Genomic DNA, 288,358 nt, shown 5'->3' with positions numbered 1-288,358 from the left:
TAAGAATATTTTTGGCTCCAAGTAGTGGAAAAACTGATTAATGCTGCCTTAAAAAAGGATTAATTTTTCTCACAGAACAAGAAAACCTGAGTAGGCAGTTGGTGCTATTGGTGCAGCTGTTTAATGATTCCATGAAGTACTCAGACTCTCTTTTTTTTTTTTCCTCTGCCATCCTTAGTATGTTAGCATTTGACCTTATGCCTACTGCCTCATGAACCCTAGGCGGCTCTTATAGCTTCAGACATCACATGTATCACATCCATGTTCAAGGTAAGATAAAGCTTAGGAGAGATAGGAGCAGTACCAGCAAACTCATTCCTGTTCCGGGGCCTTTGCACTTATTATTTATTCCAGCTGGAATGAGTTTTGCCCAGATTTTCATACAGTTTGCACCTTATAACTATTCAGGTTGCAACACAAATGTCATTTCAGAGAGATGAGTTATTAATCTAGAGTAGCACCTCCTGATATTTCACCATAGCTATCTGTTTGTTTTCATATTGAAATCTGCACTAGTTTGCTAGAGCTGCTGTAACAAAGTATCACAGACTGGGCGGTTCAGGCTGCTAATGTCTTAGTTCAGGCTGCTACAACCAAAAATGCCATAGACTTGGTACTTTACATACAGAAATTTGTTTCTTATAGTTTTGGAGTCTGGGAAGTCCAAATCAATGTGCCTGCTGATTTGATTCCTGGTGAGAACCCTCTTCCTCTTTGTTTTTTTTAACTTCATTTTATTTTTTTCTACAGCAGGTTCTTATTAGTTATCTATTTTATACATATTAGTGTATGTATGTCAATCCCAATCTCCCAATTCATCCCACCACCACCCCCTGCCTTCCCCCCCTTGGTGTCCATACATTTGTTCTCTACATCTGTGTCTCTATTTCTGTGTTGTAAACTGGTTCATCAGTACCATTCTTCTAGATTCCACATATATGCCTTAATATACGATATTTGTTTTTCTCTTTCTGACTTACTTCACTCTGTATGACAGTCTCTAGGTCCATCCACATCTCTACAAATGACCCAATTTCATTCCTTTCTATGGCTGAGTAATATTCCATTGTATATATATATACCACATCTTCTTTATCCATTCGTCTGTCAATGGGCATTTAGGTTGCTTCCATGACCTGGCTATTGTAAACAGTGCTGCAGTGAATATTGGGGTGCATGTGTCTTTATGAATTATGGTTTTCTCTGGGTATATGCCCAGTAGTGGGATTGCTGGTAGTTCGATTTTTAGTTTTTTAAGGAACCTCGTACTGTTCTCCATAGTGGATGTATCAATTTACATTCTCACCAACAGTGCAAGAGGGTTCCCTTTTATCCACACCCTCTCCAGCATCTGTTGTGTAGATTTTCTGATGATGCCCATTCTAACTTGTGTGAGGTGATAACTCATTGTAGTTTTGATTTGCATTTCTCTAATGATTAGTGATGTTGAACATCCTTTCATGTGTTTGTTGGTCATCTGTATGTCTTCTTTGGAGAAATGTCCTTTTAGGTCTTCTGCCCATTTTTTGATTAGGTTGTGTTTTTAATATTGAGCTGCATGAGCTGTTTATATATTTTGGAGATTAACCCTTTGTCTATTTATTCTTTTGCAAATATTTTCTCCCATTCTGAGGGTTGTCTTTTTATCTTGTTTATACTTTCCTTTGCTGGGCAAAAGCTTTTAAGTTTCATTAGGTCCCATTTGTTTATTTTTGTTTTTATTTCCATTACCTCTAGGAGGAGGGTCAAAGAAGATCTTGCTGTGATTTATGTCAAAGTGTGTTCCTCTTATGTTTTCCTCTAAGAGTTTTATAGTGCCCAGTCTTACATCTAGGTCTTTAAACCATTTTGAGTTTACTTTTGTTTATGGTATTAGGGAGTGTTCTAATTTCATTCTTATACATGTAGGTGTCCAGTTTTCCCAACACCACTTATTGAAGAGACTGTCTTTTCTCCATTGTATATCCTTGCCTACTTTGTCATAGATTAGTTGACCAACGTGTGTGGGTTTATCTCTGGGCTTTCTATCCTGTTCCATTGATCTGTATTTCTGTTTTTGTGTCAGTAACATATTGTCTTGATTACTGTAGTGTTGTAGTATACTCTGAAGTCAGGGCGTCTGATTCCTCCAGCTCCATTTTTTCCCCTCAAGATTGCTTTACCTATCTGGGGTCTTTTATGTCTCCATACAAATTTTAAGATTTTTTTGTTCTAGTTCTGTAAAAAATGCCATTAGTAATTTGATAGGGATTGCACTGAATCTGTAGATTGCTTTGGGTAGTATAGTCATCTGCACAATATTGATTCTTCCAATCGAAGAACATGGTATATCTCTCCATCTGTTTGTGTCATCTATGAATTCTTTCATCAATGACATAGTTTTCTGAGTACAGGTCTTTCACTTCCTTAGGTAGATTTATTCCTAGGTATTTTATTCTTTTTGTTGCAATGGTGAATGGGATTGTTTCCTTAATTTCTCTTTCTGAACTTTCGTTGTTAGTGTGTAGGAATGCAAGAGATTTCTGTGCATTAATTTTGTATCCTGCAACATTACCAAATTCATTGATTAGCTCTAGTAGTTTTCTGGTGGCATATTTAGGATTATCTATGTATAGTGTCATGTCATCTGCAAACAGTGACTGTTTTACTTGTTTTCCAATTTTTACTTCTTTTTCTTCTCTGATTGCCATGGCTAGGACTTCCAAAAGTGTGTGGAATAATAGTGGCGAGAGTGGACATCCTTGTCTTGTTCCTGATCTTAGAAGAAGTGCTTTCAAGTTTTCACCATTGAGATGATGTTTGCTGTGGGTTTGTTACAGATGGCCTTTATTATGTTGAGGTAGGTTCCCTCTATGCCCACTTTCTGGAGAGTTTTTGTCATAAATGTGTGTTGAATTTTGTCAAAAGCTTTTTCTGCATCTATTGAGATGATCATATTGTTTTTATTCTTCAATTTGTTAATATGGTGTATCACATTGGTTGATTTGCCTATATTGAAGAATCCTTGCATCCCTGGGATAAATCCCACTTGATCATGGCGTATTAACCTTTTCATGTGTTTTTGGATTCAGTTTGCTACTATTTTGTTGAGGATTTTGCATTTATATTCATCAGTGATATTGGTCTGTAATATTCTTTTTTTGTAGTACCTCTGTCTGGTTTTGGTATCAGGGTGATGGTGGCCTCATAGAATGAGTTTGGGAGTGTTCCTTCCTCTGCTATATTTTTGAAGAGTTTGAGAAGGATAGGTGTTCGTTCTTCTCTAAATGTTTGATAGAATTTACCTGTGAAGTCATCTGGTCCTGGACTTTTGTTTGTTGGAAGATTTTTAATCACAGTTTCAATTTCACTACTTGTGATTGATCTGCTCATATTTTCCATTTCTTCCTGGTTCAGTCTTGGAAGGTTATACCTTTCTACGAATTTGTGTGCTTCTTCCAGGTTTTCCATTTTATTCGCGTCGCGTTGTTTGTAGTAGTCTGTTAAGATGCTTTTTATTTCTGTGGTGTCCATTGTAACTTCTTTTTCATTTCTAATTTTATTGATTTGAGTCCTCTGCCTCTTTTTCTTGATGGGTCTGGCTAAAGGTTTATCAATTTTGTTTATCTTCTCAAAGAACAAGCTTTTATTTTATTGATCTTTCCTATTGTTTTCTTTGTTTCTGTTTCATTTATTTCTGCTCTGATCTTTATGATTTCTTTCCTTCTACTAACTTTGGGTTTTGTTTGTTCTTCTTTCTCTAGTTCTTTTAGGTAGAAGGTTAGCTTGTTTATTTGAGATTTTTCTTGTTTCTTGAGGTAGGATTGTATTGCTATCAACTTCCCTCTTAAAACTGCTTTGGCTGCATCCCATAGGTTTTGGATCATCGTGTTTTCATTGTCATTTGTCTCCAGGTATTTTTTGATTTCCTCTTTGATTTCTTCAGCAATCTCTTGGTCATTTAGTAGTGCATTGTTTCGCATCCATGTGTTTGTGTTTTTTACGTTTTTTCCCTGTAATTGATTTCTAATCTCATAGCATTGTGGGTGGAAAAGATGTGGGTGGAAAAGATGCTTGAAATGATTTCAGTTTTTTAAATTTACTGAGGCTTGATTTGTGACCCAAGATGTGATCTATCCTGGAGAATGTTCCATGTGCACTCGAGAAGAAAGTGTAATCTGCTGTTTTCAGATGGAATGTCCTATAAATAGCAATTAAATCTATTTGGTCTATTGTGTCATTCAAAGCTGTGTTTCCTTATTAATTTTCTGTCTGGATGATCTGTCCATTGTGTAAGTGACGTGTTACAGTCCCCCACCATTATTGTGTTACTGTTGATTTCCTCTTTTATAGCTGTTAGCATTTGCCTTATGTATTGAGGTGCTCCTCTGTTGGGTGCATATATATTTATAACTGTTATATCTTCTTCTTGGATTGATCCCTTGATCATTATGTAATGTCCTTCCTTGTCTCTTGTAACATTCTTTATTTTAAAGTCTACTTTATATGAGTATTGCTATTCCAGCTTTCTTTTGTTTTCAATTTGCATGGAATATCTTTTTCCATCCCCTCACTTTCTGTATGTGTCCCTAGGTCTGAAGTGGGTCTCTTGTAGACAGAATATATATGGGTCTTGCTTTTGTATCCATTCAGTGAGCCTGTGTCTTTTGGTTGGAGCCTTTAATCCATTCACATTTGAGGTAATTATTGATATGTATGTTCCTATTACCCTTTTCTTAATTGTTTTGGGGTTTTTTTTTGTAGGTCCTTTTCTTCTCTTGTGTTTCCCACTTAGAGAAGTTCCTTTAGCATTTGTTGTAGAGCTGGTTTGATGGTGCTGAATTCTCTTAGCTTTTGCTTGTCTGTAAAGCTTTTGATTTCTCCACAAATCTGAATGAGATCGTTGCTGGGTAGAGTAATCTTGGCTGTAGGTTCTTCCCTTTCATCACCTTAAGTATATCATGCCACTCCCTTCTGGCTTGTAGAGTTTCTGCTGAGCCATCGGCTGTTAACCTTATGGGAGTTCCCTTGTATGTCATTTTTCCCTTGCTGCTTTTAATAATTTTTCTTTCTCTTTAATTTTTGTCAGTTTGATTACTGTGTGTCTCGGCATGTTTCTCCTTGGGTTTATCCTGCTTGGGACTCTCTGTGCTTCCTGGACTTGAGTGGCGATTTCCTTTCCCACGTTAGGGAAATATTTGACTATAATCTCTTCAAATATTTTCTCGGGTCCTTTATCTCTCTCTCTTTCCTTCTGGGACCCCTATAATGTGAATGTTGGTGCATTTAATATTGTCCCAGAGGTCTCTTAGGCTGTCTTCATTTCTTTTCATTCTTTATTCTTTATTCTGTTCCATGGCAGTGAATTCCACCATTCTGTCTTCCAGGTCACTTATCTGTTCTTCTGCCTCAGTTATCGTACTAGTAATTCCTTCTAGTGTATTTTTCATTTCAGTTATTGTATTGTTCATCTCTGTTTGTTCTTTAATTCGTTTAGGTGTTTGTTCTTTAGTTCTTCTAGGTCTTTGTTAAACATTTCTTGTATCTTCTTGATCTTTGCCTCCATTCTTTTTCCAAGGTCCTGGATCATCATCACTATCATTATTCTGAATCCTTTTTCTGGAAGATTGCCTATCTCCTCTTCATTTAGTTGTTTTTCTGGGGTTTTATCTTGTTACCATCTGTTACATAGTCCTAGTCCTCTGCCTTTTCTTCTTGTGTATCTTTCTGTGAATATGGTTTTTCTTCCACAAGCTGCAGGATTGTAGTTTTTCTTGCTTCTGTTGTCTGTCCTTGTGGATGAAGCTATCTAAGAGGCTTGTGCAAGATTCCTGATGGGTCGGACTGGTGGTGGGTAGAGCTGACTGTTGCTCTGGTGGGCAGAGCTCAGGAAAACTTTAGTCCACTTATCTTCTGATGGGTGGGGCTGAGTTCCCTCCCTGTTGGTTGTTTGGCCTAAGGCGACCCAGCACTGGAGGCTACAGGCTCTTTGGTGAGGCTAATGGTGGATGTCAGGAGTGCTCATGCCAAGGAGTACTTCCCAGAACTCCTGCTGCCAGTGTTCCTGTCCCTGCAGTGAGCCATAGCCTCCCCCCACCTCTGCAGGAGGTCCTCCAACACTAGCAAGTAGGTCTGGTTCAGTCTCCTATGGGGTCACTGCTCCTTCTCCCTGGGTCCTGATGGGCACACTACTTTGTGTGTTCCCTCCAAGAGTGGAGCCTCTGTTTCCCTCAGTCCTGTCAAATCCTTCAGTCAAATCCCGCTAGCGTTCAAAGTCTGATTTTCTGGGAATTCCTCCTCCCATTGCCAGACCCCCAGGTTGGGAAGCCTGACATGGGGCTCAGAACCTTCATTCCAGTGCGTGGACTTCTGTGGTATAATTGTTCTCCAGTTTGTGAGTCACCCACCCAGTGGTTATGGGATTTGATTTTATTGTGATTGCACCCCTCCTACAGTCTCACTGTGGCTTCTCCTTTGTCTTTGGATGTGGGGTATCTTTTTTGTTGAGTTCCAGTGTCTTCCTGTCAATGATTGTTCAGCAGTTGTCATTCCACTGCTCTCACAAGAGGGGCTGAGCACACGTCCTTCTACTCCTCATCTTGAAACAATCTCCTCTTCCTGGTTTGCAGATGGACACCTTCTTGCTATGCCCTCACATGGCAGGGAGAGAGAGAGGAAGAAAACTCACTTGTATCTCTTTATAAAGACAGAAATTCCATCATGGAGGCTCTACTCTCATTACCTAATTACCTTCCAAAGGCCCCACCTCCAAATGCCATCACTCTGGGGACTAGGATTTCACTGTAGGAATCTGGGGGACATTCAGTCCATAGCACTTAACAGAAATTTATTGTTTCATAGTTCTGGAGGCTGGAAGTCTGAGATTAAGGTGTTGGCAGGGTTGGTACCTTGTGAGGGCTGTGAGCGAAGGAGCTGTCACAGATCTCTCTCCTTGGTTTGTAGACAGCTGTCTTCTCCCTGGGTCTTCAATTCATCCTCCCTTTGTAAATGTCTGTATCCAAATTTCCCTTTCTTATAAGGACATCAGTCATATTGGATTAGAGTTGACTCTAATGACTGCATTTTAACTGTAAAGACCCTATCTCCAAATAAAGTCATATTCTGAGGCACTGGGGGTCAGCAATTCAACATAGACATTTGGGGAGAGGGCAAATTACAAACTCAGTAAATATCTGCTGAATGGGTGGATTTTAATCATAGCCACCATTTGCTGAATGTTTGCAATGTGCCAAGTGCTATGTGAAGTGCTTTATCCTATCTTCTTTAACTTGCACAGTGATCCAATGAAGGGGATACTATATGTGTTCTTTTAGAAATGTAAAAACCATAGTAAGAGATATAGTAAGTGGTATGGCAGGAGAGTGGAGGCAAGGAAGAAAACGAAGCCTGGGTTGTCTCCAGCAAACTAGTGAGGAAACATCCGTTGAGACGTCTTCATTACCTTTGACTTGTTGCATTGGATTCTGAGTAGACAAGGAGACTGAAATAGAAATTTTATATGGGGATCAGCAAACTTGTTTCTGTAAAGTACATATTTTAGGCTTCCAAGTCACATGGTTTCTGTCATAGCCACTCTGCCTTTGTAGTATGAAGCAGCCATAGATAACACATTAACAAATGGTTGTGGTTGTGTTCCAATAAAACTTTATTTACAAAAGCCAGTGGCTAGCCAGATTTGGCCTATGGGCCATAGTTTGCTAAAGCCTTGGTTAAGGAAATTTTCACTTGATTTTCTTTCCTTTTGTTTTCCCAAAAGTAAATTAATTGTGTGAATTTAGAAAAACTGTGCTGACCTGTTGTCTTTGAGATGCCCAGCATTTGCTTCTGTCTTTTAGAGAAAGTTATACTAAACCATACAAAACCTGAGAGGGACACTCAAAGAGTCCACAAATGTTCTGTCCTCTGGGAAATTCTTCATCACCTCCTGTCACAGTGTGAACTTATTTCCTCAGTGGTGGTGGAGGAGAGCTGTGGGGACAGAGGAGAGATCAAAGGACAGAGGTACAAAGCCTATCAATCCTGAGTTTCATTCCTGGCAGAGGGATGGATGAACATGTGGCTTGGGTGGCAGTTATTTCAATTGTCTATGAATTGTTTTCTTTCCTGATGAGATCAGAAAACAAATCTTACTTATCTAAGGATGACTTTAAAGGCCATCTGGATAAACATACTTGATAAATAAGCAGGGTAAGAATATCCTGAATTAGGGGTACTGAAGAATTCTCCCCTGTCATCTGAATATTTATGTTTTGAACTTATGAGTCCCTGTGCCTCTTGTTAGCCTGATTTTTTCCCTCTTCTCACAATCTACCCTGCCCCATTCTAGTCTTTAGAGTTCTTCATTTTTCTGGTCTAGACTCAGAGAAAGATGAACTTTCCATTTACCTTACCCTCCAACCCCCATTAGCAGTGTCCTTAAGGACCCATGCCCATCTCATTTAAAGTAGTTTACTACTAAATCAACCTGGGAAACAGAGAAGAAATAACAGAAGTGAACATGGGAGTTAGATGTCTGATAAAGATCTTACACTAGTGGACCCTGATCTAAGTCTCCTCCATGTTCTCATTCTCTTATTCTAAGGCAAAAAAAACCTTCATTTTTTCCTATTACAGCAGTAACGTGTGGGCCACCCCATACAAAAAGAGCCACCCCATACAAAACTCCTAGGAATGCTAGATAAAATATAACAAACATCCTTTAAACACAGAGCTGAAATCATAAGAAAATGAGATAAATCTCCAGGGGCCAAAAACAAAGAAGGAGCTGGAAACCTGTGTGGCAAGTTCATTCTGTAGCACTGGCTTCCCAGGGAACATTTGTCAATTCTAATAACCAAAAGGCTTTCATTTCAACGGTTGAACAGGAGATAAAAGATGAAGCTTTAGACCCTTGCTGGATGGAGAATTGGAGCTTAGAGACTCCTTCACAATCAAGACCTCAGGGAATATATTCTGAATGAAAGAATGGACTAGAAAAAAATTCACCTGCTGGCAAAGAGAAATGACAAGGGCACTTGCTTATCATGGCCTAAGCTCCAGGTTGAAAAAATAATTTTTCCCAATATAATCGAGGCCATCCCACATGAGGGCTTGGGATTTGAATTTATACTACCTGAATGACTAAGAAACTCTAGACTGAGGAATTAAAGTGGTTCTTGTTTGAGAGGACCCTGGGACACCTAGCAAAAGCAAATGCACGTCCCCCAAGGGGGCTTGTCTCCTTACTCAGGCTCTTCAGGATTCTTATAGATTAAACTCAAATATGATTTCACAGTTCAAAATTTCAAAACACATAGGAAATGAACCATTATGTGTGAAAACATTAGCAGAAAACAGCACAAAGCAAATTAGATACCCACGACCTTCTGATATTGAATGATCAGATACAAGATATCAATTAAGTAGGTATGTCCTTTTGCCGTACAGTTACACTGATTACTGTACTTTTATAGTTAAGTTTTGGAATCAAGAAATATGAAACTTCTAACTTTGTTCTTCTTTGTTTGAGATTGTTATGACTATTTGGAGTCCCCTGAGATTCCATATGAATTTTAAGATCGATTTTCCTAATTCTGCAAAAAATGTTATTGGAATTTTGATAGGTATTATACTGACTCTGTGGATAACTTTGGGTAGTATTGACATTTTTTTTTTTTTTTTTTTTTTTGCGGTACGCGGGCCTCTCACTGTTGTGGCCTCTCTCATTGTGGAGCACAGGCTCCGGATGTGCAGGCTCAGCGGCCATGGCTCATGGGCCCAGCCGCTCTGCGGCATGTGAGATCTTCCTGGACCGGGGCATGAACCCGCACCCCCTGCATTGGCAGGTGGACTCTCAACCACTGCACCACCAGGGAAGCCCAGTATTGACATTTTAACATTAAGTCTTTGAATCCATGAGCATGGGACATCTTTCCCTTTATTGATGTCTTCTTTAATTTCATTCAGCAATAATGTTTGGTTTTCAGTGTACAAGTTTTTCATCTCCTTAGCTAAGTTTGTTCCTGAGTATTTTGTTTTGATGCTATTATAAATGGAATTATTTTCTTAATTTTATTCTGATGTTTCATTGTTAATGCATAGAAAGGCAATTGATTTTTGTGTGTTAATTTTGTATCCTGTAACTTTGCTGAATTAATTTATTAGTTTTAATAGTTTCTTTGTAGAGTCTTTAGAGTTTTCTCCATACAAGATCATGTCATCTGCAACCAGAGATAATTTTACTTCTTCCTTTCTAATTTAGATGCCTTTCGTTTCTTTTTCTTGCCTAATTGCTCTGGCTAGGACTTGCAGTATTTATTATGTTGAATGGAAGTGAGGAAAGTAGGTACTCTTGTCTTGTTCCTGATCTTAGAGAGAAAGCTTTCAGTCTTCCACCATTGAGTATGATGTTATCTGTGGGCTTTTCATACGTGTCATTTATTATGTTGAGGTAGTTACTTTTCATTCCTAGTTTGTTGAGTGTTTAAATACTGAAAAGGTGTTAAATTTTGTCAGTGCTTTTTTCCTCCATTGATTGAGATGATGATGGGTCCCCCACTCTCCCTTATTCTGCTAATGTGGTGTATTATGATGATTAATATTTGTGTGTTGAACCATCCTTGTATTCCAGAAAAATATCGCACTTGGCCATGGTGCATAATCCATTTAATGTGTAGCCAATTCTGTCTGCTAGTACTTTCTTTAGGATTTTAGCAGCAGTATTTATCAGGGGTAATGGTCTGCAGTTTTCTTTTCTTGTGTCTTTGTCAGGATTTAGTATCAGTGTAATGCTGATCTCACACAATGAGTTAGGAAATATTCCCTCCTCTTCAATTTTTTGGAAAAGTTTGAGGAGGATGGGTGTTAATTTGTGTGCGTGTGTTTCTAGTAATTTTTCCATTTCACCTGAGATATCTAATTTGATGTACAATTGTTCATGGTACTCTCTTATAATACTTTTTGTTTATGTAAAATCTATTATAATGTCCCCTGTTTCATTTCTGATACTAATTGTTTGAGTTCTTTCCCTTTTTTCCATCACTTTAGCTAAAGTTTTGTCAATTTTGTTGATCTTTTTGAACAACCAACTCTTGGTTTCACTGATTTTCTCTATTAGTTTTTTAAATTCTCTATTTCGTTTATTTCTGTTCTAATCTTCATTCTTTCTTTCCTTTTGCTAGCTTTGGGTTTGCATTTTTCTTTTTTCTTTTTTTTGTTCTTTAAGGTATAAAATTAGCTTTGGTTTGATATTGTCCTTCTTTTTTAATATAAGCATTTACTGCTATGAATTTCCTGCTTAGCACTGCCTTCACGGAATCCTCTAAGTTTTGGTATGTTGTGTTTTCATTTCCATTTTTCTCAGGATATTTCCTAATTTTCCTTGTGATTTCTCCATTAACGCAAAGGTTAAAACCGTGTTGTTTAATTTCTACATATTTTTGGGTTTTCCATTTTCCTTCTGCTATTGATTTAAAATTTCATTCCTTTGTTATCAGAAAAGACACTTAGTATATTTCAATCTTTCAAAATTCATTGACTTTTTTTGACCTGATATATGATCTATCCTAGAGATTGTTCCACATACATTTAAAAAAATTTATTGAAATAAAGTTGATTTATAATGTCATGTAGTTTCAGGTGTACAGCAAAGTGATTCAGAATATATATATTCTTTTTTACATTCTCTTTCATTATAGGTTATTACAAGATATTGAGTATGGTTCCTGTGATATACAGTAGGTCCTTCTTGATTATCTATTTTATAATGTGTATATGTTAATCCCAAACTCCTAAAAGTTCCATGTACACTTGAGAAAAATGTATATTCTACAACTGTTGGATAAAGTGTTCTCTATATGTCTTTTAGGTCCAGTTAGTCTATAATGTTGTTCAAGTCCTCTGTTTCTTTATTGATCTTCTGTCTGGTTGTTCTATCTATTATTCAAAGTGGGATATTGAAATTTACTACTATTATTGTAGAGCTATTTCTCCTTTCTATTCTGTCACATTTTGCTTCATATATTTTGCAGCTCTGATGTTTCCTGCAAATATGCTTATAATTGTTACATCTTCTTGGTGAATTGACACTTTTGTCATTATACAACGTCTTTCTTTGCTTCTTATAAGTTTCTGACTTAAGTTTATTTTTTCTGATATTAGAATAGCATCCCCTGCTCTCTTTTGGTTGCTATTTGCATGGAATATCTTTTCCGTCCTCTCACTTTCAGCCTGTGTGGGTTCTTTGATCTAAAGTTGGTCTCTTATAGACATCACATAATTGGGTACTGCCTTTAAATCCATTCTGCTTATCTATGTCTTTGGGGAATTCAATCCATTGTGGTTTCAAGTAGCTACTGATAGTGAAGGACTTACTATTGCCAGTTTGTTATTTGTTTTCTGAATGTGTTATAGCTTTTTTTTTGTCCCTTCCTTTGTGTTATATGGTATTTTTTGTAGTGACACATTTTGATTCTCTTCTCATTTTATTTTGTGCATATTCTATATATATATATTTTTTTTGGCTGCACCATGTGGCATGCAGGATCTTAATTCCCTGACCAGGGATCAAACCTGTGCTCCTTGCAGTGGAGCATGGAGTCTTAACCACTGGATCACCAGGGAAGTCCTAGATATTCTCCTTATGGTTACCATGGGAGTTATATATAACATCCTAAAGATATAACAATTTATTTCATTTTTAATTGAATTATGATTAACATACAATATATTACTTTCACATATATAACACTGTGATTTGATATTTTTATATACTATTAAATAATCATATAACTATTTGAAACTGTTACCAACTTAAATTCAGGTGCATACAAAACCTACTCTATTTCACACAAACTAAACTGTTATATCATGTGTTTATATATATATATATATTATGTATAAATATATGTATAATATGTATGCATATTATATGTACCTATAATGTATACATATTATATGTATAAATATGTAAATTTATTTTATGTTAAATCTTTATGTAATGTGCCTATTAACATAGATTTATGATTACTTTTTGTGCATTTTCTTTTAAGTCTGTAGAATAATAAAAAGTGGAGTTATAAAACCAGATTATGATAATACTGCTTTTTATATTTGTCCATGTATTTACCTTTAGCAGAAAACTTTATATTTTTCTGTGGCTCTGAGTAACTGTCTGATGTCTTTTTGTTTGAACTTGAAGAACTCCTTTTAGCATTTCTTGTAGGGAAGGCCTAGTTGTAATGAATTACCTCAGTTTTTGTTTACCTAGGAATGTCCTAATTTCTCCCTCATTTTTGAAGGATAATTTTGCCAGATATAGAATTATGTGTTGACAGTTTTTCTCTCATAGCACTTTATTTTTGGCTGAGTTGGGTCTTTGTTGCTGCACGCAGGCTTTCTCTAGTTGTGGCGAGTGGGGGCTACTCTCTGTTGTGGCGTGCGGGCTCCTCATCACACTGGCTTCTCCTGTTGCAGAGCACAGGCTCTAGGTGTGTGGGCCTCAGTTGTGGCTCATGGGCTCTAGAGCACAGGCTCAGTAGTTGTGGCACATGGGTTCAGTTGCTCCATGGCATGTGGGACCCTCTTGGACCAGGGCTTGAACCCACGACCCCTGTATTGGCAGGCAGATTCTTAACCACTGTGCCACCAGGAAAGCCCTCTCATAGCACTTTAAATATATCATCTTAATGCCCTCTGGACTGTAAGGCTTCTGCTGAGAAGTCTGCTGGTAATCTGGAGGATTCATTTTATAGATGTCATTTTTCTTTGGCTCCCTTCAAGATTCTCTCTTTATATTTGACTTTAGAGAACTTGATTATAATGTGTCTCAGTGTGAGTATCTTCTGGCTTGTTCTACTTAGAGTTCATTGAGTTTCTTGTATTTGTATATCTATGTTTTTCCTCAAATTTGGGAAATTTTTGGCTCTTATTTCTTCAATAAGCTATCTGACTTTCTCTCTTCCCTTCTGGGTTTTCCATTCTGTATATATGGTCTCCTTGGTGGTTTCTCATAAATCCCTTAGGCTCTGTTCACTTTTCTTCATTTGTTTTTCTTTTCACTCCTCAAACTTAAATGATCTGTTTTCAAGGTTGCTGTTTTCTGTCTAGTGGTTTGGGTCCACTATTGAATCTCTTTAATACATTTTTCAATTTTATTTTTTATTTTGAGCTCCAGAATTGTTGTCTTTTATATAATTTCTATATCTTTGTTGATATGCACATTTTGTTCAAATATAATTTTCCAGATTTCCTTTAGTATTTTGTTCATGTTCTCCTTTAGGTTGTGAGCATACTTAAGATGGTAGTTTTAAAGTCTTTGTTTAGTAAATCCAAAGCTCTTTTTCTTTAGGTTGGTTTCTGGAGATTTATGTTGTTCCCTTGAATGGCCCATGTTAACCTGTTTCTCTGTTTTTATTCCCCTTATTACATCTCTCTTTAATCACTTCTCTACATGATTTATAGAATAGTCAGCACATTCATTCAGAGAAATGATATAAACATGCAAAACAAATAGCACTCCTAGAACATCTTTCTTATTTTGTTTTTCAGCTTTATTGAGATATAATTGATAATAAAATCGTGTAAGCTTAAGGTATACAACATGTTGATTTGATATGCTAATATATTGCAAAATGATTACCACCAGACTGTTCGTTAGCACCTCCATCATGTCATATGATTACCATTTCTTTCTGTTTTTGCAATGAGAACATTTAAGATCTATTTTCTTAGCAACTTTCAAGTATATAATACAGTATTATTAACTATAATCACCATACTGTACATTAGATCTCCAGAATTTATTCATCTTATAACAGGAAGTTTGTACTCTTGGACCAACATCTTTCTACTTCCCCCACCCCCAGTCCCAGTCACCACCATTCTAACTTTCAGGTTCTATGAGTTTGACATTTTTTAGATTCCATAGATAAGTGATATCATACAGTATTTATCTTTCTCTGTCTGACTTATTTTACTTGGCTTAATGCCCTCAAGTTTCATCTAAGTTGTCACAAATGATAGGATTTCCTTCCTTATCATCACTAAATAATATTCCATTGTATCTATACACCACATCTTCTTTATTCATTAATCTGAAGAAAGACACTTAGGTTTTTCCCATATCTTGGCTATTGTGAATAATGCTACATAGAAGGCAGATATCTCTTTGAGATCCCTTTTTAATTTCTTTGGGATATATACCCAGAAGTTGGGTTGCTGGATCATATGATAGTCCTATTTTTAATTTTTTGAGGAATATCTATATGGTTTCCCATAGAATACATGCACCAGATTACCTTCCCATCAACAGTACATGAGGGTCCCCTTTTCTCCATATTCTTGCCAACCTACTTTCTTTCTTTCCTTCTTCCTTCCTTCCTTCCTTTCTTTCTTTCTTTCTTTCTTTCTTTCTTTCTTTCTTTCTTTCTTTCTTGATGAGATCCATTCTAACAAGTGTGAGGTAATATCTCATTTGGTTTTGATTTGCATTTCCACGATGATTAGTGATATTGAGCACCTTTTCATGTACCTGTTGGCCATTTGTATGTCTTCTTGGAAAACATGTCTATTCAGATCTTTTGCCCATTTAAAAAAAATGAAGTATTGTTGATTTACAATGTTGTGTTAGTTTCTGGTGTACACAAATTGATTCAGTTAGTGTGTGTGTGTATGAATATATATATATATACACACATACGTATGTTCTTTTAGAATTCTTTTCCATTATAGGTTATTACAAGATACTGGATATCGTTCCCTGTGCTATGCAGTAGGCCCTTGTTTTTTATAAATTTTATATGTAGTGGTGTGTATCTGTTAATCCCCAACTCCTAACTTATTCCTCCTCCTCCTTTCCCCTTTGGTAACCATAAGTTTGTTTTCTATATCTGTCAGTCTGTTTCCATTTTGTAAATAAGTTCATTTGTATCATTGTTTTTTGGATTCCACATATAAATGATATCATATATTTGTCTTTCTCTGTGTGACTTACTTCACTTAGTATGATAATCTCTAGTTCCATCCATGTTGCTGCAAATGGCATTATTTCATTCTTTTTTTAGGGCTGAGTAATATTCCATTATATATATATATATATATATATATATAATATCTGCATCACATTTTCTTTATCCATTAATTTGTCGATGGACATTTAGGTTGCTTCCAAGCCTTGGCTGTTGTAGTGCTGCTATGAACATTGGGGTGCATGTATCTTTTTGAATTAAAGTTTTCATCTTTTTCAGATATATGCCCAGGAGTGGGATTTCAGGATCATCTGGTAACTCTATATTTAGTTTTTTAAGGAACATCCATACTGTTCTCCATAGTGGTTGTACCTATTTACATTCACACTGATAGTGTGGAAGGGTTCCCTTTTCTCCACACACTCTCCAGCATTTATAATCTGCAGACTATATGATGATGGCCATTCTGACTGGTGTGAGGTGTGACATGATACATCATTTTAGTTTTGATTTGCATTTCTCTAATAATTATCAATGTTGAGCATCTTTTCCTGTGCCTGTTGTGCATCAGTATATCTTCTTTGAAGAAATGTCTATTTAAATCTTCTGCCCATTTTTGATGATTTTCTTTTTTTTTGTTTTTGTTTTTTTCTACTCCCCTCCTTTGTATTGTATATATATTTTAAAATTTTTATTGGAGTATAGTTGATTTACAATGTTGTGTTCATTTCAGGTGTACAGCAAAGTGAATCAGTTATACATATACATATATCCACTCTTTTTTTAGATTCTTTCTCATATAGGCCATTACAGAGTGTTGAGTAGAGTTCCTGGTGTTATACAGTAGGTTCTTATTAGTTATCTATTTTATATATAATGGTGTGTATATGTCAATCCCAAGCTCCTTTTTGATTGAGTTGTTTTTTTTGATATTGTTCATGTATTTGGGAAATTAATTCCTTGTTGTTTGCATCATTTGTAAATATTTTCTCCCATTCCATAAGTTGCCTTTGGTTTTGTTCATGGTTACTTTTGCTATGCAAAAACATTTAAGTGTAATTAGGTCCCATTTATTTATTTTTGCTTTTACATCCATTAATCCAGAAAATGGATCCAAAAAAATGTTGCTGCAATTTATGTCAAAGAGTGTCCTGCCTAAGTTTTCCTTTAGGAGTTTTATAGTATCTGGGCTTATGTTTAGGTCTTTAATTCATTTTTGTTATTTTTGTACGTGGTGTTAGAGAATGTTCTAATTTTATTCTTTTACATATAGCTGTCCATTTTTCCCAACACCACTTAGTGAAGAAACTGTCTTTCCTCTATTGTATATTCTTTCCTCCTTTGTCATGCATTAATTAACCATAAGTGTGTGGGTTTATTTCTGGGCTTTCTGTTCTGTTCCTTTGATCTATGTGTTTGTTTTTATGCCAGTACCACACTGTTTTGATTACTGTAACTTCATAGTATACTCTAAAGGGCAACATGATTCCTCCAGCTTTGTTTTTCTTTGTCAAGATTATTTTGGCTATTCAGGGTCTTTTGTGTTTCCATACAAAGTTTAAAATTATTTGTTCTAGTTCTGTGAAAATTGTCATTGGTATTTCGATAGAGATTGCATTGAATCTGTAGAGTGTCTTGAGTAGTTTGGTCATTTTAACAATATTGTTTTTTTTCCAATCCAAAACCACGGTATATCTTTCCATCTGTTTGTGTCGTCTTATTTCTTTCATCAGTGTCTTACAGTTTTTGGAGTACAGGTTCTTTTGCCTCCTTGGGTAGGTTTATTCCTAGGTATTTTATTCTTTTAGGTGTGACAGTAAGTGAGATTTTTTTTCTTAATTTCTCTTTCTGATATTTCATTGTTAGTGTATTACAATGCAACAGATTTCTGTGTATTAATTTTGTAACCTACAACATTACCAAATTTGTTGATGAGCTCTAGTAGTTTTCTAGTGGTGTCTTTAAGATTTTCTATGTGTAGTAACTTGTCATCTGCAAACAGTGACAGTTTTACTTCTTCCTTTCCAATTTGGATTCATTTTATTTGTTTTTCTCCTCTGATTGCTGTGGCTATGACTTCCAAAACTATGTTGAATAAAAGTGGTGAGAGTGGGCATCCTTATATTGTTCTTGATCATAGAGGGAATGCGTTCAGCCTTTCACTGTTGAGTAGGATGTTAGCTGTGGGTTTGTAATATATGGCCTCTATTATGTTGAGGTAGGTTCTCTCTATGCCCAATTTCTGGAGAATTTTTATCATAAATTGATGCCGAATTTTATCACTTTTTCTGCATCTATTGAGATTATCACATGGTTTTCTTCAATTTGTTAACATGGTATATCACATTGATTGATTTGCAGATATTGAAAAATCCTTGCATCCCTGGGATAAATCCCGTTTGATCATGGTGTATGATCCTTTTAAGGTATTGGTGGATTTGGTTTACTAGTATTTTGTTGAGGATTTTTACATCTATGTTCATCAGTGATATTGGCCTGTAATTTTCTTTCCCTTTCTTCCTTTCTTGCTCTCTTCCTTCCTTCCTTCCTTCCTTCCTTTCTAATATCTTTGTCTGGTTTTGGTAGCAGAGTGATGGGGGCCTCATAGAATGAGTTCAGAAGTGTTCCTCCCTCTGCAATTTTTTGTAATAGTTTCAGAAGGATAGGTGTTAACTCTTCTCTAAATGTTTGGCAGAATTCCCCTGTGAGGCCATGTGATCCTGGACTTCTGTTTGTTGGGCATGTTTAAATTACTGATTCAATTTCAGTACTGGTAATTGGTCTGTTCATATTGTCTCTTTCTTCCTGGTTCAGTCTTAGGAAATTGTACCTTTCTAAGAATTTGTCCATTTCTTCTAGGTTATCCATTTTGTTGGTGTATAGTTGCTCATAGTAGTCTCTTATGATCCTTTGTATTTCTGTGGTATTGGTTTTAACTTCTCCTTTTTCCTTTCTGATTTTATTGATTTGGGCCCTCTCCTTTTTTTCTTGATGAATCTGGCTAAAAATTTATCGTTTGTCTATCTTTTCAAAGAACCAGCTTTTAATTTCATTGTTCTTTTCTATTTATTTTAGCCTCTATTTCATTTATTCCTACTCTGATCTTTATGATTTCTTTCCTTCCACTAACTTGGGGTTTTGTTTGTTATGCTTTCTCTGGTTCCTTTACGTGTGAGGTTAGTTTGTTTATTTGGGATTTTTATTGTTTCCTGAGGTAGGCTTTTATCACTATAAACTTCCCTCATAGAAATGCTTTTGCTGCATCCCACAGGTTTTGGATCGTCATGTTTTTGTTTTTATTTGTCTCTACGTATTTTTTATTTCCTCTTTGATTTCTTCACTGACCCATTGGTTGTTTATTAGCATATTGTTTATCCTCCACGTGTTTGTGTTTTTTGCAGCTTTTTTTCCTTGTGGTTAATTTATAGTCTTATAGCATTGTGCTTGGAAAAGACGCTTTGATATGATTTCAATTTTTAAAAATTTACTGAGGCTTACTTTGTGGCCTAGCATGTGATCTATCCTGGAGAATGTTCCATGTGCACTTGCAAAGGATGTGTATTCTGTTGCTTTCAGATGGAATGCTCTCTATATATCAATTAAGTCCATTTGGTCTAACGTGTTATTTAAGGCCTATGTTTTCTTATGGATTTTCAGTCTGAATAATCTGTCCATTGATGTAAGCAGGGTGTTAAAGTACCCTACTATTATTGTGTTACTGACAATTTCTCATTTTATGTCTGTTAATATTTGCCTCATATATTGAGGTGCTCCTATGTTGGGTGCATATATATTTACAATTGTTATATCTTCTTCTTGGATTGATCCCTTGATCATTATGTAGTGTCCTTCTTTGTCTTTTATAACAGTCTTTATTCTAAAGTCTATTTTGTCTGATATAAGTATTGCTACTCCAGCTTTCTTTTGATTTCCATTTGCATGGAATACATTTTTCCATCCCCTCACTTTCAGTCTTTATGTGTCTCTAGGTCTGAAGTCAATCTTTTGCAGGCAGCCTATGTAGGTGTCTTGTTTTGTATCCATTCAGCCACTCTATGTCTTTTGGTTGAAGCATTTAGTCCGTTTACATTTAATGTAATTAATGATGTGTATGTTCTTATGGCCATCTTATTAATTGTTTTGGATTTATTTTTGTAGGTCTTCCCCCCCTTTCCTTTTTTCCCCTTCTTTTATTCTCTTCTCTTGTGATTTGATGACTATCTTTAGTGTTATGTTTGAATTCCTTTTACTTTTTGTGGTATATCTATTATTGATTTTTGTTTTGCAGTTACCATGAGGTTTTTGTATAGCAGTCTATCAGACAATCATATATATATGATTGTTTTATTTTGCTGATCTCTTATTTTCAAATGCATTTAAAAACCCTACATTTGTATTCTCCTCCCCTCATAATTACTGTTTTAGATATCATATTTTATACCTATTTGTTTTGTGTACCCCTTAACTGCTTATTTTGGGTATAGATGATTTTAGCACTTCTGTCTTTTAACCTCCCTTGTAGTTTTGTGTGTGGATGATTTATTACATTTACTATTTGTGTGCCTTTAATTTTTCATTTCATAATTTTCTTGTTTCTAGTTGTGGAATTTTCTTTTTCACCTAGAGAAATTCCTTTAACATTTGTTGTAAAGTTGGTTAGGTGGTGCTGAATTCTTTTAGCTTTTCCTTGTCTGTAAAGCTATTTATTTCTTCATCAAATCTGAATGAGAGACTTGCTGGGTAGAGTATTCTTGGTTGTAGGTTTTTCCCTTTCATCACTTTAAATATATCATGCCACTCCCTTCGGGCCTGCAGAGTTTCTGGTGAAAAATCAGTTGATAGCCTTATGGAAGTTCCTTTGTATGTTATTTTTTGCTTTTCCCTTGCTTTTTTTTTTTTTAACTATGTCACAATTTTTATTATTTTTTTCACACACACACACATTGTATTTTATTTTTACAAGAGATAAATAAACTGACGCCAAGCATTGTAAATAGATGACCACAACAAAAGCAACAATGATTGCAATTACCAAACACGAAACACACTCATACTATGTCATAATATTGACATTCAGTCCAGTAATCCTCCACTGTAACAGCTCCTTTACTTTGCAGTGAAAATTGATTTGTATATTTTTTGCCTCTGAGTCCTTGTGGGATTTTTTTTTTATTCAAACAGAAAGTCACAAAAATTATAATCATCCTTATCACCTCACTCAGTCCCATGTAATTAATTTTTTTTCATTTGATCTTTTGTTAGCACTTTTATGAATTCATCAGTTTTCCATTAGAGTTCTGAAAATGCTTATTCGTTCAGTTCAGCAGTATAGGCAGTTACAAGAAACATGTATTTTCAGAGTCTTTCCCATGAATTCCTTGAAGATGAAACCCTTTTATAGGAACATTTTTGCAAAAGCATCAGAATACACAAAGAACTGTCTGTAAATAACAAAAGACTTAAAAATGACCACGGTTAAAGATTTGATGAAAGTTCATACTAATGCAATTGACAAGGAAATTTAGTTATTTCAGAGATATACATTTTAAAGTAATAACTAGAATTATGACTTATAACATTATATCACAACATATAAGATTTAGAAATTTCATGTAATGTCTGAAACACTTATATTAACATATTTCCATACAAATAACCCAAAGAAAGTTTAGTATTAGTTGTTTTTTTGTTTGTCTGTTTGTTTTTTTATATTGCAGGTTCTTATTAGTCATCAATTTTATACACATCAGTATATACATGTCAATCCCAACCGCCCAATTCAGCACACCACCATCCCCACCCCAGCGCAGTTTTCCCACCTTGGTGTCCATACGTTTGTTCTCTATCCCTGTCTCTGAACTTCTTCCCTGCAAACCAGTTCATCTGTACTATTTTTCTAGGTTCCACATACATGCATTAATATACGATATTTGTTGTTCTCTTTCTGACTTACTTCACTCTGTATGATAGTCTCTAGGTCCATCCACCTCACTACAAATAACTCAGTTTCATTCCTTTTTATGGCTGAGTAATATTCCATTGCATATATGTGCCACATCTTCTTTATCCATTCATCTGTTGATGTACACTTTGGTTGCTTCCATGTCCTGGCTATTGTAAATACAGCTTCAATGAACATTTTGGTACATGACTCTTTTTGAATTATGGTTTTCTCACGGTATATGCCTAGTAGTGGGATTCTTGGGTCATATGGTAGTTCTATTTTTAGTTTTTTAAAGACGGTCCATACTGTTCTCCATAGTGGCTGTATCAGTTTACATTCCCACCAACAGTGCAAGAGGGTTCCCTTTTCTCCACACCCTCTCCAGCATTTGTTGTTTGTAGATTTTCTGATGATGCCCATTCTAACTGATGTCAGGTGATACCCCATTGTAGTTTTGATTTGCATTTCTCTAATAATTAGTGATGTTGAGCAGCTTTTCATGTGTTTCTTGGCCATCTGTATCTCTTCTTTGGAGAAATGTCTATTTAGGTCTTCTGCCCTTTTTGGATTGGGTTGTTTGTTTTTTTAATATTGAGCTGCATGAGCTGTTTATATATTTTGGAGATTAATCCTTTGTCCATTGATTGATTTGCAAATATTTTCTCCCACTCTGAGCGTTGTCATTTTGTCTTGTTTATAGTTGCCTTTCCTGTGCAAAAGCTTTGAAGTTTAATTAGGTCCCATTTGTTTATTTTTGTTTTTATTTCCATTACTCTAGGAGGTGGATCAAAAAAGACATTGCTCTAATTTATGTCAAAGAGTGCTCTTCCTATGTTTTCCTCTACGAGTTTTGTAGTGTCCAGTTTTACATTTAGGTCTCCTATCAATTTTGAGTTTATTTTTGTGTATGGTGTTACGGAGTGTTCTAATTTCATTCTTTTACATGTAGCTGTCCAGTTTTCCCAGCACCACTTATTGAGGAGACTGTCTTTACTCCATTGTATATCTTTGATTCCTTTGTCATAGGTTAGTTGACCATAGGTGCATGGGTTTATCTCTGGGCTTTCTATCTTGTTCCATTGATCTATTTTTCTTGTTTTTGTGCCAGTACCATATTGTCTTCACTACTGTAGCTTTGTAGTATAGTCTGAAGTCAGGGAGTCTGATTCCTCTGTCTCCGTTTTTTTCCTTCAAGACTCTTTGGCTATTCGGGGTCTATTGTGTCACCATACAAATTTTAGGATGATTTGTTCTAGTCCTGTGAAAAATGCCATTGGTAGTTTGATAAGGATTGCATTGAATCTGTAGCTTGCGCTGGGTAGTATAGTCATTTTCACAATATTGATTCTTCCAATCCAAGAACATGGTATACCTCTCCATTTGTTGGTATCATTTTTAATTTCTTTCATAAGTGTCTTATAGTTTTCTGCATACAGGTCTTTTGTCTCCCTAGGTAGGTTTATTCCCAGGTATTTTATTCTTTTTGTTGCAATGCTAAATGGGAGTATTTCCATAATTTCTCTTTCAGATTTTTCATCATTAGTGTATAGGAATGCAAGAGATTTCTGTGCATTAATTTTGTATCCTGCAAATTTACCAAATCCATTGATTAGCTCTAGTAGTTTTCTGGTGGCATTTTTAGGATTCTCTATGTATAGCATCATGTCCTCTGCAAACAGTGACAGTTTTACTTCTTCTTTTCCAGTTTGTATTCTTTTTATTTCTTTTTCTACTCTGATTGCCTTGGCTAGGACTTCCAAAACTATGTTGAATAATAGTGGCTAGAGTGGGTATCCTTGTCTTGTTCCTGACCTTAGAGGAAATGTTTTCAGTTTTTCACCATTGAGAATGATGTTTGCTGTGGGTTTGTCATATATGGCCTTTATTATGTTGAGGTAGGTTCCCTCTATGCTCACTTTCTGGAGAGTTTCTATCATAAATGGGTGTTTAATTTTGTCAAAAGCTTTTTCTGCATCTATTGAGATGATCATATGGTTTTTATTCTTCAGTTTGTTAATATGATGTATCACATTGATTGTTTTGCCTATACTGAAGGATCCTTGCATCCCTGGGATAAATCCCACTTGCTCATGGTGTATGATCCTTTTAATGTGTTGTTGGATTCTGTTTGCTAGTGTTTTGTTGAGAATTTTTGCATCTATATTCATCAGTAATATTGGTCTGTAATTTTCTTTTTTTGTAGTATCTTTGTTGGTTTTGGTATCAGGATGTTGATGGCCTCATAGAATGAGTTTCAGAGTGTTCCTTCCCCTGCAATTGTTTAGAAGAGTTTGAGAAGGCTTGGTGTTAGCTCTTCTCTAAATGTTTGGTAGAATTCACCTGTGAAGCCATCTGGTCCAGGACTTTCGTTTGTTGTTGGAAGATTCTTAATCACAGTTTCAATTTCATTACTTGTGATTGGTCTGTACATATTTTCTCTTTCATCCTGGTTCAGTCTTGGAAGGTTATACCTATCTAAGAATATGTCCATTTCGTCCAGGTTGTCCATTTTATTGGCATAGAGTTGCTTGTAGTAGTCTCTTAGGATGCTATGTCTTTTGCAGTGTCTGTTGTGACTTCTCCTTTTTCATTTCTAATTTTATTAATTTGAGTCCTCTCCCTCTTTTTCTTGATGAGTCTGGCTAATGGGTTATCAATTTTGTTTATCTTCTCAAAGAACCAGTTTTTAGTTTTATTGATCTTTGCTATTGTTTTCTTTGTCTCTATTTCATTTATTTCTGCTCTGCTCTTTATGATTTCTTTCCTTCTGCTAACTTTGGGTTTTGTTTGTTCTTTCTCTAGTTCCTTTAGGTGTAACGTTAGATTGTTTACTTGAGATTTTTCTTGTTTCTTGAGGTAGGCTTGTATAGCTATAAACTTCCCTCTTAGAACTACTTTTGCTGCATCCCATAGGTTTTGGATCATCGTGTTTTCATTGTCACTTGTCTCCAGATATTTTTTGATTTCCTCTTTGATTTCTTCAGCGATCTCTTGGTTATTTAGTAGTGTATTGTTTAGCCTCCATGTGTTTGCGTTTTTACGGGTTTTTTTGCCTGTAATTCATTTCTAATCTCACAGCGTTGTGGTCAGAAAAGATGCGTAATATGATTTCAATTTTCTTATATTTACTGAGGCTTGATTTGTGACCCAAGATGTGATCTATCCTGGAGAATGTTCCATGCGCACTTGAAAAGAAAGTGCAATCTGCTGTTTTTGGATGGGATGTCCTATAAACATCAATTAAATCTATCTGGTCTATTGTGTCATTTAACGCTTCTGTTTCCTTATTTATTTTCATTTTGGATGATCTGTCCATTGGTGTAAGTGAGGTCTTAAAATCCCCCACTATTATTGTGTTACTGTCAATGTACTCTTTTATAGCTGTTGGCAGTTGCCTTATGTATCTAGGTCCTCCTATGTTGGGTACATATATATTTATACTTATTATATCTTCTTCTTGGATTGATCCCTTGATCATTATGTAGTGTCCTTCCTTGTCTCTTGTAACATTCTTTTAAAGTCTATTTTATCTGATATGAGTATAGCTACTCCAGCTTTCTTTTGATTTCCATTTGCATGGAATGTCTTTTTCCATCCCCTCACTTTCAGTCTGTATGTGTCCCTAGGTCTGAAGTGGGTCTCTTGTAGACAGCATATAGATGGGTCTTGTTTTTGTATCCATTCAGCAAACCTGTGTCTTTTTGTTGGAGCATTGAATCCATTCACATTTAAGGTAATTATCGATATGTATATTCCTGTGACCATTTCCTAATTGTTTTGGGTTTGTTTTTGTGGGTCCTTTTCTTCTCTTGTGTTTCCCACTTAGAGAAGTTCCTTTAACATTTGTTGTAGAGCTGGTTTGTTTGTGCTGAATTCTCTTAGCTTTTGCTTGTCTGTAAAGCTTTTGATTTCTCCATCGAATCTGAATGAGATCCTTGCTGGGTAGAGTAATATTAGCTGTAGGTTCTTCCGTTTCATCACTTTAAGTATATCATGCCACCCCCTTCTGGCCTGTAGAGTTTCTGCTGAGAAATCAGCTGTTAACCTTACGGGAGTTCCCTTGTATGTTATTTGTCATTTTTCCCTTGCTGCTTTCAATAATTTTTCTTTGTCTTTAATTTGCCGATTTGATTACTATGTGTCTCGGTGTGTTTCTCCTTGGGTTTATCCTGTATGGGACTTGCTGCACTTCCTGGATTTGGGTGGCTATTTCCTTTCCCATGTTAGGGAAGTTTTTGACTATAATCTCTTCAAATATTTTCTCCGGTCCTTTCTCTCTGTTCTACTTGTGAGACCCCTATAATGCGAATGTTGTTGCATTAAATGCTGTCCCAGAGGTCGCTTAAGCTGTCTTCATTTCTTTTCATTCTTTTTTCTTTATTCTGTTCCACAGCAGTGAATTCCACCATTCTGCCTTCCAGGTCACTTATCCGTTCTTCTGCCTCAGTTATTCTGCTATTGATTCCTTCTAGTGTAGTTTTCATTTCAGTTATTGCATTCTTCATCTCTGTTTGTTTGTTCTTTAATCCTTCTAGGTCTTTGTTAAACATTTCTTGCATGTTCTCGATCTTTGCCTCCATTCTTTTTCTGAGGTCCTGGATCATCTTCACTATTATTATTCTGAATTCTTTTTCTGGAAGGTTGTCTATCTCCACTCCATTTACTTCTTTTTCTGGAGTTTTATCTTGTTCCTTCATCTGGTACATAGCCCCCTGCATTTTCATCTTGTCTATCTTTCTGAGAATGTGGGTTTTTTCCCACAACCTGCAGGATTGTGGTTCTTCTTGCTTCTTCTATCTGCCCTCTCATGGATGAAGCTGTCTAAGAGACTAAGTTTCCTGATGGGAGGGACTGTTGGTGGGTAGAGCTGACTGTTGCTCTGGTGGGCAGAGCTCAGGAAAACTTTAATCCACTTGACTGCTGATGGGTGGGGCTGGGTTCCCTCCCTGTTGGTTGTTTGGCCTGAGACAACCCAACAGTGGAGCATACCTGGGCTCTTTGATGGAGCTAGTGACAAACTCTGGGAGGGCTCATGCCAAGGAGTACCTCCCAGAACCTCTGCTGCCAGCGCCCCCATCCCCACGCTCAGCCACAGCCACCCCCCACCCCCACAGGAGACCCTGCAACGCTAGCAGGGCAGTCTGGTTCAGTCTCCCCTGGGGTCACTGCTCCTTCCCCGGGTCCCGATGCACACACTACTTTCTGTCTGCCCTCCAAGAGTGGAGTCTCTGTTTCCCCCAGTCCTGTTGAAGTCTTGCAATCAGTTCCCACTAGGCTTCAAAATCTGATTCTCTAGGAATTCCTCCTCCCATTGCCGGACCCCCAGGTTGGGAAGCCTCATGTGGGGCTTAGAACCTTCACTCCAGTTGGTGGACTTCTGTGTTATAAGTGTTCTCCAGTCTGTGAGTCACCCACTCACCAGTTATGGGATTTGATTTTACTGTGATTGTGCCCCTCCTACTGTCTCATTGTGGCTTCTCCTTTGTCTTTGGATGTGGGGTATCTTTTTTGGTGAGTTCCAGTGTCTTCCTTTCAATGATTGTCCAGCAGCTAGTTGTGTTTCCGGTGTTCTTGCAAGAAGGAGTGAGAGCACGTCCTTCTACTCCGCCATCTTGGTTCCTCTCTCTGTTTTCCTTGCTTCTATAAGATTCTCTCTTTATCTTCAACTTTTGTCATTTTGATTACAATGTGTCTTTGTGTTTTCCTCTTGGGTTAATCCTGTATGGGATTCTGTGCTTCCTGGACTTGGGTGACTGTTTCCTTTCCCAGGTTAGGGATGTTTTCAGCTATTGTCTCTTCAAATATGTTCTCAGCCCCTTTCTCTTTCCTTTCTCCTTCTGAGACCCCTATAATGTGAATATTATTGCACTTTATATTGTCCCAGAGGCCTCTCAAAGTGTTCTCATTTCTTTTCATTCTTTTTTCTTTTTTCTGTTCAGCAGCAGTGATTTCCACTATTCTTTCAGCTCACTGATCCATATTTCTGTATCATTTAGTCTACTATTGATTCCTTCTAGAGTATTTTTCATTTCAATTATTGTATTCTTCATCTCTGTTTGGTTATTCTTTATATTTTCTAACTAACTCTTTGTCGAAAACTTCTGACTTCTCACTCTGTGAATCCATTCTCCTCCTGAGTTCTTTGATCATCTTTATGATCATTATTCTGAACTCTTTATTGGGTAGATTGCCTATTTCCACTTCACTTAGTTCTTCTTCTGGAGTTTTATCTTGTTCTGTTGTCTGGAACTTATTCCTCAGCCGTCTCATTTTGTATAAGTTGCTATTTGTATTTTTCTGTATGTGGTAGGTTAGTTATGTTTCTCAACCTTGGAGAGATGGTCTTCTGCAGCAGATGTCCTATGCTTCCCAGAAGTGCACTCCCCTCTCATCACCCAAGCTATATGCTCTAAGGTTTCCCCCTAGGTGGGCTGTGTGGGTCCTTCTCTTGTGGCAGGCTGACTATGTGGGTGGCCTGGTAGGCTTAGTTGGCCGCTACTCCATTTAGTTGTGCCAGGCCCTTCCTTGTGTGGATGCTGCTGGCAGCTGTTTATCAGGGCTTGGTTGAGAGGCAGCTGGTTGCAGAACCCTAGGGGACCCCAGGGCTAGTGCTGGCTCACTGGTGGGAAGAGTCAGGGTCCTGAAGACTCTAAGGCTGTTGCTGATCCACTTGTAGATGAAGCCAGATCCTGGAGTTAGTGCCAAAATATTGGCAGGTGGAGCTGGTTCCTGGAGTCTGGGTACAGGACCCAGGGATGCCAATTCTCATTTCAGATCATTGGTTGTGGGCAGGGGAAGTTCCTGACACAGTTGAGTATGGGGTCTGACATGTCCTAAAGGTTGCATTGGCCTGCTATTGGGCAGGGCCAGGGCCCAGGTGGTCCCAGGGTAGGGTCTGGCTTTCTGTTGGCAGGCTTGGTCTGAGGGCTATGGGATTGTTGTTTTCTGCTTCTGGTGTCTGTCCCCTTGTAGGTGAGGCTGGTCTAGAGGCTAGTGCAGGCTCCCTGGTGGGAGGGGCTGGTGCTTGCTCACTGGTGGGTGAAGCTGGGTCTTAGCCCTCTGGTGGGCAGGGCTGTGTCTAGAGGCAGCTGAGGGCTCAGGGCGTCTTTAGACAGCCTGTTTGTCAATGGTAGGGCTGTGTCTCTGCCCAGTTGGTTGTTTGCCCTGAGGCATGCCAGCACTGGCACCTATAGGCTGTTGGGTGGGGCCAAGTCTTGGTGCTAATGAACCAAGATGGCAGCTGCCAGCAGCAATGTTCATGCATTTGAATGTTCCCCAGTATGTCTGCCACCAGTGTCTGTGTCTCCAGGGTGAGCTACAGCCATTCCTTGCATCTCCAGGAGATTCTCCAGACCAGCTGGTAGGTCTGGTCCAGGGTCCTATTAAATTATGGCTTTTGTCCTGGGTTCCTGTTGTGGGGGGAGTTGTGTGCATCCGTTAAGAGTGAGGTCTCTATTTCCCCCAGTTCTGTGGGGCTCCTGCAATTAACCTGCACTGACCTTCAAAGCCAAATGCTATGGGGGCTTATCTTCCTGCAGGAACCCCGGGCTTGGGAGGCTGACGTGGGGCTCAGAACTCTCACTCCTGTGGGAGGACCTCTGCAATATGATTTTTCTCCAGTTTCTGGGCTGCCTAACCAGGTGGTATGGGATGTTATATCACGAGTCTGCCCCTTCTGCCAGTCTCATTGTGGTTCCTTCTTTATGTCTTTAGCTGTAGAAAATCTTTTCTGGTAGGTTCCAGTCTTTTTCATCAATGGTTATTCTATAGATAGTTGTGATTTTATAGGTGGTGAGCTCAGGGTCTTTCTACTCTTCTCTCTCTCCTCAGTTGGCCCAGGTGGCCATGCCCACCAGCCAAGTCATCGATTCCCTATGTCCAGCATGGGCCCAGCTTTCCCCTCTGCCCATTTTTTAATTGGGTTATTTGTTGTTTTGATGTTGAGTTGTGTGAGTTCTTTGTATATTTTGGATATTAACCCCTTATCTGATGTATGATTTTTGCAAATATTTTCTCCCATCCCAAAGGTTGTCTTTTCATTTTGTTGATGGTTTCTTTTGCTGTGCAGAAATTTTTAGTTTGACGTAGTCCCACTTATTAATTTTTACTCATGTGGCTTGTGGTTTTGGTTTCATATTCAAAATATTGTTGCCAAGACCAATATTAAGGAGCATTTTCCCTATGTTTTCTTCTAGAAGTGTTCTGGTTTCAGTTTTTACGTTTAAGTCTTCAATTCATTTAGAGTTAATTTTGTAAGTGGTATAAAATGGGAGTCAATTTCATTCTCTTGCCTGTGATTATCCAGTTTCCCAGCAACATTCATCAAAAGACTATTCTTTCCCCATTGAGTGTCTTGGTCTCCTTGTCAAATATTAGTTCACTGTATATGTTAGGTTTACTTCTTTTTTTTCAAAGAGCTTTATTAGATAAAAAGTTTCCATGGTTTAGCCTGTACATTGTACATTTTGAAATATGGTACATGTCTGAAAAGTATTCTGAGAAAAATGTTACTCTACATACATTTAAGTGAATGGGACTTAAAATGAACAGATATTGTCATCCTGATTTCAAAGTCAAAGGTCAGATGCAAGAAAAAACAGCCAATTAAATGACTTTCCCACAAAGGAAGAGTTTGATGATGACTCCAATTACCAGAAGTGTGCCTGTTATCCTCTTGTATCCTTTTCTTCCTTTTTGTCCTCTTTATTCTTACCAGTGGTTCAGGAGTTTATTTCTTCTTATTAGCTAATTACAATTGCCCCTTGGTATTCCTTCATGTTAGGGTTTACTTCCAGGGTCTCAATTCTGTTACATTGGTCTTTGATTTTCTATTCTTCATAATTTAGGTTTGGTAGGTTATATATTTCTAGGGATGCATCCATTTCTTCTAGGTTACCCAATTTGTTGGCATAAAATTTTTCATAGTGGTCTCATTCTTTATTTCTGTGGCATTAGTTGTAATGTCTTCTCTTTCATTTCTTACTTTACATTTTTGAGTGTCCTTTTTTTCATAGTTTAGGTTGTTAATTTTGTTTATCTTTTCAATAAACAGCTCTTAGTTTTGTTTTCTTTAACAGTTTTTCTTGTCTGTTTCATTTATTTCTGCTCTGATCTTTGCTATTTTATTCCTCTGTTAACTTTGGGCTAAGTTTGTTCTTTTTGTAGTTTCTTCTTTTTTAAAAAAATAAATTTATTTATTTTTGTTTGTGTTGGGTCTTTATTGCTGCACGTGGGCTTTTCTCTACTGGTGGCGAAAAGGGGATACTCTTCATTGCGGTGCGTGGGATTCTCATTGCAGTTGTTTCTCTTGTTGCAGAGCATGGGCTCTAAGTGTGCGGGCTTCAGTAGTTGTGACTCGCAGGCTCTAGAGTGCAGGCTCAGTAGTTGTGGTGCATGGGCTTAGTTGCTCCGCAGCCTGTGGGATCTTCCCAGACCAGGGTCTGAACCCATGTCCCCTGCATTGGCAGGCAGATTCTCAACCACTGCACCACCAGAGAAGCCCTGTAATTTCTTAAGGTGTAAAGTTAATTTATTTGAGATCTTCCTTCCTCCTTACCTCTCTCCTCTCCCTCTTTTTTCTTTCCTTTCTGCCTTTCTGCCTTCTTTCCTCCCTCCCTCCCTCCCTCCATCCCCTCTCTTTCTTTCTCTCTCTCTCTTTCTTTCTTTCTTCCTTTCTTCTTTTTCTCTAATGTAGGTATTTATCACTATAAAGTTTCCTCTTTGAACTGCTTGGCAGTGTCCAATAGGTTTTGATATGTTGTGTTTCCATTTTTATTTCAAGATATTTTTGGATTTAAAAAAATTTCTTCTTTTGACCCAGCAGTCTTTCAGAAGTGTGCTGTGTAATTTTCATATATTTGTGAATTTTCCAGCTTTCCTTTTATCATTGTTTGCTAGCTTTATACCATTGTGCTTGGGAAAGTTACTTAGCATGACTTCAGTCTTCTTAAATTTCCTAAGACTTGTTTTGTGACCTATCATATGATCTATCTGTGAATGCTCCATGTGCACTTGAGAAGGATTTCTATTCTGCTGCTGTTGGATGGAATGTTCTGTATATATGTGTTAGATTCATTTGGTCTAAAGTATGGTTCAAGTCCAATGTTTCCTTCTTGATTTTCTGTCTGGATGATCTATCCAATATTGAATGTGGGGTATTGAACTCTCTTACTATTGTTGTATTTTTGCTTATTTCTCCCTTTAGGTCTACTAGAATTTGCTTAATATACTTAGGTGCTCCAATGTTGTGTGCACATATATTTACAATTTTTATATCTTCTTGATGAATTGACCCCTTTATCATTACAAAATGACCTTGTTTGTCTCTTGTTACTGTTTTTGGCTTAATTTCTATTTTGACTGATATAAGTATAGCTACCTGTGCTGTCTTTTTGCTTCCACTTGTATTGAATATATTTTTCTAGCCCTTCACTTTGGGCCTATGTGTGTCCTTAAAGCTAAAGTGAGTCTCTTGTAGGTGATATATACTTGGGTCTTGATTTTTTTTTACCTTCCCAGCCACTCTATGTCTTTTGATTGGAGAATTCAATCCATTTATATTTAGAGTAATTATTGATAGGTAAGGACTTCCTAATCCTGTCTTATTGTTTTCTGGTTGTTTTATAGTTTATGTGTCCAACATTCCTAACACCACTTACTAAAGATGTTTTTTCCCATTGTATATTCTTGCCTCCTTTGTCAAAGATTAATTGATCAGAGGTGTGTGGGTTTATTTATTTCTGGGCTGTCTGTTCCCTTGATCCATATGTCTGTTTTGGTGCCAACACCACACTGTTTTGATTACTGTAGCTTTGTACTATTGTCTGAAGGCTGAGAGGGTGATGCCTCCTGATTTGTTCCTTTTCCTCAGGATTTCCTTGGCAATTCTGGGTCTTTTATGGTTCCATATAAATTTTAGGATTATTTGTTCTAGTTCTGTGAAAAGTGTCATGGGTAATTTGATAGGGATCACACGAAATATGTAGATTGCTTTGAGTAGTATGGCCATTTTAACAATATGAATTCTTCCATTCCAAGATCATGAGGTATCTTTCCATTTCTTTGAATCATTTTCAGTTTCTTCATTAACGTTTTATAGTTCTCAGCCTATAAGTTGTTCACTTCCTTAGTTCACTTCCTTAGCAAGGGAAAAATGACAAATAAGAAACAAGGGAACTCCCATAAGGTCAACAGCTCATTTCTCAGGAGAAAAGCTACAAGCCAGAAGGGAGTGGCATGATATACTTAAAATGATGAAAAGGAAGAACCTACAACCAAGATTACTCTACCCAGCAAGGATCTCATTCAGATTCGATGGAGAAATCAAAAGTTTTACACACAAGCAAAAGCTAAGAGAATTCAGCACCATCAAACCAGCTCTACAAAAAATGCTAAAGGAACTTCTCTAAGTGGGAAACACAAGAGAAGAAAAGGACCAAGAAAAACAAACCCAAAACAATTAAGAAAATAGTCCTAGGAACATACATATCAATAATTACCTTAATGTGAATGTATTAAATACTCCAACCAAAAGACACAGGCTTGCTGAATGGATATAAAAACAAGACCTATATATATGCTGTCTACAAGAGACCCACTTCAGACCTAGGGACACATACAGACTGAAAGTGAGGGGATGGAAAAAGATATTCCATGCAAATGGAAATCAAAAGAAAGCTGGAGTAGCATTACTCATATCAGATAAAATAGACTTTAAAGAATGTTACAAGAGACAAGGAAGGACACTACATAATGTCAAGGGATCAATCCAAGAAGATATAACAATTATAAATATATACACAACCAACATAGGAGCCCCACAATATATAAGGCAACTGCTAACAGCTATAAAAGAGGAAATCGACAGTAACACAAAAATAGTGGGGGACTTTAACACCTCACTTACACCAATGGACAGATCATCCAAAATGAAAATAAGGAAACAGAAGCTTTAAATGACACAATAGACCAGATAGATTTAATTGATATTTATAGGACATTCCATCCAAAAACAGCAGATTACACTTTCTTCTCAAGTGCGCATGGAGCATTCTCCAGGATAGATCACATCTTGGGTCACAAATCAACCTCAGTAAATTTAAGAAAACTGACATCATATCAAGCATCTTTTCTGACCACAATGCAATGAGATTAGAAATGAATTACAGGGGAAAAAAAACCGTAAAAAACCACAAACACATGGAGGCTAAACAATACGTTACTAACTAACCAATAGATCATTGAAGAAATCAAAGAGGAAATCAAAAGATACTCAGAGAGAAATGACAATGAAAACACGATGATCCAAAACCTGTGGGATGGAGCCAAAGCAGTTCTAAGAGGGAAGTTTAGAGCTATACAAACCTACCTCAAGAAACAAGAAAAATCTCAAATAAACAATGTAACATTACACCCAAAGCAACTAGAGAAAGAAGAATAAACAAAACCCAAGGTAGGAGAAGGAAAGAAATCATAAAGATTAGAGCAGAAATAAATGAAATAGAAACAAAGAAAACAATGGCAAAGATCAATAAAACTAAAAGCTGGTTCTTTGAGAAGATAAACAAAATTGATAAATCATTAGCCAGACTCATCAAGAAAAAGAGGGAGAGGACTCTAATCATAAAATTAGAAATGAAAAAAGAGAAGTTACAACAGACACTGCAGAAATATAAAGTATTCTAAGACTACTACAAGCAACTCTATGCCAATAAAATGGACAACCTGGAAGCAATGGACAAATTCATAGAACAGTATAAACTTCCAAGACTGAACCAGGAAGAAATTCAAAATATGAACAGACCAATCACAAGTAATGAAATTGAAACTGTGATTAAAAATCTTCCAACAAGGGCTTCCCTGGTGGCACAGTGGTTGAGAGTCCGCCTGCTGATGCTGGGGACACGGGTTCATGCCCTGGTCCAGGAAGATCCCACATGCCATGGAGCAGCTGGGCCTGTGAGCCATGGCCGCTGATCCTGTACGTCCAGAGGCTGTGCTCCACAATGGGAGAGGCCACAACAGTGAGAGGCCCGCATAACGAAAAAAAAAAATCTTCCAACAAACAAAAGTCCAGGACCAGATGGCTTCACAGGTGAATTCTATCAAACATTTAGGGAAGAAATAACACCCATCCTTCTCAAACTCTTCCAAAAAATTGCAGAGGAAGAACACTCCCAAACTCATGCTATGAGACCACCATGACCCTGATACCAAAACCAGACAAAGATACTACAAAAAAACAAAATTACAGACCAATATCACTGATGAATATAGATGCAAAAATTCTCAACAAAACACTAGCAAACAGAATCCAACAACACATTAAAAGGATCATACACCATGATCAAGTGGGATTTATCCCAGGGATGCAAGGATTCTTCAGTATATGCAAATCAATCAATGTGATACACCATATTAACAAATTGAACAATAAAAACCATATGATCATCTCAATAGATACAGAGAAAGCTTTTGACAAAGTTCAACACCGAGTTATGATAAAAACTCTCCAGAAAGTGGGCATAGAGGGAACCTACCTCAACATAATAAAGGCCATATATGACAAACCCACAGCAAACATCATTCTCAATGGCGAAAAACTGAAAACATTTCCTCTAAGATCAGGAAAAAGACAAGGATGTCCACTCTAGCCACTATTATTCAACATAGTTTTGGAAGTCCTAGCCACGGCAATCAGAGAAGAAAAAGAAATAAAAGGAATACAAATTGGAAAAGAAGAAGTAAAACTGTCACTATTTGCAGAGGACATGATGCTATACATAGAGAATCCTAAAAATGCCACCAGAAAACTACTAGAGCTAATCAATGGATTTGGTAAATTTGCAGGATACAAAATTATGCACAGAAATCTCTTGCATTCCTATACACTAATGATGAAAAATCTGAAAGAGAAATTATGGAAACACTCCCATTTAGCATTGCAACAAAAAGAATAAAATACCTAGGAATAAACCTACTTAGGGAGAAAAAAGACCTGTATGCAGAAAACTATAAGACACTGATGAAAGAAATTAAAGATGATGCCAACAGATGGAGAGATATACCATGTTCCTGGATTGGAATAATCTATATTGAGAAAATGGTGATACTACCAAAAGCAATCAACAGATTCAATGCAATCCCTATCAAATTACCAATGGCATTTTGTACAGAACTAGAACAAAAAATCTTAAAATTTGTGTGGAGATACAAAAAACCCCGAATAGCCAGAGCAATCGTGAGAAAGAAAAGTGGAACTGGAGGAATCAGACTCCCTGACTTCAGACTATACTACAAAGCTACAGTAATCAAGACAGTATGGTACTGGCACAAAAACAAGAAACATAGATCAATGGAACAAGATAGAAAGCCCAGAGATAAACCCACACACCTATGGTCAACTAATCTATGACAAAGGAGGCAAGGATATACAATGGAGAAAAGACAGTCTCTTCAGTAAATTGTGCTTGGAATACTGGACAGCTACATATAAAAGAATGAAATTAGAACACTCCCTAACAGCACACACACAAATAAACACAAAATGGATTAGAGACCTAAATGTAAGACTGGACACTATAAAACTCTTAGAGGAAAACATAGGACGAACACTCTGACATAAATCACAGCAAGACCTTTTTTGATCCACCTCCTAGAGTAATGGAAATAAAAACAAAAATAAACAAATGGGACCTAATGAAACTTCAAAGCTTTTGCACAGGAAAGGAAACTATAAACCCTCAAAATGGGAGAAAATATTTGCAAATGAATCAACGGACAAAGGACTAATTTCCAAAATATATAAACAGCTCATGCAGCTCAATATTTAAAAAGCAAACAACCCAATCCAAAAATGGGCAGAAGACCTAAATAGACATTTCTCCAAAGAAGAGATACAGATGGCCAAGAAGCAAATGAAAAGCTGCTCAACGTCACTAATTATTAGAGAAATGCAAATCAAAACTACATTGAGGTATCACCTGACATCAGTTAGAATGGGCATCATCAGAAAATCTACAAACAACAAGTGCTGGAGAGGGTGTGGAGAAAAGGGAACCCTCTTGCACTGTTGGTGGGAATGTAAATTGATACAGCCACTCTGGAGAACAGTATGGATGTCCTTAAAAAACTAAAGATAGAATTACCATATTATCCAGCAATCCCACTACTGGGCATATACCCAGAGAAAACCATAATTCAAAAAGACACATGCACCCCTATGTTCATTGCAGCACTATTTACAATAGCCACGTCATGGAAGCAACCTAAATTCCCATTGACAGACGAATGGATAAAGAAGAGGTGGTACATATATACAATGGAATATTACTCAGCCATAAAAAGGAACAAAATTGAGTTATTTGTTAAGACGTGGATGGATCTAGAGACTGTCATACAGAGTGAATTAAGTCAGAAAGAGAAAAACAAATATCGTATATTAATGCATGTATGTGGAACCTAGAAAAATGGTACAGATGAATCCATTTGCAGGGCAGTAGCTGAAACATGGATGAGGAGAACAAACGTATGGACACAACGGGGGGCAAGCTGCAGGGGGCGGGTGGGGATGGTAGTGTGATGAATTGGGTGATTGGGATTGACATGTGTACACTGATGTGTATAAAATTGATGACTTATAAGAACCTACTGTATAAAAAATTAAATAAAATAAAATTTAAAAAAATTTTTAAACATCTTCCTATTATTATGAAAATAGTTTTGATTTTGTGGACCTCATGAAAAGGTCTAGACCCTCCCAAAGGAACTTAGACCACACTTTGAGAACCACTCTTCTAGAAACTGATGGTTGACAAGGTGCTTTCAAAATATGTCAATATTTCACAGAGTTTTCCATCCGAATTCCAATGAAGAGAGGAAAGCAAAGGTATTACCCAGCGGTCTAGATGAAGTAGCTCACCATAAACATACAATTCCTTGAAGATTGTTATTTTATATTAAAAATGCATTCACATTTTATATTTAATTCTATAGCATATCTGTGCTTTAATACAATCATTTCTTTCTTAATCATTGAAACACTCTCCTCCAAGAAGATGTCTTGTATTCAACCCCTGGTTTCTTATACTTCCTGGCATGCTGAATCCAGTGTGAGACATTAGGGACTTCAAAATGACACTGAGTTGTGGAACTATATAGGCCCATTTCGTGGATTAGGAAGCTAGAGCTTAGGTTAAACAATTTAGTGGAAATAAAAACCAACCAAATGAGAATAAGCAAAGGCTATTTATTCTGAGCTTGCTATAGCAAGGGAGTCAGCCACTGTCACTTGTGTTTTGGTAGAAACTCAAAGGCAGACAGAGGAGTGGGAAAGCTTTTAGTGGAAAACAGGGAAGGCTTCAGGTGAGCTCCGACGGGAGGCAGTTGGCATGGGGAAGCTGGAGGTCGGCTAATACTAGCAGGGCATCCTGTGTGATTGGTGAGAGTTACATATTTGGCTTTCTCTGGTTGGTCCTAAGGTGGAAGTAGGGATAAAAATTATGGAAGCTGTCAGTTATTACTCAAGTCCTGGCCACTTGGGGCTAATTGTTTCTGGGGCTATTGTTTGGCTTCCTGGACTATCACTAGAGAGAAAACAGTCTGACTTCTTACAAGTCTGGCTGCCTTTCTGGTCTGATTATTATACATAAGGTGTTGGTTTCCTGGGCTGGTGGCTCCAGGCTGTGGGTCAGAGTCCTATTTTTATATATGATCCAGCCATTGTCCACTTGTACATTCAGCCTACTGGTAAAAAGGGGTGACAAGGGAGAACATGGCTTTGTGGAAGGAATCCTCTAAAGAGAAGAGCGGGAGAAAGAAGCGTTTGCAGTTCCTCCACTTATGACTCCTTGGTCACAGTTGGTTGCAAAACTGGAGTACTTAGAAAGGAAATCGACTGGAATAAATTTATAATTGTTATTCCAGATACTTTAAAGCATTTCAATAAGTTTGCAAGTGGAAACATTCAAAAGTCTTTTAAAAAGCGGTAAGGCTTCCCTGGTGGCACGGTGGTTGGGGGTCCGCCTGCCGATGCAGGGGGCGTGGGTTCGTGCCCCGGTCCGGGAGGATCCCGCGTGCCGCGGAGCGGCTGGGCCTGTGGGCCATGGCCGCTGGGCCTGCGCGTCCGGAGCCTGTGCTCCGCGGTGGGAGAGGCCACAGCAGTGAGAGGCCCACGTACCGCAAAAAAAAAAAAAAAAAAAAAGTGGTAAGATATGTTACATTTATGAAAAGAATAGGATTTAGGCTCAGCTTAAAAGTTTAAGAACCAGCTTTTCTGATCTGTAAATTTAACACACTGAATATGATCTTTTTTAAAATTTATTTTTTATTTTATTTTATTTTAACATCTTTATTGGAGTATAATTGCTTTACAATGGTGTGTTAGTTTCTGCTTTATAACAAACTGAATCAGTTATATATATACATATGTCCCCATATCTCTTCCCTCTTGCATCTCCCTCCCTCTCACCCTCCCTATCCCACCCCTCTAAGTGGTCACAAAGCCCTGATCTGATCTCCCTGTGCTATGCGGCTGCTTTCCAAGAGCTATCTATTTTACGTTTCCTCGTGTATATATGTCCATGCCACTCTCTCACTTTGTCCCAGCTTACGCTTCCCCCTCCCCATATTCTCAAGTCCATTCTCTAGTAGGTGTGCATCGTTATTCCCGTATTGCCCCTAGGTTCTTCATGACCATTGTTTTTTTTTAGATATCATATATATGTGTTAGCATATGGTATTTGTTTTTCTCTTTCTGACTTACTTCACTCTGTATGACAGTCTCTAGGTCCATCCACCTCATGACAAATAACTCAGTTTCGTTCGTTTTTATGGCTGAGTAATATTCCATTGCATATATGAGCCACATCTTCTTTATCCATTAATCTGTTGATGGACACGTCAGTTGCTTCCATGTCCTGGCTACTGTAAATAGAGCTGCAATGAACATTTTGGTACATGATTCTTTTTGAATTATGGGTTTCTCACAGTATATGCCTAGTAGTGGGATTGCTGGGTCATATGGTAGTTCTATTTTTAATTTTTTTTTTTTTTTTTTTTTTGCCCTACACGGGCCTCTCACTGCTGTGGCCTCTCCCGCTATGGAGCAAGGCTCCAGACGCGCAGGCCCAGCAGCCATGGCCCACTGGCCCAGCCGCTCCATGGCACGTGGGATCCTCCTGGACTGGGGCACGAACCCGCGTCCCCTGCACTGGTAGGCGGACTCCCAACCACTGCGCCACCATGGAAGCCCTATTTTTAGTTTTTAAAGAACGTCCATAGTGGCTGTATCAATTTACATTCCCACCAACAGTGCAAGAGTATTCCCTCTTCTCCACACCCTCTCCAGCATTTATTGTTTGTAGATTTTTTGGTGATGGCCATTCTGACAAGTGTGAGATGATATCTCATTGTAGCTTTCTTTTCGTTTTTTTGTTTTTGTTTTTTTTGCTGTATGCGGGCCTCTCACTGTTGTGGCCTTTAACATTGCGGGACACAGGCTCCGGACACACAGGCTCAGCTGCCATGGCTAATGGGCCTAGCCTCTCCGCGGCATGTGGGATCTTCCAAGACAAGGGCACGAACCCATGTCCCATGCATCAGCAGGCGGACTCTCAACCACAGCGCCACCAAGGAAGCGCCTCTCATTGTAGTTTTGATTTGCATTTCTCTAATGATTAATGATGTTGAGCATTCCTTCATGTGTCTGTTGGCAATCTGTATATCTTCTTCAGAGAAATGTCTATTTAGATCTTCTCCCCATTTTTGGATTGGGTTGTTTGTTTTTTCAATATTGAGCTGCATGAGCTGCTTGTAAATTTTGGAGATTAATCCTTTGTCAGTTGCTTCATTTACAGATAATTTCTCCCATTCTGAGGGTTGTCTTTTCATCTTGTTTATGGTTTCCATTGCTGTGCAAAAGCTTTTAAGCTTCATTAGTTCCCATTTGTTTATTTTTGTTTTTATTTCCATTCCTCTAGGAGGTGGGTCAAAAAGGATCTTGCTGTGATTTATGTCATAGAGTGTTCTGCCTATGTTTTCCTCTAAGAGTTTGATGGTGTCTGGCCTTACATTTAGGTCTTTAATCCATTTTGAGTTTATTTTTGTGTGTGGTGTTTGGGAGTGTTCTAATTTCATACTTTTACATGTAGCTGTCCAGTTTTCCCAGCACCACTTATTGAAGAGGCTATCTTTTCTCCACTGTATATTCTTGCTTCCTTTATCAAAGATAAGGTGACCCTATGTACGTGGGTTTATCTCTGGGATTTCTATCCTGTTCCATTGATCTATATTTATGTTTCAGTGCCAGTACCATACTGTCTTGATTACTGTAGCTTTCTAGAATAGTCTGAAGTCAGGGAGCTTGACTCCTCCAGCTCCATTTTTCCTTCTCAAGATTGCTTTGGCTATTCGGGGTCTTCTCTGTTTCCATACAAATTGTGAAATTTTCTGTTCTAGTTCTGTTAATAATGCCAGTGGTAGTTTGATAGGGATTGCATTAAATCTGTAGATTGCTTTGGGCAGTAGAGTCATTTTCACAACGTTGATTTTTCCGATCCAAGAACATGGTATATCTCTCCATCTATTTGTATCATATTTAATTTCTTTCATCAGTGTCTTATAATTTTAAGCATACAGGTCTTTTGTCTCTTTAGGTAGGTTTATTCTTTTGTATTTTATTCTTTTTGTTGCAATGGTCATTGAGACTGTTTTCTTAATTTATCTTTCAGATTTTTCATCATTGGTGTATAGGAATGCCAGAGATTTCTGTGCATTAATTTTGTATCCTGCTACTTTCCCAAATTCATTGATTAGCGCTAGTAGTTTTCTGGTAGCATCTTTAGGATTCTGTATGTATAGTATCATGTTATCTGCAAACAGTGACAGCTTTACTTCTTTTCCGATTTGGATTCGTTTTATTTCTTTTTCTTCTCTGATTGCTGTGGCTAAAACTTCCAAAACTATGTTGAATAAGAGTGGTGAGAGTGGGCAAACTTTTCTTGTTCCTGATCTTAGTTGGAATGCTTTCAGTTTTTCACCATTGAGGACGATGTTGGCTGTGGGTTTTTCATATATGGCCTTTATTATGTTGAGGAAAGTTCCCTCTGTGCCTACTTTCTGGAAGGTTTTTATCAGAAATTGGTGTTGAATTTTGTCGAAAGCTTTCTCTGCATCTAGTGAGAGGATCATATGGTTTTTATCCTTCATTTTGTTAATATGGTGTATCACGTTGATTGATTTGCATATATTGAAGAAGCCTTGCATTCCTTGGATAAAGCCCACTTGATCATAGTGTATGATCCTTTTAACGTGCTGTTGGATTCTATTTGCTAGTATTTTGTTGAGGATTTTTGCATCTATGTTCATCAGTGATATTGGCCTGTCGTTTTCTTTCTTTGTGACATCTTTTTCTGGTTTTGGTATCAGAGTGATGGTGGCCTCGTAGAATGAGTTTGGGAGTGTTCCTCCCTCTGCTATATTTTGGAAGAGTTTGAGAAGGATAGGTGTTAGGTCTTCTCTAAATGTTTGATAGAACTCGCCTGTGAAGCCGTCTAGTACTGGGCTTTTGTTTGTTGGAAGGTTTTTTTTCTTTTTTTCAACATGTTTATTGGAGTATAATTGCTTTACAATGGTGTGTTAGTTTCTGCTTTATAAAAAAGTGAATCAGTTATACATATACATATGTTCCCATATCTCTTCCCTCTTGTGTCTCCCTTCCTCCCACCCTCCCTATCCCACCCCAATAGGTGGTCACAAACCACCTAGGTGATCTCTGTGTGCTATGTGGCTACTTCCCACTAGCTATCAGTTTTACGTTTGGTAGTGCATATATGTCCATGCCATTCTCTCACTTTGTCACAGCTTACCCTTCCCCCTCCCCATATCCTCAAGTCTATGCTCTAGTAGGTCTGTGTCTTTATTCCCATCTTACTGCTAGGTTCTTAATGACTTTTTTTTTTCCCCTTAGTTTCCATATATATGTGTTAGCATACGGTATTTGTTTTTCTCTTTCTTACTTACTTCACTCTGTATGACAGACTCTAGGTCCATCTACCTCACCACAAATAACTCAATTTCGTTTGTTTTTATGGCTGAGTAATATTCCAATGTATATATTTGCCACATCTTCTTTATCCACTCATCCGATGATGGACACTTAGGCTGCTTCCATGTCATGGCTATTGTAAATAGAGCTTCAATGAACATTTTGGTATATGACTCTTTTTGAATTATGGTTTTCTCAGGGTATATGCCCAGTAGTGGGATTGCTGGGTCGTATGGTAGTTCTATTTGTAGTTTTTTAAGGAAACTCCATAGTGGCTGTATCAATTTACATTCCCACCAAAAGTGCAAGGGTTTTCCCTTTTCTCCACACCCTCTCCAGCATTTATTGTTTCTAGATGTTTTGATGATGGCCATTCTGACCAGTGTGAGATGATATCTCATTGTAGTTTTGATTTGCATTTCTCTAATCATTAATGATGTTGAGCATTCTTTTATGTGTTTGTTGGCAATTTGTATATCTTCTTTGGAGAAATTTCTATTTAGGTCTTCTGCCCATTTTTGGATTGGGTTGTTTGGTTTTTTTTTTTGTTATTGAGCTGCATGAGCTGCTTGTAAATCTTGGAGATTAATCCTTTGTCAGTTGCTTCATTTGCAAATATTTTCTACCATTCTGAGGGTTGTCTTTTAGTCTTGTTTATCATTTCCTTTGCTGTGCAAAAGCTTTGAAGTTTCATTAGGTCCCATTTGTTTATTTTTGTTTTTATTTCCATTTCTCTAGAAGGTGGGTCAAAAAGGATCTTGCTGTGATTTATGTCATAGAGTGTTCTGCCTATGTTTTCCTCTAAGAGTTTGATAGTTTCTGGCCTTACATTTAGGTCTTTAATCCATTTTGAGCTTCTTTTTGTGTAGGGTGTTAAGGAGTGTTCTAATTTCATACTTTTACATGTACCTGTCCAGTTTTCCCAGCACCACGTATTGAAGAGGCGGTCTTTTTCCGCTATATATTCTTGCCTCCTTTATCAAAGATAAGGTGACCATATGTACGTGGGTTTAGCTCTGGGATTTCTATCCTGTTCCATTGATCTATCTTCCTGTTTTTATGCCAGTACCATACTGTCTTGATTACTGTAGCTTTGTAGTATAGTCTGAAGTCAGGGAGCCTGATTCCTCCAGCTCCTTTGTTCATACTCAAGATTGCTTTGGCTATTCGGGGTCTTTTGTATTTCCATACAAATTGTGAAATTTTTTTGTTCTAGTACTGTTAATAATGCCAGTGGTAATTTGATAGGAATTGCATAGAATCTGTAGATTGCTTTGGGTAGTAGAGTCATTTTCACAATGTTGATTCTTCCAATCCAAGAACATGGTATATCTCTCCATCTATTTGTATCATCTTATTTTCTTTCATCATTGTCTTATAATTTTAAGCATACAGGTCTTTTGTCTCCTTAGGTAGGTTTATTCCTAGATATTTTATTCTTTTTGTTGCAATGGTAAAATGGAGTGTCTTCTTAATTTCACTTTCAGATGTTTCATCACTAGTGTATAAGAATACAAGAGATTTCTACGCATTAATTTTATATCCTGCTACTTTCCCAAATTCATTGATTAGCTCTAGTAGTTTTCTGGTAGCATCTTTAGGATTCTCTATGTATAGTATCATGTCATCTGCAAACAGTGACAGCTTTACTTTTTCTTTTCCAATTTGGATTCCTTTTATTTCTTTTTCTTCTCTGATAGCTGTGGCTAAAACTTCCAAAACTACGTTGAATAAGAGTGGTGAGAGTGGGCAAACTTTTCTTGTTCCTGATCTTAGTTGGAATGCTTTCAGTTTTTCACCATTGAGGACGATGTTGGCTGTGGGTTTTTCATATATGGCCTTTATTATGTTGAGGAAAGTTCCCTCTGTGCCTACTTTCTGGAAAGTTTTTTATCAGAAATTGGTGTTGAATTTTGTCGAAAGCTTTCTCTGCATCTAGTGAGAGGATCATATGGTTTTTATCCTTCATTTTGTTAATATGGTGTATCACGTTGATTGATTTGCATATATTGAAGAAGCCTTGCATTCCTTGGATAAACCCCACTTGATCATAGTGTATGATCCTTTTAAAGTGCTGTTGGATTCTATTTGCTAGTATTTTGTTGAGGATTTTTGTATCTATGTTCATCAGTGATATTGGCCTGTCGTTTTCTTTCTTTGTGACATCTTTTTCTGGTTTTGGTATCAGAGTGATGGTGGCCTCGTAGAATGAGTTTGCGAGTGTTCCTCCCTCTGCTATATTTTGGAAGAGTTTGAGAAGAATAGGTGTTATCTCTTCTCTAAATGTTTGACAGAATTCGTCTGTGAAGCCATCTGGTCCTGGACTTTTGTTTGTTGGAAGATTTTTAATTAGTTTCAATTTCAGTGCTTGTGATTGGTCTGTTCATATTTTCTATTTCTTCCTGGTTCAGTCTCAGAAGTTGTGCATTTCTAAGAATTTGTCCATTTCTTCCAGGTTGTCCATTTTATTGGCATAGAGTTGCTTGTAGTAATCTCTCATGATCCTTTGTACTTCTGCAGTGACAGTTGTTACTTCTCCTTTTTTATTTCTAATTCTATTGATTTGAGTCTTCCCCCCTTTTTTCTTGATAAGTCTGGCTAATGGTTTATCAATTTGTTTATCTTCTGAAAAAACAAACTTTTAGTTTTACTGATGTTTGCTATCATTTCCTTCATTTCTTTTTCATTTATTTCTGATCTGATCTTTATGCTTTCTTTCTTTCTGCCAACTTTGGGTTTTTTTTGTTCTTCTTTCTCTAATTGCTTTAGGTGTAAGTTTAGTTTGTTTATTTTAGATGTTGCTTATTTCTTAAGGTAGGATTGTATTGCTGTAAACTTCCCTCTTAGAACAGCTTTTGCTGCATCCCATAGGTTTTGGGTCATCGTCCTTTCATTTTCATTTGTTTCTCTGTATTTTTTTATATTCTCTTTTATTTCTTCAGTGATCTCTTGTTTAATAAATAGTGTGTTGTTTAGCCTCCATGTGTTTGTATTTCTTACAAATTTTTTTCCTGTAATTGATATGTAGTCTCATGGTGTTGTGGTCGGAAAAGATACTTGATATGATTTCAGTTTTCTTAAATTTACCAAGGCTTGATTTGTGATATGATCTATCCTGCAGAATGTCCCAAGAGCACTTGAGAAGAATGTGTATTCTGTTGTTTTTGGATGGAATGTCCTATAAATATCAATTAAGTCCATCTTGTTTAATGGATCATTTAAAGCTTGTGGTTCCTTCTTTATTTTAATTTTGGATGATCTGTCTACTGGTGACAGTGGGGTGTTAAAGTCCCCTACTATGATTGTGTTACTGTCAATTTCCCCTTTTATGGCTGTTAGTATTTGCCTTATGTATTGAGGTTCTCCTGTGTTGCGTGCATAAATATTTAAAATTGTTATATCTTCTTCTTGGATCGATCCCTTGATCATTATGTAGTGCCTTTCTTAGTCTCTTGTAACAGTCTTTGTTTTAAAGTCTATTTTGTCTGACATGAGAATTGCTACTCCAGCTTTCTTTTGCTTTCCATTTGCATGGAATATCTTTTTCCATCCCCTCACTTTCAGTTTGTATGTGTCCCTAGGTTTGAAATGGGTCTCTTGTAGACAGCATATATACGGGTCTTCTTTTTGCATCTATTCAGCCAATCTATGTTTTTGGATGGAGATTTTAATGCATTTACATGTAAGGTAATTATCGATATGTATGTTCCTATTACCATTTTATTAATTGTTTATTATTGTAGGTTTATTATTGTTGGTCTTTTCCTTCTCTTGTGTTTCCTGTCTAGAGAAGTTCCTTTAGCACTTGTTGTAAAGCTGGTTTTGTGGTGCTGAATTCTCTTAGCTTTTGGTTGTTTGTAAAGGTTTTAATTTCTCCATCAAATGTGAATGAGATCCTTGCTGGGTAGAGTAATCTTACTTGTAGGTTTTTCTCCTTCATCACTTTAAATATGTCCTGCCACTCCCTTCTGGCTTGCAGAGTTTCTGCTGAAAGATCAGATGTTAACCTTATAGGGATTCCCTTATGTGTTATTTGTTTTCCCTTGCTGCTTTTAATATATGTTCTTTGTATTTAATCTTTTATAGTTTGAGTAATATGTGTCTTGGCATGTTTCTCCTTAGAGTTATCCTGTATGGGACTCTCTGTGCTTCCTAGACTTGATTAACTATTTCCTTTCCCATATTAGGGAAGTTTTCAACTATAATCTCTTCAAATATTTTCTCAGTCCCTTTCTTTTTCTTTTCTTCTTCTGGGACTTTAATTCGAATGTTGGTGCATCTAATGTTGTCCCAGAGGTCTCTGAGACTGTACTCAGTTCTTTTCATTCTTTTTCCTTATTCTGCTCTGCAGTAGTTACTTCCACTATATTATCTTCCGGGTCACTTATCCGTTCTTCTGCCTCAGTTATTCTGCTGTTGATCCCTTCTTGAGAATTTTAAATTTCATTTATTGTGTTGTTAATCTTTGTTTGTTTGCTCTTTAGTCCTTCTAAGTCCTTGTTAAACGTTTCTTGTATTTTCTCCATTCTATTTCTGAGATTTTGGATCATCTTTACTATCATTATTCTGAGTTCTTTTTCAGGTAGACTGCGTATTTCCTCTTCATTTGTTAGGTCTGGTGGGTTTTTGCCTTGCTTCTTCATCTACTGTGTGTTTCTCTGTCTTCTCATTTTGTTTAACTTACTGTTTGGGGTCTCCTTTTTGCAGGCTGCAGGTTCGTAGTTCCTGTTGTTTTTGGTGTCTGTCTCCAGTGGCTAGGTTGGTTCAGTGGGTTGTGTAGGCTTCCTGGTGGAGTGGACTAATGCCTGTGTTCTGGTGGATGAGGCTGGATCTTGTCTTTGTGGTGGGTAGGTCCACGTCTGGTGGTGTGTTTTGGGGTGTCTCTGGCCTTATTATGATTTTGGGCAGCCTCTCTGCTAATGGGTGGGGTGGTGTTCCTGTCTTGCTAGTTGCTTGGCATAGAGTGTCCAGCACTGTAGCTTGCTGGTCATTAAGTGGAGCTGGGTTTTGGCAATGAGATAGAGATCTCAGAGATTTTTGCTGTTTGTTATTACATGGTCCTGGGAGGTCTCTTGTGGACCAGTGTCCTGAACGAGGCTGTCCCACCTCAGTGGCACAGCCCTGATGCCTGGCTGGAGCACCAAGACCCTGTCCTCCACACAGCTCAGAATAAAAGGGAGGACAAAAAGAAAGAAAGAAAGAAGAGAAAACAAAATAAAATAAAATAAAGTAAAATAAAATAAATGAAGTTATTAAAATAAAATATAATAATTAAAAAAAATTTTTAAGTAATTTAAAAAAACCGGACAGACAGAACCCTAGGACAAAAGGTAAAAGCAACACTATACTGAGAAAATGTCACACAGAAGCATGCATATATGCCTCACAAAAAGAGAAAAAGGGAAAAAAAAATATATATCCTTGCTCCCATAGTCCACCTCCTCAATTTTGGATGATTCATTGTCTATTCAGGTTTTCCTCAGATGCAGGTACATCAAGTTGATTGTGGAGATTTAATCCGCTGTTCCTGAGGCTGCTAGGAGAGATTTCCCTTTCTCTGGGGTTCAGCTTTAGATTTGGACCCGCCTCTGCGTGTAGGTCACCTGAGGGCATCTGTTCTTTGCTCAGACAGGACGGGGTTAAAGGAGCATCTGATTCGGGGGCTCTGGCTCACTCAGGCCGGGAGAGGGAAGGTACGGATGCTGGGCGAGCGTGCGGCGGCAGAAGCCAGCATGACATTGCACCAGCCTGAGGTGCTCTGTGCGTTCTCCTGGGGAAGTTGTCCCTGGATCACGGGACCCTGGCAGTGGCAGGCTGCACAGGCTCCCGGGAAGGGAGGTGTGGAGAGTGACCTGTGCTTGCACACAGGCTTCTTGGTGGGGGCAGCAGCAGCCTTAGTGTCTCATGCCTGTCTCTGGGGTCTGCGCTGATAGCCTCAGCTCACACCTGTCTCTGGAGCTCCTTTTGGCGGCGCTCTTAATCCCCTCTCCTCGTGCACAGCAAATCAAAGAGGCAAGAAATAGTCTCTTGTCTCTTCTGCAGCTCCAGACTTTTTCCCAGACTCCCTCCCGGCTAGCTGTGGTGCACTATCCTCCTTCAGGCTGTGTTCACACAGCCAACCCCAGTCCTCTCCCTGCAATCCAACCGAAGCCATAGCCTCAGCTCCCAGCCTCCGCCCGTCCCAGCGGGTGAGCAGACAAGCCTCTTGGGCTGGTGAGTGCCGGTCAGCACCAAACTTCTGTGTGGGAATCTCACCGCTTTGCCCTCTTCACCCGTTGCTGCGCTCTCCTCCGCGCCTCCGAAGCTTCCCCCTCCGCCACCTGCAGTCTCTGCTGGGAAGCGGCTTCTAGTGTGTGGAGACATTTCCTCCTTCACAACTCCCTCCCACTGGTGCAGGTCCCATCCCTATTCTTTTGTCTCTGTTTATTCTTTTTTCTTTTGCCCTACCCAGGTACGTGGGGACTTTCTTGCCTTTTGGGAGGTCTGAGGTCTTCTGCCAGCATTCAGTAGGTGTTCTGTAGGAGTTGTTCCACACGTAGATTTATTTCTGATATATTTGTGGAGAGGAAGGTGATCTCCACGTTTTACTCTTCTGCCATCTTGAAGCTCCTCCACACATTTCTGAATATGATTTTTAAAAACCAAAGAACATCTTTGAAGTCTCTTTTGGGCGAAAAGACTGCCCCGATGGCCCTAGCTCAGGCTTCCTGGGACTGCTGGGGAGTGGGCTGGGCTGGGCTGAGCTAGGGAGATAGCAGGACTTAGGTTTCCAGCACAGCCTTCTTGTATAACTTGAGATTTTTTAATGACATGTTGCATTTTTTTTTTCATCTCTATTGGAGTATAATTGCTTTACAATGGTGTGTTAGTTTCTGCTTTAAAACAAAGTGAATCAGTTATACATATACATATGTTCCCATATCTCTTCTCTCCTGCATCTCCCTCCCTCCCACCCTCCCTATCCCACCCCTCTATGTGGTCACAAAGCACCGAGCTGATCTCCCTGTGCTATGCGGCTGCTTCCCACTAGCTATCTACTTTACGTCTGGTAGTGTATATATGTCCATGCCACGCTCTTGCTTTGTCACAGCTTACCCTTCCCCCTTCCCATAACCTCAAGTCCATTCTCTAGTAGGTCTGTGTCTTTATTCCTGTTTTACCCCTAGGTTCTTCATGACATTTTTTTTTCTTAAATTCCATATATATGTGTTAGCATACGGTATTTGTCTTTCTCTTTCTGACTTACTTCACTCTGAATAACAGTCTCTAGGTGTATGATCCTTTTAATGTGCTGTTGGATTCTGTTTGCTAGTATTTTGTTGAGGATTTTTGCATCTGTGTTCATCAGTGATATTGGCCTGTAGTTTTCTTTGTGACATCCTTGTCTGGTTTTAGTATCAGGTGATGGTGGCCTCGTAGAATGAGTTTGCGAGTGTTCCTCCCTCTGCTATATTTTGGAAGAGTTTGAGAAGGATAGGTGTTAGCTCTTCTCTAAATGTTTGATAGAATTCGCCTGTGAAGCTATCTGGTCCTGGGTTTTTGTTTGTTGGAAGATTTTTAATCAGTTTCAATTTCAGTGCTTGTGATTGGTCTGTTCATATTTTCTGTTTCTTCCTGATCAGTCTTGGCAGGTTGTGCATTTCTAAGAATTTGTCCATTTCTTCCAGGTTGTCCATTTTATTAGCATAGAGTTGCTTGTAGTATTCTCTCATAATCTTTTGTATTTCTGCAGTGTCAGTTGTTACTTCTGCTTTTTCATTTCTAATTCTATTGATTTGAGTCTTCTCCCTTTTTTTCTTGATGAGTGTGGCTAATGGTTTATCAATTTTGTTTATATTCTCAAAGAACCGGCTTTTAGTTTTATTGTTCTTTGCTATCGTTTCCCTCATTTCTTTTTCATTTATATCTGATCTGATCTTTATGATTTCTTTCCTTCTGCTAACTTTGGGGTTTTTTTGTTCTTCTTTCTCTAATTGCTTTACGTGCGAGGTTAGGTTGTTTATTCGAGATGTTTCCTGTTTCTTAAGGTAGGATTGTATTGCTATAAACTTCCCTCTTAGAACTGCTTTTGCCACATCCCATAGGTTTTGGGTCATCCTGTCTCCATTGTCATTTGTTTCTAGGTATTTTTTTAATTTCCTCTTTGATTCCTTCAGTGATCACTTCGTTATTAAGTAGTGTATTGTTTAGCCTCCATGTGTTTGTATTTTTTACAGATCTTTTCCTATAATTGATATCTAGTCTTACAGCGTTGTGGTCAGTAAAGATACTTGATACAATTTCAACTTTCTTAAATTTACCAAGGCTTGATATGCCACCCAAGATATGAGTTATCCTGGAGAATGTTCCATGAGCACTTGAGAAAAATGTTTATTCTGTTGTTTTTGGATGGAATGTCCTATAAATATCAATTAAGTCCATCTTGTTTAATGGATCATTTAAAGCTTGTGTTTCCTCATTTTCATTTTGGATGATCTGTCCATTGGTGAAAGTGGGGTGTTAAAGTACCCACAGTAAAACTATGAATGTGTTACTCTTGATTTCCCCTTTTATGGCTGTTAGTATTTGCCTTATGTATTGAGGTGCTCCTATGTTGGGTGCATAAATATTTACAATTGTTATATCTTCTTCTTGGATCGATCCCTTGATCATTATGTGGTGTCCTTCTTTGTCTCTTCTAATAGTCTTTAAAGTCTATTTTGTCTGATATGAGAATTGCTACTCCAGCTTTCTTTTGGTTTCCATTTGCATGGAATATCTTTTTCCATCCCCTTACTTTCAGTCTGTATGTGTCTCTAGGTCTGAAGTGGGTCTCTTGTAGGCAGCATATATATGGGTCTTGTTTTTGCATGCATTCAGCCAATCTGTATCTTTTGGTGGGAGCATTTAGTCCATTTACATTTAAGGTAATTATCGACATGTATGTTCCTATTCCCATTTTCTTAATTGTTTTGGGTTCGTTATTGTAGGTCTTTTCCTTCTCTTGTGTTTCTTGCCTAGAGAAGTTCCTTCAGCATTTGTTGTAAAGCTGGTTTGGTGGTGCTGAACTCTCTCAGCTTTTGCTTGTCTGTAAAGGTTTTAATTTCTCCATCAAATCTGAGATCCTTGCTGGGTAGATTAATCTTGGTTGCAGGTTTTTCTCCTTCATCACTTTAAATATGTCCTGCCACTCCCTTCTGGCTTGCAGTGTTTCTCCTGAAAGATCAGCTATTAACCTTATGGGGATTCCCTTGTGTGTTATTTGTTGTTTTTCCCTTGCTGCTTTCAATATGTTTTCTATTTAATTTTTGACAGTTTGATTAATATGTGTCTTGGCATATTTCTCCTTGGATTTATCCTGTATGGGGCTCTCTGTGCTTCCTGGACTTGATTAACTATTTTCTTTCCCATATTAGGGAAGTTTTCAACTATAATCTCTTCAAATATTTTCTCAGTCCCTTTCTTTTTCTCTTCTTCTTCTGGAATCCCTATAATTCGAATGTTGGTGCATTTAACCTTGTCCCAGAGGTCTCTGAGACTGTCCTCAGTTCTTTTCATTCTTTTTCCTTTATTCTGCTCTGCAGTAATTATTTCCACTATTTTATCTTCCAGGTCACTTATCCGTTCTTCTGCCTCAGTTATTCTATTGATCCCATCTAGAGTACTTTTAATTTCATTTATTGTGTTGTTCATCGTTGCTTGTTTCATCTTTAGTTCTTCTAGGTCCTTGTTGTTTCTTGCATTTTGTCTATTTCCATGATTTTGGATCATCTTTACTATCATTATTCTGAATTCTTTTTCAGGTAGACTGCCTATTTCCTCTTCATTTGTTGGCTCTGGTGGGTTTTTATCTTGCTCCTTCATCTACTATGTGGTTTTGTCTTCTCATTTTGCTTATCTTACTGTGTTTGGGGTCTCCTTTTTGCAGGCTGCAGGTTCATAGTTCCCATTGTTTTTGGTGTCTGTCCCCACATTTCTTTTTTAATCATGTACTTTCATCATTTTTTAAAACGTTTCTAAAAATTTCCTTGCTACAAAATCATGTTGGCAGTGAGATCTGTGTAAGTAAACAACTGGCACTGTACCTGGTGGGGTCAGATAAATACCAGTTATTTAAGATTTCATCATTTCCCCAAAATGAGAAGGGGGTACTTTGCTAAAGAAGTTCTAGTTGCTCCTTTGCTGGAGTTAAAATGCTTGAAGGGAAGAATAACATCATCGGTACCCGTACCAAGGACATCATTTAAGAATTAGAGAAAATGCTTCTTCCTATTGGTCCAGTTATGGACTATTTTTGACTTAGTTTTACTGCAAGCTTAATGAGATTTAAGCTGGTCAAAAAAGGAAAAGAAATCAAAGGATGGAATGAGTTAATATATGGATTTTATGTTGTCCAGGATAAAAAAAAAAAAAAGGTTGTGTTTTGTAATGAGATTTTCCTTTATATTCTTCTTCATAATTTCCCCTTTCTGTACCCAAGGCCATGGCAGATCCAAACAGAGCCTTTCTGAGCCTTATTAGAGACATGTCCTCTCTGGGAGTCATTGCCCCATGTCAGGTGACATGCCCCATGTGTAGAATGCAGAGGCATCTTTATGCAATTAGTGGGAAGCACCTCTCTCTACTAGTGGATGCATCCCGACACTGGCACACCTGGTCTCTAGGCTTGGTGCCCTGTACAGGCCTCAATCCCAACAACTGTCTGCAGCAGCCCTGGCTGAAACCCCACCCCCAATTTTTCCCAGAAAAAACATGTTTTAAAGTAAGTGCAGGTTATGAAAAATACAATTTTAGATATAATCCACATAAAAATGCACATCTGTTATCTGATACATAATTGGTAAATAAATATACATCTGCTCTCTTTCTTAAAAACATTGTGACAATTGCATAGAGTAGATCACAGTATTGTTTTTAATAATGAATTTATTAAATTGCTCATAATTATAAAAGATTAAAGTGCACAGAAATTTGCAAAATATTACAAACTTTACATCTTATGCCACAGTGTATGAAAAGCATCATGAATATTTCAGTTTTACTTAAGTTGTTCATACATTTTAACTTTTTAAACATCTTAAAATATAATATGGACACAAGAAAATGGTACAAGAAGTGTTTCAACAACAGAGCGTATTCTGACCCCCTATTGTGAATTAATGTTTTCTGAAATTCAAGATGCATATGCAATTATAAGGGAAAGCTTTTGGTGATAAACAGTTTGCAAAATGGTCTTGTTTAGTTTTCAAACAAAAATGAAAGCTTTCCCTTCCTATTGACATAACTAAAGTATCTGAGGGATATTTAAAGAAAAATCTCCTGAGTATTTTGGTCTAATGATTTGTTAAAATTCACAGGCATCACAAAAGGATACAAAGTAAAATTTCTCTAGTGGTTAACACCAGGCAGGTCTAGGCCCAGATTTCCCCTTCATAGGTCCCCTGCCACACCCATCCATTTTTCCAAGGTGGTGCCTCTGCTCACATTTACAGATGTAGCCCACGAGTGCCTGCAGACACAGCCCCACATTTTCTTCACTACCCACTAGTCAGCACTAGACTTACATGAACACTGTCAGTGTCACAGGTTAACCTGGGTCCCCACTACAACCTGGCCGTTTGGGGAATATTGGCAGTGTCATACATCACATTCGCTGCCTTAAAAGGGTAGAGGTTTTTTTCCCTCCTGTCCACAGAAGCAAATTTTAAACTGTGAAGACGATTTATGAAAGATGGTTTATGAAAACATAAATGAACGATTCAAGTTCTATTTTATATACAAGGAGATAAGGCAAAAACATTTCCTTTTCTGTGACTCCATAAGGAGTGAGTAATTGCCATATCCAACACTAGGAGATACTCCTACACTTCAGAGAAGAGAAGAGGTAATTGAGAGGAATCGGCACCACTTCCAGGAGCAGTGTCCCGGGTGAGCAGGGAAAGGGATGAGAACACTTCCCCACTCGGAAGAAATTCATTTCTTTCTCCCAGTGTGGCCAGATCTCACATGGCCTGTTGTGAGCACTCTCTGACCACACCATTAACATTATCAAGAAAGCTAGTGAAATGGTCCGGATCCACTGGGACAATTCAAAAGTCCAGAATACTGTTTTGATGAATCCTACAGAAATACTGTTTTGTTTTTAACATTCATGGCAGGCATTTAGAATTGTGACCTGGAGTGAAGCTACTCTATTATAACAAGCCTGTAAATCTGCTCACTAAATAGTGTTTCCTTTTCCTTTGCTGCTGGGACTCTGAGTGTCTTGGCTCCTGTGGCACCTGGGCATTTAGCAGCATCCCAGTGGGTGGCGGCCCATCTAGCAAGAATCCAGTGCCAGACACCCTCTCCTGCACTCAGCCCTGCCTTGTCACCAGTCACAGGTGAGAGGTACGGGCCCTGTGTCTTTTCCAGAGCCTACAAGAGGGCCTGGCACCCGAAAAACAGTAAAGCACAGTAGAGACTGTGAAGCTGAATAAATTAAGGTCAAGATGTGCACGGTGGGGCAGAAGTTCAGCAGGAAGTTACCTTCATCTGACGGCAGAGTTTGTGACCAAACTAATTTGTTTTCTGACCCTTAATTGCCTGACTGGCTTGAGGAGAGGCTGGAATTCAAATCAAATCCCGTCTCTTTTCTTTTTTGGGAATAATCTAGGTATTATCCTGTCTCTCCCTCTCCCTCCCTAAAAAATGCTCCCCAGGTGCAAACAAGTTACTGGGCTGGGAGTAAGAGAAGGGAGGATGCGCTGAGCTACCTTCTCTGTGGCAGATGCTTTGGTAGACTAATCACTTGGACGTGCAGAACCCCTCGCAGGAACACGGTGTGGTCACACTGAGGGCACTTGCTGTTCTCTTGACATGCGCAGCACTGGCCTGTCACAATGGCCATGAGACAATCACAAGGTTGCTTGTAATACTGTACTTCCTGGGATCTCATGGATAAAGGGCAACTGGTGGGAACCTGATGCGCTCATCTTTTCCAAACCATTATGTTGATAAATGTGTAACTTTAATCACTTGATTTCATTTTTTTTCAAGAAATGACATATCTTCAGAAGAGGTAAATTAATTATCCTGATCAATACGAGTCACAATTCTGTTTCAATCTGTAAGTTTCCCTGCTTTTGCCATCTTATTCCCTTGAGATTTGCAGTCAACATTGATTAGGCACAGAACATTCTAGGAGTGCTCCTGGAAGATGAAAGGTGTCACTGTGAATTAGCACAAATATGCTCAGACCCTTGCTATCTTCATTGCAATCCATTAAGAGTATTTCTCTGAGCTGGAAAGAAAGGCCAAGATGAAGACTGAAACTATTTCCTCATTACCTGAGATTTCTTTTTCTGTAGGAATGTGATAATGCACCTAAATATTGTGAAGTCTTGGGTCTATCTGCCACTTAATACAGCATTCAAACTGAATTCTGCATTAGATATTTTTAATACACAACTGCTAGCATGTCTAATCTTTAATGATGGTATTTGTAAGGGAAAGATAACTCTGGAACAGATCTGGCAAAAAGTGAAGACATGAAACAGTGCCTAAAAATAAAAGATCATGTGCTTGAGAACAGAAGGAATGAAAATAATCAAATGGAGGGAAAAAATCCACTCTACTTTGGTAGGGGTTGTTTTTAAGCACACAAAGACACCTCTTCTGTGTTACTAAAATTCCAATTTATCAAAAAAGGTGACATTTTTGGTTTTCCTGGTGATTAGTTTTATGCCCTTCTTGATCTCAATTTTACATTTTCCAGTTCCTACATCGCTAGCTGAAACTGAAAAATAATCTGCATGAAAATGGTCATATAGTTAAGACTCATATTTGCCGAAGTGATTTAACTTATTCTCATTAGTGATTCATAATATATTTTGATAAAGCTAAATTCTTTAAAGTGCTTCTCAGAACATAAAGCTCTTAATCTGATTTTGGTCGTATATTGTTATCTACTACTGCTATCATCCTCTCAGCTATGACTCCCATATTTTTGGTCATGTCTTTGAGGTGATTCTCATGAAGAAGCTTCTGGGTTAGGTATTTTTCTCTCCTGATCTTGCTCTTCGTGCTTTTCGATACGTCTGGAATTGCATATGAAATGAAAAATTTCACAGAATAGATGATATGCTAAGGGAGAGAAGAAAAATGTCAATCACAGAGAGAAGTAGGGGAACACAGAGTTTCTTCCATTTATTTTTGCTAGTCATTATAGCAGTATATCAGGACAAGGTGGTGGGCATTCATCATGTATACCCAATCTCTCCCACCACAGCATGGCTCTGCCAAGGTGCTATATTTTTTTACTTTATACATTTCAAGAATACTATTTGACATGTAGAACAGAATACATCTAATATCTAGAACACTCACCATGACACTGACGATGCTATGATATTTTTATGTGTGTTTCTTTCCTATCTTGTTCCCAGGCCTCTTCCCCAAAGGTAAACACTAAACTATCTGTGTGAGTATATGTATATAATTTTCTTTTACTTTGAATAGTTTAACAAGGTATGTATATATCCCCAAATAGTATCTTGTTTAGTTTTGCTTGCTTTAAGCTTTATAAAAACAGTATGATACTGTCAGTATGGTACAGTCTTTTGAAAATTGCTTTTTTCCATTCAAAATTAGTTTCTAAGACTCATCAATGTTATTGTGCATAACTGTAATCCATTTTCACTTCTATATAATATTCCATTTTGCAAACACACTGTAATTTATTTGTTCCCCTATCAAAAGGAATTGGGTTTGTGTCTAGTTTTTGGATTAGAAACAATGATGTTGGGAACATTCTTGCACTTGGATTCTGGAGAATACCTGTGAGTTTCTCAAAAGCGTGCACCTAGGGGTGGAACTGCTGAGACCCTCTGTTACATGAATCTTCAATTTTACAAGAGCGTACCAAACTATACCAGCTGACACTCCCACCAGCAGTGTGTGATGATTTCAGTTGCTCTACATCCTTGTCTGCACTTGTTACCATCGCTTTTTTTTTTTTTAAACCAACATGGTGATTATGAAATGGACTTTCACTTTGGTCTTACTTTGCATTTCCCTGATGACTAATGAGCTTGAAAACCTTTTTATTTATTCACTGTTCAAAAATCCCTAACCTAGCAAGAAGATAGAGATAACAGAATAAACATAATTAAAAACAAATAAATTACACATAGTGTTAAAAAGTGATAAGAGCTATGGGGAAAAAGGTGACATGAGCTAAGTGAAGCAGAGTAACAGTTATCATGAGTGTTATGGTGGGAGGTAAAATTTATATAGATTTTATATGGATCAGTCTGGACATGCCTCATTGAGCAAAGATTTTAAGGAGGTGAGGAAATTAGCCATGCAGACATCAGGAAGAAAGACATTCTAGGCAAAGGGAACAGCCAACACAGTCCATCTGGTAGAAACCTGAAGGGTGCATTCCAGGAAGGCTGTTGTGAAGTGACCTCAGGAAGGTAACAGAGCATGGCTAGATTGTGTTTGGCCTTGTATGTCATTGTAAGGACTTTGGCTTTTACTCAGAGTGAGATGGGAAGACAACAGGGAGTCCAGTTAGGAGACTGTTGCCCTAATTTGGGCAAGAAATGATGGTGGCTCTAACTTGGGTGGCAGCAGCAGAGCTGGTAAGAAGTGGTCAGATTTGTGATATATTTTCAAAGGAAAACTCAACAGGACTGGATGTGGAATAAGTGGGGGGAGAGAAAACAAGGGGGACTCCAAGAATTCTGGCCCAAGCAACTGTTGAGATGGAACTGCCATAATTGAGAGGGGGTAAAACTGTGGACAGAACAGATTTAGTGCATGGTAGGGAGAAGAACATTGCAAGTGGACTTAAGAAAATATGGGAATTTAGGGCAGTAGATTTGAGGTATCTGTTTGTTAGATATCCAAGCAGAAAGGTCAAGTATGCAGTTGGATTGATGGGCTGAGTTCAGAAGAGGTTTTCTGGGGATATCCATTAGTGAGTCACTGGCATACAAATAACACTTAAAGTGTCCGGACTGCATGAGATCACCAACGCTGTGGGTAGAGAGAAAACACAACCAAGGAATGAGCCATGGATCATTAAGAAGAGAAGGAAGGGACAGGCAGAAAGTTAAGACAGGACTGCATAGAGAGGTAGGAAGAAAGGCAAAATATGTGTTTCCCTGGGAGCCAAGTGAGGAAGACTTTCAAGGAAGAGTGATTAGCTGTGTCAAATGTTTCTTGTAAGTCAGGTAGTGTGACAGTGGAGAATATTTTGAGCTGAGAGAGATATTGGTGAGTTCAAGTGATAGAATTACATAGTAAAGAGGCAAAAGTTGGTGTAGGAAAGAGGTTTGTTTTTTTTTCCCATCCATTTCTGAGGTAGGTAATATTTACAGATATGAAGATTTTCTATGTTACACCACCCTTGCATTTCTGGGATAAAGCGAATGTGGTATGATGTCATCTTTTGAAAATAGATTGCTAGATTCAGTCTGCACATCTTAAAAAGACCTTTGCCTCTATGCATTGAGTAAGACTGACATAATTTCCCCTTCCCTTTCTAATCTTGTCTGATTTTAGGAACTAAAAGGGGTTGGAGAGTATTTCCTTATCTCTGGAGGAGTGTGTATAATATTGAAATGATCTGTTCTAGAAAGTTTGGTATCACTCTCCTAGAAAGCCATATGGCTTGGTGTTTTCAGTGGGGACAGATTTTTCAATTACTCAAAGTTTTGCTATAATTTGAGGTTTATAGTTACCTTCTTTAGCATTTTAAAGATATTAGACTCTTCTCTTCTGGCTTTCAGATTGATGTTAAAAAGTCTACTCTCAAGACACAGACTGGCTGAATAATACAAAAACAGGACCCATATATATGCTGTCTACAAGAGACCTACTTCAGACCTAGGGACACATACAGACTGAAAGTGAGAAAATGGAAAAAAATATTCCATGCAAATGGAAATCAAAAGAAAGCTGGAGTAGCAATACTCATATCAGATAAAACAGACTTTAAATAAAGAATGTTACAAGAGACAAGGAAGGATACTACATAATGATCAAGGGATCAAATCAAGAAGAAGATGTAACAATTGTAAATATATATGCACCCAACAGAGGAGCACCTCAATACATAAGGCAAATGCTAACAGCTATAAAAGAGGAAATCGACAGTAACACAATAATGGTGGGGGACGTTAACACCTTAATGGCACCAATGGACAGATCATCCAGACAGAAAATTAATAAGGAAACAGAAGCTTTAAATGACACAACAGACCAGATAGATTTAATTGATATTTATAGGACATTCCACCTGAAAACAGCAGATTACACTTTCTTCTCAAATGGACACGGAACATTCTCCAGGATAGATCACATCTTGGGTCACAAATCAAGCCTCGGTAAATTTAAGAAAATTGAAATCATACCAAGCATTTTTTCCAACCACAATTCTATGAGATTAGATATAAATTACAGGGAAAAAAACGTAAAAAATACAAACACATGGAGGCTAAACAATACACTACTAAATAACCAAAACTGAAGAAATCAAAGAGGAAATCAAAAAATACCTAGAGACAAATGACAACGAAAACATGACAATCCAAAATGTATGGGATGCAGCAAAATCAGTTCTAAGAGGGAAATTTATAGCAATAAATGCTACCTCAAGAAACAAGAAAACTCTCAAATAAACAAACTAACCTTACACCTAAAGGAACTAGAGAAAGAAAGACAAAACCCAAAGTTAGTAGAAGGAAAGAAATCATAAAGATCAGAGCAGAAATAAATGAAATAGAAACAAAAAACCAATGGCAAATTTCAATAAAACTAAAAGCTGGTTCTTTGAGAAGATAAACAAAAGTGATAAACCTTTAGCCAGACTCATCAAGAGGGAGAGTACTCAAATCAATAAAATTAGAAATGAAAAAGGAGACGTTACAATGGACACCGGAGAAATACACAGCATCACAAGAGACTACTACAAGCAACTCTGTGCCAATCAAACGGAAAACCTGGAAGAAATGGACAAATTCTTAGAAAGGTATAATCTTTTAAGAGTGAACCAGAAAGAAATAGAAAATATGAACAGACCAATCACAAGTAATGAAATTGAAACTGTGATTAAAAATCTTCCAACAGAAGTCCAAGACCAGATGGCTTCACAGGTGAATTCTATCAAACATTTAGAGAAGATCTAACAACCATCCTTCTCAAAAAATTTCAGAGGAAGGAACATGCGCAAACTCATTCTATGAGACCACCATCACCCTGATACCAAAACCAGACAAAGATACTACAAAAAAAGAAAATTACAGACCAATATCACTGATGAATACAGATGCAAAAATTCTCAACAAAACACTAGCAAACAGAATCCAACAACACATTAAAAGGATCATACACCATGATCAAGTGGGATTTATCCCAGGGATGCAAGGATTCTTCAATATAGGCAAATCAATCAATGTGATACACCATATTAACAAATTAAAGAATAAAAACCATATGATCATCTCTATAGATGCAGAAAAAGCTTTTGACAAAATTCAACACTGATTTATGATAAAAACTCTCCAGAAAGTGGGCATAGAGGGAACTTACCTCAACATAATAAAGGCCATATATGACAAACCCACAGCAAACATCATTCTCAATGGTGAAAACCTGAAAGCACGTCCTCTAAGATCAGGAACAAGACAGGGATGTCCACTCTTGCCACCATTATTCAACACAGTTTTGGAAGTCCTAGCCATGGTAATCAGAGAAGAAAAATAAAAGGAATACAACTTGGAAAAGAAGGAGTAAAACTGTCACTGTTTGCAGATGACATGATACTATACATAGAAAACCTTAAAGATGCCACCGGAAAACTACTAGAACTAATCAATGAATTTGGTAAGGTTGCAGGATACAAAATTAATGCACAGAAATCTCTTGCATTCCTATACACTAACAATGAAAGATCAGGAAGAGAAATTAAGGAAACAATCCCATTAACCACTGAAACAAAAAGAATAAAATACCTAGGAATAAACCTACCTAAGGAGGTAAAAGACCTGCACTCAGGAAATTATAAGACCCTGATGAAAGAAATCAAAGATGACACAGACGGAGAGATATACCATGTTCTTGGACTGGAAGAATCAATATTGTGAAAATGACTGTACCACCCAAAGCAATCTACAGATTCAATGCAATCCCTATCAAATTACCAATGGCAATTTTTCAGAACTAGAACAAAAAATCTTAAAATTTGTAGAGAGGCACAAAATACCCCAGAGAGCCATAACAATCTTGAGAAAGAAAACGGAGCTGGAGGAATCAGGCTCCCTGACTTCAGACTATACTACAAAGCTACAGTAATCAAGACAATATGGTACTGGCAGAAAAACAGCAACACTGATCAATGGAACAGGATAGAAAGCCCAGAGATAAACGTACGAACCTATGGCCAACTAATCTATGATAAAGGAGGCAAGGATATACAATGGAGAAAAGGCAGTCTTGGTGCTGGGAAAACTGGACATCTACATGGAAAAAATGAAATTAGAACACTCCCTAACACCATACATAAAAATAAACTCAAAATGGATTAAAGACCTAAATGTAAGACCGGACACCATAAAACTCTTAGAGGAAAACATAGGAAGAACACTCTTTGACATAAATCACAGCAAGATCTTTTATGACCCACCTCCTAGAGTAATGGAAATAAAAACAAAAATAAACACATGGGACCTAATGAAACTTAAAAGCTTTTGCACAGCAAAGGAAACTACAAACAAGACGAAAAGACAACCCTCAGAATGGGAGAAAATATTTGCAAATGAATCAATGGACAAAGGATTAATGTCCAAGATATATAAACAGCACATGCAGCTCAATATCAAAAACAAACAACCTAATCAAAATTTGGGCGGAAGATCTAAACAGAAATTTCTCCAGAGAAGACATGCAGATGGCCAAGAGGCACATGAAAAGCTGCTCAACATCAGTAATTATTAGAGAAATGCAAATCAAAACTACAGTGAGGTATCACCTCACACTGGTTAGAATGGGCATCATCAGAAAATCTACAAACAACAAATGCTGGAGAGGGTGTGGAGAAAAGGGAATCGTCTTGCACTGTTGGTGGCAAAGTTAACTGATAGAGCCACATGGAGAACAGTATGGAGACTCCTTAAAAAACTAAAAATAGAACTACCATATGACCCAGCAATTCCACTACTGGGCATATACCCAGAGAAAGCCATAATTCAAAAAGATACATGCACCCCAATATTCATTGCAGCACTATTTACAATAGCCAGGTCATGGAAGCAACCTAAATGTCCATTGAAAGATGAATGGATAAAGAAGATGTGGCGCATATATGCAATGGAATATTACTCAGCCATAAAAAGGAATGAAATTGGGCCAGTTGCAGAGACATGGATGGACCTAGAGAATGTCATAGAGAGTGAAGTCAGAAAGAGTAAAACAAATATCGTATATTAACGCATATATGTGGAATCTAGAAAAATGGTACAGATGAACCAGTTTGCAAGGCAGAAATAGAGACACAGATGTAGAGAACAAACATATGGACACCAAGGGGGTAAGCGGGGTGGGGGGGTGCGATGAACTAGGAGATTGGGATTTACATATATACAGTAATATGTATGAAATAGATAACTAATAAGAACCTGCTGTATAGCACAGGGAACTGTACTTCACTTTGCTGTACAGGAGAAACTAACACAAGATTGTGAAACAACTATACAACAATTAAAAACAAACGTCTAGGGCTTCCCTGGTGGCGCAGTGGTTGAGAGTCCGCCTGCTGATGCAGCAGACACAGGTTCATGCCCTGGTCCAGGAAGATCCCACATGCCGCGAAACAGCTGTGCCCGTGAGCCATGGCCGCTGAGCCTGCGTGTCCAGAGTTCTCCGCAACGGGAGAGGCCACAACAGTGAGAGGCCTCCATACCACAAAAAAAAAACCCAAAAAACACAAACGTCTACTCTCATTCTAATCTTAATTTTCTTTGTCATCTGTCTTCTTTCTCAGGTTACTTTTAAGATCTTATATTCAGTGTGCTTCATTTTCCTTACAGTGCATGTAAATACTGACTTCTTTGTTATCTATTCTGCTTGATATTTGTTTTGCTTTCTTCTTTGTGAACAGATGTCTGTCACTTATGCTGCAAAAATTTTATCCACTGACTCTTCAGATTTGCATCTCCTCAGTTATCCATTTTTTTCTTCTATGATTTTTTGGGAAAGTTAGTCCTTCTCATTCTGTCTTCCATATCTAACCTCTTGTTAAAAAAATTTTTCCATTTTCTTCTCTCTTTGTGATGTGCTAGTGGTATTTTTTTTTCAGATTTGTCTCCCAGTTCACTAATTCTCTCTTCAGATTTGACTAAACTTCTGTTTTATCCAGATGTTAATGTCTTCATTTCAACAACTATTTTTATTTCAAAAAGTTCTTTTTAATTATTTTTCAAAATTGCCTTATAATTTTTTTACAGTTACTTATTGTTTGTTCATTTTTGGCTCTGTCATTTATTTGTTTAAATATTCTCATATATGGTTAATTTATATTCCTTATCTGATAATTCAAACTCTTAAAAGTTATTGATGGTCCAAATCAGGTTTTTAGTTTTTAATTTTTTTTGGCTAAAGCTCATTCTTGGTTTTTCGTTCTTTTTTTAAAATTTCCCCTTTGCCATTGTTGATCTTTGATAGTTAGCTCATATTTGCTTATCTCAATCTGGGAAAAAACTGGGGTCTAAATTAAGGATACTTTTATTCAGAGAAGATATGCATTTCCCTCTGCTTGGAGACATGTTTAGCCTTTTGTGGGGTCCCTGGCTGAATCCAAGAGTCTCAAGTTCAACTCTTCTACTGCACTGCTGACCCAAGGCTTGGTCTCCTTGGGCTTTTAGGTGGAGATACTAATAACAGCACTTGTTCTCAGAGCAGTTCTGAACTTCAGAGGTGCTCACTGCTCTATTTCAGGCAATCATGGTGTTTTCCTCTTTGTATATTCTCTTTCCTTCTTTCTAGTAAGCGTAAAACTGCAAAGGAAATTATATTTTTAACTGATTCTAAATGTTTTGTAGTGAGATGGCCCCTCACAGCATCTAGTCAACCATGATATCAAAAGCAGAAATCAAACCACTTTGGCAACTACATATTTGAATATAAACTAGTGGCTCTTGCCGATATATCAGATACTGTACTTCAGGAATCCAGTTATGATGGTGAACTAATGATGAACTATTTTCTTCTGTTAATTTTTGGTAACTACTTAAAAAAATACTAGAAAAATTATCAAAGCCAGGTAGCCTGTCCCACTTTTTTCTTGCTAACAGATTTTGATTCTACTCAGAGCAAACCAAACACCTCCTGTCTCAGCCTACTTAGCTGCTATGAGGAACCATGTGCTGTAGTTCTAGCCAATGAGATGTAGGTGACAGTCTGCTCTGGGGGCTTCTGGCAAAGCATTTTCTTTCCTAACAAATAGGAAAAGATTTGGCTAGCATCACCCTTCTCCTTCCTCCTGCCTAGAACATAAATGTGTTATCTGGAGTTGCAGTAGTCATATTACAACCACAGAGTGACATGCAATGAGAGAAAACCTAGAGAATCAGATACAGTCCTTACATCAGTGAGCTGGTGTTGATTCAGGAGCACCCAGCTACTCCTAGTGAAATTTGTTATGTAAGAAAAATCAACCCCTATTTGTTGAAGCCACTATCGATGGGCTTTCTGTTTCTTGCAGCTAAATATAATCCTAACTGACCACACCAATGAAGTAACTTTCAAATCTTTGGAATTAAGTAGCAGTTATTCACTTGGTGTAAGAAGTAAAGTTGGTTAGATCAATTTCAAATTTATAGCTGCCTTAGTCATTTTTCATAGCTGGTAAATTTCAGGGATGTAAAAAACTATTGTAAGAAGGATACTGTGAAAATGCAATTAAAATAATACAAATAAAAATATTATAGCAATAACAGTTTCTCCAGGGAAAATATGATATCTTATTTGTCTTGAATAAGCCCCTTCATAGCCTAATAGCCAGTGCCCCAAATAAAAGGTCCAGTGCCCCAAATAAAAAGGCCTTCAATTAATACTGAACTGAAAGGAATTGAATTCCCCTAGCACACAACATGCCTTTAACTTTTAAAGGAGTTAACCAACTTTATTTATTAAAAAAAAATAAATTTATTTATTTATTTACTTTTGGCTGCGTGCAGGCTTTCTCTAGTTGTGATGAGTGGGGGCCACTCTTCGCTGCAGTGCACGGGCTTCTCATTGGGGTGGCTTCTCCCGTTACAGAGCATGGGCTCTAGACACACGGGCTTCAGTAGTTGTGGCTCGCGGGCTCCAGAGTGCAGGCTCAGTAGTTGTGGCGCACGGGCTTAGCTGCTCCGCGGCATGTGGGATCTTCCCAGACCAGGGATCGAACCCGTGTCCCCTGCATTGGCAGGTGGATTCTTAACCACTGTACCACCAGGGAAGCCCAACCAACTTCATTTAATTACTGTTCTCAGGTCAAATTTTATTAATAAATGTTATAAAATAATTATTAGCAAGAGATAACATATTGTACATTTTAAGTCAGAAGAGGCAACACAAAGCCTGCAAATACACTGCTTCATAAACTATTTCAGAGTATACTTTTCCTACCTCCATGACAATGATAAAAGCCAGCTTAGCTGCAATCACATGCCAATAATAGATGTTGTGTTTATACTCTTGTGGGTGTCCAGGAGGGTACCGGAAATCACGATACCTGGAAATGAGATGGAGACATTTCAGGAGATAATTCTTTTTGATCAAATGCTGTAAACAAGGGCCCATTAAAAAAGGTCATACTTCATGCAACATTCTTTGAAATTGGACATCATATAAATTTTCTCTAAGAGTGTTTGTTTGTTTTTTGGCCACGCCACATGGCATGGCCTGCGGGATCTCAGTTCCCTGACCAGGGACTGAACCCGGGACCACGGAAGTGAAAGCCTGGAATCCTGACTACTAGGCCAGCAGGGAACTCCCAAGTTTTCTCCAAGAGTTTAATTTGATGACAAAACCCTGAAATAACTACTCCAGTAATACTTCATTTAACTTACAAGCGGAAGATGATGGTAACGATGGATTCCATCTTTGTAAAAAAGAACAAAAATATCTTAAATTTTGTCCCTGCTTCCTCAAAAGAGTATAACTAAAACAAGTTAGCATATTTTCAGACACATGCTTATAAATTTATTTATATAATGGTGTCATCAGGGTTCACTCAGCTATGGGGCTATCTCTCTCTACAGAGAATACTAACCTACTTTTTATAATTTTCTTACTTAATTTCCTTGTTGTCAGACATCATATGCTACTGCTGTTAGTGTATTTCCCTCAGGTAGCACATCTCTCATTTTCTGCCTGTAACCTATTAGACCTAGTTTAATTACTCTTTAGAACTATGTAAAGTAAGAGTAACCAGATTCAATGAGGGATTCTGAAGAGGCTTTACTATGTGTAACTTGGAAACATTTATCTGGGGCTTATCTCTGGTTTCTCGGTTGTGTTGTTGAGAATGTGAATCAGAGAAGGCTTTGAGGAGTTGAACTAAATGAATTTTAAAGCCTCCTTTAGGTTTAAGACTTTGATTGAAAAAAAAACACACACACAACTCTACGACATGCAGTCAACAAACTTTTCAGTTAGTAACTTAGTTGACAAAACTAAGTGTACGCTGTCCACAGTTGACTTTACTAGCCATTAATATTAGTGCAGAGCGCTTTGGAACACTTTTAGAGAACACTGCTAGGCCAGGCTGAGGTATTTACATTTTTGTCTTTGCGTTGCTTTGTTAAGTGATGGTACATACTAGTTTGTCATCATTCAGTACCGTCAGGTTGTCCTTGAATAACACATTAGTCATAACAACTGAATTATCTTGCTTTTTGGAACTCTTAAGAGTTTCTTCAGTTCTAAGATACAGGACCTTTCCCCCTGGATCAGTCTTCCTGTAATCATTTGAAACTCTCATTTAAAAACCTTGCCTTATGGTTTAGCTTGAAAGTTCTAACCCTAGTCTGTATTAACTTTTATATCCCATCTTTTTAAAGTCTGATTGAAAAGAAAGCTAGGAAAAAAACATCTTTAGCAATTTTATTTAAATGATACCAAATAGAATTATATTACAATAAAAGTCCTTTAAAAGATGAAGTGCATTTTTAAACACCTATAAGCAGAACTTGCCTGCATGTGGTATAGTCACCAAGCTCAGTGTACGGATTTTCCTTGCTTTTGCTTTTAAAGTCGGCAACGTTGAAGTAGGAGAGAGTGTTGTTGATGTATCCCTCCATGGTGTAGTGTGGGTGGTCCCCATAGGGCGGGACGGAGAAGGACCAGTAATACACCAGGCGGGGGATCATGTCTGATGTGAAAGCAATGATCATGGCCTATGTTGGGAAGAAAACAGTAAAGGGGGTATTAATTGAGAGCCTTTATAGCTAAGGTTAACCGACATGCCAGAATTACATTTTCATCAGTTGATTTTTTTTTAAATTAAAGACTCAGAAACCTTAATTCTTCCCTGTCAAATGGATATAGGTAGTGAGTATCCTAAAGTCTTTGAGCAGCTGCTTTAAAGTAAAATAGTTCCTTTGCTTTTGGTCTTTAAGGGAATGTCCAGAAGTCTACCTGCAGTTCAAAAGCAAAGGCCTGATAGTTGCCTATAATGTGTCTTAAGTACAGTAAGAATAACTGTAGACTGGGGTATTGTGGACAACTCAAGAGCTGCTTGCATATGTTATTCGTAAATTATATTTTAAAAAGTTAGAATATAATGAAATTCAATCAACCTTGGAGCACTATTTGATATAATTTAATCTTTTAGGATTTAGAAGTCCCTTTTGTATGCGTCATACTAAGGTCAATATTATGAAAATAGGTTGGCTTTATATGATTCCTTTGTAGATAAATAATTGAGAAAAAGCTACTTTTTTATCACTTACCTCTTAAAAATAGAATACTAACTGCATAATATCTATTTTCCTCCAACTTCATACTTTTTCCCTATAGTATCTTGACTTGGTTAGACAAGTCAAACCATAGTCTGATTTAAACTCTCAGTATATACTTATGTCTGTTGCTTTATTAGACAGCAAGAACTCTGTTACTTTAATAAAATGTAGTAACAAGAAATTGTATTGGGATTGTTCTATTCATACAGTCAAGCAATGGTATCTATTTTGTTAGACCTAGTGTCTAAGCCTCTAAACTTCCAAAAGGTTAAATAGATAGTTAAAAACACTGTAAATTATCAAATAACATAAAGAGAGTTTAGTGTGTTCCCAGATTAAAGAAATAAATATGGGTCAGTCTTAAAGCAGAGTCTACGCCAGGCAGACATTTATTAGGATCTAAAGCTATTATGAAGTACATGAATTTTCTCCAAAATTCTTTAATTTGGGCTATAATCTCTCAATGTGTAAAACTGGTTTGAAGGAAGGAGAAAGTAAAGAATATTCTTCAATCCAAATTCTATGTGAATAAACAAAGCTAAATGTTTCAGTCATTTACTGAAGCAAAAGAAAAGACATGTTTTTTGCACAACACGATCTTAATAGTATTCATCTGAACATATGGTTTAGACACAGTGAGACCACAGGCCAATAAACAAGGTCTCAGGTAAAGCAAGAAAAACAACTGAGGGGCTTTTCTACTGCAAAACTCCCCCCCCCTACTAGAACCAGCTTTGTCATTTCCTCTGACGTGGAGTCTCTCTGGGTGTGTGTAGCCTTGCCTGTCAGTGGTGGTAGCGGTGGTGGTGAAAGACAAGAATATTTTACTCTTCCTAGATTTCAACAGATTAAAATTTCCTGTTATCATTTAACTCAACTTTAGCTTTTTATAGAATCACCTGCAGATATGCTTCAAGGAGCTACAAAAATTCCAACAAGGAAGATAATTCTATTGACTTCTGACAAGATACTTTTTCCTCCTGAATTGAGCTGCTTTGAGACACACTGCAAGAGTACAAATAAATGCAGTGTGCTTCATTTCCCATGCTGTCCCAAACACAATTTTCCATTTATATCAAAATAAATTAAAATAGGTCTTCAGTAGCAGATGCTCTGGCATGATACAACAATGTCAATTCAGCTTATTTATTGAACCAGCAGCTTTAGAATGAATGATTTTATACCAGACTCCTGCCTGATGCCCTTTCATATCCCTGGTGGCTGTTCTCTTCTTCCTGCTTCCTAAAAGTTCTCCTATTATGGGAAGCTAGCTATTGTTTGCACATGAGATTGGCAAGGCACAAATTAGGTATGTGAGGGGATAATATACATGTTTCATTCTTACAGAATTATACGCAAACATGAAGAGGAGCTGCATCTTGGAAGCTGTAACAAATTTTAATATGGAAAAAAGGATTGTCCATAGTTTAATAGATGATCGAATAAGCAATTTTTCTAGGGTATAATAAAACAATGCCCGAGTTATAAGAAAAAACATCTACTGAATGAAAACAGTAGCACCAATTAGTGGGCGTGTGTGTGCCTGTGTGTGCACACGTCTTAGAGACACAGCCAATACTCCATCTGCGCTAACGGCGTGGAGCCATGCTGGCGGCACGAGGAAAAGGTGCCTCATACGATCAGACCAGGACGCTTGAGTAATGGGGAGTAGAAGTCAATTGAATTTTCTGGTTTGCTGAAGGTCAAACAAAAATGCTTTTAGTTTCAAACCTTGTTGCTAAAAATTTCAAGCACACAAGTCCACGTTCCTGCCTGGCTTCGTGTCGTATAGCATATTGAACATGACAGATGCGTACTTTTATGGCTGTGGAGCTTGAAAGGCCTCGCTGTCATGTTTCTGAACATCAGCCTACGTTTCGCAGCACAGTGGATGCTGAAGGTGGGGACTAGCTGGGTGTGTGGAAACCGACATAATCTAGCGGTTGTTTTGTGTGTGATTTGCCAACTTTCTCCAAAAAGGAGGGACAGCATGCAATCCAGATAAATTGAGGGTTCTTGGGGGGTGACAGCTGGGTTCCAGATAACTTGTCTTATTGTGTAAAACTGTGACCATGGTCCACACAGTGACACACTGTAAAATTCTTGTGCCTCTAGTACTGACACCTGGCAAGGTCTACATTGTCACTGTGAATGATGATGTGTAATGAAGGTGATAACAAAGCTGCTAACATTCCATGAGGACCAGGCTCTGTGCATTCCATGCACTAACTCACTGAATTCCCTAAGCCCCCTTTGTGGTATATAATAGTCTGAAAATATGTGATAGGGAATTACTCGATTTACAAACGATAAAATGAAGCTCTGAAGGGTTAAGTCTTGGCCCAAGATCGTGCAGTTGGGAAGCTGCAGTGCTGGGAGGCACAGCTCAGGCACTGCCCAACTCCGTTCTGTTTCTACAAGTGCTCGTGGGAAAAGGTGGCGGATGCAGGGTAAGTGTGACTTGATTAAGAAGTTGTTAAAACTGGGATATCACTTCGGTGGGGACTGTAACCTGGGAGTGAAATTGGCAGTGAAATAAGGGAGGAAATAGCCCTGGTTGTATGGGCATTTCTAGGGAAGGCGGTTCCCTGATGGGCTGGCATGGGAATTGCTCTGCTTGCCCGCCCCCTGTTGGCCGGTGAGGGCAGGGGTAGGAAAAGAGAGAGACTGTTCAGACTGGTCCATAATCAGTACAGGTTGTAAACAACTGCATTCTATTCCCTCATCACTCAGACACATGCAGGGCATGAGAATGCTTAGCTTATGACCAACAGCGGGTAGGAAAGACCACAGGTGGTGTGAGGAGAGATGAGACGTGCCCTAAATCTACCTCCTCAAGGAACCTCTGCCCCTGGGCACGAGGAAGGCAAGGAAGGGCCGGGAATGCACAAAGCGTTTATACTTCATCATCAAATAGTTCCTATTTTCAATTCGTCGTCTGGAATCTACAGTAAAATATGGTGGCATGATTGTTATTATTTTAGGGTCTTCAAACTCTAAATGGATTGATTTCTATCTCCATTATAAAAGCACTGTTGGGTAACGCCTTTTACAGTCACGTGAGGATTAAAATAGTACTTACTGTTAATACTATTACCACGTTTCTATTGAATAAAAACTAGCAAATGGGCAACAATAGCTTAATGGTCACTATTCTTAGCAACTGCCTCTGTAAGAGGTCTTGTAATTCACCAATAATAATAATACATAATGTACAATAAACAAAATACATTAAAAAATAACAATTACAGTTATAGCAACTATGCTGTTTATATGAATGACAGTATTAGCATCTTCCTCCCATATTATGAAATACCAAACACTGGATTCCTTAGGAAGCAACCCTAATGCATTTTTGGACTTTTCAAGGTCTTTACCCTGTGAAGCCTATTTACTCACATTGGTCACCACAGCCAGAATTGCTATTCCTTGCATGATGGGCTGCCATGCTCCGATGTCCTGGGCTTTTTCTGGCACCATGCGTCTATACTGCGTAGTCAGTTTCCACGCGTCCACTCTTATTTCCAATATATTGTTCACCAGAGCCAACAGAGGGGCCAGTGGAAAAGAGGCCACAAATAAGGTGACGAACCCAAACTGAATAACTGTCAATGGAATGGACATACATCATGGAGTGGTGGATGGATGGAAGGACAACACATATTCCTTTACTCTTATTAAGAAAGAGAAAGGCAAACAGTGAACTACATCCCAAAGAGAAAAGACATTCGTGGTAATAATAATGTTCAACAGTGAAAGAATCCAAAAAAAGAATCCAAAAGACAAATATAAAACCTCTGGAAAGGAGACTAATGATAGCCTGTTTCTTTCACATCTATACACTTCATAGGAATAACATATTTAAAAATCTTTAATCAACCATACTTATTTGCTAGTAATAAACTTGGGATACTCTAAGCATATCCCTCATTCTCAGTGTAGAAATAACAGAATGTTGGAAGAGGATTTGTGATTTAGGGTTAAAAAACAGAAAAGGAGTATTGTGGAAATACCTAACAAGCTAAAAAGAAATAAGAAATGTACCGAATGTAAATTTGGGAAGCCTATGTTTGGAGAATGCTGGAGGAAATATGCTGAAAATAAGCAAATGCACAAGCTCCCCTGAGTCTGTGAATCCAAGTGCAGCACGTTCAGAGAATTTGGTATATTATTACAAATCATGGAAATGTATGCAGTAGGTGTCTTAATAAGTCAAAATATAATCCTTTCTCAGGAACTTTTATTTCGATATTGTTGCAGTCTATGCGGTCACAGTAAGTCAAAATTGGGGTGGTGGCTTAGAAGTTCTTTCCCTTTGTCTGTAATTTACGTGGCTTCGCTATAGATGGGGCAGCAGAGATCTGGGGGAAGCTGTACCACGGGAAGGTAGGGTCAGCTATGATAAGGCCAGAGATCTAAAAAAGTTTCACACCCTTCTCTCCTAACTGGCAGACCTTTCGAGTGAACTAGCATAGGGATGTAACTGAGACAGTGGCTCAGAGGAAAATTTACAGGCCCTTTAGGGCTATTGCTCAGCCAAGCGGCAGGGATCACTCTGGCCAGGAAGGGCAAGACTCTGGAGGCGGTGGCTGGGTAGGAGAAGCTGGCAATTGCTTCTGATACGAGAGGCCAGAAAGTGTCACAGAAAAGCAGTCAGGGTTGGAAAGATCTGGCCAGTCTACAGGCCAGGCAGGAGCCGCTGTATTCAGGGAAATCACACAGGCAAGGACCAGAGTTCATGACCTTATAGAGTCAGCAGCATGTCACCGAGCAGTGATATCAACATCTGTGTCCATGATCCACCCAACCCTAAATGAAGTCCTCCACCTCCAGGGGCCAGGCAGGTAACAGAAATGTGTGGAATGGGTACAGTAACTGGCAAACTGGCAAGTGGATGTCCTAATGGAAGGAACTGCTCAGAGGCACCATATTGGAACGAGGGCCCAGTGCTGCCAGATCTCCTCACTATTGAAGAGAAGCCAGAAATTAGGACTTTATTAGCAGTAAAGCCAGTTAAAAATCCAGAGGAGAAAAGATACCATTCATAAAGACAAAAAAGGCACAGACTGTTTAGAAATAAATTAGTGAGAAATGTTAAGATGGTTATGATAATTGACTTAAAAAAATAAAGAAAAACAAATAATGATGAATGAATGGATGCACCATACTGTTAATTGGGAAGACTCAAGTTTGGGGACATGTCAGATTTTTTTCTCCAAAATAAAGCTTAGAATTTGAATGCAAATTTAGTTAATAATCCCAAATGGATTTAAGAAAAAAAGCTGAAAGGTGATGCTAAAGTTCTTCAAGAAATATATACAAGTACACAAGTGAAATAATGAGGAAGGATGTTTAAAGTGACAGTGTTAGGGATATTTCTGAAAAAGGATAAAATGGGACCAGCTCTAAGACGTATTAATGTGTATTACATTGCTATGGTAACAGTTCAGAACTAGTGCATTCACAGACAGTATGAATTAAATAGATTTCAAGAACAGATGCAGATATTCATGGGATTTTAGTATATTATAAAAATGATGTTTCAAATCAGTGGATTCAAGTAATGGAGTAATTAGCTAAATCATTAGAAGAACTGGTATGGAGTCCTCACTTTTGATATCAAAATAAATTCTATGCATTAAACATTTTTAATTAAAGCACCAGAAAAAAACCAGCATGGTATAATCTGCTCTGATATTCAAGCGAGAAGAACTTTCTAAACAACTGTTGAAACCAAGAACAAAAACAAAGGCCTATCAGCTCAGCAAGGCAAAAATCATCCATTGTGAAAACAAAAACAACCCTTGCCTGAAACTTTCTCATGACCCTGAATTGCTCTCTGGTACCTTCTATGCTTTCTTCTTCACTTTAAAGTCAAGTTTCTCAAAGAAGTACCTGCACTGATGATCCCTCCATCACTCAAAGCTCTGCATCCTCTGTGGCCCTCACCACTGCACTGAAACTCGTCTTGCTAACTCTGTTGGTGGCTGTGCACGCCAAAGCCAAATGTACTTTTCAGTCCTTGTTTATTTGATTACTAGGCAGCTTCCCCCCCCCCCCCGCCCCCTGCCCCCCCCCCCCCCGGCAGCTTTTGATATGGCCAAATATTTTCCTCTCTGTGGAATGTTTTTCCCCCTTGATTTCTGTTTACTTAAATAGTTTTAAAAAGCCAAGGTAGAAGTGTGTGTGTACACACACACACAGATATAAATTTTTAAAGATATCTAACTATAGTGCTTCTTGTATTTTTTCCCACAGTACCGGCCATTAAGGGGACTTTATTAGCTCTTGCTTTTTTGCCTCCCCCTACCCCTTTGCATTATGCTCCTGTAGTCAATATTCGAATCCCTTTCAAGGAAGTTGATAGCCTTCTCTGCTAGTTTTCTCTCAACTGTTCTGCTATTCTCCTTTCTCTTTGGGGATTTTTCTTCTCCCATTTACCCTTTAAACGCCCCTTTCCTCAGGGCTTCATCATCAACTCTCTGCCTAGCATGCCCGAATCACCCACATGGTCTCACCCGTAGCTCCTCTGAGTTTCGGGAGATCCAACTTAATAACAGACATCGCCCCTCAGATGTCTCACAGACACCTCACACTCAAAATATCCAACACAGAACCATTTCTTCAAAACCAACTCCTCTCCTTACATTCCACCCTGCATATTCACTCTCCTAGAAGTTATCTTCATAATTCTATTCCTCACCTGCCATACTAGTCATCTCTTGAACACCTATCAAATCTGTCTCCTTTTCCTCAGCCCACAGCCTCTATGTAGGTGCTTACCACTTGTTGTGTGGGTTACCTGGTGTAGCCCCCTGAAATACCCTCTCCCCACCAAATGCAGGCCCCACCCAAAATATTATCTTCATTCTGCTACCAGAATAATCTGATCTTCTTGGACATAAACACTATGCAATTCTCTTGCTTACAAATATTCCAAAGTATCCCTGTTTCTTTAAGGATAAGTTCAAGTCTCCTGGTTAAGCACACAAGACCCATCATGATACAGCCCTTGCTTACCTGATATTCCCCCCTACGGATCCTTTGTTCTAGCCATACTTTGTTTACTTGCCACTCTCTGAACTGGCCAAGCTGTTTCATGCCCTTGTACTTGAAATTGCACCCATCTCTCTGCGTGAAATGTCCATTACCTCTATCGCACTTTAGATAGCTACCTTCCATTCACCCTTCAAAATCCAGTTTAAATATCACCTGCTCTAGGAAGTCTGATTTGTGTTCACCTGCTTAGCAATCCACCAAGTACTCACCATCCATTGTTTGGCCCTGGGAGGCCAGATACCAAGTCTTAACTTTTCTTGGTATTCCCAGCAATTGATACAGTGTTTGGCAAAGCAGTTGCTCAATCGTTGTTAGATGGATGGATGAATGAATAAATGAGTAAAGAGATGAGAGGCCTACAAATCCTCGCCAGTCACCTAGTTGCCATTTTGGAAAGTTCATCCTGCAAAGATGAGGAAATGTCAGTGCAGGTGGTGGGAAGAAACAGAGCAGAGATGGGGGAGTGGGGGAAGACAGGCCTGGTCCTGGAGAGAGAGTGCAGACGAGGCCTGGGAGGGTGTAGCACTGGAGAGAGAGGGAAAGAGAGGGGTAGGTGCAAGGAGATGTTGAAGAACAAGTGGTATTAATTACAGTAAATTAAATGGAGAAAATTATATATGAAGGTAAGATCAAGTGAACATGCAAGGGTGAAAGAGGCAGTACCAGAGACAAGCAGGGCCCACTTCATCACTTTACTGCATTTCATCTGTAGCACCCGCCCACTGGGAAGGCATCATCAAGTTCTCGAGAGACTGGTGTTTGTGCTGTACGGTGCTCTACGTACAAAACGGTATCCTGTGGCTTTTCAGATTTTAAGACTGACAGACTATTTCTCTTAGGTCCCAAGTCTAAGTTCTCAGAAGTCAGGACCATACACCTGGGGAGGCAATTCTGGTTAACAACCCAGGCTTACTCTAATAATCTCAAAGGATGGTGGGGAATTCACTAAACAAAATAAAGAAATTTCACTCAAAACACATAAGCCCCTACAGAACCTGGCAGAGGCCGCTGGGGCAATGCCACTGTAAACTCAACCAACAGTTGTATTTGGGTGTGTTGGGACTCCAAGCTCAAGTCACTTAAATATTTATGAGGGTCCAGGCAGGGGTGTCCCAGCTGAGGACTGAAAGATGTAAAGGCCTGAGTGCTAACTTCCAACAGGACCAGTCTAGCCAGGGAGACAGGCATGCACACACATACCATCAAGACAAGAGTCAAGTGCTATTGATGCCTAGAGAAGAGAGCAGAAACTCTGTGTGGCAAGTTGAGGGTTCCTGCTGAGGCTAGGTAGGAACTCTTCCAGGTAGAAAAGAAGGGAAAGGGTTTTCAGGCAGAGGGGAGTTGGAGTTCCCTCCACGGGGCAGAGGGGACCAGAGCTGGTGGCTGGGCGCAAGGCCTAACTATGTAAGGGTGGAAGGCTCCAGTGCTGTCTGTCAGAAGACGTTTCCCTTCAGTAGTCAAGATGCAGAATTAAAAAGGTAGATGGTGCTGTCATTAACGAATACAGGGAAAATTGGAAGGAGGAAACTGTGGGGATGAGCTCACCCCCAAAGGCACTCTATGTTTATTTTAGAGGAATAAAAATAATTCAAAAGGCATTTGGAAATTCTATCTCCCACAAACCAAAAGAACAAAAACATAGATTTCACTCTGGTGTTGAATACAGAATAACAGACTGCCTACTCTCAGAAACTGACTGATTTTTCTAATTCATTAAGGATTATTTAGATAATAGGAAAACAATTTAATAAATCTAAAAAACTGGGGGAGGGATAAATTAGGAGTTTGGGATTAGCAGATAAAAACTATTATATATAAAATAGATAAACAACAAGGTCCTACTGTATAGCACAAGAACTATATTCAATATCCTGTAATAAACCATAATGGAAAAGAAAAAAAAATTTTTAATCTCTCTATAACCACTGTTATTCCATCCTTTCTTATAGGGTAGTGTGAGGCTGAATTATTCTATTATTATTATTTTTAAATATAGTTCCCTGTGCTAAAGAGTAGGACCTTGTTGTTTATTTTATATAAAGTATCAATAGTATGGATCTGTTAATCCCAAACTCCTAATTTATCCTTCCCCCCCCTTTCCTCTTTGGTAACGATAATTTTGTTTTCTATGTCTGTGGGTCTATTTCTGTGTTGTAAGTAAGTTCATTTGTATCATCTTTCTAGATTCTACATATAAGTGATATCACATGATATTTGTCTTTCTCCGTCTGACTTATTTCACTTAGTCTGATAATCTCTAGGTCCATCCATGTGAGGTCAAATTATTTAGTTGGTAATTATTTTAATGAGACTATGAAATTCTACAAGTCCTATCAATTTCTCCCCAAAGCATGACCATATAACTTTTCCTTTCAATACCATTTATTTGACTAACTACAGAAAAAATAACTTTTCCAAGTTTTTCTGTGTGTGTTAAAATAACAAATGATATTCTGCCATAGAATGCTGTTATTATTAATGCTGATAATAGCTCCAATAAGAAATATTTACAGTTGTGTCTCATTTTGGAATAACAGGTAATTGTCTTGTAGTTCTTTTAAAAATAAACAGAATAAATAAATAAACATAGCTTCTACATTATTTACTGCAGCTACACCGTTAATGGAACCTGGTCACGAAACATAACAAAAGCAAAAATGAAATTCAAATCAGACTCCCGGCCGCAAAGCGTTGTTGACTGAAGAAGCTACAAAATGAACCTTTCACTCACTGAAGGAAGCAGGTGCGTTTCCATGTATAATGTATATTTTTAAAAGCAATTATTTTGTATATAGAATGTGATTTAATAAAAACCTCCCTCTATCTGCAGACTGACAAACAGGAACCACAAAGGGGCGTCTCTACAAATACACAAACCCCCATGCATAAATGCAAAGCCTGTCAAAATCCTTTCCTGTTCTCCTAAGCTTAAAAAACTGTAATTCAACACAGTGGTGAGCTGAAAGGGCACAGATACAAAACATGTCTATTGTTAGCCTTCTATTAGATAAAAGTGTGTCATGCATAATAGAAAAGATGGTGTTTCCTATGGAAATCTATTTTGAGATGCATCCATTTAAAGGCAACTGAGAGCTCAAAATCAAGTTCAACTGAAGAGAAACAGAGCCCAAGTAAATACAGAAATGCACAAAGACATTCGAGAAGGAGGAGACCTGTGCTAAATCTTAATTCCGGGCCAGCAAAATAGTTCCGAATTCAAGCCAGTGATTTGCCCTGAGGTCATTCAAGGAGCCAGGCAGAAACCACTGGCCAGAAGACATAGATATAATGTCAAAGGCAAGTGTGAGATGTGGAGGGCGGGGGGGGGACCCTGTGACCCTTGCTCCCACAGGCTTTCTGCACAGGCTTGCTTATACGACTGTTCAGAAGGGTATTGGCCAGCAGCTGTGCTGCATGGACTCCAGCCCAGGCTGAGTCACATCTAATAATAGCTCTGAGTTCGTTCTTAGACAACATGGTTAGAATCCTCCAACAATCAATGGTGAAGACATACCTCGATAAATATTCCATTTCATTGCTGGGTAATAAATCTTCAGCTTTGCACAACATAAATGTTGACAAAGATACACACAGTCACCTTATTTGAAAGCCTGATTGTATAATTTTACCTAGTGGAGAAAAACGGACTCCTCTTCATTTCAATAGGCTAGATAATTATCTGGCTCTATAATCGATGCTTTGAGGATCCAAAACATGTTCCAGTATAATTCATATCACCCAAAATCTCATTAGCGACTTACTCATTTCAAGGTATTCATAAAATAATCCCAGTTTGCCCATGGGCTGCAGATGGTAGTCCTGTTCCCATCGTGGGGCTTTCTTTTCTGCTCCCGAAACTGTGCGACACCGTCCAATTAGATTCATGACCCAGCTGCCAAAAAGATCAAATTATCAATCAGAATATTGTCAGACCAAGGGCATAAAAGTATTACTGATGTTTCGAGCTGAACACATCATCTTCCCAAGAATTTAATTTCTTGTTTTCAGGCTCAATTTCTTTTTTTTTCTGCCTCCCTACCCCAAAATATTTTGAAAAATAGTATTGACTACATACCTGGCTTTATCCAAATTGTAACTACTATGATTTTTCCTCCTACCTCCTTTTCATATGGGCATTTTAATTTTTAAAAGATACTTTCCCTCATTTGATTAACTTTAGTTTTTTTTTTTCCATTTCCCTGCTATTATCGAAGATGGTCTTTCCAGACTGAAAATCACCAGAGAAAATAAACAAAGCATGGAGGCCAGTGTGGTCCGGGGCTAAGAGGAAAATAAGTCTGTTGGTGGTGGGGGGGGTGGAGCCTAAGAGACCACGGTGAGGATTTGGGCCGTTTTTCACTCTGAAGGAAGTGGGGAGCCACTGAGGGGCACGGAGCAGAAAAGGGACATACTTTGACACCAGATAAAACAGGTCCAAGACCCTACTTCCAGCTGAACAAATGAAAGACCAAAGAAGTGACATGCTTCCTCAAAGTCAGTGCAGAGCTTGCAGGAAACACAGCCCCAACTGGCGGCCCAGTGCTCTGCCCCCTACTGGATGCTGCCCTGCAGAGCAGCCTGGTGTCTCCTCTTGGGTTATGCATTTTTCTTTCTCAGAAGCTTGTGAGCCAAATGAACGCGTCCCCACTTTTTTTTATGTTTAGAGATACCTCTTTTTTTAAAATTTATTTATTTATGGCTGTGTTGGGTCTTCGTTTCTGTGCGAGGGCTTTTTCTCTAGTTGTGGCAAGTGGGGGCCACTCTTCATTGCGGTGCGCAGGCCTCTCACTATCGCGGCCTCTCCTGTTGCAGAGCACAGGCTCCAGACGCGCAGGCTCAGCGGCCATGGCTCATGGGCCTAGTTGCTCCGCGGCATGTGGGATCCTCCCAGACCAGGGCTCGAACCCGTGTCCCCTGCATTAGAAGGCAGATTCTCAACCACTGCGCCACCAAGGAAGCCCCGTCCCCACTTTTTTTAATGGCAATTTGAACTGAAAGGAAATCGGAAACAGTTGGCAGTGAAACAAGGTGTGCACCTGTAGCCTACAGGGCTGTTGTCCCGAAGCAACAGCTGGCTTGTGGTTTACTTGTCAACTTCATCAGAAGACGCACGACAACAAACAACTTAGCATCTGGCTAAGCTCCAGATGACGACACAGCACGTTTGTGTGGATTTCACTGTGAAGACCATTGTATACATTGCACGTGAACACGCGTGTGTACACACACACACACACACAGTGTTAAGAGGGGAATTAAAAATAGGTGACCATGGGCTTCCCTGCTGGCGCAGTGGTTGGGGGTCCGCCTGCCGATGCTGGGGACGTGGGTTCGTGCCCCGGTCCGGGAGGGTCCCACATGCCGCGGAGTGGCTGGGCCCGTGAGCCGTGGCCGCTGAGCCTGCGCGTCCAGAGCCTGTGCTCCGTAGCGGGAGAGGCCGCAACGGTGAGGGGCCCGCGTACCACCAAAAAAAAAAAAAAAACAAAAAAAAACTGACCATGATGGGTTGCCCGTTGCTACTGATCTCAGTGTTAACTGTTCACTGACCACTCCCCCAAGGTTTGCTAAGGGGAGATTTCTCTACAATGAAACATGGTCCTGGCTTCACAATCTTTCCCTACTTCTTTCTTCTATGACATTAGGGGAACAGCAGGAGGCTGTGGAAGTGGAGGGGATATGGACTCAGACACTCCTGAATCGGAATCCACACTTCATTGCTTATTCGTTATTTAACTTCAGTCAAGGTTCACATAAAATGGGGTGATAAAACCTACACTGCCCAGGGTTGTTATCAGGATTAAATGATTCAGAACAGGTGAGGTATTTAGCAAGCTTCCTAACATCAAAATCCCCTGTGTGGGATCATCTTTTGACCAACACAGCCTAACTGGCTGAGGCCAACAGTAAACGCAGCCTAAGTGACTCAGCATCTTGACTCGGATCTCACTCCAGCACTTACAAGAATGATGTGGAACGCTTGTTGCTGGTGCTCCTTCCTAGGCCACAACCCAGAGCTCTGTGATCAGTCAAGTCTGAGGTTTGGCCAGGAATCCGCAGTTTTACAGACATTCCAGGGGCCTTGTTGCGCACGTGGCACCGAGGACCGCACACATCCATCACCCATCATGACACCCAAACTCAAGATCACTGGTTTCTACTGGTTTGCTTTTCACTCTGCCTCATACTTCCAGCCTCAGCCTCTTGTGGAATCCTCTCCATGCCCCAGAGAAGCAGGTCTTTTACTATCGGGGACCCAAACCCATGATGACTTGGATTCAGGATGAAACTTCTGTCCTGGCAGCCACTTGCATGACTAACTCATCTGGTACTTGTTTCTTGTACCGTACTGCCTCCCCCCCCCACCCCCAATCATATTAGGTCAAATGAGAAGAAATGACTAGCTTGCTTTTCTGATCTTCGACTCTGAGCCTCTTGTTCAGCCTGAGTTGAACCACTCATCAGTAGCAGGAAATCTTGGGTTACAGTCCATTCATCACTGCCCTTGGTCTTTTGGATATTCTATTGGGTTATGACTCTAGTACAGGGATATCAGTCTGACTGCACATGAGAATCACATACAGAACTTTAAAAAAGTACAGACACTGGATACTTCTTCCCCTGGCCAAGGCTGGAAGCTTCCTCCCTCTACCAGGGGTTACAAAATAATTTTCTTAGCAATTGACCACGCGTATTAGTGTAACGGTATCATAACAAATTGCTCTTTACTGAGTACTTATTATGTGTAAAGCATGGTGTGAAGCCCTTTACACCCCATTTTGTCTTTGTCTCCTCATTATCATATTTAATCCACATACTAATCACCATTTCTGTTTAGGACATTGCCACTGGCTAATTTTGAATACAAGCATCCTTCACCATCTGAATCTATTTTGCTCCTGAGTTTACTGTTCCTGAATTTTAAGACCGAGTGTGTACAGTGAGGGATCCCTGCATTTACGATTCTCTTATTGTATGTCTCTGATTCATTCTCTAGCCAAATCATATCTTGAGAAGAGACATTTCCTCTTGTTTAAGAGTTTGCTTTTTCTTATTATCTGAATAGCGAATACTGAATGAGGAAAATATAGAAAACATATAAAGAAGAAAATTACAGCCATCCATTATCTAAACAGCAAAGGACAATGCTAAGGCATTTTGGATATTTAACTCTATTTTTCTTAACATTTTATCATAAAATTTCTCCAGAGCAAGCAGCTTAATACAGGAGTTGTACTAGCCTTTTTGTCAAGTACAGAATAAAATTCCCAGGCATGCCCCAACTATCAAAAAAGTGAGGCTAGGAAGGCCAAAGGGCTCTAAGCTTCTTCTCAGGGTCCAACAAACAATTCTATTAATTTACTGATGTTTGTATTTGAAGCATATGAGTCACTCATTCACTCAGTTGGCTCTTACTGAAGACCTACTAAATGCCAGGTGCTGACCCAGGTGGAGAGACCCCCCCCACCCCCCACCCCCCCAGATGGAGCCTGGATCACAGCACCACGTGGCCTTCATTTGCTCTGAGAATCCTAGTCAAGGACCCCAAGTGGAGTTGGGGGTGGAGGCAGGTGAGTATATGGTGAAATTCATTTCACGATGTTCCTTTTGACATATTTAAATGGTGTGAAAATAGCTACTAAATTTTATAAGTTTTCCCTTCCTATGTATTATTGGGATGGGTGTAGTTTTGAGTAGCAAAAGTAACTGATATATCTTTAGTATGTTAAAAGTTTGTATGAAAAAGTAGGAAGGAAACTGGCACCTTTACAAAGAGCAGAAGCAGTGATGGGAAGAACCCAACCCACTCTCTAATTTGCCTAACATTTAGCGCAGGTGTCCCCAACCCCCAGGCCATGGACTGGCACTGGAGCACTGATTTAGTGCTCCGAGTTTTCAAACAAGGCTAGTAGTATAAATATCTGAAGGCGAAGTTCAGCTCACTGGAACTTGCAACAATGTGCTTACTTGAAGTGAACAGACTACAGATACTATAATACATCCTTTGTTTTAAAATATTTCATGTGAACAAGTTTCATTTTGGATGAATTTCTCAGTGAGTATCCGTTTAGGAAATATACTCTTCCCCTTGATTGTTTAAGTCAGAAAATAGTTCACTGACAACAAATTATTCATAAAAATTTAGTGTTAAATAGTTAACCTATTTCCTTCAGAAAGTGCTTTTTTTTTTGGTAATGAGTTAATAAACCTTTCCTCTATTTGATATATTAATTTTCACATAGAAACATAGTATTATTTGCACATGACCTACTTTTACTCATTGGGAAAAACCTAACTGTGAGCCCAAGGTAAGGGCTGTCTACTGCACAGCAGGGCAAAAAAATATTCATTTCACAGCTAAGATCAGAATCTTTTTTTGAGGGGGACGGTTTGAAGTGGGGAAAAGGGAGATGTCTTTGTTTATAGACAAACACTGATAATTCTCACTGAAGATGGAGGATAAAGCCCTGGTGAAGAAATGTGGAAGGACACACTGAAACCCAGAGAGTTTTTGTTCTACAAAAACAGAAAGAAAAAAAAAAAAAGAATTTAACTGCTCTACAAAGAGAATGAACAGAAACTTGGTAATGAGGGAGAGAGAAGAAAGGTTAGGGGAGGGAAGAGAATGAGAAGGAAGTTGGACGTGACAGGAGGAAGACAGGGCGGAATGGCAGGATTCTGGAGCCTACAAAGAAGGGTGATAAGTAAATAACAACAGCATCAAAATTCCCAGGTGTATAGTGGGATAAGGGACTAAAAAGATGGAGGTTCTGCATTTCAAAATTCAAGTTGTTTGAGTTTCTCCTCCATGCCCCAAAACATCAGTAAGTCCTGCTCGTGTGAGTGGTTTTGCAGGTCACTGAGAAGGCTGCACTCTGGTTCAGGCTGGCAGGAGCAGAAAGTACAGGAGAGGGAGGCAAGACAGAAGAGAGATCAACAGTTTCGTGAGAACAGAAACTCAGAGCCAGAAATTATCTTGAAAAGGTTAATGTAGTAGGCAGAAAAACGGTCCCCCCAAAGATGTCCATATCCTAATACCCAGAACGTACGAATTGTGGTTGCAGATGCAGTTAAGGTTGGTAATCAGCTGACTCTAACAGAGACGAGCCTGGATTATCCAGGTGGGCCCAGTGTTATCAAAGGGTCATTAAAAGTGGAAGGCGGAGGGAGAAGAGAAGGGAGGAGTGATGGAGGCAGATGTGACCACAGAAAAGAGTCACAGACCTGCAATCTTGCTGGCTGTGAGATGGAGAAAGGAGGTCATGGACCAAGGGATGCGGGTGGCCTCTAGGAGCTAGAAAAGGCAAAGATACAGATTACCACAGAGCCTGAAGGAAACAGCCCTGCCAGCACCCTGACTTTAGCCCAGTGAGACCTCTGCAGACTTCTGAGTTCCAGAACCACAAGACAGTAAATTCGTTGTTGTTTTGTGGGGCTTCTTCCCCCTATTTTCTTCCTATTGCCATTGAGTTTGGGGGTACTTGTTGAAGCAGCAACAGAACACTAATACAATAAGCTCCTTGAAATATGCAGAAATTGCAGATGGCACTGGACTCGTCCACTCTGATATGGGATCGGACTTATGCGAAAATTAAAAAGGACGGGGTGACCTCAGCTAACATCTGTTCTTCTCATTTCTAGGAAAAGAACAGTAAGTCAAAACTTTCGTAGTTATTTTAGACATCCGTCTCTCAACATGCTATGTAACCTGGTGCCTTAGGACCATAAGAGAACCTCTGTTCTTCAAAGCACGTGGGTTTGGAGCCATGGGGTTTTACATTTGAACCCCACAGTAGCCTCTTATTGGCTACACGAACTTGGGCAAATCACTTAACCTCGTTAAAACACAGATTCTTCATTTGCAAAAGGGAGGTAAAAATAAGGACTGTTTGGATGATTAAATGACAGGGATAAATAAAGCACTTAATACAGTGACTGGCACATACTAGAACTCAACAAGTTACTATTACTGATTTTTAAATGCATGTATAAAAGGAGGAGAGAGTTGTAAGAAGTTGTGGAAAAACTTAGTTCAAAGCTCCAACAAGAGCCATCTCTCAAAGGGCTATGATCCAACAGCCACCAACAATGGGCTAATAGGCAAAAACTACAGCAGATGGGGGTTTTTGTTAAATATAAAGAAGGAAGTTTTAAATATAATTATTAAACACTGGATACATGTACACTGTCGGTTGGATCATCTTATCTGGAGACCTTTAATAAGCAGAGGGTCTACTCCATTTTAGAAGTGGCTGCATGCAGCTAGACATGCAGGGAAATGACTTGGATGGGTGGGCCGTTCTATCCCTAAGATCACACAACTCGGTACTCACGGAAGTAACACCTCTTGTATGTTATTCCAGATCGCTTTTCCTCCCATGATGATTATCAGCTGTGTTGTCAGCTCAAGGAGACAGCCACCTGGGTCACACTGAAATATTAAAAAGAAAGTCCTATTTAAATGGGTCTAACATGAAAAAGTCATTCATTTTATTTTTTCTGATATTCTTGTTTAGGCTAAAAAACAAAAAAATCTAAGGAATGTACAATGAAGAAACTCTTCATTGAGCAACTGAGAGAAAACATGGAACAGCTTAAAGTGTCAAGAGAACACAATTCTACAGTCACACCTCTTCATTTCTGTATTTTCCGAGCCAATAAACTGGGTCTCCTGGATAACCCACAAATTTGCCCTTAAAGAATGCGATGTAGAAACACGAAGAGTAGTAGTTGACAAACTGGAATAAGAACATCTTCATGGTTAGGCTGTTCTCATAGTCAGTCTGGGTCCTTGGGAGTTCTGTAGTTAAAAGAAATGTTAAGATTTTAAAATTGTGAACAGCTTTGAGACGGTAATCAAAGACACTGATACATGAGTTAACATGATTTAAAAAAATACAATTCACAGTTTCCACTTCAGCTGTTTTGAATTTCTTAATATAGCGACTATGTTAATTCCAAGTTTACACATTGTTGTAAGAGTTTCTCCCCCATGAACACAATATCCCACAAGGCAGAAAACAGTCAACTTTTCCTTAAAATTTATAAGCACAATGATATCAAATAGGCAAGAACTGTCTCCTTTCAACGTAAGACAGAAAATTAAAGTTGAACAGCCTGCTAAATGATATTCTCTTGTCCTCCTGAACTGCAATAAGGTAGGCCTGTTGAAGAAAACAAACAAAACACGGGGCAACTTGCTAGAAGAATCTGGGGAGGACAAAACAGGTCATCCTTCTAGTTTAGAATTTAAATCTGTCTTATCATTTTCAGAAGATGACCACTCCAAAGATGACCATTTGGAGAATGACCCAGCCAAATGCAGCATGTGGGAAGCGCTTAACTTTGGCTGCTAAGCAGCTGCCTGGGATACAAGCCAGAGAGAAGAAACCTTTAGTATAAAAGCCAGAGCTGATGAGAATGAAGCTATATTAATATGAACAGCGTGGGGGGAAGACACAAAACACTGTGATTGCTTGTCCTCTCAGCAATGCAGGAGCAGATCTGCCACTGGAACCATGACCCTCTTCCACTTGTTTGCAATACAGAGACCATTTACTTTCAACAATAGGGTACATGATCTAATGTAAGTGAAAATATTATTCAGCACTGATCTGTTTACATAGAGCTTGGGCTTTATGATGATCGTCTTTGCTTTGTCCCTCTTACTAATGCAAAGCTGGAGATAATTCATTCCTCGTACAGGCTGGAGAAAATATGTTTACACTTGAAATCTTCTAAAAATTGTAACATACTGGAATTGAAATGCCTAAAACATACAGTCTCTATTTTTACCTGATTCTAAAAATGGCTTAGAAATCACGCTATATATATAGCAGGCCCTTACCAAAGTTAGTAATCATGATTGCCACTTTCTCATATATGGTGTTCAGGATCATGATGATGATAAAGCTGATGAGGGAAGCGGTGACGGACGTGGCCATCTGTGGAGTCAGATACTTCTGGATTGGGTCTGTTCCATTAAGGTTTTTGGGAAGTTTTGCAGAAAATACAATGAACACTGAGAGCCTGTAGACGATGATCCCGATAACTGAAGCAATGATCAAAAGGATCTGAAAACACAATAAACGCAGCAGCATGAGACTCACAAATGATTATACTTTTACACTTAAAAACTGGCCCCATGCTCAAATGGACAACATGCATTGTGAAGTGATGTAAATCTCACATCAATGCCACAAGAGAGGTGAAAATCAAGCACGTTAAATTTCAAAGAAAGGAGAAGAAATGATGGCAGTCAAAAGAATTGGTGCGGGCTTCCCTGGTGGCGCAGTGGTTGAGAGTCCGCCTGCCGATGCAGGGGACACGGGTTCGTGCCCTGGTCCGGGAAGATCCCACATGCCGCAGAGCGGCTGGGCCCGTGAGCCATGGCCACTGAGCTTGCGCGTCCAGAGCCTGTGCTCCACAATGGGAGAGGCCACAACAGTGAGAGGCCCACGTACCTCAAAAAAAAAAAAAAGAGTTGGTGCACCCACTAATGGAAGATATTAACAGCAGGAGCAGCTGTGAGCAGGGAATGAGAGGGTCTGTGGGAACTCTGTAGTTCCTGTGAATTTTTCTGTAAACCCAAAAGTGCTCTAAAAAAGAAGGCCTAATAAAAAGAGGGTGGGGGGAGAGAGAGAGGGGGAAGGGAGGGGAGGGGGAGGGGAGGGGGAGGGGGAGGGGGGAGGGGGGAGGGGGGAGGGGAGGAGGAGGGGAGAGGGAGGGGGGAGGGGGGAGGGGAGGAGGAGGGGAGAGGGAGGGGGGAGGGGAGGGGAGGGGGAGGGGGGAGGGGGGAGGGGAGGGGAGGGGGAGGGGAGGGGAGGGGAGGGGGAGGGGGGAGGGGAGGGGGGAGGGGGGAGGGGAGGGGGGAGGGGGGAGGGGGGAGGGGGAAGGGGGAGGGGAGGGGGAGGGGAGGGGGGAGGGGGGAGGGGGGGGGAGGGGGGAGGGGGGAGGGGGAGGGGGGAGGGGGGAGGGGAGGGGGGAGGGGGGAGGGGGGAGGGGGGAGGGGAGGGGGAGGGGGAGGGGGGAGGGGGAGGGGAGGGGGAGGGGGAGGGGGGAGGGGGAGGGGAGGGGGAGGGGGAGGGGAGGGGGGGAGGGGAGGGGGAGGGGAGGGGAGGGGGAGGGGAGGGGAGGGGGGGGGGGGAGGGGGAGGGGAGGGGAGGGGGAGGGGAGGGGAGGGGGAGGGGAGGGGAGGGGGAGGGGGGGGGAGGGGGAGGGGGAGGGGAGGGGAGGGGAGGGGGAGGGGAGGGGAGGGGAGGGGGAGGGGAGGGGAGGGGAGGGGTAGGGGAGCGGAGGGGAGGGGGAGGGGAGGGGAGGGGAGGGGGAGGGGAGGGGGAGGGGAGGGGGAGGGGAGGGGGAGGGGAGGGGGAGGGGAGGGGGAAGGATCTTCAGATGGGGTAAAAATGGAGTAACTGGTAGCATGTTCTGGTAGAAGAAAAAAGTCTGTGATAGCAGAACCAGTGAAAACATCCCTTTGTAGAATAATAATTATGGAATTATTTAGGTTATGAATGAGTGGGGTTTGCTCATTTGTAATCCATTAAGAGGATCTGTTTCCTTCCAACAGAGCACCTATTACTGACTCAGGGGTCAGCACGTGCTGGCTGCTATCTTCGTTCCTGTAGCTGAGGAGATTCTGAACGGGACCAGTGGAGCTGCAGAGATGCCCCAAGGTCACTACTGGAAATGGCAGCAGGCAGGTCTCTGATGATAAACGCTTCACACACTTTTCGTACTCGGATCTTGAGACCTTAGACTGGCAGCTACTTATACCTGCACTTGCACAGGATTCATTTTCCTTGTCTATTGTAGTTTTGACTGCATAGCCCCAAGGTCAGTGGGGGTGTGTGAAACATAATCCGCGTGTGACTGGTAGGGTTTCACTTCCTTACTAGGCAGGTTTTCTCTGGCCACTGAACAAGGTACATCAAAGGTCCCATTTTTAAACTGCTTTCCTTACATCTGCCTTCTTGGACACACTCCAGAAGCATGTATTCAATGTCTCCGATGGCTCGTGATGACTGCCGTGATAGAGAAAGCTACAAAGAATATGAATTTCAGTACCAAGCAAATCACGTCATGTTGTTTACAGTCACAGAGGGAGGCTGGTTGCCACCTGTGGAGGGCAGTAGAGGGAGTGATCCACAAGCATGGCCGGACTTCTGCGTTCGAATCCCAGCTCCACCGCTAGCTGGGGGGACCTTGTGCAAATTACTTAGCCTTTGGGGGTTTCAATTTCCTCACCCATATAATGAGGGGATAGTAAAAGCAACTGATTTATAGGATTATTGTGAGGCTTCAATGAGTTACTACAGGTAAAAACCATTAGGGCATTAAGCCCTGGCACATGAAAAGTACTATCTAAACATTAGCTATGATTATGGTGACCAAAGTGTTAAAAAGATGTCTTTCTTACTTTTTAAGCTATCAGTTTGTAGAGAAAGCATTATATTTGCTCCTTTAATCTCTCATTGTCTCCTTTTCTTCACAGTTAAGGCTTCATACTTGTGAAAGGAATGACACTGTGTTGTGTGATTAGATGTGAAAATTAATTAAGGCTGAGAAAAATGTATTAGAGAAGGTATATCAAGTCTTCCTCTCATCATAACACATACAGGCCATTTAAATATTGATAGTATATATATATTTTAAAACTCTGCTAGTAATTTTTTATATTACATATTAAGTAATCATAATAGGTAAGATTCTTTAATGCTTACTATTGCTTCAGCACACATATATTTTTTAAATCCTCACAGCCATCCTGTGAGGTAGGTAGTATTCTCTTTTTACAGATGAGGAAATAGAGCCACACAGAGATGAAGCTATTTGTCCCAAATTAAGCAACTAGTAAGTGAGAGAACTGAGATACTCAGAGTCCAAAGATACACAAACCTTTATATGGCACTGCCCCCTACGTGGCTTATGAAATGAATTCTAATTCATTTCAGAACTTTCACAAACTTGACGTGTTTCCATTTTTCTTCAGAGCACTTAATGGGTTCAATATTTCTTAGGAGACAGGAAAACTTTTCATTCTCCTTCCTCAAGTTGCTTACATATCCTCTTTTCTGATCATAACTTTAATATACGCTCATTAGAGAAAATCTGAAAGTACCTGGTAGTGGACACGGATTGCTTTTGCTGCCCTGGATCTGTCCCCTGTCTTAGAAGAGGACCTAGATTTTGCTTTAGGGTAAATAATCTCCCTTCTATTTTTAGTCTAGTGGTTTGGGCTCGACTGCCCCACCCTCCCCAGGGCTCCAGATTTAGATCCCAATTGGTTTGAGACAAACAGGTGTCTCATCCTATTGGCCTCAGCAACTGATTCAAGGATTGGCAAACAACCTATTAAGAACCACCAAGGGGCTTCCCTGGTGGCGCAGTGGTTGAGAGTCCGCCTGCCGATGCAGGGGACATGGGTTCGTGCCCCGGTCCAGGAAGATCCCACATGCTGCGGAGCGGCTGGGCCCGTGAGCCATGGCCGCTGAGCCTGTGCGTCCGGAACCTGTGCTCCGCAGTGGGAGAGGCCGCAACAGTGAGAGGCCCGCGTACTGCAAGAAAAAAAAAAAAAAAAAAAAAAAAAAGAGCCACCAAGATGTGAGGAGATATGTGCTAGTGCCCATGTAAAAGACAAGCTTCCTCTGTCAACAGGGGATGCTGCTAAGAGAGACCTTTCTTGGCTTGGATGTGATGTGAGATCTGGAAAGCTGCAGCCATCCTGCACCCATGAGGGATGCCTAGAAGCACCATGCTGGGACACCACTGGACACAGAGTGAAGACAGAACAAAACCAGCCTTGACATCATCTGGGCTACGGTATCTATTCTTGACTGAAGTCATACCTCAGACATGAGAGTTTCAGTTACAGGAACCAAGAAATCTCACCCATCCCCATTTTTTGGTTGTTGTTTAAACCAATTGGAGATTGATTTTCTGTCACCTACAACTGAAAGACTCCAACTATCAAAATGAAGAAAATAAAAATAGGGAAAAAATGCATCTATACATAGGTGTAATTCCTTCAGAACTATGCATTGTTTTCATATAAAAATATTTCACATATTAATTTTATTCTTAAGCCTATCATAATCATGACATTTTTACATGTCATAAAATATTTTCATGGACATACTTTTTCATGGCTGCACAATATTCTACTGTATGAAGGGTTGGAAGGAGGACATTTTGGCTGAGGTTTTATATATATAAAAATAATATGTATAATTAATATTTATATAACATTTATATATAAACAAAAATAGTATATGTATTATATATGTGTGTATATATATATATATATATATATGTCTGACTTTTACTTGCCATTTTGAAATACTTCCCGATTAAAAGTTTTTAAAAGCTGAATTAGTGGATTAAAGCATATGAATATTTTTGACTTTTGACATGTACTGCCAAACTGCTTTCTAAGAAGGCTGGAGCAGTATAAAAATCCAATAGCACAGGTATGAGAGTACTATGGCACTTCAGCCTTACAAACACAGAGTCTTATCACTTGACAGGTGAAAAATTGTATTTCACTTTAATGTGCACTGATTTAATTACCATTGAGGTTTGACATCTGCCACAATATTTTGTCCCTTTCTGAATGTGTATTCATCTTCTCTGCCTTCTCAGCTCCTGAGATTTTTGGTGTTGTCTTAGAAGTGCTCTGAAGTCTTTACGTATTGAAGGAATTAGCCCTTTGCCCTTTTTGTTAACAAATATTTCCTCTGGTGTTTTGTTTAAACTTAGGACACTTTTGATGTATGGAAATCTTTAAATACTTTCCTCTGAAACTTCTTCCACATCTAGAGATTGTATATTCATCAGTATTTATTTCTAGTTTTTCATGGTATTACTTTTTAAAATGTTTTTTTAATGTTTCTGGAATTTATCACAGTATGTGGTTCATAGCATGATTTCATTCTTTTCTTTTTTCCCAAATAGCTAACGAGTGTTCCATTACCATTTATTGAATGATCTTTACTTATCTCTCTGATTTGTAATGCCTTCCTTTTCATATATTAAATTATTAGAGAGTCCATATTTGGGCTTCATGTCCTGTTCTCTAAGCTGGCTGTTCTTGAGCTAATAAAACTCTCATTACATTACTTATTATTATATTACTAATATGATTTTATTCATAATAAACCCAAAACTAATTTCATAAGTTCTGATATTTTAGAAACATGGTCTTTTTGTCTAGAATCATTTGTTTAAGGCCTCTTTTATGTCTTTCAGTAGTTTTTATTTTTTTTTTAATAGTTCCTATTATATTTTTGTTAAGGCTATTCCTAGACGTTTTATATTAGTTGTTACTCTTGGCAATTTTAGAATTCTTGATGCCCCTCATCTGGTCTCTTCATCAGAAACTTGAAAATCCTGAACCACAGATCTGATTTAAACAAACGAGGTGAAATGAGCTCGAAGAGCCACGGGCAGAAGATATTGTGAAACCTTGAGAGTTGCTCCATGTGGTGGCTGACTGTTCTCTGGAAACAATCTTCTCTATGAAACTACACAGTTTCCAGCTCGACTTTCAGTTTTCTCAACATATAAAATTAGATAGTAGAAAAATCTGTGGCAGATTCTTACCCAGAAAAAGACAGCACTGGCACAGAGGGTTATACGTATACACTTTCCCCAGGTGGTGAAGGGAATACGCTCTTCTTCCTAATTAAAAAAAAAAAAAAAAAAAAAAGAAGTTTAGTCAATCAAGGGATTCCTCCAACGAAATGATTTTTCTCCTAATTGGTCACTGAATCCTAGGCTTAATTTTTAAAAACAATTAGTTTTCAGACACAGCCTCCTTACTCATACTTGCATGTTTGCTTGTTAACAATTTCAGACATACATAGAACAAAACGTGTTCATTTTCATAATAGTTTTTGAAAATGCAAATGTGAATAATAAACTGTTTATCTGCCACGATCTGAGTTCAGGAGTCTGGGTATCTGACAATACCATTCCTGAGCTTGTCTTAGATTTTAGAAGTGACTGCAGTGAGAACCCAGAGTCTGTGCAGGACAGAAAGTTTCACAGATGTCTGCAAGTACTAGGGAGCCAATGTGTGTTTTCTGGTTGACCTTTAGGTATTAATTAGGTATAACTGTGAATTTTTAGAGTTTCCATTTTATAGTTTATATGAATATATGTAGATTTTTCTAGAAATGAAATCAACAGTGTGATTATAGCTGCAAACAGGGACATGGCATTTACTCTCTGCCAGGTGCTATTCTAAGTAGGTTCTATCCATTAACTCAATCAATCCTTACCACAATCATATGAGGAAGCAACTTTCTTATTCCTGTGTCATAGCTGGGGAAACTACGGCACAGAGAACCTAACAAGTTGTCCAAGATCACTCAGCTAGTAACTTGCTGTGTTCTGATGTTAATTCAGGCAGTTTTGTTCCCAAGGCCTCACCACCACACCGCTGGCCTCTCTAGACACTGAGGATGTGTTCTCAATCAAGGTAAGATGAGAAAGAACGATAAGGAGAAATGAACCTTCATCTTCAATTTTTTAACAAGCAATGTTACAAGGGAAATTTAACTTATTAGTTGGCAATTTTAAATTTAAAATGGACAGATTTAAATTTCCAAAATGTCTTTTCTTCAGTATGTTGCCAATAACATAAGCTTTTGTTTTTCAGTATTCAAAAACGTTATGAACATCTGATTTTGTCTAAGTTTCAGCTTTCATTATGTACAATCTTTTACCAACACATGCTTTGACCCCCATCTTTCGTCGTGAACAATGGGAACTATTCATAATGGGGATTATTTAAAACTTGTTACATTGTAAAAGACAAATGTCACTTTCTGTTGGGTAACTGAACCTCAGTTTTTTCCATTTATAAAATGAGGAGGTTGAACTGCTCCCTCCAGACCCTTTTACTGCCAACATTCTGTAAATCTGTGAGTCAATTTATAAATTCTATGGTTGGAGACATTTTCAGATGCTTTTGATAAAAGCATTTTCTTTCCCAGAGTTATTCATATTCAAAACCTACTGTCCTTATGCTGATGACTACAAGTACAATTAGCTCCAGATTTTCTGTGTTGATGGAAAGAGGCAATAATGCAGGTGATTTAAAAAAATTGTCTTTCACTGGCTTTGGAATGTTTATACAAAGACATTATATAGTTTTATTTTTTAATTCTGCAGCAGAACAGCAGCAAATTTACCTTTCCAATTAGATAAAATGCCTAGCATGGGGCCTGAATATAGTTTGGCCTCAACAGATGTTTCCCTTCTTCATCCTTTCTCTGCTTTTAGGATAAGAGTCACCCTACTCTGTGCATGTACCAACCAGAAGGGGGAGCAGTGACCGAGGCGTTGCGCAAGACAAAGGAGCTAGTCTACGATGAAAAGGTGGCTGTAATAATGAAGGACCATGTGAAACACTGAGAATCAACTATGAAAACCAATGTCTCTCCTACATCTATGTCATAGAGTCTAATTTTTATTGGTACTGTGAAAGGACACAAATCAACGCATCTTTTCTTATTCATTTATGTCAGAGGTTTTAAATTTTTTTCATTTTTATTGTTATTATGAAAGAAGGGACCACATTTATCGCCTGTGCCTACTGTTCTTAGCAGTACTCCTTCACTTTGGCTGTACATTAAAAATCACCAGAGCAGCTTAAAAAATTCCTGTGCCAGAATGCACCCCAGGCCACTGAGTACCATCAGAGTATATAGCAACAGAAGCCGGGCGTCAATATTTTTTAAGCGCCCGCCCCTACTCCGTGATTCCAGTATGCAGTCAAGGTTGAGAACCCCTGCAATACATAGACTGAATTGCATCTAGATAACATACTCTTTACCTGAGTGATCTCATTTATCACCACATGCGTACACCGTGCCTCATATTCTGGCCGGGCTTGCTCTTCCTGCTGTAACTCGACAGTGTCCCATTCGTACTCAAGTTCTGCCTGGCGCCGCTTCCAAAACTCCAAAAACAAGGTAACTACCAAAGAGAGAACAGCATCATGTGGATCTTCAGTGATGACTGATGCTTCAGAAATCTGTACTGAATACTATTAATTATCCACAACACTTGTGTATATGGTCAATAAAATCTAATTTTACTTATTTATAGGCGATACTAGTATTTAAAAGAGAGAAAAATGAGTTAATGCTTTTTTTAAAAGGAAAATGTTGATAATTTATTCAACTTGTGAAAACAGACTATAGGTCATGGGAAGGGTGGTAACGGGATGGTCAGAAGGCATTCTGATTGTGTCTACTGCTAAAGCATCCGCTCCTAGCACATTATTGCCAACAAAAAAACACAAGCAACTATTATAATTCAAAGCAGTTCATGGTCCATCCTTTAGTCGGCTCCTCCTTGCATCCCTCTCCCTCTCTTCCTTCCAAAGGGCTTGGGGGTGCAGGGATGAGAATGCTTCAGTGGTCCCCAAATCTTTGTTTTCCACCACCCAAGTCACCCCAATTAAAACATTCTTAAATGTGGAAAACTGGTATTTTTCTCAATCTTGTGTAAAGTATGGATAAAATAATTTTTAGAAATCATTATTTTTCAAGATTTGTAACTTCAAACACTAGACAAAAACAACATTAAATGTTCATTGAAAATGTGGTTTCAGGGTAAATCCCCTAGGCCCTTCTTCCAATCAGACTGATACCCCTAAGCACTTCCTATATAGAAATTCTGGAATAAACACTGTTCCATCCACAAATATTTTTGAGTCTCTACTATGTGCTGAGAATAAAGAGAAAAAAAAGATATGGTCCCTGCTTCAAGGAGCTCCTAGGTGTATAGGAGTTACAGTGAAGCGACAGTTACAGTGCACTTTAAGACAGCTGTGATCAAAGTAAGCATGAGGTGCTCTGGGCACACAGAGCCACAACGTAACAAGGCTGTCTCAGACGAGGGGACCACTGGGGTGAGCTGTGTGATGCCTTAGAGCTGATCAGGTGAAAGTGGAATGTTAAGGCTATTTCCCCTTAGGGAGCCGTGCGTGCAAAGGCAAGAGACCAAAGAGACCCAGGTACTTTCCAAGAGCTGCAAACAGACTGGAAGGGAGCACAGGGTGTGGTGAGGCGGGTGGGACAGCCAGGTGGAGAGATGGCAGGGGCACATCACGAAGGACTCTGTGTGCCTTAAAGGCGGAGGAGACATTGAAGGAAGTCGAGAAAGAGACTAGAGGCAGGGAGACCTACTGGCAGGTCCACGATGAGGCCTGCTTCAGCTGGGAGGCGAGAGAAGACGGTGTTTTAGCAGGTTGACAGATTGCACGCAGGTGTGATGGAAGGGGGCGAAAGAGGTCAAGGATGCCCGCCAGCTTTCTGGCTTTGGCGATGTCCTAAATTCTAGTGCCATTCCCTGAAATAAGAAGGGCAGGGAGAGGAGCAAGCCTGAAAGAGAAGATTACTGATTCGGTTCTGATCAGCTGCCTGTGGGCCACAGGGGAGATACCCGGTAGGCAGGTCAAAGTCTAGAACTCCAGAGAAAGATCTAGGCTGAGCCGAGACTTTTTCCTGTTTCCAGTAGTAACTGGAGCATGAGTGGATGAGCTCACTAAAGGAGCTACGGAGGGGTACTTCTCACCCTGCCTGCACGTGAAGCACTGAGAGCTTTTGAAAAATACTGAGCCCAGGCACCACCCCCAAGATTCTGATTTTATTGGTCTGGAGTGGGCCTGTGCATTGTTTTTTGTTTTTGGAAAGCTCTACTGAGCAGTCAGGGCTGTGAATCAACCTGTAGAGAACAGGGAGCCTTTGAGTGCGGAGCAAAGACCAGCTGCCTTGAAATCCTGCAGACCCCGCTGCAGGCAGCCGGAGACATGGGGGAAAGCTCGGGATGGGCCCTGAGGGACATGAACGCAATGCTCCCAGACAGCAAGGACAATGGAAATGCTCAAAGCACCCACTTCCCAGAGATAATCTGGACTTTGGAATCAAGTTCGAATTCTGGTTCTGACAATCATTAGATGTACGACTACTGGTTAAAGTGCTTCAACTTCCTGAGCCCCTGTTGCCTGCCCACCCCCCCCCCGCCATGGAAAATGGGGGAAATAGAACCTACCTCATAGGCTGTTGTGAGCTTAATGACACAACATCTGTAAAGGCCCTCATGACCCTCTGAGGTAACTATTATTACTATCCCCATTTTGGACACCAAGAAACAGAGGCACAGAAAACTTCAAATACTTGCCCGAGATAAGGATTGAGGTATCAAACCAAGGCATCCTTGGCTCCAGAGCCCGAGCCCTTCTTACGATGCGGCACTGCCCAAGCCACCTGCTCCATAACTTGCTTTCCGTTGGCTCTGCCCCGTGGCACCCACTCTGCTGAGATGCCATCACTGCGTGCCTGCCCAGCGTCTGATTCCAACACTGCTCCTCCAGGACACAATGCTAGTAACTGTCCTCCATCCCACCACTGTCTCTGTGGGTACACTAACCCTCACGATGCCACTGCTGTGACTACCTGCTGTTCAGAAGCAAGTATAGGCGGCAGCTCAGCTTTCTGCCATAGACGCTGCTGTCAATGGATGCAAAGAGCACACAGTTAGTGGGGGAGGCCACTTCTTGTCTCCTACTTGGCTGGGGAACTGGAAGGCAGCTAGTCCCCCTGTGGAACTTTGAAACCCAGTGTGGGAGTTATGTGAGGCTTCCTGGCCTCTTTACATAGGAATGATGTCCAGCCCCCAAGAGCCCCCCAAGTTGCAGTTGACACTGTAATCCACTGGCCCCATCAGGGAGCAGAGGTGATGGCCTGTAGTCTACCAAGTTCCATCTCCTTGCATGACAGCTACAGGGGGATGAATTAACACTGGAGAGTGAAAGCTACAAAGCCCTTGGGTATTATTTCCTGACACTCTCAGGTCACCCAAATGTTCCAAATCCTCTAAGTAAACAACTTTTAAGAGAAACCGAACTGACTCATCTGTCAGACCTCTGACAGCAGGACTGATTTGGCTTCTCCTGCTTTCAGGACGGGCCTCTTTCCCCTTCTGTGTGGGCTTCTCAAAATGAAAGAGCCTGTTCCTCATTTATGGGTAAGAGAGCATTTGTGACTCCTGACCAGAACCTTCAAAAATAGACTTCTGGGCTTCCCTGGTGGCGCAGTGGTTGAGAGTCTGCCTGCTGATGCAGGGGACACGGGTTCGTGCCCTGGTCCGGGAAGATCCCACATGCCGCGGAGCGGCTAGGCCCGTGAGCCATGGCCGCTGAGCCTGCGCGTCTGGAGCCTGTGCTCCTCAACGGGAGAGGCCGCAACAGTGAGAGGCCCACGTACCGCAAAAAAAAAAAAAAAAAAAAAAAAATAGACCTCTTTGTGGGAATGGAAGCATGGTGCCACAGCTCAGCTACCCTACAGCCTCATCTAGCCAAGACCACAGCCAATACAAGGGGCCCCTGCTGGTGAGTGTTCAGTATGGAGAGCGATGCCTGCACCACTGAGAACCTGCCCAGCCATTCATGCCCTTGCCTCTATCCAGGGGGAAATGAAGCATCCATGGAAGGAAAGCCTTGAGGGCAGCAGGTAACTATGGACCAAGCTGCATCTGGCTGTTCTTGCTTCCCACCTGACCCATGCTGGCTGCATGGGCAGATACTCTGAAGAGACCCCTGCTTGGGGGAATGAGCCAACTCTCCTTGGGCTGCATATGAAGCCACCCACTTACCAAAGTCCCCTAGGCTCACATCTCCTTGATAAATACCATGCATCCCCATCAAAGAGAAGACCCCTACTTTTTAATTTACTTGAGAATTCTACTGCCAACATTGCCTTACCCCTTCCACCCATGAAGTTCTTTCCACTCTGTGTCCCCCCTCTGCAACTATGAAATCAGTCCAATGCTAGTGTACATTCTGTCCGCAAGGGCACACTTTATTCCCTATGCTGACCTCAACTTGTGCACTTCAAAATGGACAGTACTCACGCACCCTGACCTATATTTGCTTCTGCGTTTATTGTTTATCATGCCCACTAGAATGTCACCTTCTTGAGGGCAGGGATTTGGTATTGTTCCCAGGGGAAACACTAGCACACAGCAGGCACTTGGATAAGTATTAGCTAAATGAATGTACTGTGGGAAGTCATCCCAGGGACTGGAGGACCTCCATCACCTGGGACGCCTGAAGGATGGAATCATCCACTCGGAGGGCCCAGCTGATTCCCACTGCTCCCTGCTATGCCTGACCATCCACTGTCCACCACATTCTGCTCCACCAGTCACGTGGGCCTGGATGAGCTGAGATGAGAATGTGACTGTTGATGGGTAAGGTTGCGGCAGCTCTAGCCCCTTGACTGCTGGGAGTTACTCAGGATAGACAGACTGAGGAATCATCATGCATACCGTCCTACCCCACAACTCACTCAAAGCACTAGGACTGCACATCAGAGGAAACCACTGGCCCTTTCCAACCTAAAGAAGTGGGTGTCTTTCCATTAATAGCCTCTTTATGAGCCCAGCCTGGAAAAAGCTTTCTAAAGCCACTTTGGATACCCTCCCTGTGTTTTTGTAATCCCTCTATATTCTGTCATTTTAATTGAAATATTAGACATACAGATGTTTTTGAAATTTTTATTGATTTTCAATGAAGAAAATCCTCAATTTCCTCCTCTGCTAAGTAAAGAAAATTACTTTTCACTTTATTAGAAAAAAACAGCTTACTTTCACGAATTTGTATCTTCAAACGTATCTATTCTTCAAAGAATTTGTGATGCAAGACATGAAAGTCCGTCTGTGTTTTGGCACCTACAGGTAGGCATAGATGAAACAAACAGGACTGATCTCATGAGGCTGGAAGGCTGGGGCTTTCTTATCCCTGTTACAGAAAGAAGAGTCTGTACCTGTGTAGGTGAGGTAGGACCAAGGATGTGGAACCATCATTTTCTAACCCATTTTTCAGAACCCCACACAAGGCAGTGCAATTATATCAAATAAATATTTCTGCATCCTTCTAAAAGTTTGCTACAACTTTATTACTATACATTGCATTTTGTCATTGATCTAAACACTGATGACAACCAAATTATTTGCAGAACTCTTATTCTGTGCTTGTCGCTTTTTGTCTCTGGGGGCCTCAGGTAATTTGCCTAATCTGCCTGAGTGTCATTTTCCACATCTTTAAAATGGGAGTGTAACAGCCATTTATATGTTCAGTATCTATCTAGCAAAAGTATCAACAGGAGATGATTTATGAAAATCAAACTACTCTTCTCACAAAAAGCAACAGAAAAAATTCTAATCAGTGCTATAAGGGAGGAACAGCGGTACCCTTCCCCTTCCTCCCTGAACTTGAACATAAAGGGTAAAATGACTGCTCTTACCAAATCCTGAAATTGAGGAGTTCTGAGTGGGAGGTGATATAACTGCCATGCAACGTAGAAATGGCCTGGTGAAAAATAATGATTGGGTAAGCAAATCCTCGAAACCTTGAAGGGCACAAACCCTGGGAGCTGTAGGAATGGGTGGGAGTTGCTCAGTTCCTCATTTCCCAGAGCCAAGAACTTTGCAGGGTCCGTGAAAGACCCTGAGAGCCTAGTATAACCACCCGATGCTCTGGAGTATTCCTGGGCTACATGGCTGCTGACTCACAGTGCTGTGTGTCCCAGAGTGAAAGCGCCGGGACCTGGGGTGACTGTGCATGATGCCAGACGGGAATTTCCTGTTCTGTACCTTTTGCTCTCTCTCTCTTCCTGCAATAAAACAACTGGTCGGACTCCAGCGGGGAACTCCACACTTATATTCTCTGGCAAACCACACACCAGGCAGCTCTAGCTGACGGGTGAGAGACAGGACTCCTATACGAATATATAATAAGAGAGGAGGCTGCCTAGGACCTTGGGAATCAAAACCAGCTTGTTCTCTTAATCAGGACATTAAACAGCTAAAGAAAATATGCATCAGATGAAGAAGATTCCCAATACACAGCGTTGGTGGTTGTATCCAGCAATGTCTAAGGACAAGGCACACCCTGGTAGATGGGAGCATTCTGGCTGCCTTAAGAGTTTGCTGCTGAAGGGCTGAGACATTTTATTGGGCCTTGAAACTAGTCAGACCTCTTCACTCACAAAGGCAGACAAGGCAGATGAGCTTGCTCAGCCTGTATTCTAACTTCCTAACTGAAAGACTACAAGATTGAAAATACATTTCTCAGGATAAACAACAAGGTCCTACTGTATAGCACAGGGAACTATATTCAATATCCTGTGATGAACCATAATGGAAAAGAATATTAAAAAAATGTGGGCTTCCCTGGTGGCACAGTGGTTGAGAGTCCGCCTGCCGATGCAGGGAATGTGGGCTCGTGCCCCGGTCTGGGAAGATCCCACATGCCGCGGAGCGAGCGGCTGGGCCCGTGAGCCATGGTCGCTGAGCCTGTGCGTCCGGAGCCTGTGCTCCACAACGGGAGAGGCCACAACAGTGAGAGGCCCGCGTACCACAAAAAAAAAAAAAAAAGCATATATATGTATAATTAAATCACTTTGCTGTACAGCAGAAAGTAGCATAACATTGTAAATCAACTATACTTGAATAAATTTAAAAAATTATAATCCTTAAAAAAGAAAAAGAAAATACATTTCTTAAATTCTCTTGCAGTTAGGGTTCCAGATGTGGTTTTAAAAATGCCCATCAGGGGCTTCCCTGGTGGCGCAGTGGTTGAAAGTCCGCCTGCCAATGCAGGGGACACGGGTTCGTGCCCCGGTCCGGCAAGATCCCACATGCCACGGAGCGGCTGGGCCCGTGAGCCATGGCCACTGAGCCTGCGCGTCCGGAGCCTGTGCTCCGCAACGGGAGAGGCCACAACAGTGAGAGGCCCGTGTACCGCAAAAAGAAAAAAAAAAAAATGCCCATCATATGCATCTGTGTGTCACTTAAATCAGAAATGCAGCTGAATGGAAGCAAGGGTGGTTATAGACACTGTGTTATGTTGCTGGTATGGGTGCAGCTGGAGAAGCAGAGACCTCAAACGAACAGTCGCAAGAGTCGTTTTCTGATCTCCAAGTGCAGCTAGTTAGGGCGAAGGCTTCCTGAAATCCCCCCGCTCCTCCTTACGAGACAGGGGTCTGGTAAATCTCTAGGCCCAGCCTAGAACTCAAAGGTGAAAATTAAAAATTGCAGTCATGCAGCCAAAAGGCTGGCAGGGAGCATTAGACAGAAGTAGGTAAGAAACAACAAGGAATGGGGAGGGAGGATACGTCCAGAGCCTTTACTTCAATCGTGGTTAGTTGGTGTTTAGGACCTTAGGAGTCAGTGTGAGTAGATGGAATGCTTTGGCCTACAAGGGGGGATAGTTTTCAAGTAAGTCCATGATTTGTGCTATATTTATTATAAAAGGTTTTCTACCCTCAAATTTCTAGGGAGCAGAAAAATACTCTGCCACATACATCTGGGCACAAAGGAGATGCTGCAGGAATATGACGATGGTGATATGAAAAAACTTCAGTTCTGCAATCTCAGGCTTTCTGTAATGAGGTTCACAGCAGTAGTTCTCATAAGGCAGAGGTAACAAGAAAAGCAATATCAGGCATTTAAAATAAAGACTTCATCATACATACATATCCTTAAAGATACATATATGGTGCTACGAGCAGGGCCGAAATGTTTTCTGCATTCTACAATCTGATGAAATAAAAGCAGCGGCTCAATATGCCTGTCAGTTCTATAAACATGGTGTAGTTAATGATCACAGAAAGCAGGGTGGGCTAGGGACCTTGAAGTTCTTCTTTCTAGTGCCAAACTTAGTATTTTTTGCTTTATTTTAAAAGTCTCTTTTAATTAGGGCTATCAGCATCCATTAGTATATGGAGTTCAATAGATGTGTTAGAATTTTATAGATTATGAACCAGTGCTGAGACTGAGGTTTAGGCAATAGTTAAAAGTGACCCCACCCAAGTGTTGGGCACCCACCCTCTTACCAGGGATTAAAAAAAAAAAAAAGATTATTTTACAGTGGAGGAGTATAGAGAATCTTAATATATGACTTTGATCTTTAGTCTCCCATGTGTCAAATATTAGCTAGTGTTTGGTCTCCAGCCGAAACATGCTAAATGTCTGAACGACAGAGTGACTTATTAGGTAAGTTTGGCCTCCTCAGAGTTTATGCAGCAGTGGCAACTAATATCTCTTAAAAGTGTCCAAAATAATTGGCCTGTCTGTTCCATGATTCATTTGGGGACCCTTCATAGGCACAACCACTGCAAAAGAGAAATACCACCGAGGACACCTGTAAACAGCTGTATCTATACGTGAGTTGCATGTGTTGATGTGTTGTCTTCTCCAAAATAAAAGACTTGGTTCTGGTTCTTCCCCCAACTATCTACACCCTGAACACTATTTCCCCCTTGACTTACACAATGAAATTGGAAATGCACTTATCTTGGAAAGTGGACATTTTTTCTTCTATGGTAGAACAGTTACATCAATTAAACATGTGAAAGTCTGTATTTAAATAAAATGATAATTGCCTCATTACATTAATGAGGCTATTCAAAATAAATAATATATAGTATTAAAGCTTCTATATACAAATTATATTCTTTAGGATCATACCTGTTCTATTTATTAAACAGAATGTTACTATTATAAGAGTAGCAGCACATACCCATATAGAAGTGTATAAAGAAGAAAGCTTACCTGTAATCCTTGTGTTGCTGCTTTTCCCGAACCCCAAACCCTTGAAAGTCAGGTTGGATCACAGCTATGAGGGTTATTACAATAATGGCTCCCAGTGAATCATGCCCCTGTGTATCCAGCCCTTGAGCAGTCCTCCCACCTCCTCACATTGTTGTTGGTTGACCATGTTGGGTTGCTTTGGTTGATGGAACATTTGCAAACTTGATGCAAACACAGGCTTAAAAAAATGCCTGGAGTGCGCTTCTCCTGTCTTGCTTCTCTTTGGAACCCTAAACTTCCATGTGAAGAATCCTGGGCCAGCCCACTGGAGGATGGGACACCATGTAGACCCAGAGGAGGTAGCCCAGCTGAGCCCCACAGACCAACCCCTCCTGGCGAACTATGCCTGGAGAATCTCCCAGCTGACGCAGAGAATCATGAGAAACAATAAACCTGTGTTTTAAGCCACTACATTTTGAGGTAGTTTTTTATGCAGTAATTGATACAATGTCCTTAAGAATTATAAATGGAGTCTGGGGGGAGATGAAGTTTGGGAAATCCAAGGGACTAAAAGTGGGTTACCTTAATCGCCTATATAAAACCATATAATGCTATTTAGTTCGGTACTTGTATGATCCTAAGGTTTTTGTTTGTTTGTTTTTAGTTAAGAGGCAAAAGGAAACTGAAAAAAATGGACATAACTTACCCCATACCCCCATAAATACTGCAAAGACTAGGGTTCCAAAACTGTCAAAGAGGCACAATTTCTGGAAAATACAATAATAACATGTACATGAATCATGTTCTTCACTTACTAGGATTCAGCAAATATGAACTGCTTTGTATATGCTACACTTCGGGAATTTCTTTTAAAGCTGTTCACTAGTTTGACAATCACTGTATCTACTACATACTTACAGATGAGATTTCTCATTCTCTTGAAAGCAAACAGCCTCTGCTGTATTTACCAGAGTACATTTTCCAATGGAATCTTTCCATATCATGATAAAGAAATAGGCTCAGCTGCTAAGATCCCACGCTGTTGAAAGCTTCTAACATACTTTTGAATAACAGCCTCTTTTTATGGACTATGATAGTGAATTTGAGGAAACGGAATGGCCCTAAGAATACAATGAACTGCAAACAACTTTTAGATTTATGATTTGCATCTGATTATCCAACGCTCGTCAGAGGGCAAGTTCCTGAATTCCTGCATTTCTTGTTAAGAGAAGCGCAAAGCTGGGGTTTACTTTGAGATGGCTCTCCCCCAGGAGACAGCTATGTTTCCTCAAATCCAATGATGACTTTTCTACCATCGCTGATGGAAGCTTCCTTTAGGATAAGGAGGCACAGATGCTTTTGCTGACGTTACAAACGGTACAATGATCATGAAGGAATACATGACATACTCTATTTACTAGTTCTGCTAAGTTTCCCCTTTTTGCTAGTATAAAAATAGTCTATCTCCCTCTATGAATTCCTGGAAGATCTTCCAATTAGTTACCGATTTTTCATTAGTGAGCATTGTTATATCTCCTAAAAAAGGTCTATTAAGTTAGTGGAAAAAGTGGCAAACATAATATCAGCTTTATAACAGATCTTATGAAAAGTAAAGAAGACATGGTAGAAAAGGAAGCTATAGGCTAAAAATAAATAAATAAATAAATAAATGAATAGCAAACTTTCCAGTGCCAAAGAAAATTCAAATCTGCTTCTCAGAAAAACTCAACTTTTTTAAAGGTTCTTTCTATGTTGCCCTTTATACTGATATAAAATGAGTAAACTTTCATCTACATAAAAATATGTTATGTTATTTTTGTAAAAAAAATCCACCCACCCATCTTCTTATATATCATTTTTCCAAAGCATATAGATGCCCTCAATCATCCATATATACCCTGAGCGGAAAGCATAGTCCCGAACTGTCTTTCAATTACTCCTCTCAAAAATCCAGCTCAAGGAAGACAAAATTAATAAATGAGTGATCCATCTGGGGATGGATCTACTCCCCACCTATTTATTCCTCTACTCCTGGGATTCTATGGAACATGATTTCAAGTCTTTTAGCTTTGACTCTTATGGAACCATCTTTTCCAAGCTGTCTTTTAATGTCATACCTTATCCCTTATTGAAAATTATTGCAGGAAAAGTCCTAAGAGAAACATTTCTGCGTGTTATAATGTTATTCTGGAAGATTCTATCCAATGTTACTCTTCTTCTAGGAATCAATGCAAACCTCTCTCTATTTGATACCTCCCTATCTGCCCTGACACCTCCGCCCTCACTCCAGAAAGAGAAAATCCTATTATGCTGAGAAAAAGCCACTGGAAGCACATCTGTCAATGTTAGAGGGGGGAAAAAAAAAGGAGCAGCAAGAAAAAGCAAGTTTACTGCTAATGCCAAGCTCACCCCAGCTGCCCAGCTCAAGACAAGAGATGTGCCTTGCACTCTTATGAGAGGGAGTTAGGTGGCTTGGAGGAAGTTACCATTTTTGCCACTTGTGTAAGGATCAAGGGACTGAGAGAAAGAAGAATACGGCTGGCTGGCCTCTCTGCTCTCCGTGCCCCAGGAGCAACATGGAAGCAGGAAGTAGGGAAGAAGATAAGCAAAGAGCTTTCTTGGTAAGAAGCTTAGCTTAGCTTGCTTGGCGGGATGGCACAGAGAGGGAAAGCCGGCTGTGTTAACAGCGGCCCCGAGTCAGCATGCTGCTTTAGTCAGGTGGAGCAGGAAATAAGAGAGAGCTGTATACGCAGGCATGATGATTTTAAGCAGAGGAACCAGTTAGGATCTAGAAAAGTGACCATTTGCTATGCTTTCTTCCTGCAAAGGAACAAAATCAAAATTTTATAATAGTGTATTTCAAAGAACTAAATATTACATCTTAACCATGTTTCCTCTTTATCTTGCCAGCTAAAAGCTAAGAACTTTATTTAATGCTCAGTCACAAGAACAGTACTAATCCTGATTACTTCCATAACTGTTTCTTCATTTCCTTGATCCTGATTTTCTATTTCTATTTCTAATTTGTTAACAATTCTGGCATATATGTCAATTAGTGAATACGCCATCTCTTTCCAAAAGGAAAGAAATGAAAAATGTATAATTGAAGAAATGACTGAATTAACCAATAAGCAGAAAAGCATGAAAAGGTGCTTCTCTTTTTCTCCTTTTTTACCTTATTTTTTCATTTCATTCTTTTACTCATATTCTTTTATATGCTTCCCTCCCTTTGTGAATCACTCTGACAAGACTCAAGGGATTTTTTGGGGAAACTGGAAGAGAATGATTCATTTTTTTCCAAAACAATGAAAAAAAAATGTACACAGGGACATATTTGAAAGTCATGTGCTTAAGGATGGCTAGGTGGAGCAGAAGATATGAGAAAAGAGATGCGGGTTGGGTGTGTGAAAAATAATTTCTTAAGGAAAATGGAATTTCCATTTGTACTTTGTGGAGTGCAGTTTGCCTCTGGTATTATCGTTGGCACTTGCCTTAAATCCAGTGCCTGGGGATATACACTAACTAGTGACCTTTATGAGTCAACATCACTGGAAGGCAGATTCTCTCTCTTACTAGCTCCAAGTCTTTTACTTTGAGTGATCTATGACAGATATTTATAGTCTAGAACTCGTGTTCGTTGGGGGGGGGTGGGAAATGAAATGTATTTTAATTCATAAATTAAGTGTAGAAATCCATGTGTTGACAATACCCTGCAATCACCTTAATTAAGGGGTGGAACAGTTTTCCAAACATAGAGTTCAGTTTGAGAGTGGAGTGCCTGGTACTACAGTCAGCCACTGAAGAACACGGTAATAGCAAGGAAGCCAGATTTGCTATCATTTTCTGGCTTTGTCAGTTACTAGGCGGGTGATCTTGAGCAAATCATTTAATCTCTCAGAGCCTCAGTGTTTAAATCTGTAAAATGGACGTAACACCTGTTCTGCCTGTCTCACAGTGCTGTTTTGTGTGTCAAGTAATGATACAGTTACAAGAACTTTGCAAAGTATAGACTATAAAGTGGCATCACTGTCTTAGCAGTGTATTCAGTTAAAATAAGACTTACACGGAGTAGATCAGAATATTCTAAGGTCATATAAAGATTCCTAAACTTTCACGGCAGAACTAGGGGACAGAGGAAAGATCAAGACAATGGAGACTACTACAAACATCAAAGTTGTCAGGAAAACTCTCTGAAGCAAGCAAACCATCTTTCTTCCTGTCTAGCGTTTCTGGCATGCCTTTCAGTAAGCTCTCTCCAGTCTCAGTGTTCTTCCTAAACCTCCTGGATTTTAAGAAGTCATATAGCTCAAGATCATCTGCATGTATAAGGGGAACCAGATGTGTTTTATGGGAATGTTTTGAGACAAAGTGAATAGCTGTTACCATTTGCAGACAAAACCTTTCTTATGCATTTTTATAAATACAGTCTAAATCTGACCCAGCAAGGTCTTTAAAAATCCAAGCAGAGTTTCAGCACACTTTCAAAGTGGGAAAACACAAGTACAGATTTCAGGTTTACATTCACTCGAATTAAGGAAAATACTTATAATATTAAACCTATTAAATAGTATTTATGAGATAAGCCAGGTTTGAGATTTCTGCTTTGATTACCTGAAATACTTAAATTAGTTTCAATTCCACAGTTCCTCACTGACCCTTCAGGAGATTTTAGATAAGGCTTTTAATTTCAATTTATTATTTGTAAACAAGGAATAAACAAAGGCATTTTATATCTATCTTTCAAAATGAAGATTTAGTTGACAACCTTTCTAAATTCCTCAGAGGGAAAAATTATAATCACTATGTTGTACTAAAATTTTTAGAAGAAAAAACATCTTTCATTACTTGTAAATGTTTGGGGAAAAAAATACCTTTGAGGACTCGCAAGTAATATTGAGTTTCCAGAATGGACAAAGCTTATCACACTGAGGGCACATTATGATCTTGCCACCAATATCAGGATCACAAACTTCTTTGCTAAAGAAAAGAGAAAAATAAAATTTAATTTAAAAAAAATTTAATGAACAGGACTTCCTTTCTACCAGCATGATAAAATCCAACATCCATTCATGATAAGAAAACTAAACTAAATTCTTATGAAACTAGGAATGGAAATGAACTTCATTAACCTGATAAAATCTTGCTATATAAAACCTATAAAAAACCATTCTACTTAATAGTAAAATGGTGAAAGTATTTCCTTTGCATCAGAAACAAGATGATGGGTCCTGCTATCATCCCTTCTTTTCAGTGGAGGTCCTTGCCAGCACAGTAAGTAAAAACAAACAAACAAACAAAAAAAACAAAGATAGGAGGAATGGCAAGGGAAGAAAACTCCTATCACTAACAGATTACGTAATTGTTTATATGGACAACTCAATAAAACCTGCAGATAAATTGTGAGAATAAATGAGTTTAGTAAGTTTTCTGGACACAAAATCAGTATACATAATATATATAGGGTCACCAAAAGAAACTGTGTCTCTAAAGACCTGCAACAGTTTTTAAAACACCGTTTTTCAATAGCTTAAAAAATATGAAGAGCCTAGGTATAAAAATCTAATTCAAAATGTATGAAATTTATATGGAGAAAACGATAAAACTGTTCTGGAAGAGTAAAGAACCTATATAAATTGGGTACGTTATCATGTTCACAATTTAGAAGAATCAATACTTGAAGATGTTATTTCTCCTTTATATGAGCTGTAAATTGAATAGAAGAGCAAAGCCTCAGAACACTCAAGACATCTCCTAAAGAACAAGGTGGTACTGGGATAGGTTAAGAAAAACTGAGCAAGAGAACAAAATAAGAAGTTCAGAAAGAGACCTCTGTATACACCAAAACTGATGTATAACATGCAGGGTAGGCCCAGCAAATTAGAAAGGTAAGAACTGATGTTTGAATAAATAGGGCTGCTGCAATGGAATATCACAGAAAAAGGTGAAGTTGAACCACAAAATCCTATCATATACAAATCAATTCCAGGTGGAAAATAAAAATGCAATTGTACCAACTCATTTTAAAAAAATGAAAAATTAAAAAGACTACCTAGATAACCTTGGGGTAGGGAAAAATTCTACTAATGAGACAAAAAGTTTAAATCATAAAGGAAAATATTAATACATTCAAAATCTTTTAAAAGTAAGAACTTCATTAAAACACCATAAAGAGAGGGAAAAAAGATAGTCACAGACTGGTAGAAGTTTTGCAACACGTAAAAATGACAAAGGACTACTCGCAAGAGTATTTTTAAAACTACTACAAATTAATAAGAAACCAACAAACTAACAACAGGTTACACACTGCTCGCTCTAGAAGCCATGCAGATGGACTCTTACGTGAATGCGACCGGAATTGCAGAATTAGTTGGCCCTGCAAATAACTCAGTAAAAAATAACTGGGCATGAGAAACACTTCTAGAATATCTGAGTAAAGATCTTGGAAAACTTGCTCCTCTATAAAGCAAAGACACCGGCAAAATCTGTCAAAATTAACCTCTGCAGAACTGTGGAAATTAAACAAAGTCTTCCAGCAGTCTGAGGGGTGCTTATTTGAGGAAAAATAGCTGAATCTTTTCCATAAAATTTGGGGCACTTTAACTTGACTTATTGCCATCCCCATAACCTCAGCTTCATGGTGGCCTTTAAAACCAACAGTCTCACAACCAAGGTAGCCTAGCAGCCACTGAAGGGGCAGAAGTGGTTTGAAGTTACAAAAAAAACCCATCCCCAGAGAGTTGTCACTATTTGACCTATCTCAAGCTCACGCTGTGCAAATAGCCCTATCCCCAGAGTGTCTGTTGAAAGTAATTAGCAGGAATTATTTAACATTACAATTGCCTGAGGCAGTGACACCAACAGAGACTAACAAGATGCTGATTAGAAAACTCAGAAGGAAAAACTGCGTCATGAGATGTTCTGGGGGTGGGGGTAGGGTTAAAAACCTCCAACAAATTCCCAGAATTGTGGACAGTGCATACGACCAGCAAAGACCTGAGAAAACCTTAATCTCTCAACTCTGGCTGACCTTGAGGTTCTGCATAAGCAAGAAGTAAAGGCTAAGGAAGAGCTGCTAACTGCCTGCTGGAGTGCTGAAGGCATTCCCCAACACACAAACACAGAGCCACTCGGCAAAGGCTCAAAAAAATTATTGGTTCCAAGTATTTAAAGAAATCACTGTCCAATCATTCGCTGACAACTAAGCTTTTGTACACAGATCTCATGGCTATGCACGATAAAGAATACAGACTTTACAGAATTTGCTCAGGAAAATAAATAAATAGCAGCAGCACAGCAATGACAACAGAAGTAACAACAAACCCTGAGGAGGGGAAAAATCTGGTTTCCAGATCTGCCACAATATTTTAAATGCCCAGTTTTCAACAGAAAATTACAGATACACAAAGAAACAGAAAATTTGGCCGTAACACAGGGTAAAAAAGAAGTCAATAGAAACTCCCTGAGGATGTCCAGACACTGAAATTACTAGACAAAGACATAAATAAGCAATTATACATATGCTAAAGAACTAACAGAGGGCTTCCCTGGTGGCGCAGTGGTTGAGAGTCTGCCTGCCGATGCAGGGGATACGGGTTTGTACCCTGGTCCGGGAAGACCCCACATGCCGTGGAGCGGCTAGGCCCGTGAGCTGTGGCCGCTGAGCCTGTGCGTCTGGAGCCTGTTGCTATGCAATGCGAGAGGCCACAACAGTGAGAGGCCCGTGTACCGCAAAAAAAAAAAAAAAAAAGAATTAAAGTATGTGACCATCTCATTGTACAGAGAATATCAATAGATAAAAATTATTTAAAAGACCAATAATGACTAAAATGAAAAATTCACTAGAGACGTTCCTCTGCAGATATGAACTGGCTGAAGAGAAAGTCAGCTAACTTAAAACTAGGTCTATTGAGATCATCCAGTCTGAGAAACACAAAGAAAAAGGAATGACAAAAAATGAACACAGCCTCAAGAGATGGGTGGGACACCATCAACAATACACATAATAGGAGTGCCAGAAGGAAGGAGGGAAAGAAAGGGGCGGAAACAATATGTGAAGAAATAATGGCTGAAAAACTTCCCAAATTTGATGAAAACATTAATTTGTATATCCAAGAAGCTCAACAACCTCCAAGTAGTATAAACTTAGAGATATCCAAACATAGGCACATCAGACTAAGTGTGCCAAAAGACAAGAAGAGAGAATTTTGACAGCAGAAAGAGAAAAGTGACTCAACATATACTAAGACTCCTCAGTAAGATAAGCAGTTGATTTCTAATCAGAAACCATGAAAGCCAGAAGGGAGTGGGATGATATCACCAAAGTGCTAAAGGAAAAGACTGTCAATCAAGAATTCTATATCCAGCAGAACTATTCTTCAAAAAAGGAAGGACAGTTTAGTTAGGTCCCATTTGTTTATTTTTGTTTTTATTTCCATTATTTTGGGAGACAGATCAAAAAAGATATTGCTGCGATTTACGTCAGAGAGTGTTCTGCCTGTATTTTCCTCTAGGAGTTTTATAGTGTCTTGTCTCACATTTAGGTCTTTAATCCATTTTATGTTTGTGTATGGTGTTAAAGAATGATCTAATTTCTTTTTTTTTTTTTTTAACATGCAGCTGTCCAGTTTTCCCAGCACCATTTGTTGAAGAGACTGTCTTTCCACCATTATGTAGTCTTGCCTCCTTTGTCATAGATTAATTGACCACAGGTGTGTGGGTTTATTTCTGGGCTTTCCATCCTGTTCCATTGATCTATATTTCTATTTTTGTGCCAGTACCATACTGGTTTGATGACTATAGCTTTGTAGTACAGTGTGAAGCCAGGGAGCCTGATTCCTCCAGCTCCATTTTTCTTTCTCAAGATTGCCTTGGCTATTTGGGGTCTTTTGGGCATATATCCAGAGAAAAACATGGTCCAAAAGGATACATGCACCCCAGTGTTCACTGTAGCACTGTTTACGATAGCCAAGACATGGAAGCAACCTAAATGTCCATTGACAGAGGAATGCATGAAGAAGATGTGGGTGCATACACACAATGGAATATTACTCAGCCATTAAAAAGAATGAAATAATGTCATTTGCAGCAACATGGATGGACCTAGAGATTGCCATACTAAGTAATTCAGAGAAAGGGAAATGTCATATGATACGCCTTACATATGGAATCTAAAAAGAAATGATACAAATGAACTTATTTACAAAACAGAAACAGACTCACGGACCTAGAGAAGGAACTTATGGTTACTGGGGGGAAGGGTGAGGGGAAGGGATAGTTAGGGAGTTTGGGGTCGATATATACACACTGCTATATTTAAAATGGATAACCAACAAGGACCTACCGTATAGCACAGGGAACTCTGCTCAACGTTATGTGGCAGCCTGGATGGGAGGGGAGGTTGGGGGAGAATGGATACATGTATATGTATATGCATATGTATATGTAAGTCTGAGTCGCTTCGCTGTGCACCTGAAACTATCACAACGTTGTTAATTGGCTATACTCCAATATAAAATAAAAAGTTTAAAAAAACATGAAGGAGAAATTATCTGAAAGATTTATATTTATATAATAGATTTTTATAATGAAGGAGAATTATCTGAAAGATTCCACTGCTAGCAGACCTGCTCTACAAGAAATACTAAGGAGAGTCCTTCAGGCTTAAATGAAAGGACACTAGGCAGTAAGTCAAACTCAGCTGAAAAACTAAAGAGCAATGGTAGAGGTAACTACATAGGTTAAAAAAAAAAGAAGAAAATATAAATATATTTTTGCATGTAATTATTTTCTTCTATCCGATGTAAAAGATAACTGCATAAAACAATACTTATGAAACTGTGTTGATGGGCTTATAAATGTATAAAAATGTAATTTGTTTGACAATAATAGCACAAAAGGGGAGGGGGACAGACCGATACCAAAGCAGAGTTTTTATATACTACTGAAATTAAGTTGGGATTAATATGAACTAGATTGCTTTAAAACAAGATGTTAATTATAATCTCCAGGGCAACCACTTAAGAAAATACCAAAAAAAAAAAAAAAAAAGAAAGAAACAACAAATTAAAATAGAATTAAAATGGTATACTAGAAAATATTTTATACAAAAAATGTAGTAATGGAGGAATGAAAAAAAAAGACCCAAGACATATAGAAAATAAATAGAACAATGGAATAGAAAACAAATAGAAAAATGGATGTAATTCCAAGCTTATCAGAAATTACATTAATGTAAAGGAATTAAATATTCCAATCAAAAGACAAAAGGCAGAAATAAATGGAATAGAGAATAGATATGCAACAGAGAAAAATCAACAGTTGGTTCTTTGAAAAGATCAATAGAATTGACAAGTTTTTAGCTAGACTAGTCAAGAAAAGAAAAAGAGAAGATGAAAATTACTAAACTTAGAAATGAAAGGAGGAACATTACTGTTGACCTTATGGAAATAAGAAGGAATATAAGGGAATAATGTCAATAATTATATGCCAACAAATGGAATAATCTAGATGAAATAGATAAATTCCTAGAAAAACATAAATGACTGAAGTTGACTCAAGAAGAAATAGAAAACCTGAATAGACTTACAGTGAGTTAAGAGACTGAATTAGTAATCAAAGAAATGCCTAAGCCCATGTGGCTTCACTGGTGAATTCTATCAGCCATTGAAAGAAAAACTGATGCCAATGCTTCATGAACTCTCCTAAAAATAAAGAGGTAGAAACATTTCCCAATTCATTCTATGAAACCAGTATTACACCAATACTGAAACCAGACAAAGGCATCACAAGAAAACTATAGACTACTATCTCTTATGAATATAAATGAAAAAATCTTCAACAAAATATTAACAAATTAAATCCAGTAAATCAAATCAAATCAAGTGGGATGTATCCAGGAATGCAAGGACCATTCAACCGTACAAAAATCAATTCATATAATATGCCATATTAATAGAATAATGGAATTAAAAACTAGGAAGAGAAGAGAATGTCCTCAACTTGATAAAGAACATCTACGAAAAAACCACAGCAAAGATCATAGTTAATGGTGAAAGACTGAATACTGTCCTCCCAAGATCAACACTGTACTAGAGGTTCTAATCAGGGCAACTAGACAAGGTAAATAAATTAAAAACCTCTAGATTAGAAAGAAATACGTAAAACTATTTCTATTCCAGATGATATGATATAGTATATTAAAATCCTAAGGAACCCACCAAAAACTGTTAGAATTAAGAAGCCAGTCCATCAAGGTTATAATACACAAATCAGTATATAAAAAGTAATTATATTTCTATACAACATGAATGAATAATCTAAAAATAAAATGAAGGAAACAATTTCATTTACAATAGCATCAAAAATAATAAAATACTTAGAATAAATTTGAGAAAAGAAGTGTGAAACGTGTACACTGAAAACTATAAAATATTGATAGACATTAAAGATGACCTAAATAAATGGAAAGCTATTCTGTGTTTATGGATAAGAAGCCTTAATATTGTTAAGATGGCAGTAGTCCTTAAAGTGACCTACAGATTCAATGCAATTCTGGCTTTTTTGTAGAAATGAACAAGCTGATCCTAAAATTAATATGAAAATGCAAGGTACCCAGAATAATCAAAACAATCTTGAAAAACAAAGTTTCCAATTTCAAAACTTACTAAAAAACTATAGCAATCAATATAGTCTGGTACTTGCATAAAGGACAGACATATCGATTGATAGAAACGAATTGATAGTCCATAACAAACTCTTATATTTATGGCCAAATATTTTTTGACAAGGGTGCCAAGATAATCCAATGGGGAGAAAATAATCTTTACAAAATGGTGCTGGGACACCTGAATATATACCTGGCAAGAAAGAAAGTTGAACCTTTACCTTATACCATTTACAAAAATGAACTCATAGACCTAAAACTATAAAACTTTTAGAAGATAAACATTGAGAAAGTCTTCATGACTGTGGATTACAAATGCTTTCTAAGACATGACACCAAAAGCACAAACAACAAAAGTAAAAAATCAGGTAAACTGCACTTCATTAAAATTAAAAACTTTTGTGTTTCAAAGGACACCATCAAGAAAGTGAAAAGACAATCCACAGAAGGGGAGAAAATATTTGCAATATAAATATTTGACAAGGGGCTTTTATCCAAAATATATGAAGAACACTTAAAACTAGACAATACAAATGACACAATTAAAATGGGCAAAGAATTTGAACAGATGTTTCTCCAAAGAAGATACACAAATGACAAAGTAAGCATATGAAAAGACCCTCAACATTAGTGGGCATTAGGGAAATACAAATCAAAGCCATAATGACCTACCACTTCATACCAACTAGGATGGCTAATATTTATTTGTTTATTCGTTTATTTGTTTATTTATTTATTTATAACCCAGCAATAACAAGTGTTGATGAGGATGTAGAGAAATCGGAATCCTCATACATAGCTACTAGGAATGTAAAATGGTACAGTCACTTTCAAAAAGATACTTGGCAGTTCCTCAAAATGTTAAATCTACAGTTACCATACATCCCAGCAATTCCATTTTTTGATATATTCTCAAGAGAATTGAAAACATATGTCCACACAAAAACTTGTACATGAATGATCACAGCAGAATTATTCACCATAGCTAAAAAGTGGAAACAAGCCAAATGTCGACTGATGGATGGATAAACAGTGTTGTTGTGTATCCATATAATGGCATATTATTTGACCACAAAACGGAATGGAGTACTGGTCCATGCTATACCATGGATGCACCGTGAAAACATTATGCTAAGTGAAAGATGACAATCGCAAAACACCACATGCTGCACATACTATATGGTTCCCTTTAGGAAATGTCCAGAATAGGCAAATACGTAGAGACAGAAAGTAGATTAGTAGCTGCCAGGGGCTAAGGGGAAGGGAGGTTAGGGGCTGACTACTAAAGGTACTAAAGGTTCCTTGTGGGGTGATGAAAATGTTCTAAAATTAGATAGTGGTGAGGGTTGTAAAACTCTGTGAATGTACTTAAAACCACTAATTGTACTCTTTCAAAGGGAGCATTTTATGGTATACGAATTATATCTCAATAAAGCTGTTATTTTAAAGTGTGCATAAGCTTTAAACAGGCCTTTTATAGAAGAGGAAATACCTACAGTATCCTCTGCCTATCCATAGATATTTTCAAAAGCACACAAAATAAATTATATTTTGTAGGGGTACAAGTACATGTGAAAAAGAATATACAGTGTATGCTAAGGAATGAGAAAAATAAAATTTAGTATAGTTGTCATTTCCAAAGTAAGGGGATGCAATTGAGCAAAGCACTTCATGGGTAACAGTTATGTTCTTTTTCTTAAACTGGGTAATGAATCATTACTCCTTACATCTTGAATACATCTTCTATTCTTGTGACTCTACTCAGTATGTAATAAAATTAACTGTAAATACATATATCTTAAGTATTTTAAAACTATTTAAAAATTAAGTAAATAAAGTCGCAATAGTTTTGAGCACAGGGAGTATACCCTCAAGACTCTATCCCCCCCTCCACACCCTTTTCTGTAAATTAATTTGTGTGAAAGAGTAGGAAATACGTGGTGTGCCTGTTATGGCGATTTTATAAAATAAATTATAATGAGAGCCACCACCATGCAAGAACCGTATAAAAATGCTACTTTTTCACTTTGAAAGTGTATTCTTGAGATACCTTTTTGTGGCTGGAACAATATGCGAAACAATGGAGAAGCCAAGGACAAATTTAGGCAAAAGATATCAACATTCAGCCTTTGGCCCTAAACTCTTTTCCAGTGAAGAGAGGAGAGTACTTCCAAGACCATCTGCAGCTTTCTAGCTAAGAACCATAACGGGCACAAACACTCAGAATCCTCTGTTAACAGAATGGATAATTATGCCTATACATCAGAGCTGCCATGCAAAGCTTCCTGCCTCCAGAGCCAGGCTCATATGCCCTGGGCTAGAAGAATGTGGTCATCGGTTTGTCACTGTTGCCCAGAAATTTTGATCTGGCTGTCACACCTGGATAGAGGCCAGATGAACAAGAGAAAATGCCTGGTTCAGTGTTGCATCCCTTCTGGAGGTTGAGATCACCAAAAGCAAAGGATTAATAATACATTTCAGAACAGTGATGGTGAAATTCAGTGTTATGGCACTCATGTATTTCCCTCTAGACAGCGCAGCTGGTATTTTAATTTCAACATCAAGCACAAACTCATTCTTTACTACTTTTTTTCCCTCTAACACTGTTAGGGCTTTCTTTTTTTTTTTTTAAAGTAAAACAAACAAAAGAATGTATCATTTACTTGAGTTTTCAAACATGTATTCCTTAACATATGTTAAGAAGTCATTTCTAAAAACATAAAAACACCAATTTTACCAGTTTTGCCATTGAAACCCTGAAGCAATCAGAGCTGCTCCTGGTCCACATCTGTGGGGCTGAGTGAAGCATTCCTCTGGGAGCCAGAAGTTCAAAGTTGATCCTCCCTCCAGACCTCATTTCTTTTTCAAACAAAGTATTGTCTTAAAATACTGGCGTGTTTCCTAACGGTAATATTCCTGTCAGAGGCTGGGCTGCGTTATCTAAGAAAAATTTTCTTCCATTTCACTTAGTTATTATGCTCAGGACAAAAGGGATAAATCATCTAAAGCCGTAAGTGTTCTGCGATGAGTCTTCTTTTACTAAAACAGTCTAAGTCCCTGAAAATAATTTTATGTCTAGTCAACTTCTCAGCACGGTAACAAGGAATAGAGAGAGGTTACCTCCATGTGCAGTTATTCTGATTAAAATATCCGTAGAGAAAGCAAGCCACCCCCACAACTGCCGCCAGGAGAAGCATCTGAGTGTAATAGCCCAGCCAGGCAAAATAGATTCCAATCTTCTCTCCATAGTATTTCCTGAAGAAAGACAGAAGTTATTTTCAGAAGAGACATATGAGCACTCTGCAGCTTTATCCTAATACTAATTTCTGATCCTAAATAAAGGGGGCTTTAGAATTAAACCTCTGACTCAATTCACACTTAAAAACATATCCATTTTCATAGCAGGCCCCAAATTCTACTGTGAAACAAGAAGTATTTTACATATCATGGAAGTACTGATCACGGATTAACCTGCTGAAGAGAAGTAAATTAGAATACAGCAAAGGAGGGGAAAATGCTGAATATGGAGCAGATAGAGAATATTATCATCACTCTTTGTAAAGACTGGCAGATTTGATCAATCCCCCCAGATTGTTCTTAACATGCATGAAACAAATGAACACGAACAATTTGCTCAGTTACCTGTTTTTGCTTTATCTCGGGAACTTCCTCGGAGCAAATGTAATGTAAATCACAAATAATAAGAAAATGCTGATAACAATGAACTAGGAGTGGAATGGCTCTCTGACCAAAATACTTATAAAACTCATGAGAATGGGAGAGGGCAGGACGGATACGACTGAGGAATCTACTGCCCTGTATTCTTTGTATGTACCACTTCTATTTTTCCTAAGTTTTAAAAACTCTTCAATGTTTTTAAGTTAATCCGGGGTAAATGGAAGAGGACAGGTGGGCGAGATAAGAAAGGAGGCAGGGCATGAAGCAGGGCCAGATTGTTCCTGAAAGGGAGACAAATACACACAGGTAAAGACAAAGGGCTTAGGGGTGAGGAGAAAGCAATGAGACACTTGTTGAGGTGACTCTTGCTGATACTTTTCCTCAACTCACTTTTCACTTCTGGCTCAGCAGTGGTTGGTAAAACCTGTAGGTTTACTTAGCTCTGAGGCCTCCATGAGGCTTCTGGCTCAGTTTGGAGCTGGGCTGAGCTCTGTAGGCTTAGCCTAGCGGGGACTCAGCCCTGAGAAACAGCCTGGAGTCCTAGAAGACGTCACACAGGAACATCCCTGGGTTGGACCATCACTCACAGGGCAGCTGAGAGAAGAGCTCCCTGGTCACAGGCCTCGGTGTGGGTCACACCCATGGGGGAAAACGAAGCGCTGAGGCCGATGTGCAATCAGGAGCCAGGAGGAACACAGTGTGTCCGTTCTCATGCGACTGGGGCTTTGTGGTGTGGCTCACGGATGACAGGTAAATGGCAGGCTCAGGATGGTGTTTGGGAGAGAAAACCCTGGCAGTGGGTTTGAGATGTCTTGGGCTCTTTGCTGTCAGGCTTTCTGAATATGTTCTTATCAATCATGTGCCCTGGAAATACCACATTTAAAACTGGAAATAATGTTGGAAGTCGCCTGCTCCAACTACCCAATAGTAAAAATATTCTGCTACATTTGGAGAGCTGGTCAGGCAGTCTTAGCTTGGATATTTACAGTGACAGGGGCTCATTACTTCCGAAGGTACCCCCGTCACACTGCAGGCAAGGTCAGAAAGAATTTTTTAAATCTTAAACAGAAAGCCTGCCTCCTGGTTCTTGCTGAAAGGCTGGGGAAAATGAGAAGCTCTTCAAATGTGATATTCTCTGATTATTATCTCTCTCTGCCCCAAACATCCCAATTCTTAACACCAATTTCTAAAACTTCAGCTTTGATTTTTTTCATCAAAGTTATACCTATACATTCATTAAAGAGTCAAACACTTCCATTGATAGAACACTGATTATAAAAAGAAGCAGTCCCCAACAACTTCTCCCATGTCCTGGCCAGAAGCAAGCACTTTCGACTCTTACAGCTGATTCCTGGAATATTTACCTCCGTCTCTCTAAATAATATACCTGTAATGCAGTTTATTGACTTTTCAGTTATATGTATCACCTACTGATGCTCTACTTTGGAAGATGAGGATTAAGCTCTCTTTCTTTCTTTTTTTTTTTTTTTTTTTGCAGTATGCGGGCCTCTCACTGTTGGGGCCTCTTCCATTGCGGAGCACAGGCTCCGGACGCGCAGGCTCAGCGGCCATGGCTCACGGGCCCAGCCGCTCCGCGGCATGTGGGATCTTCCCGGACTGGGGCACGAACCCATGTCCCCTGCATCGGCAGGCGGACTCTCAACCACTGCGCCACCAGGGAAGCCCTAAGCTCTCTTTCAATCCCCGTCTCATCTACACACCCACACCTCCACTCCTCCATCCTCTCGACATAGTTGCTATATAATTTTGATTAGCACAATATCCTTGCTTTATAAATAGTAAGACTCTGTAAAGACTGCTCACAGCTGCATCAAGTCATCTGCTATGCTTACTTTTTCTCTCCTGCCCAATATTTTGTTTTCTCTGGAATTAATAATTGTCTTGCTGGTTCATTGCTTAGTTTTCTGTGTACTTATCAACAATTCAACCCCAGACTTTCCTTTAATGTGTAACTTTCTCACTACTTTCTAACACATGAGGTAGCCTATCAATTTCATGTCCTTGACTCAATCTCTTCAGAGCTCCTGCCACCTGGATTAATGACTTGCTAGTCCTGCCACAGAGCTGTCACCTGGGATCGCCCTGTCCCTCTCTCGGGTTGGGAATCCCCATTTACTGAATCCACGTCTTCTTCTTGGTGGAGTACCTCCTCCATTACTTTGCCCATTTAAATTGTGAAAATTCCTCACACCTAATGAACAGTTTGGCCATAACTGCATTCGACCGTGAGTTAAAAAAAGCACCTTCCTCAGAAATATGAAATTCTTGCTCTCTTTTCTTGTAGGTTGCAGTGTTGTTGTTGAGAAATTCAGTGCTATTATGAGTCCTGCTCCTTCATATGAAACCTGTTTTTCTTTCTGGAGGTTCGTAGGATCTTCTGTCTGTCTGCAGTATTTGAGAGGTCACGTTGCAGTGGCTTGATGGCTCCCTGTTCATTCTCTGGGCTGGGCTCTGAGTACTCTGTCCATCCAGAGACTCAGGGCGCTCAGTTCTTCAATACAGTTCTACAGGTACTTGTCATGATATATTTATCTGATTTCCTCCTTACATTTTCTCTGTCCTTATTTTTAGCATTCCTATTATTTGTTCATTGCACATCCTGGACTGATTTTTAAATTTTTATCTTTTCCCCCATTTTCCCGCTGTTCCTTTATATTTTTGCTCTACGTTCTGCAGAATTACTTCAACTTCATTTTTTAACACGGCTGTTGGGGTTTTTTCTGTTCTGTTCATTTTTAATTCCTAAGAGCTGCATTTTATTCTGAGAATAATCCTTTCTTTCTTTCTCTTTTTAAAAATAGAATCCTGTCCTTGTACTGTGGATACCACATCTTAGCACTCAGAGAGGGCGCTGAGGGAAACTTTGCTTTTTTTTTCCGGGGCAAAGTCTGTTTCCTCCAGGTTGTTCTTTCTGGTTTGTTTGGTTTGCTGTTTGGGAAAGAGTTCATTTTCCCTCTGCTAACCCCTGGGAACCAGCGATGAAGGTTTAACAGCCTGAGCGCTGAAGGGGTTACTAATGGGAAGCAACAAAGGGAACATGTGGACCAGGGACAGGGAATAGTTAAATGTATTTTAGCAAAAGATACTTAAAATCATGGGGAAATTGTTTTCTTTACAGAATCCCTGCTCCCAAACAAAAACCCATAAAGAATGATTAAAAAGCCATCAAACCTATCACCCTGCCATCACATGCTATAGGTTTAACATAAAACGAAAATAATGGAAGGGAACCCTCATATAAATATCAACTTCAAATACTGACATGTGTACAAACATCCTCTTTCAAAATTTTATTCTACAGGATAACTCGAGTTAATGAGACACAGTGCCTCTTCATAATTCTGATCCAGCTAATAAATGAAGAAATGAGAGTATGACCAAATGAAATATGCAACATTCATTAATGGCTGCTATCGTCACGAGAGAGACAAATGGACACTATGTACCTTTTGACAGAAGTACAAAACCCACACAAGTATTCTTGCACAAAGTCGAACCTCAATCAGATCAAACTTTTAGATGAGGATCAAATGACTTAACTAAGGCAAATACATAGGACAGAGAAACAAGTCTAACACCACAGGGGAGAATGAAATCAGCCAAATAGAGAATAGAGAAGCCCCTCAACAACTGCAAAGAAAACAAAAAGGAAACGGGAAAATTATAGATTAGAAGCCACTTGAGAGGTATATTAGTTGCAATATGTGGACCTTGTTTGGATCCTGATTACAACCAGAAAACTGTTAAAAAAACATATTTTTGTGATAATCAGGAAAACATGAATACTGATTATTTCATGACTTTAAACAAAAGGAGTACTCTGGTTGTATTTAAGAGACCTTGTCATTTTACTAACGAAATGTTACACTATTTGGAATTTACTTCAAAATGACCCAGTAGGAGGTAGAGATAAACAAGAAATAACAGTGACTAGGAGTTTATAATGTTTGGAGGTGGGTGACAGACATAGTAGGCAGACTTGCTGTACTATTCTCTCTGCTTTTGTATATGTCTGAAATTTCCCTTAATAAAATGTAAAACAAAACGAAAATTCTTCAGTGTTTTAAAACTCTCACTTTTAAGGTTAAGAGGCTTTCCCCAAGTTCAGGTGGACGGGCACTGAGATTTCATAGAAAGAACAGGCACCTGGCTCCAGGGCCACCGGGGGCTACCTTGACCCTCCTCTTCTCCTCACCCTCCACATCCAACCCATAACCATGTCCTGTCAACCCGAATCCCCAAACGCTTCTACACCTGCTCCCACGATCTCTCATCTGGCTCATGCTACTAGCCTCCTACCGGCTCGCCCCTGCTTCCTGTGCCCCCTGTAACCCAACCTCTACACTATCTTTGCAAAATGTAAGCGAGATAAAATTACTTGAATGCTTAAAATATTACAACAGCTTCTCACTGCACTTGTCTACACTCCTTTCCATGCTCCTGATACCCTTCTAACCGTGTGTCTCATCTTTCTCTTTCTCCTTAGCAATGGTTTTCACAATTTCCTCAAACTTGCCAAGTGTTTTTGTGCCTCGGGGCCACTGTACCAGCTGCCTCTCTTCCTGGAATGACTTGTTCCAGATCCTCAAAGTACTGGCTCCTTTTCACTAGACAAATCTCAGCTCACATGCCACCTACTCAAAGATAACTTTCTAGACTCGCTTCACTCCACCTCTCCCCATCTTATCACTGTGTTATTTTCTTCATTTCAATCAGAAATTTTGTTCACTTATTTGCTTATTTTTGTTTGTTTAGCTGTTCTTGATCTCTCTCTCTCCAGTAGCCTTGCCCAAACAACATAAGCTTCTGGAAAGTAGCCAACATTGGTGCTTTCAGAACACAAACGCTGAACTAGACATTAAATTCATATGCTGACGGAAATGGTACCTAATAGCAGATACAGGAAAGCAGTGAAAACTGGTATCTCTTATCATACAATTTAAGCTAAATCTAATATTTACTACTGTTTAATGAAGAATTTGGTGGGTATTTGGTCCCAGTTCCTCGGAGGTAACCTCAAATGCCTTGGAATTTCCCAAGATAGGAATGACTTTGTTATTCATGGTGGACCGTAGATGGTTTGTGCCAATGAGATGACTCAGGATGGAGACTGGCCATGCCAGAAAGACCAACCATGTGATTGGAGCCATATGATATTGCAGAACCAACAGGAGAAGAAGGGGCTGGAGACTGAGCCATGTGGGCAATGGCTCAATCAATCATGCCTAGGTAATGAAGCCTCAATAAAAACTCTGGGCAATGAAGCTCAGGGCTGCAGGTGAATTCCACTGGTTAGCAGTACTCTTGGAGGACTGTCACATTTAGAAGCCACGAGGGGAATCCTGAGCCCTTCTCATTGGAGTGCTCGCTACAACTCACCTGATGAGATCCAAGGGCTGCTTTTTGTATATGCTTCGAGGATGAGCCCATTCCCTGTACAGAAGGTAGCGTTCATTGGGGCAGCTGAGGTCCTCTGACGGACTGCTGAAGTTGCACTGGGAAGCAGAAGCAAACAAATGAGCATCACAATCGCCACGTGTTCATGTGTTCTGTTGATTAAATGTGGTACTAACACTTCACAGTCATTTGTAAATAAGGGGTCCTTATTTGCTGGAAGGGATGAAAATACCATGTAATTTTTAGTAATTCTCAACCAGGGGTGATACTTACCCCTGGAGGACCATTTGCGAATGTGGGTGGAAAGGAATGCTTGGTTGTTAGAATCCTGGGGGCCACCACCGGTATTTGGTGAGAGCCCTGAAGATACTTAATGTCCTGTAAATGGGCCAGTCCTAAACAATGAAAAACTGGGCTGCTTAAGGGCCCAAACTGCTACACTGGAGGAAGACCTGAGAATCCAGCCCCTCCTTGGACACCTGGGGAAACCAGGGCCTTGGCTGGTTAGTGGCAGGGTCAATTCTAAAACCCAGGCTTTTTGCCCCACAATTCAGCAGTTATTCTGTGATCACACACAGAATATAAACAACAAAAAAGCCTGACATGATGTTATACGTTTAGCTTGTTCAAGAAACCAAACTTCCTGCTTCTGCTTAAATTCAACCTGACTCACTTTCCTTCCACCTGTACTAGAACCAGAAACACCTGCTCCACCACTTTCTAGTTGGATGACCTTGTGAGAGTCATTTAGCCTCTCCATTCATCAATTTCCTCATCAATAAAATAGGGATCATAATAACAGCTACCTCATAGAGCTGTTAAGAGGATCAATTAATCCATGTCAATGTTACAATACTCCCTGGCATATAATAAGTACTACATATCTGTCAGCTATTTTCATAATTACTGACAGATGTTATTATCAACCAGAAAAGTATTAGTATTAAAGCCTTAACATGGGTCCTGACCTCCTCTTACTTCCTTTCCAAACACCACACAAGATCATTCCTTAGCCTGGACATGGGACTAGTGCAGTTACAAGAGGCTTTAGGGGAAAAGAACTGGGGTAGATGTCAACTGAATATTATAGAAACTTGGCATCCCATATTAATAATCATGATGGCTATTTGCAAGTGCCCCCAAAGTTCATGTCATGCTCTCATTGTTAATTTTGCTCGGGCACAAATATAAAGCATATGGACTGTAGGGCTGGACTGCTGTGTTGGGTGTCTTAGCCAGGAAGCTCAGCTTCTGCTTCTCCACCCAGCTCCCTGTTCTCTATTTATGCATGTGTATGAAGAAGCTATTTATTGTCCTAGTTTTATTATCTTATACAGTACATTTCAATATTGTCTTTATCTACAAATACATGAATTACACAGTAGCAATTATCAGTCTCAGTCTTTGCTTTCTTTGGTCTTAGAGATTCAGATAAATTGACAGCGAATGTAACAGAGTAACAGTGCAACATAATATAGTATTTTATTTCAATGACAGAATTTATTTTAAAAGCTCAGATAATGGAATCATTAAGGGTCTAGAGCAGTCACATTTTAAAATTTTCATTTCATGAGTGATGTTACCAGCTAGAGAAGTGCTCCTGAGTTTGAGGAGTTGCTGTCATCTCAGTACATAGTCTTTAAAAAATGTCAACACTCTGCTGTATCGCCATCGTGACAAGAACCCTGACAAGACGCTTGTTTAAAAGCCCTGTGATATTCCAGGGCACAGTTTGAAAATGGTATTTCAGAGGGGAAAAAGCCTGTATTACAGAAAATGACAAATGAAATGGTCTAACATGTATTTTTCTTACAAAGAACCAATACTTTTCTGGTTGATAATAATATCTGTCAGTGCTTATGAAAATAGCTGACAGAGCAATAGTACTTATTATATGCCAGGAACCGTTCTAACATTGACGTGGATTAATTGACCCTCATAACCAGGGGTATCCAACCCCTGAGCCACGGACTGGTATCAGTCCATGGCCTGTTAGGAACCTGGCCGCACAGCAGGAGGTGAATGGCTGGCAGGTGAGCGAGCCAAGCTTCATCTGTATTTACAGCCACTCCCCATCGCTTGCATTACCGCCTGAGCTCCACCTCCTGTCAGATCAGCGGTGGCATTAGATTCTCATAGGAGCTCGAACCCTACCGTGAACTGCGCATGCGAGGGGTCTAGGTTGCGCGCTCCTTATGAGAATCTAATGCCTGATGATCTAAGGTGGAGCTGAGGCGGAGATACTAGCGCTGGGGAGCGGCTGCAAATACAGATTATCATTAGCAGAGAGGTTTGACTGCACAGAGACCATAATAAATCAATTGCTTGCAGACTCACAAAACCCTGTTAGTGAGTGGCAAGTGAAAACAAGCTCAGGGCTCCCACTGATTCTGCATTATGGTGAGTTGTATAATTATTTTATTATGTATTACAATGTAATAATAATAGAAATAAAGTGCACAGTAAATGTAATGCCCTTGAATCATCCCTAAACCATCCCCGCCCCCCCATGCGTGTAAATATTGTCTTCCATGAGACCGGTCCCTGGTGCCAAAAAGGTTGGGGACCACTACTCATAACAACTCTACGAGGTAGGTACCATTATTACCCCCATTTTATTGTTGAGGAAATTGACGAACAGAGAGGCTAAATGACTTTCACAAGATCATCCAGCTAGGACGTGGCACAGCAGGTAGTTCAGCCTGAGTGTATGCTCTTAACTGCTAATCTACACACTCCACACATTAACTATGGGTAAGCTACTGTTCATTCCTTTCTTTGTGCATTCATTCATTCATTGACTCATTCACTCACTCATTTAAACTGAGGGGCTTCCCTGTGCCTGGGGTTCAGCATTAAACAATACAACATGGTTCCTGCCCTAAATGAGCTTGTAGTCTTGCAATACGTTGTCTTCATTTTACCAAGGAAGAAACAAGGTCAAGAAGTTAGCCCTTCCCTACTAACACTGGAGTACACATTAGATATTTTATTTCATTTTTGCTGTTTGACTTACATCATGGAGAGGGAAAGCTGCCTTGTAGATCCCAGAGCTTACGAGTTTGTTAATCCCAAACTTTTTAACGTTGTCCCTTACTTGATACTTGATCCGAGAAAGAATGAAGTGAACCTAAAAAGATTCCAAAACAGAGTGGGTGTTTTATACAGTGTAACTAACCAATCACTGTTTACTATCCTAACAGGAATCTGTAGGCATATTTCTTTTCTTTTCTTTCTTTTTTTTGGGGCAGCTTTTAGAAACCAAACCAAACCAGCCAAACTAAACCACTAATCATCCAACAGCAGGTTCTAAATCACCTAACGACAGCAGCTAAATTGGGTTTAGACTTACAATGCGGCTTCTGGTGGCTGGATTGAAGAACGTATCTCTATCTTGAATGTAAAAGTCATTCATGCGGTTCTTCTCAAATGGGGCAGTGAAAAACTCTTGCTCTGGCTTGATGATACTTTCATCCACTTGGAGGACTTTGGTAAACCAATTAAAATTATCGAAGGCTGAGGACCGGGTTTTCAGATCATTGGGTTTCAGAGGCAATTTGATGTGCATTATCTCAGCATATGTACATAGCACTTCCCATGGAGCATGTACTTTTACAAATACAAGCTTGTCATCCAAAAGCTATATTGGAAGAATGAAAACACAAACCAGAAAACCAAACCAACTATTTTCACAGTTTTAAAACACAGATTTCTTTTTATGTTGCATAGTTCTTTCATAAAATTACCAATATTTTAGATGAAAAAAAGCAAACGTGTTAATTTTTAGTCCAAATTAGTAAGTAAACATAAAAACACTAGTCACTGCAGTGTTATTGTAATAACAATTTTTTTAATTTCTTAAACCTAGAAGAAGACTGTTTAATTTATTATATATCTGTTCAATGTCATGTTACATGGCCATTAAAAAGAATTTAAAAGAATTATATTTATTGATATAGAAATGCATTTACTATATAATAAAGGGAAAAAAGCAAATTTAAAAATTGTAAATAATAATTTTCCTTTCTGGAAGGGAAGAAAATATATACATCTGAGCAAAAAAATGTTTAGAAGAACTGTAAGATTATTTATGGATAATTAAGGTACAGATTCCACTATTCCTACATTTTCTATTTTTTTTTTTTTTGGTAAACTACTGTTTGTATAATGAAAAAAATCTTCAGAAAGGTTCTTGAATAAACACATTTATATGGATTTATTATTACATTCTTTGGCTATTAAAAAAGATCTGCTGGCTTTTATGAGAAACAAATGTATATTCTATAATGCAGATTTTGATCGACTCCCTTCCCAGCTGACAGCTAAGGTACGGCTGGGGTTACACGTTTCGAATGCCATCCCAGCATCCCGAGTGACATGGGGGTTCCCAGCAGCAATGGGCAGCCAGCGGCTGGGAAGGGTCTGACACTTACCGATCTGGTTGCTTCTAGCTGCAGGCCGTCACAGATGAGGTTAGATTCATATGCTCGTCTTTTCCTCTGTCAAAAGGAGTTGGAAAATACGTTAGGCCTTCAGTTTTACCAAGGGAACAAAAAGTTGTTTGTTTGTTTGTTTTTATTAAAAAATAAACAACAAACCCATTTGAACCCGATGAAGAGACACATGTGCTCAAAAGAGCACAGAAGCAGTGAAGGTGTTCTGGCTATTGGTGACTGTGGGTTAGGATTCCTCAGATGGAATGCTGTGGAGAGTAACTGGATTCTCTCGGCACTCTGGAAGACCCTTGGTTGTCCCTGTGAGTTTATGGCCATTTGAAGTGCATAAAAGTCTCTGGCTCTGGCACAATTCCAAGGACCTTTTTTGGCTAATGAGAGGTTTTGCACACAAATAGAGTTTTTGGAGTCCCATTCACTGATGTCATTTACCAGAGTTACAGTCCAGATCTGACAGTGTATGTTATTAAAATTATGTTTCTATACCAGACGTTCAGACAGTTCAGTTTTGGATGTGTATATTTCATCTTTGCATGCCTTGACCAAATTCAATTTTAAAAATACAGACAATTTTGGCAAAATGCAAATAAATTTTTCTCTCTGCAAGAATGAAATGTTTCTGAAGCTATAAAAAACACCTAAATCTACACAACTAATTAATTGATAATATATCTGTCCATATTGCACGGCCATTTAAAAAGATACAGGATACACCTTATTTATTAATATTAAGTTCTATCTGGCTAGGCTTTTGCTAAGCTGTGTCCTAACTTGTAAGGGAAGCATGTAAATGTAGAGACTCATTTGACCTTTGAAAAGAATGCTTTTGATGATGAAGGAGTTATGCTGCTTTATGAAAAGAAGAAAATGAGTGGACATAGTGGTTAACCACACAGGGTCTGAAACCAGCCTGCCTGGGTTCAAATCTGATGCCATTACCTATTAGTTCTTTGACCCTTGGCAGGAAACCTAAACTCCCTTGCCTCATTTTCCTCATCTGTAGAATGGAGAAAACTTCACTGGCTTCCTTCTGAGGTTCTCATGAGGATTATATGATTTAAGCCACATCAACTAGAATTTCCATCTTTAATAATCACAAGAGGTGAATTGGACCAATTCTCCCACTGAAGACAACTGAAAAAGCTGCATTTATTTCAGTTTTTAACTTCAGTGTTCAACAAGATAGAGAAGAATTACTGGGTCAATGTCTAGGTAATCCAGTGGGTCAGACAGTCAGGGCACTCTGCCCAGGGAGCAACACTCAAGATTTGCGAACTGTGAATGGGCAGAGGGGGTGCTGAGCTGTGGTGCTACAGACAGTGCCTAGAACATGAAAAGCTCCTAATAAATGTAAGGTAGGTGCTTATGTAAAAGGTCAAAGGTGAAAAAATACACCTAGCATTTGACTAAATGTGAGTCTCAGCAGAATCCCTAACATACTTTGTGGAAGTATTAGAAACAGAATATTGCTTTATTTTCATATATTTAATGAATAGTTATATAGTACTTACTGTGCCAGACACTGTTCTAAGAGCTTTACAAATATAACACACTTAATTGTTACAACTTGAGCACAGAATAGTCACTTAGAGAAAAACCAGCAAGTGCTATAAATGAACAAGCCAAACTTGCCTAGAAAAGCCCAGTGAGATGAGAGCCAGGGGGCCTGGAGGTGCCGCTTTCCCATTCTGTTCCCAGCAGGTGGCCATCCACTCTGCCAGTCTCCCATTCCCCATCTCTGCAATCCACCCTGCTATGTTTCTCAGCCCTCTCCACCCCACATCCACCATATCCCCAACGTCAACTGGGAAGCTGGTTCAGACCCACCCTGCTTTGTACCCAAGCAGTATTTCTTCACCTTAGACCCAAATCCTTATATTGTGATTCCTGCATGGCAGCCCAGTCCTTGTTCCTGAGGGCTTCTTTCTTTACTACTGTGTAAAAGCTTTTCTGATCCTTCAAACAACGCTTGACAAAGTGCTTGGCATGAGTATATGCCCAATATGTGTTTGTTGAAAGAATATACTCAACAAACATGTATTAATTTGTTCTACAAACATTTCCTGAGAGTATCCTTCAAAGTGCTGAAGATTCAAAGAAGAATTTGAAATAGTCTGCTGTAGAGGAACTACAGAGAAACTCAGCGTTCAGTGACCTAGAATTTTCCCCAATACAGAAGGACTGGAACACGCATTCATGGGTCTACGGCACTGTAATGGACATCTGTCATTCTTTTTGGCCACTCAACATTTTAACTCCCAGCAGAGCCCACGTCCCCTACAGCAGATAAAAACAGAAACACTCCCGTTCTTTGTCTCCCATGAAGTTCAGCTACTGGCACATGAGCTAGGCGCTATTAATCAGACCACCCACTATAGACTCTGAGTCAGAAGCTAGAGATGCAAAGAAGTCAGACCACACAGAACCCGTTCAGGGGCAGCTGGGAGAGCGGATATCTGTTCCAGAGACAGCAGTGACAGAGGTTTTGGCAGGAACTTTTGGGGAGCACTGCTGGTCAGTGGCGCCAGAAGCAGCTCTGGGCCCCGGGGAGCAACCACGCTTTCTTCCAGACCAGCTGTGTAGTGGGATTTGGGGCATTGCCCCTGGCAGTCTCGTCTCCAGGCTTGTTTGTCCAAGCCTTCCAATGAACCTGTGAGCCCCCTAACATTCTCCTGATAAACTCTTTGTCTGCTTAAATTAGAGCTCATTTCTGTTGCCAGTAAGAATCCTAAAGGAGTAACCACGAACTAGGGAACACTTGTTAGCCTAAAACCGAAATCACTGTGCAGTGGAGGGAGGGGTGTTCTGTGTAGACCGGACACTCTGACCTCCTCTCTTTCCAGGGAGATGACTCAGCCTGAGGCTGTACAAGGGGCAACCCAGATCACCTCACTAGCAGGTCATAAGCAGAATCCAACTGTCTTCTGTATCCTCTAGGAGTCAGGAATAATTTGTTAGGACGTGAAGGCTCAGACCCAAGGATTTTAGTTCTTATGAACAAACGTCCTTCTAGTTAGAAGACTAGGAGAATCATTCAAAAGAGGGGCTTCTCCTGTGGCTTAATGGGTGTGTGAACAATGAAGTGCTGGTAGCGAGAAACCACAAAACTGTGTTAACTGGCTTTACTGGAATTCCATGGTTCCCATCACAGGCCACCATGAGGCACAGCTGTCTCCTTCCTTGCCCCCCTCCTCCACTGGGGAGCGGTTCCAAACTTTGAAGGTGCTCGTCGCATTCCACACCTCACTCCCAAACTCCGCAAGTGCCGTCGCCTCCTTCCTCAGACAAATGCAGCCGCTCACGCAAAGTCCTGCACATGCCTTTCTCTCTACCTCTCATAGGTAGACACCATCTCTCTTCCGGTGTCAGGAGATTACTCCCTTTTCCTATCTTTCCTGAGCTTGCTTTGGCAATATCTTTTCTTCTCTTCAGTCCTTTATCCTCATTGCTCTTAGCCAACAAACACCTTAAATGTTTCCCATCTTTAAGAATATGAAATCCTGCCTCAGTCCTGGCTGCTCTTCAGTTACCGTTGCCGCCCCTAGAGATGCCTGTCTTTTGATCTCGATATCCTTGGCACTTAGAATGGGCCTAAAGTAGAATAAACAGGCAAAAAATGTCTGGTGAAAGAATGAATAAGTTGAGTGGATGGTGGGTGGATGGCTGCCTGTTATGTGGGGACTGACTGAGGAATACAGATCACTGCAGTGCAGCAACTGGGCTCCTCTTTCCTGAGGGGCCCCCCACCCCCAAGTGCTCCATGAACTTTTGCTTACAGGCATTATAGGACATGACAGAGAAGGACAGATACAGTTTAATTCTGGAATGTGCTAGCACCAGATAGCTCTGGGGCATCCAGAACAGGAAGAGGCTTCCTGACCCCTAGGAGTCTGAATTATGAGATGACAAAGGGGGGCCAGTTCAGAGAACCTGGAAGGAACCGGCCCCATGAGAGGTCAGTTCTGTCATCACACATACCAAACACAAACTACTCCTGTCTCTGTTGTATCAGCTGCATCAACCATGACCGTGACAAGCCACATAGTGCGAGTTAGACATAGTTCCTCCTCTGTGGGATTTCTAGTTGAGGTCATAACTCCTTATCACCTTCATAGGACTCTATCCTCTCGATTTTAGTCTACCAGTTGCCCCTTAGCTCTTGTAGTATTGGTCTTCCTTTTACTCCTGGGCATAATGGTTAAGATTCCAAGCAAAAATTCAAATCCTGGTTCTGCCATTTGCTAGCTCTGTGATGTTGGGCAAATAAACTCTGCAGGTATCAGTGGCTTCATCTCAAAGGTGGTAAAGGAAATACCTTCATCTTGAGGTTTTGTTTTTTTTTAAGGATTAAATGTGATCATGGGTATAAAGTCCTCAGCATGAGGCTTGACACACAAGCTCTGCAGACATGTCAGCCAACATTACCTTCTTTCTCTGCTTTCAAATACGCTCAACCTCTTTTATTCCTTAAAAAAAAAAATCCTCTCTACCTTGTAAGCCTTAGAGGCTCACCTCTTTTAATATCAAACATCAGAACAAAAATAAGCAACCCCAATCACTTGGCTTCCACAATGTGCACCCAGCGACATCTTAATCCCTCTAATGGGATACCAATGACATCATTTTACCAGAACTCCAGGAAATGGATCTTAAATATGAGTCATTTAGCCCTCCCTCTTCTTGACTCTTTATACCACTACATTGTCCTGGTCCTCAGACTACTTTCTTTGATATCTGATGGATGTATATCCTTTTCATTCTCTGAAGAAAGAATTAATATTGTTAAAATGGTCATACTACTCAAAGCAATCTACGGACTTAAGGCAATCCCTATCAAAATATCCATGACATTTTTAACAGAACTAGAACAAATAATCCTGAAATTTATATGAAACCACAAAAGACCCAGAATTGCCAAAGCAATCCTGAGAAAAAAGAATGAAGCTGGAGGTATAACCCTTCCAGACTTCAGACTATGCTACAAAGCTACAGTAATCAACACAACAAGGTATTGGCTCAGAAAAAGACACACAGATCAATGGAACAGAATAGAGAACCCAGAAATAAACCCATGAACTTATGGTCAATTAATCTATGACAAAGAAGGCAAGAATATACAATGGAGAAGACAGTGTCTTCAACAACTGGTGCTGGGAAAGCTGGACAGCTACAGGTAAAACAATGATATTAGAACATCCCCTCAACCATACACAAAAATAAACTCAAAATGGTTTAAAGACCTAAATATAAGATATGACACCATAACACTCCTATAAGTGAATATAGGCAAAATATTCTTGGACATAAATCACACCAATATCTTCTTAGATCAGTCTCCCAAGGCAAAAGAAATGAAAGCAAAAACAAACAAATGGGACCCAATCAAACTTAAAAGCTTTTGTACAGCAAAAGACACATCAATGAAAGGAGAAGACAACCTATGGAATGGGAGGAAATATTTGCAAGCAATGAGACAAACAAGGGGTTAATATCCAAAATATATAAACAGCTCATACAACTCAATATCAAAAAAAGAAAAAAACAAACAACCTGATTTAAAAATGGGCAGAAGACCTGAACATTTTTTTTTTAACATCTTTATTGGGGTATAATTGCTTTACAATGGTGTGTTAGTTTCTGCTTTATAACAAAGTGAATCTGTTATACATATACATATGTTCCCATATGTCTTCCCTCTTACGTCTCCCTCCCTCCCACTCTCCCTATCCCACCCCTCCAGGCTGTCACAAAGCACCGAGCTAATATCCCTGTGCCATGCAGCTGCTTCTCACTAGCTATCTACCTTACTACGTTTGTTAGTGTGTATATGTCCATGACTCTCTCTCGCCCTGTCAAAGCTCACCCTTCCCCCTCTCCATATCCTCAAGTCCGTTCTCCAGTAGGTCTGCGTTTTTATTCCTGTCTTACCCCTAGGTTCTTCATGACATTTTTTTTTCTTATATTCCATATATATGTGTTAGCATACGGTATTTGTCTTTTTCTTTCTGGCTTACTTCACTCTGTATGACAGACTCTAGGTCTATCCATCTCATTACAAATAGCTCAATTTCGTTTCTATTTAAGGCTGAGTAATATTCCATTGTATATATGCGCCACATCTTCTTTATCCATTCATCCGATGATGGGCACGTAGGTTGTTTCCATCTCCAGGCTATTGTAAATAGAGCTGCAATGAACATTTTGGTACATGACTCTTTTTGAATTTTGGTTTTCTCAGGGTATATGCCCAGTAGTGGGATTGCTGGGTCATATGGTAATTCTATTTGTAGTTTTTTAAGGAACCTCCATACTGTTCTCCATAGTGGCTGAACCAATTCACATTCCCACCAACAGTGCAAGAGTGTTTCCTTTTCTCCACACCCTCTCCAGCATTTACAGTTTCTAGAGTGTTTGATGATGGCCATTCTCGCTGGTGTGAGATGATATCTCATTGTAGTTTTGATTTGCATTTCTCTAATGATTAATGATGTTGAGCATTCTTTCATGTGTTTGTTGGCATTCTGTATATCTTCTTTGGAGAAATGTCTATTTAGGTCTTCTGCCCATTTTTGGATTGGGTTGTTTGTTTTTTTGTTATTGAGCTGCATGAGCTGCTTGTAAATTTTGGAGGTTAATCCTTTGTCAGTTGCTTCATTTGCAAATATTTTCTCCCATTATGAGGGTTGTATTTTGGTCTTGTTTATGGTTTCCTTTGCTGTGCAAAAGCTTTGAAGTTTCATTAGGTCCCATTTGTTTATTTTTGTTTTTATTTCCATTACTCTAGGAGGTGGGTCAGAAAGGATCTTGCTGTGATTTATGTCATAGAGTGTTCTGCCTATGTTTTCCTCTAAGAGTTTGATAGTTTCTGGCCTTACATTTAGGTCTTTAATCCATTTTGAGCTTATTTTTGTGTATGGTGTTAGGGAGTGATCTAATCTCATACTTTTACATGTACCTGTCCAGTTTTCCCAGCACCATTTATTGAAGAGGCTGTCCTTTCTCCACTGTACTTTCCTGCCACCTTTATCAAAGATAAGGTGTCCATATGTGCGTGGGTTTATCTCTGGGCTTTCTATCCTGTTCCATTGATCTATCTTTCTGTTTTTGTGCCAGTACCATACTGTCTTGATTACTGTAGCTTTGTAGTATAGTCTGAAGTCAGGGAGCCTGATTCCTCCAGCTCCTTTTTTCGTTCTCAAGATTGCTTTGGCTATTCGGGGTCTTTTGTGTTTCCATACAAATTGTGAAATTTTTTGTTCTAGTTCTGTGAAAAATGCCAGTGGTAGTTTGATAGGGATTGCATTGAATCTGTAGATTGCTTTGGGTAGTAGAGTCATTTTCACAATGTTGATTCTTCCCATCCAAGAACATGGTATATCTCTCCATCTATTTGTATCATCTTTAATTTCTTTCATCAGTGTCTTATAATTTTCTGCATACAGGCCTTTTGTCTGCTTAGGTAGGTTTATTCCTAGATATTTTATTCTTTTTGTTGCAATGGTAAATGGGCGTGTTTTCCTGATTTCACTTTCAGATTTTTCATCATTAGTATATAGGAATGCCAGAGATTTCTGTGCATTAATTTTGTATCCTGCTACTTTACGAAATTCATTGATTAGCTCTAGTAGTTTTCTGGTAGCATCTTTAGGATTCTCTATGTATAGTATCATGTCATCTGCAAACAGTGACAGCTTTACTTCTTCTTTTCTGATTTGGATTCCTTTTATTTCCTTTTCTTCTCTGATTGCTGTGGCTAAAACTTCCAAAACTACGTTGAATAAGAGTGGTGAGAGTGGGCAACCTTGTCTTGTTCCTGATCTTAGTGGAAATGTTTTCAGTTTTTCACCATTGAGGATGATGTTTGCTGTGGGCTTGTCATATATGTCCTTTATTATGTTGAGGAAAGTTCCCTCTATGCCTACTTTCTGCAGGGTTTTTATCATAAATGGGTGTTGAATTTTGTCGAAAGCTTTCTCTGCATCTATTGAGATGATCATATGGTTTTTCTCCTTCAATTTGTTAATATGGTTTATCACATTGATAGATTTGCGTATATTGAAGAATCCTTGCATTCCTGGAATAAACCCCACTTGATCATAGTGTATGATCCTTTTAATGTGCTGTTGGATTCTGTTTGCTAGTATTTTGTTGTGGATTTTTGCATCTATGTTCATCAGTGATATTGGCCTGTAGTTTTCTTTCTTTGTGACATCCTTGTCTGGTTTTGGTATCAAGGTGATGGTGGCCTCGTAGAAGGAATTTGGGAGTGTTCCTCCCTCTGCTATATTTTGGAAGAGTTTGAGAAGGATAGGTGTTAGCTCTTCTCTAAACGTTTGATAGAATTCACCTGTGAAGCCATCTGGTCCTGGCCTTTTGTTTGTTGGAAGATTTTTAATCACAGTTTCAATTTCAGTGCTTGTGATTGGTCTGTTCATATTTTCTATTTCTTCCTGATTCAGTCTTGGCAGGTTGTGCATTTCTAAGAATTTGTCCATTTCTTCCAGATTGTCCATTTTATTGGCATAGAGTTGCTTGTAGTAATCTCTCATGATTTTTTTTTTATTTCTGCAGTGTCAGTTGTTACTTCTCCTTTTTCATTTCTAATTCTATTGATTTGAGTCTTCTCCCTTTTTTTCTTGATGAGTCTGGCTAGTGGTTTATCTATTTTGTTTATCTTCTCAAAGAACCAGCTTTTAGTTTTATTGATCTTTGCTATCGTCTCCTTCATTTCTTTTTCATTTATTTCTGATTGGATTTTTATGATTTCTTTCCTTCTGATAACTTTGGGGTGTTTTTGTTCTTTCTCTAATTGCTTTAGGTGCAAGGTTAGGCTGTTTATTTAAGATGTTTCCTGTTGCTTAAGGTAGGATTGTATTGCTATAAACTTCCCTCTTAGAACTGCTTTTGCTGCATCCCATAGATTTTGGGTCGTCGTGTCTCCATTGTCATTTGTTTCTAGGTATTTTTTTATTTCCTCTTTGATTTCTTCAGGGATCACTTCGTTATTAAGTAGTGTATTGTTTAGCCTCCATGTGTTTGTATTTTTTACAGCTCTTTTCCTGTAATTGATATCTACTCTCATGGCGTTGTGGTCAGAAAAGATACTTGATACAATTTCGATTTTCTTAAATTTACCAAGGCTTGATTTGTGACCCAAGATATGATCTATCCTGGAGAATGTTCCATGAGCACTTGAGAAAAATGTGTATTCTGTTGTTTTTGGATGGAATGTCCTATAAATATCAATTAAGTCCATCTTGTTTAATGTACCATTTAAAGCTTGTATTTCCTTATTTATTTTCATTTTGGATGATCTGTCCATTGGTGAAAGTGGGGTGTTAAAGTCCCCTACTATGAATGTGTTAGTGTCGATTTCTCCTTTTATGGCTGTTAGTATTTGCCTTATGTATTGAGGTGCTCCTATGTTGGGTGCATAAATATTTACAATTGTTATATCTTCTTCTTGGATCGATCCCTTGATCATTATGTAGTGTCTTTCTTTGTCTCTTCTAATAGTCTTTATTTTAAAGTCTATTTTGTCCGATATGAGAATTACTACTCCAGCTTTCTTTTGGTTTCCATTTGCATGGAATATCTTTTTCCATCCCCTTACTTTCAGTGTGTATGTGTCTCTAGGTCTGAAGTGGGTCTCTTGTAGACAGCATATATATGGGTCTTGTTTTTGTATCCATTCAGCCAATCTGTGTCTTTTAGTGGGAGCATTTAGTCCATTTACATTTAAGGTAATTATGGATATGTATGTTCCTATTCCCAGTTTCTTAATTGTTTTGGGTTCGTTATTATAGGTCTTTTCCTTCTCTTGTGTTTCTTGCCTAGAGAAGTTCCTTTAGCATTTGTTGTAAAGCTGGTTTGGTGGTGCTGAACTCTCTCAGCTTTTGCTTGTCTGTAAAGGTTTTAATTTCTCCATCAAATCTGAATGAGATCCTTGCTGGCTAGAGTAATCTTGCTTGCAGGTTTTTCTCCTTCATCACTTAAATATGTCCTGCCAGTCCCTTCTGGCTTGCAGAGTTTCTGCTGAAAGATCAGCTGTTAACCTTATGGGGATTCCCTTGTGTGTTGTTTGTGTTGTTTTTCCCTTGCTGCTTTTAATATGTTTTCTTTGTATTTAATTTTTGACACTTTGATTAATATGTGTCTTGGCGTATTTCTCCTTGGATTTATCCTGTATGGGACTCTGTGTGCTTCCTAGACTTGATTAACTATTTCCTTTCCCATATTAGGGCAGTTTTCAACTATAATCTCTTCAAATATTTTCTCAGTCCCTTTCGTTTTCTCTTCTTCTTCTGGAACCCCTATAATTTAAATGTTGGTGCATTTAATGTTGTCCCAGAGGTCTCTGAGACTGTCCTCAGTTCTTTTCGTTCTTTTTTCTTTATTCTGCTCTGAAGTAGTTATTTCCACTATTTTATCTTTCAGGTCACTTATCCATTCTTCTGCCTCAGTTATTCTGCTATTGATCCCATCTAGAGTATTTTTCATTTCATTTATTATGTTGTTCATCATTGCTTGTTTCATCTTTAGTTCTTCTATGTCCTTGTTAAATTTTTCTTGCATTTTGTCTATTCTATTTCCAAGATTTTGGATCATCTTTAGTGTCATTCTGAATTCTTTTTCAGGTAGACTGCCTATTTCCTCTTCATTTGTTAGGTCTGGTGGGTTTTTATCTTGCTCCTTCATCTGCTGTGTGTTTTTCTGTCTTCTCATTTTGCTTATCTTACTGTGTTTGGGGTCTCCTTTTTGCCGGCTGCAGGTTCGTAGTTCCCATTGTTTTTGATGTCTGTCTCCAGTGGCTAAGGTTGTTTCAGTGGGTTGTGTAGGCTTCCTGGTGGAGGGGACTAGTGCCTGTGTTGTGGTGGATGAGGCTGGATCTTGTCTCTCTGGTGGGCAGGTTCACGTCTGGTGGTGTGTTTTGGCGTGTCTGTGGCCTTATTATGATTTTAGGCAGCCTCTCTGCTAATGGGTGGGGTTGTGTTCCTGTTTTGCTAGTTGTTTGGCATAGGTTGTCCAGCACTGTGTCTTGCTGGTCGTTGAGTGAAGCTGGGTGCTGGTGTTAAGATGGAGGTCTCTGGGAGATTTCCGCCGTTTAATATTATGTGGAGCTGGGAGGTCTCTTGTTGACCAGTGTCCTGAAGTTGGCTCTCCTACCTCAGAGGCAGAGCCCTGACTCCTGGCTGGAGCACCAAGAGCCTTTCATCCACACGGCTCAGAATAAAAGGGAGAAAAAGTAGAGAGAATTAGTAGAAGTATGAGGAAAGAAAGAAGGAAAGGAGGAAAGGAGGAAAGGAAGGAAGGAAGAAAGAAGCAAAGAAGGAAGGAAAGGAGGGAGGGAAGGAGGGAGCATGGAAGGAAGGAGGGAGGGAAAGAAGGAAAAAAGACAGAAAGAAAGAAGATACAGTAAAAATAAAATAAACTATAATATAGTTATTGAATTAAAAAATATTTAGAAAAAAAAAAGGGACGGATAGAACCTTAGGACAAATGTTGGAAGCAAAGCTATACAGAGAAAATCTTACACTGAAGCATACACATACACCCTCACAAAAAGAGGTAAAGGGGGAAAAATCATAAATCTTGCTCTCAGAGACCACCTCCTCAATTTGGGGTGATTCGTTGTCTAAAGGAGGGAAGGAAGGAAGGAAAGAAAGAAAGAAAGAAGGTTAAGTATAATAAAGTTATTACAATTAAAATTAATTATTAAGAAAAAAAATTTTTTTAAAAAAACCATGGACGGATAGAGCCCTAGGACAAATGGTGGAAGCAAGACTATATAGACAAGATCTCACACAGAAGCATACACGTACACATTCACAAAAAGAGGAAAAGGGAAAAAAATCATAGATCTCGCTCCTAAAGTCCACCTCTTCAATTTGGGATCATTCCTTGTCTATTCAGGTATTCCACAGATGCAGGGTACATCAAGTTGATTGTGGAGCTTTAGTCCGCTGCTTCTGAGGCTGCTGGGAGAGATTTCCCTTTCTCTTCTTTGTTCTCACAGCTCACAAGAGCTCAGCTTTGGATTTGGCCCTGCCTCTGCGTGTAGGTTGCTGGAGGGCATCTGTATTTTGCTCAGACAGGACGGGGTTAAAGGAGCTGCTGATTCGGGGGCTCCGGCTCACTCAGGCCGGGGTGGGGGTGGGGGTGGGGGAGGGGCACTGCGTGCGGGGCGGGCCTGCGGCGGCAGAGGCCGGCATGACGTTGCTCCAGCCTGAGGCCCGCCGTGCGCTGAACAGACATTTTTGCAAAGAAGATATACAGATGGCTAACAGGCACATGAAAAGATGCTCAACATCACTAATTATTAGAGAAATGCAAATCAAAACCACAATGAGATTTTATCTCACACCTGTCAGAATGGCTATCATTAAAAAGTCAACAAATAACAAATGCTGGCAAGGATGTGGAGAAAAGGAAACCCTTGTACACTGCTGGTAGGAATGTAAATTGGTGCAGCCACTAGGGAAGCCAATATGGAGTTTCCTCAAAAAACTAAAAATACAACTGCTATATTATCCAGCAATTCCACTCCTGGGTAATACTGGGAAAAAACAAAAACTCTGAAAAGATTCATGCACCCCAGTGTTCATAGCAGCACTGTTTATAATAGCCAAGACATGGAAGCAACCCAACAACTGGCTTAAAGAAGATGTGATACATACACAGACGCATGCACACACACACGATGGAATATTACTCAGCCATAAAAAGAATGAAGTACTGCCATTTGCAGCAACATGGATGGACAATAATCTCAGCAACAGAGATTATTAGGCTTAGTGAAATAAGATACACAGAGAAATACAAATACTATATGATAGCATTTATATGTGGAATCTAAAATATAATACAAATGAATGTATATACAAAACAGAAACAGATTATTTTATTTCAAATTGTTGGATATTTAGGTTGTTTCTAATTTTTCACAATTATGAAGGTGCATGTAATTTTAATTTCTTTAATATGTACTGCTGTACTGCCACAGAGAAAAGTTGTACTAATTTATCCTATTTTAGTTCTTATTTGGTTCTTTACGAAGAACTCCTGCGAAATTTACCTGATATCTCTCAATAACTGGTAGACCTTGGAGTTGGTTTATAATGCCCTCTATTTTACCACTAACTATAAATACTTAAATAGTTGAATCAAGGATAGAACATTTTTATTTGCTTAAACATGTTAATATATCACCTTGGTGTAACTTTGATAAGACAGTTCTTGTTATTTCCCTTTGGCATGGCAATTCATAAAGAACTAGTGGAATATTTTAAAAATTGATCAAAAAATTTTCTTGGTTTGTCAGGTAGCTAAAGTAAATTAGCATATGTGCTATATTTGTCAAACAGGTACATATCAGGAGAAGACTGCTTACTTAAGAAAATATTGCTTAAATTTAATATGAAATCATCAGCTTTACTGCTCTGTAGAATTTACACTTGGATAAGTCACAGTGTTTTCTTTTTTTTTTAATAGATCTTTATTGGAGTATAATTACTTCACAATACTGTGTTAGTTTCTTTTGTACAACAAAGTGAATCAGCCATATGCATACATATATCCCCATATCCCCACCCTCTTGAGCCTCCCTCCCACCCTCCCTACCCCACCCCCTAGGTCATCACAAAGCACCGAGCTGATCTCCCTGTGCTATGCAGCTGCTTCGCACTAGCTGTTTTACATTCGGTAGTGTATATATGTCAGTGCTACTCCCCCACTTTGTCCCAGCTTCCCCGCCCCCTCCATGTCCCCAAGTCCGTTCTCTACATCTGCGTCTTTATTTCTGCCCTGCCACTAGGTTCATCAGTACCATTTTTCTTTTTAGATTCCATATATATGCATTAGCACACGGTATTTATTTTCTCTTTCTGACTTACTTCACTCTGTATGACAGACTCTAGGTCCATCTACCTCACTACAAATAACTCAATTTCGTTTCTTTTTATGGCTGAGTAATATTCCATTGTATATATGTGCCACATCTTTACCCATTCATCTGTCAATGGACACTTAGGTTGCTTCCATGTCCTGGCTATTGTAAACAGTGCTGCAATGAACATTGTGGTACATGACTCTTTTTGAATTATGGTTCTCTCAGGGTATATGCCCAGTAGTGGGATTGCTGGGTCATATGCTAGTTCTATTTGTAGTTTTTTAAGGAAACTCCATACTGTTCTCCATAGTGGTTGTATCAATTTACATTCTCACCAACAGTGCAGGAGGGTTCCTTTTTCACCACACCCTTTCCAGCATTTATTGTTTCTAGATTTTTTGATAATGGCCATTCTGACGGGTGTGAGGTGATACCTCATTGTAGTTTTTTTGTTTTGTTTTGTTTTTTGTTTTTGTTTTTTTGTTTTGTTGTGGTACGCGGGCCTCTCACTGTTGTGACCTCTCCCGTTGCGGAGCACAGGCTCCGGACGCGCAGGCTCAGCAGCCATGGCTCACGGGCCCAGCCGCTCCGCGGCATGTGGGATCCTCTCGGACCGGGGCACAAACCCGCGTCCCCTGCATCGGCAGGCGCACTCCCAACCATTGCGCCACCAGGGAAGCCCTCATTGTGGTTTTGATTTGCATTTCTCTAACAATTAGTGATGCTGAGAAGCTTTTCATGTGCCTCTTGGCCATCTGTATGTCTTCTTTGGTGAAATGTCTATTTAGGTTTTCCACCCATTTTTTAATTGAATTGTTTTTTTTTTGATACTGAGCTCCATGAGCTGTTTGTATATTTTGGAGATTAATCCTTTGTCCATTGTTTCATCTGCAAATATTTTCTCCCATTCTGAGGATTGTCTTTTCGTCTTGTTTATGGTTTCCTTTGCTATGCAAAAGCTTTGAAGTTCAATTAGGTCCCATTCGTTTATTTTTGTTTTTATTTCCATTACTCTAGGAGATGGGTCAAAAAAGATCTTGCTGTGGTTTATGTCAAAAAGTGTAACAGTGTTCTTGACATTTAAAAAAATTAGGGTAGAGCTGTCTTCCATGTTAAAAATGAAAGAAAATTAATATTGCATATTGCCTGACATAGCCATTGCTCAATAAATATTTGTTGAATATCTGAGGCCACACAATTTTTAGCTAAAAATTATCTATGTGCCTTACTGGAACCCTTACATGTAAGAACCTAAACCTATGTTTATAGTCTATGATGTGTATTTGGCAGCACAAAATGACTAAACCAGACTCACTGGTTCTGAGAAAAGCCCAGCCATATACTAGATGGTGCTGTAAGTTCCTCTATCTCTAGGGGAGCAAATTCACTGGGACTGTAACCTGGATCTTTTTTTTTTTTTTAACCTACTTCTAGCAAATCCAAAGTGACTGTAATCATTGAGGACTTATGGACATCACAAAAAGATGCATATGATTCTACTATTGTCAGTGGAGAATGGTCCCGGGGGTTTTAAGTAGAGAAGGACAAGAGCACTTATCCCACCCCAGAAACTGGAATTTTATTCATACCTCTTTTGGGATGTTAATAAAGCTGTCAGAGAAATAAAGGATAAAGCAATCAAAATCACAAAGGACAGACTGGCATAATTAAGGCAGCTTTCTGTCCCCAAGCACCTGAGATTACACATCTCATTCGGCTTAATAAAGTCATTGTTGGGAAGGACTTGCTTTTGAATTATACAGTAATAATACTGATTTTAAACACCAATTTTTACCATTTGCTTTATGTCACCTAGCTTTTATGCATAAAAGGCAGGGGTTGCAATGTCTAGGAAGTAAGATTACTAAATACACTGTGATGATAATAAATCAGCATAAACAAGTAGGGATTAATGAAATATATGAATAGATTAATTTCAAATATACTTCCAGCTTTGTTAGGGAAAATACTGATGGTACCATCATTGTATTTTTGAACCTGCCAATCTTTGTTACATCTATGAAGATGGATGAGAAATAAGACAAAGGTACATAATTTGTGCAAAAAAAACTACTCTCATTACTCAAAGTGCTTCTTATTACTTATATATCATGTGCGCAAGAAGGTTTGGTAAGCAGGAATAAATTATTTAATTGGGACTTAATTTAAATTCACGTGTTGGTGATAAAACATTGAACATTAGCGGGCCCGATCTGATGAGGGATTTACCCAAGTAGGTGAGGTATGTTCACAAGGGACAGAAAACAGACGAGCATCCTAAATGGTAAGCATAGAAAGGAAGTGAATATTTACCTGAAGCTTATTTCCAACTTTTCTTTTTAAATTAACATTTTTGGTGTAATTACAAAAATAAACAAATGGTAACTTAGAAAACAGATGTTTTCTGAGAAGGAAAAAAATCATCTGTTATCAATCCACTAAGATAACTACTGTAAATACTTCAGGGCAATGTTTTCCAAACTAACCTACCTGTTTATATGAACAACCTGGAGTGCTTGCTTAAAAGGCAGATTCTAGGGCCCCTCTCCTGGAGATTCTGGCTCAGTATGCACAGGATGGGGCCTGGATAATCTAGTTTTAACAAGCAAAGCAGATGACTCTTATCATCAGACAAGTTTATACTATTTTTTTAGGACACATCTTTTCTGTGCATATAAGTGGCTTTCTTTTATGATTATCCCCTTCAAGCCTGAGAATTTGGTATAGTTGATTTTTCCCAACCCTTCACCCTTTTACAGACGACCCTTTAAAAAGTGAGACACAGGTGACTGTTGGGACCAGGGCAAATGACAGCTTCATTCAAAACTAACTCAGAAGGACTAATCGGGAAAAGGATTTTCTCTTCTCCACATCTTTCTGAGATGAAATGGGATAATCAGATTTTACTTTTCAGGATTTCACTGTCTTGTTTGTCTGTTTTTAAGGATTGAGCCCAAGGGCACTTCCTATTTTGGAAATAAGAATCAAGATTCGGATTCACTGCTCTTGTACTGAGTACTCAAAAATAAAACCAAATATGCTTATACCAGCAACACATCTTGTAGTTGTAATTTGAAACTGCTGATTCTAATTTAATTTATTCCTTTTAACCTACAATCTTAGTTTAAGCAAGTAGGGTGTAAAGGAAGGAGATAAAAATATAAAGAGCTCCCTGCTTTAGTCTAAAATTTTAAGGACTTAAAGCTAAACCTGATTTCATACCTGAAAACAAAAGACAGAACACCTACCAAAAGTTATCTGAGAAGGTGAGACCACCCAACACTGGTTGCCATCATCACTTAACCTAGCCTAATATTTTTCATGGACTATTTGTAGCAAATATGTCATTACCAAGAATTTTTTAATATTATTCTGATTCTTCATAATCCCCTTCTGCCATCCCTTTATTTTTTCAATTTGGAGAGCGAACGGCAACATTAAGTTGACTCAATCATGCCTTCCCCTTCAGGAGGCTCCATGGGACAAATTTCTTCCTGGGGGATCTTTAGACCAGAAAGGTTGTATTTCTTTTGAACAACCAGTTTTGCTTTTATTGTGTTGAAACTTTAAACCATGCTATTGACAACATCCTCTATTTTCTTTGGCTACTAGGAAACTCAGAGGCAAATTTGCAGATGAACTCTTCAGTTCTGAACAGGACCTTATGGTTAATAATAAGTCATTTTATTTATTACTTTGACACATGGCTTCATTTTCTTTTTCTGGCTTTTACATTTCTGTCACCTTGATTTCCTCATCTACATTTTTGGTATATTCTGTAAGTGACCTCAAATACTTTTTAATGAATTATAAATAAACTATGTTAATGTAGTATTAGCATAAGCAGGAAGCTAATGACTATAAAAATTGCATGTTAAAGCCAATAGTGAATGATGTTTGAGTTATCTATACTGTTAGTTATCATCTTATTAACCACAAATAATCATATACTTAATGCACATAAGACTTACTGATAAATAAAGCAATGTGATCACCTTGATACAAAAAACAAAGCATTTGATAAATTTTAAAACCCAATTATAAAAACTCACAGCAACCTAGGACTAGAAGGGAACTCCTTTAACTTTTTAAAAGAAAACTACCAAAAATTTATAGTAAATGTGATATTTAATGGTGAAATTTTACAACCATTTGCATCAAAATCAGGAATACAGTGGTGACTACTGTAAGGTCGGATCTTAACAAACGGCACCGCGAAACAGAAGAAAGCTTCAAGTGAGCTTTATTAGGGAGCGCTCCTGGGCGAGGTTCACTGGTCCGAGAGAAAGGGGCCAGAGAAGTCGCACCCGGGCGAGGGTTGGGCAAGATTTTATACGGGAAGAAGGGAAAGGGGTGTGGTGAATCTGGGAGGGCGCAGGGTATTCCTTATTTGGTGGTCTTTTCGGGTATCCTGGGGGACCGTTAGTCCCACCCCTCGAAAGGCGGGAAGGCTGGGCCGGGTGCAAAGTCCCCAGGTCAGTTTCTGGAACTGGGTGGTCTGGAGAGTTTCGGTCTGATGCAACCTGTGAATCTGATTGTGTTCCCCTGCCTCGGGCCAGTTGGCCTTACAACTACTATGTGTTACTGGTTTTATTCAAGAGGTCTTAGCCATATCACTTGGACAAGAAAAAGAATGAAGTATAAAGAAAGGTACAGCAAAACTGTCACTTGTAGACAATATGGTCTTCTTTTGAGAAAACTTAAAACAAGCATTAGAAACTATTAGAACTAAAAAGTTTATCAAGGTAACTAGATACAACTTATAAAAAACCAATATTCTTTTTTAACACACACAATGATCAATCACAAACTGCAATTTAAAATGTCTGACAACAGCAACAAAAATTTAATAGCTAATAAAATGTATAAGATCCTCATAGATATTATTATAAAACTTTACTAAAGTATGTAAAACCTCAATAAATGGAGTGATGTACTGTGTTCAACAAATTAGAACTTTTTGATGAACTTTTAACCATTTGCAAAGAGATCTCATTTAGCTTCTGGGTAGAGTTCCAGCCTCATGATAAGTCATCTAAAACAATGGACAACAGTTTTAAAAGCTCAAAGGGGGCTTCCCTGGTGGCACAGTGGTTAAGAATCCGCCTGCCAAGGCAGGGTACAGGGGTTCGAGCCCTGGTCCGGGAAGATCCCACATGCTGCAGAGCAACTAGGCCCGTGCGCCACAACTACTGAGCCTGTGCTCTATAGCTCACCAGCCACACTGAAGCCCACACGCCTACAGCCCGTGCTCTGCAACAAGAGAAGCCACTGCAATGAGAAGCCCACGCACCGCAGCGAAGAGCAGCCCCCACTCGCTGCAACTAGAGAAAGCCCGCACGCAGCAAGGAAGACCCAACGCAGCCAAAAATAATAAATAAATTAAAAAAAAAAAAAGCTCAAAGGATCTGCAACCAATTAGTCAGTTGTCTCACATAATTTGAAAGTTTGGATATAATTTAATTCAACACTCATTTTTTGGAAAATTTCTTATTCTGTAGTCTCCACTGGCCAGATCCACTAAAGAATTCTTAAGGTCAGATATACAATACAAACTTATACTTCCATATATAAACTTTTCATAACCTTCAAGGAAATAAACTTTCCATCAACTTTTAGGAATGGATTCTGCTGATAAAAAAGTAAATATCGATAAATAGTAACACACTCAGGATTTCTTATACTGTTATTGTGCTATCTAGACCTTTCTACCCTCTTTACCATCACCTGCATTATACCATTACTTGGTCATAAACACATCTGTTTGAAGGGAGGCCAAGTGTCAGACAAAATGAAATTCAGAATCGATCAGTACTGCCACTGGTTAGCAGTCTTGGGTAAAGGAAATGGAAGACAGCATGACTAACAAAACTGAGCAGGAGGAGTTCGAGAAATACATGGGAATTTGTTTTATTTAAAACATTTTTGCTCTTCACAACATAGAGCAAACCTATTTATATATATTTAATCATGTGCTGTGCCAGACATTGCTGGGGCTGCCTATTCAACAGCCATTCTCCCTTCTTCATTACTAAGAAAAGCCTGATGGTTTGTCAGATACTGGGCGATCAGGTGATTCAAGAGAGGAAAGACTAATCTTGATTAGTCTATGCTAATGATGGTAATTCCATCCGTCTTGCCAGTAGTTGGTTTAGGAATAGACCTGTGATAGACAGTCAACAGTAAAAGGAAGAGGGGAGCTTTCTTCCCCCTTCAAAAGGACCATGAGAAAGGGCATTCCCTCTTTCTGCCTCTGGATGTCTGGAAATGCAGCAAACATCATGTAACAAAGTGAAGACAGTTTAAGAACAGCCAACGTTTGAGGATGGCAGGGCGGAAGGATGAAATGAACCTCAATTCCTGATGACCTCATTAAGCCAATAAATTACCTAACTCAGAAATGTTCCTATGTCTGGACTATTTCTTAAATGAGAGAATTATTATTTCCTTTTAGCATTTAAGCCATTTTGAGTTTGGTTTTCCCTGTTACTTGCGGTAAAAAAAAAAAAAAACATTCAAACTGATTCTGTGCCACGGACAGCAGTACTAGCTAAGCGAACGCTTATTACTGGAACAACTTATGATCATCCTCATGTGTAATCTAAACGTAAATGGTTTATGCTTTTTAAAGGGAGGTGTGAAGTTCTGAGGTATTTTCACTAATATAAGGGGACAAAGTTACACGATATTTGGAGGTTTGGTGTAGAAAAATAATTTCCAATTTGCTCACGTGCAGATGCAGCCTTTTCCTCTTCTATGTTTTGAATACTCATAGCCCTATCAGTTCTATCTTTCTCCACCTCTAAGCAAGAATTTCACAATACTTTTTAGATCAGCCCCTGGCAAAGTCAACCTTGGTGTTGTTTTAGGAAATCAATATGATTTAGACATACTTTTTTTTTCCCCCTCTCAAAGAAAGAAGAATTTTGAAATTGCCTTTCCTTGGCGTTATGTTAAATCCTGAATACGTCCTGACAGGGAGTATGATGGAGCGTGCAAATGATTTTCCAATTAATAAAAATGTGATTCCAAAGCTGACCTTAGAATTCTAAATTAAGTAATATGTATAAACAGAGACTCAAAACACTTCAAAGCACAACTTACAAAAGCCAACATCATGGTGTATCAAGCCATGAGTTCAGGAATTGCCAAAATTAATGATGATTTTTTTTCTCTTGATTTTTGAGAGTTACTCCAGGACCTATGTTTCTGTGTAAAGCAAAGCAGACCTTATTAATAATGTAAGAGGCTCTAGGACTCCTTTACCATGGCAGAGAAGCTCTTATCTAAAACTAGAACTGTTTCCTCTATACTTTAATGAATTAGGTTTGTTTAACTTACTTTATATAGTGCTCAATTCTGTTCCATTGGCATATGGATGCCTAATAAATATTTGATGATGGTGACCATGACTGCACAGAAGATATCTTAGTGTCCACAGGAAAATGATAAAACACTGTAAGCTAGTTTCCTCTAGTGATAAAATTATATAAAAACAGGAGAGTGATGCCTTTTCATACCAGTGCATTTAAGAAAACCCCAAATAAAAGGTAAGGTATAAGAATTAACAGCTATTTAATTTAATTGTTTTATTTAATCCTAACCATAAACCTCTGGACTAGGTACTGGGATTCCCATTTTCCTAGATCTAAGATGTCATTGGTTGTATACTGAGCCAATATTTTATGTACCAATAAGAAAAAATGCAGCCAATGAAATTATGATACACCTTTTTTAAGATGTACCCTGATTTCAGAGACGTCAAAATGTAAAAATCGGGGCTTCCCTGGTGGCACAGTGGTTAAGAGTCCGCCTGCCGATGCAGGGGACACGGGTTCGTGTCCCGGTCCGGGAAGATCCCACATGCCACGGAGCGGCTGGGCCCGTGAGCCACGGCCGCTGAGCCTGCGCGTCCGGAGCCTGTGCTCTGCAGCGGGAGAGGCTGCAGCAGTGAGAGGCCCACGTACCACAAAAAAAAAAAAAAGTAAAAAGAACAGGCATCTCAAAAATAATTAAAAAATACGATTCTGATAAGAAAATTCATCCAAGTCACACAGCCAGTTGGTAGCTGTGGCAAAGACAAGCCGCTGTCCACCAAAAACTCATGTTCCCCGTCCACAGCATGGAGGTCCTACTGAGAAATGGCTCTCCGGCCAGAAACTAGGCTTTCCACCTTTCAGAGTTCTGACCAATAGAATGTGAACACAACTGATATAGTCAGTTCCAGTCCAAAGAGGTAAAGAAGCACGAGTACTTTCTTCATTCTCTCTCTCATCCCATCTACCATTTATTGATGCTCAGCATGACCTTAGAAACTACCTATTGAAAATGGCAAAGCCTCTGTGTCAGCCTGGGTTCCTGAATGACTGCAAGGAACAAAGCCCTGCCTGTACCCCCAAACCATTGTGCCAAATAGGGATGCCACATTTGTTTGACACGAGCAATAAGTAAACTTTTATTTTATTAAGCCACTGTAATCCGAGGCTAGTGTTACCTCAACTAGAATTATTTCATATAATACAGTGGCAGAATTAGAATTTGAATGTCAGGTTCCAAGAGCACAGGTTCGAGATTCAAGACAAGAGTTTGAACCATAGCTCCACCGGCTCTTACACTAGAGTCCATGAACTTGGGCAGTCATTTAACCTATGGATCAAGTTTGTCATCCAGAATGGTATGAAAATAAAAGGCACCTCACAGACTGTTCTCAGGATTAAATAAGAAAATGCATGCAAAATGCACGGACCATCCATGAGTTATCACTCCCTGAATGCTGGTTGTTATTACACTTGCTGTCATTGTTAATCATTAGCTTCCTTTCATACCTAGTTGCAAATCACCAAGTGTGCTTTTAATGTAAATCTCTTCTACAGATAGAAAGTGCCATTCCTCTGAAGAAAGTCCACCTTCAGCTTAAGAGCCTGAGGAACTTTCTGTTCCAAATTTTAAAAAGTTAAAAAAAAATTTTTTTCTGTTACCATGCCTTGAGGGAATGATGAACAGAGAAAATATGAAGGTATGTTTGTTGTATGATATTTCAAACACCAGTTTCACTTTACTTCTTACATAAAAATAGCACTTTATTTTTTCATTTCACAATATTATAAGGAATAAAAAGAAAATGGGATAAAAAACTTACCCTTTGTTTTTCATTTGAACCCTTTTTATTGGTCTCTTTTCTACTTTCATCTTCATACACTAGAACAAAGTCAATTCTTCGCTGACCATCATTAAAAAAGAGGGAGTCAAGTTTTCCATTAAATTCTTCCTGTGTGGATAGAAAAATAAATTTTAATATAGTTTTTTGAAAAGTGCCAATTTATAAGTGTTTATTTTCTAGCTTTAATAGATACATCAGTATGTTTACAGAGAAAGAGAAATAAATCCATAACTAGTTACTTGACCAAGAGGGCATGGTCACATGATCTTTGCAAGCATAGTCTGTTCTTGGTGAAAGACGTCCTTGAATTGAGCAAGTTAGCATTATTCTACAAATGTATGGGAAAACATCAGCATTATGAATGTAACACAGTTATCCCAGAATTATTCCCACCTGGATGAGCAAAAGGAGTATCAAGTTTGGAAATGAACACAGCAACCAGAGACGCCTATCGGAAGGACCAAAGTTCATTTAACAAGAGAAAAAAATCTAAGACAAAGCACTGTTTATGAAAATCTCATCCTACCTTTACCATCTTTTCTAACCTTTCCATCAATTTTCATGACTTCTCTCTGAACCTCATCACTTTATAGAAAGTATCATTTTATAACCTTAAACAAATGCCAGAAAATGCTTTGATACACACAAAAGATACACTGGTCATTGGTATTTGTCCCCAAATCCACACAAGATACCCCCTCACTCCTAGCAAAAAACAAGCAAACAAACAAAAATCCCAGCAACAAGAACAAATAAATGAGCCTTTAATTTAGAGCTTAAAAGCCTTATGGCGTGGGCTTCCCTGGTGGCGCAGTGGTTGAGAGTCCGCCTGCCGATGCAGGGGATGCAGGTTTGTGCCCCGGTCCGGGAGGATCCCGCGTGCCGCGGAGCAGCTGGGCCTGTGAGCCATGGCCGCTGAGCCTGCGCGTCTGGAGCCTGTGCTCCACAACGGGAGAGGCCACAACAGTGAGAGGCCCGCATACCGCAAAAAAAAAAATCCTTATGGCATAAAAACAAAGTCATAACGGCAGAACACAGACCTAATAGAGTTTAAAACAATCTCTATTACCTTATGGATTTTGATAGAATTGTTTTAATTTGCTCTAAGGAAAGGCTTGAGTTTGTGTTTCTCCAACAGCTGGTCATACTGCTTATGTGAATGTTGTTTAAGAATCGGAATATTTTTTTAACTGACAAGTAATACTTTTCAATTTTTCATTTTTTTTCCATTAAAAGTCATGGGGAGGTTGCATTTTGCAGTCATTTGGTGGAACCCCTTAATCATTAAATGTGATTAATTCTTCTCTTCATTCAGCATCAGTTAGTACTACACAAATCACCTTATTTTACCGCCACCAGTTTCCCGTTTTCTTCACACTTTTGAGAAGATGTATATTTTTGCTAAACATATACAAACTGATACTTGTCCCTCCTTTCCTCTTTTCTACCACAGAGCAGCTAAACAGTGTGACTTGGCCTGAGACCTTTCCCAGCCGGGACGCTGAGGGGCCAGAAAAAGACACATCAGTGTCCCAGGCTGAGGATACCACCCAATTCTTTTAGTTCCAATTTCAGCTCTTTAAAACCAGTAAACGTTAAGAGTATTTAAAGCTATACAAGACACAGAAAACAGGCTTATGGTTACCAAAGGGGAAAGGGTGGGGGGGATAAATTAGGACTTTGGGAGTAACATATACACACTACTATATATAAAATAGATAATCAACAAGGACCTACGGTATAGCACAGGGAACTCTACTCAGTATTTTATAACAACCTATAAAGGAAAAGAATCTGAAAAAGAACATATATATATATATATATATATATATATATCACTGAATCACTGTGCTGTACATTTGAAGATAACACAACACTGTAAATCAACTATATTTCAATTAAAATATTTAATTAATTAATTTAAAAATACATTTTACAAAAAGTCATACAAAAATGCTAAGGCCTGTCGTTTTCACTTCAGCCATGGAGTTCTTGAGGCCCCTCCTTTCTTCAATTTCTCTTCCTTTCAGTGAAGATGTTACTATTGGTGACAACCTGGGCAGTTGCTAGAGGAAAACCGTGTGTAGAGGAAAAAACTATGAGGCCGAGGGGAAGTGGAGTAAGGTGGAATATAGTCACGAAAACCTGGTCATTGTTACAGACATCTGAAACGTGTCCAAAGCAGCTTGCTCTCTGGAGCCCACGTCCTGCTGCCTTTCTCTGGTGGCGTCTGACAGCTCACTGAAGTCACGTTCTGAAGAATGAGGCCTGGAATAAGAACCACATCTGCACGTGGATCCAGGCATTCCTCCCCACACAGCCCTTGGTCAGCCACACGGTTTGGCAGCAAGCTCCCAGATAATCAGGTCTGTATGCACATCTCTCCTGTGTGATAGAAGACCATGGCCCTTTGTTGGAGGAAAACGCCACTGGCTTGGCAAGGCTGTCTGTATGAAATAACTAGGTCAGACTCTCATATGGTATTAGAATGCAGTGCCGGGGGAAAGAGTGCCAAATTCATATGGCTGTGAAATCCACGCTTCCCATCTCTTGGCATAAAACATTCCACTAGGTGACTGGGAAGAGAAGGGAGAAACAAAATGCTGGGCTAGAAAGAATATCTAACAAACAAGGGAACTAGCCCAAATAGAAAAGACTCAACTATGAACAAAACAGTACTGCTTGGAAAAGAAAAAAAGGCTGGATTTTTCAGTTATAAGTTCCAGTATAGGCCTAACTCATCCAACAGGTATTGAAATGACAAAAAATTTTTTTAAAAAATCCTCTTCTAAAGTTTTGAAGTAAAGTTGTAATAGTTTCCTAGGATAAATATTGATAATCTTCTTCAAAATGACTGATTATTCAGAGATGGATTATTCTAGTCCTGACCTCTCAAAATCTACTCAAAATTGCATCTTTAGTCTTTTCTACCAAGTCAAATGGCACCAAGATGAAATACAAAAAACCCCTGAAACCCAATCTTTCCTGTTCAGCAGCTTAAGTTTAAAAACACTTTAAGAGATGGTTTAAAATTTATCAGGTCAAATCATTTTAGAGATTGGAGCTTACGTATGGTTACTGACTTCCCCACTAGGAAACTTATTAACTCTTATACTCATCAGAGTAACTTATTGTTACCCTGAGGGTCTTAGGCAAATGTCTTTAATGCCAAGGAAATAAGCAGAGTCTCTAGCTGTTAATACTTCTTTCTTCCTGGAAAAGATACGAAGTAAATTTCTAATTACAGTTTAGAGTCTATAATATGTTTTATTTGTTCATAGCCATTGCCCTCTCTGGTTCCGAGGACGCTAGATTCCACCAATTTAGCGTCCATTTACTCATTTGCAGCAATCTGACCCAAAGGTGTACTTAAAGACTGCAGTGGTTAAAAAGACTATCCATGTTCATTTATCATTATATCAAAATAAACAAAAACAATGCTGCCAACCATTGCAGAAGAGTGACCTGACCACCTCTGTCTTTAACTGTTGGCTTTGACATTTCACACTTGGGAAGAGAGGCATGCTTGGTCTGAGCCAGGGGAGGTCTAAGAAATAAGCTCCTGGCAGGGTAGTGTAGGAGAGAAGGAATAAGAAAGGTTCGGTGTAATGTACCCAACTGATGTTTCCCAGGTCTCCCTGCTCTCAGCTGGCTTCCTTCCTCCTTCTATTTGTAGGGCATCTCCTTCAACAAAACAGCCCAAAGGGCTCTTTTAACCAAATCACGATAAAAATGCAAGCAGCAAAATTACGCTGCCAGGCTTTGTGGATTCAACCAACGTCAGACTGAAAAAAAAAAATTACAGAAAGTTCCAAAAAGCAAAGCTTGAATTTGCCATGTGCCAACAACTATTCACATGACATTTACATTGTATTCACAACAATTTACCTAACCTTTACATTGTACTAGGTAGTATAAGTAATCTAGAGATGATCAAAGGACATGGGAGGATGTGTATACATTATATGCAACTACTACACCATCTTTTATAAGGGACTTGAGCATCCAAAGATTTTGGTAACCGCCCTGTGAATACCAAGGGATGACTGAAATTACTTGGTAGGAAAACTTCTCATAAGTTATCTGGATTTTCCTTGAACAGGAGCTTTGGGTACATGAAGGGTCACATGATGATTACATAATGGTGAGGCTTGTCTTCCACGTGGAGAAAGAAGGGCTAGGGAAGGAAAGGATCTGCGGAAACAGCTGCCTGGGTGTAACTGCTCCATGGCATTTAGGTCAGTTAGAGATGAGCAGCCCATCTCACTAAGCACCCTCCTGGAATCCCTGGCGTCAGCACTTGGTGAGTCCAGGAAAGAACTTGCTGCTCAACATGTGTCCAAACTCACACTTCTCAAGTGTCCTCAAATAAACAAAATGTGTCCTCAAATAAACCCTGCAAAATCAAGATTGGAAGTCCCATTTCACAATAGAGGCATCTACTCCTAGAGTTTAAGATGCAAATTTTAAATGACTTGTCCAAGATCTGGATACAAAGAAATCAGTTTGGGATCTCTGCTCAAACTCTCATTTGTGCGTAAGGATGTTGGAAACTTGCCTTGGACAGCAAGTGATATTATCTGATTGTATCAGATTAAAAAATTCTAGAGAATTTCTAAACAGTTTATTCCTGCCCCTGTTAGGGCTGTCATTTACTATGAGATTAGAGAGTGTTCCAGGCTTATTTGGATTAATGGTCTCAACCTCTACGGAAAGCAGGACACAAAAAGTGTTAATGTCTAACAATGATAGTTGAGGAATTACACTATGAAAAACAAACAGTATCAAAACACTCACATAATTAAAGGGCAACTGATATGTGAATGTGGAAAACACATGTGGCTCTCTGCGGTAAGACTAGCAAAACAAAGTAGTTAATTCCAGGAAGAACACAACAGGAAAAGAAAAAAACTTTAATTATAGCGAAAAACTAAAGTGAAAATATAGGATTTTCTGTTTCTCAGTAAACCTTGAATCCCTGTATACCGCAAGTTTTAGGGAAACAAACGTTTAGAAGCAAGAGCCTTTATGTAAATATTTAGATCCCATGAAATACAGAACATAATGAAAATTTATTTATATGCCATGCAGGTATAAATGAGATATATTCTGGTGTTTTCCCTAACTGTAGCAGAGTCCAGGCAGGTTCAAGGCGTTAAGAGATAGTGGAACATTTTCTTCTTTATAAAGTGTGCAAAATTACTGCAAGGGATAGCAGAGACTACATCAATTTTTATTCCTTTTATTCAGATCACCTCCTCGGCCTGTAAGAACACTTGATAGTGAGAAAATGCAAAGTACAAAGAAAAATGCCAAGAACTGCAGGCATGGAAGGCTGAATGCTGAAGTTAGAAAGATTAGTATTATGAGAAGCAGGGGTGGGAGAAAAGGAAGTAACACGTTAGTACCAGGGATAAGGAGAAGTACATGGATGCACAAGGGAGCCACACAGGAAGTCAGCTCAGTCAATCGCATGTTGGGGGATATGCACGAGAGTGTTTTGGATGGGGCATTCAAGAATGTGTTGGCGGGAAAGAAGTGCAGTGGAAAAGCTGCTCGTTCAAGGAGGAGGTGTATCTAGAAGTGAGGATTCCAAGTCTGTTAGAGAGTCCAAGAACATCCCTGTTGGTGACTCTGTGACAATCAGGGTAAACTTAGGAGTGATCCAGAATAATATTTGTACAAATCACACTGTCTCCTTCCCCACTCTGTTAAACACACTTTCAGCTTCTGAAGGCCAGTGGCCGGGTCTTGTTCACCCTGAGTTCTCTGCTGAGCCTTTGCATTTAGCAGGAGCTTGGTTTGCTTTTCTCTTAGAAAAATATACCTTTTTTTTTTTCTGATGATAAAATATATACTCAATACAAAAAATATTCTGAAGATACAGGGAAGTATAAAGGAATGAATAAAAGTCATATGTAATCCCATCTCCCAGAGATAAGCCGAGCTTCTTAATATTTTGGATCTCTGTCTCACGCACACACAAACACACATGCACATTCACTAAAATGATACCATACTATACGTACTGTTCTAAAAACACCCATCACAGCCATTTTTCTAGCTTGAAAAGAAGCTCTGCACCATCATGTTTAGCAGTTGCAATACCATTTAGTTAAACAGTTCCTCCACTGATGAACATGTAAATTCTTTCCAATTTGCTGCTTTTATAAACACTGCTGCAAGGAGCATCTTTACACATATGTATCTGTGCACATGTTCAATTACTATTTTCTTAGGCTAAATTCTAGAAGATTTTAAGGGACCTAGCCTTTTAGAGGTTTTTTGATATATATGTTGCTCAACTGTCATCCAAAATATTTATAAAAATGAACACTTCCAACAGCAGAGTACGAAAGTGCCTTTCCCTCACTGGATTTCACTCTTTTTCACTTTTCCCATGAGAGTTAAAATACCGGGTTTTTTTCATTTGCACCTTTTAATTAGAGAGCACTAACATTTTTATGGGTACTGCCCAATTGAATTAATGCTTTTCTAAAATGCCAATTACTATTCTTGACCTAACTGAACTATCTTATTATTTAATCCCTTCTCAGTAGATTCTCTTGGTTTTTACTCATGAGATTCTAAAGACCACGCTGGGAAAGGAGCAAGTGGGTGAATGGTAATACAGAAGCAGCCCATACGGTTACTTCCCAAAAGGAAAAGAGAGAAATACTCTAGGGCACTGTCTACCAGCCCTAGGCTCAACAGTGCTGACGTGTTTTTGGAAATGTAGACATTTAACTGGAATGTGTGATACTAGTTTGAGAAGGTCACTGGCCCCTGGACATACTTTCCAATACAGTTTACATGCTCCCTGTGTAACTACCAAATATCAGTATATATTTTGACTCATAATTTTTTAGAATATAGAACTTACTGCTGATTTAGTTTATAAGTGATTTCTGTTACAAGTTTAAAACTGATGTACAAATTCTTTTTTTTTAATTTATTTTTGGCTGTGTTTAGTCTTCATTGTTGCACAGGCTTTCTCTAGCTGCAGTGAGCAGGGGCTACTCTTCAATGCAGTGCTCAGGCCTCTCATTGTGGTGGCTTCTCTCGTTGCAGAGCACGGGCTCTAGGCTCACAGGTTCAGTAGTTAATGGTGCACGGGCTTAGTTGCTCCGTGGCATGTGGGATCTTCCCGGACCAGGGCTCAAACCTGTGTTCCCTGCATTGGCAGATGGACTCTTAACCACTGTAACACCAGGAAGCCATGATGTACAAATGCCTAAAAAATTGTCTTGCTGAGGGAGGAGATATGGGGATATATGTATATGTACAGCTGATTCACTTTGCTATAAAGCAGAAACTGCACACCATTGTAAAGCAATTATACTCAATAAAGATGTTAAAAAAAAAGAAATTAAAACTGAAAAAAAAATTGTCTTGCTAATTTATATTTGTAAATGGCTATAAGTACTTTCCAAATAGTGGAACTGGCTATTTTCAGTCATTTCCCATCAAAAATAGATGTAGTTCATTTATAAATAATATTAGATCGTGGCATGAAAATGCTGCTGCTGCTTCTTCGTCTTTCTTTTTTTCTTTATACTCATGAGGGAATGCTCACATGCCAACGGCTTCCTGATTTGGTATATGCATTTTGCCTTTGTTTCCCTTTGCCTGTGTTAAAATAAACTCTAGAGTTCTATTATTAGAACATCATGTTTCAAACACAGGGTGAGGGTGGAGGCATAATGCCTCAGGCATAATTATTGTTAAATATTTCCCTCTAGCCTGTGCCAAGGAAGCAGTAGTTTTAGCAAACAGAGTTCTCATATGTTTTAAAATATTATATTCTTAAAATTTATGAACGAGGCTAGAGGAAATATGAAAATAGAACTTTGAAATGACCTTTAAAATAAAGCTTCCTTAAAAGGAGTTAAGTAACCAGGGAAGATAATAAGCTTTCTATTACGGGAAGATTCTTAGTTTGGAGCCTTCTCAGGGAGGATGGACTCCGAGTGAACTTTTCCTTAAACCCACAGTTAGCTGGGATTGGGATTTGCATTAGCATGACTTCAAACTTGTTTTGCTTTCCTGGTTTCCCACAGGTGGTACACCATTTTTAAAACTTTTGTTTAGCTTTCCTTAAAGCTGATCTGCAGAAAAGAAGACGAACAAGTAAAGAAAAGGAAAAGAAAAGGCAAAATGTGGAAAGGCCTGTCGTGGCTGTTTTCTCGCTTTCCCTCTTCTAGAAGCAGCCATCATCTGCTTCCACTGTTCTCACCTGCTAGTGGTAACACTGGTGAAAGAAACGTGGGTGAGATTAAGCTGTAAGACGTTCCCAGTAAAGTCAGGAATGATAAAGTGATGGATGTGATGAAACAAGACAAGTGGTGCAAGAGGACATTTGTTTGAGAATGGTTATCCTCCTGGAGGCTGACCTCTTAAGGTTTCGATATCCCCAAAGTGTCTTGCTTTGTTTTAATATCGAATTATGGATTTAACATCAATCCATTTACCTTAAACTTTTTTGAACCTATTAGCATTTTCAGTTTGTATCACCTCCTGAGGAAGAATATGCAGTAGGTTTTCCACGCAGGCAAGATGGTTGTGCTAAATGACATTTTTCGATCTTTAAGAAATAGTTCCCAATCTCATATTCCGGAATCAGTTAGAACCAAAATAATATTGCTACAACCAAATCCTGCATGACTTAATGGACTTTCACACTATTCCATCTACACAAGCTCCTTAGACTTAAGGAACAATAATTTTAGCTTGACTTCATAACCATAGGTTTCCCTCCACCTACCCTCTTGTTCCTCTTAATTAATCTTATTTCAATAGCATATTTATTTTCAGTTTTTGGAAAATTAAATGGTTATGACTCAAAATTATTAACTGGTAGTTCCCATTTGCCAAATCCATAACTGTGAACTGCCCCTTTTTCTTAGTCATCTGAGTTGCATGGGGCCTGGGTTACCAGTCCCTGAGGTTTCATGCTTTGAATGAAAGCCAGTCTCACAAAATGTGATTATGATCTGAGAATAAACAGAAAAGGGAGTTTCAAGATATTGCTCTTCAGACTGTTGAGCTGAAGAAGACACATAAGGTATAACTGAGGGCGTAACTAAGGCAACAAGTGTTCAGCTCCTTACTGGGTTCCTGTGTAATTCTTCTTTTGCAGACTCCCTTACAGTTACAATCCATCATTCCCAGAGAGCTCTTCATCTTTCACAGGAGGTTTCCATTTGCCATCTAAGAACTGCCCTGAGTTATTTTCAGCTGCTCGGGGTTTGCAGTACAAGTGTCCCGTCATTAACTGTGATTCCCCTGTCGGACTGTTAGGTCCCCATATGTGCCTTGGTCATAATCTTCTCAGACCACTTCTCTAGGAATTGATGTTTGCAACCTCATTCAAAGCAAGAAGAAGAAAAACAAATCAGAGCATATAGTGCCCAGCAAAGCAAAGGACTGTGACAACTCCTATCAGTTGGCTAATGCCTTATAAAGATGTTACTTTTTCTCTTGAAACTCAAGAAGCAGTTTACAAGAATAGCTATTCCTTGTGGTATCAAAATGAGGATGCAGAGGTGTTTCCAAAACAAAATTTAAAAAACCAAGTGACTCATTTAAAACAATGGCACAAAAATGTTAAACTGACTACAGATAATAAATAACACCTTAAAAAATCCTCCTCCCATCAGTTATTGGGAATTTTCAAGAAATAAAATGTTATGAGGAAATGAGTTTTCAGATGAACTTTATGCTAATTAAAAATTACTTCAACCTTTCTGTGCTCAAAATTTTCTCAAATATAGTACATAATAATTTTTGATTTCTTAAAGAGAGGATATTGCACATAATTACTACTAGTATTACTACTGCTACTACTGCTCTTATTAAAAAGGTAAAAATGAAGAGAGCCCCAAAGAAGAACAAAGAACATGGGTTTTGGTATCTGGCAGAGCTAGGTTCAAATCACAACTCTGTCACATATAACTAGCTGTGTGCCTTTGTGTATATATTTCATCTCTTTAAACTGAATTTACTCACCTGTAAAAGGGGGAAATCACAGAAAGAAATGCAGGATTATTGTGAAGATTGAGGTGATGCATGTAAAGGAACAGCACAGAGCCTAGAACATAGTAAAAGCTCAATAAATGTGAGCTTTTGGTGTTCTTTATTTTAACATGAAACAGTTCTTCATTGATAACTAGCTGTGTTAAGTGAATTCACATACTTTATAATAATTAGGAACTTTCACCTGCATCTTGCAGAACTCTGCCATTACTCAGATTATGAGGAGTCCATTCTTTTGTTATCAACTTACCAGTCTTTAATAGGTATTCCACTACCCTTTCATTTACTGCTTATATCTGCTTTGAATTGGGCAACCAGATTAACTGAATCTGTTGAGATTCTTTGAAATTAAGCCTTGGTGCTTTGGTTTGGGATGTCAGAGGCTTTTTAGCTTTCTTCAGGTTCTGAGTAAACTGTGATTGAAGCAAAGGGTCCCATCCCAGAAATGAATAAAATATGGTTAAGGGTGAATACATTATCCCCCTTCCCACAATCTCTTTCAAAAGAGGTCTTATGACATCTGGCATCAAACAGAATGAAAATAATAAGATTAATGAATTATAAATTGAGACAGAGATAAAAAAAAGAATGAAATTTTGCCACTTGCAACAACATGGATGGGCTTGGAGGGTATTACGCTAAGTGAAGTAAGTCAGACAGAGAAAGACCAACACTGTATGATATCACTTATATGTGAAATCTAAAAATACAACAAGCTAGTGAATATAACAAAAAAGAAACAGACTCAGAGATACAGAGAACAAACTAGTGGTTACCACTGGGGAGAGGGAAGGAGAGAGGGGCAAGAAAGGGGTAGGGGATTAAGAGGTACAAACTATTATGTATAAAATAAATAAACTACAAGGGTATATTGTACAAAACAGGGCATATAGCCAATATTTTACAATAACTATAAATGGAGTATAGCCTTTAAAAATTGTGAATCACCTGTGTTGCACACCTGTAACATATTATACTGTACACCAACTATACCTCAATTTAAAAATAAATAAATAAATAGAGATGGAGAATCAGGGCCAGAGAAAGTAGGAGGAAGAAATGTACTAACCATTGGGACAATTGCAATTGTTGTGATTTCAACATGACATTGGCACAAGGCCTCCTGGCAGCAGGGCAAAAAGGAAATGTGTTCAATGATACAGTCCTTGCTATCAGAAAAAAGGAAGCATTCTGATTTTGGGGGGAGGAAAAAGTTTCATGTGAGATCTTATACAGAAACACCCAGTTTTTGTCCATTTCCCTAACAGACAATGATCTTGGCAAGGAACTGGGGTTATAAAATATAATATACTGGTAACCTTTGACTTTTTAGTCTTTAGTTCTCATATTGCTTCTACCTTTGAAGCAATTAGTCTGCATTTCACTGCTACATCTATTGCTATCACCCTAGTCTGTGCTCTTGACCTTCACTAATTAGATTACAATTAATATCCCAATCCGTCTCCTTGCATCCAGTTGTCCTGTTTGCCAATTCAATTTATATATATATACATATGGATGTTCCTAAATCAACATGTTCAACTCACAGGATTCAAAAACCTTCAGTTTCTCCGAGTGCCCTTTGGAGAAAATGCAAACTTTTCAGATAGGTATTCAGATGTTTCATAATCTGATTATATCTCACATTTTATTTACTATCACTCCCCATTCCTAACCCTCCAACCCCACCATGCTTTCTCATCAGCGTTTGACTGTATCATGCTGCTTCCTGCCTCTCCTCCTTCGCTCACATGATTTCCCTTCCTGAAACCACTACCCTTTCTCTTTCCCACCTATCCAAATCTTAATTCTCCTCTGAGGTCTAGCTCAGTTCTTCTCTCATGCAGCCTTCCTAACAACTGGGTTCATGTTTCTTTTTCCCTCACCAGACTACTGTCTGTACCAATAGATGTGTGTTCTGTGGACCTCTGGGGATTCCTAAGACCTTTCAGGGGGGCCCATGAGGTCACAAACATTTTTATAATAATACTATGATGTTATTCCTTTTTCTCATTGTGTTAACATCTGCAATGATGGTACAGAAGCCACGGTGGGTAAAAACTTCCAGCATCTTATTAGCACAACTCAGCAGTGGCACCAAACTATATGAGTCATCATCGTATTGTTCACCACCACCTACTCACAGTAAGAAAGCCACTTCACTTAGGAATGTTCTCGATGAAGCTGTAACAATTACTAACTTTATTAAATCTTGACCATTGAGTACCTGGATTTTTTTTTTTTTTTTTTTTTTTTTTTGCGGTACGCGGGTCTCTCACTGCCGTGGCCTCTCCCTATGCGGAGCACAGGCTCTGGACGCGCAGGCTCAGTGGCCATGGCTCACAGGCCCAGCCGCTCCGCGGCATGTGGGATCTTCCGGGACCGGGGCACGAACCCGTGTTCCCTGCTTCAGCAGGCGGACCCCCAACCACTGCGCCACCAGGGAAGCCCAAGTACCTGGATTTTTAATATTCTGTGTGAAGAAATGGAAGTACCCATAAAGTACTTCTGCTGCACATCAAAGTATGATGGTGGTCTTGAGGAAAAGTGCCGTGCAATATTTGAGTTTCCAATTTTTTTCATAGACACCACTTTTACTTGACAGACAACTGACACAAAATTCAGTTATATAAGCTTGAGTATTTGGCAGATATTTTCCCAAAAATGAACAAAGTGAAACTGTCGTTTCAAGGAAAACAACTAACAATATTTATTGCTAATGATAAAATTCGAGCTTTCAAGCAAGTATATATTAGAATTTAAGACAACTTGTGTTTGCCCCTGGGAACTTGACAGCTTCCCAATATTCAATGGCTTTTCTCATGGGATTGATGAAATGGAGATTGGAGGTGTGTTAACAAATGTATTTTTTTCATATTGTATAATGAAATGGGTCAACATTTGTAAGAGCTACCTAACTCAATGAACCAATATTTTCCAACTGCCCTATGCATGGTGATAAAAATCATGCTTGGGTAAAGATTCAGTCAAAATGCAAGACATATTCACTGCACCCCGCCACCCCTATATTGCCCCTCCCTCCTTCCCTCTCCCCACTGGTAACCACTAGTCTGTTCTCTATATCTGTGAGTCTGCTTCTTTTTTTGTTTTATTCACTAGTTTGTTGTACTTTTTAGATTCCACATATAAGTGATAGCATACAGTATTTGTCTTTTTCCGTCTGACTTATTTCACTTAGCGTAATGCCACCCAAGTCCATCCACATTGCTTCCACACCCTGGCAATTGTAAATAACGCTGCTATGAACACTGGGGTGCATGTATCTTTCCGAATTACCGTTTTTGTTTCTTTCGGATTTATACCCAGGAGTGGAATTGCTGGGTTACATGGAAGTTTGTTGAGGACCCTCCACACTGTTTTCCACAGTGGCTGCACCAAGTTACATTCCCACCAACAGTGCAGGAGGGTCCCTTTCTCCACATCCTAACCAACATTTGTTATTTGTGTTCTTTTTGATGACAGCCATTCTGACAAGTGTGAGATGATCTCTCCTTGTGGTTTTGATTTGCATTTCCCTGATGATTAGTGATGTTGAGCATTTTTTCATGTGCCTGGGCAGCTACTTGTAAAAGAATGAACTTAGAACGTCCTCTAACACCACGTACAAAAATAAACTCAAAATGGATTAAACACCTAGATGTAAGACTGGATACTATAAAACTCCTAGAGGAAAACATAGGCAGAACACTTTTTGACATATATCGCAGCAATATCTTTTTGGATCCGTCTGCTAAAGCAAAGGAAACAAAAGCAAAAATAAACAAATGGGGCCTAGTTAAACTTTAAAAAGCTTTTGCAAGGACAACCTACTGAATGGAGAAGATCTTTGCAAATGACATGACGAGTAAGGGGTTAATATCCAACATATATAAACAGCTCATACAACTCAACATCTAAAAACAAACAATCTAATTAAAAAGTAGGCAGAAGAACTGAAAAGATATTTTTCCAAAAAGGAAATGCAGAAGACCAACAGCACGTGAAAGATGCAAGACAGGCTTTTAATACACAAAAGTTCACTGAAACAGTTTTGCATTCCACGTCACAAGCAATCTTTAAGAAACTACCAGTTGTTGAGTTTTAATGTGGTTTCAAAGAAGAATATTGACAATTACCTGAAAAGGCTTTAAAATACTCCCGTTTTCTACCTACCTATCTGTGTAAGGCTGTATCTATTTCATATACTTCAACCAAAACAACATATTGCAACTTTTAACTGAAGTTAAAAGAAGCAAATAGAAGAATCAGCTGTCTTCTCTTAAAGAGATCTGTAAAATACATAAAATAATGCCACCCTCTTACTAATGTTTTTGTTTTAGAAAAGTCACTTTTCATAAAATATTTATTTTAATGTACACTGAGTTTATTATTGGTTGTGTTTAAATGAATTAATAGTTTTTTCAGTTTTAAGTTATAATACTATCGATATATAATATTGATAGGTATATCCACATAAAAATGCTCTTTGGAGTCAATACTTTATCAAGGGTATAAAGTATAAGAATATAAAAAGTTTAGAACTGTTGTTCTACAGCATTCATTTTAGCTCTTAATTTTGCATTATATAAATTGTAATAGTATGATACAATATACATAGTATAATGTCATCTAACTATTCTTGTGTATACATACTATAATTTTAATTGGATTATAATAATGAAGGAAAAAAACTGTTTTAAACCTATAACACCTAGGGAAGTAAGACAACAGATACTTGCTGAACTGACGTGAGATAACATATTCAAGTCAAAGGGTTTAACAGAACCATTTTATTCAAGTTCTACAAAGGTTCAGTCTTGTCAGTTTCCAAAGGCTGTTCCACATGGTCTGGAAAATTTAAGACCACACTCCACCCCAATGAGGTTGTCAGTTACTATATTCCATTAACGTTTTGAATGGCTATGCTGTTCCATCAAAGTAAAGTATTTTCCCCTATCTCTGCACCTGTAGTTCCCACTTCCTAGAATCTCCCTCTCTCCCTTTTCCATGGCTCACGCCATAAAGAGGCGTGACCTCTTTATGACCTCCTGACCTTCCCGGTAGCTTAGGTCCCCCCCTCACATTCTCTCAGAGCACCTTATACTCATCTTTAAATGTCACCTCTCACAATTTTAATTGTCTAATTATTTATGTAATTATTTGATTAATGTCTATCTCACTAGACTATATGCCCCAAGGGATATTTCAATGACATTTCTCAATTGTACCTACTTAACAGGGTTATAGAAATATTAACTAGATAAATATTATTAAATAAATCAACTGAAATTAATTAACCCTTTATCCTATGACATTTAGTAATAATGATAGCTAAAGCAACAGGGGGGGAAATTCCATTACACATCACAGAAGAAAGGAATTGGTGTGATTTCTGTTTCTAAAGGAACTGCTCAGAGAGTAAATCATGGGTGGCACAAGTGGGAATGGGGAGATGGGAGAGACCAGGGAAGAAAGGTGGCAGCCTATTCTCAGTGGGGAGCAACAGACATGAGGAGAAAGGGACAGGCTGAATCAGCAGGTCGGAAATAAGGGACCGGGAGGATTCTCAGGTTTCCGGCTTGAGCAGCTGACAGGATGGAGATTATATTTACCAAAATTCAGAAAACTGGAAGGGAAATATGATTAGAAGGGGAAGCCTAAGAATCTGTTAGATTTTCAAGTGTCAACACTAGGGGGCTGGGGCTGAGAGGAGAGATCTAAGGCTACAAGTATAAACTTGGGAGCTGTTAACACAGAGCTTGCAAGTGAAGCTGAGGAAGTGAGTGTGAGAGGAGCTGGTGAGCAGAGAGAAGCTGGGGCGAGCTCTGAGGACATGGGACAGATAGGAGGGGCTTGGATGTAAGAGGAAGGGACAGCAGGAAGGTAGACAGACAAGTAGCTGGAAAGATGGTGAAGTGGCCAACCACAGGGTAAACTTTGATCTCCTCCTCCCTCACTTCTGTCTTTCTCTCTCCCTTCCCACCTTCCCAGCCTCCACCCACCCTGCACCAGGACTACCAGAGTAGGTTACTAACTAGACAGCTTGCGTTGTTTCTCCTTCGAGTGCCTCCTGGATCCTCCTGCCAGAGTGATCTCTCTCTGGCTGCACTGTCCAATATAGTAGCTACTAGCCGCATGGGGATATTTAATTTACATGAATTAAAATGAAACAGAATTACAAATGCAGTTCTTCTGTCTCACTAGCCACATTTCAAGTGCCTCCACAACCAGGTGTAGCTAAGTGGGCAGCAAAGACACAGAACAGACGAAAACATGGTCAGAGGAAGTGCCGCTGCTACAGATTTGCTTTGTCTTTTCAGTTCAAGAATCCAAACCCTTAGTTGGAGACTGCTACATTCCACCCTAAACTGTTTTTTTCACTTCATCTCCTCCCACTCCTCGAGATCAACTCTGTGCTCGATACAAACTGGGCACACCTCACTCTTTTTCACTTTCATTTACTGGCATAGGTCATGCTATTAGGATACCTTCCTGTAGTGTATCCACCAGGATGGTTAGGTTTATGCATTGGCTTGTGTGGCCTTTAATTCCCAGTTATGCAATGAAACACGAATCTAAGAGTTGCTATGAACGTATTTTGTAGATGTGGTTAACATCTACAATCAGATGACTTTAAGTAAAAGAAATGATCTGAGTGGGACTCATCCTATCAGTTGACTGGCCTTAAGAGAAAAACTAAGGCTTCTCTGAGAAAAAGAAATTCCACCTCTGGACTGCAGTGTCAACCCTTGCCCAAGAGTTTCCAGCCTGCCCTTCCTGCCATTGTGCCCCACAGATTAGAATCCACATTTGTGGAAGCAGGTTCCTTGAGATAACTCTCTTTAATAAATATTTCTCTGCATGTGTGTATTAATATAGATATATATGTGTGTACATATGTGTACACACATGTATAGATATATTTCTACACATACATATATACACATGTGTACACATGTGTGTTTATGTGCATGATCCTACAGGTTCTGTTTTCTGGTAAAACCTCGACTGGTACAGATTTCAGTACTTAATGAAACGTACCCTTCAAGGTTGCAATATATACCACCTTCTTCAAAAATACAAACCTGATTTTTCAAAGACAATGATTTTTGACCTGGCTGCACATCTGAGTCACCTCTGTAAACTTTTATAAATATATTCAGGTTCTTTATATAAACATATGCAAGAGTAAGATTAGTACATGAAGGTGGAGCTTGGGCCTTCATGTTTTAAAAGAGTTTCTCCGGTAATTCTAATGCACAGCCGGGTTGAGAACTACAGTCCAAACTGAACTCCTCTGGCATCTCTGCTGTAAGTGCCCCTGGAAATCATCAAACACAGCACACTGTCTTACATTCTTTCAATCAACCAACCAACCAACCAACCAGCATCAGTTGCATGACTAACATCTCTCAGATGATAATACAATGTGCAGGGGACAGAGGCATCAGTAATACCCACTCTTGGTCTTGAGGGTAAACACTGAGATATGCTGCTTGGTATTATTCCTTGAAGCACACTGATTAATGAATATTATGTGATGGAATAAACAAAAATTTTACTGTAAAATTTAGTGAAGCTGAGAGTGGTTTATTCAAAATAGCACATAAATAGCTCTTATTTCTAGTTCAGCAAGGGTTAGTAAGTGCTCTACATATTTATTAACAGACTGTGCCATTGATATTTTGTAATAATGCCGGGTATGATTAATTCTCAACCCACTGATAATCTGGTAGGTACCTAAGTGCCTGTAACTACTTTCTCAGGAGCATAAGTCACAAATGCTCCTGTGCGCTCTTCTAAGGAGAGCAGCACTAATTCCTGATGCAAACACAGTCTGATTTCATGTGCAAGGGAACAAGAAGGGTTTGGCTGGGCTGAACAATGTGGGGTTGTGGCCATTTCATGGCTAGCTAGCCCTGTGCCTGCAATGTGCTTTGCCAACTATAAGCCAATCCATAAATGTCAGGTAAGGATTCTCACTGTATTATTATTCTATGAACACGCTTTTCAGATAGCTAAAATGCTTTTCGATCTCTGTGTAGTCACTGAACAACACTCCTGCGAGGAAATCTACTGCTGATTTTTCTGCTTTTTATTCATGAGAAGACTGAGGTCCTAAAAGGAAAATCGACTTTTTTCCCAAGGGTCTGAGAGCAGAGTCGAGTAGGGACAGAGGGCTCTGATCCCCTGGAATTCTATCCATGCTCAGCTTCCTGGGGGCACTTCTAGAAGAACTTTCCCTCACAAAAAAGAAATTTTTTTTTTTCAGAGTAAAAGCGCTTTTCAAAGTCACAGAAGTGCCTCCTCTCGTTCGCCTCTCTTCTTCCTCTTTCACAAGACAGTTTACTTTTTAAAAACACTTAAGGCTAATGAAAGTGCATGAAAGGGTGGTGATACCATTAGCATCACTAAATGATCTGTCAAAATTTTCATTATGTGTTTTTATTCTAAGGGATTTGGACTCTGCAATCAAATTTTGCTCCAGCTAGAAGTATGGCCCTGACTTGATATATTCTAATTCATACTAACATCATAAAGATTCATATTATTGGTTTGCCCATTATAATTAATGAAAATGCTCTTTGGTAGTTATTACGATCTGTCAGATCACATTAATCTACATTTCGAAATGTGACCTGGGAGAAGGAACCATAAATGCACTTTCTCTTTGAAGGAGCCATTAGGGTTTTCAGGGTAAAAGCATATTTATAATTTTTTGGTTTTGTTTTTGTTTTAACCAGAGACAGACTTAATACATTTGAAACTTATGGTAAAGATGCACTTATTATTATTGTTGTTGAAATAAGGAAAACTACAGTTAACTATTGGGACTTCAGGAATAAAAGAATTTTAAATCATTTTTCCAAAGCCTCTAAGCCTTCCAAATTAATGAAGAGTTGGGAGGAACAGCTGCAGTTGAAATCTCACTGCGCTCCCCCTTTTCAATTTTCTAGGAATACTGTGAATTCATATTGTGTATACATTTCCACCAAGTTCTGTGTTTCTCTTTAAATTTTTATTTCAACTTTTTATTAATGCTGCTTTTAGGTCATGGCATGGTCAGGTCATTTACCAGCAGACTCTCAGCTTTAACTCAATTCTTTTGCTTCTGTGGGCTTTTTTGGCCATAACTGTGATATGCTTCTAGATGACTTATAATCAAATGAGTTCCATGGTAAATACTGATATTACATCTTTGTTCAGAATGCCCTCAGAATGCCCAGGGCTCCCTGCTTTCCTCATGCATGTTTTTGTCAAATTAACTTTGACATTCCCCAGATAACAGATAGCTCGCTGAATTTCAAATGGGATGCATTGTGGGGCAGGAATTCACAAAGCATGTTACAGTCAAGGGTTTCTGAAAATAGGGGAATAAAACCAGGTAGAATGAACACTGTTACGTGGAGGAAAGGGTTTTAATCAATTACATAATTTGGCTGCTGCTGATAACAGGATGAATGAGGGAAATATAAAATGAAATGAAAGCAACTCAAATTCATCTGTGAGACACATATAACTGACTGAAGTAGTACGTTCCCGGAAACATCCTCTCTTTCCCTCCTTCCCCGCTTTCCATCAACTACTACGACTGAACTACATTCGGTCCTGCTGCACATGAAACATGCATGCCCTTCCTTTCCTCCCCCACTGGCTCGTTCAACCATTCATCATCTCCTCCTGCCTAGACTGTTATCCAGTACGTCTGTGTGTGAACTACTCCAAGGAACTAAGGTAGTTTAACTATGAGAATGTCTTTCCACTGAAATGAAACCTGTCTGCCTATATATACCTCGTATCCATGGGTCTTAATACCATATTTTGCACCTTCATCCACCTATTACCATTGTCGAATATTTAAAGTTGTTGTCATGTTCTTGCCTGTGCCAGGATCCACCACCACGCTCATCTTTCTCCTCTCAGTATGCTTCCCGTTAAAATGGAGCACCCAGACTGGCAAGTGGCTTTACCAATACTGAACAGGAGAAGCTTAGTACTGTCTTGGTTCTGAACACATAGGTACGAATGCAACCCAGATTTGCATAAACTTTCAGACATTGTTATTACATGCTCGATTCATACTGAGTTGAATTAACCAAATACCTAACCTCTTCATGTGATCAGTCATGAGCCTCAGCTCTTATGATCTTTCCTTAGGCGGATGATCTTTATGAATTAGGCACAAGAGCTGACTTTAATTCATATTGATTTTTGTCTCCTCTAGAAATTCATTTCCATCCATTATTCCAGAGTCTTGGTAAGATCAGTTACCCAGATAAGCACACTCTCACCAGGCACACATTTCTTCATTCTGTACTTAAATGCGATTTTTTCCCACACATCTTGCTAAACTCAAAACACAAAATATCTGTGGCTTTCTCCTGTTCTACAAGCCTAATCATGCCCATTAAAAAAAAAAAAAAAAGGTAACGTGCTCTCAGTTTGACATGACTTATTTTTACTGAACTTATGTTGGTTCCTGATGACCTTTTCTTTTTTTTTAACATTCACAACCCATCTGCTTAAAAAAAAAAAATCTCAGCTGTTATATCCCTGGAGATTAATGCTCCAGCTTCAATGTCTCCATTTATCAGAATTCAGTCTATGCCCAGCTTCCACTCTAACCCCACCCCTTTTGAAAACTGTCACATTTGTTCCTCCCGCTACTCTTCTGGCACCTGTCCTGGTCCCCACATCACCTCAAGATGACCAACTGTGGTCCCATGAGCAAATTTATAAGCTCTTTTAATACCCTACTGGATACATAATTTTTCTAGTCAGGAAATTTAATTCCTTTGGAATAACTGTATTCCTTTCCAAAACTGTCTCGTGCAGCATGGACCTCTATAGCCCCTTACCAGGACTTGAACCATTTCAATCTAAAGATCACCTTCATTAGCAGAAAAGACAAAAGTTGTAATATAGAAGCTGATAAGCTCTTTTCTTCTCTGTCATCTTGTACCATTAAATTGTTTTCCTCAGGTTTGGGACCCATCACTGCTTCTTTAAGGCCTAACATAACTCAGAATCAATCCTTTTCTCTTTCACTTATGATGCTAAGCATTTGTTCACAAGCCTCAACTCACTCACTCACTCTGCACTTTAGTTTTATTCACACTTTTTTAGTAATAATGGGGAAAAAATAAGATTGGAGTGTTCCAAAGGATTAGTGCTAATGCACAGAATGATAATTTGTTAGCACTCTGCGTTCAACTGGCTTTAGCTAATCTGGCCTGGCTGGGCCTAGAAGCCTACTCACCATTTATGACTGTTTCTCTGGGAAAACACATCCTGCATTCCAAAAACATGACTCGGAAAGAAACTTCTGAGATCTTTGCATCTTGGACTGCCTATTTTTGCTCCTACCCTCCAATCCTAACAAATACACAAATGTAGCTTCTGAATCAGCCACATAAAACAGATGAGTAGGTCCCCCTTCCCCATATTCAGGCAAAGCACCATCACCTTGTTCTCTTGAATGCACAAAAAGCTTTCAACGCTGAAATGCCCTGTGAATTCTTACCAGAAAAAAATGGGCCAATTTAGCAATGCTTACTATCCAGTTTATCTTTGATATCATTTCTCTTTCTGAGCCTCCTTTTCCTAAATTAATGTTCTTTTGTTTGGTCCCCCCCCACCACCTTTAAAAAAAATTTTTATTGGAGCATCGTTGACGTACAATGTTGTGCTAGTTTCAGGTGTACAGCAAAGCGAATCAGCTATACATAATTTTTCAGTTTCTTTTCCCATATAGATTATTATAGAATAGTGAGCAGAGTTCCCTGTGCTATACAGTAGGTCCTTATTAGTTATCTATTTTATGTATAATAGTGTGTATATGTTAATCCCAATCTCCTAATTTGTCACTCTCCCCCACCCCTTTCCCTTTGGTAACCATAAATTTGTTTTCAAAATCTGTGAGTCTGTGTCCGTTTTGTAAATAAATTCATTTGTATCACCTTTATTAGATTCCACACATAAGTGATATCATATGGTATTTGTCTTCTCTGACTGACTGACTTCACTTAGTATGATGATCTCTAGGTCCACCCATGTTGCTGCAAATAGCATTAATTCATACTTTTTTTATAGCTGAGTAACAGTCCACTGTATATATGTACCACATCTTCTTTATTCATTCTCCTGTCGATGGACATTTAGGTTGCTTCCATGATCTGGCTATTGTAAATAGTGCTGCAATGAACACTGGGATGCATGTATCTTTTCAAATTACGGTTTTCTTCGGATGTATGCCCAGGAGTGGGATTGCGGGATCATATGGTAGTTCTATGTTTAGTTTTTTAAGGAGCCTCCATACTGTTCTCCATAATGGTTGTACCAATTTACATTCCCACCGACAGTGTAGGAGGGTTCCCTTTTCTCCACACCCTCTCCAGCATTTATTGTTTGTAGACTTTCTGATGATGGCCATTCTGACCCGTGTGAGGTGTTACCACACTGTCGTTTTGATTTGCATTTCTCTAATAATTAGTGATGCTGAACATCTTTTCATGCGCTTTTTGGCCACCTTTATGTCTTCTTTGGAGAAATGTTTCCTTTTTTAGTTGTGTTTCTTTTCCGTTTTAGTTTAGTGAAGTTAGTGCCATAAAGTTACAAGGCAAAGCCACCCTATTTCTCTGTTTATAGAAAGCACAAGAGTGTAAGTCCAAATAAATAAATACTTGAACGGAAGAGTCCTGCTTTATCCCCAGTCTTCTGGATCCTGAAGATCGTTGGAGTTTGAGGCAGACTTTGGGACTTAAGTTGGGTTTCTTGGGATTCGCAAGGAAGACCTTGGACTGACCATAAAATAAACCTTATTCTCTCTCAATAGCCCCAGCACCAATTCAGTTGCCTCAGGGACGTTTAGACCAGAAATAACCAAAATGAAGTCTGGATTTGTGGTGGTGTGGGGGGGAAACAAAGATGAAAATGGATCCTTGAGCCTACTTTTAAAGAAAACTTGACCAACCACTTTGAATCAAAACATGAAAACAAAAATCTACAGACCCATAGGCAGTTGGCTCTGATTTTTCTCTCAGACCATTCCCATGTCAGGAAAAAGAAGTAAGATTGACATTCTCCTGGTTCTATGTGCCACTTCCAGAGTATTACTCTCCAGTGTTCTTGGAGGAAGAAAAACAGTTCCATGTAGGTCCATGCAAGTAGAATATACCCCTGGAGTTTCCCAGAGCCTAGCATCTCCTATTTCCCAGCTGCTGCTACTGGTTCATTGAAAATCTGGCCCTGGCTCACATTTCCCTCTCTGTTCCAAGTCCTCCATCAGACAAGAAGCACATCTGCATCCACAGACATGACCAGTGCACCTTGGTCCCTCAGCAGATTGACCCCTTATCTCCAACGGTCTCCCTTTCATGCATTAACGGCCATGGTCCCGTCCTGGACCTTGTTATCACTTGAAAATCTTCCATTTCAAAGTCACTTACTCAAGAATCCCTCTTTCTGAAGACACCATCATCTTCTCATTTTACAGTGACCTCAGAGGCCCCATGACTTTTTCTAATCAATCTGCAGATCCTCTTTTTCTTCCCTCCCCTCCTTTTTTAAGGTTACACTTCCCAGGTTATCCTTTCACTAAACACTCTTGCCAGATCTCTTTCCATCATGCCCGTCGAGCAAAGCCCCAGCTCTGGCTGCAGTCCACTATGCCCTTTCTCGGTGTCTGAGTGATGCCGGAGAAAGCCACAGCAGGGCAGCTTGGTATCATTGCAAAGTCAGGCCCCTCAGCCCTACAGGGGCCCTCACCACTGCCCAGAGAGCCTAGCACTTTTTCCAGGTTTCCCCAGGTCAGCGTGGTCCCCGCTGACCGGGCCCCTGACCTGGTCGCGCTGTGTTCCCTTCACTCTCAGCAGCTGAGAATTGAAGCTGTCAGATGGGAACTCCCTCAGCTTTTCTCCACCGAGTCCATAAGCCAAGAGCATCTGCCCTCCACAGCTGTGCCTGCCTGAGACGCCGCTCCTCCTACCTGACGAGGACTCCTCCACACCCACAAACCATTCCACGGCCTTTTTCAAGGCAGCTCCCTCCTCTAGAGCAGGGGTCCCCGACCCCCGGGCCATGGACCAGTGCCAGTCCGCGGCCCGTGAGGAACCGGGCCGCACGGCAGGAGGTGAGCGGCGGGCGAGCCAGGGAAGCTTCATCTGCCGCTCCCTGCTGCTCCCCACCGCTCCCCACCGCTCCCATTACCGCCTGAACCATCGACCCCCCACCCCGTCCATGGAAAAATGGTCTTCCAAGAAACCGGTCCCTGGGGCCGAAAAGGTTGGGGACTGCTGCTCTAGAGTCACCCGTTCCTCTCACATGGATACTTCCTATCAACATGTAAATGTGTGCAAGTCTCTCCACTTGACAGAAGGTGATCATCCCTGGCCCTCATATTCTCCTCCAGTTTTCTCTCATTCACTAGCCCTTCAAGCTCCTTCCTTGATAGAGAGGTCAGTATTTTTCTACTTCCTTTTCTCCTTCTCATTCCATAATCCACTCTAATCTGGATTAAAGTAGCATCCTCAACACTCCTGTGGAGCAGCCCTCTCAGAGGACACCAGTGACCTCAATGCCTTTTCTTTATTCATCTCACTCAGTGGTTGTCAAATGGGGACAATTTTGGTGATGTCTGGAGATATCTGGTGATCACAACGGGGCGAGGGTCCTTTGCATCTCATGGGTAGAGGCCAGGGATGCTGCTAAATATCCTACAATGCATAGGACAGCCTCCTACAACAGAGAAATCCAGGCCAAAATGTCAGTGGTGCTGAGGTTGAGAAATCCTGACATGATGATCCCTACGCAACACCTGAAACTGCTCATCACTTCATCTGTTTCTCAGCTTCTATCCTCTCACTCTCCAGATCTTCCTCCTACCTCTCTGGTGTTCTCCTTCTGCAGCTATCTATTGATTCTTGAGTCACTGCCCCTTATTCCTTGGAGATTTAAGCCTTGGTTCACTGTTACTTCTCCAACACACTACTCCTGACATAATCCTTGGGGCTCTCCTTATCCACATATATAATCCTTCCCACACCCTGTCTGTGCAAATCCACCCTGCCTCAGCCCAAAATTCCAGTGCTCATAGCCCAGACCTGGTCTGTACCACTTACTACTCCCTCAGTTATAAACATCTGACTCTTCAACTACCACCTCCTATTTTTCCAGCTCATGCTCTTCAATACCCCAAACTCCAAAAATTACCAAACCCCACTAGGGTAGAAATCTGTTGATCCTATTGCCCTACCTTCCTCATGCCTGTGGTCCTCTACTCTTGCAAACACCCTGCAACTCTCTTACCCTTGTCTTGCTTTGCTGAACTGACCTGGAGAAACCTCAAAACAGGTAAATCAAACTCTGCCTGCTCCACACCTGCTCCCCCAAGCTGGACTTAAATGGGAAAAGCAACTAACCTCAAGTGGGCTCTTAGGGCTGCCAGGCAGTCATGTTCCATTACCCAGTGCGGTCACTCTCAGATGACTGTCTCATACCTTCTCTCTCTTCAGAGCTCTTCATCTCTCTTCCTTCCTCTATCTTAGCTAATGGCTTTTTTCCCATTTCATTGATAAACGAGAAGCAGTCAAGAAAAAACTTCAACAAGCTCCTACTAGCAGATCTATTGACCTAATTCCACCTGGGTCCTAATACACTGGCTTCCCTCCTACTTCTAAGAATGAACCGTCTCTAAAGCTCTAGGTGGATGCCCACTTCTCCTCCCATAAGGAGGAGATTCCATCCCCTTCTTGCCCTCTCAAGGTCATCACTCCAGAAATTCTTCCCCCTCACTCCTGCCTTTTCAAAGTTTCTCTCTCTACTGGATTATTTCCATCACTTTACAAACAACCATTCCTGCCATCTTAAAACTAACTAGATAAATTTTAAAACTCTTTTCAACCTAATGCCCTTGCAGATTATACCCCCTTTCTCTGTATTCTTGTTCAGCAAGAACTTTTGAAAGTGTTATCTAAATGCCAGTATCCAATTCCTCTTCTCCCATTCCATTTTGAATCCTCTCTAATGAGCTTTTGGGTCCCCAGCACTCAGCTGAGACCTCTCTCGTCAAGGTCTCTGCCATATTGCTAAATCCAACCTCCCACCCTCATCGGCATCATTTGGGCATTCCTTCCTACTTTATACTTTCTTCCTTTGGCTTGCAGTACTCTCCTTGTTTTTCGCCACCTCACTGGTTCCTCCTTCTCAGTCTCCTCTGCTGATGCTTCCTCCTCTCTCCCTGACCTGTAAACACTTGAACCCCCCCAGGGCTCAGGCCAGGATTTCTTCCTGATTCATCTCACTCCCTCCCTTGTTGCTCATCTCCAGTCCCATAGCTTTAAATACTGTTCGTGTGCTGACAACTCCCAGGTCTCTAGCTAGATCCTTTCCTTGAACTTGGACTGGATGTCTCAAGCTTGACATACCCAGAACAGAATTTTGATTTTCCTCTGAAAAGTCTCCCTTCCAGCTTTTCCTTCCATAGTCTTCCAGGTCAAAAATCTTGGGAGTCATCCTTGATTGCTCTTTCTCGCACACCTCACAGCTGATCTGTCAAAAAATCCTGTTGGTTCTACCTTCAAAACATTACTGAGAATTTGAGTATATCTCACTGCTGCCATAGTTAACACTCAGGACCAAGCCACCACCATCTGTCACTTGGATTCCTGAGAAGCCCAATAGACCTTCCTGCTTCTGCTCTGTTCCACCACACTGATCTCACAATAGCCAAAGTGATCCTGCTAAAACTAGGTGAGGTCAGGTAAAGTCACCCTTCTGCTCAAAACCCCCCAGTTTATCTTGCCAAGGGTTACCCTTGAGAACTAAAATATTGCCTGCCATATCAGTAAACAAAGGTTGTTGCTTCACATTGCAGCCGCTTGGACGGTGAGCGCTGAGGGAACTCAGGATGGAGACAAACAGGCTGCCCACTGCCAAGCTCATCTAGCAGTCAGCCGCTGCAGCCACCCCCATACAATGCACCTGAGGAGACTGGCCCCCGGATAGCTAAGGTGCATGTCAAAGGAGTGATTTCAGTGAGCCCAGACTCTTACATCTTCCCATACATAGAAAAGCAATAAATTCTTTAACTTGAGATAGCTGGTTTTCTTTTCTTAACAGTAATCCTTTGATGTTCTGACTACCTGGTCTTTTGTTGCAAAAACTTCTATGTATCCTGGCTTCCCTCCTTGCTTCTTCGGAGCAGTCTCTCAGAGTTATTTGAGATGCTGTCTCCCAGGCTTGAAGTCCTAAGAAAGTCCACCAAATAAAACATAACTCTCAACTTTTAGGTTGTGCATTTTTTTCAGACAACACCCTCAAATAACTTCCCAACTCAAAGTAAAACCAAAGTGTTTACAGTCGCCTGTAAAGTCCCCACTAGCTACTATTCTCACCACCCTTCATTCTACTCCAGTCACATTGGCCTCCTTTCCCCAAACCTTCCACCAACTCCCACCTCAAGACCTTTGTTCCTGTTGTTCCCTCTGCCTGGAATGCTCTTCACCTAGTTTTCCAAAGAGTTTGCTCCAGCATCCCTGCTTCAGGTCTTTCCACTGATCACCTTCTCAGTGAGATTTGCCCTGTACACCTTGTTGAAAACTGTAACCAACTCCCTCTGCAACACACACATATAATCCTTCCTTTATTTTTCTCTGAAGGATTTACCATCATCTGACATGTTGTGTTTTATTTATTTTGTGTTTTATGTTTCCCCTACCAAAATGTAAGCTCCACACGTGCAAGGATGTCTTCTGCTTGTCTGCTACAGTGCTTAAAATAGTAGACATCAAATAAATATTTGTTGACTGAATTAAGATTTTAACTCTTTCTTCAAGGTCACATCTATTTTCATCTAGTTAAAGACAAACAAATTTGAATTTCAGGAAATCAACTGTATTCTCTATTAAGCAGTATCTTCTCTCAAAAAGGGAGCCAGTTACACAAAATTCCAAATGGCATAAGAACTCTTCCGACCTCCTTCTCTCTGCATAACCGTGAGTGCTGAATGAAGGGAACGTATTCGCTCCACTTTAATCCTCATCTTCCCGAGTCTCTTTTCCTTTTCTAAATCCTGAGGTTTCTCATCGTCTTCCCTGGTTTACCCTGTTGTAATCCTAATATTCTTTTGCCAGCCCAAACTCTATCTTATTACTTACACCAAATTTGGTAGAAGGTAAACAAAGGGAAACCTCATCAACTGGCATGAGACAAGAGGCTATAAGAATCCTCCTGCCTCTAAAAAGCCCAGGGAGTCATAAATAAACCTCAAGTTCTGGAAAGGCCGAAAGAGAGGGTATTACTATCGAGACTTAGATCATAAAATGTAATTCCTTAGCCTTCTCTTTCCTTCCACGTGTTCTCATGTTGACTGCAGCCTGGTTTCTATCCAGCGTGCTGCAAGCAGATTCACCGTTGCTAGATCAGAGTTCCTCCCCATACCCCATCCTTCACCCCATGTATACTCAGGCAATCAGACCCATGTGAGTTCCTGGGTCAGTGCCAACAGAGGCAGGGTTTCTAGAAAGAGCCTTGACCACTACCCAACATTTCCCCCTACTAACCCCTCAATCCCCAGGTTTTTTTCCTACTCCCTGGGGCTTGGGATCAACCTGGGGTCTGCTGGGGCAGTCACGCTGGCTGGGCCCCTGCAGTGACGCCTAGATCACCTTTGCTCTTAACTACATCTGGGATTGGGAGCACTGTTGGGAGCCTGGGATGCCCTACATCTGTGCTGCCATTCTGCAGGACCACCTTTATATGCTCCGTCCCCAGGTGGATGGCTCCCCATCCTTGGTTCTAACCAGCTTGGCCAGTGCTGCAGTCTCTACTTCTAGTCTGAACTCCTACAAGTTTATCTGGGTCTCTGGTACTCAGTTCCCAGCCTCACTCTGGTCAATCCCTTTCCTCAGAGTCTGATACCTGTCATCACACACCCCATCTACTTTCAGGGTCCGTGTCCCAAAATGATGGTCACCAATCCCATGGGCCCAGAGCATCCGACCATGCCACCGTTTCCTCGACAAGTTCCCTCTTGAACTAACTGCTTTGAAAATTCTAATGTAATGAATTATACAGTTCATTGGCACAAGGGAACAGAAAATGTCAGAGAAGATATCAGTGTCAGAGGAAAAAACCGGCATGGCGCTGCACACCTTAAACTTACACTGTGCTATATGTCAATTATATCTCAATAAAACTGGGGAAAAAAACGGCATGGGAAAATGTTCAGGATAAAACATTAAGTTAACAAAGCAGGTTATAAAACAGATTTTCATTGTGCTTAAACAAAAAACTGAACCACGACAGAGATGGTTTCCCATCAGAGTGAGATAACCAAGGGACTCTCTGTAAGGTCAGCCCTTAGCCAGGTCCCTTTCACCTTGACCCTCACCCACACATGCACCTCACCTCGGAGTGGGTCTATGTCTAGTTTCAACATGTTCCCAGCTCCTCACAAGCTTTGGGGTGGCAACAACACATGCACCTATGTTCACGTCTTCATTCACCTTTTAACATGTCAGCGTGGTTTGGCTAAACTCACCCACTTCAGCCCACAGAGTGGAGCAGACAGTGGGGAGGGGCAACACGTGATCACGGGACAAACTCTGCCCTGCAAGATGGCCGCTGTCTGCAGGCACATGAGGGATTCACAACAGCATTTCTTTACCCGTGATTTATGTAGACTACACGGCAATACTTTGTCTGACTAGTCACACTGCACACCTGAACTGGGAAGGAAACCTTTAATGTACTTATCATGCCATAAGGAGCACTGCTCTCAGGCCTTGTTTCAAACGAAAGAAAAACAAATTCTGAAGGAAACAAACTAATAATGATAAGGATTTTGTCCTCCCTCTTGGCCAAACTATATAACTATATAAATACTATATAAAGACAAAACTATATAAATACATTCTGTACAAAAACACTGGGCTCTTCATCCTTCTAAAATCTGAACTATTTGAGGATAAGGCCTGAGTAAACATGGTCTATGCCTTGCTTTTTTTCAGTCCAACTCAGCAAACTGCGGCTGGACCTTCCGAAATGCCACCCGGAGAAGAACAGAAGGCTGATTATCCAGTTCCTTTTATTCTTCTCTCTCTTTTCTGTTTCCAATTTTGCTTTGCCTTTGGGCTCTTTTTTTTTTTTTTTTTGGCACATACATAATTTATTTTTTATTTTGGGGGGCTCTTTTTGCTCCCAGTTTTGTACCGGTGTCCCTGTTTCTAATTTAAGATTTTGGTTTGGATCAACTTAGCTGACTCTGTCCTGGCATGTGCCCAATCCGCCACCTCCCCAACTGCAGCCACCCATTCTGACCGATGCTGTAACTTTCTGCCTACAAAAAAGGCTTCCCTTAAATATCAGGCCTGAGTCCCCTGAGTCCCCTATTCTCAAGGCAGCTTCTATACCTCCTGTTTGTTTACCATGGAGACAGCTCGGGAAATACATGTTTACTATGGAACTGGGAGTACATGGGCTACTGTGATGCTGACAAGAAAACACAAGCAGCTATGTACGTGCTACACAAAGATGTGGCAGGCAATGATCATCAGATGTGTGAAAATTTACAAAGCACAAGAAAATCACAGATTCCTCCCTGAATATGATATGAACACATAATTAGAGAAAGATAATAGCCAGGATATAGAGATCTGATATCAACCACACAAATAAGGAAACTGTGATTAACAATTTCAGCATCAGGGCTTCCCTGGTGGCACAGTGGTTAAGAATCCACCTGCGAGTGCAAGGGACACGGGTTTGAGCCCTGGTCCGGGAAGATCCCACATGCCTCAGAGCAACTAAGCCCGTGTGCCACAACTACTGAGCCTGCACTCTAGAGCCCGCATGCCACAACTACTGAGCCCATGTGCCACAACTACTGAAGCCCATGCAGCTAGAGGCCCTGCTCCGCAACAAGAGAAGCCACCACAGTGAGAAGCCTACGCACCACAACAAAGAGCAGCCCTCGCACAGCAACAAAGACCCAAGGCAGCCAAAATAAGTAAAGCTATTAAAAAAAAAAAAAGCAGTTAGAAAATAACAAAACAGAAAAAGGTCAGCTCCATGAGTCTGTACCAGTATCATACTCAAACGTGAAATATCTGTGTCAATTCTACTTTGGGGCTGTAACAGCAGAAGTCAGAAAAAAAACACAAAACTGCTCTGTTACTTTAAGATGCAGGAATACTGGTGAGCATTCACAATTTTGCTTCACTGAAAATCTCACTGAATATAATAGAGAAGTCATTGAATACTATGTCCTTCCATTATATCCAAGTGATTTTCACAGTAGGCAATCTGCTAGTACACCACAGGAGTCCCACACTTTGAAATAAAATGGCATTGTGGATAGAGTCTCATGTGCCATCCCTTTTCAGTCCAGAGACCTGCCTAGTTTCCTTACTCTTGGCTGAATTGAGGGGACAATCCATAAAGAGTGTGTGAGAAGAGGGAAAGCACATAATGAGGTGGTTTTTCATTGTTGTTTTTTTTCCGCTATCAATAATATAATTGTGCTCTGCCGATTACTGGAGTGGTGACTATACATCATACTTTGAAAATTAAAAAAAGATTTTTCCATTGCTAAGTTGGTAGACAAGACATTTGCAGCAGGGCGCAAAAATCAGTAAATCTAGGTGGATCCTGGCATGCTTTCCTTACACATCTGGTGCAATAACATGGTATAGGAATTAGAGACATACTTCTTCCCATCACCCTCTTCAAATAAGCCTAATATAAAATCTATTTAGTAAGGACATTCTCCACCAGGCATCCTATGTGCTTAATTTTCTTTAAACAAGGCATTAATAAAATCACAGTAGCATCTAATAAGATTTTTAATTCCTTGAGGGTAGGAACCATGGCTAATCTTTAATGAGTCTAATTTAGTGAGAGCACTTAGTTCCCTTCTTAGCAGAAACAACCAATAGAATATCCCTAGCCCTACAAGATGTACCCATATAGGTTGTGTTACTGAGGCTCCAGAATGAAAAAGGAATTGGACTGGTCAGTGTACCTGGATGTGCTCAGTAGAGACTGGTTTCCAGAGTTTTTGACAGCAGAAACTGGTAGCAAGGGCATCAATGAATAAAGGGGGAGTTTCAGACACACAGTGCTATTTTACTGCAGAACAAGTTCCCATTTGCTATTACAAGCAGCGTGAAGAGCAAGCTTACAGTGCATGATGCCAGGACACTGTAGTTCAGGAACGTGCTCCCCAGAGGATGAGAGCTCTGCACACAGAGTCCTAACAGCGAGGCCTGTGCCAGATCTAGAGGCACTGAAGGCAAGAGCTTATTTAAAAACAAAACAAAACAAAAAACCCTCTTTCTCCACTTTGTGAGAAACCTCTAGCTAACTGATACAAATTTAAGATAGAGTGGTAGTACTCACAAACTCCGGGGTTCGGAAATCCTGCTGACTTTCCAGTGATCCAAAACCGGAGACAATTGTCTGTTCAAGGTTTTCCAAAACTGAAAAGAAACAAAAACACGAATAAATAAATGAGCATGACCTTCCGTTGGCTCGCATACTGTTTTTTGCTTTTAAGTCAGCAGCATTGGCTTAACTATTTTTAGCATCTGTGGCACACTTACAGGTTGACAGGCTTTTGGAAATCAGGACACTCAAAATCTTCAGCAGCTATTTCATCTACTGGACAATGCCACACTTGTAGGATATCAGGTCCTAAAATGCTCTAAGGCTAGATCTACCATGGAAAATCACTTAGCTTCTACATGGAAGGACACGGCAACTAAATGTTATAAAATTCCAGCTCAGGAACACTTTAGCCTATTGATGTTCTTTTTTCTTCCACATGTCAGAGAACTGATGTGGAGTCATTTTAGGGTAGTAATTTTCCGTTTTAAAATCTGTTGACTGGCACTATCTAACAGAAATATACTGGGAGCCAAACAAAATATTCTAGTAGCTACATTAAGAAAGAGAAATAGGTAAAATTATTTTTAGTAGTAAGATTTATTTAACCTGATATACCCAGATTATCATTTCAACATGTGTGTATTCAATATAAAAAATTATTAGTGAACTATTTTACATCTGGGGGGTATTCTTATACTCACAACACATCTCAATTTGGACTAGCCACATTTCAAAAGCTCAATAACATCATGGGACCAGTGGTTACTACACTGGGCAGCACAGTGTTAGAGGGATAAAGGAACCAAATCCAGAAGGTGGGTTGTTCTGCAAGACACTAGTCTCCTCTTGTAAACACGTTCCTGATGTGAATAAAAGGGACTGTTCCAGATTAAAAGACACCAAGAGAACAAAACAACCATGTGTGGTTCTGGGCTGGATCCTGGTTTAAACAATCCAGATATAAAAGACTTAAAAGCAAACTGAGAAAATTTGAATACTGATTAAGTGTTGGGTTATATTAATATCGATAAGTATAACCACGTAATTTTGGCCATGTAGAAAAATGTTCTTAGTTAAATAAACTTACATAGTTAAATATTATTAAGCATTTAAATAAATTTAAATAAATATTCTCATTTATCAACAGGTCCAGCCTCTTCAACAAATCAATGACATGAAAAAGGTAGACTGTTAGAGATTTAAAGAGCCCTACGGAACAGAACTCCAATGTGTGTTTTTTCCCACACAACTGAACAATTAATTCAATTTTGACACGAGCTACCTGAAGGCAGCATCAGATTCCACAGTTTATGGGCTCAAGACTGCCCCCATTTCAGATGCCAATTGGAAGTCCATGTTGTCACCTGTGCTTCTGACTAACTGGCTATAAATTGGAGGTTCCCACCACCCTCTCCTCAGGCTCAATTAATTTGTTAGAGTGGCTCACAGAACTCAGAGAAACATTTATTACATTTACCAGTTTAGTATAAAGGATGTTATATAAAGCAGGGGTCCCCAACCCCCGGACCACGGACTGGTACCGGTGCCTGGCCTGTTAGGAACCGGGCTGCACAGCAGGAGGTGAGTGGCGGGCAGGTGAGCGAGCCAAGCTTCATCTGTATTTACAGCCACTCCCCATCGCTCACATTACCGCCTGAGCTCCGCCTCCTGTCAGATCAGCGGCGGCATTAGATTCTCATAGGAATGCAAACCCTACCGTGAGCTGCGCATGCGAGGGATCTAGGCTGCACTCTCCTTATGAGAATCTAATGCCTGATGATCTGAGGTGGAGCTGAGGCGGTGATACCAGCACTGGGGAGCGGCTGCAAATACAGATTATCATTAGCAGAGAGGTTTGACTGCACAGAGACCATAATCAATTGCTTGTAGACTCATATCAAAATTCTATCAGTGAGTGGCAAGTGACGATTAAGCTGCATCTTACAGAGTAGACTGGATATAAGCAACACACTTTGGGTGTCACTGTCTCCCATCACCCCCAGATGGGACCATCTAGTTGCAGGAAAACAAGCTCAGGGCTCCCACTGATTCTGCATTATGGCGAGTTGTATAATTATTTCATTATATATTACAATGTAATAATAATAGAAATAAAGCGCACAATAAATGTAATGCCCTTGGATCATCCCGAAACCATCCCCCGCCCCTCCCACATCTGTGGAAAAACTGTCTTCCACGAAACCGGTCCCCGATGCCAAAAAGGTTAGGGTCCTCTGTTATAAAGGATACAGATGCACAGCCAGATGAGGAGGTACAGGGGCAAGGTGTGTGGGGAGAGGTGCAGAGCTTCCATGCCCTCTCCAGGTGCCCTGCTCTCCCCACAACTCCACCTGCTCACCAACCTGAAGCTCTCCAAACCCTGTCCTTTTGGGTTTTTATGGAGGCTTCATTACAGAGGCATGACTGATTGACGATCAGTGGCCATCGGTAATTGATTCAATTTGCCCCTCTCCCCTACCCCGGGGATCAGGGGGGTGGGACCGAAAATTTCTACCCTCTAATCACTTGGTGGGTTCCCTGGGCAGCCAGCCCCGCTCCTTTGGTTGCCTAGGGGCTGTCCAAGCACCTCATTAACATAACAAAGGGCATCTTTATCCCTCTCAGCATGTTGGAAATCCCAAGAGTTTTAAAAAAAAGGAGCTCTGTGGGAATTCCCTGGCGGTCCAGTGGTTAAGGCTCCACACTCCTCACTGCTCCAATCCCTGTTTGGAGAACTAAAACCCCACAAGCTGCGAGGTATGGCCAAAAAATAATAATAATTTTAAAAATAAATAAATAAAAAAGGAGCTCTGTGACACAAACCAAGGAAAAACAAATATATATTTCTTATTACAAATCACCATATCACAACAACCATCAGCTATATGTGGTACTCAGCTGGATCTTAACTTGAACAAACCAGCTATAAAGGTTTGCTTTTATCAAAACTAGGGATGGAAGGTTTGTTTGTATTTATCAAAACTAGGAAGATTGAGTATGGAATAAGCATTAAGTTATGGTAAATTACTTTTAATTTTATGAAGTGTGATGTTAGCTTTGTAGTGACTTTTTAATTGCATATTAATTTTTTTTTAATCCATTAGAGGCTTTCGTGAAAGAAGAGACTGGGTTCCTATCAATCCAGAAAAATTCCCTTCAGTGGCCCCAAAGAAAGCTGGGTATGTATAGGTGAGAGTTATGAGATCTCTAAGTGATTGTTTAACAAAACCAAACTATCAGCCAACGACTCAGCTATTTAGGTTTGGCACATCACTAAGAAACATCCCAATATCTGGACTAGACTTTAGGTTCACTCAGAATCTTGCCCACTAAACTCACATCACTGTAAGCCTATGAACTGCAAGCAAGTGCCAGTAGAAAAGAACACAGACAAGTGATTCTAATGCTTCTGAAAAACTGAGTTCATCACGGGACCCCTAAACGTGAACCAAAGCAGAAACAGGAAAGAGATGAGGTGAGCCATGGCTTGCAGAGCTGTGACCAGAGCCGAAATTAAGGTGCTTGCCCCTGAGAACTCCAGGGACCAGGGCGCGACAGCACGTACTACACAGTCTGTTACATTCAGCAAGTACTGCATAGTCTGTTACACTCAGGGAATTGTAATAAACTGGTTATTCCAACATCAGAACAAGTTGTCCAAGATAATTTTACATTCTTGCAGACCACCTTTAAAACTTGCTAAAATGTGTCTATACTAGTGGCTGTGAGGGTGGGTTTTCAATTGGTGTTTTGCAGCTTGGTTTACAGGTAAGAAGAAAAGACCTTTTTATAGCAGTAAGATAGACACTGATGAAATTGTATCTGTGGTGCTTATGATTCACTTTTTTTTTCCTGGTAGAACTAGCAAGTCAGAGAAACATAATACTGCAGGTATTTTTTTAAACAAGTACTGTAAACCTGATGGAGTGACTTGACTTTTGCATCTTATCTGGATTCCTTTAGAAAGAGATGCCCAATTTACCTATTATGTATCTGGGGTCAACAGATGGGACAGAGCTGCTGTTGTTGACATTTTTTTTTTTTTTTTTTAATGAAAGGGTAAGCTTAAGAAAGTACAGGGCTTCCCTTGTGGCGCAGTGGTTGAGAGTCCGCCTGCCGATGCAGGGGACATGGGTTCGTGCCCCGGTCTGGGAAGATCCCACGTTCCGCGGAGCGGCTGGGCCCGTGAGCCATGGCCGCTGAGCCTGCGTGTCCGGAGCCTGTGCTCCACAACGGGAGCCACAACAGTGAGAGGCCCGCGTACCGCAAAAAAAAAAAAAAAAAAAAAAAAAAGAAAGTACAAATTTTGCCTAAACACAGAGGAGAAAGAAGATGTATTGCCCAGATGTTCTATCAAATTAAAGGCATCTATGCAGCTTGACAGGATTTGTGAGAGAAAATATAGAACTATTTATAATTTTAGTTATTCTGTTGGTAATGGAAACTAATAGATTCACTGGTTAATGTCAACACAAAGTAGAACCTGTAAATTTGAGTGAATAAAACAGAAATGGCTTAATTGAAACATCATCCAGGTAGAACAAAGCTGCAGCTGTTGCTCTCATTACCTAATACAGTACTGAGAAGCAAATGGTTTATGATGCTAATATGATAATTATACTTCCCTACTGAGGGGCTCCAGTTACTGTTTGATATTCTCATTTCTGGTAATCTAACACAGTTGAAAAAGTTCATTTCTCAGCAAAAATAAAATAGTCAAAATCTAGGTGACACTTTGAGGGCTTTTTATTAAAATAGCTGCAGAATCAGGAAAAAGATTCTAAAAAGGCAAAAAATGTTCATTTAATTTTCTTCTTTATGTAAGTCATTTTAAAATGTAATATTTTGAAATGCATTTTTCATATTGCCGTAATACCTCATTTATACTACAGAAGTACCACCTTGAATGACACCATGATTAGCTCATTTAATTTTGGCACTTGGAATATAAAAAGCATGTGGTACCTCTATGTTATCTGTTCATCACAAAGCTGCTGAGAGAACTGAAAACTGTTTATTCAGTGAAAAATCTTTGGTCCTGACATGTTGATATAATTTTGTATGGATGCAATGTGAAAGTTCAACTGGAAGTCAGGTTCAACAAACATTCATTGCCTAGTTTATACATATTTTGCACAGTCACTGTGTTCTTAGGCCCTGGGAATACCAAGAAGAACCAGACAAAGTTCCCTCTTCTTGAGGAAAGGAATTTGAGACATGATAAATCCTATTTTGAGGATAATTAGTAAGTGCTAGGCCAGACAGACTAATGGAGTATTGTAGGAATACCAAAGAAAACACTGTATACAAATATGTCAACTGGTTTACTATAGGCAAAACTCAAATAATTGAGGCTTTGGTCAAAAGAAACTCACTATTTACTTTTCATAAATTTAATAGTAATTAATCACATAACAATTAGTTTAAAATGAAAGAAATAGAAACAATATTTTTAAAACTTTATCAATGCAGTTACTATAGTAAGATTAAAGGAATAAAGTCATTGGTGGTACTAGTTCTGACATACATGAAGGCCCCAATAGAAATGTCTAGAAGTCCAGTCACATTAATGAGTTAATAAGAGAACAGTAGAAACCTCACCAGAAAGTTACAGTTCACATGATTACTTGTCTATCAATTAGAAATGGAAATCATCCCAACTGCAAAATGGAGAGGTAACTTCTACAGCAAAAATGATTGAGATTTACCTAAAATGGGCAATAAAAAGAGCCATCATCTACATTTTATAACTTGGATAACCTATTATCCATCAGAAAACACAAAATGACCTCTCGGGAACGTCATGGGTAAGGCCCAAAGACTGCCTGATAAGCAGTGCCCAGCAATAAAAGTAATCAGAATTAGGCATCCACACTATATCTAACTTACAGCATCAGTATGGCAGGTCATTGGGTCCAAATGACGTCTTCTTTATGGTGACTGGCTGTGAATGAAATGGTCAGCGGCATAGCAAGTATATGAGAGACAGCAGGTAAAAACAGACCATGGCCTGGTGCAAAGGGCACTGTGCATGGATTAAGGGATCTTGATTGGGTTGATCTGCAACTTAGTTGCATGATCCTGAGCAATGACCTATTCTCAGTTTATCTGAAACTAGTTATAAAATTACTTTCCCTGGTTATCTTACAGGTTGTGCAAAGAATACAAATGACAATTCAAAATCATGTTAAAAAAATAAAACACTATCTAAATATAAATTAAGTTCACGTATATAGAACATAATCATATCATATTGTGACATGAAGAAATGTAAACAGAAATTTCCTGAGGGTGTTATAACATGCCTGGCACTTCTAAAGGTCTGATCTTACTTAATCTTCTTTGTATCCTCGTTTTCACAGATGATGAAAAATTAGATATCATTAGTTGCCTGAAGTCAACCACTAGAAGTGATACAATGGCAGTCTGAATCTGACTCCAAAACTGGACATCTTTTTGAATTCACTAATGTCTCCTAAGCTGCTCTAAATAATTCCAAGGGGTCCCCTGATGCTAAATGTAACTTGGTAATGAATTAAAATAGCACTGTAAGTCAGAAAAGTATTAACAATAGACTAACACATCCTGAAAAACAAATAATGAAAAAAAAATGCAGTGAAATTTATTGGTATAGTACTCACAATTAGAAGAATTAATGGAAAAGCTCCACAAAATAAAAAAACAAATACAATATTCTGACAAGTGGCTAAAGATATTCACATGCTAAGGATGGAGCTAGGTGATGAAGAGGGTATAGAAACTGTCCTCAGGAATCCCATGATCTAGTGAATGTACAATTAAAGAAGTGTTAAAAGAATGGCCCATATTGCCTTAGGAATGAAGATATGTTCACATATCCAGATTGGGCAGGACGTCTAGTGATCTGCCAAGCATCCTATACCTATACCTATACCTCTCTTCTCCCACTGGACTAGAAGTCTCTGAAAACTGGATCTCAGCATATATCTAATGTTTAACCTGAATAACCTGGCACTCACCAGCCACTATTTTTAAAGCAACCACACACTTGGACCACCATTTCCTGTCACTCCGTAATTTCCAGATATCATGTGGGCCTGCCCAGTCTCACTCCCCACACCACCTAAGGCTAAGCCTATACCCCACATGTCGCATCACCCTATGATATCGTATTTGGTCTCCAGGTTCCAGTGTCTCTTTCTCTGGCTTCAGTTTTACAGGATCCACTGTAGTTTGGTGATGGGAAGGGGAAAATCGATTTTCCCTATTATCCAAAGGCTGTAAACTTAAAGATTATAGGCCCTGTAATATTAAATGTGATTCTAAAATGGGTCCAAAGAGTCATTATTAATGAAAATAAAGTTAATAATGAAATATAAAACACAAAGACAGGAGAGTTCCTTTCAAGGTTAAGACGGCTGTGTTTTACCACCCAGGGCAGTGGACTTGATTCATAAGACCTCTACGCAGTATAACCCTGTGGCTTCAGGCACATCACTCAACCCTAAGTCTCAGTTTCCTCATCATTAAAATGTGGATTATAATACCTACATCAGAAAGTGGAGAATAAATTAACTGACACATATATAAAAGTGACTCGAAGACTGTTAAGTACTGTATAACTATTGGGTACTTCTTTTAAAAACTTCATTCTTTAATAAATTTTGGCATCCTTTACCTTGTTAGGCACCCATTTTTCCCTCTGACTTTTTACCTTGACTATCCCTACCATTCATTCTTTTTATAAGAAAATGAATTTAAACATAGAAAAAGATAACATTAATTCAGCAAATATTTTTGAATGACCTCAGTGGCCTAAGCACTGCTGGCTACTACTTTCAATGAAAAGAAATGTGAATCAGGAAATGTTTCTTCACTTTTCTGAATCTGGATGGATCAGTCTCTTACCACAGCTTGCTACTGACATATAAACTAAACTGTGGCATTCTCCTCTAATCATTCCGGGAATGCAAATTCCAAATTGAATTTGATGGTTTCTTTTAGAGTTCTGTTTTTCCCATCTTCAGAAATACAAAAGTGTGCTCTCTCTCTCATATTTCTGGAAGTGAAAAAAACAGCTAAAGTGGGAAGAAGGAAAAAAGCACTTATGAATATGTCAAATTTGTTAGGGTAAGAACATTTTCTTCCCTTTTTTTTTTGGACTCATGACTAGGACCCAGTACTACCCTTCAAGTAATTTAGAATATAAATATTTTCCCTACATTATGGTAAAAACTGCCTGGTTTCAAAGGTGCCCCCTGTTGTATCTGCCTTCTTGATTAATGTATTAGCATTGATTCAACCTGGGGCCATTTTTGATTAATGTATTAGCATTGATTCAGCTGGGGCCATTTTTGACTTTTCTCATTCCCCCACTCTTGATATTTGGTCAGTCACCAAGTTTTATCCTTTTTATATTCAATCTTATCCTTAGTACATTCTACCTGGAATGCACCTCCCCTCACCACCATTTTACCCTTTCTTTAAATTTTTTTTTCAATGTCACCATTTACGTACCAGGTTAAGTTAGTTGCCTCAATCTCACATTCTTATAGCACTTTGCAGGTCTAGTAAAACCTGTCATATCACTATGAAAGGTGTCCAAACACTGAACTGTTGCATTATTAGTTATTAAAATATAGTATTTTCAGTTGGTCTTCTGGTTAGAGTGTGGAAAATAAATAAAAATTAGTGATTATTATAAATAACTTTGCAGCTTATATGGAACAGAGTCCCAAATAATCACATAGTAGTTACTCTCTCACAAACTGCTCACCTCCAAGAAGATAAAATCTGGAAAAAACATACATGTCCATCCCCTTTATCACACTGTATGGTCATGACTTGCTTTTCTTCTCCACTTGGTCCCGGAGCTCCTAGAGGGCAAGTCACTGTCTTAATTTATTCTGTTTCCTCAGAACCTGAAGTAATACCTAGCATATTATGGATGCTCCGTACATGAGCGAATAAATGACGGAATGAATTATAAATGCTCTGTCACTCTAGAAAAGTTACTAATGCTCAATTTCTCAGAATGAATTTAATTACCTATGTAATAATAAGAGAGTTTTTATATTTCCAGAAATATATTGCATTGGGTCACACTGGGATATGTCCACATACAAAACAGGCCAATAGTAAAGTGTCCCTTCAAGATAATAGTCTTCAAATGCTTGGACAATATTTACAAAAAGGAGAGGCTCTGCTTCCCCTCCACCCTGCCGACTGCTCCAGCAACGCATCAGGCAGGAACATTTCCTACCTGCAGCACCGAAGACTTCACAGCAGAAGGAAAGGCGGACAGCTTGGTGAGTCCCTTGGGCATCTCACCCTCCCAGCCCTACCCCAAGTGGCAACTCTAAGGATTTCTACCATCCACAAATAACAATACTAGCCCCGAGAAGAGCTTCAGTAAACACAATTTTCTCCATCTTGTTACATTCCCAGTGACGTTTAGTGCTGTTTTCCTCTTATTAGCCTTTCCCTATTCCCACAAACTTCCCTCAATAATTCAGCTCCAAAAGTATCCCTGGAAGTTAAACATGTCTCTTTTTGAACTCACATTATTCACTTTAATATACCAACCACATTAGCTAATACTTTTTTTTGGGGGGTGGGGGGCAGGGTACGCGGGCCTCTCTCACTGTTGTGGCCTCTCCCGTTGCGGAGCACAGGCTCCGGCCGCGCAGGCTCAGCGGCCATGGCTCATGGGCCCAGTCGCTCCGCGGCAAGGGGGATCTTCCCGGACCGGGGCACGAACCCGTGTCCCCTGCAGTGGCAGGCGGACTCTCAACCACTGCAGCACCAGGGAAGCCCAACTAATACTTTTATAGAAAAGCACAATATATATCACAAACCTACCAGATGCTAACTGAATTCATTAGTTCCTTTTCATCTAAAAAAGTTATTATAGTAACATATATAAATCATAAAAGTTGCCATTTAAATCATTCTTAAGTGTACAATTTGGTGGCACTAATTCTGTTCACAATGTTGTACAACCATAACCACTGTTTCCAAAATTTTTTTTTTAAATCACCCCAGAGACTCTGTAACCATTAAGCAATAACTCCTCATTTCCTCCTCCTGCTAATTCATAGTAACCTCTAATCTACTTTCGGTCTCTATGAATTTGCCTATTCTAGATATTTCATATAAATGGAGTCACATCCTATTTGTCCTTTTGCCTCACTTGGCATAATGATGTCAAGGTTCATCCATGTTGTATTGTGTATCAGAACTTCATTCCTTTTTCTGGCTGAATAACACTCCATTGTAAGCATATACCACATATTGTTTATCCACTCCTCTGTTGATGGAACACTTGGATTGTTTCTACCTTTCGGCTATTGTGAATAATACTACAGTGAACAATGGTGTATACGTATGTATCCGTAACTGTTTTAGAGCCTCTGTTTTCAGTGCTTCTGTGTATATACCTAGGAGTGGAATTGCTGAGTCATGCAGGATTTCGACGTTTAGCCTTTTGAGGAACCACCAAATTGTTTTCCGCAGAGGCTGCACCATTTTACACTCCCATCGGCAATGTATGAGTGTGTCAATTTCTCCATATCTTCGCCAATGCTTGTAATTTTCTGTTTTTAAAAAACTTCTAGCCATCCTAGTAGGTGTGAAATGGTGTTGTGGTTTTGATTTGCATCTCCCTGATGACAGATGATGCTGAGCATGTGCTACTGACCATTTGCAGACCTTCTTTGGAGAAAGGTCTACTCAAGTCCTTTGCTCATTTTTTACCTGGATCGTTTGTCTTTTTGTTGAGTTGTAGTTCTTTATTATTCTGGATATTAAAGCCGTATCAGATATATTATTTCCTAATGTTTCTCCCACTGTTATTCTTTTCACTTTCTTGATAATATCCTTTGTTGCACTAAAGTTTTTATTTTGATAAAGTCCAATTTATCTATTTTGTTTTTGTTGTCCATACTTTTGGTGTTATATCTAAGAATCCACTGCCAAGTCCAAGGTCATAAAGGTTTACCTCTATGTTCTCCTAACAGTTTTATGGTTTTGGCTCTCATATCTAGGTTTTTGACCCATTTTTAGTTAACTTTTTTTTTTTTTTTTTTTTTTTTGGTACGCGGGCCTCCCACTGCCGCGGCCTCTCCCGCTGCGGAGCACAGGCTCCGGACGCGCAGGCTCAGCGGCCATGGCTCACCGGCCCAGCCGCTCCGCGACACGTGGGATCCTCCCGGACCGGGGCACGAACCTGTGTTCCCTGCATCAGCAGGCGGACTCCCAACCACTGTGCCACCAGGGAAGCCCTTAGTTAACTTTTATATGTGATGTGAGGTTGGGGTCCGACTGCATTCCTTTGGCATATGGAAATCCAGCCGTCAAAACAACATTTGTTAAAAAAAAAAAGCCTCTTCTTTCCACATTGAGTGTACTTGGCACCTTTTTCAAAAATCAATTGGCCATTTCTGGCCAGTTTCTGAACTCTCAGTTCTATTCTGTTGGTCTATATGTTTATCCATGTGCTAGTATCACACACTTCTGATTTCTGTAGCAGCTCTCTGGTAAGTTTTGAAATCAGTAAATGTAAATCCTCCAATTTTGTTCTTTTTCAAAATTGTTTTGGCTATTCAGGGCCCCCTGCAATTCCACATGAATTTGAGTCAGCTTTTTCAATTCTGCAACCTTTACCATTTTAACAAACATATTTTGAAAATTTTAGATTTAATAACATGAACAATAATCAATCTTAAAACTGAAGACTAATTTTTATTTAATTTTACCAATTTGGTATTGTTTTTTAAAAACTTGGCTAAGAGAGTTGATGTTCTATAAAGGACAAATAGTATTAATTATAGAAGTATGTTCCAACAACATCTTGCAACGCTGTCACTATCACTCAGCAGTCCAATTGGTTCAAGTCTCTTAAGACCCCCAGAGTTCCTAGTGGAACACCACCCTGAGTTTGAAGATGGCTATTGGCTCAGCTGAAACGTGGCCCTAGTCACTGATCTGTCAGTTTCCAGATTATAGTGATTATACATGTCTGGGGATGAAAGAAGATACCACACTTAAATTTCTATTGTCTTTAAACTCAAGGCCAGAGTAGTCCTGATTTCACAATCAGTTTTTAAAGCCTAGGAGGTATGGGAACATAGAAATACAAGGGAAAAAACACTATAGGTCCACATTCCCTTATCCAAAACCTTTGATGCCAAAATGTTTGTGTTTCAGAATTCAGAACTTTTCAGGATTCAAAAAGAAAATAATTCTTATCTGTATATATTGTATATTACTATGCACCCTCAGTGGGGTCTGGGACAGTACCTCTTACCCAACCACGGTCATGTTTTGCAGCCAAAAATGTGAACACTCTAAGTGGGATGAATAAAAAATTTAAGTAGTCTCATGTGGGTTGAAGTCATGTTTTTTTCAACAGATCTGTCCCGTTCTGTAACATGAATTACCAAAAACATTTTTTTCTAGCACTTTTTGGATTTTTGAGTTGTGAGTAAGGGTTTGTGAAAGTTTAACTACTAAGAATGTATTTAGCACACAATAACAGGAAAACTCTATTACAGCAGCTTGTCATATATACACAGAGCAAAAAGCCTGAGATTGCCTTAGAATGCAAGACTAAGAAAGAGGGACCCCTAGACTTCTATCTCTTCTCAACATCTCACAAGCTGAGTGTTTAGCAAACCAGTAATCAACTACAAATAAACTCTAACCTAGAAAGTGAACCCTAAATTTGCATAAAAGGAAAACCAGAATTGATATATCATTTTTAATTATCAAATTGACAGAAGGTAGTTATTAATACCTAATATTAGCAAAGATGCAGGGAACACGTACAGATATTGCCAGTGTCAGGTTGTATAAGTTTCTGGGTAGCAATTTGACAAACGTAGCAAAAGTTTTAATATTAGTCATACCCTTTGAATTTATAATTCTATTTCTAGGAAACAATACTTGCTTTCTTAAATCAACGAGGATACAGCTATATGATAGTACATAATGCAATTATTTAAATTAATTTTGTAGGGAATATTCATGACAAGGAAAATTTTAACAATGTGTCTTAATGTGAAAAGATTATAAAACTAGATTATAGTATATACCCCAAATAATTGAAAACAGGAACTCAAATATTTGTCCACCTATGTTCATAGCAGCATTATTCACAATAGCCAAGAGGTAGGAGCCATACAAGTGTTCATCTACGGATGAATGGATAAACAAAACATACAATGGAATATTATTTAGCCTTAGAAAGCAAATTCTGACACCTGACAACATGGGTGAATCCTAAGGACATTACGCTAAGTGAAATCAGCCAGTCATAAAAGGCCAAATACTATATGAGTCCACTTACATGAGGTCCCTGCGTGGTCAAATTCAGAGAGACAGAAAGCAGAATGGTGGCTCCTGGAGGCTGTGGGAGGGAGGAATGGGGAGTCATTGTTTAATGGGTGCAGTTGCAGTTTTGCAAGATGAACAAGTTCTAGAGATGGATGGAGATGATGGTTGCACAACAATGTGAGTGTATTTTATGCCACTGAACTGTACACTTAAAAATGGTTACAAAATGGTAAACTTTAGGCTATGTGTCTTTTAACACAATGAGAAAAAAAGGGTAGTTTAAAAATGTCTGCTAACAATTGTGCATAAGGCAGTACCAGGCAGCATGGGCTGGGGGTTCTTAGATGAGCAGAAACAAGGTCTGTGTCATGCTCTACGCTCCTTAGTAGAAACCTCTCTAAAGTCCATAACCCCCGTTGGTGCTGGTGAGTGTGGAGGGCTCTTGTGGTGCTCGGGCTTTTATCACCTTGCCTGTATTTTAACTCTCCCCTTTGCCATGAGCCATTTTCCAATAAACGGAAGAGGATATAAAACAAACCAAAAAACCCTATATATACTGCATGATTTAAAATTTGTGTGGAGGTAAAAATAAACTTAAGCAAAAGATAATGGGTGGCAGAATATCAAGTGTTTTTATTTTAATGCTTGTCTATGTTTTTCAAATTTTCTACAGTGAACATACACAAAACATGAACATGTGAAGAAACAATTCGGTCTTAACATGCTCAAGCCAAAGTTCTTGACTTCTTCCCTGCACTCTGCCTTCTCCCACTCCAAAAAGACTTGCTATGCCCCAGGTCTTCCCCATCTGGGTAAGTGGCCCCCAAATCCACCAAATCAATCAGACCAAAATTGTTGGGATTGTCCCTGCCCCCTTTCCCTCATACCTTCACATTCAGTTCCTCAATAAACCCCATCAGTTGAATTTTCAAAATCTACCCTTGAAACCAGCTCCTTCTCACCATTCCCATAGGGCCTAGATAATAACAGATAACACTTAGAGTGCTTACTATGCTCCAGTTCCTGTTTCATAGCTGAATTCTTTTTGTATATGAACCCATCTCATCCTCACAACTGCCCTATAAGGTAAAGATAAGTATTGTAGTTTCCTTTATAACACTGATGAAGAGGCACAGAGAAGCCAAGTATTTTGCCCAAGATCACACAGCTCATGAGCAGGAGAATCCTTATTCGATCCCAGGAGCCCACAGGCTATGCCTGTACCTACTATATTACACTGGCCTTGGGTAGCTTGCTCTCCTGCAATATTCAAGTCTCTGTTCAATATCCCAGCCTCGGAGATGCTGCCCCTCAAATCCTAACTTACACAGTCCCAGAGCAGAGCCCCTGTTCTCCGTCACCTTGCCCTGCTGTACTTTCCTTTAGCATTTAACTAATAATTACTTACTCATATATTATGTGAGTTCTATGTGGGCAGAGATTTTGCCTTGTTTGTAGCTGAATCCCAAACACCTAGGATAGTTCCTGGGCCAAGGCAGGCACTCTGCAATTCTCTGCTGAATGGCCAAACGGATGCCTGACTTCTCGAAGGCTGGCTGCTAGAGTTGGACAGACCTGAATTCAGAACCCAGACCCATCACTTCCTAACTGCGACCTTAGGCAGCTTATTCAACCTTTCTCTGCCTCAGAGTCTACACTGAAAAATGGGGCTGATTGTACTTCCTCTCAGGGTTGTTTGCAAGAAGAGATGGTCTGTGGCACGTAAAGTGTTCAGCATGGTACCTGAACACAGTAGACACAAGATAAGTATTAGCCATAAGCATTACAGAGTGAGAGGGGAAAAAACGTTATTTTTGAACCATCCTGAAGCTCTTTTCAATTTCTAAAAAGGAGTATAGCCTTTGGAGTATGTCAAGAAATAAAAATGCTGACAGCAGTCTATTAAATGTTCCGTTGTATCAAAAATTAGGAAAGTATATGTAAATTCAGTCTAATACTGAAAATGAAGAAAACTCAAGAAATGTAAATCCCATTTTTATGCATCCTCTACTGTATTAATATTTAGATATTTCTAACTCATGCCCATTACTTAAATTTTGAATGTGAGGATGCATTTTTCAAGCCATCAGTTAAATAATGGACTGAGAGTACAAAAATTCCTTCCAAATGAATCAGTTTTAAATGGTTCAGGATATTATCTTAGGCTACAGAGAACTGAATGCCTACACCGTGAAAGCGATTTAAATTCCCATTCGAACAGCCCATAGTGCTGCCACTGTGGGATGAGAAAATGGGAAAACGGGATGAGAAAATAAAGGGCAAAATCCCAGCAACACAAGCCTCATCCACCTCCTCCTTCACCATTCAATAGCCCAGTAGCCTCGGGGGACTGCTCAGAAGTGGGGCACCCAGACCATGTCCCCAGTCCCAGTCATTCCCTTCTGCTAAAAGAGTGGCAAGGGTCATGTGCTACTAACAGGTGGCTGTTTGAGGGAAGCTCTGATTTGGGATGTGAAGGGGGGAATCATAGCATGAAGCATCTGGCCCTGTGCCCCAGGGTGCTGATCTCTTTCTACAGGACTGCAGCCCTCGTGACAAGTGTCCCTCTAAGATGGTCCCAGGGATGCGGATAACTCCAAACCATTATTCTTAGTCTTCTGAGCACAAAGTTTCTTAGCTGTGAATATAATGCTTTAGAAGGTTTGAACCCATGCTATTTGTTCCACAGAAAAATAACCATCTCTTCATGTCTCATCTTTCATTACGCTCTGATTGTGTAACTTGAAATACTAGTTCAGTTGCCAGCTAGTAAGGACCTCCTACTACTCTCCCCAGCAGATCGGTGTTGTGGGGGGGGGGGGCAGGCATGGTGACAGAGGAGGCAGGCAGATCCAGACAGGAACATCCCATCCCAATCTGGGAGCTCTTTCAATGGGTTAGAAAGCCATGTCTTTTGGAATTCCATCAGGGACTTCAGTCATGGGATTATCCTCCAGCTGGCCAGAGGCAGCTAAGGCAGTTCAGGCATTTCTACTCCAGAAAATACCACAAAGTAGTTCTTAAATTGAGATTTCCAAAATAAATAGATCCTCTGAACCTAGCGAAATCACGTTAGAGATACAAAGTATTTAAATTTTCTCAAAATATTAAAAAAATTGAACGTGCTAATTGCAGAAATCATAGTACAAATGACTGCCTCTCCCTAGGCAGTGAATAATAATCCTGAGACTTGTTCCAGGATCAGTTGTCTTAAGTTACTGGTCCTCTGTGAGTTTATCTCATGCCTGCTTTTGTCCTGGTCCTTCCTGTCCCTGTACCAAGTTTATGTAAATATAAGTTTATTATTTCACACAAAATAACACCTATCATTGGGACTTCCCTGGTGGCGCAGTGGTTAAGAATCCTCCTGCCAATGCAGGGGACACGGGTTCGAGCCCTGGTCCGGGAAGATCCCACATGCCGCGGAGCAACTAAGCACGTGTGCAACTACTGAGCCTGTGCTCTAGAGCCCGCGAGCCACAACTACTAAGCCCGCGTGCCGCAGCTACTGAAGCCCGCAGGCCTAGAGCCCGTGCTCCGCAACAAAAGAAACCACCGCAATGAGAAGCCCGTGCACCGCAATGAAGAGTAGCCCCCGCTTGCCGCAACAAGAGAAAGCCCGCGCGCAGCAACAAAGACCCAGCGCAGCCAAAAATTAATTAATTAATTAAATTAAAAAAAAAAATAATACCTATCATTTATTTAGCATGCAACGTGAGCTAAGCACTACAGCTGGGCTTGGAGATGTAAAAATAGCCATGAAGACATTGGCATGTAAAGGCTTTAGGTAAACAAACATACACGTGACGTCCAGTGAAAACAGATGCCGGCACAGTGCTGGGGAGCAGAAGAAGAGATTCCCGAGCCAGCCTGGCTGGGTTTGGAGGAGGCTGCCTCTAATACGAGCCCTGAAGAAATAGGAGACCATCTAAGAGGCGGCTCTGACAGGAAAATCCAGACTGGAGCTAACGTAATGATGGTAGTAGTGGGGATGAACAGAATTAGATTAAGTCCAGTGATATTAAGGCCTTAGACTCAACAGGCTGATTGGAGAGGAAGGTAAGAGATGCGTAGACCAGGAGTCCTGTCTGACCTGGGCATCTGGGGTCACTAAGCTAGAAGGGGCTTTCAAATCTCCAACTCCTCCTTCACCAATTTCAGTAGGAAATCTTAACCCTCTATTTTGTAGAGAAAGTGGAAAACTAGATGCTTTCAGATGGAAAAATCACTAAGTTCCATTGCCAAATCAACCAAACTACATTCACTTATTCATTCAACCAACAAGTATTTTTGAGTACCTGCCATGTGCCGGCACAGGGCAAGGCTCTGGGGATGCAGAGTAGCTGGAGACCTTGCCCTCCCCCGACCCTTCACCCTGTCCACCCTGCTCAGACTAGAGCCCCCTCCCATGCCTTGGTTTCCATTCTCAGTGGCCTTCTCATGATTGAACATTCAGCATTTTTCCCAACAACTTCAATCGACTCTTTATTTGCCCCTTATTGACATTTTTCATGCTCAAAATTCTTCCCTCTTAAAAAAAAAAAAAAAGCCCCTCTCCTTGGGCAATGTAAGCAGGATCAAAATGTCAAACGTGCACACCCTTTGTCCCCACAATTCCACTTTAGGAACTTATTCCACAGAAATTCCTGTACACATATGAAAGAAATACGCAAGTAATATGAAAGTAATATGAACAAGTATGTTCAGAGTAGCATTATGGGAGAGAGCAAAAATGTCTAAATAAAACTCAAATATCCAGAGAATACTGCAGCATAACAGAATACTGGACATCTGCTGTATATAGCCAGATGTCTAAACTATACAGATAACAATACAAGCTTTAGCAGACTATAGAGCGATAAGCCCAGTTTTTTTAAAGTAAATGTGTAAAAGTGTGTGTATGTGGTAGCACATGCACAGAAAAATCTTGAAGGATGTGCCTCAACTTATTAACAGTGGTGATAAATGAGGGAATGTGATTATGGAGGTTATTCTCAGTCATATTTTTTAATGCTTAAAATTTGTATAGTGAGTACATACTGCTTTGGTAATCAGAATAAAACAATAAAGATAAGAAGCTTTCATAAAAGGAAACACAACAAGTTTACCAGCCTTTTCCACTGCACCTATTGCATTATAACACAGTCCAAAATCCTTGCTACTACTGCCAGGGCTCTAGGTGAGCTGGCACCCCTCTGACAGGGACTCAGCCTCTATTACCCAGCACCCGGCTCCAGCTAAGGTCATGCATGAGTTACACACAGATAAATCTAATGCCTGTTTTGTTTTGGTTTTTTGCCTTATTTGACATCTCAACAATTATAGACACATGTGACCATGACTTCTTGTGAAGACTCTCTTCCCTTGCTTTCCTTTCTTGGAGGTTCTTCCATCTTGCTGGTCTCCTCTGTTGGCACCTCCTTCCTAACTGAACCTTTACTTCTAAAAATATTCAGGGCTCTACCCGAGGCCCACCCCTCTGTAATCTACCCCACGGCATCTGTTAACACCTTTAGGCTAAAGCTTCCAAGTGCATCGTTCTATTTCAGATGTCTTTTTTGAACACCAGATTTATACATCCAACTGCCTATGTGACACTTCCACTTGGAAACCTCCCAGGCATCTCAAACGCAGTGTTCATATAGGACTTATGTTTACACATGCACATGTACACATGTACACACACACACACACACCTCTATTCTTTCTCCATTATTTCCTATTTCAGTAAATGGCACCACCATCTATTCAGCTCATCAAGCCAGAAACCTGGGTGTTCTCCTAGACTCCCATCTCCCCCTCATCCCCACAGCCAACATTCACCATCCTACAGTGCTCTGTATTTCTTGATTCTGTCCTCCTCTCTCACCGTACACTGCCAAGCCCCCAGCAGCCCTTATCTGGACCATAGCACTAATCTCCTGACCTGCCAGCAACTTTCACCCCTCCCCCCCCAATCCTTTCTCCCTTCAGCAGCCAAAGTGACCTCTGAAAATGCAATTCTGACCCAGTACTTTTCTGATTTAAACCCTTTAGTGGCTTTCTATTAAGAATCAACTTTCAAATTTATGACAACAAACATGTGTTGTTTCTGTAGTGGGGCGAAATAAGAACAATAATTTTTAAAGTCTCCCAGTTAAAAAGAGACTGAAGCATGATGACAGCAGGGGTTATGTCTATTTAGTCTGATGTAGACCCTCAGTGCCCAGCCAAGGTCTCTGCACACAGTTGACCCTAATAAATATTGACCGACTGAATAATGAGTGAATGAACTAGATACAGCAGAAGCTAGGATGGCCATAGAGTTGAGGAAGGTATATTTTTGTTTGTTGTGCTTTGTTTTGTAAGATTAAATGTGTATTCACATGATGTATATTACATATTCATACACACATGCACATATTGATGGGCAAGGGTGAAAGAAAGGGAGAAAAAAGAAGTTGAGGCAGTATCCCCTGAAGGTTTCCATTTCCTCTCTGGTTTAAGAAGATGACCTACTAAGAATGAGGGAAAAGGGTGTGAAATAAGAACATGAGGAAAGCAGTGAGAGTTGGAAATCATTTCTGTGATTGATAAGAGCTGGCTAGCTGTGTGGGGTTCAGTTTCTGTTATGATTTTTTCCTGAGCTCTGCAAATGCTGGAGGCTCTGCTTTTCTTTCTGGCCTCCTGCTCCTGAGGCAATAGTTCCCGAGAGTCAGTAGTAGAATCAAGTGTTTCACAATAACCTAGAGAACTTTGACAAAATGCCTCCTACGCCCCACCCCACGGACATTCTGTCCTAGTAACTGGGGGAGGGGTGGCTCTCATTGCTCTAAGAAACCTCACCTTTGTCTCTGAGCCACAAGTCACTGGCCTCACAGATCACATTTTCTCCTTAGTCACTGTACTGACCACTGCTGAGCACATTGGGTGAGTGATCACACCCGCCAGTCAAAACCACAGTGGCATGCAACGTCCACTCCATCTATCCATCTAACTGAGGAACAGCAACATGGAGGAGAGAGGAAACATAGATGGGCTATTATCTACTCACACATGGCTTGGATGGGAAGGACACATTTCCCGGTGGGGTACAACCTAGATAGCCATCCCTGCCAGAGGGTAGAAGGGAAAAAATAGACCTCTTTCTATATTATCTTCCCTGCCTTTCTGGCTCAAAATGAACACTTTGTGTAGTTATGAGAACATGAATCCAAGCATGCTTTGGAGCTGAACTGCTAACAGCTGAAAATAGCCCAGAGGGGGAAAAAAAATCAGAATTTTTAACCGTTTAACAGTTTCTTGTTCATGGAATATGGGTTGCAATTTTACTTGAGACTTTAAAGGTGTCAGTTACAGAGACTGACTGACAAATACAAGATGACACATTTTGCATTTCTTCAGATGGCTGCTGCAATTTTGTTTCCAAATTTGGTGTTCAGTTACACATGATTATTTATTTAGAAATAAAACCAACCTATGGATACAAAGAGACCTTAAAATTATCTATTTCACTTCCCTGGCCCTCTAGATGAGGAAATCATGATGAAAATACTCGGGATTAAGTGGTTTGCAGCAAATATGGAAATAGACCCCAAGTCTCCTAACTCCCGGTCCAGAGAACTTTCTACCACACTCCACCCCACCCTGACTGTAGATAAGTAAAGAATTGAATTTGGTGAAAATGGAGATTCAGAGCTTATGTAGAAATCCGTTTCATAAGTGTGATCAAATGCATCATAAACAACAATTATTTAAAGAAGTACTAAACACATGCATTTAGCTCTGCTCCCTCCTCAAATCCAAGAACATAAAGAGATAAAGACAAAGAATAGAATTAGAGATAGTAACACAATTTTGGAAGATGGAGAGCAAACAGACCAATGGCAAATGGCTGAACAGACTGGAGAAAGCTCAATCCCAAACTAGGACCACCTAGAAGCAACTCCATTTAAATTATAAACCCCCAAGAGGCTGAGGGTGGTGGCAACAGCTTCCTCTGGAAATGGTGGGGAAGGTGGGGCGGGGAAATGGCTGAAAGTCTGTTTAAGAAGTTTATGACCCCCCATGGGACTTCCCTGGCAGTCCAGTGGTTAAGACTTCACCTTCCAATGCAGGGGGTGCACGCTGAATCCCTGGTCGGGGAGCTAAGATGCCACATGCCTCGCGGCCAAAAAGCCAAAACATAAAACAGAAGCAATATTGTAACAAATTCCATAAAGACTTTAAAAATGGTCATTAAAAAAAAAAAAACTTAAAAAAAAAAAAAAAAGAAGTTTAAGAACCCACAGTACTCTCCCTCACTCCTTGAAGACAAGTGATTGCCTCCAAACCCCCAGGCCCCACCTAGGAGAAGACTGGAAATGTATTCCCTGAAAAGAGCCAATAAAGGATCTTTGGACTGAAGGAGTCTAGGCATAGTTGGGGAAGGGGATTCCATACTGAAGAGATTACACAAAAAATTACCGCTGAATGGAGAGGACCCCAGTCTTCTACTTAGCTTTCAGACTAGTCGTATTTTCTCTGCGGAATCAGAGAAAAAAAAAAAGGACCTAAAGATACTAACAACAGGATTTCCTAAACAAAACAAAAACAGCCCAGCCAGGTCCCCCTAGAGTGAAGCCCAGAATTGCCAAACCCCATCCACTATCAAAGCTAATCTAAAACAGGAGGGAACAGCAAGACTTTCCAGATATTAAGGTAAGCACCTAACAGAGAAACAGCAAAGCAACTTAGAGAAGAGAAAAATATCACAGGAAGAAATTTTAAAAAACAAAAATAAAAAATCATCTTCAGAGATCCGAGAAAAGCACATCCATGAAATAAGGACAAGATGTTATTAAAGAGAGAGAGAAATAGAGAATAAAAGAGCTCATAGAAATTAAAATGAAGGCAGATTAAAAATTCAATAGGTGGCTTGAAAGATACAATTCAGGAATGTCCAATAAAGTTGAATAGGATGACAGAGATGGAAAACAGGAAAGACCCAGAGATTGAAGGCCAATTCAGGACAGCAAATATCAAATAACAGAGTGTTCATGGTCAAAGAAAATGGAGGGGAAGACGTAATTTCCAGAATCAAAGGACATCTTTCCCCCAGAACTAAAGGACATTGTTTTCCCTTTAAAGAAAGGACAGGAGTGGGGATGTGGGAGAATGGGGTTTCCATGGTAAAAAGGCCAACTGAGTTTCCAGCATATAAAATGTGGATAGACCTACACAAAGGTACCTCAATATGAAACTTCAAGAGAAAGGTTTCTCACATGAAGGATTTTAAGTCAGAATGACAGGAACTTCTCAAGAGCAACTATAGATGGCAGAAGCTTCAAAATTCTGAGAACAGGTGATTTCTACCTTGGAATTATAAACTTAGTTAAGCCATCAATTAAAAGCCAGTGGAGAACAAAGGCAATGTCAGACCTGCAAGTCTCAAAAAATTACCTCTCACACCCATTTTTCATAAGAAACTGGAGAATGTGCTCCACCAAAATGAAGAAGTAAACCAACAAAGAATAAGTCATAGTTCCAGAGACTGATGACTCCAAAACAGGGTAGGCAAAAGGAGACCTCAGAAGGGCAGCAAAGGGGAAGCCCTAGCTGTTTGGGGGCTGAGAAAGCAACCGAGACAAAGAGATCAGAAGGCTCTGGAGAAATTTCCCCCAAAATATGAATCTGGTAGATTCTCTATGTGGTTGAGTAATTTAGAGAGAAGATTTACAGCTGGGGTACAGTCTGAGGTTGACTATTCATAAGTACATCAAAAATTAAGAGATTAAAAAAAAAACCAGTATCTGCTGGGTAGTCGAGAGGAAAAGCAATCAAACGATATTACAGGGCTCTTCTGTAGATAGTATTACACAGTTATAATAAACACTGCATACTGATCTCACCAAAATTACAATACAATTACAGTTGAGAGCGGAGGGGGTGGAAGAGTTTGTGTGAGGAGGGGAGAGGGGCAGGGGTAGATGAAACGGAGCTAAATACTCACTTTTTCAGCAATAGATAACTCCTCAAACTAAAAAAAAAAAAATAGATAAGTAACAACACAGTATCTTAATTAAAGATATAGAAGTGGGGGTGGCGCAGTGGTTGAGAATCTGCCTGCCGATGCAGGGGACACGGGTCTTCCCTGGTCTGGGAAGATCCCACATGCCGCGGAGCAACTAGCCCCGTGAGCCACAACTACTGAGCCTGCGCGTCTGGAGCCTGTGCTCCACAACAAGAGAGGCCGCTATAGTGAGAGGCCCGTGCACCACGATGAGGAGTGGCCCCCGCTTGCCACAACTAGAGAAAGCCCTCGCACAGAAACGAAGACCCAACACAACCACAAATAAATAAATAAATAATTTTTTTTTAAAAGGCAAAATTCCTTAAAAAAAAAAGATATAGAAGTAATTACTAAAATAACCAGCTAAAGTTGAAAACACATACCTCTGGAGAACAGAAAATGAAAGGGGAGATGCTGCTGTTTTTCATAACAAATCTCAAAGTAATAATTTTCTAATTAGATAAAATGTTATAATTATAGACAACTTTGACAAAAATAAAAGCTTAATTTTTTCCCTTTTTAAAAAAATGGGGGCGGGAACTCATGTTAAACATCTCATGATATGACATGACACGTATCAACATTAAGAATCCCTGTTCCACGCTCCATGACATAAATCACAGCAAGATCCTTTTTGACCCAACTCCTAGAGAAATGGAAATAAAAACAAAAATAAACAAATGGGACCTAATGAAACTTCAAAGCTTTTGCACAGCAAAGGAAACCATAAACAAGACGAAAAGACGACCCTCAGAATGGGAGAAAATATTTGCAAATAAAGCAACCGACAAAGGATTAATCTCCAAAATTTATAAGCAGCTCATGCAGCTCAATATCAAAAAACCAAACAACCCAATCCAAAAATGGGCAGAAGACCTAAATAACATTACTCCAAAGAAGATATACAGACTGCCAACAAACACATGAAAGAATGCTCAACATCATTAATCATTAGAGAAATGCAAATCAAAACTACAATGAGATATCATCTCACACCAGTCAGAGTGGCCATCATCAAAACATCTAGAAACAATAAATGCTGGAGAGGGTGTGGAGAAAAGGGAACCCTCTTGCACTGTTGGTGGGAATGTAAATTGATACAGCCACTATGGAGAACAGTAGGGAGGTTCCTTAAAAAACTAAAAATAGAACTACCATACGACCCAGCAATCCCACTACTGGGCATATACCCTGAGAAAACCATAATTCAAAGAGTCATGTACCAAAATGTTCATTGCAGCTCTATTTACAATAGCCAGGACATGGAAGCAACCTAAGTGTCCATCAACAGATGAATGGATAAAGAAGATGTGGCACATACATACAATGGAATATTACTCAGACATAAAAAGAAACGAAATTGAGTTATTTGTAGTGAGGTGGATGGACCTAGAGTCTGTCATACAGAGTGAAATAAGTCAGAAAGAGAAAAACAAATACCATATGCTAACACATATATATGGAATCTAAGGGGAAAAAAAAGGTTCTGAAGAACCTAGGGGCAAGATGGGAATAAAGACACAGACCTACTAGAGAATGGACTTGAGGATACGGGGAGGGGGAAGGGTAAGCTGGGATGAAGTGACACTACCAAATGTAAAACAGATAGCTAGTGGGAAGCAGCCGCATAGCACAGGGAGATCAGCTCTGTGCTTTGTGACCACCTAGAGGGGTGGGATAGGGAGGGTGGGAGGCAGAGGACGCAAGAGGTAAGAGATATGGGGACATATGTGTATGTATAGCTGATTCACTTCGTTATAAAGCAGAAACTAACACACCATTGTAAAGCAATTATACTCCAATAAGGATGTTAAAAAAAACTTAATTTAATTTAAATTAAATTAAAAAAAAAAAAGAATCCCTGTTCCATCACCTACTATGTGTCAGCGTCGTGCTAGACGCAGAAGACACAACAGCTAATAAAGCAGAAAAGTCTCTTTTCAGGGAACTTATATTCTATAACAACTAAACATAAATCCTTTTAAAATAATTGATTCTGCTTAGTGATAAGGAAATAAGGTGGTTATGATACAGAATAAGAGAAGGAAGTCTTTGGGGCAGTGTGGTCAGAGGAGGCTCCCTGGCGGGTGATATTTAAGTTGAGACCTGAAGGATGAGACAGACTTGGCCGTGCAGGACTAAAGAAAGAACATTGCCAGGGGGGAGGGGTGGCAGGGAGAGCAAGCCAAGGGTTCTGAACCCTTGGTGTGTTAAAGGACACAGTTAAATGCGGTCAGTGTAACTGAAGAGTTGAAGAAGTTAGAGGCTGGGGAATAAAATGAGGCTGAAGAGGAGGCAGGGGGATATGACACATGCACTGCCAGATACACAGTATGTGGCATCACAGCATTTTAGAGCACTCTGCTGTGGCAAGAGCAGAAACAACAGACCAGTTGCTAGACACTGCTGAGATCCCTCATTGAAAACCTACTAACAATGAGTCATGCTGTCATCAGCACCAGCCCCCACCTATTTCCTGAAGATGGCACTTGCTCCCTGGATTGGCAGTGAGCAGAGGTCCCAAGAAGGGCTTGTGCCCCAAACAGCTCCCACAGGGCTGCCTGAGACCCCACCTTGGGGCCCGTGTGGCTTCCTTTCAAGTGGCAGCTCATGGAGGGCAAAAGGCTTTTCATTTGGCAAACCCAGTGTTGGTGCAAAGACCTGAGAGGTGATGCTTGTGAGGACTCAGAGTGTGGCAGAGCAGGTACAAGTCCTGCCTTCCCCTCACGCTGTGTGACCTTGGGCACATGTGCAACCTCTCTGAATCTCCATTTACTCATCATATTGTGACGATGAAACAAGAGGACAAGTCTTCTCACGAGGCTTCTCAGACCACTGAATCCTCCCCCCACTTCCCCTCCCCCCAAATCTATATAATTTAGCTATGAAAAAAAAAAAAAAGAGTTGGCCTAAGGCAGTAGTAGTAGAGATAGAGAAGACAAATTCAAAATATATTTTAAAGATAGAACTAAAAGTACTGGGGCATGGGCTTCCCTGGTGGCACAGTGGTTGAGAGTCCGCCTGCCAATGCAGGGGACACAGGTTCGTGCCCTGGTCCGGGAAGATCCCACATGCCATGGAGCGACTGGGCCCGTGAGCCATGGTCGCTGAGCCTGTGCGTCTGGAGCCTGTGCTCCGCAACAGGAGAGGCCACAACAGTGAGAGGCCCGCGTACCGCAAAAAAAAAAAAAAAAAAGTACTGGGGCAAAGGGGGACAATGAAGGAGAAACAGGATGACACCCAAGTTTCTGACTTTGGAAACTGGCAAGATGGTGGTGCCATTTACTAAGATGGCCAAGATGGGATGTGGAAAGGCAGATTCAGGGAGATGGGATACAAAAGCGAAACAAGACTTCCTCCTTGAGCATGAGACATCCAAAAAGACGTCAAGGAGGCAGTCAGATGTGGGGTCTGGAGGTCAGAAGAGGTCACTGTTGGACATATACATACACTGGGGAGTCATCAGCTCATTGACAGCATGTAAAGCCCTGGGAACAGATGAGCATGTAGAGGGAGAAGAGGGCCTAAGCCACATCCTGAAGAACTCTCCACATTCAGAGGTCCCCAAAAGAAGGAGATGCCCGCAAAGGAATAAGGAACGGCCAGTAGGGATGGCGGAAGCCAAGTTACGAGGGAATTTCAAGAGCAGAATGGAAAACTGTGCTAAAGCTACTCAGAGACCTAGTAAGACAGGATAGGAATGCATCCATTGGAGGCAGCAACACATAGGACTTGAATGACCCTGAGAAACTGCACAAGAGTGATGGGAAAAGATATCAGACTGTCAGAGTAAAGAGAAAATGAGTAATGAAAAGCTACAGTACATCTAGATGACTTAGAAATTCTGCCTTAAAGGGGGGCAGAGAAATGGGGTGAGAGACAGACAGGGATATTAGGGTGTAGGAAGATATCTGGCTCTTTAATTTTTAATATAGGGGTACCAGAACATTAATTCTCTTATTCCTTCAGTCGTTCAGAAAATACATATCAAACACCAGCACAACATCCTTAGGGAGCTTACAGTCTACCAGGGGACAGAGGCAATAAACACTCATATACCAATTTCAGGTGGGGAGAAATGCGTTGAAAGCAAATAAAGCACACGAAGGGGATAGAGTAACAGTGATATTTTAGATGAGGCCCAGCTCAGAGGGGGTGGCATTTGAGGGAGAACTAAATGAAGTGCAGGAACAGGAATCCTAGATAGGAAGGGGTTGGGAGGTGAGAAGAGATGGAGAGGAAGATATGGACAATATTCTTGGCGTGGGGGGCAGCATGTCAGGGCACAGACAGAGGCCGGTATGTCTGGGGCACCTCAAGAGATAGGCAGGGTAGGAAGAGATGGGGACAGAGAGTTAGCAAGGGCCTTAAGTCCAACAGGGCTGAGTTTGAACTGTATACTGTTTGTAGGGAGTCCACTGCAGGTCGTACAAAAGTCTAACACAGAAGGATCACTGTGACTGTTGTGTGAACTTGGGAGCAAGAGGCACATAGCAGAGGCTCACTTGGGAAGTGGCTGCAGAAGTCCCAGAAGACTTGGTGGTGGCCTGGGCTTGGATTTAGGCGTGGGGGTGGGAGATTAGGAGCACTTGGATTTGGGATGGATGCTAATGGCTCGAATATGAGGTGGGAGAGAAAGACAGGGATCAAGGAGGACTCCAGCAACTGAGTGGCTGAGCAACTGGGTAGAGTCGTTGCTGAGATGAGAAGCAATGGAAGAAGTGCAGGGTTAGAAAAGAAATCAAGACTTAGGTTTTGGACCTGTTAAGTCTGAGATATCTATTAGACAACCAAGTAACGAGATAAAACAGGCAGCTGGCTGGAAAGCAAGGGAGAGACGGGGACTAGAGGTAAGCATATGAAATCATCAACATGTAGATTTAAGGTATTTAAGGCCCTGGAAATGAAGGCGAACACCTATGGAGTACATTAAGATGGGGAAGAGGTCAGAGAACAAAGGCCTCAGCGCTGCAAAGTTTAGGGGCCAGGAATGGGGAGAGACGGATCCAGCAGAGGAGACAGAAAAAACAAGTGAGTTGTGAACAGAATCAAGATGCAGGAGCATCGCAGAAGCCAAGGAAAGAAAGAATTTCAGGAAGGAGGGAGTGGTCGACCATGTCCTGGGCTGCTGAGATAAGCGCTGGCTCCAAAAGAAAGTGCAAGGGCTTCTGTGTCTCATGATGAATGAAAAATGCTCTGAGATAACATTCCTTCCCCATAAGTGTACTCAGGCTACGTAGTTATCTGGACTAGGAACCTTCAATTCATCTAGAACACCAAGGATCTGTTTCCATGAATGCCTCATCACATGGCAAGCCCTCCTCCAGGATTCTCCCAGCCAGCAACCCAGGAGATCCCTGTGTCTGTGAAATGGCAACAGCTCAAAAATGGGGAAGCGGGCAGTGCTCAGAGCAGAGCCAAGAGAATCAGATATGCTAGAGCAGGACAGAACTCTTCTACAGGTTTCTACATTTTTCTAACTCACAGCCTGTAAGAGGAAAATGAACAAAATTATTCCTCCCATCTCACATGCTAACTGAAACTGTAGAATAACTGCATTTTCGGCCATTCTGATTTATTGTTTCTAACCCCTTTTTTCCCCCACTATGCTTTGTTCATGTTGCAGTCCCTGACTTTTAAAATCAGATTTATTGAAGTGTAACTTATATACAGTAAAAATGGACCGCTGGATGCATTTTGACGAACAGAAACAATCACGTAACCTCCGCCACAATAAACACAGAGCATTTCCATCACCTCAGAAAGTTTCCTTTTGCCCTTCTGCAGTCAATCTCCTCTGCTCTTCAATGATCTGTCCTCAGCAAGCAAGGATCTGATTTCTGTAATTTACAGTTTTGCCTTTATAGAACGTCACATAATTGGAATCAAAAAGGATGCAGGCTTTTATGTCTGGATTTTTCACCTGGCACAATGCTTTTGAAACTTGGCCATGTTGTTGCCCCTATCAGAAATGTGTTCTTTTTTGCTGCTCTATAGTATTCCACAGTGTGGATGTACCACAGTTTATCCATTCACCAGTTGATGGACATTTGTTTCCAGGTTTTAGCTATTATGAATAAAACTTTCTATGAACTTTTGTTAAAATGTCTTATGTGGACACAGGTTTTCATTTCTCTTGGGTCAGTACCCAGAAGTGGGATTGCTGGGCCATGTAGCACCTAGCTTTTACTAAGAATAGCTAAATACTTCCTGAGCACTAACTTTGCAACACGCAAAGTTCTAAGCTCTTACAGGCCTGATATTATACAGTTCAGTTCTTAAAACAGCAATCAAGTTATTACTGTTCTTGTTTTACTTACGAGGAAATTAAGGCACAAAGAGGTTAGGTCACTTGCCCACCATAACACAGCTAGTGTGTAGCAGAGCCAGGATTCTCAAATTCAGGAATTGCAGGGCAAAGCACAAACTATCAACTATTTTGCTTCGCTGCCTCCCTCAAGTCAAATGCATGATGTCTGAGAGAGATCACAAAATTCTGACACTATATGGCTTGTGGGCAAACATAGCCACTGCTGACTATTCCTTTCCTCCCTTTAAAATCATGACAATGAATACACTGGAACTCTGAGGGTCACTGTAATAACAACATGTCATTTTAAAGTCAGAACTTTACAGGATAATGTTGGGAAATGCTTTTAACTGTGTCACAGAAGTTTGTAAATATTAACTTACTGGTGTTTAATAACAACTCTAGGGGGCTTCCCGGGTGGCGCAGTGGTTAAGAATCTGTCTGCCAATGCAGGGGACACGGGTTCGTGCCCTGGTCTGGGAAGATACCACATGCCGCGGAGCAACTGAGCCCCTGCTCCACAACTACTGAGCCTGCACTCTAGAGCCTGCGAGCCACAACTACTGAAGCCCACATGTCACAACTACTGAAGCCCGCGTGCCTAGAGCCTGTGCACCGCAACGAGAAGCCACCACAATGAGAAGCCTGCACACCACAACGAAGAGTAGCCCCCACTCGCCGCAACTAGAGAAAGCCTGCGCACAGCAATGAAGACCCAACGCAGCCAAAAATAAATAAATCAATTAATTAATTAAATCTATTTAAAAAAAAAAAACTCTAGGGGAAGCTAAAGTCAGCCCTCCTCTTCCACCAGCATGGCAAATACTCAGAGTTAATAACAAGGCTCTTTTGGAGACGTCTCCACTCTCATGACATGAAAGGCCATGTCTGGGGAAAAATACAAGGACTATGGAATCAGACAGATCTGTTTTCAAATTTCGGCTCTGCTTCCTAGTGGACAGGTGTGTACAGACCTCCTCACATGCAAAAATTGCTGTGAATAATTCCTAATTTGCAGCACAGCCATAAAGATTCAACAGCACAACATGGGTGAAAACACTGAACATGGTGTCTTACATATTTAATAAACCCTTCCTTTCCCTCCTTCTTCGTCTCTTCCAGAATGTACTGTTGAGCCTCCGAAATTAGTGAGATAGAAGTTGGTTACTTAGCAAAAACCTTTATTGGTTTAACTTTTCATCCAAGTAGCAGCAAAGGAGAGACTGGAAAGTGGTTCTTTAAAATTTCTCATCTTAAAAAAAAGGTTATGCAAACTTTGCATTTTATTTCATGATATAATGAAATTATTTTAATATAAAAATGTTGTATATTTACCTCCAGCTAAGTAACTTAGCTTTCTCTGGAAAATTTTAAGGGTATTTGTTTTGGGAAGATTTCCCCTGATAAATGGCGGCTTTATTTACACACTGCCACACTGCCACTTACCTGGGATATGAAGACTCCCAATTATAAAGCATGAACCCACGAAGTCTTACTAAGACTTCAAAAAGATTTCACGCACTTGGGTCATTATTGGCTACTGTCTGCAATCTCTTTACATCATTTTAACATCTATCCTACAATGCAGCCCAGTTTGCGGTCTTGGCTCCAAAAACTTATAACTCTGAATTCTCCAAATGAGAAAAACAGCTACTTTCTGTTACCCCTTTGTGCAGCCTCCTGGCTACCTGTAAGGTAAAGAGATACTGGTTGTAATCTGCTTTCTGAGACAAATCTCTGTAACGGCTACAATAGTAAACATAAATACTGCAAATCTGGAAACATTTTTCAAATAACAAGAAGACATGGGACAAGCATGACCTTAAGTAAACTGAGATGACAGAGGAGTGATAGTTTTTTTTTGTTGTTGTTATTTTTCAGTTACATATTTTTTTTTCAGATTATTTTCCATTATGGGTTATTATAAGATATTGAATATAGTTCCCTGTGTTACACAGGAAATCCTTCTTGCTTATCTATTTTATGTACAGTAGTGTGTATCTGTTAATCCCATACTCTTAATTTATCCCTCCCCACTCCCTTTCCCCGTTGGTAACCATAAGTTTGTTTTCTATGTCTGTGAGTCTTTTTCTATTTTGTATATAGATTCATTTGTATTAATTTTTAGGTTGACATATAAGTAATATATAATATCTGCTTTCTCTGCCTACTTACTTTGCTTAGTATGATATTCTCTAGGTCTATCCATGTTGCTGCAAATAGCAATATTTTATCCTTTTTTATGGTTGAGTAATATTCCTGTGTGTGTGTGTGTGTGTGTGTGTGTGTGTGTGTGTGTGTGTATACACGCACATCTTCTTAAGCCAATCATCTGTTGAGGGCACCTGGATTGTTTCCATGTCTTGGCTACTATAAATAGCACTGCGATGAACACTGGGGTGCAAGTTATCTTTTCAAATTAGAGTTTTCGCCTTTTCTGGATATATGCACAGGAGTGGGATTTCTGGATATGGTAGCTCTATTTTTAGCTTTTTAAGTAAATTCCATACTGTTCTCCATAGTGGCTGTAACAATCTACATTCCCACTGACAGCGTAAGAGGGTTCTCTTTTCTGCACACTCTCTCCAGCATTTATCATTTGTAGACTTTTTGATGATGGCTGCTCTGACTGGTGTGAGGTGATACCTCACTGTGGTTTTGATTTGCACTTTTCTCGTAAATAGTGATGCTGAGCATCTTTTCATATGCCTGTTGGCCATCTGTGTATCTTCTTTGGAGAAATGTCTATGTAGGTCTTCTGCCCATTTTTTGATTGGGTTAGCGTTTGTTTTTGGGTTTTTTTGTATTTAGCTATATGAACTGTTTGTATATTTTAAATATTAACCCCTTGTTGGTCACATCCTTTGCAAATATTTTCTCCCATTTCAGAGGTTGTCTTTTTGTTTTGTTGATGGTTTCATTTGCTATGCAAAAGCTTTTTAAGTTTGATTAGGTCACATCTGTTGATTTTTCCTCTTCTTTTGTCTTGGGAGACTGATCTAAGATAATATTGCTATGATTTATATCCAAGAATGTTTCACCTATGTTCTCTTCTAGGAGTTTTATGGTATCATGTCTTATATTTAGGTCTTTAAACCATTTTGAGTTTATTTTTGTAATATGGTGTGAGGGAGTGTTCTAATTTCACTGATTTGCATGTAGCTGTCCAGCTTTCCCAACACCACTTGCTGAAGAGACTGTCTTTTCTCCAATGTATATCCTTGCCACCTTTGGTGTAGATTAATTGACTGTGGGCATGTGGGTTTATTTATGGGCTCTCTATTCTGTTCCATTGATTTTCATGTGTGTTTCTGTGCCAATACCACACTGTTTTGATTACTGTAGCTTTGTAGTACTGTCTAAAGTCTGGGGCGGGGGGTGTTATGCCTCCAGCTTTGTTCTTTTTCTTCAGTATTGCTTTGGCAATTCTGGTTCATTTGTGGTTCCATATAAATTTTAGAATTATTTGTTCTAGCTCTGTGAAAAATGTCATGGGATTTTAATAGGGATCACATTAAATCTGTAGATTGCTGTGGGTAGTATGGCCATTTTAACAATGTTAAATATTCCAATCCAAGAGCATGGGATACCTTTCCATTTCTCTGAATCACCTTCAACTTCGTTTATCAATGTTTCACAGTTTTCAGCGTATAGGTCTTTCACCTCCTTGGTTAAGTTTATTCACAGTTTTCTGTTGTTTTTGTTTTCTTCCCCAGTGTGATTTTAAATGGGATCATTTTTCCACTTTCTCTTTCTGATATTTTGTAAGTGTAAAGAAATGCAACAGATTTCTGTATATTAATCTTGTATCCTGCTACCTTGCTGAATTCATTTATCAGTTCTAATAGGTTTTGTGTGGCATCTTTAGGCTTCTCTATATAGAGTATCACGTCATCTGCAAATAATGATTTTACCTCTTCTCTTCCAATCTGGGTACCTTTTATTTCTTTTGCTTGTCTGATTGCTGTGGCTAGTACTTCCAATAACTATGTTAAATAGAAAGGGTGAGAGTGGGCATCCTTGTCTTGTTCCTGAATTTGGGAGAAAGGCTTTCAGCTTCCACTATTATGTATTATGTTGGCTGTGGGTTTGTCATAAATGACTTCTACTATGTTGAGATATGTTCCCTCTGTACCCACTTTGGTGAGAGTTTTTATCATGAAGGGATGGTGAATTTTATCAAATGCTTTTTTTGCATCTATTGAGATGATCATATGATTTTTGTCTTTTCTTTTGTTAATGAGGTATACCACATTGATTGATTCGTGTATGTTGAACCATCCTTGCTACCCTGGAATGAATCCAACTTGATCATGATGTATGATCCTTTTTACACATTACTGCATTCAGTTTGGTAATATTTTGTTGGGGATTTTTACATCGATATTCATCAAAGATATTGGCCTGTAATTTTCTTTTTTTGTAATGTCTTTGTCTGGCTTTGGTATCAGGGTGATAGTGGTTTCACAGATGAATTTGGGAGTGTTCTCTCCTTTTTAATCTTTTGGAATAGTTTGAGAAGGACTAGGATAAGTTCTTTGTATGTCTGGTAGAATTCCTCAGTGAAGCCTTTCAGTACTGTACTTTTGTTTGCAGGGAGTTTTTGGGTTGTTTTTTTTTAATTACAGATTCTATTTCACTTCTAGTGATTGGTCTGTTCAAATTATGTGTTTCTCCTTGACTCAATTTTGACAGGCTATATATTTCTAGAAACTTGTCCCTTTCTTCTAGGTTGTCCAATTTGTTCATAGTATTTTCTTATTATTTTTTGTATTTCTGTGGCATTTGTTTTTATTTCTCCTCTTTCATTACTTTTTTTGTTTATTTGGGTCCTCTCTCTTTTCTTCTTGGTGATCCTGGCTAGAGGTTTGTTGGTTTTGTTTAAGGAAGGCCTGTATTGCTAATGAATGTCACTCTTAGAACTGCTTTTGCTGCATCCTATAGATTTTGTAAGATTGTGTTTTCATTGCCATTTCTCTTGAAGTATTTTCTGATTCCCTCTTTAATTTCATTGTTGACCCACTGGTTTTTTCGTAGCATGTTATTTAGTCTCCATGTGATCATTTTTTTTGTGTTTTTTTATTATTTATTTATTTATTTGGCTGTGTTAGGTCTTCGTATCTGTGCAAGGGCTTTCTCCAGTTGCAGCGAGCGGGGGCCACTCTTCATCACGGTGCGCGGGCCTCTCACTGTCGCGGCCTCTCTTGTTGCGGAGCACAGGCTCCAGACGCGCAGGCTCAGTAGTTGTGGCTCACGGGCCCAGCTGCTCCACGGCATGTGGGATCCTCCCAGACCAGGGCTCAAACCCATGTTCCCTGCATTGGCAGGCAGACTCTCAACCACTGCACCACCAGGGAAGCCCCTCGTGCTTTTATTTCTATGGTTGATTTCTAGTTTCATTCTGTTGTGGTCAGAAAAGATGCTTGAAATAATTTTTATCCTCTTAAATTTGTTGAGGCTTATTTTGTGCCCTAGTGTGTGGTCCATCCTAGACAATGTTTCATGTGCATTTGAAAAGAATGTGTATTCTGGGTTTTTGGCATGTAGTGCCCTGTAAATATCAAGTAAGTCCAATTGTTCCATGGTATCATTTAACGTCTCTGTTGCCGTATTGATTTTGTCTTAGAGATCTGTCCACTGATGTCAGAGGGGTATTAAAAGTCTCCAACTGTAATTGTATTCCTGTCAATTTCTCCCTCTATGTCTGTTAGTATTTGTTTTATATATTTAGGTGCTCCCATATTGGGTGCATGTGTTAACGAGTGTAATATCCTCTTCTTGTATTGACCCCTTCATCATTATACAGTGTCCTTCTTTGTCTTTATGAACTTTGTTTTAAAGTCTACTTTGTCTGATATGAGTATTGCTACCCCTGCTTTCTTGTAGTTTCCATTTGCATGAAATATCTTTTTCCAATCCCTCACTTCCAATCTATGTGTGTCTTTCAGCCTAAACTGAGTCTCTTGTAGGGCAGTATATTATTGTTTTGTTTTTTTTTCTTAAATCCAATCGGCCACTCTAGTTTTTTAGTTTGGAGCATTTAGTTCATTTAAAGTAATTCTTGATAAGTATGTATTTATTGCCATTTTAAACCTTGTTTCCAGTTGATTTTATAGTTCTTCTTATTAATTTCTTCTCCTTTTTGTTTTCCTTTTGTGGTTTGATGGTTTTCTCTTGTATTATGCTTGAGTTCCTTTGGTTTTGGTTTTTGTGAATCTGTTGTATAATTTTGATTTGTGGTTACCCTGTTTTTAAGTATGTTGACCCATAACTATATCTACTGGCTTTAGACTAATAGTCATACAAGTTCAAACACGTTCTAAAAGATCTACATCTTTTTACTCCCCTCCCCAACATTTTGTGATTTTGATGCCCTATTTTACATCTTCATGTTTATCCTTTTGCTATTAACTGTAGTTATAACTGCTTTCACAAAAATTATTTTATTGTTTTTTAATCTATGTACTGGCTTATTTAAGTAATCTTCAATCAGTTTATATATTTGCCTTTCTTATTGTGAGTCTCCCTTTCCTATAGATTCTTGACTGTTTTCTACTTAGAGAAGACCTTCCAATATTTCCTTTAGGTTAGGTTTAGTATTGCTGCATTCTTTTCATTTTTGCTTGTCTGAAAAATTCTTTCTCTCTCCTTCTATTCTAAATGATAATCTTCCTAGGCAGGGTATCCCAGGTTGTAAGTTTTTCCCTTTCAGGATTCTGAATATATCATTCCACTCCCTTCTGGCCTGCTAAGTTTCTGTAGAGAAATCATCTGATAGCCTTATAGGGGTTCCCTCGTGACTGACTCGTTCTTTTCTCTTAGTGCTTTTAGAATCTTTAACTTTTGCCATTTTAATTATGGTATGTCTTGGTGTGGGTCTGTTTGGGTTCATCTTGTTTGGGACCTTCTGTGCTTCCTATACCTGGATATCTGTTTCCTTCTTTAGGTTTGGGAAGTTTTCAGCCACCATTTCTTCAAATACATTTTTTTTTTTTTTTTTTTTTTGCGGTACACGGGCCTCTCACTGTTGTGGCCTCTCCCGTTAAGGAGCACAGGCTCCAGACGCGCAGGCTCAGCGGCCATGGCTCACGGGCCCAGCCGCTCCGCGGCATGTGGGATCTTCCCGGACCGGGACACGAACCCGTGTCCCCTGCATCGGCAGGCGGACTCCCAACCACTGCGCCCCCAGGGAAGCCCTTCAAATACATTTTCAATCCCCTTCTCTCTTTCTTTTTCTTCTGGAACCTCTATTATGCATAAGTTGGCGTGCTTTATATTATCCTATAAATCTCATATGTTCCTTTTTTTTTTTTTTTTTTTCATTTTTCTTTCTGTCCACTGTTCTGTCGGGTGATTTCCATTATTCTATCGACCAGATCACTTATTCATTCTTCTGTGTTATTTAGTCTGCTATTCATTGCTTTTAGATCAGTTTTTATCTTGGCAATTGAATTGTCTAATTTTGATTGCTTCCTAATTCTAGTTTCTAGTTTCTTGTTACAGTGACCTGAATTTCTTTCTTTAATTCCTTTAGCATTTTTATTACCTCCTTTTTGAACTCAGGGTCAAGTACACTGAGTTTGTTCTTTCAGGGGATTTCTCTTGTTCTTTTAGTTGTGAGTAGTTCCTTTGCTTTTTCATATACTTACATTTCTTATATTTACATTACTTACATTTCTCTGTCTCTATGAATTTAGGAGAAATAGTTATCTACTTTGTTCTTGAAGGGCTGTTTTTATGTGGGAGCATTCCTGTGCAGGCTGTGGGTCCAATATTTTTGGTGCTAGGGCTGTTTTTGGTATGAATGCCTGCCACATCTTTCCTCAGAGTGTGCTGGACATTATCCCCTTGATAGGGGGTTGACTGCTCTTCTGGTGCCCAGATCCTGCACTGGGTGTTGGGTGATGCCTCCTCTTTGCTCCATGGCTGTCACAGCCCTGTCAGTGGTGAGGTCTGCTCCCCACTTGTTGCAGTAGAAGTCCTGAGGGTCAGGTTCAATAAAGCTCCACTGTACTTAAGTATATGCTCTGCCCCCAAGGAGGTGAGCCCTGAAGCAAGTGAGACCCATTGTGGTCACGGCAAACCTATGTGCTACCCATGCAGGTGTCCAGGATTTTGCCCAGAAGCAGCCCAAGGCCACATTCCTTTCTCTGTTGTATTCATCCCAGACCTAGTACTAAGCTGGTGGAGGAGGCCGGAGCATCGTGGCTGCAGGAATTGAGGTGGTTGTGCTGTGGCCTGGGACCTGTGCTGCCTCTGTGGCAGGCCTCTTCCTGGACCTGTCCACCCCAGATCCACCTCCAAGCTGTGGTGTGAGGTGGGCTTAACTACAGCACTCCTGCTGAGAAAGGAACTGCTGCATAATCCTATCCAGGGGCTGTCCACTGAGGGCATGGGATTCTGTGATGCCACCAACCACCACGTGTGCACGCCAACAAAGTCCACTGCTGCCCAGATCTGGCCCCACTGTTGGAGGGCTGATAATGAGCTCAGATGTCAGCCCCACCCCAACCCTGTACATGCTCACAAGGCCTGCACCACCGGAGCCGTGCCCTGCTGTTAGCAAGCTGACAGTGGGGTTCCGTTGGTGGACCCACGTCCCACCCTACATGCACTAACAATGGACCACACTTCAGGTCCTCCAGCCTGTCTCCAAGCAGCTAGACCAAGTCCTCTCCCAAGGTCCCTTTGCTGCAGTTTCAGCACTTTAGTACATACTAGCAGCCCTGCCCAGCGTGCAGTTCAGGCTTGGAAGTGCAGCAAGGTGGTAGTAGTCAGCGTCAGGGCTGGTCTCTCTCTGCTCTGATTGCTAGCAAGCCAGCATGTACACATGCCTCATGAGCAGAGTCCAGGCCCCTCCAGCTCCCTATGTGTCCCAGTGGGCCTCCCAGCAGACAGGGGAGTTTCATACAGCAAGGGCCTGCCTGTGTGGACACTCCCTCCTTTACAGATCCCCCCAGGGGTGCTGGTCCCATCCTGATGACTTTTTTTTTTTTCGTCCTACTCAGTTACATGGGATCTTTCTTTCAGCTTTGGTCATTTAAGAGATCTTCTGCCACTGTCTGGTTGGTTTTTTGTGAGAGTTGTTCTACGTGTAGATGTAATTTTTGATGTGCTTACATGGGGAGGTGAGTTCTACATCCTCCTACTCCGCCATCTTGATCTCCTCAATAGTTTTTTACTCAATTGAAAAGACGTTAACATATTAATCCTGAGAAGCCAAAGGATTTAATTCAGCTATGCTAGTGGATGTGGTTGCTCAGTTATATATGCATTACGATAAAGGAAATAATTTAGTCCTTAAAACATATTTTTATGAAAGAGCATTTTCATTTTGTCTTAAGATAATGCCACATGGCCCCTTTCACTGACACCACACACACTTGTAAGTATGTTATTCGCAAGTCCCTGGATATTATAAATACCCTGAGCAACATGTAAAGTCACAGAAATCTTGCTTTCATTATTTTGTCATCAAAATCCCCTTGACAAATGTTTCTTTTTCCCCCCCTCAACTCTCTCTCCTGGAAGGCAAGGGTGGGAGTTCCTTGTGTATGAGATCTTGACCCACAGCACAGTGGGCGGTCGACAGGTAACAATAACATTTGCTCTCAGAAGCTACTTTCAAAAGGAGTGGATTATTTTTAGCAATCCATGTGGGCTAATTGGTGAATAAAAAGTTAGGGAATTTCAATTCCACAAACATCATCTAGGTCCCCCATTACATGCCAGCAAGTTACTGAAAGGATATGGGCCTTGTCCTTCTAGAGCTGACAGTCCAAGGGGAAGGGGAAGGAGGGTGGTTCAAATATAAAGGAAGGACATCTTACCCAGGCTGGATGGGAGAGTGGCAGGAGCCATTAAAGGCCTCTTGGAGGCAGGAACACCACCTGAAGGATGAGGAGGCATCAATAAATACAACAAACAAATATAAGGGGGCCAGGTAGGCAGCAGAAAGACCAGTCACAGGCATCAGACCTGACTCCCAGACCTGCTTTTGCAACAACCAGGATCTGACCTTGAGCAAGCCATTTGACCTTTCTAGTTCTCCTTTTCCTTATCTATGATATGCAATGGTTAGATTTTGTCAGTTGACCTTAACCCTTGCTGTGCATCAGAAATCATCTGGGATCTTTCTAAAAATCCTGGATCCTTCCCCCCAAAATGTGGTTTTAATTGGTGGGGCAGCAGTGTTTTGGGCAATAGCTTTCCATGTGATGCTAGCCTGCAGCCCAGGCTGAGAACCACAGGCTGAAATGAGCTCTCAAGCCTATGGTTCTCAACCTTTAGTGCACAATAACATCCTCCCAGTGCAGGCTGCATTCCCAGCAATTAGGCGAGACTCTCTGGGGAGGTGGGACCCAGGCATCAGTATTTTTGAAAGTTCCCAGGCTGATTCCGTGGTGCAGCCCAGATTGAGAACCACTGTCCTAGGCCCTCTCACGACTTCAGTTTCCTATATGGCCAGTGAAAGACGGAAAAGGAAGGAAAGAGAAGCCAGTTTCTCCCATAAGAATGAGAATTCTTATGTCAAATTAAAGAGAGAATTGAGTGCCAAAAGCCCCCGATAGAGTTGTAACACACAGTAGGGTTGATTTTGGACATGTGCATAATTCATGTTGATGCATGACAGGTAGAAAATGTCCGCTCCAAAATGCTCTCAGCTCTAAATTCAAAATTCCAAGGACTACATCTATAAAGTGACTCCATGGTGTGTTCTCGGCAATACTTAGAATATGATTTGCATGGTTGACTGTAATATGAACATTATATTCCCTACCCCAAGGTTACTTAAATCCACTTATTAGGCAATGGTGAACTAAACAAGCAGTAATTAGAAACACTCCAGACTACCTTTTAAATCTGTTGCTAAATTATATTTTGCCTGCACCAAACTCATACACACAGCATGTCTGCAAGCATCATGAAACCAAAGCCTCAGAAATATTTATGTTAATAAGAGCATAAGCCACCTCTGGGCCCTCACATGGGATTCTTCAGGGAAGTAAGGGCTCCTTAAGATGAGGGCTGTTCATTACTGTTATTTCTCACACCTGGGTAAATAAAGCACTGCCCACATCTGGTTAGAAATCCAAGGAGAAAATGAACTCTCCAGAGGTCTGGAAACGAAGAACACCTCTGATCGACTGCCTCATTTCCTGAAATGAGTCAGAAATGAAAGTAATTCTTCAGAAAAGAACATCTGCACGGTGACGCAGCTTATAAAGTAACGCCAGATGATACCTGTGACTAAGAGGCTGGGCCTGGGGAAGGAGGAACGGCCTGGACAACAGGGCTGGGGCCCCTGCACTGCACTTAATCTTGGAGCTGCTGCTGTTAGCTTAGAGGGTCTGCAAATCCAATGAGCGGCTGGGCGTCCTGGTCTCAGCTGTAAATCTTGATTAGCGGTAAGAATGCTCGCATGCCATTAGAAAGCTTGCCCCTCTCTGAAGGGTCGAAGCAGCCAGAAAGGATGCATATGTCGGTGTGGACAAGGAAACAGCAATGCTTACAAGAAAGACGATTTTGCTTAACTAAAAAGAGTCTATGCCTGCTGATTTGGAGAGCCTTTCTTCCTGAGGAGGAAGGACCGCTGTACAGAGATGACCTAAGGCCGCCCAGGGAGGCCCTTCCTTCACATTACGCAGGAAGGAGACGTACTGGCATATGGTCAGGGACTGGAGGGCAAGAAAGACAAACACCTTTCACAACAACTCCTGTACGAACCAAGAGACAGGAAGGTGAAAAACAACGGCTGTCGTCACCAAAATCGGACGCCAGTTATTTTTATTAAGTGGCGCATTACTATTCTTTCCATAATGGGTATTAAAAAGAAATGCATCTCCATAATGCTGGTGGGGGGCTGAGGAGGCTGGAAACAATCTCAATGCCCATTAATAAGTGACTAGTTAAATTAAAATCTCATACATGCACAATGGAATACTATGTAGCCATTTAAAAGAAGGCCAATCCAGAGCATGTGCAGATCCAGAGATACGTATTTCGTAGGATACATGAAGACAGGAGGAAAAGAGGCTCCTGGACTCTGTTTAGAGCTAAACAGAGTATGTAAACGTGCATGTAAATGTATTTAAAGAAGCTGCCTTAGTGTAGGAGAAGGGGGCTAGGAGAGTGTCATTCTTCCTTTTATACCCTCAATACAGTCTGAATTATCTTTTCAAGTACCTACCACCCCACTGCTGTTAATAGGCCTTAACTAGGAAGGCTATTTTTGGTTTCTTCTTTGTACTAGTCTCTCTATATATAATTTAAAACAAATGAATGTTATTTTAAATAGATATTATGGGCTGAACTATGTCTCCTCAAAATTCATATGTAGAAGCCCTAACTCCCGGTACCTCAGAATGTGACTATATTTGGAAACGGGCCTCTCAAGAGCTGATGAGTTAAAATGAGGCTGATAGAGTGGGCCCTAATCCAATCTGATTGGAGCCCTTAGAAGAAGAGGAAATATGGACACAGAGAGAGACCTCAGGCTGTTCACACACAGAGGAAAGACCATGTGAGGATGCAGCGGGAAGGTGGTGTCCACAAGCCAAGGAGAGAGGCCTCAGAAGAAACCAAATCTGTTGACACCCTGACCTTGGACTTCCAGGCTGCAGAACTGTGAGAAAATAAATTCTGTTGTTTAACCCTCCCAGTCTGGTATTTTATATGGAAGCCCTAGTACACTAACACAGTACAGGCATTCCTCATTTTATTGCACTTCACTTTACCGCACTTTGTGGCTACTGTGTTTTCTACAAATTGAAGGCTTATGGCAACTCTGCATCGAGCAAGTCTATTGGAACCATTTTTCCAACAGCATTTGGTCACTTCATGTCTCTGTGTCACATTTTGGTAATTCTCACAATATTTTAAACTACTTCATTATTGTTATATTTGTTACGGTGATCTATGATCAGTCATCTTTGGTGTTACCACTGTAGTTGTTTTGGGGCGCCACGAACTGCACCCACATAAGACAGCAAACTTAACTGGTAAATATTGTGTGTGCTCTGACTGCTCCATCAACCAGCTGTTCCTTCTCCCCGGGCCTCCCTGCTCCCTGAGACACCACAATATTGAAACTAGGCCAGTTACTAAGTGAAAGGAAGAGTCAAACAATGTGGCAAACGTCATTGCTGTTATGGTAAGAAAATGCCACAGCAGCCACCACCCTTATCAGTCAGCAGCCGTCAACATCAAGACCTTCCATCAGCAAAAAGATGATGAATTGCTGAAGGCTCAGATAATGGTTAGCATTTTTTAGCAATAAAATATTTTCAAATGAAGGTAGGTACCTTGTTTTTTTAGACATAATGCTATTATACACTTAATAGACTACAGTATAGTGTAAACTTAACTTTTATATGCACTGGGAAACCAAAAAATTTGTGACTTGCTTTATTGCGATGTTTGCTTTGTTGCAATATTTGCTTCATCATGGTGGTCTGGAGTCAAACCCACAGTATCTCCCAGGGATGCCTGTATATACATAAATAGATGGGTGAAATTCAAACTAACATAACATGGAGACAGGCGCCCAAAAGTCTTCAGTGGGTCAAAACCCCGCTATGTCTGCTGTGATGAAGATGGCCTCATCTGGCATGTGAATAAACTGGGGCACATGATGCTTCTGACTAGATCAGGGTAACCCAATTTAGTGACTTGGGCCAGGACTAGAACAGGTTTCCTATCTCAGTCAGGACTCAGTCTGCCTATGCCACTTACCTTTTACTTAACAAATCCCATAACTCAAAGGAATAGAGGGCTTCCCTGGTGGCGCAGTGGTTGAGAAACTGCCTGCTAATGCAGGGGACATGGGTTCGAGCCCTGGTCTGGGAGGATCCCACATGCCGCGGATCGGCTAGGCCCGTGAGCCACAATTACTGAGCCTGCGCGTCTGGAGCCTGTGCTTCGCAACAAGAGAGGCTGTGATAGTGAGAGGCCCGCGCACTGCGATGAAGAGTGGCCCCCGCTTGCCACAACCAGAGAAAGCCCTTGCACAGAAATGAAGACCCAACACAGCGAAAATTAATCAATAAACTCCTACCCCCAACATCTAAAAAAAATTTTTTTAAAAAAAGGAATAGAGCTCAAGATACGTTATTAGTGTTCTTTAAAGGCTTGGCTTATATTCAAAAGGCTTTCTTCTTGTGCTGATAACTAATGAAAAAGAAGGTGTAACTGTAATATTATTAATCAATTTAAAAAATAAAAGATTTGGTACCAGGGTTTGTAAAAATTTCAAAAAACAAAACAAAATGCCATATTTCCGCACCCACCTAATTTTTTTTATAGCTTAATACATGTAGTCTCAGGTCACAATGCAATATATTAAAAGTATGATATTCCTAGGCTAAAATATCCTTATGAAATTATATAGATTTTTATAAATTAATCAATCATCCCTTTAAAAATTAGAGTTGGGCTTCCCTTATGGCGCAGTGGTTGAGAGTCTGCCTGCCGATGCAGGGGACACGGGTTCGTGCCCCGGTCCGGGAAGATCCCACATGCCGCGGAGTGGCTGGGCCCGTGAGCCATGGCCGCTGAGTCTGTGCGTCCGGAGCCTGTGCTCCGCAACAGGAGAGTCCACATCAGTGAGGCCCACGTACCGCAAAAAAAAAAATTAGAGTTTAGTGATAAAAGAGATATTAAACCCACAGACTTTACCTACAGATTCTATAACACAGAAGTGGGCTAAGATCCAGGCACATGAAAAGAAGATCAAAACTTGAAGCTAAGTATTTGGTACAGTCAGTTCAGGCCACGTTCTGAGGAGGGCAGACTCACTTTTGCCTTGAATGGTTAGGGAAAAGTTTCAACAAGGGCAAGAGCTCTAAACCAATCTGGTATTAGACACATAAAGGCTAAGGAGAGGTAATATATCCAGGTCTGCCTTGCCACTGAGTATAAAGTTTTAAAGGCAAGAACTATGTATCTAAGATCCTAACAGAGTGCCTGGCACATAGTAGGCATCTGCCAGAGCTGGGGCAGGGGAACAGTGGGGGAAAGTACACAGTATGCTCACCTTGGGGTCTGTGGTGCAGGTTCTTGTAAGGAGGTTGTGGGATATAAAGTTAAAGCAATTGGGGCCAACCTGTAGACTGACTGAAGTCTGGGGAGTCTTTAAAGTTTTTTCTGAAAGGGAATATTATAGAACACAGATGGGACCAGCAGTGACGTACAGAATGGACCAGAGAAATGACAGGGAAATGACAGGGAATCAATCAATCAAAGGGTTAATCAAAGGAGGTTAATCATGTAATCTATTGGGAAAAGTCTCAGCTTCCTAATCTATAAAATGGGCATCGTATTACCTATCTTCATAGGGCTATTATGAATACTAAAGTTGGGCATAACACATGGCCTGACAGTAAGCACTTAAGAAAATATAATTGCTATTATTATCATAATGACTATTCCACACTGAAAAATAGAGAAGGAAATGAGTGAGAGAACAAGTGTGAGGTGCAGAAGCAGGGTATGTCTCCTTGGGCTCTCAAGTCCTTTAAAGACAGGATGATAATGGCTTTTTTGGAGTGGAATGTCATATTGGGGCTGAGAGCCTCAGACCACATTTGGCGCTCTGGCTTTTTAAGTTCCTTTTTCTGGTTATTATCAGAGGGCCCACAGCGCTATATTTAGAGTCATTAGATACATATGAAGCTCTACTGAAGATAATGGCATTTTGTCTAACAGGAAGCAATGCTAACTTTATTTCTTTTTGTCAACTTGACCTTAGAAGGAAGAGTTACTACACATAAAAAAGAAATACATGCACATTTACATAAATACATACACGTGTACCCATGGTAAAAACGTTTACCAACTAACCTTTATGTATCAAACATCATGAAATTAATGCATCAGAGATCCGTGTTAATATTCCTATTCTCAACATACATGATCTATTTAAAAACTGCTTACTCTTTGGCCCTGAACCAGGTTTCAACATTTACTGTATCATTGAAGGGTATATTACTTCTTAAAATTAATTCAAAAACAAAACAACAAAACAAACAGAACCCACAAAATTACCCAAAGGGACTAACACAAAGGGAGAAAAATAAGGCATAACTGATTCGTTTTGCCAGAGCCAAGAGAAACTTTCCAATAAACAATGAGGCCCAGATGAAGAGAGAGTCAGCAGTCAAACAAATTAGTCAACTAAAGGAAGTCAAACACACCAGCATCATGTGGTGACTGTAGACAGATATCAGCCAGCACATATACATACTCAATACTGAAGATGAGTGACATCTCAGAAGAAAACAGCAGAGGACAAAATAAGGAATTTAGAAGTGGGAAGAAGAAAAGGATTCCTGTAAAGAGAACAAAGGCTAAGACAACATGGGACAGGTAATGGGGTGACCGCCAGATAAATCAAGAGACATGAGTTTGAATCTCTCTGCTTTGTCCACCCAACTGGTTTTCTTCAGAATGTTTCTTAACTTTTCTAAGCCTCAGAATCTTCATCTGTTGTCTGAACAGGGAAGTACTGTACGATATCCAAAAGTCTCTTGCAGCTTGGATAAAAGACCAGAAGTTTCTGTTTAGATGATAAAGTTACTTTTTTTTTTTTTTTTAATAGGCTACTTTCATTGCACAGTGGGCTTCAAGTGCACAAGTCTGGAATTTCACAGAAGGGAGCCCCGTGGAGCACAGCCCTGAAGCCTGAGCTAAACCAAGGCCTCTGAAATGAGTACAAACAGCTGGACAGTTTGAACATTCCCTGTGCTACAATGTTGACCTAGGCCACAATTACTTTGCCTCTGCCCTTCCTAGCTCTTCCTCGACGGATACACTCTTTACCCAATCCCAACGCTTCACACAATCCTGCCAAATGCAAGTAAGACACACATTTATGAAAAAGTTGGTAGAGCTCATCAGGTGTAAGAGGAAATGAAAACGTTTGGTGGCCGCCCCTGACCTTGAGAAATGACAATAACCAGTTCTACTTATTGCCCTGTTACAATGAGTAGTCCAGTAAGTCCCCTTTCAAAATCTTCATAATCTGAAATGTGAAAAAATATTTATACCTGCGACAATCTCACAGTATTATTTATAACAGCAAAATAATCTGCTACACGTTAGATCTGCAACGATCAAGGGATGATTATGTAAATGGTACCTCGACTTAAACTCTCATCCACAGCCCCTGTGCTCACCCTCCATGGGAATCAAATTGCCTGCTGATAACAACCTCCTCACCAGACTTAAGATCCTGGAGGCAAAAACCGTGCTTTGTTCATGGACTCAGCCACAAAGTCTACCTCACAGTGAAGACAAAATAAGTATCTGTGAAATGTTTGCTAGCAAAGGCTTCCACGTCAATTCTGTCTGGTGGAATATTATGCAGGTATTAAATGTGGTTTGTGAAGCATTTTTAAACATAAGGAATGCTGCTGATGAAAAGGTCCTGGAGACGAAAAGCGGTGAATGTATATAATGCCACTGAATCGGACGTTTGAAATTGGGTAAAATGGTCAATTTTATGTTCTGTATATTTTACCACAATGAAAAATAAATATTACGGAATGCTTATGAGGCAAGTTAAGTGGAAAGACAGCATACTGTATTTCTAAACTATATAAAATTCTGCGTTTTTAGAAGGCTGGAAAGAAGCACACTAAGGTATTCATGTTTGGTTTATCTTTGAGCAGTAGCATTAGGGGTGATTTCTGTTTTATTTGCAATTTTCTGTTTTTTCCAAAATATCTACAATGGACCACTTACACTCATACTTTGGGATCTGCGGATGATTGGTTCCAGCACCCCTGCAGTTACCCAAATCCTGGATGCTCAAGTCCCTTATATAAACTGGTGTAGTATTTGCATATAACCTAAGCATATCCCCCTGTATACTTTAAGTCATCTCTAGATTACTTATAATACCTAATGCAATGTAGATGCTATGTAAATAGTTGCTGGCTTGTGGCAAATTCAAGTTCTGCTTTTTGGAACTTTCTGGAAATTTTTGGGGGGAATATTTTTGATCCACGGTTGGTTGAATTTGTGGATGCAGAACCTGTGGATACAGAGAGCTGACTGTAACACTACAATCAGAAAAGTATGTGGCACAGCAGACGTCAGGGATAGGAAGGTTTGGTTACCAACAGGTTTAATTTGGATGAGAATCATTCACCTTGCTATGAGCCTTGATACTGCATACCATCTGTGCTTGCCCACACTGTGGAGACAACCCAAAGGCATGCCATTAGGGTTAAAATTTTAACTTTATTATATTGAAATGTCTTTCTCTTCTTTTTCTTTTTGCAATGCTGGAAAGCATGCATTACAAATTTGCTGCTCCGTAAGTATGCTTTGTCCAGGCTGAGAAATAGGAATTGCTGATTGTTTTGGACATGTAAGTGCCGAAATGCATCAAATGCACAGTTTGTCTCAGAGGTGAAGGCTTTCCGGACCTGGGATGGGCCAGTTTGGAATGCCTCATAGAGAATGAGGCATCCAGACAGACTCAGTAAACATGAGAATCACCACATTTAAGGATAAATTAGAAGCAAGGCCTTTGGAGTTGCACAGACTCAGGACTGAAGTAACATATAAAAAAGACCTAGGACTGCCACCTATAATTGTTATGTTGAGTGCTCCTGGCCTCAGTTTCCCCACAAATAAATGGGGATAATAATACCTGCCCCTTGGGTATTAAATGGGATGATGTTTGCAAATCTGAGACACAAGAAAACCCAGAGCAGAGCCTGTAGTCAGTAGGTGCTCAATCAGTATCACTGGTTTCCTTTCCTTCTTTCGATAGAGTATCTAATCTGGGAAAGCAACAGTAAATGACGTGAATGCTAAAAATGACCAACTGTCTATAAACAAAGTTAATATGATAGGAGTAAAGGAAGATATTTTCAATAATATTTTAAGTTATCCCATCAATTCAGTTCTCATATAGTTCAAAACAATATTCCTATTCTTTGTTCCTTAGTAATAGGAAAATATTAATCACTATTCTCTGTGTACTTCACACACCTGAGACCATGAAGCCACCCTTCACTTCCTCCTTCAGTGTTCCCATCTTAAAATCTTTCATTCCTTTAAACAAGCTCTGAGCCCTCTGCAAGTTCCCCCCAACACTGTAAGGGATCCTCCAAAACCCTGTGAGCAGGGCTGAGCTTCGCGTAAGGCAAGCGCCTGATCCATGCATCCCAATGCTGAGCTTTGGAAAATACAACTAATTATTATGCTTCTGAAGGTTACTTGACTTGGGGCGACCGATGGGGGTGTGTGGGCGCTCCCAAGACAGATCCAAGTGTGACCAGTAGTGCCCTCCGTCTGCTTCCGTAACCTTTGTCCCTTGCTTTGCTTTGTCATCATCAACACTGTTTAGCAAGCCGATAGCTTCTGAGATTGCATCGGATTCAACATTGCACCAAATTTCTCCCTTCAAAAGAGCAGCCTGTATCTTTGCAGAAGATCTGCTCCCTTCCTTGATGAGCTCTTTTACTTGAGTGCCTCCCTGGGCAAAGCAGGAAAAGAACCAAACAAAGGATGATGGAAGTCTTCAGCTGTCTGGGGTTTCCTTTGTGCAGACTGAACTATGAACCCCACTACTCTCAGGCTAGAAAGCTCGAGTGTGTTCTTTCAATAAACATGTCCTGAGCCGAGCGGTAAATGCTGGGTATTCCAAAATAAGCCAGTCTTGCCTTATGGAAGAAAAGAGTATTAACAAGGACACCATAGTGCAATATGTTCTAAACAAAGGTACACAGCTGCACAGAGGGGCAGAGGAGGACACTGGGTTTGACCAGACAGGATTCTAGGAGTCAGGTAATTCACACATCTCTTTACCAGCCACTGAGGAATGAATGAGCTGACCCCACAGTGTCTCTGGGGGGTTAATGCTGTTGCAGTCTTTTAATGCAATCTCTTTAACACCATTGCCACTGAATTGCTTTGGTTACTGCATTTGATTTCTTGTTCCCCTCACATGCTCACCTCCTTACTTTATTTTTGGAATAAAACATGTGGTGCTTTCATTCTCTCCCCAGTCTTTCAACCCCATAATGTTTCCTGCCCTGGAGAGTTGCTTTGACTATCAGGGAAAGAACACTGTAATGGCTTAGATGGAGCAAACAGAAAGCAGGAACGAGCCTGCTGGCTGAAAGGAGCCAGAAAAGTGTGCGTGGAACAATTGCCTGAAGTGCCCACTGTGACCAGGCCCTCAGCGGCCCTAGCAGGTGAGTGACTGCCCTGTGAATGCCCAGGTGCACCCCTGTCAGCTGCAGCTGGGGACAGTTTATCTTCGAATCATTGTCTGTCCTCCGCCCCTCACCTCACCCATTTCCAGTGGCAGAATATTTGTCAAGAGTGATTTTTAACCTTTCATAGGCCATGCAACTCTTTGGGAAAATAGTGAAATTCAAGGATCCTCTCCCCAGAAAATTTCTCAGAAGCACATAAACATAAAATATTATATACAACTTCTAGGGATTCGCAAACTCCTGAAGCCCATACCTGGAATACTAGGAGGGGCATACTGTTCGGTTTGAAAGTTTTTGAGCTTCTATCACGTGCCAAGCACTTTGGAGACCCCACCTCAAACTCAACTTGTCACCATTCTCTGTGTCGAACTGCTTTCCCACGCCCAGCCTGCAACACGGGTCCCCATGTTATCTGCCCAGGAAAGTCCTATTCAGCAGCTTAATCATCACTTTTTTTTTTTTTTAAATAAATGTATTTATTTTATTTATTTATTTTCGTCTGTATTGGGCCTTCGTTGCTGCCCGCAGGCTTTCTCTAGTTGCAGTGTGCGGGCTTCTCGCTGCGGTGGCTTCTCTTGTTTTGGGGCACGGGCTCTAGGTCGCAGGCTCAGTAGTTGTGGCGCACGGGCTTAGTTGCTCCGCGGCATGTGGGATCTTCCCCGACCAGGGCTCTACCCCATGTCCCCTGCATTGGCAGGCGGATTCTTAACCACTGCACTACCAGGGAAGCCCTTAAGCGTCACTCTTGAATGAAAACATTCTGAGCCCTTCACCCTAATTCCCCCACTGCCCCCAAGAGGGTCTCATCACACCTTATTGCTATATGACTATACTCAGCAGGTCCTTGTATCAGAGATCCTGCGGCATTTACTACCTTCGTGTATTCACATGCCTCTCTTCTCCTGCTAGATGATAAGCAACCTAAGGGCATGGATTGTAACTTCATCATCTTTTATTTCTAGCTTCTAGTAAAGTCCTTATTCTGGAGAAAAACAGTCCATTGAGGGGAAACAGACACAAATTCAGATAATTTTAACACTGGGATCCTAATGGTCAACCTGATGGGATAAGTGATTTTAAGCTAAACCTTCAAGGAGCAGCAGCAGTAAATGAGAAAAGTTAGGAGTGGACATTACAGCAGAGGGGCAGGTGGGCAGGAAACAGTGTGTACGGGGAGCAAAGTAATTCAGGATTCAGGGTGACTGAAAATGTAGGCAGGAGGAAGCTATCAGAGATGAGGAGAGAGCAGTACAGAGGGGATGAGGTCATGAAGGGCACTGAACGAGGTGGAAGGGAGCTTACATTTATTTCGTAAAGGTAGGAAGTCACTGAAAGACATTTTTTTCTTTCCTACTTGAAAAGTGACAGATAATAGTTGCAGAAAATGGAGAAAAGTCATAAACATTTACAACCCCACCATATTGAGACAACCGCTATTACCATCTTTATGTATTACATAAACACGTACGTATGTGTATGTGACTATGGTTTTCGTGTACTTTTGATCCTGCTAACATTTATGAAGCATTTGCTAGATACCAGACATCGTGCTAAATATACTACATGTATTCTGTCATTATGTCACTTAATGCTAACAAAACTTCTTAGAGGTAGTTCCCATAGTAATCCCATTTTAAAGAGGAAGACATAGTGAAGCGCTGAGCGGTAAGGGGGAGAGGGAGAGGTACAAGGCCGCCCAGCTAATATGTAGCAGAGCTAAGATTCAACACCAAATTTTCTTACTGTAAAGACCACTCTCTTACACTTCAATTTTTTAAATTTATTCTCACTCATTTAATTTATAAGACGAGTGAATCACTATATCCAGTCTTCTCAAAAAACTCCCTTTGGGATCCGGATTAGCATTGTAGTAAACTAAAAAAAACAAACCTGAAAAGCATGAGGACTTTACTACTGTCTCCCCAGACAGGGAGCACCAAAACCCCCTGCCATTTACTTAAATATGTTGCAATCTTGGTAAAGCTTACAGTTTTCTTCACTGAAGCCTTGTAAGTTTAGGAGGGTGACATGTTGAGACATGCACTGTAGACAGATTAATCTGGCAATGGTACAAAAAGGTGGATCTGAGAGGACAAGATTGGAAAGCTGCAATACAAACTAAGAGATAAGGCCACAGTCCCGGTGAGAGACACAGAAGCCTAGGACCAAGGCGGTGATATTTGGGATGGAGGCAAGAGAATGGACTCAGAAAACAGGAGACAGAATTTAAAGGACTGGGTATGGAGAAAAAGCAGCAGCAGGGTGGTGTGAGGACAGAGAGGAAGTGGGGAAGGTGGATAGGGGGTGCCATTCACTGGGAGAGGGAACACAGGAAGAGATGCATTTTTTCAGTGTGTGCATTTTGAGGTGGCGGTTGGGGAATAATGAGTTCAACTGTGAACATTAAATCACTGAACACATTCTGAGTGCCTACTACATGCCAGGTGCCTTGCCAAATGCTGGGGTCAGTGGTGAACCAGACTGAGGAGGTCACAGGACAGGTGGAGTGGGGGTAATAGAGTAGGAAAACAAGGAAGCACAGGGGTGGGTACATCCCAGTGGAGATGGCCTGGAGGGAGGTCTGAAGTCCAAAGGCAGGTCAGACCCTATAAACTGCAAGCGTGAATGGAACGCCCTCAGAAAACACATATAATAGAGCGAGCAATAACAGGGAGCTCCCTGATGGCCTAGTGATTAGGATTCTGGGTTTGCACTGCCATGGCCCAGGTTCAATCCCTTGCTGGAGAACTGAGATCCAGTGAGCTGTGTGGTGTGGGGGGGGGGAGGGGAGGGGAGGGGGGAGGGGAGGGGAGGGGAGGGGGGAGGGGAGGGGAGGGGAGGGGGGAGGGGAGGGGGGAGGGGAGGGGAGGGGAGGGGGGAGGGGAGGGGAGGGGGGAGGGGAGGGGAGGGGGGAGGGGAGGGGGGAGGGGAGGGGAGGGGGGAGGGGAGGGGAGGGGAGGGGGGAGGGGAGGGGAGGGGAGGGGGAGAGGGGAGGGGAGGGGAGGGGAGGAAAGGGAAGGGAAGGGAAGGGAAGGGAAGGGAAGGGAAGGGAAGGGAAGGAGGGAAGGGAAGGAGGGAAGGGAGGGAGGGAAGGAGGGAAGGGAGGGAGGGAAGGAGGGAAGGGAGGGAGGGAGGGAGGAAGGAAGGAAGGACAATAGAGCGAGAACAGAAGTGAATCCAGGTTGGTGCTCTGAGTAACACCAGGATTTTAAGTCAAGCAGAGGAAGCAGGAGACCAAGAAGGAAGAAACAGTCAGACACAGGAGGGGCCAAGAGAGCCCAGATCCCACAAGCCAAGAGGGGAGCAGAAGGAATAATAACCCATCTTGAGACTATCCTGCCCTTGGACTTCTCAGGAAGGATGACTTTTTTTTTAAATTCAAAGGTCATTCAGTCTATTTTAAACATTAAACAAAGTCAGATAAAAAGTCCGTGAGGAGGGTAAGAAGTCACACCTCCTGGTCGTCTCTCAGAGGTTTATCCACCAGCCATATGGAGTGGATGATTAACATTCAGCAGGAAGTGAATTTACAGCCATGTGCCTGCCATTCAGATGTGAAATGTTTTCTGCTCAGTACACCCAATAATAAACACATTAATACAACTTCAGTTTAAAATACATTTATGAATAATTTTATACATTTTGTAAATTTCCTGGCAAGAATGATAATAGAACAATCTATTTTCACCACTATGTGAAACAAAAAAGAGGAATGAAAGGTTCAGTTAATCACGGAATTTAATATGCTTTATAATAAATATCAAACAGTCATTACTTGGGCTATACAAAGGGTGGCTGAGGTCAAAAGATGATTATAACAGCAAGAGTGTGTGCCCGTATTTATTCTCTGTCAGTCGCTTACATTTGCATAAGAAGTTTCCTCTACTCATCAATTTTTTACCACATTAGAATGCTAGAAATCAAATTTGTTTTTTTCTGATTTATATATGGGCAGTAATAACATGATTTGGTAATGATTAACAGTAGGAACATTCAAATAAATGGAAAACACTCGCCCTTCCAAGGTACCAATGCAACGACAGACAGATAGGAAAATAAATTACATTCACTGCCTTAGGTAAAGGCTGGAACGGCTTAGAAAGCCAGGAAGGCACCAGAATCTGAAATGATTACTGTGGCAGTGTTTGATAAAGCCAGGAAAGGCCAAATACTGTGAATTCGTCATCTTTTGTCATCTTTGTCAACAGTATGTGTACGTATGTACGTGTACACAACATATGCACACTTGACTTGATGGCAGCCTGATCATAAAAAGAGAGGCAATAACTTCAAGATTATAGTGGAGACATGTGGGGCTGGAAGGAGACGCAGGATCTATCCATCCAGGAACCGATGGAGTCATAATTTCGCCTCTTGATAACCACCCAGAACTGGGAGTCACAACTAGTAGAGACCAAAATTTAATAAAATGAAAATGACTTGTACAAATGAACTGATTTACAAAACAGAAATAGAGTCATAGACATAGAAAACAAACTTATGCTTACCAAGGGGGAAGGGGAGGAGGGATAAACTGGGAGATTGCGGAGCACAGACTCCAGATACGCAGGCTTAGCGGCCACGGCTCACGGGCCTAGCCGCTCTGCAGCATGTGGGATCTTCCCGGACCAGGGCACGAACCCGTGTCCCCTGCGTCGGCAGGTGGACTCTCAACCACTGCACCACCAGGGAAGCCCCCCAAACCAATTTTAACCAGACAGTATATATTGTGTAAGGCCAGTCCATTCTGATTAGCTGGTGCCTGCGCCGTATCGGCTGTTAAATATTTTTTATTTAATTTATATTTTATTAAACATAATACTTAACTCCTGATATAAACAAAATGTTAACGGACATTTATAGGTGCTATCGTTTTGTTTCTTCCTCTGTATATTCTTACTTTCTTCCAGCGAAAATGTAATATTTACGCGATTAAACAAATGTGACATTAAATTACCCAAACTACAGAATGTTCTCTACTCGCTGTAAGGGTCTTAACTTACGTTATGCTGGTCTATAGAACATCTCACTATCAATAAAGCAAAGAAATTTTTTTGACAGAACAAGGAAAGGGGGCCAGTTTTAAAAACAGACACAAAAAGCCATTAATAAAAGACACAAGAGGGCTTCCCTGGTGGCGCAGTGGTTGAGAATCCACCTGCCGACGCAGGGGACACGGATTCATGCCCTGGTCCGGGAAGATGCCGCGGAGCGGCTGGGCCCGTGAGCCATGGCCGCTGAGCCTGCGCGTCCCGAGCCTGTGCTCCGCAACGGGAGAGGCCACAGCAGTGAGAGGCCCACGTACCGCAAAAAATAAATAAATAAATAAATAAATAAATTAAATAAATAAATAAATAAATAAATAAATAAAAGACACAATAAGTCTTTAATGAAAGGCTAATCAATAAAAGGCTAATAAAAGTGTTGATTTAACAGCATCTGCAGAGAGTAAGCAAGAACAATACAGTGGTAACCTTTTTCCTAAGCAAGTCTCAAGAGAAAGATAAACACCTGAGTCAAGAATCACGACAATTCCCTGTTGTGTGAAGGTTTCCACAAATCCCCAAAGCTGACTTAGAGAAAGAGATTTATAAGGATCATGTCTTTACTGTAATTTGTCCCCTCAGAGTCCAAATTTACATTTACACTTAGGTGTGTCAATGACCAAACCATCACCTGTAAGACGCAATGAAATAACACAACGTAACTTTTATTAATAAAATAAAATAAAGGCTGATCCCCACCGCCACCACTTCCTTACAGTTCACTCTGAGCCTCGGTAAAATGTGGGAGTTGTATGGGCCTGGGCAACAAAACTCCCTCACAGCAGTGAAATGAGTATTTAATGAGAACACCGACTGTCAGCCCAATTTCAGCATGTGTCCCTATCTAAGAAGCAATGGAGAGATGTCATTTCTTATACACTATAGCTAATAAAAACAGGAGTTTAAGAAATGACAAAAAATTAAAATTAAAAAATCACCTAGACTTTAAAAAAAATGATTAAGCATGTTTGGAGACATAGATATGTTTGTGTTTAGAGATTTCTGACCACTTTCCTGTAATATTTGCTTATTAATTTCTTTAAACTTTACAACACCACCTGTTAGATTCAGGATGAATACAGGTCTCCAGAAGAGATGAGTTCAAAATGTTACACTTAACTTTAAAATTACGGAAACATGATGCACCAGATCAGGTGGTTTGACTGTTTAACGACAAAATACGGTTTTGTGGGCTTCCCTGGTGGCGCAGTGGTTGAGAGTCCGCCTGCCGATGCAGGGGACACGGGTTCATGGCCCGGTCTGGCAAGATCCCACATGCCGCGGAGCAGCTAGGCCCGTGAGCCATGGCCGCTGAGACTGCACGTCCGGAGCCTGTGCTCCGCAATGGGAGAGGCCACAACAGTGAGAGGCCCACGTACCACAAAAAAAAATTAAAATAAAAAATAAAATAAAATACGGTTTTGCAACTGCTGAAACGACCTCTTTGTGACTGTCTGTGTGCTCAGCCAGGTGAAGCCGGCACTCCCACCAGCTTCTCTGCTTCAAGCAACTGCACATTAGAAATAAGAAGGCTGCATCATTAACTATTAGAGAAATGCAAATCAAAACTACAATGAGGTATCACCTCAGACAAGTCAGATGGCCATAATTTAAAACTCTACAAATAATAAATGCTGGAGAGGGTGTGGAGAAAAAGGAACCCTCTTACACTGTTGGTGGGAATGTAAATTAGTGCAGCCACTATGGAAAATAGTATGGAGGTTCCTCAAAAAACTAAAAATAGAGTTACCGTATAATCTGGAAATCCCATTCCTGGGCATATATCCAGACAAAACTATAATTCCAAACGATACACACAACCTTATGTTCACAGCAGCACTATTTACAATAGCCAAGACATGGAAACAACCTAAATGTTCATCAACAGATGAATGGATAAAGAAGATATGGTACATATATACAATGGAATACTACTCAGCCATAAAAAGAATGAAATAACGCCATTTTCAGCTACATGGATGAATCTAGAGATTGTCATACTAAGCGTACTAAGTTAGAAAGAGAAAGACAAATAGCATACAATAGATATCACTTACATATGGAATCTAATGTGACACAAATGAACTTACCTACAAAACAGAAACAGACTCACAGGCATAGAGAACAGGCTTGTAGTTGCCAAAGGGGAGGCGGTGGGGGAGGGATGGATTGAGAGTTTGGGATTACACAGATAGATTGTTGGATAAACAACAAGGTCCTACCGTACAGCACAGGGCGCTATATTCAATATCCTGTAATAAACCATAATGGAAAAGAATATGAAAAATAATGTATATATGTATAACTGAATCACTTTGCTGTACAGCAGAAATTAACACAATATTGTAAATCAACTATACTTCAACAAAATAATTTTTTTAAAAAAAGAAAAGAAATCAGAAGGTTGGGAAACACCCCACGCTCTTCACTCCATGTCAAGCCCTTGGAATATACTCTCAAGCTCCACTTTCCAAGATCTTAGTATTCTTTATATTGCATAACAATAATAATAATAACAATAAAGCTTAAGCGGTGGTTGAGGACTTTGAGATGTAGGCTGAACAAATAAAAGTTTTCTAAAAATTAAATGAATAAGCAAACACTACGAGAGAATGGGCAAGAAAAAAGGAGTGGAGAACAGGGTGTTAATTTTGGTCATCTGCATTCTCTCCTAGGGCGTAAGGATGAATTTTCCATCTTGCCAGATTTCGAGAAGGCTAAATTTAAAACAGCAAGTTTTACCACAGTTGAACAAACTTTACCATCCACAGTGAATGGGACTATAGCCATTAATTCTTTGAACCTCTTCTCATTAGATGGTGGAAGCTATGTCCCCTCCTCCCCTTGAATCTGGGCAGGCTTGTGACTGCTTCCTCCAACAGTCTGATAGAAATGGTGTTTGTGACTTCAAAGGCCAGGCCGTGAGAGGCCATGCAGCTCTTGTCTTGTCCACGGGAACACTGGTCTCTGAGTCCTGAGTTGCCCTGTCATAAGTCCCATTACCCTGAGTCTGCCAGGCTGATGGACAGCTCCAGCTGGGCCCAGCCTTCCAGACCCCCTGCCAAGGTCAGAGAAACATGAGTGAAGCTGTCTTGGACATGACTGTCTACCAGCTGAGCACTACTCACTGTGCCGTGGCTGAATCTCCGTAAAATCACAAGACGTAGTAAACTGTTTGTTGCTCTAAGTCACCAAGCTTTAGGATAGTTTGTTATGTAGCAACTATGTAGAGCATCACAGAATTTGCAAGGGGCTTTGAAGATCTCCAGGTGAAACATTCTGTTGGCTTTTGAGGAAACAGATCCAGACTAGTTATGTGTCCAAGGTCACTAGTTAGCAATCGGGTTAAAAATAGAAAGCAGGCCTTTGGGCTCCCAGGTCTGTCCTTTCAAAGGACCCACCTTGGTTTCATCACATCCCATCTCCACATTTTTATTCTGTTATTGTGGGAACTCAAAAACTAGTACTTGGGCATATTCTCAGAAGTGGTATCTTCTATTAAAAGTTAAGGACAATCTGACCTATTTTCTTTCTCACGCCTTTATCTTAAACATTCTCCTTGGGTGAAATTGGGAAGAATTACTACTTGGAGAGTATGGAATAAAACTTCTGACCAAAATTTGCTTCAGTAATATGGACAGTAGCATCAGCTTTGAAAAGTATGCCTAAGGTTTCACCTCTTTATTCCCATTTCACATGAAATATCTTCAAGGTAAACCTTGGTGTTACTTTTGATAAAAGAAATTTTCACATACTGAGGTACAGGGAAGACATTCTGGCTTATTATGAGTTAACTTGAATTTTATGCTAACTAGAACAGCCTGTTTGTGGCCCATCAAACACATTGTACATCTGCTCTAATTTTTTTTTTTTTTCTTTTTTTGTGGTACGCGGGCCTCTCACTGTTGTGGCCTCTCCCATTGCGGAGCACAGGCTCCGGACGCGCAGGCTCAGTGGCCATGGCTCACAGGCCCAGCCACTCCGCGGCATGTGGGATCTTCCCAGACCGGGGCACGAACTCGTGTCCCCCGCATCGGCAGGCGGACTCTCGACCACTGCACCACCAGGGAATCCCTGCTCTAATTATTAAAGGGTGCACTGACCAGAAGTAAAGAACGTCCACATTAAAAATAAAGATTAAATGCCTCTCTTCCTGGGACGCCAAAGCTGGTACCCCTTCGATGGTAAGACTTCCTTCCCAGGTGTCAAGGCCATAATGATGCACTGTGTACGTGCTGATCTGGTTTTTCTTTGAAACCTTGAAGGAAGGTATCCCTGACTTGTTTGATGTTCTTTGTTCTGACAAGATATAAAACGGTGCTGAAAACCATGCTACTTCAGAGCAGCTCCTCAGAGTTATCTGAGAAGCTGTCTTCCAGCCTGTAGTCCTCAGTTTGGCTCCAATAAAAATCTTTTCTATTCCTATTACAGACTGATTATTTTTGTCGACACTTTCTTCTAGTATTCAATATTTATACAGTCAATGTTTTGCTCCAACTTAAGATAATCAATGACCTTTGATTAGATCTAGTAACAGTTCTTGAGCTTTACTTCTTATTTCTTTTCAGTTAGCTGAACTATATGTTAAAAGGCAACACTGAGCTTCCCAAGGTTGGCCTTTTGTGTGAACACTTCACAGGAAGCATTTTCATGAGTTCTTCAGGCTCCATATGAACCTGAAAGTACAGCTTAATGATCTGCTCAGTCAGAAGCTTGCTCATTAAGTACTTTAGTCTTTCGGATGCTGTGTTCATTAAACTGTTAATTAGTAAAGAAAAGAAGACAATTCCAAAGATAAAGAAAAGTTCTGGCAACCATTTAAAAGGAAAAGTAGATAAGATACTGGCGTGTAGGTAACTGGCACATTGTAAGTATCTAAGAGTCAGATGGTCATAAATGGCTGTATGATTTGGAGAATCCTCAGTGTCTTAACATTTTCCTTCAGAAGAAGTTTACATGAAATATTATCCAGATTTTTGAAAATCAAGTTTATTACCTGATGGATAGCCTCTTCTTGCCTTAACAAATCTATATCCTCCACATCCTACCCTCAACACAAAAAAAGAGACCACTAAAATGCCTTAAAATGGGAATGCCTCGACCTGACAATGAATTTGTCCTGAGGAAAAAACCACAAATTTTCTGATTTTGCAAACCTTTATAAACTTGCAGAATATTTAATAAACCAAATTCAAAATGGCAGACTGTAATCCAAAGGAATAAACATCTTGGAAGAATTACTCAAGAGGAAATGCTGATCACAACTTAAAAAATAACTGTGAACATTTCATGAACATGATATAAATTTCCTGTGTAATATACTCTTTCCTATTATCAGATAATAGTTTCTTAATCACGCGTCTTGTGATTCTGCTTCTTGGATGTGGAAATCGCAGCTTCAGTTATTTACAAGGCACTCTAGGTCCAAGGATATTATAGCAGTTGGGATAATGCTCTCTATTAGCTTGCAATTCAAAATTTTTCAAAGCAGTTTAACGTCTACTCTATCATTTCATTCCTACAAAAAAGTCCTATGTGGTACCACCAATAAGTATTATTATAGTTTTAAGACAACTTGAAGACCAGTGAGGTTAAGCTACATCACTGGACCCACAATCTTGACCTCAGAGTACCAGCTTCCATTTCCACAGCAGACTCATCCTCAAAAAAGGAAGTATTTAAATGACAGGCCTTACTTTTGGCTAAGGCTGGTCCAATGAGCCCAGACCAGATATCCTTGAATTGGAGTAGTATTTGGCAATGAAAGAATGTTGCCTGCCATATCAGTAAACAAAGGATGTTGCAGCCATTAAGCCATCACATTACAGCTGCCCCATGGTGAGCCCTAAGCGAACTCAGGATAGAAACAGGATGCCTGCCATCAAGCCATCAGCCGCTCTAGCCACCCCACAACGATGTACCCTGAGGAGACACAGGATGAGAAAGCACAGGATACTCTGTGCTCAGACGGCTGAGGTGCATATCAAAGGAATGATTTCAGTGAGCCCAGACTTTTGCATCTTCCTGTACATAGAAAAGTGCTAAATTCATTAACTTGAGTTGTCTAGTTTTCTTTAATTAACAGTAATCTTTTGACGTTCCAACTACCTGGTTTTTGTTGCAAAAACTCCTCTATACCCTGGCTTCCCCCTTACCTCTTTGGAGCAGTTCCTCAGAGCTATCTGAGAGGCTGCGTCCCAGGCTTAAGTAAAGTTTTGTCTGCCAAATAAAACATAATTTTCAACTTTTAGGCTGTGCATTTTTTTTCAGTCAACACATTCTAAGACTGACTCAGTGGGGACCCACACATACTAGTTAGTGCCAAAACCCTTTCTTTCTTTATTTTTTTGCGGTACATGGGCCTCTCACTGTTGTGGCCTCTCCCGTTGCGGAGAACAGGCTCCGGACGCGCAGGCCCAGCGGCCATGGCTCACGGTCCCAGCCGCTCTGCGGCATGTGGGATCTTCCCGGATCGGGGCACGAACCCGTGTCCCCTGCATCAGCAGGCGGACTCTCAACCACTGCGCCACCAGGGAAGCCCAACACAACCCTTTATTTAAATGCCTTTTGCCAGTGTCTTCCTCTATATTCCTTCAGGTCGATTGATTCCAAATTCTTTGGTTTGTTTTTTCTAAAAAGTTTACTTATCACAAAACACATTTTCTTTACTACCTCGCGTATATTCTCTATAAACACAAAAGAAAATGCAGCCATCCTATTTGGCAAAAGGTTTCTAAACTGAATAACAGAACAGTGTAGTGGCAAAAGTTCAGGGTGACATAGCAGGTCAGTTTCCTCATCTATAAAATGGATGTCCTGCCAACCCTACATGATTGTTGTAAGAATCAAGCGAGGCTCAAGTGCTTTGTTAACTGTAAGTGCCACAGCTACACAAAATGAAGTTATTACCATTATATATGCTTGCCAGGAGGGGGGAAAAGAAGTAACTTTACAGCAGTATTTATCAAACTCTTTCCTTCATTAACTCTAAGGACTCACTCTCATATCCAGATCAGCCTTCCACCTAGGGAGACATCAGCAGGGTTTTCATGTAGATGAAACAAAATTAATGGCAATGAGATTCTTATGAAATAAGATCCATAATCCTGCAGTACATTAGCTAATCAAATATTTATACTGTTCTTATTTTATTTTGCATTCTTGCATCCATAACTAGACTGTCCAGGAATTGGTATAATGATTGAGCCTAAGTTCCAATCCTGCTTTTACTATTTACTTGCTGTGTGGCCTTAGTGAATTACTTGACTTTCCTGACCCTCAATTGTATCATCCATAAAAAGGGTATTATAATAATAGCACCTACCTAATAGAGGAACCCAGCAGAACTCTGTGAGCTCCCCACCCCCAAGTACAAAGGCCCCTTCATGTCTCCTGCCTCGTTTGCAGAGAAGCTGAAGTTCCCCAGGCTTCCCTGAGTCACAAAGGAGCAGAGGCTCCAGCAGCTAATGATTAAGACAATAGGGTCACACACTCAGTGTCTGATGCACATTCCTGAGTTGTCTTACAAACACTGTAACTGTCACCACAGGAAGAAGGCTGACTGCATGATGACCAGACTGCAGCCATGACAGAAGCTGCTCCACCTTGAGCAATACTGAGTCTGTGACTAGCACAATTCCAAGAACTGGCCTTAAGAGAAGGGGATTAACACTATTGCTCATAATAATCTATATCTTTGTGGGCATCAAAATCATTGTAGCTTGTTCTACCTGTATATTTATACGGGCAGGTACAGTTGTCAGCAAAGAGATGCTACAGACCCATGTCGACATCTCCCACTCTAAGAATATGGCACCCTACGTCAGCAGGAAGAAGTTACAGAAGACACACCTTCATCCATTATCCCACAGAAATGGAATGATGTTCTGACAAGTGGGGATTTGTAAGCAACTTCTGGCTGGAAAGAGCTCTTTGCAGGAAAGAGCTCTCTGCAGGAGGCCCCTCTGTCTTGTCACTGACCTTAAACCAGGCACCCCCATGCTCTATTCATCTCTGGCCCTAGCACACCTTTCAAATCTTTTGATAACACAATACTTTACCTAACTTGTTGGTTCTTTCCATAGATCAAAGAAGTAGAAATGAAGAATAAGTAATTAACAGATGACCAGATCTCTTCCCTAGCTTCCCCTTCAGTAATCTCGAGAACAAACTGTATGAACAAGGTAGCATCTAAAGAAAAATCACAAGGAGTCAACAAATTTGCACACAAGCCTGCACACAGTGGGGAATGGCGATGACTCTGCCCCCCATCTCAATGATTAACTGAGATTACTTCCCTTTTTCCCTTTAAAAGCTTTCGTGGCCAAGCTTCAGAGGTAGTTTTGGGGTGACACTGAGTCCACTGTCTCCCTGGATTGCCAGCATTCTGATTAAAAGTGACTTTCCTTTCTACCAACATTTGTCTCTCCTTCTCTCTCTCTCATATTGATTTTCAAGCAGCGAGCAGCCAGACCCGAGTTGGTAACAATAGCACTATTATAACCATTAAATGTACTACATACAGAGTATTTACAATTATACATGGCACTTTGGACATATATACACTACCAAATGTAAAATAGATAGCTAGTGGGAAGCAGCCACATAGCACAGGGAGATCAGCTCAGTGCTTTGTGTCCACCTAGAAGGGTGGGATAGGGAGGGTGGGAGGGAGACATAAGAGGGAGGAGATATGGGGATATATGTTTAGGTACAGCTGATTCACTTTATTATACAGCAGAAACTAACACACCACTGTAAAGCAATTATACTCCAATAAAGATGTTTAAAGAAAAAAGAAAGCACAATAAAAAACAAATCAAAATTATACATGGCACTTAATATATGTTTCTCTTTTTATGTACCTTCTTAGTTTTTAACACTGATAGGCATAGAGCAGACACGTAACAAATCTTGGGTTGATACATTTCATTAGAAAATGGGATGGAACTAACCCATGTGAAGTCATCTGGTCTACCCTTATACGCAGCAAGGCTATATCAAAACAATCAGACCAGTCCCTGCTTTGTCTATTTTTAAACAGTGTTAGGGAAAAGTCTATATTTGGACCATGTAAATGTTTAACAACCTATACCATTAGGTTAATTACAAGAATGAATTCCCTAAATCTGCTAGGATTCCCTCTATTCCACAGCTGGCCTCTCTCCATTATTATAGGTTACTGGGCAGCTTCCTTTTTCAAAGCCCAACAACCTCAGCCCCATTACTCTTGCCTCAGGGTTAGCAATGTTTATTTTTATTTGAATTGCCAAGTGTAGAAATATTTCAGGCACTATACTGACCCAGGTTAAAAAAATCCTGAAGAACTCAAAGAGGACTACACTGGAAAGTGCAAGAAACCCAAAAGCCACAAAGTAAACTTTCAACAGGTTTCAGTCTTGTACTCATTGGCTGCAAAGAATGTCACTGATTCAACAATTCTGACTGAAACTATTTATCATAGAAGGTAAATGAATATATTCATTTTTATTCATCCCTTTTATAATATTATGAAAAGTGAGCCCCAGTATAAACTGAATAAAGTCACCCGAGGAATAAAAGCAATTATAGATGTACTGTGTACTTACACTCGGACAGACTTGGAAATTCAGTGCTTTAAGCTAATTTCCCTCTTGATATTTTCAGACTTAATTCAGTAACACAAATAATGCTTATTAGTAATATTAATGTACCATATGCTACCTCTGTCAACTTAATAATCTTCTTGGGTTTTTTTGACTAAAATGTCAATCTAACTTCTGGAATCCTACCCAAGAGAATCTATGTAAAATTACAATGAACATATTATTTCTATAGACATACTAATTAGCCATGGGCCCATTCATGAATGCCTATAATTAAGTTCTTGTACACATTATCATAATTTTACTTGAAATCATGAGATTGGCATAATTTGGCTAATATAAACAGCTACTAGTCCCAGGCACTGTACAAAGTCCTTTCAGTGCATTTTCTCATTTTATCTTTACAAAGAGAGAAAACGGCTCAGGGATTCAACAACTTACTTAAGTTTGCACAACCAATGTGTATTAGAGTAAAGATCTAATTCAGTCATCCTAACATCAGAAAACCCTTCCCAACGAGCCTTTTCTACTGCTTTACACTGGAGAGATATTCGAAAAACATTTGTAGTAACACAGTGAAAAAGTAGATTAAACCACGGAAATATCTTTTCAATAAAGAGCTGCTAACGCCACCATCCCAAGGAGAGAGAGGAGGGCTCTAATGAGGGCCCCCCCAAAAAAAATCAATATTAATTTTTTGTTTTTAAGACAGAGCAATAGAAAATATAACTCCAATTTTTATATTAAGAAAAGCAGGAACTTCCCTGGTGGGCAGTGGTTAAGAATCCGTCTGCCAATGCAGGGGACATGGGTTCGAGGCCTGGTCCAGGAAGATCCCACATGCCGTGGAACAACTAAGCTGGTGCGCCATAACTACTGAGCCTGCGCCCTACAGCCTGCGAGCCACACCTAGTGAGCCCGTGTGCCACAACTACTGAAGTCTGCATGCATAGAGCCTGGGCTCTACAACAAGAGAAGCCACCACACTGAGAAGCCCGCGCACCGCAATGAAGAGTAGCCCCCGCTCACCGCAACTAGAGAAAGCCTGCGCGCAGCAACGAAGACCCAATGCAGCCAAAAATAAAATAAATAAATAAAATTTAAAAGAAAAGCGAACATAAAACTATTAAAAATTACATTTCAGGGCTTCCCTGGTGGCGCAGTGGTTGGGAGTCCGCCTGCCGATGCAGGGGACACGGGTTCGTGCCCCGGTCCGGGAGGATCCCACGTGCCGTGGAGCGGCTGGGCCCGTGAGCCATGGCCGCCGGGCCTGCGCGTCCGGAGCCTGTGCTCCGCGACGGGAGAGGCCACAGCGGTGAGAGGCCCGTGTACCGCAAAAAAAAAAAATAAAAAAAAAAAAAAAAAAAAAATTACATTTCAGTATACTGAACCGACAGATTATTTCACCCCAGTTTTGGTTTTAGAAAGTAACAATACAAAAGTTCAAAAGAAATGTACATACTCCTCATTTGCATTTATGTGGCTTAAGTAACTCCACTCTCATCGAGGGCTCATCAACATACCCTGTAATTCACATCCACAATGGTGGTTACAGGGGTGGGCATACAATCCCATCAGCGCTATTTGCTGGGATTTCTAGGGTAGAGAAGTTCCCTGAACTCTTCCTTTCTGTGGATGACATGGTGAAAGTAGGGTAGCAGGTGGGACACCATCACTGCCCTCAGCTACAAGGGGAGAGCTGGCACTGCTGGGAGTCCCTTCCATGAGACCCGCGGGCAAGGCTGCCTCCAGAAACGAAAACCACCCCTGAGCCTTTCACTTATTGCACTGATAAATTCTTTTCACTATTCAGGCCACTTGATTTGACTTTCTGTCCCCTGTGACCAAAGATTCCTAATTAAAACAGAAAGTCAAAAGTCAAGAAATATTAAAAAAATAATAAGAAGAAGAACATTCTCTATTCCTTCTCTGGTCTTCCCCCAATACAGCCACGTAAGGGAAGCCACTGTCATGCACACATTTTAAGGCAGGTGGGCTTACGAATATCAGTGCAGGAGTGGATGATGACAGCACAGGGAAAGAGACTTCCAGTTTCAAAAGGCAGCAGTGCTAGCGATTTTACAGCTATGTGCAGTTGACAAACTTTAACTCATGAGTTCTGTACCATAATTGTCCCAGTCTCACTGAACTGGCATTTCAGTCCTTTTGGATCAAGAAGCCCCTTAAGAATCTGATGACAGTTACAGATTCCAGACACCTGTAAATATGCAAATAAAACCTTTTCCCATACAGTTTAGGGTATCTAAGAAGTCTCCCACCTCCAAGCCCACCCATGGCGATCTACAGACCTAAGTTAAGAACCCAGGTGGTAGCTTGCGGTCCAGTGGTTAGGACTCTGTGCTTCCACTGCAGGGGACATGGTTCGATCCCTGGTGGGGGAACTAAGATCCTGCAAGCCGAGCCTCGTGGCCAAAAAAAAAGGCCATGCTCCGTGCCTCAGACTCCCACAAGCCTCCTCAAAGATGCCTCACAGGGCTTCCCTGGTGGCGCAGTGGTTGAGAGTCCACCTGCCGATGCAGGGGACACGGGTTCGTGCCCCGGTGTGGGAGGATCCCACATGTCGCGGAGCTGCTGGGCCCGTGAGCCATGGCCACTGAACCTGCGCGTCCGGAGCCTGTGCTCCGCAACGGGAGAGGCCACAACAGTGAGAGGCCCGCGTACCGCAAACAAAAAAAACAGATGCCTCACAGAACTGCCCTTTAAAGCAGGGGTCCGCAATCCCTGGGCTGCTGACCGCTACCGGCTCGCAGCCTGTTAGGAACCAGCCCGCACCGCAGGAGGTGAGAGGCGCGCGAGGGAAGCTTCATCTGCCGCTCCGCACCGCTCCCCACCGCTCTCATTACTGGCTGAACCATCGCCCCCACCATCCGTGGAAAAACTGTCTTCCACGAAACCGGCCCCTGGTGCCAAAAAGGTTCGGGACCGCGGCTTCAAAGAACCCTTTCGAAACCCACCCCTCCCACTTGCAAAGCCTTTCACTCACTCATCTTCTAATGGCTGCAATAAAAATACGGCAGAAATCATGATGAACAAGAACAGAAACTTTTACTATTCTGTCATTAAAATCAAGTATGATTTTATATGGTTACTGTATTTCCCTGTCCAATCAATTTTTAAGCTACAGGAAAAGCTTTATACATTGGATTAAAGTATTTGTGATTATTTCTATAAAACACAGGACAAAAGACCCTTAGTCTAATCTTTTTTATATACCACTCCTACAAGAAAATCAGCTTCGATTTAAGTTATTTAAGTATTTCTCTACACTGCACATTTCCAGGAGATTAAATGAGAGACAATCTGTACTATGTCTGAATCTCTCCCATTTAATCTGCAGTAATGAATTACACTAAAATATGTATGTATCTATAAACATCTCTAATAAGACCAAAAAGCAGGTAAATTCAATCACTGCTTTATATTTGAGGAGAGATACGTAGAAAAATAAAATGCTTTATTCCAGATGGTCACGACTGGGTTAATACTAAGAAAGTGGTGCTTTTAAAAGTTCAGAATGCATGGTCAAGGTGACTCCTAGGTACAATAAATTCATTTAGACTTCAGAAAGCTACAAAGCAATGTGCCACCATAATTATTATCCAAATAATCTCTTACTACTTGTGGACAAATAAAGTAACAAATAAATTAACACAGTATACAGAAGCCACAGACGACGGATTTTCTACATATGTTTGCAAAATATTGATTAATATATACATTTCTATTCTAGTTGCAGATTAAAAGTCAGTAGTCACAATCAGCTTTTTTCAAAGGTTTGTGAAATACTGTAACCTTACTTATTGTATAAAATTTAAAATTCTGAAGGGAACCTTTCTCAATCTCCTTTCAACTTCACATGCGAAAACTCATAAAGCTTAATAAAACAAATGGCAGGGACACACACTAGCTCTATTAGAAGTCTGACAATCAACCTCATGTAGTCGGCCTATTCACGGCATTTATCGCTTTTTTGAAATAATTAAAACGTGAACCTGATGTCGTCTAGGTTCTGTCACAGCTGGGTTAGAAGCGTCTTGCCTGTGCGTTCACCTTAGCTAATTTCCCTCTCCCAAGGCAGGTGAGACCCCTCTCCCCATCATATACAGTCTCTGCCATTTCCAAAGACAGTCAGCCTGACCCAGGGGAGATCCAGGATGAGGCTGTAGAGGCGGCCTGGGAGGAAGGAGGCCTGGAAGCAAATGCCTGGACTTAGCCCAGTGCAGGAACCAAGAGGCAGGTCACCTGCCAGAGGATGTGGTAACCAAGGCATATGTGGAAGCAGACCAGCATGCTCGTTCAGAAACGCCACTGGCATCAGGAAGGGAAGGAAAAAGCTCAGAGTGGTTCTCTACGTTTTGGATTCTCAGCATATTTTCAAATACTGGAAATTTTGACCAGGGTACTTTTCTTAAAGCTGTACGTGCACAAGATTGGGAAAATATCTTTTTTCCATATTGAAGAACGGGGAAGGAAGGTCTCCAGCCACAGCCATCAGCACTCGCAGCTGAGTACCAGCTTGGGTCAGTTACCCCGATGCTCAACTAGGTCCCTTCCCAGCACTGGGGAACTGCTTTTGAATAGAACTGTTTACTGCCAGGCGCAGATTTCCTCCTTGCCCAGGAGGTGGTTTGCCCACATTCCAGTAAACACTTGATCTTTCTTAGGTGCCGGGCTGAAGTTAAGTCTCCTATCTCTTACTGCAAGAAACTGTATCCCACTCTTACAGCCCCACTTATAGCAGCCAGCACGGCATGACTAATGAAATAGACTGAAAAGAAATACAGCTTGATGGCAATTTAGGGTCCAAGATTTAAGGTACCACTGGTAAGCACAGCTAAAGAAAGGAACAGAGGTACAGCTCACGTTATTAAATCTGGGGACACAGGCAGGCCATGATTACAGTCTGCTCCTGGCGAGGGACAGGGGGCACCACATAGCGGGAGGAAGGACTTCACTTCCCAGGCATGAGAGCTATCAGGAGACACTGATGGGACTAAGACAGGACCTGGAGAACTAGGGATACTGACGTTCTAGGCATGTTTCTGAGAAAAGAGTTTAGGCAACTGGGGAAAAAAGGACAAGCCAACTTACCTGAACTGAACCACAAACACAAAGTTGATGCTGCACTGATACTAAAGGCTGAATTATAAAATCCTGCTTGCCTGGAGTCAGAATTGGTTCCAGAGACTGCTGAGTGGCTGAGCCAGGAGGTGGGAATCAAGGGGGTGGGGGCCAGGTGGGGGGACTGTGAAGGCTGGAATCCAGGCAGAGTCTAACAGCCTGCTTTAACCCAAGCAGTGGGGATGACTAATAGTGGAAGCCAGGCTCAAGAAATCATGAGTCACTCTTAAAGGAAACCAACGTCAGTGTCAATAACTTCTCTGGGAGCTTGCAACACATGTGCTAGAACAAATATTTTGGAATCGAGTATCTTGCACCAACACTGAATCGCTCCTTCATTTTGGATAGGTCACTGTTACTGTTTTTGTTCTCAGAGCTCTTCAATTACCGAATGAGGCTAATAATATCTGTTTAGAATATTTTTACCAGTTAAAAAAAAAATCAGTAAGAACTGACCTTCTGGAAAAATGAATTATTATTACACTTGAACTCCTTACACTGGAGGAAAGAGCCCACAAACGGTCCACTCTGGACAAGTACACTCAGCAAAATCATCAGCAGACCAGTGTCCAGAATGAATGTGCTGTTTGGTTTCACACCACAGCAGGGCAGTTAAAATCTGAATTTCTATAAAATGAGATACGAGTTAATTTTCCTCATACATTCCCTTCCAACTTAAAGAGAACATCTGCCAATTTCCTATTACAGGCAAGGCATTGTATGAGCTTCTAAAAAGATTACAAAGCACGAAAATAACTAAGACCAAAAAGTACTTGACTTTAGAGTAAAAATAGAATTAAAAGGTTAAGTATTGTTAGTTTGCTCCTTATCCGAGATGTAATATGTTAAGACGTAATTCAAAATATTTTTCCAGATATTTTTATAGTTAAAAATATACTAGACTGCTATTGATACCCACAACATGGATGAATCTCCAAAAATATTATGCCAAGTGAAAGAAGCCAGCTACACAAAAGACTATATTCTCTATGATTCCATTTATATGAAGTTTAAGAACAGGTGAAACCAATTTATGGTAGTAGATGTCATTAAGTGTTCGCCTGGATTGGGGGGTGGTGACAGCCTGAAATGAAACGACTATGAAAATGTCCTCTGTCTTATTTTGGGTGGGTGGTTACAGAATTGTCAAAATTTACTAAACTGAACACTGAACTGTGCATTTTATAGTATGGAAAATATGCCTTTTACATGTTAAAAAAATACCACTGGACTAAATAAACATTACTAGAATGGGGGGTTCAGATAAAAGCATGGCAAAGGGTTAATGATAGGATCTCTTATACTTGATCTCAATGGCATTTATAAGGAAAACAGGCTCCATTTGAAAGGAATTAGTGGTAATGGATATAACAATAAGTTTAACAATACAGTCATATGGCCTGCTAGATTTGTCATGTATGAAAAGATCCTAACACAGAAAAATAACAGGATTTTTTAAGAGTAAATGGAAACAATTTGCATCTGCTTCTTTCTGCCCTATCAACTGAAAACAAAAGAAGTTTTAACTTGCATCTTCCATATTACTCTAATACCAGGGTACTGGCTACTCACAGTGAAGGAATTCTGGAGAGTGTTTCTCTTTTTTTATTTATTTTCTTTTCAATATTTTTTATTGAAGTGTAGTTGATTTACCCTGTTGTATTAATTTCTGCTGTACAGCAAAGTGATTCAGTTACACATATATACACAGTCTTTTTTTATATTCCTTTCCACGGTTTATCATAGGATATTGAACACAGTTCTCTGTGCTATACAGTAGGACCTTATTGTTTAGAGAGTGTTTCTCTAGTATTAGGATTTCTCAAGGGGAGAAATTCTTGAGGGAGCACCTCCGGGTCTCTGTGGGGCTTTTCCACCATCACACAAATTCTGAGTCATGCTTCAGGGGCTTGGTTATGACTCTCAGCCAAAGTCAGTCACTTCCAAACAGGAATGAGTCACACCCCACAGCGACCTGTGCAGGAAGACCAGAGAACCAGTTCCCGGCTGAGAATCTAGAAAAGGCATTCTGGTTAGCTCACCGCCCCGTTCAAGTCAGGAGAGGAAAAGATGGAGCACAGGAACAAGAGGTACCTACCCCATCTACCCATCCTCCTCTGACAGCTCAGGAAAAACGCACAGGATTGCTTGCACCCAACCTCACCTTCTTCTTCAACTTCAGTTAGAAGATTATGCTACACTGAGCTACAAAGACAGACAGACAGGAACTGGGAGTGACCCACGAAGTTTTGCTGCTTTCCAATGCAGTGCTGACATTTTAGCCCATCTACCAAGGAAAGAAGAGGCACAGAACTGAAAGTACAGCAGTAATGCTACTTGCTCACCTTTGCAAGGTGCGTTAACAGCTACTGAAATCAATACAAAGAAAGTTCCTGCGTGGAGGATTCCCCCAGTACAGCTGAAGTTGTGAGCCTGAAAACACGTGCGGCATTTTACAGGTTAATCTAATGTACATCTTGAGCCTTCTTGTAGACCTGCTTTTTAAAGATTATAGTCTAAGTCCATGATATTTTTAGAATTATGAGAAAAACAGCTGTACTTGTCAGCCATCCCCCAGGGAGGGCCCAGCCCCCTGAACCAGCTTTGGATACACCCCACTTCTGTCCTCGGCTGTGTTATCCTGGTTCTGTCTCTTTTTTCACAATCTTTACATATAATTTGCTGGTGATCGGTGGGCATGTTTGTCTTCCCTGCCAGCATGGCTACTCGTCAAGGGCAGAGGCCGTTTCTTCTGCCTTGTGTATTAAATTCCTAGTGCCCAGCACAATGCCTGGCACAGAGGAGGTGCTAAACTGACATTAGGTAAATGAATGGATTTCCACATGCATTTTTGGGTTTTAGTTGATCACTTATTAGAATATAAGCTCCACCGAAGATGCGATCTTCTCTCCCTGGTTCTGTATCCTCAGACCTTAAATAGCACGTGACCTATAGGAGGTCTTCAGAAAATATTTACTCAATTAATAAAGATTGTGAGATGAGATCAAGCCAGTGCTCTGAGCTAAATAAAATCTCTATGTACATGACTTTTCAAAAAAGCAATAGACCTGATTTAGGAAGACCACTGCTAGCAATTCCATGATCAGCTTGCAAAGGGATTTCTGTGTGTGTGCCAAGTAAGTCAGTCAGTATGGTGACTGAACTCTTCAAAATAAGTATTTGGGAGTATAAAACAAGCCACTAGCCACAGTTTAGGCAACTGTAACCCTCAGGAAAACCATGATTACCCCATTGCTCAAAAGCCATTTGCTGTGTTGCTCACCCTTAGAGTGGATGGCAAAGCCTGTTAGAAACGTTTACGTCTCCTCTGTGATTTGTAAGTTGCAATATGCCTGTTATAGAAGCATGTACCCAGTGAGTACTAAATACTACCTAAATTTAAATGGAGGCAGGAAATATGAGACAATCTGGCATCTTGTGATGGAGGATAGGCTGAAACCCAGGGGACAACAGGAACTGCAGTTCTAAGTGCAGTTAACTGAAGGATGTAACTCTGGCTTTTACTGAAAAGTCACTTCTAGGAAAGCCTTACTTATAAAGCAAATAACCTTAAACTCTACTGTATTTGGGGATTAAAAAGAGCCTTCTTCCTTTTCTTTTGTTCTCACCTACCCAAATGGAATGGAATGTCTAACTTTTCTTAGGTCTGATGCTGCTAGAGAGGGCCTGGCAGTGTTTAATTTCTAACAAACTGATGTAGGCTGAATCATTCCCAAACTTCAAGCTTACAAAATGAGAAACATTATTTCATATACCTATTTTGCAAATTAGGTATGGATTATTTTTTTATATCACTAAATTCAAAACAATTCAAACCATAAGGGTAGCAATTTCTCTGTGTTCATGTCTTCTGTTTTATCATTTTGATCCATATCACATCCGCCTCTTTTAACAAGAGAACAAGTTCTTCAAACTTTTCAATAAAACTCAATGAACAGACATTTTAGTCTTATAGGCAAATTAAATATTTTAGAATTTTCCCATTTAAAAGAACTGACCATTCACATGATAAGCAAAATAACATATTTATTTAAAACTACATGTTTTATTAAAAGTTTATTTCATTAAAAGTTCACATGATCAATATCAACTTTACCCTTTAGACTTTGATAAAAGATACTTTCAAAATCTTAAATTTGCTAGATTAAGAAATGCTCCTATTTCTCACACATTTTCTTTAGTGTAAAGGCTATCAAAGTATCATTTAAATTTCATTATGAATCTTTATCCTATATTCTCTTACCTTTCTTACTAAAATTATATATATTCAAAGGGATGATACAATTCTATTGTGAAATCCATCTACTGGAAAATCCAACTTAGGTTACGCCAGTCACTTACATTTCTCCATTTTTAGTTGCTTTATCAGGACTGTCACTATTATTTATTGGCCTGTTATGTGCCCGGAACTGTTCCTCATCCTTTTATATGTTAATTTTAAACTTTATAACAATTCCGTAAAGTATCATTACCCTTTCTGTATTATTATCTCTACTACACTTTTCTAATATGGAAACCAAGGCTCCAAAGTTTTATGAACCTGTCCAAGGGTTGATCTGTATCCAAAGGCCTACCTTTCCAATCATAGCACATAGCTCTTCAATAGTCAATATCTTTCATTCATCTACTCATTCATTCAACAAAATTGTATTGATCGCCTATGCTGTGCCAGGCATTAAGCTGCTCACTGAGATGATAGCCTCAAGATGCTCACAGTTCAATGAAAATGACAAAAAATGACAGCTATATAAGTAGAAGAATGGTAAAATTGCTAATAAAAAGCAAAAGAGATATGTCTGAGTTAAAACATAGGTAAAAGCAGCTATCTATAACACTAACATTAGCTCATAATTATGGAGGGCTTTTAGTGTATCAGGCACCACAATCCTGCAAAGTAAGCTTTTTAAAATCGTCATTTTTAACACAATCACCTTTGAAGTAGGTTCTAATATTAGCTCCATTTTACAGAGGAGCAGAAAGTTATGTTAATCACTCAAGGTCACACAATTAGTGAATGTCTGGACTAGAATTTGAACTTACACCTGTCTAAAACGTAAGTTTAAGTAGTGGTGCCCTCCACCTCTGCAGACCCAGGCTAAGTGTCTGACAAAAGTACTGAGACAGAGGCAAGATAACAGACTCAACTGAGGAGAAGGAGCTGACGTGGATAAATAAAAAGGACCACAGGCTAGCAGAGTGGCCCCTTTCTCCCTCACCACAGATATTCGTAGTCCAACAGGACGCAGGTCCACATCCTTGGCCAAGGTGAGGCTGTCTGTAACAGACGGTGGAAATGATCTTCCAACACAGGGAAGAGTCGTCCTTTTCTTTTGCCTCCAGTATAAATGCCTCTAATGAAATTCAGGTTTTCATCTGCAAATCCAAACCTCAAGAAAAGATCATTTTCACCTGATCCCTAACACCTACACTTATCCAGGGCTTTGTTGGGGGAGGGTGGGGATCCCTGGGGCCTCGCCTCTCCTTCTTCCCTCCAGATCCAAGTGGATGTCGATTCCCAAGGCATCCATCCCCCAGCCCTCTGAGAGCGGGGTTTGAGTATGCCGAGGCAACAAGGGGCTGAGAAGGTCCCCTCTGAGAGGCAGGATAATCTCCAATTCTAGAAGACATTAAGAGGATGAGTGGCCAAGACTGACAGTGCCTGCATATATACAATGATCAGAAATTGGGAAGGATGTGGTGGGAAGGATGTCAAAGTCATGTCAAAGGTTTTTAACACCAGGTCAACAACCTCCCTTCACTGCCTTGTGACTTCCCTCTCTCCACTGAATGGTAAACACTATGAATGACCCTCCATGTTTCCACAATTCAGTAGTGACAATGGAGAATCTCATCATCAATCGTTCTCTCCCCAGTTCTCCTGTGATATTCTAAAGGCTCAATTTGTAATAAAAGCTATTCACTTCTTACTTAAAAAAAGTCTTCTTCCTCACTTCTTATGCATTCGGTTACATGGTGACACATGGGGGCATACATACTTGGTAAGAACTGCCTGACAGCAATTGGGAGGATGGGATAAGCCACATGTGCTACCAATGGAAATACAATCCCTACATTTATAAGCCATTTATTGGGAGCCAAGTGTCAGCTGTTGGAACCTTTCGCTAAGATTCCCTGAAAGAGATTCCCCCTGAAATAGGTTTCCTGGAATCTGAATAACACTGTCATTCTGTCAGGAGATCAGTAAGAGTATAGGAAAGCACACTCAGTAATTATCTCTTTGCAGAAACCACATGCTATTCTTCAACTCTTTTATCTTTAAGTACATGTGTCTGCAGCACAGCCACGGTCATGATCACCCTTAACCTGACACTTAGTGGACAGTTCCTGCATGCATAATATGACACAGAGCAATACAAAACCAGGCAAGGGCTTAGAGCTCTCCAAGGTTAAGAGTAACAGTTCCATATGTATAGCTGATTCACTTTGTTATACAGCAGAAGCTAACACACTATTGTAAAGAAATTATACTCCAATAAAGATGTTTAAAAAAAAAAAAGAGTAGCAGTTCCCATGACTGTTTTTAAATAAAAAAAGTTCATTATGATGGTGATATTGTAACTGCCACTCAGGAAGTGTGAGTGAAAAGGCCCCACACCCCCCATTGTACATGCCTTCTTGCATCCTCCTAGCAACCCCACATGGCTGAAAATACAGGCTGAGAAGCCAAGAAACTTGCCCCAGGTGATAGATTCTAGGTGCCAAAGCCAACCGCTAATTGAGGTCTTCTGACTGCAGGCCTGTCTCCTTCCCTCCTCACAGTTCTCCATCAGCGCAGCCTTCACAGGCTCTTTCTTCCTTTTTGTTTTGTTTTTCAAATGTCCTCTTTAGGGATTAACTTTCCCCAAAGAAACCAAGAAACTCAGTCTTTAAAATCTACTTTCCCTAAGTAGCATCTAAGATCAGTGAGCTTACACTGTTTCTTCACTATTTGTATTACTTAGAAAAAAAGGTGGGTTTTATTTGTTGATTTTTCTTTTGTTTGTTTAGAAAAATGTATCTTATGTTTTACACAGATTGAGCATTCAGGAATTGTTTAATGAGTAACAGTAGAAGGAAATAAAATGATACAACAAATGAATGCAATTGTTTAAAATCATAATATAAATTATAATAAAACACTGAAAATAATGTTAAGGGTCTGAGTTTTATACGTGGGGAGGGTGTTATTTTTTTTTTTAATTTAGTGGGGAATAATTTTTCTTAAAAACGTTGCAGAAATCAGAAAAAAAAATTTTTTAATGCTTAAGTCTGTGTCTATGGGATGCCACAAGAAAAATCTAACCATCACCCTGTCTGTGCAAAGCCAAAGACTATTTTTCAAACGTCTAGCTACAATGTCTGAAGAATCATAAAAAAATCAATTATGTAAACACAATCTTAGTTTATATAAAACAAGCTTTATAAACAAGCCTGTAATTTGCATAATTGTACTTTGTGAAAGAACATCTATTTACATGACTTTGACCTTTGGCTAAAGTTCTGCCAAAGTTAAAATAAAAATTATAGAAAAGAGAATTTTAATGACTAATATCCTTTCTTCCCCCAATTTCAAGTATTTGTATTTTTAAATAATGTAGGAAATAGTAGAGTTTCAATGTCTCAGATTGAAAGCATTAAATATAAAAGCAACATCTGGACTTCACAAAAGAGTGTATTTTCTTTCATTTGTATTTTTGGCTGCTGAATAACTTACTGCAGCAAGTTCTTTCAATTAGTATTCAGACATGTAGCCAGGGCAGTAATAAGACCACGGCAGAGAAAGTTGCCTATTAACCCTTCAACTTGTCTTCTGTGCAAACGTTCTATCTGATTTGGGGCTGAATAGTATTTGGATTGCTCTTTGGTACATGTCCAAAATATTCTATTGTTGACATTTTCACCTAGTATTTAAACTGGCTGCTCCTTGGGATGGCTGCTAAATAATTTTAGTTGCCTTTAAAAAAGCAAGACAAAAACTAAAAGAAAAGCAATAATGGCATAAGACAATCGCTTGACTGTATTAAATTCTCACAATCTCTACATTTACATATGAGTTACCAATCAGACAAGAAGTACGTTTCCTTGGTTGAAGGTGATTGGAAATGATGTTTTTCTGTTCTAAAAATCGTGATTTTTGCACGGACCCAGCCCTGAATGATTTGTATCAAAAGGAGATCAAGCAGCTTAAATCTTATAGCAAACAAAGCTTCCTGTTACGATCTAAAAAACAATCCCTTAACAAATGTTTGGGACTATGTGAAAAGCATTACTATACGTAGGCTGTAGCATACAAAGGGAAATAAGATAGCACTTCTCCCCCTAAGACTATACGTTTTGTTAAGATTTACTGAATTGACTGGAATACAAAACACAAACTGATATGTATGATAACATAAGAAAACCTTAAGTATTAGCTACAGTGGAAACTTCTATAAAATACAATGATTTTAATCTAACTTGCTACAAATAACGCTTTGAGAGTTCAAGACCATCCTTTAACTTAAAGCCTGACTGTGGAATTCTTAACAGTATAGTATAATCTTCCCCCAAGAATGTCAGAATTTAAATAATATCTCTGAGGGAAATCTTCACAGGAGCTTTTAGTCTAAATTTCTTGGTTTCTAAGAGGAAAAAAAACAAATATACAGCAATCAACATACGTGACTGTTACAACCCCTTGAGAAAAAAAAGGGGTGGGGGGCGTGTGTGTAGAACTCTTTTCCTCTTTTAGAGCTCTGTTTGTGTCAGATCCAAAGAATAATGAGACTTGTAAGACGAGACTGGTGAACCTTTTGGAAAGCAATTATATGACTTGAGAGTCAGAATATGGAAGATAAATTGTGACTTTGGATTTGAAACTGAAAATAACAAAAGGTTTATGCAACAGGGTAATAAGACTGACTATGTTCAAAGACAATGACTTTAAGAATAGTTTGCTTTGTTTTGCTTTTTAGCTGTCATACCCTGGTAAAGCATACATATATATACATACACACGCACACGCACACACACCCTATTTACATATAAGCCACTTGTCATAGCAAATAAGGCAAGGGCAGCATCAAGGGTGATTTGTTGAGAAATCAGGGAACATTTAGGAATGCTCAGGACACTCTACTGTTCTAGCTCCTTCCCTCACTTATCTGGTTATTCCTCCAGGGCTGGCATAGGCACTGCCTCTGTAGAGCCATCCTGGATTCCCCTAAGCAAGGTTACATGTTTTATCCTTGGTACCGCCGCTGACCCTGGTACACATCTTGATTACAGTACAGCATTAATCACAGATGACTGCAAATATCTATTCATATATCTGCTTCCTTCCTAGATAGTGAGGTTCCAGAGGTCAGGGACCACAGAACCCAGAAGAGTTCCTGGAAGAGTATGTACAATCAACGTTTTTATAGCAGATGACTGTGGGCATCTCCAGGTGCCAAAGAAGAGAACTCCATGAGGGCCATAAAAACCACTAAGCATTATGTTTATTATTCATTTATTTATTTAATTAAATAAATTTACTTAATTAAATAATTTAATTTATTTGTTTAATTATTCAAAGTAATTCATTTATTCTTTCTTTCAACAATGATTTGCTTGGCTTCCACTGAATATCAAGCACCATTCCAAGCACTAGGGACACAGCTTAGAACAGAAAGCACACAAAACAGCTGCCTTTGAGAAGCTTTCATTTTAGAGGGTGAGGAAGTGAGAATTTTCTTAAATTATAGTAATGGAATGTCTACAACATTTGGGATATTTTGCATGACCTAGTCTCAGTCCCCAAGAAATTTACATTAGTTGGGGGGATTAATTAATGCAAAGATAATGAATAGCAAAAATACAAGGTGAATGCTAATTGCATGGAACAGAAAAATAAGGGGTGTGAGCATTCATCGGTGGGTGCTTTGGGCTAGAGGGAACAACAATAGCTTCCTGGGATTGTGACGGGTTTAGAAGGAGAGAGAGCTGCTGAGAAAGAAGAGAGTCTAGTATTACTGGGAAGGGGAATGGTCTGAGCTAAAGCAGAGAAGAATGTAAGGCTTGTTGGAACAATACAAAATTCTCCCCTCCTGCACATCTGTTTTCCTCCACCTGCCACTGCCCTCAAGTCCAAGAGTCATCCCAGGCTCCTCTCTGCTTGCTGGACACATTCGGTCTCCAAGACATTGGAGATGCTGCCTCTTTCATGAGCTCTCAGACCCACTCCTCTCTATTCTCATGGCCACTGCAGGCCATTACTGAACCTGACTACCAGAAAGGCTTACCTCAAGCATCTCCCCTCTCCAATCCATTTCCCAATGCACTGCCAGGGAGATCTTTCCAAAAGCAAATTTGATTCTATCACTCCTTTCCGTATAACCTTTCTGGAGCTCCAAATCACCTACAGGGTAAAATCCAAAACCCTTAAAACGTTTGGAGGATTCTTCATGGTGCCATATCCCCCTGCCTTCCCAGCCTCGTGACTGCTCCCTTCCACCATAGGCAATACTTGAAACTCCAGACTCTCCTCCTGCCCTTTATGCCTGCCTGCTTCTTCAGCACCTGGCCCCAACAATCTCTTCTTTGCAGCGGTCTCCCATCCTCCTCCACGGCTGTGTATGTACCTCAATAATAGCACTTACTGCAATGGCTGGTTCCATGGAACCCACCTCTCCACAGCCAAAGCATGTATCTTACTCATTTTTTGCCTCCCAACACCTAATCCTACAACTACAAAAGTATTAATTTCAGTAGACTATGGAGGGTGGGATGCAAGAAGAGTAGAGATATTTTAACTTTTTCTTAAATATGTCTATACTGTTTGACTTGATACAACTATCAGGTCAATACAAACTAGCCCAAGTTAGTTTTCTTTCTAAATTGAGATCTACTGATGGCAGGTTGGAACAAAGCTCAAGGTCTCTTGCTTACTTCAATTTCCATTTGGGTTTTTACCCTTATTTATTTACAACTGTCAGTGTAAACAGTGACACCTCACCATAACAGATGAGTGTTTTCCTATGAAACAGACTGTGCTAATTTTATTGAAACTTTTTAAAGTTTGTTCCTATGATTTATATTGTATGCAATCATGATTTACTACCGCAGCCTGCTAAATAGTAGCATTATATATTATCTGACAGCTGGAGTGACCCGCTGAAAAGGGCATCAGTATGCACAGGTCTTGCAAGTCAGAAAACCTGGGTTTGAATCTTAATAAGCTGTGTGAGAAGCTAGGCAGATGAACCTGTGAGCGTCAGTTTTCTCTCCTATAAAAAAGAATACTACTATTTGCTCCCTCCATAAGAACGGACACCTAATAAACTGTTCTCAAGTGAATGAAAGGTAATGCTAAACCATGGAGTATAATCCCTTCTATTAAATTTATTTTTGGATTTAAATGAGCAGTGCCTACAATAGCCAAGATATGGAAAGACGTTAATTGTCTGTCTACAGATGAATGGACAGAGATGATGTGTCATATATATATATATAATACACATATATATATGTAATGGAATATTATTCAGCCATGAGAAAGAAGGAAATCCTGTCATTTGCAACAACAAGCAAATGGAACTTGGGGGCATCATGTTAAGTGAAATAAGGCAGAGAAAGACAAATACTGTATGATATCACTTATATGTGAAATATATGAAATATAAAAAAGGTGAACTCACAGAAACAGTAGAATGGGGGGGGCGGGGAAGGTGAGGAGATACTGGTCAAAGGGTACACTTCCAGTTAGAAGATGAATAAGTTCCAGGGATCTATTTACAGCAGAGTGATTAGAGTTCATAATACTGTATCTTATACTTTGAGAGAAGATCTTAAATGTTCTCGCCACAAAAAACAAATGGTAATTAAGTGACGTTGCAGAGGTGCTGGCTAACTCCATGGTGGTAATCATTTTGCAACTTATAAATGTGTCAAATCAAGACGTTGTACACCTTAACTTACACATTGTTATATGTCAATTATATCTCAAAAGAACTGGAAAAACCAGAAAAATAAATAAATGAGCAGAACCTAAAACGTGAACGAAAAACCACATCTATCTCCTAAAATTACTTCTAAAGTTATTAGAGAAGAAGGTATTAGAGAAGCATATATTAGAGAAAAGTATTAGCACATGAGCAGGAACTGTTACGTTTTTAAAACTGATTTGGCGTCCAGGAAACTGAGTCGGAGTCTGCCTAGTAATTTAACTGCCCGTCTTCCGGACGGACCCAATATGCCATCATTCCCTGGCAGTGTTCTCTTTAGGGACCAGATTTTCTCCCCACTGCTCCAATTGCTTTCGCCTTCCTCACCTCCTCCGACTCCGTTTGTTTGTTTAACTCTTAAACAGCTCTCCCTCCGTTCTGTCCACTCTTTCTAAGCACTTTTAACCAGAAATGGGGCACCGGGGCCCTCTGGACGGGTAGGAAATGCCTTGCGGTCCACCCAGCCTAAGGGCTTCCTCCTCCCATCCGTTCCCCCGCGGTCGCTGCGGATGGAAAAAGGAACCCGGCCCGCGCCCAGCGGCCACAAATCAGTTCCCGGGCCGCCCCACCCAGGCCCAACCCTCCGTCCCAGAGCCACGCCGTTTGCTTTCACCTTAAGGAGGATTCAGGCGGGTCACACCCCTGCTCTCCAACCCGGGCGCGCTCCCCGAACCCCGCCCACGGGCTCGCCGCCCACGCCTGTTCGAGCCGGAGAAAATGACCCAAAAGTTGTTTTTCTGAGTCAAGACTTCCGCGCTCGGGGGCGTCCCCGTATCTACCGTGACTACTCAGGGGCCGCGTCCCTCGCCCGTCCGGAAACTGACCTAGGGGCCGACGCGTATCCCGCGCCTCCCCGGCTTTCCCGGGGGCCGCCAGCTCGCCCGCCGGTCAGCGGCGCGAGGCAGCCGCACTGCGGCCCGGGGCGGGCGGCGCGGGCTTCCCCCCACCCCCACGGCCCCCCGCACCCGAGCTCCTCTGAGCGGCTCAGGGTCCCCGCCAACTTCCATTCCCGAGGGCGCGGCGCCCACGCGCAGTCCCCGACTTCTCCCGCTTTAGCTCGGGCTTTCGGGAGCGGACGCGGGGCCCCGCGTCAGCTCACCCCCGGAACCCGCGGCTCACCGATATCCCCATCGTCGTCGTCGTCCTCCTCCAGCTCCATTTCTAGCAGAACGTCCCTGGTCATCATTTGCATGGCTCCCCCCGGAGGCGGCTCAGAACTTGGCGCGAAGTTGGGGGCTTTCGGGGTCCGGAACGACGGCGCTCGGGCGAGGCCGGCGCCCGGGCGGGGACGGCGAGGCGCGTCTCGCTGCCGGCTCAGAGGCCGCTGTGCTCAGCCCGCGCTCGGAGAAGCCGAACCCAAGCGGCCGCCAACCCGAGCCCTAGAGCCCAAGGCAGCCTCTGGCCACCGGAGCCGGGCCCGGCCACTGAGCATGCCCAGTGAGCGCCGAGGCTCGCTGAGGAATGATTGAACTTCCCCCGGTTTATGAGGCTCTCAGAAGGAAGTCGGGAGAAGAGAGGGAGTAGCCGGCGCCCGCGTTGTGCACGCGACTGAACTCGCCGAAGGGGGAGGTGAGAGCACGCGAGGGTGGGAGTGGGCAGGGTTCCCCCGAACGTTGCCTCCAAACGAGGCAGCTTTCTGTTCCAAGGTCATACATGGACACGTCCGGAGCCTCGCTCTCTTTGACATCTGTTACGAGAGAGGGGGGAAACGCTGCTGGAGCGCCCAGGCAGGACCCTGAAGGAGAGCGCGTTTGCATGGTGTTTAAAGACGAAGTGGGGGGCCAATGGAGGATGTTGTTAAAGTATCAATTACTCTGACTCCAAGTGGGGGAACGTGTATTCTGTAGGGGAATGGGGAGGGGGCAATTACAGAGAAGGTCAAACTCGTAGATGAGAAACAACTGAAAAAAGACCAAGAAAGCGAGACCTAAAGAAACACGTTCACAAAAGGCAGGAGGATTTCCGCCTCAAGTGAGGTTAGGAGGCTGGAGAAGCGCCACCTACCCCCGCCCGCAGGAGCGCGCACAGGGAGTGGTCGGAAGATGATCACTGAGCGTGCAGCGTACGGGGACCTTGAAAACTTCATCCTCAGTATCACAAAGGCAAAAGAAGTGAAGACCTCCACTATGGGTTAGGTGTAAATTATTATAAAGCACTGTGAAAAAACGTCAGAACCAGAGGAAACAAAGTACTGAAATAAAGTTGAGGCAGAAGAGTATAAGAACACAATGCTGGAGGCCAGAGGGAACAGTAAGACAAATACAAAGGGAGTTCTGCTTTTGAGATACATGGGGTAGTTTGAACTGCGGCTTCCTGGGATTGTGCGTCCGCAGAACTTTTTTCAAAGAAGCTGGTGAATTCAGATGGGTCCATTCTGACTTCTCAAAAGGGCTAGAAGGTGTATTTGTAATCCTTGTTATATTCATTGTTCCCCTAACACTTATTGAAACTTTTTATATTTTTTCCACTTAATTCAGAGTTATGATAATTAGAATAAATATTCAGATAACACTAAATCTGTGCATTTTATTCTATATACTTACTTCTGATGTTTTCATATGAAAGAAAGAAAACATTGAGATCAACTGTAAGTGGGAGTGGGAAAACAGCTATGAATATGCATGATAAGACATGAGGAAATTACTTTTAAGAAAATATCCGGGAAACATTATACTTACTTCTTAAGGAAACTTTTGGGAAAAAATTATTTCTAATATAAAGAGAAACCAATACAGTACTCTGAAGATAGGAGGGTGGGAAAAAAAGCATGGGAGGATGAAGAAGAAAAAAAATGAGAAGGAGAAAAGATTGTTTTCTTTTAGTGAACTCTTTCGCCAATTCTTATGGGACCTACTAAAATAGAAATTCCAGAGGTATTTTGGTTACATGATTGATGTTCACAATTTTCATTTAACATATGGTACTTTTTATGTGCTAGGCACAGTTCTAAATGTTTTACATTCAGTCATTTAATCCTCATAATGACCCTACGAGTTGTTACCAGTCTTTCAGGTGCAGAGCAATTGAATAACTTGTCCAAAATCACACAGGGAGTAAGTGACTGACCTGGGATTCAAACCCAAGCAGCTTATTCCAGAATTTGTGTTCTTAGCCAATTTATAAACCACTTCCAGAGATATTTCTAAATCCATTTTTAAAAATCACTTTTTTTCTCCCCACCAATTCTAAGCTCTAAAATTCTTACCAACTCCCTGCCACAGTTCTTTCATCAAATAGTCCGGTTCTTAGGGCCTAAGGCTTTGCTCAAGGTTAATTAGTAGTTAGAAAACACTTGTGATTGATTTTGCAACAGGTTTCAATGCTCATTTGAAATTCTTCACAGATTTTAGAGTTTACATTTTTCTTGCTGGATAAATGTTGCAGAGAAACATTGCTGGCCTTATATGTAAAGTGACTGTTGCTAGAAGGGAAATGAATTATTTACTTTGGTTAGCTGTAAGTCTATTATTAGTAAATTCCATTCTTTCACTTAATCTATTTTATTTCCTGCAGCTTCTTTCATGCATTATTTTTTTTTCAACTGAGTAACATATGCTTCAAAAATAATCGAGGTAATAGGCCTAGGTAAGAACCACACTCTTGACTCTGAAAAATTATCAACTATATCATGAATAGTTTATGAAACAAAATGTGCCTAACAATCTGAGGCCAGGTGATAGCTTGCAAAGCTTTACCAAGTCAGGGGTCAGAGACAAAGTATCTTCTCCTTCATTGGTCTTCTGATTAATTGCAAACCTTGTCTGGCCACAGGATGGCCCATCTTTATCTGCCCATCTCTTAAGTGTTGGTGCTTCTCTGGCTTCCGTCCTCAGGCCTCTTTCCTTTTTTTTTTTTTTAAATTTATTTTTGGCTGTGTTGGGTCTTCATTGCTGCGCGCAGGCGTTCACTAGTTGCGGCGAGCGGGGGTTACTGTGCGTTGTGGTGCGCAGGTTTCTCCTTGCAGTGGCTCTCTTGTTGCAGAGCACAGGCTCTAGGTGCCCGGGCTTCAGTAGTTGCAGCATGCCGTCTCAGTAGTTGTGGCTCACAGGCTCTAGGGCGCGCGGGCTTCAGTAGTTGTGGTGTGTGGGCTCTAGAGCACAGGCTCAGTAGTTGTGGTACACGGGCTTAGTTGCTCTGCAGCATGTGGGATCTTCCCAGCCCAGGGATCGAACCCACGTCCCCTGCATTGGCAGGCGGATTCTTAATGACTGCGCCAACAGGGAAGTCCCCTTAGGCCTCTTTTCTTCTCATTTTTCCCTACTTAACTCATTCATTCTTATAACTTTATTATCTTTTCCAAGCAGGGCTAGTTTCATGGGCATACTAACAGTTCATTCACACAGGGCCCTGCACTCAGAAGGGCTTAATGCTTGAGGTCTCAATGCTCTGTGGTTGCCCGATTGAAATTCTTAATAACATTACCTTCGGGTTTTTGTTTTGTAAGTGAAGTCTAATGGGAGAGTGGAGCATGTCTCCCACCACCTCTCTGCCTCCCTGGGATAAGTTCAGCTGCCAGCTCCGCCCATTTTCTGGCATCTCAGCCCCACCCACTCTCCTCCTCACCCCACCCAGCTCCAGGACCACAGGACCAGGAGGCACCGGGACAGGCACGGGGAAAGTCAGGGTCATGTGTGTGCACCCACGGTGTCTTAGGGCAGGGCATGGCGGCAGCTGTCCTGGACTGTCAGTGCCACAGTCCACCTAGTGGGCGACTTGGTAGGGATGAGCCTCTTACCCATTCCCTGTGCAAGTGCATCCTAGCATGGAAATTGCAATCCCTGTTTGTGTGTGTGTGTGTGTGTGTGTTACTAGGGCCTCTCACTGCTGTGGCCTCTCCCGTTGCAGAGCACAGGCTCCGGACGCACAGGCTCAGCGGCCATGGCTCAAGGGCCCAGTCGCTCCGCGGCATGTAGGATCCTCCCGGACTGGGGCTGGGGCATGAACCCGTGTCCCCTGCATCGGCAGGTGGACTCTCAACCACTGTGCCACCAGGGAAGCCCGGAAATTGCAATCTCTTGGAGGTGTCCCTCGATGTGGTTTGGAGAATACAGGCTGTGGGAAGGGGAGATACCTGGCTCAACTTCCCCACCCTCATCCAGAGCATTTAGTCCTCCAAATTGTTGGGAGGAGGACAAAGCAGTTGATGGACCTCAGAGGCTATTTGAAGAAGGGACCCTGCATTGCATTTTACACTGGGCCCTGCAAATTGTAGAGTTGGCCCTGATTCCAAGGTCTTTATTTGCAGCCCAAATTTCTCTTCAGTGTTGCGAATGGTATATCTGCCTGCATGCTTGAACATCTTCACTTGGATATTTAAGACATTTCAGATTCAGCAGGTTTAAAATTAAATTTATAATCTCTGCCCCAGACCAGTTTCTCTAAACCAGGAATGACACCACTAATCACACAGGCCAATAATTTGAGCATCATTTTGACTCCTTCCTCTCTCTCTTTTCCCTCCTACCCAGTCAATTGCTAAATCCTGTGGCATCCACCTTCTGGATATCTCAAACACAACCTGTGTTTGTTACCCATTGTTACATTGTTGCATAACTGCATAGCATGATGTTTTAGCTCAGACTTGAAGGAAGTAAGAGATTAAGACATGAAATTATCTGAGGGAATGGAGTCTAATTTAGGCAGAAGGAAAAGCAAGTGTAAAAGTTCCAAGGAGAACCAGCAAAGAGGTCATGGCAACAGTGGCATAAAAGATTAACCCTCCCCCCACAAAAAAAAAGATTAACCCCAAATGTAGTGGCTTAGAGCAACAATAAACATATTATCTCACTCAGTTTCTATGAGTCAGGAATTTGGAGCAACAGAGTCAAGGGATTCTGGGCTGCATTCTCTCAAAGTTCTAGGCAAGATGTTGGCCAGCGCTGCACCTAAAAGCTTGACTAGATCTTCTCCTAAGATAGCTCCACTCAAGATAGTTCACTCTCAAGTGGTGCTGCTTGTTAGCAGACCCCTTGGTTCCTTGCTATGCAGGCCTGTCTGGAGGCTTCTCGAGCATCCTCATGACACGACATTTGTCTTCCCGCAGATGAGCAGTTCAAGAGAGTGGGCAAGGTGGAAGCTACAACATCTTTTATGACCTAACCTTGGAAATCACACGGTTTCAATTGTCAATCACACAATCGTCAATTCTGCCATTGGTTACCCAGGTCAGTCAGCTCTACTCACTGAGGGAGGGGCTTATACAGAGCATGAAGACCATAGGCAGGGATCTTGGGGAGCCATCTTGGAGGCTGGCTGCCACCCATCTCACCGTCACTGTTCTGATACATACCACCATCATTCTTCATTCTTAGTTCCTGAGAACCACCTATATGCTGGCCACTTTCCTGGGTGTTGTGGGTTTAATAGTAAAAACAAAGACAGACAACATCCCTGCCCTTATGACCTTCCATTCCAGTGGATAAAGACAAGTAAGACAAATGTTCTCATTTATTTGTGAATTCCAGTGGATAGAGACAAACAAAAAAGTACATTTGTCTTATTTGTCTTGGCAAGAGCAATAGAGAATGATGTGGATTTACACGGAGTGGTTGGGAAAAGCCTCTGATAAAGTGACATTTTAGCAGAGATTTGAAGAAAGTGAGGGAACAGACATGTAAGTACCTGAGAGAACAGAGTTTTAAGGAGAGTTAAGTTTCAGGTGCAAAAGCCTTGAGGACAAGCATGCTTAGTGTCTTCAGAAAAAGCAGAGAGGCCATGTGACTGTAGCATTAGTGATGCAGGAGGAGAGTGGTAGGAGGTCAGGGTTGGTGAGCGAGGGGGAGTGCTGCAAATCACTTTTGCCATCAGAAGGTCTTGGGCTTTTACTCTGGATAATTGTGGGAAAACTTTGGAAAGTTTTGAATAAGTGGATGGAGTAATTGAACTGATATTTAAAAGGATTTTTCTGACCGCTTTATGGGAAATAGACTAGATTATGCAAAAGGAAGTGTAAAAGAAGGGAGACAGTTAAGAGACGAGTTCTTTAATTTCGACAAGGGGTGATGGTCTTGAACCAGAGTGGTAGTAGTAGATGTGGATTATAGATATGTTTTGAGGTAGGTCTGAAAAGAGTTTCTGATATAGTCAGTATGGATATGAGGAAAAAAAGAGGGAGTCAAGAATGACTCTAAGATTTTGACCTGAGTAACTAGGAGAATGGAGTCGCTGTTTTTGAGATGTAGAAGACTACAGGGCAGTAAGGGGTAAGGGAGTTTGATTTTGTGCCCATCAATTTGAATTCAATATTAGACATCCATGGGTGTCTGGAGTTTGGAGGAGAAATCTACACTGGAGATATAAATTTAGGACTGGATAAGACTGCTTGGAAAGTTAATCTATATGAAGAGATTAAGTCCAAGGACTCAGCTCTAGCACTCTCCACTCCAACACTTGCATTGGGAAAATGAGGGAAAACCAGCAAAGGAGACAGATGGAAGGAGTGTCCAGTGAGGAATGAAGAACAGAAAAGGGTGAGGTTCAGTTAAATTTTTTTCAAAAAAAAGGAAAAAGAGAAAATGATCTCCTGTGTCAAATGAATCTGATAAGACAATTTTGTAAAGACTTCCAATTTTCCTATAGCTGGAATAGATTTCTTCGGGTGTGAAGAGAACTGGTCATTGGATTTAGCAATGGGAGGTCAACAGTGACCTCAGTTTCAGAGGAGTGGTAGGGGACAAAAGTCTGGAATGGGTTCTCCAATGTGTTTCTTCCAACACCACCAACCAATTCTCCAATTCACAGTGGACACTTGATTGTGTGTCCTACAATTAACTCAATTCTGACACTATCTACCTGGAGATAGCAACTGATCCCACAGGTTAAGCACTCAGTCCCACAAAATTGCACCCCTTGCCCTACTTCAGATGCCAATCACAGGTCTAGGTTGTCAGCTGTGCTTTTGACCAACGGGCTATGGATTGGAGGTTCCCCCAACCCTCAGCTTGGGTTTGATTAATTTGTTAGAGCTGCTCATAGAACCCAAAGAAACATTTACTTACATTTACCGGTTTATTAAAAGGATTTTATAGAGGATACAGATGAACAACCAGATGAAGATGTAAACAGGGCGAGATCCAGAAGCATCCCAAGCACAGGCGCTTTTGTCCCCATGGAACCAGGGTGCACCATCCCCCCAGCCTGTGCATCTGTTCATCACCCCAGAAGCTCATCAAGTCTTGTTTTCAAGAGTTTTTATAGAGCTTAATCTGCAGCAACCCCTTCGCCTTCTCAGAGGTCGCTGGGTGGGGCTGAAAGTTCTAACTCTAATCACGTGGGTGACTAGCCCCGTCCTAAGGCTACCTAGGGCCACCACCCTAAGTCACCTCATTAGCATAAGCTCAAAAGGGGGTCTTCACGAAGGACAAAAGACACTCCTATCACTCAGAAAATTCCAAGGGTTTGCGGTTTGTGCTAGGAACAGGGTACAAAGACCAAGTGTATATCTTAACATACCACAAGTTCACAGGGGAAGGAGGGAAGACGAAGTGATAACAATGACTACAGACAACTCTTTTGAGGAGACTTGAAATTCTTTGAGACACATGAACTCTAGACTTCTATATCCATCTCCACTTGGATTCTAACGGGCAGCTAAAATTTCATATCCAATGTCAAACCCCTGATCTTCCTCCAAACTCTGGTCTACCCATAATCTTCTCCATCTCAGATAATCAAAACACTATTCCTCTGATTGCTTAGGCCCCAAAGCCCGGAGTCATCTTTGATTTCTCTCTTTCTTGTATACCCCATATCCTGCCAGCAGATCTTTTTTGTTTGGTTTTTGTTTTTGTTTTTTGGCAGTACGCGGGCCTCTCACTGTTGTGGCCTCTCCCGTTGCGGAGCACAGGCTCCGGACGCGCAGGCTCTGCGGCCATGGCTCACGGGCCCAGCCACTCCGCGGCATGTGGGATCTTCCCGGACCGGGGCACGAACCCGTGTCCCCTGCATCGGCAGGCGGACTCTCAACCACTGCACCACCAGGGAAGCCCAGCAGATCTTGTTAAGTCTATTAAAAAATATTCCTAGAATTGGACCACTACACACCACCTTCACCACAAACATCTCATCTGTGACATCATCCTCCCTTCCTTGGATTATTCTTCTACCTGGTTTCCCTGCTTCCACCTTTGTCTCCCTACAGTCCATTCTCAACACAGTAGCCAAAGTGATGCTAAAAGCATCACCCTGAGTCAGATCATATTACTCTCTGCTCGACAACAACTCCCTATTCTAACTGTAGGAAAATCTAAAGTATTTACAAAGCCACCCTATTTGAATTGCAAAATTGCCAGAGTCACCCCATATGGTTGTGCAAGATATTTATTCTACACAGGTGTCTGGTCAGGGGGAATGAAGTGAGGCCTGAAATCTAGCTCAGACTCTGCTTGCCAAGTCATATGCCTTGGTGCAAGACTCTATACAAGATTCCATACAGGTTTTCAGCAACCCTGGACACCTCTACACAGGCACTCTCCACCCCTCTTCCTTTGCTTTATTTTCTCTTTATCTCCTAGCCCCCTCTTATGTACTACATCCTTTGTTTACTTATTCTGTTTATTATTTGTCTTCACCAACTAAAAGATGACTTCCATGAGAGCAGTGCTTTTGTCTTTTGTTCATTACCATATCCTCAGCACAGAGTAGGTACCCGATAAAGATTTATGAAATTGGATTGGGTTTTTCTGTAAAGGGTAGTGGAGAAATGCAGTAGTAGATAGAAGGGTATGTGGGCCAAGAAAGGGAAAGGTTTCTTTTTTTATATAAATTTATTTCTTTTTTATTTATTTATTTTTGGCTGCATTGGGTCTTTGTTGCTGCACGCGGGCTTTCTCTAGTTTCGGCGAGCAGGGGCTACGCTTTGTTGCGGTGTGCGGGCTTCTCATTGCGGTGGCTTCTCTTGTTGAGGTGTACAGGCTCTAGGCGTGCGGGCTTCAGTACATATGGCACACGGGGCGTAGTTGCTCTGCGGCATGTGGGATCTTCCCAGACCAGGGCTCGAACCCATGTCCCCTGCATTAGCAGGTGGATTCTTAACCACTGCTCCACCAGGGAAGTCCCGAGGGAAAGGATTTAATGTGGGAGAGAGAAGGGAAGATTGCTGTCATAATGTCCTTGGGTAAGTGAAAGTGATGAGTTCCAGTACACCATGGAGATATTGGCTGTACAAAGCAAAATAAAACTTCCCTCACAAAAACCATAGGGAAGACATAGTATATGAAGTGTATTGGTAAATGTATTGGTAGGTGCTGTAGAAGCTATCTTTTTTCCCCTCAAATGTTTATTTTGAAAGCTTTCAGACATATAGAAAAGTTGAAAGAATAGTGTAACAGGTATCTCTACATTCACCACCAAGCTTCAACAATTGCGAATATTCTGCTCTATTTGTTTTATCTGTTTGTCTCTCTGTGTATATTTCATTGAATCATATTAATGTTGCAGACCTCATGACATGCCATCCCTACATAAGTAATATATTCACATAGAAAACACTTCCCGCATACCAACTAATACCCAATCCATAGTCAAATCTCAGACTCTTTCATGACCAAGGCTTTTATGCATTTTATACGTTTCACACACTGCAACTGATTATATTCCTCAACGTTTTTTCCCACTGACTTTGACCTTTTCAAGAGAACAGAATAGCTGTGGATGACTTTTTTCCCCTAATGCTGTTGTTCAATGTCTAGCATTTCCTGTAAATTGCACCTTAAGTCAGACGCTTTTAGATTCAAGTTAAACATTTTTGGCAAGAATTTGTCATAGAAGATGCTGTGTTTTTCATGTGGCATTACAGTAGGAGGTGTACACTGACAGGTTGTTCTACCATTATTGGTGCTAATTTAGAGCACTAGGCTACATAGCAAATGCCAGATATTTCCATTAGATCAAGGTTTGAACACAGGCAATGTAACTCCAGGGTGTGTGCCTCTAACCGTTTTGCTACAGTGCCTCTCTAGGCGAGAGCACAGGGCTCAGGAACCAACACATGTGAGCAATCAGCAAGGCTAGGACTCAAAACCGATGGCTTCGCTCACTATGTGAAAATGACCTGTCAGTTTATAATCTTAACAAAGGGCCCTTGGAGCTTGTTGTACCTCATGGTGAAAGCAAACTCCTTCGTGTGTTCTCTATTTATTGAAGAGAAGACTAATACATGTGTCAGCTTCCTAGATGTTACCAAGGACTGCGTTGATTTGCTCCAGGGAAGAGATAACTCAGATTGTAGCTAATTTTCTAGTTTCCATTTTGATTCATTATCATTCCCCAAGATCCATCTTTCTTATGCACAGAAAAATGAGTAAGTGAAATAGGAAAGTGGTCTTTGATGTGGGCATTAATCTCTTTGATTCTCTGATACCCTGGGTTCTGAGGAAAGAGGGTTTTAATATTGGGAAGGCAGAAACTTGAGATTAAAATTGTTTTTTTTAAGGGCAATTTAGGCCAGATTACCTATAGCTCTGCTTGAAAACAATGAATTCATTGATAGAATTTTTTGGTTACTAGATTTTCAGGGTTAGATATTTTTGGTTTGGTTTTGCTAGGGAGGATGGACAAATGGGCTCCACTTGAAGAGTTTGGACCAAAGTGAATGAAGTACCTCATCCTCTGGAACTTTCCAAAGCCCCCATGCAGGGCTGCTTCACTGTCTTGCAGAGGCAGAAGGGTCATGCAAAAATTAGCATTAGAACTACCCACACCACTGGATGAGATTAGAATCACAGTGTCAGGACAGCTAGGTCAGTGGTGGGCAGGAGGCTTTCTTAAGAGAGAAACTTTCCTACTTGGCTTTTGTTCTGTTTCACTCTGTTTTTGTTCTTTGCTTATGAAATTGAGTGGAGGCCACAGCTTTGCCAATAGCTGGTCCTCAATTGCTGTAAAGGATGGAAAATATCAAATACCCCTAAATGTTCACACATCCAGCTTAATACTGCAGAAGCCAAGTCATTGCTGGTGGAGAGGGGGCAACATGGATTTCCATAACACAATCTCAAAGTTATTTTGATTTAATCCCATTTTTATTTTTATTTTGTTTTTGTTTTTTTTTTTTTTGCGGTACGCGGGCCTCTCACTGTTGTGGCCTCTCCCGTTGCGGAGCACAGGCTCCGGACGCGCAGGCTCAGCGGCCATGGCTCACGGGCCCAGCCGCTCCGCGGCATGTGGGATCTTCCCGGACCGGGGCACGAACCCGTGTCCCCTGCATCGGCAGGCGGACTCTCAACCACTGTGCCACCAGGGAAGCCCTTAATCCCATTTTTAAAATATATAATACTTGGCCACGCTAGGTGAGGTATCAGGAAAAACTGACACGAGGGTCTCACACTTACAGAGATTAGAAATAACTTCCTGTAACAACTAGAGCGATGGTTTAGTGAAATGGACAAACCACATCAAGGCATGATTCCCCATGGCACTTTGACTTGCCATATAGCCTTCATTTTCATTAGCATTTATTTCACAAATAATTTTGTGAGTGAAAGTGAAGTAAAATCCCCTCTTCCAGAACGTTGCTAGATAATTTTATAATCAACAAGAAGGAGCATGTTTTATGACTGCAGTCAACTCACAGAATTATCTTAGCCTTCTTGGCACCATTTACTCAGCCAAATGGCCTGTGAACCTGAAAATATTCACTGACCCTTTATAGAAAGAGTTTGCCAACCCCTGGTTTATACTGTCCCTTCCCTCGACCTAACTTTTGGAAGGTATATTATACTTCTGAGACAGAGCTGTTTCAGCAGATGAACAATCGGCACAAATGGGTATTTTTAAAGAACCACTTATTTATGTGTCGATTTTCACGCGGTATTTTCAGCAATTACACATTTTCACCCTATAGATTATCACGGAAAAAATCACAAAAGATTTCATAGAATTAGCAGCCAATTCAAAGTGAGTGCTCTACTGGGATGTTTTTGACAAGTGTTAAATGTCCTTTTGGTTGCCTAGGACAGGCAACAGATTGGTGCCCAAGAATGGAGTCCAGCTCAACATTACATTTTCCCCCTAAACTGGGCCCCTTAACACTAGGAAACAAAAAAGCCAAATACTTGGGTCTCAGCCCTTTCTTCCAGGCATTGGGGGAAGTCAGTTCTCACCCACCCTGGGCAGCATGCACGTCCCTTTTCCTCTGCTCCCTGAGTTCCCTCGCATAGATTCTTGTTGGTGATGCTGAGGTTTGTCACTCTCTGTGCTGTCCCTGGACAGTCCTCCTTCACGTGCATTCCATTCTCAGTATCCTCCTCAAACTTCTTCAGGGGTCCCAACAGCTTCTCCTCAGTGATGGGCTCACAGGGCAACTTCCCCTTTGGTCTGGGCTGCAGTCTTTGAGAGATCTGAGACTTTACCCTAGATACCTTCACCTTTCTTTCTGCCTTGGGGTTTTCTTAGGGCAGTAGCTCTGTACAGACATCTCTGTTTTTTTTCATTGGCACCTCTGCTTGAATATGAAAGTGTGTAGGACCAGATGGCTGGATGAGGAAGAAGTGGCAGGGACAGGAGACCTGGGGTGGGCACCACGCACCCAGCTGTGGGTGGACCAGGTTGCAGACTGAAAGCTACTTTTTTTTAAATTGTGGTAAAGAATACATAACATAAAATTTACCATCTTAACCATTTCTAAGTGTATGTTCCGTAGTGTTACATATGTTTATGTTGTCGTGCAACAGATCTCTAGAGCTTTTTCGTCGTGCAGAACTGAAACTCTATGCTCATTGAAAAACTCCCATTTCCCCTCCCCCCAGCCCCTGGCAACCAACATTCTCCTTTGTGTTTCTATGAGTTTAACTACCTTATATACCTCATGTACTTGGACTTGTACGTGAGGTATGTAAAGCAGTTAAACTGTACGTATTTGTCTTTTTGTGATTGACTTATTCCACTTAATATAATGTCCTCAAGGTCTTGAAACTATTATTTGATAATTTCTATTTACCTAGTAAAATAGAAAACACAGGTTATTAGCAAGGGATGAAAATGTGGAAGGAGGTTTAAGCAGAGAGAAGGTTTGGAATAGTATATAAGACAAATGGAAAGTAAACAGACTAGGGAAATAGCATAGGATCACACCAGAGACCCACATGAGGTCATGAATTTAAAGCGAAACCTGTTAGCATGGTCATATTATTTTCCAGGCACATCTGATACTCAGGTCCATGTATCAAATAGGTGGACAGTTGGATATAACTAGAGGTAGGTTTTGCAAGGTAAGTTCAACAGAGGGAAAGAAGGGCTGGGAATTGATGGTATAAACAAGGGAATGCTTTTAATGTTGTATTATAGGATCCAAAAGATAAAACAGTGAGGACATGACTGAACAAAATTGGTAAGATCACAAATCTGAATATTTTGGTGGTGTGGAATTTTTTCAGTTGCTGGAGCTATCTCTCACCTGGATTACTGCTGAAACCTCCTTACTAGTTTTCTTATTCTTTCCAGTCCATTCTCCCTTTTGTGGTCAGAAATGATCCTCCTGATGCGAAAATCTGATGGAATCACTCCTTTCAAATTCCCCAAGGGATTCCTATAGCGCTGTGAATAGTGGCTAACTTTTTCATAACCTGAGGTCCTGTGTATATGCCAAGCCTCATTTTCCACACTTCTTCAGCATCTTCAATATTTCCAGCATCTTCAGTTATTTGAAGATTTCATTCCCTATCATACCTCCAAGACTTTGAACATGCTGTTCCTCTTACTTGGACCACTCCCTCCACTGTGAACTGGCTTTCACTTAACTGTTAGACCTCAGCTTAAATTTCACTTCCTCCTGGAAGCCTTTTTTGATATTCCCCAGTCTATGTTGACTGCTTCTCACATGTTTTTGCAAAACATCCTGTATTTTCCCATGTTACCATTTAATACCCTTTACTGTTAATGCTTTTTTAATTGTTTAGTCATATTTTAGTTCTTCATATTTCTGTTGAGAAGGACCCTGTATGAATAGCTCAGCCTATATATTAAGCATCTAAGATTTTTCAAAAAATATTTAAATCCTACATAGAAAGTGCTTCTTAAAAGTGATCCTACACCCTCCTTGTTGAAACTCTTCTTCTCTAGGCTTTGAGGACATCTCACTCATCTGAGTCCCTCCATACTCAACAGCCACTCCTTCTCTACCAGACATCTAGCCCTCTGTTCTATCTCTCCACTTTCCTGAGGTTATTTAACCCAGTCTCATGATTTTAAAATGCCATCTATATCTTGATGACCCCTAAATCTTTATCTCTAACCTGGACACCTCTTGAGTGCTCCAGCTTCTTGTGTCTGTCTATTCTACATTCCTGCTTGGTAAGAACAGACTTATGAACACCACCAAAACACCATTACCCAAATTGTCTCCATATACTGAATAGCACCTATGGCAGATTGCATTTTATAAAGATAGCTGCACCAAAATACTCATCCCATTTCCCATGCTATTCTTAAAATGTGACTGACACTGTTCCACTGAAAGGTGGGTTCTGTGTTCTCTCTCCTTGGGTATGGGCACAGTGTGTGACTACCCTGGTCAATGGAGTACAGAGAAGTGATGCTATGTGACTTCTGAGACTGGGCCTTAGAAAGGGTAGAGCTTCCTCTGCTTGGTGATCTCTCAAGATGCTCACTTTTTGAAGCCAAACACCATACTGTGAAAAAGCTCAGACCACATCTAGAGGCCATTGTACATACTCCAGCTGATAGCCACAGGTAAGGGCTAAACTGACAGCCATTATTAACCATTAGACATGTAAGTTGATCAGGTTTTCAGATGGTTCCAGCCTCCAGCCTTTGAGACTTCCAGGTGAAGTTCCATACATGGAACAGAAACAAGTCATCTATGCTGTGACATATCTGAATTTCTGATTCACAGAAGCCATAAGAGAAAATAAATGATTATGTTTTGGGGAAATTTGTTACACAGCACTAGGTAATGAATACAGTGTAACAGCTAGTCACTAGCACAGGCCAAAAATTTAGGAGTCATTCTTCATTCCTCTTTTTCTCTGATATCCATATCCAATCTATTCAACAAGTCTGGTTCATTCTATCTCCAAAGTACATTAAGCATCTGAGCCCTTTTTCTTATCTCCCATGATGCACTCTGATCCAAGTAACCATCATCTATGACCAAAGCAATCAGCAGAATCCTATCTGATCTTCCTATTTTCCCTCTTTGCTTCCCTACAGCCCATTCTCCATTCAGAGGCTAAAGAGATTCTTTGAAAATCTCTATATGAATATATTCCTTCTCTGCTTAAAACCCTCCACAACTGAGGAAATTTGAACACTCCCTAGATGTTTGATGATATTAAGAAATAATTGTGAATTTTTAAAGTGTGATAGTAGTATTGTAGTTAAAATTTTTTTGATATGCATACAGAAAACTTTATAGATAAAATGATATGAATTTTGCGACTGTTTCAGAATAATCCAGAGAGAAGGGGAGAACATAGGAGTATTGATCAAATAAAACTGGTCAGGGGCTGAGAATTGTCAATGTGAGGTGATGGGGAGGGGTCAGTATACAATTCTCCCTATTTTTTGTTTGTTTTAAATTTTACTTTTTTTAAAAGGGGGAAATCCTTCCATGTCTTTCTTTTTCATCCTCTTTTGTTCTCTTCTTTTCCCTTATTTTTTTCTTTAAACCAGGTCATTGGTTTTCTTCCTTTTCCTTCCCTTGAGTTAGCCATGGCAGACTTGACCCTAGTGTGGAGCTGCATCAGAGCAAGAGGGGCTGGAGAAGGGGCCTGGTGCAGGCCAGGACATGTTCTGGGTTGGCACAGGAAACCAGCCAGAGCTCCAGGGAGTTTCAGTCTGCTTCTCAGCCATTCTCTCAGGACTGAGCAACCATCAGAGTGTGTGTGTTCTTCATGAGTGGACTCTTGGTTTATTACAGCCCTCCTCTAAGTCCCACTGGTTTTCAAACCGGCTAAGGTGACTTGTCTTCCTGGTGTTGGACCCCAGAGCTGAGGTGCCCAATATGTGGCTTGAACACCCCACTCCTCAGGGAGGATCTCAGAGCCCATGATATCTTCCTTCTCTTCTGTGTCCCCTGCTAGGAGCACAGGTACCTACCTGATTGCTACTCCTCCCTTCATACGTGACTCCGTGTGGATCTTTCTTTTGTAGCCTTGGTTGTAGAAGAGCCTTTCTGCCAGTCTCCAGTTTGTTTTCAGTGAGAGCTGCTCCACCTGTAGATGTATTTTTATGTGTTCATGGGGGGGAGGTGAGCTCAACCTCCTCCTATCCGCCATCTTGATCACCTCCCAGAATGCAACTAATAAATGTTGAAGGAATGGTGAAATTAGGAAACCACCACTTGACAACCCCAATGACAATGGTTTAATGGATCCTAAAACCAGGCAGTAAAAGTTTATTGAAGAATGGGATATCTACATAGTCTGAAAGCTTTTCTTCCACGAGATAACTTATAGCACAGATTAAAAAATAATAAGTTTAGAGTGGAGAAATCTGAACAGATCCTCCTTAATCAAAATTAACATTACTAGAAATGGGACAAACTAACATCATGTACTCTCTTACATGTTATGCTGAAAAGAAAACAGCATAATTTGTGTGAAGTTTCTATCAAAAGACATAACCTCAATCTAATTTTAAGGAAACCTCAGAGAAACTCAAACTGTGGGGCATTCTACAAAATAATTGGCCTGCAATCTTTCAAAATGTCTAGGTCTCAGAAGACAAGGAAAGACAGAAGAACTATTCCAGGTGGAAGCAGATTAAAGAGATATGACAATTAAATGCAACCCGTGATTTTAGATTGAATCTTGTTCCAAAAGGAAAAAGCTTTCTATAAAGGATACTATTAGGAATATTATAGAAATTAAATGCAATCTCTTAGCTGATAGGTTTATATCAATATTAATTTCTTAATTTCGATGGTTGTAATATGAGTTTGTAGGGGAACTTGGGTGGAAGGTATATGGCCATTCTTTGTATACTCTTGTATCTTCTCTGTATTTGAAGGTGGTTCAAAATAAAAAGTAAAGAAGTGAAAACAAATAAACAAACCCCAAACAGGAGGCTCCAGTGGCTTACTGCTGAATCTAGCTGGACAAGCCTGCTCCCTCACTTGGCCCTGCTGGTCACCACATCATCTCTCTTCACTCTCCCCTTGCTGGATCCACTCCAGTCACCTCATCTTCTTTCAGTTCTATGAGCAACAGCCAAATGGGTTTCCATGTCAAGGTCTTTACATTCGATGCTCTTCTTTCCTCAAAATATACCTTCCTGTCTTCACAAGGCTCTGTCTTCCTTTTCATTCAGCTCTCAGTTAAAATGGGTCACATTAGGCTTTTTTATTTTCTGCACTACAATGTGAAACTTCCTTGTTTACCCATTTGGTACCTATCTTTTTTCAGTAAATGTAAGCTCTCTGAGAGCAAGGACATTGTCTTTTTCACCCCCATATACCCAACAGCCAGGGTACTGCCTGGTGCATAATAGGTGCTTATTAAGTATTGCTGTCTAACTGGTTCTAAAATATCTGTTGAATTATTGACATACTGAGCCTCTAAAGCAGCCTTTCAGTTTAGTATTCCAGTCCTTTGACATGTCCTGGTTAGAAGAAAAAAATTAAAAACTAAAAAGAAGAAAATAGAGTTTGGTGGCCAAATACATTAGGGATATGTCCCACACTGTGCCCCTCTTAGAAACTCACAAAGCCTCACAGAAGCCCTCCTGAAATGAATTCTGCTTCTCTTTACTTAACAAACCATGTCTTACCTGTATTTGAGTATGGGGTCTCCTTTTCAATTTGGTGTGAGAATATATAACACTGTGCTGGGATCTTTCTGTACTCCATATAACATACTCCAATAATATAAGCAAAACACATCTATGGTGTGTGTGTATATATATATATGAAAAAAAATTTTTAATCTCTAAACATATCAGAAGGTGTCTCCTGTTTGACTTAACAGTGAAGCAATGGATGCCACGCTGTGTTTACTGCAAAGTGGGGCTGCCTGGTCCTTGATAATCAGATGAGCCATGTCCCTCCGTCCTCCAACAGCCTGCCCCAGTGAAGCTGTCACTGGTTGCTGTGCCAAAGGGGCATGACAGCAGGCTGGGGATTCCAACCCTACCGCTGACACCAGGGGAAGAACTGTGCAGGCAATAAGGAGCTGCTGTTTACCTCTTGGATTCTAGAAATGAGAGCTCAACTAAACAACATAATTAAAATGAATTTTTAACCAATAATAAGGTTCTTGTCTAGTAATTTAGGAAAGGTATATTGTTCCTAAACAATCATAAATGTATTACATATTTTATACTTTTGAATGAATGTTGAGAAAATTCATTCTCTTTCTATGTGCAGATTGCAAATGTGGATTACTAAGGAAGTTTATTTTATACCCAATTAGTACCACGTTTGGCGTGGTTTGGTTTTACCAGCTGTTTGGTGCTATCATATCTCCTCCAAGTAGAAAACTGACTACATTTTATAAATGAGGTGTGAAAGGAAGAAGTTACATAGCTTCTTCTTCACGAGGAATTTCTCTGACCTAAATCTGCTTCCCTTTACTCTTCTGTCCTTGGGCTTCACCCAACCTGCCCTTCCCTGCTGCCCCACTCCTGTCTCCCGTAACTCAGTAGTAAGAAAACAGAAAAGAGGCTTAGTATTTGTTACCACATTCCTGCAAGTTCCAAAATGTCACTGGCTTCATAATATTTTTTTCTCCCTTTTCCACTAAGTCAACAATTTAAAGCCCGGCCACCCCCAAGGTCTCCCCGTCCCCAAATGCATTTCTCTTCCCTTATTATCTTTCCAAATTTGTTCTAATTTGAGAAAAAAAAAATTTCTGTCAGGATCTAATCCAAACCTCAAAAGACACAAAGTTCAGGTGAGGGACGGTGGTGTGGGGCAGGATCTTCCTTGTCCAGATATTTCATCAGCACTGGGGTAGCTGTTGGGGTGGCCTTGATTTCTGTGTGGGTGCAAAGCATCCATGTATAGACACAATCGTAGCCCCAGAGAACCAAGTGAGATTGAAGGCAGATTCTACCACTGTCCTTTGTGGCTGCAGCTTCTCACAAAAGAGTGTTCACAAGACTGATGATGGCAAAACCTAAGAGCATCTTCCTTCCCCACATCCAGGGGCAGAATTGGAAGGGTATTGATATGGTTTCCAAATACTCTCACCCTGACCAGAGTCCACCTTTGTGATTCAGGTGAGAGAAAAAGAGGAGCAAGTGGTAAGAGAAGGAAGGGGTTAAAATGGAAGAACGAAGACAGAAAGAAAAAAGTATTAATTAAATCCTTATCATCATGGATATCTCAGACCCAATACGATATTTACAGATAATACTTGCAGAAACTTTGTAAACCTGGGAACATACACGCACAATATTTAATACAAATAAATATTAATTTATTTTATTTGAGTTGAGCGGATCCTAAGAAGAAATACGGAAGGATGGTCATTTACAGGTTTATATTTTCAAGTCAGCCAGTAGTCTAGAGATAGCATGGAGGCAGCACTCCTGAATCTAAACAGAGAAAAATTTTTCATCTGGAATTTTTCACCCTCACCTGCTTTTTAAATATGCAAATATCGCTGCAAAAGCATCCAACTAAAATCTACTCAGCCAATACCTTTCTTATCAGACAGTTGCAAAAAACATTATGCCTCTAAAAACAGTAACGGCTCCTAAAGTAGATAAGTTGGGAGGGAAGGTGTATTTGGAAGAAAAACCTGGCTCCCTTCAGAATTTTGAGTCTTGAGTCAGTCCTAACCAAGCTATTTACAATCAACTCCTGAGCTGCCATCAGCACAGGGGAACTAGTTCCACTTATCCCTTTGCTGAAGAGCAGTGACATCTTGTTGAGGATCAGTGACTCATCCGTTGTTCTGATATTTATGATGAAAGTGTAAAGTACAAGAGCTTTTTAAAGAATATTCTTTCCCACAGGGATTCCAGAAGTTCTAGTTATACCATAGCTCATTGGAATAAAAAGGGAGGCGGGTGCTTTGGAACAGTTTATATCCTCTAAGAAGCAAGGAGTAGGAAAAATGACCACTGCTGTCGGGTTGTATAGTACCTAGACAAATTTGTAAAATATACAAAAATATTTGAAATTCCTTCTCCTTTAAGTTTTCTTCATCTATTGGTGCTCAAGTATCTTTCTTGTCTCAAAGTCTGCTCTCAAGAAAGAGGATTTATCTAGGTTGAAGATGGAAAGACCTCAAAATGTGGGCCCAGTAAGGCCTGGGTTTGGGGCAAATCTTGACTATGCTACTTATAAATTAAGTCAGCTTGGGAAAGTTGCTTCACTTTGCATGTCAGTTTCCTCCTTTCTTGGGTTGAGGGGAGGGAAGGGAAGTGCTGGAGATAAAAATAGCTAACGTTTTATATCAATGTTCTGTGCACTGAATAAATATTTAGTCTTACTGTGTGCTATGCACTTGGGATAAAGTAGCAAACAAGACCCAGAACTGGCCCTCAAGAAGCATATGATCGTGTTCCT

The 288,358-nt window shown here is 40.3% G+C and overlaps 1 protein-coding gene across 7 annotated transcripts; it reads right to left on the bottom strand.

Annotated features, from left to right (window-relative positions):
- Positions 1-53,801: 53,801 nt before the first annotated feature.
- On the bottom strand, positions 53,802-268,395 carry ANO6 (anoctamin 6). 7 transcript variants are annotated; one of them, XM_022572395.3, is made up of 22 exons: positions 268,009-268,394; positions 224,731-224,790; positions 198,574-198,633; positions 185,259-185,338; positions 152,805-152,933; positions 129,757-129,822; positions 128,676-128,963; positions 128,340-128,453; positions 125,306-125,421; positions 119,348-119,482; positions 109,437-109,542; positions 105,272-105,332; positions 95,798-95,940; positions 93,559-93,636; positions 87,806-88,031; positions 86,589-86,758; positions 86,292-86,389; positions 79,722-79,852; positions 72,301-72,506; positions 68,135-68,337; positions 66,566-66,671; positions 53,802-57,034 (listed from the first exon to the last, which is right to left on the bottom strand). In XM_022572395.3, the coding sequence occupies exons 1-22, from the start codon at positions 268,079-268,081 to the stop codon at positions 56,828-56,830; spliced, it is 2,856 nt and encodes a 951-aa protein (XP_022428103.1). In that variant the 5' UTR covers positions 268,082-268,394; the 3' UTR covers positions 53,802-56,827. The 7 variants fall into 7 exon arrangements, with proteins under 7 accessions (XP_022428103.1, XP_089776695.1, XP_022428104.1 ...); XM_089920569.1 differs by lacking the exon at positions 119,348-119,482 and having other exon boundaries at positions 268,009-268,395; XM_022572396.3 differs by lacking the exon at positions 198,574-198,633.
- Positions 268,396-288,358: the final 19,963 nt, after the last annotated feature.

The sequence above is a fragment of the Delphinapterus leucas genome, chromosome 11 (genome assembly GCF_059928025.1).
Source record: "Delphinapterus leucas isolate spDelLeu-1000000601 "Yukka" chromosome 11, BTC_Dleu_Yukka2, whole genome shotgun sequence".
NCBI lineage: Eukaryota > Metazoa > Chordata > Mammalia > Artiodactyla > Monodontidae > Delphinapterus > Delphinapterus leucas.
Note: the sequence above shows the minus strand (reverse complement) of the source record. Positions and strands in the feature narration are given on the sequence as shown.

Bases quoted from the DNA above. Each gene is read 5' to 3' on its own strand.
- ANO6 (XM_022572395.3), bottom strand. From the start codon at position 268,081: ATGCAAATGATGACCAGGGACGTTCTGCTAGAAATGGAGCTGGAGGAG. The intron at 109,543-119,347 runs GTAACCTCTCTC...TCTTTTCTTTAG, and splicing joins CAGAATAACTGCACATGGAG to CAAAGAAGTTTGTGATCCTG. The intron at 88,032-93,558 runs GTAAGAATCTGC...TTGTGTTTTCAG, and splicing joins CCAGTGCTGTCTTTTTCTGG to ATCCTTTTGATCATTGCTTC.